Source organism: Balearica regulorum, chromosome 12, assembly GCF_011004875.1.
Source record: "Balearica regulorum gibbericeps isolate bBalReg1 chromosome 12, bBalReg1.pri, whole genome shotgun sequence".
Taxonomy (NCBI): Eukaryota; Metazoa; Chordata; class Aves; order Gruiformes; family Gruidae; genus Balearica; species Balearica regulorum.
The window spans coordinates 18,064,928-18,353,285 of record NC_046195.1 but is presented as its reverse complement, the minus strand read 5'-3'; the positions used below and the strand labels follow the sequence as shown (position 1 = coordinate 18,353,285).

General features: G+C 41.8%; 1 protein-coding gene and 2 long non-coding RNA genes across 6 annotated transcripts; all 3 read right to left on the bottom strand.

Annotated features, from left to right (window-relative positions):
• Window positions 1–30,182: 30,182 nt before the first annotated feature.
• LOC142603538 (uncharacterized) lies at window positions 30,183–52,361 on the bottom strand. Its single transcript, XR_012837491.1, has 3 exons — window positions 52,167–52,361; window positions 31,705–31,766; window positions 30,183–31,607 (listed from the first exon to the last, which is right to left on the bottom strand). It is a non-coding gene; the product is annotated as an uncharacterized LOC142603538 (long non-coding RNA).
• Window positions 52,362–74,093: 21,732 nt separating this feature from the next.
• NR2F2 (nuclear receptor subfamily 2 group F member 2) lies at window positions 74,094–87,882 on the bottom strand. 4 transcript variants are annotated; one of them, XM_075764930.1, is made up of 3 exons: window positions 87,487–87,882; window positions 78,895–79,422; window positions 74,094–75,708 (listed from the first exon to the last, which is right to left on the bottom strand). In XM_075764930.1, the coding sequence occupies exons 1-3, from the start codon at window positions 87,527–87,529 to the stop codon at window positions 75,434–75,436; spliced, it is 846 nt and encodes a 281-aa protein (XP_075621045.1). In that variant the 5' UTR covers window positions 87,530–87,882; the 3' UTR covers window positions 74,094–75,433. The 4 variants fall into 4 exon arrangements, with proteins under 4 accessions (XP_075621045.1, XP_075621041.1, XP_075621044.1 ...); XM_075764926.1 differs by lacking the exon at window positions 87,487–87,882 and adding an exon at window positions 81,263–82,993 and having other exon boundaries at window positions 78,895–79,443; XM_075764929.1 differs by lacking the exon at window positions 87,487–87,882 and adding an exon at window positions 82,251–82,988.
• A 33,289-nt stretch (window positions 87,883–121,171) lies between these two features.
• On the bottom strand, window positions 121,172–259,475 carry LOC142603561 (uncharacterized). The gene is made up of 4 exons (XR_012837501.1): window positions 258,312–259,475; window positions 167,981–168,064; window positions 124,458–124,514; window positions 121,172–121,348 (listed from the first exon to the last, which is right to left on the bottom strand). It is a non-coding gene; the product is annotated as an uncharacterized LOC142603561 (long non-coding RNA).
• Window positions 259,476–288,358: the final 28,883 nt, after the last annotated feature.

Below are 288,358 nucleotides of genomic sequence, written 5' to 3'. Positions count from 1 at the left end.
GATAACACTTGCACCAATGGAATGGTGTAAAGAGATTTATGTTCTCAATACAGATATTTATTAAATATATTGTAAGTGCCACTAGTATATTTTCTGCCCTTGCATTCAAAGCACTTTTAAGGAAAACATGTATCACTATATACAGTTCATAGATGAGTAGACTGAGGCACAGCAAAAACAAATGATCTGGTGGTTCCGAATTAATAACTAAATCAGCAACATAAGTTGCAGAGGAACTCTAAGCAACTGGCTGCGGTGGCTTGTTTATTATGCTAAATACATTAACGTACCTCAGGACTGACAAATGTTCCTGAAAGCAAGGCTTTTTTGATGCAAAGCCTCCTAATATACCCAACTTTGCACTGAATGCTCTGAGAAGTAAGAGTTGACTTTAATGAAAGCCTGTTTGTGCTTTAAAATGTCATATATATAGCTTGATTCATGGAAATAGATTGGAAAGAAATATATTTTAATACCAAGAACGTACTTACCAGTGCACTATCAGAGCACAACTGACATGGGACGCAGTCTAAACAAAAGTCAGCAGCTACTAATGAGGCTTGTTAGTGATGCTAATCTATGTAAATGTTATTAATTGAGAACATCTATCTTTTATCTCCAACATTTGGTAATCAGGCAATTAAAAAACAATGACATTCCCGGCGGTTGTTCTCCCAGTAAAAAAAAAGTGATCAAAGAGTCCTGAATAAGGAAAGGGAAAGTCCCTTATCAAGAGCTGGGCCTTGCCTTGGGCTACCAGGCCTCATTAAAGGCAGAAAAGCTCTGTTGATCACCAATTAACCTGATTTGTAGGAACTCTGATAAAGACCTCAAACAACATGAGTTTTCTTAACTATAATAAATGACACAGTTTATTGACAAAAATAAAAACGTTTGGTTTGAAAAAGAACATAAAGGAGCTATTCAAATTGGATAGCCCTACCACACACCAGACCTGAAAGACGTGGGATAGGTTTAACTTCACCACATTGGTGGCATATTATCAATGCCAGATACAGTCAAACCTATTAACAGCCATATACACAACAACCAAATATATACATATTTGGTAGCTGTCACATAAATTTCTGTCATCTCTAGTCATAACAGACAGCAGATTGCATTAATTATGTATGTACTATGCTCATGAATGGAAATTCAGCGCTCTAGGGTGAACTCTATCTTGAAACACGAAAGTAAAAAAAAAAAAAAGGATATTTTCTTGAGGCTTAATTGGTGGACATTTTGTGATTATACTTTTTTTTTTTTTTTAATCTTAGCAGTTGCTTTAAATTATCCCTAGTGTAAATTTCCATATGCCTTTTTAACCCGTTCTTTGCTTTCTGAAGAATTTAATTCTTCCTCTCAGGTATTGTTCGCAGTGTAACGACTAATAGGTAGAGCAGCGCGACAGTCAGTGACTGACAGTGAGACTGTCAACTATAATTGTAATTATTGCCAGCGGTTCATTAATTCACACGGTGATGGCCTGTCCCTGTTTCTCTCTCTGGAGAAAGACGGAATAATAAGTAAATGTAAAACTTGGGCCTAGACTTGAGTGAAAAAGTATCACAAATATGGTACTAAACTCAAGCCTTCTCTGTATTTAAAGGTTAAATGTTTTTGTTTAAGCACTACAGCTATTCCACCAAAGCTAGGCATTGTGAATGTACCTGCCAGAGATATAATTGTCTGCACATTGGGGGTCTGGCCAGCATTTGCACATCTTATCAAATTTTACCCTGGGCTTACATTGCTTTATATGCAAAATTTTAAGCGTGCTTTAGGTCTTTAATGATAAAATGCATTTGAGGCTGTAAGACTAAACCTGCCTTATTAGGTCTATCGAGTAGCTGATGTCCATGATCTTTATGGGCCAAAGTCATATGACTTTGATAAGAAGCAGATTGGGTCATAAAGTGAAAAAATACCACTGTCACTTTTTCTGACATATCCATTTGACACACGCAGGACTGTATCTCAGATTTATACATCAAAAATTCAGCTCACTTTTCTTCCTTATGATGGAGGCCTTCATCATTTCTATAAAAATATTTTCAGTTATAAAATATTTTTTCCTTCTCACAGCTGCCTTTTTCATTCTCTATTCACGCCTATTCAATGCAGAACTGAAGTAGTAGAGAAAATCATATGGGGAGGTGCAACGCCTTTAAATGAGCAATTTTTAAGAAACTTCAACACTAATACACAAATTGATGATATGTCATGTTTAACAGAGAATGTGGGGTGTCAAAAGACACGTCTGAGCAGAAACAAAAAAGAGACATAGCAGTAAGGGTAGCATGAAGTGTCAACAACCCCTTTGAAGCTCAAACCCCTTTTTACTAAGATGCTAAAATGAAAGATCAGATGCTTAATGTTGGAGCATGTGAATATTTTGATCTGAGATGACATCTATGTTTTTGCTTTTTTAACTAATGCATTATTGTCCCGCTCTCCCCGCAAAAAAAATGTATTGGTTAGTGATACCATGGGTGAGCTTTTATCTTACCATATAGATCTGAGCATGTTTTACAGCAAAGATAATTATCTCTAACCAGTGATTTTGGTTGGTCTTTGATTTAGCTGTTCAAGCAGATGCCACCATAGAGATTCTATTATGCACAAACAATTGTATTTCATTGGTAAGTGCCCTGCATGCCTACCTCATTATTAGAACCCAATTAATTTTTCTTTGTAATAAAATGGAAAGACTTAGCACTAACAGGAAGGCTAATCTAAAGAAATTTGGACCAACCGCAAAGAGTACCTGGAAGAAGCATAAAGAAAGAAGAGCGGTAATTACGTGACACATGCACACATACAAAAAGGAAAGAACATGAATTGAAGTTTCAGAAACAGGCCCAGGGAGCACAGATCGCAATCTGGCTAGATTGTGAAAGTAGTACTAAGATGTCTTAATTATATGATTGATGTAAGCTTCAAAAGGAAGCTCAGCATTCACAATGGCTACAAGGTTATGAGTGTTATCTAATGTATAAAGAAAACTACCACTGAAGGCAAACACTACATATGAAACTTGAGACCTTTCTCTTTCAAAACCAATCAATAACATCTTATTTTTAATCTATATTATGTTTAAGAAAATGTGATGACATCCTTGATTGAAGATCACACAAATAATTATGCTAATAATGACTCACTTTGTAGGATCTACAATGACTGGATCTACAAGGACTTTCATTTGAATTCCTGTGACACTGTATGCGAGGGGACCTGGTTCAATTACCTGACAGAAGTACGTAGACTATTTGTTTGAGACAAACTGGAAAAAGCACTGCTTGGGGACATTGATTAACATGTTCTAACACAGTTCTGATTACTTTAATCCAGTGACTTAGCTCACCAGCAAATTATCTGTTTTCAAGATAGCGGGGTTAGCTGACACTGGGAATCTCATCTTGCAGGGAATTCCAGTATTTCAAAAGTTGTTTTTCTCCAAATCAGACAAAAAGCCCTTCATTTTTTTTTTATTTTAATAACTTTTTTTTTTTACTTTTTCTTTCAAGCTTTTCACTAGGTTTTAATTTCATGTCAGTTTTATCACTACAACTGTTAATATCAATGGAAAATAAATAAAGAAAAGTTAGATGCCATCAAAAGGAAACATGTCTATAATTTGGAGTTAAAAATTCAGTGCAGAAATCAATACGAACCTTTTTCTTCAGTCAAGCAACTCATTTTGTTCGAGAAGGAAAGTACTTCATTTGAAAATTCTAAACTGAAAGTGGTTTCTGAGCTTCCTAAAAATTTGCAGAAGATGACTAAATACTCAGCATTTCTCTGGCTCTCCGTACTGCTGTCAATAAACTGCTTTTCTGCCTTTCTCTTGGTGCTGAGCTATTTGTTCCAGGAGATATGAAGAAATGTTATCTTTGCATACAAAATGCACTCCTCTGTGTACAACCAACCAAGTTTATTCTAAGGAACTAATAGGTATTTCTTTGCGAGTATCCAAAATTACAGACAAGCTGGATGGATGAAATAGGTCTTTTTCCACAATGGACAGAAGAATGAAATTAAAAGCTCTAAATGCACTAAGGCACAGCATATGTTTTTAATGCAAGCATCCACATAAACGTCATCTTCTGAGATGGGTTTGGGAAGTCCAAACTACCTGATCTTTGCCAGGGCTGTAGATGAAGCAGTCTTCTCCTCTACCTATCCAATCTGCTTATTATTGAAGGGTCACTCCCTTGCTTGGAGATACCCAAATATAATCTTAACACAGTTGGCCCAATTCTATTTAGAAGTCCTTTTATGAGTCCTGATTGACCAGATCTGATGGTAATAGAGTGAGAGTTAATGCTACAAGCATTACACAGAAGAGGCAAAAATAAAAGCTCTACTGTGCAGACAGGAGGGGTGAAGGGTCCATTGAAAATCAGAGAGATTAGCAACTCATCACATTATATGTGGGTTATCAGGAGACAGAGGTAATGAAAGTGAGACCTATATCCTTGATCAATAAGAGTTTGACTGCATTTTGAGTTCATTTTCCCCTGCCGAGAGTGAGACAGCAAGCTTACTATTGATCACAGTGTTAATCCATAACTAGTCTGGGCCCTAGCCTAGTGGAACAAGGAGGAAAAATAAGATAATAAGCAGGAACTCTTGATCTTTTATTATGGTGTGCTAGATAAAGAGAGTGCAAGGTTCAAGGTGAAATACTTTAAGGTTAACCCCTTCTTTGCTGCGTAACTCCAAGTGCATGAATGAAAGTAAATTAGCCAAGCCTCATTTTTTTTTATATACATTGACCTTGAATCCTGTTGACAAACCTTTTGCTAGGACACCCACACGTGTGTACAGGTTACCACTCCACATCTCTTCAAAGCCCAGGGGACAGAGGCACTCATGTGGCATCGGAGTGAGATGCTGGGGCCACATCCTCAGCTGGTGAAAGCCTGTGTCTTTCCCCTGAAATAAGCAGGCGTGAATTGCTGAGCTGAGCTGCATCCCTAAACCTCACCTTCAGCACTGCCCTTCGGAAACTGAACTTGCTGATCTGAAGACAAGCAGTGGTTTCCATCGCTTGTGTACTTATTCTAGCCTTTGTTACAAGCACATCTAGACTGTCTCTGGTCAGAGGTTTTGGTTGTGGTTGGGGTTTTTTCTCTGATGTTTTTAACTGACAACATGTGCAATTAAGACAACTTAATCTTTCCCATGGCAACAGCTGACTGATGTCAGAGACAGCAACCGTTTTGAGGTGAGCAGCTGATGGGAAGTAGCGATGGCCAATTACCTTTTAATAAATCCTGAGAAAAGGAGAAAAATTAACATTGCTATTGCAAATGTGTTTTTAAACCATGAATATTCCATAAACTGTAGCTTCAGTACAATTTAAAAATAGCAGTATTCCCTTCAAGACTAAGGTGATGATCTCTGTTTCTCAGTTAAAGGTGAGGAGCACACCAAGAGCTTAATAATGCAGGAAGCATCTCCTCTGGCTCCTGCATTGGTATAACAGAAATATTTGCATCTATATATACATTCAGCCTTACCGCCTCGTTGTGGGATCCTGTTACATTTCACCGGATAATAGTTCAGTACTGGCATTTCTAGTCCGAGTTAAAGTGACCCATATTCCAGCAGAGCAGTGGCATTGCCTGTGCTGCTGCTGGAGATGCCTTTGGGGTCTGAATGAGAACTAACAGCCTTGTCAATGCAATGTACAAGGAATGGTTTCATTTTCTTAAAAACTTTTTTTTAAAAAAAAATAAAAAATAAAAAAATTTTAAAACTCCCCATAATTCTTTGAAATTTTGGGCCAAAAGTCACAAGTTTGGCCTGCCTAGATAAAAATTATTTATCTTCTGTAAACTGCATCAATGCATGTCATCCTTAGTGAACTGAGAACCCAAAGATGCCAGCACACCTGGCACTGAAGGAGTACTCTTAGAGAGCATGAATCTCACCATGGTGTGATTATTTGATCCTATGACTTGACCAAATCGTAATTATACTCTGCCTGCTAATGCTACGTTGCCATTTCAGTTGGGTAGTATGCCTTTCAGCTCTCCCGGGCTACAACTAACTCATTCAAATAGCCTGTACAACTAATTTACAACCTCTATAGAGCTACCTCACAGTTAGCTCCTTTTAGTAGTTGTTAAATTATCCCTATGCATCATTTACATGTTGCATGTGTTGGTTGGGATAATTAATGCCTGTAAAGCACTCTGAGGGTTTTGGATGAAATGTACAGTAGAATTACAATGAATTATTCTGGTGATGATGATAAATAAATACTACAGCAAAAAACTGACAACAGCTTTCATATGCTATTAAGAACATAAACCTGTAGCTGGAATGCTCTTTTCCAGCTGTGAGTGCCCTGTAGTCTCAGGTGCTCAGAGAGAATATTAATCTTCAAGTGGTAGATAGCCAGTTATTCTTTAGTGTTCAGCATGTTTTACACAAGGGTGTATAACGCAACTACCCACTGTAACATAAATCAATTTATGGACAAAACAAGAGGAGGAAAAAAATCCCATTGTTCTTTAGTTTAATAACACACACAAAAATAACACAGGGAAAAGTGAATGATAAGAGTCCCAAGAACAGGCAGGGTGGAGGGTTCAAAATATCAAATTGCTAAAATATTGCTGTAGGCAGCACCCACAGGTTAAGCCGAGTGGTTTTTCCTACACAATATAGAGAAGCAGAGACTCCTGCAGATCAAAAGCAAGCATCTCTTTGCAGTTTTAGGGGCTGTGTTTACTGGGCTTCTCTCCTTTATTTTATAGTATTTCAGTCATTCAATGCATGTTATTAGTTTTATATTCTGAAAACACAGCTTTGACTGCAGAGGCTCAAATATTTGACGCCTTTAATTCAAGGTGTTGGTTTCCCCTGACAAGGAGGTTTCCCCAAACTCTCTCATCTCATTTTTGTCGTGCACTTGAAAGCACTCATTAAGTTTGCAATGAAAGGAGGTGGTTAGAGCAGAGGAAATTGTAAAGTGGACTCTTGCACAGGAGCTGCTTTTATAAGGCCATGATCTAGACTGGACACTGATGTCTCGATTTTCTTATGCTGGTATTTTCACATGTATGCGAACAAGGCATAGATTTGTGTCCTTTGAACGACATCCCCTAAATCTGTATGGATTGTATTTTCTGACTGCAGCCTCCATTTACACACACGCCAATATTTAGTGCAACCGCTGCACAAATAAATGTTACTGTCTTCGTTTAACAAGGCAGCAACCTTAAAAATATCACTTATGACAGATATGTGTACAGAGATTCAAACATACAGATGAAGCCGTCTATATTCATCTGTCACAACGTGTGCCAAACCAATAATGAAATGCAATGTAACATTTATAGTCAGATCAGAGCTTTGTGGTTTTACTCTCTTGAAAGTCCTACAGTTCCCAGACTGACATTTCTGCCCAAGGTGCCCCTGGGGAGGGCTACAGAGCCCTGCTAAATATTTGCAAAGGAGTCTACTTCTTGTGAAAGTCCAGTATGGAAAGTTTTACCTTCAAACTGTGGGGTGAATGAATCTCCTAATTCATTAGGGAAGACTGCATTTCTCTTTTTGTTAGGAAGGTTTCACCTTGTTTCTAGGAATGAGAATTCTGAGTCAGTCACTGGGGACAGAACAAGCCAAGGTCCCAATTCAGTGTAGTGAGTTATGTGTTTTATTAAAAGGGGAAGAACATATAGGACAGGGAGAGACAGAAAACCATCAGAAGAATAATTCAAGATGGACTTTAATCAGTTTATGGTCTAGTAGTCACGTATAAAAAGTGTCCAGAGTAGAGACCTAAACAGAGCCCCTCAAGTCTACATCTGGTATGTTCTTACCTTCCACGTCCAGTTGTTAGGCTGAGATAGGTCATTAACTATCTATCTCACAAAACATTTTTTTAAAATCAGAATTAACCCCTTGTACAATTTTTTGGCTGATTTGTCAAGTTACAGTAGATTTCTTTACCCAAAGTTAGCCATTTAGTTCTATTGCATTTGAGATGCTCCAAAAGGACTGAGATGGATGTAGCAGAAGCTGCCAGGCAGAACAGAACAGAGCAGACTTAGAGGACAGCAATCAGACGCCAGCACAAATCACATAGTATTCAAAGTCTAGTGGCCTGCATGGACAACAGCAATAAAAAAATAAAAAAAAAAATTGCTTTGGAGTGGAGTAATGTTCTAAAAATGGATTATCTTCCCTCGGCTGTGGGAAACAGCTGGCGTGAACCTCAGGAGCCATCCTAACCTTTGAACGGTGCTGCACTACCTGCGGCGCAGCCTCACCGTTTCACCCACTAGTTCAGCTGTCCTAATAGGTATAAACGTATGATCCTCTGTCCCCCTAATTCCCACCGTAGGACTGGAGCACCTGCTCCAGAAATATTTCCCTGGAAGTCATTTTTACTATAAAAATAGCACATTTATAGGACTACCTGGAAAGTGCTATACCATACTTAGCATGAAACAAGAGCTAAGAAAGGTGGGGTTTCATCTAGAAAGGAAAATGTTTTCTTTCATTTGTCAAATGGTAATGTCATAAATAATAGATGTACATTAATTATTCCCTTTCAAAATGTCCACCAGTGGCATAAATTGAAACTGATGGATTTATTTTGAGGAAATTTTTTTAACAGTATTTTGCATTCATTGGTTTTCATAGGGTTTGCCTTCAAAATTATTTCAGATTAAAGAAGGAAAATAATACTATTTAATACATTTCAGCATGATCAGGATTTTTAAAGTATCCTAACAGGCAATGAAATCTTCATTTCCCAAAAACCATTTTTTATAGCAACACACAGCAGATCATTTTTGTCTGATGTTGTATTTTACATGGCTTTAATTCAAACAGGCAAGATTGCTACATGTGCTCAAATGCAAAGAGCATATAAAACACAGCGCTCTCACAGCTCACCACTTATGAACATTATGATCACAAAGGCATCGAGAGATGAGCCACAGCCCCGTTCTTCAGCTGGATTTAGTGGGGATGTGCCACGTGGTGGAAGACGTCGATTATATTTTTATGGTTTGGAGCTCTTTGGTTGCCTATGCAAAACACGTTGCTCGCAGTTAGGTCCCCAGTCCAGTTTGTAGAAGTCAATGCCTGGGTGCGCTGGGGATATCGGGCATAAAAATTAATTCTCTTGTAAAATGACAGTGGGATATTTTACTGGACCATACACTGTAATCACACTAAGGAATACTGGCATGAGACGTTACAAATAGAGTTTCAGCTCCAGCCTGTCGAAACTAACAATGATTTGTGTAATTATTTTATATTAATTATAGGTCATCTACTAATATCTTTAATTAATTAATGCTGTAATATGATTATGTAATTTACTGTTGAAAAAGGCTAATTTGTCAAGAAAGACACAAGGTAAACAGAAATGTTATTAAAACTCCATTCAAAACTTGAACTAAACATAAAGAAACAGTATAAAGAAATAAATGCCTGAACATCTATGTATACACACCCATATATCTATTATAAGTTCATGAAATGGTTGGATTTCTTATAATTATTTTTCTGTCCTCACAAATGAGACAGCTGCAATTTTTATTTTTGTTTCAGTGTGAATTTTAACCTAAAAATAATTAATTTTCTGGTCTCTTGGAGGAATAATTCCTTTTTGCAGTATTTTAGCCAAAGGAATTATTTTTAATTATGTTTAAATTATTATTGTGATTTCATTTACATGGAAAATTGTTTTTATTGAAAACAAATGTAAATTAAAAGATAAGTACTTCTGTAAGATGTCAGTAACTTTTTTATAAACAGTTTAAAATTAAAGCCTTTGAAATGCATGCAATTTTTTCTTTAAATCACGTATTTTTTTTTAAAGGTTTTGCAACTTGCTTTATTATCAGCACTAAAAAGTATATTTACCACTTTCTTGGCTGAATTTCTCAATACCACAGGGCTTGGGAGACAAGAATTACCTTCAGTAGGATTCACAGATCATTCACAGAGGTCCTTTCCATGCTCAGGGTGGGCAAAGAGCCCCTGAAAGTCTTCAGATCCCCCTTCTCCCAGTGCATCTTCCAGCAGCTGTCAGGTTTCTTACATCTCTACTTGCTGCTGGATCTCACAGACTATTTTATGCCTGAGTAACTTTGTTCAGCAGAATATTTTTTTCTGAAATCACTGGAATTGCTCTTATTTATTTAAGAGCTGACAGCTGCTGAAGTTCTCGGGAGTTCTTTGAGGCACGTTGCCTCTTCCTACGTGCTCGTGCAGAACTGAGGGTGTTTTGAGTTGGGATAGTCATGTAAACCATGATGAATGAGGCAAACAACTGACAAAAATCGTGCAATTGAAAGCCACAATGTTAAACAGGTGTAGTGGGATCAGAATCCATCCCTGCTTTTCATTACTGGCATATGCTATAATCCTATCAAATTATTTCCGCAACCTGATGTGAGAATGGGGTGTGGGGTAGAAATTTGCAGATGGTAACAAGGGCAAAAAATGCCGAATGAATTTTAAATCTGTGCAGCGTAAGATTTTAGCATCAAAGTGAGCATTTAGTACCAAATACCATTAATTAACATTTCCATGGGCTTTTTATTAAATGCTTGCTCAGCAAGTCAAGTGTCTTTCAAGCTCGGAACAGCTGTGAATGTATAAAAATATATTGACACAGATATATTCATGCATGCAAATAAATGTATTTCTTTCATTTGTTGTGAATGATTGTTATTATATTACAGGTTTTTAACAAATTAGAAACTAATTTGCATTATCAACCTGAACAGCTGAAAGGGGGTCACACATTAATACCTGCCTACCTGTTTGTAGTCACTCTGTAGCATCTGGTCCCAGCTAATCCTCTGTTTCCTACTTGTTAGCAGCTCGCTCCAAGGAAAGAGTTATGGGCCCTAACCCAGATTTCACTTCCAGCATCTCTTTTAAGGCTACTCAAGTACTCATTGAATAGTGGCTTTAAATCCAGAAAAGTCAGTTGATGCCAAACATTAAATAAAAAAGGCGTAAATTAAGTTTAAAATAATGCATTCCAATGAACAGTTCTGCAACTAAGTGTAGTTCTTACAGCTTCATCATCGTATAGCTTGCTAATGGCAGACCTGGGTAGCAGTTACCTGATAGCTTTTGTTTTTACCCTGTGATAGTAACTAAATTAATTTGTTTCCTAATAAAATATTTCAGGATGTAGAGAAAATACAGATAAGTAGACAGAATCCTTATTAGGATCATCAGTATTAACATAAAATCCTTTTGTGCTCATTAAAGAAAATACAGTCAATTTAATTAATGCACATTAATCCCTAGTTGACATTAAAATCAGCTAAAAAACAACACTGATATAGATTATTAAAATGAGACCAAAAAAAGTGTACAAGGTGGCCCCTATAGGAAGAAAATCATTACTGAAGACCTAGGTTTCCTTTTTTTTTTTCTTTTTTTTTTTTTTAATGGAAAATGTAATCCAGCTGGAGCCACAGTTGCCTGCCCATTACTCTAAGGAAAGTTTGCACCCACCGCTCATTTGCCTCTGGGACTCAGGAGCAGAAAGGCACATCAGAGATGAAAATCTGTCCCGAGCAATGGTGATATGGCAAAGTCCTAGATACTGGTCCTTGCTGGAAGTGAAGTGATGGGTTTTGCCTAGGATACTGGGCCGTATTATTTTCAGGGCTATTGCTAAGCTTGAGAAACTGCTTTTTGCCTTCTTTATCCCGTGTGTGCTTTTTGTACTTTTGCTGCCTTGGCCACGATTCAGCAGCATGTTAAGATATCTCATGATCTCTAAGTGGGCGAGTGATCTCATCCCTGTTCAGCAAAGCCCTCAATCTCACACTTTATTTTAGACACAAGATATCTCAATGAAATCTATGAATTCCCTCATGTGGATTCAGTTAAGCAGGTGCTTAAGAGTAGTATTATAAAAAATGCCTGGGTGACTCAGGTGTGTAAGACTTATTTTCCAAAGTATTGTAGGTGTTTAGGCACCTAAACCTCCTAAGTCTCATACGTGCGTTCAAGTGTGTCCTATGCTTGTATGTGTGAGTGCACATCAAATGCTCTTGCTCTGGGAACAATGCAGGTATTTGAGCCCCACCTGATTAGGAGCTGTTTGCTGGCACAGGGCCGTGCTAGTGTGACGGTACCAACCACAGGATGTGAGTTCTTGTTTGCTCAGGAACCTCTAAACCCAGCACTGCACTGAGCTCTGCAGGAGAGCTACGCCAAGATCAGGCTCCTCCAGGTGAATTTCCAGTCCATCCTCAGGGATCTGCCCTGATGCCCAACGTGCAGTGGCAATCGAGGGGCCATTCGACATCCAGTCTCCTTCCCTTAAGAGCTGGAACAACATCACGAATTGGGGAATTTCAGGGCTGGGATTACGGCAAGTGATGCTTTAGGTGCCTGAGTCCACAGCAGATCCCAGACTTACCGTGTTCGCCCAAGAGCTGAACTTCTTCCTCCGCTTCCCCAGTGCCTGCTCTAGCCACTGAGATACAGAGCCATGCTCATACTTGCACGTTCTCTCTGGCCCGATTTTGCTGCAAAGTGGAACCATTTCAGGAGGAATTGGTGAACACGTGGCCCATTTCTCTCCTTCATTTCCCAGCAGAGGTGGGGCAGGGGCTTATGTCCTCTCAGATGGAGAGTGTAGATCCCCATCTCTCTGGGGCGACTCTAATCCCTGAAGGCCTGGTGGAGGGGCAGGGAAAGCACCCCTTCCGGGAGGGAAAAGACAGTAGATCAGTCCTCTTTCTTCACCTGGTTTGTTTTCTCTTTTAAAGCCCTGAGAACTCCCTCTCAATGAGACCCCTTGGGCAAGTGCAGGGGCCTCATTTGTGAAGGGCTCAGAGAAAAAGCAGAAAACACCAAGCTGTTCAGCGCTGCCAAGGGACAGACAACCCTAGACCTGCCCAGAGGCAAATTCTAGGCGCTTGCCAGGCTTCAAGGAGAAAAGCTGTAGTGCCTATGAACTCTGGGTTTATTTTGACCAGCAGCTGCACAGGCATTTTGAGAAGCCACATTTTGGACATAGGTGTGTAAGTGCCTTTGTACACCTAGCCTAAGTTGCCTTTGAAAATTGGTTTTAGATGGCTCTGCAAATATTATCTTACTATTACTTTGTTGAACGGGGAACGAAATCATTTGCTTGTGGAAGGTGTGTGTTGACGAGAGATTGATCTTCAATGTGTAGCTTAGATTTCAACTGAAGATGGCAGAAATGTTTCCTGAAAGACAAATGTAATAAGTTCTGGTTTAGAATTCTTGTGTATATAGCAAAAAATCAATTCATTTTTATAGAATGTAGGATCAATAATATGTATCTGTGCTCCTGGACACCAGTATTTCTAAAATACCATTCAAGTCACGGCAGGGCTTATTTAAGTTAATGAGAGTTATGCCATTGATTGTTTGGTTACATTTCACTTTATATTTCTTCATTGGTACCTGGTGGTTTTATTTTACACAGATTTTAACTCCAGAGTGACAATGTTTTTTCTTTTTCTCCAGGATTTCTGTCCTCTGTTAAAACCCTATGCACTGTCTTCACTATCGATTACACTCACAGACTCTTATCTTCAGCTTATAACTTATTCACTACTTAAAAAGTGAAGATAAAACATGAAAAAGGAAAAAGGGAATTGTGTGATTATGCCATGAACAGTCTGGGGGTTTTTTGAGAACATGCCTAGTTGCTAATAAAATAGAAGAACTTTTTTTTTTTTTTTTTAAATGACATGACATGTTCCAAACTATGATAAGGTTTTGGGCTAATTAAATAAGAAGTAAGGTTTGTTAATATACGGGGTTTATGATAGATGTTAGCATGTCGAGTCTTTGCTGCTTCATTTTTTAAAGTTTCCTTTTATGTGTGTGAAAAATGAGTAAAAGTGTCAAGTCTTATCACACCTGACCTTGCTTTTTGGCTAGCCTCTTTCCCTTATCTATCAAACACATTACTCTCCCCATCATAACGTGGTAGTGCAAACATCGCAGCTGGCCAGCAAACATGACCAAAGCTACCTTTAAACTACCTCTAGACTCTTTAAACTCAACTAAAAGGCTGATTAGGTTCCACCTCTTTGGTCATTATCTCATTTCGATAGCCACGCAATGAAAAAGCAATCTAGTAAAAAGCTGTCTCATAGGAAAACTAGTTAAAGTGTGTGCTTGCTTAGGACGGTGTACTTAAAGAAAACAATTTATTCGTTCGTCAAAACCAACTGTGTAAACTAGTTTAGCTGTTTGCCGAGGCTTGGAATGAACAAACGTTGTTGTTTTCCTCTCAAAGCTCCTCGGGGAGGGGCGGGAAGGGGGAACGACCGGGCGCTTGGCGGGTCCGGGTCCGGCGCGGCCCCCGGCGCTCCCGCAGCGCAGGGGCGGACAGGGCGCCGGGAGCCCGCCCGGCACCTTGCCAAGGGCAAAATCCACATCCAGCCCCGCAGCCCACCAGTGGGGTGCCTCATCCCTTTTCCCGGGCAGGTAGAAACAGCCCCTCGCCGAGAAAACCGATGGGAAAACCCCATCGCGCTGCATCTCTCTCTTGTCTCCTCTTGCAAGGGGACGCTCGCCCCGTGATTGCCTGAAAGGTGTAGTAACACCCCCGGGCTCTTTGATCCGTTCTCCCTCCCCACCTTCCTATGAACTATTATTTTTTTTTTTTCTTCCTTTTCTAAACAAATTTAAAAGGAAGAGATTAGGAAGGGGAGGGAGAGGCTGGCTGCGAGCGGCAGGGTGGGGTGCGAGGCTGCAGCCGGCAGGCGTAGGGAAACCACAAGCCTTTCTCGGGCGATGTTTGCTCGGGTTTCTTTTGCAAGCATGGCACAATGGCAACTATTCAGGAATCAGTCAATACGACCTGTCACTAACAAGCCCTAAAAACATATATGCTTCATTCTCACAGAGCCCAGGAATCATGTTTTTAAGTGGGATTTACTTTACTTTGTCAATAGAACAGGTAATGTGGGAAGTTCCTGCTATAGAGTAAAAGCGCTCACCGTCCTCTCCTCCAAAAGGGACGTTTGGACCATAAGAACCACCTTTCCTGGCCAGCTGAGGAGGTCCCATTACAGGTGGTCCCAAGTGACAGGATTTCCCCCGAGCAAAAATAAGCTGGAGAGGAGAAATGCCCTGGGAAATGCCCTGGCAATTAAGCCGGCCTCCCTCGGGGGGGCTTCTCAAGGGGTGAGCGGGGCGAACTCACACGGGTGCCGGGGGGGAGTGGGGCCCCAGCCACGAAGGGGTTACGAGCCCGGCGACTGGAGCTATTTGTCACCAGCACCCACCAGGGGGGAAAAAAAAAAAAAATTACTGATTAACGTGATCTGTCAATACGCCTTTGCCCCGCGGGACTGGAGCCGATCTATTACCTGGCACCTCCTTTGCCATCTCCCTCACCTTGCTAAGCCTTTGCATCCCTCTCTGGCCCTGAGTCATGGGTAAACATCGCCGGGTGCCAGGCTGCGCCCGCGGTACCCGCTCTGCTGCCAGCCCGGCCTCCCTGCCCTCGGCCTCGCATCGAACGTGGGGTTTTAGGCTGGGCTCAGGGGCTCCTGCGAGACAGGAGTGCAGCCTTCAGAGAGCAAATGAGGCAGCTCCCCACCTCTCCGAGGCGCACAGACAGAGCAGAGGAAAAAAAAGAATAAATAAATAAAATTCACCCGCAGGCACTGAGAGCCGGCTGCGGGGGGCGAGGGCTTGAGCCGGAGCACGCACCTGACTGCGGGAGGAAGGTGACAAAATAAAATAATAATTAAAGAAAAAAAAAAAGTTGGAAAAGTTTAGTTCCCGTAGCAAAGCCCGGCTGCACGCAGGGGAAACACACACACACAAAAAAAAAAAAAAAAAAAACCAAAACCCCACCACCAACCTTACTTAAACCTGCCCAATGCACCGCTGCGGGGCTGTGCGGGGCAGCGGCCCGGTCCCGGCCCCCGCCCGGGGACTCCCCCTCTCCGGTACCGCCGCTCACGGGCTGCCCGGGAAGGGAGCAGCAGCCCCGCTGTGGGGAACAACCGCCGGGAACCAGACCTCCTTGCGCAAATTAATTCATCACAGAGCTTGTTAAACAATTTGCAGGGCGGGAATGTTGTGGGCTGAGGGGTTTTTGCCTTTTTTTTTTTTTGGGGGGGGGTGTGTTTTGTTTTTAACTCCTCTGGGGGCAAACAGCAGCTGGCAGCTAAAAGACTTTCTGAACTGTTTCATCTGGGGAAAGTGAGGAGAAAACTGACGTCTGACTCTCTTCGCATTTTAAATATGCTTGAATATAATTGACCGACCTATTAAGCATTTGACGTGGCTGATGGTGCTGTACTCAGGTGCTTGGAAAGTCCCAGAAAATGCTCATTTGCAGGAAGAACTTGTTAAAAATAAAGGTCTTGGATTAAATTAAGAGGCTAAAGGCATTTGTTTGTGCGCCCGTTCACATCGTGATTGTGTAAGCACTCCTCCACCTCTCTCTGTATATCAAATTTTTAGCTCAGAAAAGCCTAGTAGCTGTGCGGTACTAGCTCATAGAAACCCCTCACTGTATTTCCCGAAAACCTCGTCTGTGCTGTAGGACCTGCTGTGTTAAATTATGATCCAAAGGCTGTGGGGTGGGAACAATCAATCAGAATACCTGGGGTAGTGTGTAATGTGTGTGCTCTTGCCAGCGGGAGCAAGCGGCCCCTGAACACAGTCCCCCAGCAGGTTAAATAAATATGATACTATAGACAAACCGAGAGGATCACATGGCCGCATCAATCAGCTGTTGATAAAATACAATCTTCCTTTAATACACGCTGGGAAAGTTATTTAACACTTACAAAACCTGAATCCAGTGCTGTTTCTTGTAGTAAAAGGGGAGAAAAATATTCTTTGAAAGTGCAACTCTTCTTAAAAGGCAAGGAGAGGTGACAGTTGCATTTTCCTGGGGGATATAATAGAAAGCTTTTAATGAAGCCACAGACACTGTACAAAGTACGTGAGCCACGATGCTGGAAAAATACAGAAGCTGTTAAAAGAACAAGTCAATGTAGAAGTGGCCAGAGTCGATTCCAGGCTGCGCATTAGGGTTTATTTCCTTTTCATTCATGATTTCACAACCCGGGTGGTTAAAAGGCTCCCCAGAACAGTTTCTTCTTGGCATGCAATTAGGGACGAGCACCTCCAAGGAGGATGCGACCGGGGGCTCTTCCCTCCCAGCTCAGCATTTATCGGAGCTGCTGGACAGTTTGAGCGGCTGAAGAAGCAGAACGACACGGATGCTTTTTTAAATAGAGTTTGGCAGAGAAACAAGAAAAGATTAGAAGTTCCTAAAAGAAATCAGTTGTCCGGGGTATTTTTTGAAACAAAAAATTGTGGGCAGTGGCTGATGACAGGGGGTTTTGGTCCGATTTTTGCTTTTCGCGGCCGGTAGGAAGGAGTGGGGCTATCGGGGTGCAAGGAGTTTTCCCCGTCTCAGGTAAGGGAGAGTGCAAGAAGTTTTGCCTGCTGAGATAAAAAGAGCTGTCGTCCAAGTACGTTTTGGGATTCTCGCCCATTCGTTAACTTCCCGCTTTCCACCCATTTCAAGGCGCCTTTTTTTAATTACCATCCCAGTGCCTTGTGCCCCTTTTAGCCCGTGGCAGGCCCCGATCCTGCCCGGTTCTTCCCTGCGGGCTGCAAAGCCCCCAGCACACTTGCAGCGATGTCGGCAGCAGTTCGGGGTTAAACACCTTCCCCCGGTCACCGAGCCCCTCTCCCGCCTACCTGAAGCTCCTTCAAGGCATCGGGAAAAGTCAACACCGAGCCTCGGGGAGATAAGGCATAAATCATTGGGTAGCCAAAACCTCCAAGGGGAAAGGCAGGAGGAAATTCTAACAAGGCTTCCCCTAACAAATTAAGATTAATGCCCACTGGAAAAGGAAGCGGTTGGAAGTGATGTTTATACAAGAGAAATCCTGGAAAGGAGGGAAAGAGAGGGGAAAAAATAAAATAAAATTAAATAAAAAAAGCCCGGGAGGGCGGCAGTCCCGGGTTGATGTCGTCCCAAGTGTTGAAAGCCGTGGCTGATGAGCCAAAAAGGCGTTTGACGCCCGGTCCTCCCAAGGCGCGCTTGCCAGCGCTTTGCAGCTGGGGAACACCCGGGCCGTGGGTCCGCCCCGTCGCGAGTGGGCGTCGCGGGGAAGCCCTGAGCTCTGCGGGTGCCGTCGGGGCACCTCGGGGCGGGAGGAAAGTGCCAGGAAAGCACGGTCCGGGACAGGGGCGAACTCACGCGTGGGCGCCGAGCCCGGGAGGGGACCCCGGCCCGGTGCCCCCCGGGGACGGAGCGGGGCGGCAGGGTCCCCGAGCCAGCCGGGAAGGAGCTGCGGGCGCCTCCGCTCCTCTAATCTGTTTGGAAAGTTGCGCTAAAGAGCTCTTTACCTGCACCAGACACCCTTAAGCACTCTCCAGGGGCTTGTTGGGCAGATGTAATGGCAAGGCCAGGGGGTCTTGTTTGGCTAGACGTAGGGACATTTGTCATGGCTGACCTGTGAACTTCAGCTTCTGAGCCCAGAACTGTAAGGAGAGGCTCGGGCTAATGTAATAAAGCGAGAGAGACAAGAGGAAAGGCCTATCTTGCCCCAGGGCCACCACATGTTCACTCCGTTTTACTGTCAGTGGTACATGGAAGCTGTGGCTTCATTTCATATTCCATTAATATTTACAGCGGCGATTGAATTTCCCATTACAAAGTTCACCATACACACACTGCTAATATGAAATATTAATAGTATTGTGCCCATTATGAAAAGTCTTACTATTAAAATATATATCTATATCTATTGGGCAGTTTGCACGGGTAAATTCATTTACTGTGTCCACCTGGACCAGGACATTCTCAGTCCCGGTTGCGCGGGGGTTGCGCGGCGGAGCGCGGGGGCGGAGCGGGGCCGCGCTGGGAGCAGCCCCGGGAACAGCCCCGGAGCCCGGGTGGCACCGCAGGAAGCAGCATGCCCCTCGCAGTGCCACCTCCATCCACGGGCTTGAGTCGATTGTTTTTGAAGGGTCACGTTTCCCATCTGGTCTGGGGCATCCTTGAGGACAGGAGATGCCCAAAGCGGCTTTTTCCCCGCAAAGGGATGGGGCCGGGAGAGGGGGGGGCGTCAGGTGGATCCGATGGGGACAGAGGGGTTGCAGGTTTTGTGACTGCTTCCCCCAGCTCGACTTTTCGAGCGGGTTTGAAGCACAAGCAAATCCTGTGCGTCTAAAAGATGAGTAATCGGGCATCATCTTACTTTGCAGACCGCAGCTGAGTCACTTCTCAGGACGGACAGAGAAATTCTATCTCCTGTGAAAGGAAAATTGGCCACTGGAGTCCCAAAAGTGCCCCGAGGATCAACTGAAATGAAAGTAAACCGATAATTTCCAGATCGCGTGGAAAACAGAGCAGTATTGAATTTAACCGGTGCAAACTTAGACCGACAGGACGACTCTTTGGGAGCACTTTATTGTGCTTTCATCCAGGATTCTTCTGCTCTCTTTTTTTTTTTTTTTTTTTTTTTTTTAAATTCCGAGCAAAACCATCCCTTCCTTTCGATGCATCGCAAATCTGCCCGTTCCTGGGCAAATAGAACTTTGCCATTTGCCTGGCAGCAAGGTGCGGGGAGAGGAAGGAGCGAGCCTGGGAGATGCCGAGCCGCAGCGCTGGCTCGGATGGCTGCCGGCTCTCCGCCCAGCGCTTTAGGGAGCCTCGCAGTTAGCATCTGCAGGTGTTAAACTTATTAGAAAGAAAGTTGGCATAACCTGGGATTTTTATAGCATTTTTTTTTTTCCCTGAGATAACTCTTTATTTACACTCATGCCAGTCAGCAACTCAGATTCCTTTTTTTTTTTTTTTTTTTTTTTTTTTTTAAAGCCTTGTTTTCTGTCAGGAGCTGGGCTGTATTGATCTACACGGGTATTTACTTTCTGCTGATTGCAGTAAGTAAAAGCCGCTCTAGAGTCACTCTCTTCACCTTGAATCTTTGGTGAAGGTTGTGTTTGAACTTCGCTGGGAGTGTTTCACCTCCCTGCTCTGCCAGATTTAACGGTTTCCTATAGGTCTGGGCCCTGGCTAAGCTGTGCCTAGGAATGATATTTTTCCCTGCCGAATTTTGACCATGGGGAGTAATCAAAGCCAGAAGGAAGTCCTTAGCCAGCTATAGGTCCTGCAGATGTGAGTACAGATATGTCTGTTAGCAAGCAGATCGTGGTGGCTCCTCTGTTTTCCCAAAGCTTCCCCCACGCACAAGGAATAGACGCTATTTATGACTCTTAATAGATCTGGATTAAGGTAATTTAGGAACCCTTAGGTTCGTCTCTCAGATCGGGGAGATGACAGGCTCTAGGAGGTATGGATGGGTGACATTTCCACCATGAGATCCGTCCTTCCCCCCCTCCCCGCTCCCCCCCTCCGCGTCCCCCCCCCTTCCAGCCCTAAATGTGTCATGCTTTGTCACATCCTCTGCGTGTGTGTTTTTAGAGAACATTTGAATAAAAGGCTCGATGCCAGGTATTGGTGACACAGTGGGTGGAATTTGCAGCCTTTCCACAAAGAGTTGGAAGCCTCCATTTGCATAAGGTCAGGGTACAGCTTCTCACAGAACTTTAGCAGCATCTCTGTCTCTTAGCAACACTCTTGCACTCTTGGTCCCTGCATTAAATTGACTGGTCCTTTCCTTTTCTTCCTTTCATAGGGAGGCTTACAATAAAATGTCACCCTTCCAACCTGTGCCTGTCACCCAGTAGGTCATCTGTTTCTCTTACACCTCCTTCCCCCCCACCACTTCATCTCCAATTAGGGGATGAGATTATTCATTTGGTGGATTCCCAAAACTGCTTCATTTTTTATTTTGTTAATTAATATTAATAACATTTCTCCTTTTGTATTAATAAAAAGGAGCCCTCATAAACAGTGAGGAGATAAGGAGCAAATTGCAGGCACCTGCAAAACAATGGGATTGGAGAGGGGTAATAAGGCGAGTGGAGATAGAGAGAGCAAGGTTTAGGTCATCCTCTCCACCCATTTAGTTGATGCAGGGTTGAACTCAGCATGGAAGCCTTCAATGTGCTCAGAATATTAGAGTCACCCCTCTTGGCTCCGGCATGGGAATTGGTGACAGAATACAGATGCTGATAGGTGGTGTTAATGGAGGGTCAGGCTTGGACAATAGTATCCATCACTTGCCTCATGGCTCTGCTGTCAGATGGAGTCATTTCTGACTGCTCTATCACCAAGATTTGGGAGAGATTCAATTATAACATTCAGCTTGGCAGCGGTAGATACAAATCTATGCCCAAAGGACCGGAAAAATCACCCCCCTCTCTCTCTCCCAGAGTGGGTTTTTCCCCTTTCTAGATTAAAAAAAAAAAAAGAAGAAAAAAAAAGAAAAAAGAAAGTGTCCGTGCCATTCAATATGCCCCTGTGCTACAGGTTACTGGGGGAAAAAAAAAAAAAAAAACAAACCACCAACCAGCACCAAAACATCAGCCGCCGCATTGCTCGGCCTGAGCGTTAGCTGGCAGCTACATCGGCACTGTGAAACTTTTGTAGGGAAGATTATTGCGGGTTCCCAAAACTCTGAAGCCTGTACGGAGAGTTTGTGCCTTTTCCCCCCAGGACTTCGGGCTCTGTATCCCTGGCAGGGAGGTGAATAATGTCTCCGGGTGTCGAGGGCTGGGTACGACCCGCTGCAGAGCCCCGCTTCGCCCGGGGCGGATTGGAAGATTATTTATCAAGTGCCCAGGAAGTCTCTCATTAACTTTAAGGACGGGGCTAAAGGACAAACTTTAACCACGGGAAAGCTCTCCATTTCCCCCTTCCTACTTTTAAAGGTATTTAAGTGATGATAGCCGTTTTAAATTCAGTCCGGATTTTATTCCCCGGCTCCCTGTGGCGAACTGATCCGCTTCTAAGGAGGAATGGCTTGTTTTCTCTAACACGTTATCCATCTCTTGAGTGGTGCAAATGCTAAGGTGAAACCTGGTGCTATTCAGCGGTATTTCTTCAAAACTCTTATTCAAACGCCCCCATCCCTCCTCGCTGCTCCTCCCGAAGCTCTCAGACACTTTAATTCCTGCAAGATAAATTCTCAGGTAATGGGTTCTGAGAAAAAACAAGAGGGGTTAGGAGTCAACTGCCTCCTCTTTAATAATTCACGTTATATTTCTTCCACTTTGTCAAGTTGGCTAAAGAAGATGGGCAGGGCTGAGACAGGCAGAGTCTCGAGTTTATTATCCGAGGGCTGGGGGGACCCAGGGAAGGGCGATGCCCTCTCTTCTGCTAGAAGAGGGGCAAATCCTGCTGCCTGACTCCCGGGTTGCCATCTGCTCGCCCATCTCCCAGCGACTTCACAAAGAAACGCTTGTTTTCCATCAGATGCACTCCTGCTTGGCTTTCTTCTTCCTAGGATCCCCCATTCTCCTGTCCTGTTCACCTTTAAAGCTCTTAATCGTCCCTTCTACTACCATTCAAAAAAAAAAAAAAAAAAAAAAAAAAAAAATTTAGAAATAAACTTGAGGAAGAGCCCTTACTGTTTGGTTTGGTTTTTTTGTTGTTGTTGGTTGGTTGGTTGGGTTTTTTTAGCCAGTGCGGTGTGATATGAGTGTCTCCGTGAGTTATAATACTCTTTCGCATGGGATATATCTCTGTACATGTTTGCAAAAGTTTCGGGGAACGCTGGATCAAATTCAAGCAGGTTTGGATAACCAAAGGGAATCTGGGGTTTATCGGTAAGGTGAGGAAGCTTTGGGGGCTGGGCTGTGTTCTCCAAAGCAGCAGTGCAACAAAATACCAGCGACTGCAAGTGTAAGCAAAAACTTGTCGCTTAAGTGGAAAAAGCAAACAGTCGACTCTTCCGAAATTTGCCACCCTTCCTTACATGATCCAGGTCCCTCAAAAGAGTGCAAAATCGATACATTATAATCCCAGTAGTCCTCGCAAATTTGTCTTTTCAGTTCGCTTTTAGAAAAAACTTCCAGGATTTTCTACATTTTCCACTTTCTTTTTTTTTTTTTTTTTTTTGCCCCATCCTTAATGCATGCTTCCACCACATTCCCCCGAATCTAGCTTTTAGCGTGAGTGCGGAATAATGTCATGTACCTGTGAACGTGTCGGCAGCGTTTTGAAATAAAATATAAGAAAAGGAGAAGAGAAGCGGCTCCCAGAGCCATGCCGCCTGCTCCCGAAAGCACGAATACAGGTGAAAACGCGAGTGACAGCGGAGCAGAGAATGTCTTTATTCTTCTGGGAGCTGCCTCTTTTCTCTTCTTACTATATTATGATTTTCCTCATGCTACAGTTTAAAGTAAAACACTGTTTTCAACAGTCTTTCACTGAAGCAGCAACACATTTTTAACTGATCTTTTGCAGTGTAGTCTCTTCTGTGTGGGTATAAGTCTTATCCAGAAACAGTAAAGGCACATGCCTTTATCTGTCAGATTTCGGTAACTTTATACATGAAACGGAAGAGCAGGCAACTCTGAGGGATTTAGTAAAAGGACTTATCAGTGTAAGTAAGGATAAGAGCAAACCCTGAGGCCCATGGGAAGTTTGCCCTTGTGATACTGGCCAGGGTTTGTTACATTTTTGGTTAGAGGCTCATGACTTTCACCCTTTCTGCAAGCACCATTTCCAGAAACAGGCAGCTCCGGTTCGCGGTGCAGATTGCTCTGGGATTTCGTTGGGGTTTGTTTGTCCTTCGGAGGAAACCTCTCACGTTACTGGGGGTTCAACACTTCAAAAATAAATATAAACCCGGAATAAGACCCATGAACCAAAGAGAAATAACAAGCGTCAGACGTTGACAGTCACCTGGCCGGCAGGCTGGAAAGGGCTGGCGGGAGCATCATTTTGTGGGGGGCAAAGGGACGCAGAGGTGCTGTGCGCTGTGATTTGTGCCGAGTGCTTCTGCCTTCGGGTCTGCCGCTGAACCACTGCGTGCCTCATGGCTTGCACAGGGATGGCAGGCTGGCACGGAGGTCACCCTTGGGCTCACAGGGTACACGCGTGTCCTCACGGTGTCTTTGCGATTGTCACGTTCCTCCCCGCCCTGAGGAGGATGAGGGGCTCCCCGGGCGGCGCTCACCTGCCACAAGGCATAAAGTTACCCCAGCTGAAACTCTTAAATTTACACTCTGACACTTCAAAACTTTTTTATTTTTCCAGACACGAGCACTTCCCTCCCCCGGCTCCCGAGATGTGAGTTTATTTTCCCGGTGCCAAACCGCTCCCAGAGACACCCGGCAGGCGCCGAGCGGGGCTCGAAGGGAGAGACTGAGCCGTCCTCCATTGGCAATCAGCAATGAAACGCACTTGAAAAGCTGCCAGGGAGAATTAGGATGGTAGCCCCATCCTGCAAAATCAGATGGTTTAAAGTGTCCCTGAGCAGCTGTTAAGCTTGTTGGGTTTTTTATTATTATCATTATTATTATTTTCCGGCTTTTTTTTTTTTTTTTTAACACCTGCGAAGTTTGTCTATGAGGATGCCACTAAAGACAGAAGTACTTGAGCGCTTGACAGACTCCATAAAGTCCTTGGCATCCTTCTAACTACGTGACAGGTCCAAGGACTGAGAGACGGGAGCCGGGGTGTGAGCGCGGCCCCGCGGAGAGCCTCTCCCCTGCCCGCTCCGCCTGGCACGGCTTGGGGCTTAGCACATCTCTGCAGCCGGGCAGCAGATGCCCTCCTGGCCCCAAATAGGAAAGAGATGGAGGACTTAAGTGGGGAACCCCACAGCAGCTGGTTCCTCCTGCTTCGGTCACACACAGCCTGTCCAGGGTGGCGCAAAGGGGGAGAAAAGCTCTCTAGACATTCAGACAGCCCCGATTTAATAGGAAAAAAAGAGAAAGGGGTAAAAAAAAAAGGGGGGGGGGGTGTCTGGTGCTTTCTGGTCCTTATTTTCCTAGGAGGAGATGGCATTGGTACCGGGGCGTGCTGGGGCTCTGCCGCGGCAGGAGCCGCCCCGCTCCGCGCAGCCCCCGCCGCTGCGGAGGAAGGTTGCGCCGGCTGCCGCCGATTGCATGGGGGGTTCTGCTCACACCTATCATTTGAAGTCATCTTCGCTCTGTCTTCCAAACATCTGGAGCATTCTTCCCCCCCCACCCCCCACCCCTCACCACCTTGATTCCACTTGCTGTTTCTTCTTATTGAGTTCTCCATGTCTCTCTGCAACTTGTCATAACCTGTAATAAAACGCCCTTTTCGTCGGGAGTTAAAGTCCAGAGGGCATCAGATCCATTTCCAGCTGACAGCAGAGAAGCGAGGCAGGACAGCGGCTGGAGGATGGCTTTTGTCTGCCTCCAGGGCTTTAACCATTTCACAGCGAGGCACCCCGAGGGCAGCCGGACCCCGGTGTCCCGGCCGGGTCCCCCCCTCCCCAGCCCCCCCTCCCCCGGGTAGTGCATTGCAGCCTGTCGTGGTCCCCCAGCACCGCACTGGGACCGGGGCTGGGGGTCCTGGGCAGCCCCTGTCCCGGCAGAGCCCACAGGTCCCTGCCAGGGAGGGCATTAGACAGCAAAACATCCTCATATCCCCGTGGCCCAGCCCAGCTATGCGAATTATCCTTATTCTTATTCCTATTTTTATTCTTATTTTTTATTACTATTGCTATTATTAATATCATTAGAGCACAGTGGAAGGAACACAACTGCTATATGCTATGTATTCTATTCTATATTATATAGAAGGTAACATCAGACGCGTGTGATTAGTACGTACTCTTTTTGTGTCCATATTCATATGCACTGAAAATAATGCACAACCATAAATACAAACATCTAGAAATATGTACTGTATCTATATGTATGCTTATATACATATGCACATTTATAAACATATACTGTATATATATGTATGTGTATGCATATAGAATGAGCATATGTACATAGATAGATAAAGACAGGTTTTCCATGAATTATACTACACAAGAAAGTGTGCATCCTGCCCAGTCTGTTGCTTCCTCTGCTTGCAGAAGCGAGTGTAGGACTTGAAAGCAATCCAGAATATAAGGTGTGTGAGGCCATTGAGCCCTTAAGTGCTTAAGTGTGATTTTTATTTTTTTTTTAAAGATCAAGAAAATAAATAACAAACAGGTGGGTTAAAAATGTGCCCAGCAAGGTGCACTGTAACCCCGGTGCTGCCCAGCATGTCCTGGCAAGGGGTCAGGCTGCAGGGCTGATGACGGGGCTGCGCCTCTGATCAAGTATTTATGGCCACTGCATCTTTGCATAACATTTACTTTGCTTTCTCTAATGGTTTCCTCCGCTCCTTTCCTCGCTCCTCGCTGCAAACAGCCTCAGTTCAGCCCCAGCCCCTGTGATGATATCAAGAAAGGTTTTTCTTTTTCTTTTTTTTTATGGTCAAGCCAAAGCGAGGTCATTCTAATAATACCCAAGGTCACTGGTGGGAGCCACCGAGTCTCCCAGTCATTTTTCATTTGCTTGCAACAGTTAATGACAGTCACAGGGATGGAGCTGGGAGCTGATGGCCATGTGATGTCACCAGCACATGCTAGGGGATTATAAGGGCAGGTACAGGGCAGGGTTGTGGATTAAAAACGATGGAAAAAAAAAAAAAAATCACTATTAACTGCTTCACTCTAGCAGCTTGATGAAAAAAAAGAAAGGGTGCAAACAAAGGAGGGGTGATTTTTCCTCCCTCCCCCCTCCAAATCAGTCCTCCAAAATGCCAGCTCAACTGCTCCATTTTTTTCCAGATTTAGTGACTCAGCTGGAAAAGACCTGCAAAGCATGTAAGAGGAGGCAACACTTACTGTACCAGCTGCTGGGCAAGAGGTTGCAAAAGCAACCTTACAAGTACCCCGGGGGCGTTCCTCTCCCTCCCACCCAAATCAAAGGCCTCATCCCTTTCCTCCTGCTACCAAGGGCAAAGCCTGTGGTGACACCAGCAGAAGTCAGACCTAGACAAGTTTTTGGACTTAGGCAGGTATGTTGTGGGATTTTTGTTGTTGTTGTTTTAACTACTTCTTTCTATTCTAGCTGCCCACTTGGAAAAAAAACAGAAGAAAGAAAAGGAAGCAGACCTCCCGGTTAGATCACTCCCCGGCTGGGCTGCGGTGCTCCTTGGCTGGAGGAGCCCTGGGGGAGGTGGGTATTGATTTAACCATGTGCACCAACTGCGAGGTTCATGCTGCAAAGTGCCCCTCAGCCAGCCACGCTCGCACTCAGACCTGCCCCTTGCCTCCGAGGAGTCACCCCAGAGATCTCAGTCCTCATGTGTGGCCCATCGCTTAAACCCGTGTACTGAAACGTTACACGCCGGAAAGCCATGAGTTTGTACCAGCCTGTAGGGACCAGAGGAAGAAGCTACATAAATCAACTAGATTCCAAGTTTCCTTATAATTTAAAAAATATAATTATATTCTTCTCCATAAGATGCAGAGGTAAGAAGTTTTTAACCTGTAGGATAACTAATAGTTTGGACAAAGTACTCTTTCTCACTGGCAAACAAACCAAAAAAGAAATATAAATTGCATATTAATCTTCACTCAACCTCTCATCATTGCATTATTTTGTCTTAGTTGTCTCATCTTAATGCATTTATTTATGAAACATGACCTTCCCATAGCCTTCGTTACTGCTTGTTTATTCTTTCCTGACATATTAACTGTCGAGTGACCATCAGCTTCATTGTTTGTTATTGTCAACACATATCTTTTAAAAAAGGAATTTCATGAAGAAAGTTGGACATCAGTTGAAATTTTTGTCCAATAACATGGTTTTTTTAATCATTCAGTCTACAAAAGCGAAAAACAAAATTTGAAATGTGGCAGTCCAGAATAAAACAATTAAGACAGAAAAGAAAACAAGCGACTCTCTGGTCTATACGAACACCTAAAATGTAAGCTTGTTTCACAGCCTGCAACCATTTATGAAGGTCTCTCTGTTGATGTCAATGGACTTTGGATCAACTCCTATTTAAGGCAGAATGGCCCCATGGGATGAAGAGACGTATTCAAACTGATGTAGTTGTCCGAAATACACTGGGATGGGTAAACCCTGTACTTTCAATTTTCTGCACCTGTTGTCTTCTCTTAATGCTCATTCCTGCAAACTATTTCCTTCAAATGCTGTGCCTCTTTTGAGTGAAAAGGGAGAAACAGATGCAACTGGAGGCTGAATTTCTGAGCCAAATCGTGCCGTTGTAAACAGTTGTAGCTGCAGTGAAGACCTCTGAAGGATGCTGAGCTATGGCAGTATGATAGCTGCTCTGAGACGTGTTGTTAAGGATCTTCAGGTGTTACCTGGTATTTAATTCAGCGGTTCTGTCAGAATCAAAGGCTGATTTTTTTATTTCTTTTCCCTGAGAAGATACAAACCCGTGCGCTGCTCCTTGGATGAGAAGAAAGTGGTGCGTTCTTCCTATCTGCCTGTTTTCCGCAAAAATGAATAATGCCCCTTTTACAATTAGGCCTGACTTGATTTATTGTAGTTAATAGGATTAGAGCATCAGCCTCTCTCAAGAATATTCAAATGCACGGGAAGAGTGGTACCGAGTTGCTGGTGTCTTTCTTCTCCTCCTGTGATGGGCATAATGACACACCTCCAAGCAGAGGGGATTTGTCCGGTGGGAGCAGGCAGATTATCTGTATCTAGTGAAACAAGGCGTGCATGGCAACCTTTGCCAAGGCTCAAAGCCAGAACCTACTCACTATAAAATAATTGTGTCACTACCTAACCAAGGCACTCTTCATGTTTCATTTATCTTTTGACTGTAATTGAATGGTTGAAAAGCAAAAAATGTAGACAAATTCCAGCTGTATTGAGATCTGTTTCTTTCTCTGCTACCATGGCCCATCATTAGATAGTTTCCCTCTCTGTACAGAAGGTCAGAGAGTATAAATATAAATTGCATTTTGCATTACTTCTAGATGAGTGAAGCTGTCAAAGCAATAATATAAGCTTTCAGTCCCACATTCTACCACTTCTTTCCCATTTTTTGGCCAGGAGGTCATGTGCAAATTGAACGTGACAGCCCAGACGACATGTCCAACAGACTTATATTGTTAGACTGTTCTGCCATGGCACTCGTCACAACATTAAACCCACATCGGACTTAGAGCTCTTCAGTAGCTGCTAACAGTAGCTCAGACTTCTTGCAAAAAAAGTTTGTGTCCACAGCCGGCTTATCTAGGAACAAGAACTCTTTTGGAGGATCTCGAAAATGCAGAAAACAGGAAAAAAAATTCACAGGCAAACCTGAAAGAGCTGATCGTAGTGATGTAAACTTTTAGTTATTTGAAAGCTGGATACAGTTATAGTCTGTGTGTATGCGTGTACTCTTCACTTCTGTAAAATCTTGCTCCTCCTTGAAGTCTAGGTGAACATTTTATAATCTTATAATAAGCAATAATTCAGTATTTAGTGGATATTTTTGCTATCCGCGTTCAAAAGAGGGGGAACAATCCCCTAATTGTCCACCTCTTTTTATGCAAATTTAGCTTCATGCCTGTTGGATAAAACACTTTGTATGCCAGTTAATAGCATCGATGATTTGGAAATAAATGCATATTTATAGCATTAAAACCTGCACAGGTAGTCTCCACTAGCAGCTATTTGGATGATGTAGTATAAATTAATTTATGAAAGTAAATGCTACTGAATATTGTATTTTATATTAACTCAGAGCGAAGTTTGTCTACAGAACCCCAAAAGGTTAAGATTGAGGTTGTTGTCTTCAGCTGGAGTAGAATCAGGTGTCAAAGTAGCTTTAGAAAGTTCTTTGTGCTGTGTACCACATTGGAGAAAAGATACTGCTGCGTGACAGTAAAAAAAGATCGCTCTGGGGACAGAAAACCAGATTTTGAGCCCTTCACCTTTAGGCATCTAAAAATGCAGCAGAGGTTGTGAACGACTGAAAATTCTTAGCATCTGGCAGCGCTTTGCTGGCCTATGCTAAAGAGCTGGTGATCTTAGCCCAAATCTCAGCAGAAAGGAGTTCACATTATAAATGACATTATCTGGCAAATCTTTGCAATAGTCTGGGCAGAGGGGCCAAGAACTAACCTGGCACAGAAACCCATGCTTTCCCTCATCGCAGAAATGTTCTCCCTAGATAAGGGCTGAGGCATACATATGGATCAAGGCAAGTCCCTGCCATTCTTGCTCTACTAACTTTCCATGAATTAACAAAGAACTTCTTTTTCAAGGACTACCACGCTTTTGCTTTCCTCCCTCCCCGCCCCCCTCAGAAGGACTAAACTTAGAGTGAAGAGTTTGAGTCCCATCTGGTACAAATCGGTAGGGGCTTTGCAGGCTTCAGTGGAGCTACACTGATTTACACCAGATGATACTATTTAGGGGACTGAACTATCCAACAATAATTATAAAAAATGTCTTTGATTATGCATGTGCAACAACTATTTATGTTTACATTGCAGAGATTTGCATGTAGCACAGTGGGGAGTATTTTATCTCTTCAAAACATTACACCAGCATAAATAATCCACTGACATTCAAATGAGCAAAGAAATACCCACTTTTTACCACAAGATGGACCATAAAGGTTTTTCTTCACACATTTTTTTCAAACAGATTTGTCAATAATCCTCAAACGCAAAGTTCATTCTAAAGAAAGAAACATGGAAAAAGATTAAATAAAAAAAATATGTTCTTTTCCAGGTGGTTCTATTGTAGGCAGCTCTGAAAAGCAAGTAAGTCTAGATGCAACCAGACGATCCTCACTTGAGAGAGAAGAGGATGGGGGAACCAGGGAAAAGTAGGACATCAAAAATGTCCACACAAAAGGCAGTACCATACCTCATTTGACAGTGTTCAAAGCAAATTGTCGAGGAATATGAACCAGTTCAAATCCAGAGTGAATACTTGAAGCAACTGGGCACAAAACTATCAAAGGTGGAGATGGAGATAACTGTGTGAAAACCGGGAGAAGTTCTGTTGAAGTACCAGCCTGGAACAGCACAGCAGAAATTACCATTGGGGAATTACACTGACATTTAAGCTTTCAAAATAGAAAATGCTTAAAATATGCAGTAATATGTTGTACCTTTGACTCACAAGAGGAAAAGGAGATGAAAGCGCAGGTAATATTCCTTTGATGTTGGAACTGCATACATAGGTTTTCCTGCTTTGACTTCTGGGGTGGTTTTTTTTCTATTTGCTAATTTTGCTTTGGAGATGCTTCGAAGGCATTAAATTTCTCAAATTAAGGCATGTTGCCCTACTTCAAATACAGCTTTCCTCTTAAGAACAAGGGAGAAAAGAGTTACTGGCATTTTAAGTTTGATGCCCAGCAGAGAACTGGAAGACACAGAGACATTATTTTCACAGCCTGGCTTCCTCCGTTCACCTTCACATCTTCCTTCAAATGCCCCAGGTGCTGGTGACAATCACACGGGTCTGCTGTAGCAGCACGGCCACGATTGCAAGGACAGCTCATCTTGGCATATGTCCATGGATGAACTCACTCAGCCCCAACTCAAAAAGCCCTTGGAAGTCACTGGGAGACTGCTGCATCTCTTTCTTACCCAAGATCCCGCTGCCTTTGAGAGCAGACTCCGCTTTTGCCAAGGGTGTTGAGGCAACAGTGGGAAGTCTAATCAAAGACTTGACAGCTCTGTGCTCTCAGCTGTTTCTTTTGCTGAACTCTGGAAGAAAAACCAGAGATACCACAGTATTCCTCCATTTATACCCAACAGAAGTAGATTTTGCCCCACATGGGAAACCACACAGCGCTGAACTCACCTGGGTGGTTTGGCAAGGACTCCAGTCTGTTGTCCTGTGCAAATCACGTTGCCTCAGTTTCCCTATCAACAGAACGAGGATGTGATAATGATAAGCTACCTCTTGGGAACACTCTGAACAGTAATTAGTGTTTTTATTAGCTCTTCCAAGATGAAATGTGTCACATAAATGGTCAGAGTTATTAAACTGAATTTAATTGGCAAGGGCTTGAGAAAAAAATCCATCATAAAATGATATCTTTGAACAAGTGAAGGAGCTAGTGGACTTGATGCTGGCACAAGGATGTCCTTTTGTGTGACAGAACAATGCAAGCTTGGGATGGGGGAAGAAGAGCCATCACACCCAACGCTCTGGGTCCTTTAACAGGAGCCCAAGGTGAGAAGTCATATAAGGTGTATGCTCAGGATCAGTAAGGGACAGAAACCCAGTTTAATTTCTGAACTAAACAGGGTGAAAGTGAGCTTCTCTAGAAATCCTGTCTGCTTAAAGCAATCAAAGAAAAAACAGGCCCCTGTTTTAGCAGAGGAATTTAACACAGAGGGAGCACAGGCTTAGTTGGGAGCTTTCAAACATCAGTCAGATGAGATAATGGTGTAATTTTTTATCTTTGTGGATTTGTTTTTCTCTAAAAGCAGATATCTCTATTTTGATGGTTGTTTGGGGGAAAAAACAAGCTACCATCCTTAAAACCCAGACTTTAATCCTAGCAAACCAGCCAAACCTCCAGGCACATTGCTCACCAGAATTTCAGTACAAGAGGAATCTGTCATGTTATCACTACAAAATGGGGCCAAATTTTCAAAGATGTCTCTGCAATGAGCCTCAGAAATCTGGTACTAATCCATCAGGGAATTTGCATTCACAGTTTGGGTTTCCAACATGACAATAGGAAGTTGAACTCCAAACACAACCACGTTGCACAAGTGCATGAAAAAAACAAAGTGAGAAAAGCCTCTCTTCATTTTCCGGGACAAGCATGAGTAAACTGAAATGACAACTGTACTTTTGCTTTGCATGGAGGCTTCCTTTGATTTTTCATGAGAGCTTGGACACCCAGAAGCTGTGTTTATAGGAGCTAATCAGAAAGAAAAAAAGGTTTTTAAACTTGTCCTGTTTTGAAATCAAGGGGTGTTGAGCAATGAAGCCACCCAATAGATATTAATTGAATACTCCTGAAACTTAATCTGTTCATGATTGTAAGGCTGTCTCTAGATCTTCAGAGGGAATATAGATGTCCAAAATATCAGGGAGTGTAGTGATAGGATGAGTGGTAATGGTTTTAAACTGAAAGATAATAGATTTAGATTAGATATTAGGAAGAAATTCTTTTCTGTGAGGGTGGTGAGGCACTGGAACAGGTTGCCCAGAGAAGTTGCGAATGACCCATCCCTGGAACTCAAGGCCAGGTTGGATGGGTGACAACCTGGGCGACCTGGTCTAGTGAAGAGTGTCCCTGCCCATGGCAGAGGGGTTGGAACTAGATGGGCTTTAAGGTCTCTTCCAACCTAAACCATCCTAGGATTCAATGATTCTATGAAGATGAATCTGTTCTGAGAGTTAAGTCCAGTCCTCTCTGTCAGCAGAGTGAGCAAGGGTAGAGCTGGGTCACTGCTTGCTTGCTGCACGAGTGGAGGTGGCTGAGAAACTCTGCAGTGTAGAGATCTATGTAGAACTGAACAGAATTGAACAGTTTTGGTATGGTTATAGACTGATCTTCCTTAGCGGCACCAGCTCTTGCAGGCTGCCTGATACATTGAGCGTGCTTCTAAATCTGGTGTTTATTTTTCGCTTGATTTTCCTCTCCATCATGATTTAACCAGCTGGGTAAGCAATGTTTGTCTTTCCAATTTCATCGCTAACAGGTTTTGCCATGGCTCCCTTTCTTTTATAGTTTATGTATTTTTAAATTGGTAGCTGCTTTAATAACATTTGAGGCTAATATGTCCCTTCCCTGAACCACGTTCACCACGCAGCGTTCTTTCAAGAACCTGTCAAGGCTATTGTGTCAGTGCTTTTCATCTTTTCTTCCTATCCAAAAGAGGAGTTTGGGATAGTCCATGACAGGTACTTTGTGCCATACACTTCAGGTCATTCGTTTAAGTGTATTTCCTAAATCGTCACGTCAGTGCAGTCCCAAAGCAGTGTGTGTAACCATGCAGTGGGTGCTGGGCGAGATCCTCTTCTGAGGTACAGTGACATAGCTCTGTGGTCCACTATAGTTTAACCTAAATTTCAGAGACTGCTCTCTGCTTTCTACTAGTCCCATCAGGATACACAGTTATTCGTGTGTTCATAGATATTTCGCAGTTTACTTGCATATGAATTCATTACATGTATTTTGAGTTTATGTGATAAAATACAATGAAAACAGTTGTAAATTTATCAATCTGGAATCTTCTCTTTTTTCTCCTCCTGTCTTCCTTTTACTGAATGACTAATAAATTAGTGCTTAGGGAACCCATTTAAGATGCAGAAAACATTTGTGTTCAAACCTATTTATCTTTCTATTTCACTCTGTGAATGCCTCCACTGTGGGTCAATTTGTTATTCTTGTATGAGGATACCTGCCTCAAAGGTTGTGACCAGAAAGTCATACCTAGATTGGAGAAGTCTTAAAGTTTAACTGAAACTGATGTAATTTATTTTTAAACATTTATATTTTCCAGTGGAAGGAGTACATGCACATATGGGATTCAAGCTAAAAAGTCTCAAGGTCTCCTCAGCCAGCAGAGTTTGTTAGGGCTGTAGGTTGCACGAGCAGACTATAACCTCCTCCCTCTCCCAGGAGCAGCATCTGCACAGAGGCAGTGCCCAAGGTGAGAGGAGAAATGGCCAGTGCTCCTCAGGCAGGGTGAACTGACCCTTTAACCAATTTGCAGTCACTGTTTGCTTCCCTTGTCATCTCCTCTAATACACAATTTTATACTGTTCTTTTTGGAGCCTTGATTTTTTTAATTTTTTTTTTTTTTCATGGAAGAGCTGCAATCATTGGCATTATTTTCTGCACCTCTAAGATCAGGAATAAACACATACAATCACTTTCTTACCCCAAAGCATTTACTTTTCAGATCCCCATTATCAGATATGCTATAATAAACTGCTGTTGTTACTGGAATGGTCGAGTCCCAATAAAATATTTCTTGAATAAAACAATCCCTGGTGTATAGGTGTGCATGAGTAGGAATGACCAACATTTCCAGAGACTCCTACTCCCACCCGTTGCTGGAGCAACTCAAAACACCAGCCCAAATTTTAATTTCTGCATCAGGTCTGCACTGAGCAAAGGAAGTGCTGAGGAAATGGGCTTGAAGAAACCAATTGCAGCAAATATCTGTTCCTTTGCAGGCAATTGTGTCAGCTGAGTTCTCACTCTCCTTTGTCACCCACCTCAAGCTGCTGTTTTGGTGGTGCATGGCATAACACAACCATCCAAAACCGAACATGGCCATCCTGAACATTTGCACCATGGCTCATATCCTCAAAGGTGTTTAGGTGTCTACCCGATGCAATGTGGAGGGGTGGCTCTACACCATCCGGCTGAGTGACACCGCAGTGCCCGAAGCCAGGCTCACCTGGCTCTGCAGGACTCCCCCAAACAGGGGGCACCAGGTGGTGCAAAGCCACTCTAGTGGATCCGGTGCCATCTGCCCTCCTGGCCATGAGCACCGAGGCTCTTGGATGCACCAGCAGGTCCTGGCTGCCAGAGCAATCCCTCGATGCTGCTGACAGCTTGTATGAGGGACAGGACAGTGTCCAGATGGCCTCAGATTTTGAGGAACTGCACTGAGAGATCAAAACTGAATTCACCCCTCCCACGTCAGCGGTGGCGACTGACAGTGCTTTCTTCTCCCATATTCCCCATACCCTACTCCCATTGTCTGCCATGCCTGACAGTATCGTCACTGACAATGCCACCCCATCACCACACAGGCTGGCAGCCATCCCTGGCTCCCCCCAACCTGCACCGCCTGTCACCTTCCCTCCACCGCCCTTCTGAGGTCCTGCCTGGTCTGCTCTGTGCCCCCTTCTCCTCCTTTCTGCATCTCCTTCCTCACCACAGCCTCCCATCTGTCACCCATCCCCAAAACCAAGTGACAAACCACTTTTCTCAGCATCCTGTGCCTATCTTCCAGACATCCTTTTTTCCATGCTAAAACAAAGTCACACTTCTTCACCTCACTTCCCAGATGCCCATATGTTTTCTTTTTTTATATATATATGTATATATATATGTATAAAATTCTTCCTTACTGTATCTCAGTTTCTTTTTCACTGATGATGCCAACTTGGATCACCTGGTTACCCACATCTTCTACAACTGCCTGTTTCCTCCATTCCCCCTCTCTTCCTTCATAGCACTCCTTCAGTGTAAGAGTGCGCAGCAGTCCCTCTGCCGTGGGAACTTTGAAAGAATGTCGAGATCATAACAAATAGGTCAGATGTAGCAGCCAATGTCTCATAAATTGTCATTTCATTTAAAATGGACACTGGATGTAAAGTATGTAACAACTGTGTAAGGTGATGGTGATGAACCCTTTCATTCACCGGTTGAAATTTATCCTGTAAACACTTCTGACTTCAAGGAGCACTCGCAGTGATGTGGATGGACAGCATTTAACAAGGCACATGTTATCAAGCAAAAAAAAACCCAACCAAAAAACCAACCAAAAACCAAACAAAAAGCACACACACACACAAACAAATGAACAAACAAACCCCTATTTACTAAGATTTGCTTTTATTTGGGATAGATTTACTGGCAGAACCAAGGAGATTGCATCCCTCTTCCCTCACTAGCAAACAAACCATGGATTCCCAAGAGAAGAAACACAACCCCATCTCTATAATGGTACTATTCAGGGCCATTTGTGAAGAAACCCTGCTCTGTGCTGCAAAACCAGCCCTTCTTACTAATTAATCTCCTTGCTCCAGAAAATATAAGTGCTTCTTCCTGACTCTCCTATTGTCTGCTCCAGGCACACCGCGACCTCTTGCTTATCATATCCCTCCCCTTCTCACCAGTCTCCTCCTTGTCACCAGTGACCACTGATAATCACACGTCAGGCAACATCTTGACCCTTATCCTGAAGTTTCAAATAGGCCAGTTCTTTCTTTTTCTCTTTTCTTTTTTTATTTTTAACTCTCATCATTGTACGTTGGCGGTACCGTGCACCGGCTGATCATCAGTTCAGTTTGCTTTGCTGCCCAGCTTGCTTAGAGTAGTGTCTTGTTGATTGGATTACATCTGAACAGCACTTTAGCTGTCTTAATATCGGGAAGTTCACCGGAGCCCCTGTGATTGTTACCCTGTGTCTATCACTTAGAGGAGACCGAAGATGTATTTCTTCTGCGCTATGAAATAATGACTAACTGGAGCTCTGAACCCTGATCAGCAAAACCCCTTCAAATATTTGCAAGTATTCTGCCATTTGTCTCTCTGCATTCACTGTTCTGGGCTGAAAATGTCGCTGATCTTGGGGAGGAAGCAGAAATCATCCTAACAACACAGCAGCTGGGGCCACAGCCCTTCTCTGAGTGCCGGTTCTGAAGCAAAATCTGCTCTGCAAAATGTGGAGAGGGGTCATGGAATATTCCTAAATGCTGTAGAGGAAGGAGCTGCCCCCACTTTTCCCAGGTGTGATTTCCAGAGAGAGACACATAAACCCCTCTTTCTGCTTCTTTGTATATTGACACACGTTTCTGTGTGTATGCACGCAGACACGCGTGCCTGCAAGAAGGAGACACGTTCAGATTGCAAAGGTTTAAGAGCTAGGCATGATGATTTCTTACCAGGATGTAAGGGTCCAGAGCAATACGAAAATATCAGAATCAATCAACCTACTTCTAAAAAAAAAATCTAAAAATGCTAGATATAAAGGAGATGCAAGGAAATGTTAATACTTTAATATCTAAGCCAGCTCTTCTTATTCTGCATAGGCCGGTGGTCCCTGATCCACAGTCCTCTGATGTTTCCTGTGGCAAAGGAAAATTAAAAAAAAAAAAAAAAAAAGTTGAAATTTAGACTAGCAGGCAGAGCAAAAATAAAATGTTGCTGGTGGCACGTTACTTGGTGTGTGTGAGTATTGTGCCAGGCCAATGACCCTGAGAGAGGCTCGTTCTGCTCGTTCACATTCCTTCAAGCAGCAGTTTTCAGCCTTTGGCCAGGAGGGACCTTGAGGTCCATGAGGCAACCGCCGAGTGACTGGGAGAGGTAACACCAACTGGCAGGTCTGGGGTCAGCGAGAAAAATGGCAGGGGCTGGAAAAGTGAAATGGATTGAAAAATCCTGCCTTATGGGAAGAAATTAATTTAGTTCTTTATTTCTAGCTCCATCGCTAAGCCAGGCCTGGATGAAGCTACCAGACAAGCTGTTAAAAAATACACCTAGAGAGATAATTCTTCTAATAATGTAAAAAGCACCTGGAGTGCAACCTAAGTTTTATAGATGAGAAATTCAGCTGGCAAATCTACCTTTTCTCTCATTAGTTTTAAATGCAATCAAGATGCCACAGTTACTAATGCGTCTCCTATGTTTTGTGGGGCACACAGATAAAGACCAGCCGGTGGGTCAGGAGTGGCTGCTTCAATCCCATCCTTACTGGGAGCCTCGGGAAGCTGAAGCCACTTGTGTGGATTTGGATGGCCATGCATGGAGCACAGAGAAACCAAATCTGCAAAGGCACCAGAGGTTTCCCCTCTGCTCCCTCCTCCCAGTCAGTGATGGAGTTAACGAGTAAGAGCAGAGCTGGTTTCATCTGCCGCAGGCTGGTTGATGTGATAGTCCCTGATGAAACCCATGACCACGATGGACCAGAGAGGGCTATGCAGCTGGGCTCTGCGAGGGACATAATTTTAACAGAATAGATGAGGAAGGGGATAATCTCTCCCCTTGTATCCAACTTCCCCTTCTTTCCTTTCGGATACACCTACTAAAAGTATATGTTTTATGCATATAAGTAGATGCCTAGCTGGCATAAGGCATCACAGGATTTTTGGGAAACTTATGATAATCTTTGGGACCTAGCCATCGAGCTCTTCGTAAAGCATTCAAGCCAATACCTCACACAAATCTTCTTTCTAATGTAATCCAGACTGGTTTAGACTAGGATACATTTCAATGAATGAAAATCTGGCTGAAGAGCCATCAGCAAAGGCAAGCAATAAGAGGAGCAAATTACCAAATTACTGAACTTGGGGCAGGTGTCCCCTGGAGAAAGGCTGGGCTATCCGTGAGTTTCCTCTTAAAAGCTTATTTTGTGCAGGGGAAGGCTCTCACCTCCCGTAGTACCAGTTCTGTCACAGATTAATAGTCTCTTTCCATAGCAACACCTGACCCTTTCCTCCCCTTGCTGTGATTATACATACATATATACATATATATACATATAGATGTATTCCCTGTCTGGGGAAAGGACGGACAGCTGACAATTTTCTATGGCATCAGCACAATTTAATGAAAGGAATGCTTAAAAAATAGAACGCGCCCAATACTACTTCTAAAAAAAGAAATATGGGGAGTCACAGGATTCACAACCGTGTCAACAGCACAACAAGCTGGTATCAGTAGCTTCAGACAGGATCCTGCTTCCAGAAGAGACTGTACTACAACAAGCATTGAATAAACGTGGGTGACAGCGCTTTGGAGACGTCACTGCTGGGGCAGCTGCAAGGAGCTTGCAGGGACTGTCCAGGAAAATGCAGTTGTCCACTCAGAAGCAATGGTCCTCTCACAGGCAATACTCTAAAGTTGGTCTGCAAGTGCCTGGCTGAAATCCCAGCTGTACTCGCACCATCTCTGGTCACTGCTTTTCAGATGAAAAGCGCGTACTTTGTGTTAGAAGCAGCGAAGTCTTTCACAGCACTGTTCAGCCCATGGCATGTAAAAGGAGTTGGGTAGAGCTCAGCCTCCTGACGCCTCTTGTAAGGAGGAAAATACAAATAAAAGCAAGAGGGAGTTGCAGCTAGAGAAGAGTGGTACCTGGGAATGGAGTAAATAGGAGCTGGAGAGGAATTCCTTCCTGGAGAGAATTCCAGAAGTAATATTGTATTTACAGGAAAAATAAGCTTGCACAAAGAACTAAGAATTCGGTTTGCAAGAACTGAATCTGTGCACAAAACCAAGTTGTAACCAAAGGGGAAAATGTGATCAGGTCCAGGAATATACCATAAAACCATTCAGAGTCCACACAAAGCTGCTAATAAAAATCCCATGAACCAAGGGGTAACATCTCTCGATAAAGTAACGAGCACACGGGAGTGCCACCCAGCACTGAGCCACAGACTGCTGCAGGTGATGGCTGGTACTGAGATGTCCTCAATGTGACAAAGAACAAGTCCTGCATGCCTGGTCCAGCACGTTTAAAGGGTACGGAAGCATTTGGAGGAGGTGAATCCTACAGGACAAGCCCAGGGTAAAAGCAGATCCCCTGATCATGTTAACAGAGACACAAAACAGACTTTTAGCACTGGTAGAGCTGCTGAATTAAAAAAACAATATCTTGCACAGGAGGACATCATCGTTTTTAAGAAATCCAGCATAGAATGGATCCGCAGCCTAGAGATAAGGGAACGTGCAGGTAAATTGAAGGCTGGCAATGACCCAAAACTGCTAAAGAGTGCACTGAAAAGCATCGAGTGCGTGCTACCGATACTCCAGTGCTCTGATGTGAAGAAAAGGTATTACCCGGGGAAAAAAAAAATCGTTCCTAGGGGCCAATAGATTACATAGCATGTTTGTTCCAGCTGTGAGGAGCAGGAGGCAGCCTATCAACATACCAAAATATCTTAGCATCTCTCATTAGAGCTGATGAATTTTTTTCCTTTTTTTCTCTGATGAAACAGATGTCCAATTCATTGCATCTGAAACATTTTGTTTCATCCCTGAAGATCTGCGCTCCTCACCCTGGGGCAGTCTCCCGCTGAGGCTGGCCCCGCAGCTCAGGGCCCTGAGAGCTCTGGGGCCTTGGGGCCGTCGGTCGGGAAGGATTCCCGGGTTCACGGCCCCGGAGCAAAGCCGACAGGCGTGTTTCAGGGGAGGCTGAAACAAAGCGGTTTGAAATTCCCAATTTGTTAACCTTATGGACCCTCCGAGGCTGCTCACAGCCATAGGAGTTAAAAAGGACGGGGAAAGGGGAGAAAAAAAAAAAAAAAGAGTGCATTCCTTGCTTGATATTATTATCCCAGGGCCAGCGTGGGCTGGGGACCACTGGGGCAGAACAAAGAGTCAACGCAGATGACAGTGTGCTCAGACGGAGGGTCCCGCTTGCTGAATGAACCACAAACTTTTGACTTTTTAATCCCAAACTCAGTCAGAAGGTTATTAGACTGATGACCGCTGGGCCTAAACCAACAGCAAGCCCCTGACTGACAATTTCTACAGATTATGCTAATAAAATACAGGACTTCTTTGAAGCCGAAGCATGTTTCTGCTCTTGCCGTACACAAACCATCCTGGAGAACCACATGTGACACTTTCCTAGTGCCGTTCCTCTGTGCAGCTCTGATGAAATATGGTCCCACTAAAGTCACAGGCAAATTATGTTCAGCTGTGTTTGAGTAATACAAATATGCTCACATATATGTAGAAAAAGCTGCTTCCAAATCTAATGAAAACTAAAGAAACTCCTTTAAACAAGCCTGGAAGAGTGAAAGCCAGAAAGGAACTGTTAGCAACAAAGTTTGATGTTGTAAAACTTTCAGCAAAGGGCCATATCCTTGTCCAGTGTTTACACCGAGCTCTGAACCTTGCAGCTGATTTAAGCGTTAGCTTCTAGAAGGATATCCAAACCTGATGTTGAAGACTGAAGTGATAATAAACTTACCAGGTCCTTCAAAATAACAATTCAGGATATATTTTTCACCTTTAAAATGCTGTTAATTATGACACTTTTAAAACTAGATGCTAGAAACCCAAGCGATCAAATTCTAGTCCCTGTGTCTAGCTGCAGTTCTGATCCAGCGTCTCCTCTCTGCGAGTCGCCTCGCAGACACACCTACTCAGTCTGCACTGGCCAGATATTTTTATATTCTTTCTTTGTAGCAAGATGTGAATCAGTAACTCTAGACATAAGTCAGGAAAGCAGGAGACAGTCCCAGATAATCACCTTAAAAGGCAAAGTTGCTTTTGAATTTCTGTAAGATTTTATCTTTTTAAATATAATTTATTGTGCTGAAAACAGGAAAGATTTGCCCACCTGGGTGTTAGTAAACTTTCCTGGGGTCCACATCAAGCTGATTTATTCCCTCTGGGAGAAGACTTCTTTACAGGGAAGAGTATGTCCAGATTTACAGTACAGTAAATGGGAACAAAATGAGAGTTCTCACGAGGGCAAAATAAGCTTTGGATAATCACTGGAATTGTCTTCATCTCAGTCAAATGAACAAAGTTTTAATCAGAAAGCCACTTTAATTTTGTTTACCATTTCCAACCACACCTATTAGGTAGAATCACCTCAGCTTAGAGCCTAAGAAAGTGCTAGTTGGAAAGAGAGAGCTCCTAGTGACAGTCCCCGAGAGATGCTGTGACAGGCTGCTGCACCCCGTATCAATGGCAAAAACCATCGGTACCCTGTTAGCGCGTCCGTGCGGCGGGGCTGTGCGTCAGAACCGCACTGGGCACATCCAGGAGGTTAGGGTTTAAATCAGATTAATGCTATGGACGGGCCCGCAGGAGCCCGGAGGTGAGAGACCCCGAGCCCGGCGGTACCGTGTGCGGGGAGGCGGCGGGGTAAGAGCATCGCTGCTCCCCTGCCCTCCGCGGGCGGCCCTCCGCGGCCCTCCGCGCCCTTCCGCGCAGCCGGAGCCCCGTCCTGAAGGCGAGCTCTTTCCGCGTAAACCCTCCGCCTTCAGAGGCGGAGGGAAACGGGGGTGCAAGCGTGTGCCCCGGAGGGTGAGACGGGGGCGGATGCGGGCGCGGATGCGGGATCCCCTGGCAGGGCGGCCGGCTGGGAGCTACGACACGGCCTAAGAGTGCAATTAGTATTATCTTGATGAATTTATAGGCAGCGAGTCCTTGCTGTGCCTTTCAGAAGTCGCAGGGCACTCTGTCCCCATCTGTTCCTTTATGATTATTACTTCACTTTTTTTTTTTTTTTTTTTAATAGTAATCGTTGACCTAATATATATGACTGGGGGAAAAGGGGAAGATGTGGCTCCAACAACGTCAATCAAAACTCTTCCTCAAACCCTCCCCACATGAACACTTCCTATCTCCCAGCGGTACTGGCAAGATGTTCTTAGCCAAATACATGATTCTATTAATGAGCACTTATATTTGCTAAGGAATGCAAATTCTTTCTCTCGGTGTATTATTAGCTGTATCAGAATGTTTGTCCTTTCAGTCCTCTTTGAAGTTGAAGGAGGAAAGGCTGTTATGTGGCACTGAGAAGGAAAAAAAAAAAAAAAAAAGAAAAAAAAAAGAAAGCGAGAGAGAGGGAAAAAAAACACTTCTAACTCCTCCGGGTTTTTATTTGTTCTCTTGCCAAAACCGCCAAAGGTAGCAAAAGTTACAGAAATTATTTAAAATATGTGTTTTTTTCCTCCAAATTAGATAGATTTTTTCTAACTGATCGTCCCCTTTTAATAATAATGGGATCTAATGAACAGCCTGCTTTGAATTTACTTTATAAAATAATCTCTCTGATGCTCTAGAGAATCTATTACGAGTTGGAAGGAAATAAATCCAATTGCCTCCCCAAACATGAGAACGGTTGTTTTGAGCGCTTTAAGCTATAAATGAACACCCTCTCCTCCTCCTCCTCCTCCTCCTCCTCCTCGCCGCAGATTCCGCTGCGGCAGTTTCTGGCCGATGCTGCGATGCGACCGAGCAGCACTTGGGCGTTCGGGGCTGAGCCCGGTGCCCGTTTCAGCCCGGAATTCCCGGTGGGATGAGCGGAGTTTGCTCGGGCCGGTGGGCCGGTTGCTCCGGGTTTGCAGAGGAGCCGCGGAACGCGTGTGCGGAGGGGTTTCCGCACCGCTGCGAGGGGAGCTGGGTCCTCACCCACCCCCGGGGCAGACACGAGTGGGGGGGTCTCTGCAGTGAAGTTTTTATTACAGATAAGGGGGGGGGGGGGGGGGGGGGGGGGAGGGAAAAGGGGGCTTCTGCGTCAGCTCAACTTTTGTCATGTATCACTTTTCCTCTTGAAAGGTGTTATAACAGCAATTCAATTACAGTAAATAGTGTACATCATCTTCACAGCTGGAAAATTCTGTAACTAACTGTGACCAAACGTTGTAAAGGAATATAGCTTAACCAGTATTACTTTTTTTTTTTTTTTTTTTTTGTTGCTGACCACAGGTTAATTAATTTCAAGGAGCTTAGTATATCTAAACAGAAACACACTGAGATGCTGGCAAGAAATCATAAAATGTAAAACGTGGAATTAAGAAGATCATGTGAAATCTCCACAGCAGTATTTGGTGCCTGGGAATAATTCTGGCGGTTCTCCTCGGCCAGCGGCCCCCCCCCACCCGCCCGGTCTCTGGTCCCCCAAACCAAGCGGAGGCACCGAGCCCTCTGCAAACACCCCAGGGCACACACTCGCGATCAAGTGCCCACGCGGGGGTGGACACCCCCCCGTGAGTGTGTGCCCGGGAGCGCATATACCCGCGGCCGGGGATGTATATGCGACGCCCTGCGACTCCCATACATATATTTTTGGCAAACCGAGCTTCTATGACAAATGTACGTGAAACAACATATACGGTACAGGCCGTACGTATAGACTTTTGCGAAGCATCCACTTCCAGCCCAGTATTAACTGTGTGCGCGAAGGTAAAGTGTTTCACGTCAGGGCTGCAAGGTGTGAGCAGAAAGCTGACGGGGACCGAGAAGCCCTAAATCACCCGTGTAAAAAGCCCGAGTGAAACTCCCCATAAGTCAAGCGCGGCTCTCATTTCAATTAATGGTAATATTAGCTGCCGTCTCCAGTTGCAATTGCGAAGATTTAAGGAGGATTTAATTTACTTGGAGGGTATATGAAAAGGCGTTATGTGCCGTAGGAGGTGTTTGCATTCGACACATGTAACTGATGTGGTTTCCACCTCGCCGTGTGGCAGCCGGCGGAGCGCGGTGCCCCTGCCCGAACCCGCCCGCCCCTGCCCCCGGCCCGCAGCCGGCTGACCCCCCCGTCGAGGAAGGGGGGGGAAAGGGGTGCCCTGAGGAGGGGGGGGGGAAGGCAGGATCGGGCCCCGGGAATCACATCCAGCTCCCAGAGCCAGCTGGGACTTCATCCCGTTGCTGACACTTGCCCACGTCCTGCGTGGTCGTGGGGCAGCGAGAGGTTGGATGCGGCGAGGGGGAAAGATGTGATGGGGCATCCCGATTTGGGGAATTAAAGATAATACGCACACACCCGCCAAAAAAAAAAAAAAAAAAAAAAAAAAAAAATAGAGCAGAGCGAGAGCCAGGTGGATTTCCTGGGACAGGGCGACAGGATCGGGTCCTTTCGCCTGCTCCTGCCCCGGGTTAGGGACGCTCTCGCCAAGCGGGCTGGAGTCACCAGGAGGGTTGCCATTAATTTCCACGTTTGTTAGAGAGCTGTTGGCCAGGCTTCAAAACAAAAACAAAAAAAGAAAAGAAAAAACCCCACCCTCGATCTGTGAAAACTTTATTGAGCGAGAAATCTCCGGCCACGCACCGTCCCGCTTTTCTTTAAAAAGGAAGAAACCATAAGTCGCCACCTCCAAATTGCAATCGCCAGCCCCAGAACAAAGGTCCGAGCCCCCACGTTTTGCACTTGTCAGGACAATCTTGCCCATCTCTAGGGTGAAAGGAATACAAATTCCCTACCTCTCCTCCCTCAGCCTCAGCGAAAACCCGCAGGAGGGGGAATCACCACTTCAACCCAGCGCCCACCGCCCTCCTCTCAAGCCAGCTCTTTAATATTAAATTTTTTTTTTATATTTTTTTTTTTTTTACTCTTCCCAAGTAAAAGTTTGAAAGTTAAACTCCTGCCCCGCGTCCTTGCCCAGAATGGCAACGATTCCCTCCTGCCAAGTTCGTTTGCTGCTTGTCCCGTCCTCCCCTCCCTCCCCTCCGACCAGGTACGAACTCCCCGCAGCGGGACGGGACCTTTGCAGAGATTAAAAAATATCAACGCGATACGAGCACAAACGTGCCGGTTTCCAGGGCAGCTCGATGGTAAAGACATGTTCAGGATTTGCATCAATTTGTCTATCTTTTTTCCCCCCCTCCCTAAATACGGTTTGTTCAGCTCAAAGCGGGGAATTCGGCAGAAGATAAAATTTATGTTGTGTATCTGCAAAAATACTTGGGTTTTTTCCCCCCAAGGAGGGAAATAGTTCTTATAAATTAACTTATTTCTGTTCCTTCCCGCTGCCCGTCGAATGCCTTCAATCTTCCGTCCTTCTAACTCTGTTTCTCAGATTTTCTGTCTTTATTTCCCTATTTCTAAAGTTGTACCCGAAAACCTGGATTGCAAACACATCACCACCCAGATACAGGCAGAAGAGCACAAAAACCCGAATCCTCCTAATTTTGGTGTATCTTTTCGGGGAGGGGAATCCCCCCCCAAAAAAAAGATGTTTCTGATAATCTTTTAAACCAATCCATCACTGCATGTTCGAATTACTTTATTTGAAATTCTTTAATCGTGTTTATTATCTTCAGGAAATTGCTTCCACTACCGCGTAGGTTCATTTTTATGACAGCCCAGAAATATTCCCAGCAGAGGAAAATACACCGCAAACGCATCTCTCACAAGTTTTTTTCTTCACACCCTCAAGTTCGTCGATAATTTTTCTTCTTACAATTCTCATCCTTCTTTTAGAAAAGGTGGGGTCCACGCAAAATAGGGTTGGTGGGGTTTTTTTGTTAATTAACTGAATGCTTCAGATGGCAAGGCAAAAAAAAAAAAAAAAAAAATGTTTTGTTCATTATTGAGATGTCATTTGCCAGAGTTACCACTGTCAGATTCGGGGAGGGGAGGAGGAAAACGGGAAACTTTGGCGGTTTTAAATACAAGCTTTCTTATCGCAACTTTAACAATGCAAATCTCAGCATTTTAAGCTTTTTGCAGAGGTTATTTTCTGCTTCCCAGTGTGGCAGGGCGGTTATTTTTTATTTCGAGAGAGATTGTGAAACTGTGGTTACTGAGCGGAGTCTGAATCCTGTTTCATCCCTTCCGAGGGGAAAAAATGCTCATCTTTCTTGTTAATATTTTTTTCTTTCATAAAGAACAATATACAAATAAGGTCAATTACCAAAAGCACGTTTTCACTGCTTCCCTGTCCTCTCTTTACCTGAGGAAGCGTAGCCGGCGCCAGGGAAGAGTTAGTTTAAAAATAAATAAAAAAAATCAATCAAACAAAAATCCATCCAAGATGTGAAATACGAGTGAGTTTTTACTATTTCCTAAGATTTAGCTTGCAGAACACCTAGGAGTAAAATACAGAGGAGGAAACTTTCCCTTGATCCGAGATCCCCAAACGCTCGCCTCGGAGCTAATTAGGAAAGAGCATCCCGGCAAGTTCCCACTTCCCAACCCAGCTCGTTCCTTTCGGAAAGTTACCCGCATCCTTTCTTTTAGAAACCACAATAATTAGACCTGAGCTGAGCTAACTACTCTTCCTCCTGGTCAACAAATCAATAGCAATTAATTTGAAATAGTTAAGATGATAAAATACTTCCTATTGCACCTGACCTTTCCAAAAGAGTTATAAATAGAATATACTGAATATATGTTTTAACACAATTCCCGTTGGTTTAATCCGTCTTTTGCTGTTCCTCCGCTCTTAGGAGGACACTTTAATTTTCTATTTCCGCCCGTTATTTCGACTTCTTTTTTTTAGACTTTAAACAAAATTTCTTAGAACGATTTAATGGTTTAAATAAAACAATAATAGGATGAAGTATTTGTATCAAAAATCATGTCTTTACATTAAGTTCGAGTAAAAATTGCAATCTATTTCATGTAGGCATATATGATGAATGATACAGTATTAGACACGAATATACACGTAGCGAATATTATATCCCTTATGCACACTGTTTCGGAGGACATGAATTGTTCTAAAATTGAAATTGTAAAGGAGAAGAAGGTGATGGGGTGGGAGGACTGTAAAGGGAAGAGATCAGAAACGTTTAGGTGTGGAATATTAATTATAAAACACAGAAGTCTCTTCACTTTGCTTTGCTTGGTAAGAAAGCCTCGTCTTCCCCCTCTCCCCCTCTTGCTCCCTCTCCCTCTCTTTTATTGGAAAGAGGATCCTACATTCCTTTTGACTGATAGGAAGTTACAAGACAAGATGCTATTTTCTCTTTCTTTTCTGACAACTCTGTCATCCCAGGGATCATAGTCATGTCAGAGTGTCTGTCTGGGAGAAGAAGAAGAAGAAGAAAAAAAAATCACTGAAGCCTGTGGCCATCTTTGCATCAAAATTTTCCAGACCTCTATTTTTGATTGTGATCCCGCTGATCTGAGTTTGAAATGCGAACGCAGCAAAGCCCCTAAGCCTTCAATCGTGTGAAATTTTCAAAAGATCTCTAGAAGCAATCTCAGGCTGTCTGACCCCTGACAGGCGGAGATCTCTTTATACCTCTCTCTGCCAGCACTTCATTTGTTGGAATATCTTTCAGATTTGCACCTCCAGATGACAACCTGAGTGTTTATTATGTGTATGAATCTGAAATCTTCGCTGCAGTACAAAGGAGACGTCTTAAACATCATATTTAATTTCAGATCGTAATTACCTGCTCCTCTTTTGCTTCTAATTATCTATTCCTCCTTCCTCTCTGTGGCATGTTGATATTTTGTTGATTCTCCCTTTTAATCAGCCTTTCTTGCTTTCTTTCTTTTTTTTTAATCGTATTAGTTTAGTCCACGGGGGAATTAAACATGTCACGGTGGACACACATCATGCCTATGTGGAGAGATAAAATTCTAGCGACGAGTGTGCGCTCCCTATGGCTCTCCGTACACATGTATGTGCTCTGGAGAAATAATAACTATTCCTGCCATTATAATCCAGGTTGTTAGTATGCTTCATCTCCCATTAATCTTTATACATCAATTTAAATTGGCAGCAGTGTTTATGTTTTGTCCCGTGACGTAGCAGCAATGTCATTTGGTAGCAACCAAAGCAGCCGAAGCCCTTTAGCGTCCCTCCTTTCAAGAAAGCAGAAGGAAGGGGAAAAGAAAAAAATACTTAAAAAAAAACAACCCCAAACCACAACCACAAACCAAACATTTCCAACTTTTTCCCTTTCCTTTAAGGGAACTGCTGTATCTCCTTCCTTCCTGCCCTCCTGTTCACCTGTTTAAAAGAAACCCTTTCTTGCCCCAGACTCTTTGGAGAGATGGGGCTGTTTACGCCGATCCTGGTTATTTCATTTTATTGGCGTTAATTTCTCAGGTGAAATCCCCCGTCCATGTAACAGCACGATAGGTGTCATCCCAAGCGCCCACCTCATTTGCACAAGCTTGCTAAGGTAGAATCCCGGCTTGCTCTGCAGCTTCAAAAAGGAGGGAAATAAACGGCTCTGGTGGGATGGCGAAAGCCCGCAGAGGTGGGAGGCTGGTGCGGGACCCCCGGCGTCCACCTCCTCCGCGGCGACCTCCCATCTCTGCCAAGGTGCTTAGGAGTTGCAGATAGTATTTTTTTTTTTTTTCCCCTATAGGGATTTCACATAGTTTGTCCCTACCCCTATGCTATAGATGCGTGGTGTTGTTATGATTAACTTAATAAAATAACTCGTCATTAGTTTAATTTGTCCCGAAAACGCCTGCCTATGTGTTCAGATGTTTCTGTATTTGTCCATTTTTTCCCATAAAACTTGTATTAAAACAAAATGTTACTTTTCTTTCTCTCAGGAGCTGTATATAGAGACCCTCCCTTTTTGAAATAGACCGCAGGGACTGTCATTAGATCAGATGGCAAGCCTTTATAGAAAGTGTTTTGCATAATTACATACCAAAGCCAGAATAGTCACCCTCACATTTTATGGGTCACAAACCATCAACAATTGGCACATTATTGTCCAAGAAACCCCAGTCCATTCACTGATAGAGAAAACTAGACTGCCTAATCTAGAACTGAAGAAGATTGAAATTTCTTCTAACAAGAACCCAGAGAAGATTATTTTCAAACTGACAACGTGTTTACATATAGTTATAAAGTTCAGAGGACCGGTGGGGAGAGAGAAAGGGTATAAACCACTAAACATGATTAAGAATCGCCCAGTGGCCTAATATAGATGGTTCATCAAAAAGGAACAGACTGAAAGCTCCCCCCCCACACACCCCCCGACAGCCCCTCTCCTTTTCAGATCTGTTCCCTTTTCTACCGTTGTGATTCAGTAATTAAGATATTCTTATTTGGACAGACAGCTCCTCTGGTAACTGAATAATATTAGTTCCCTTTGATGTCAAACTTTTGACAGTTATCACACTAGCATTGGGCAATTTAGCACAAATGCCCTCTTCTTTTTTTTTTTAAAGGGGGAAAAAAAAGTCTTTGAAGAAAAGTAATAAGTGTGATCGCTATCGGCAAATGATGTAAATCTCAGTGGACAGGCATCCCTGGGTATAAATTACATTTTGTTGTATATAATGAAGCGAGTTTTGTTTTTACCTCATTCGCTTATCATTGTCCAAAATTAAGGCAATAATCCCACTTCCTTCACACCAATTCACCACAGTCCCTCTCCCCCCTGATTATTTTCTTCTCTTTCACAGGAAAATTGGACGGTTTTCCAAGCCCTCCCCCCAACACCCCCCCACCCCCCCCCCCGCTTCCCACCCACCCGGCGCAGCGCGGAGCCACCGGCGCTGCGGTGCGGGGGAGCGGGCGGCAGCTGCGGGCGGAGCGGGGCTGCGGCCCCGGCCCCGGCTCCACGCTTCACCTGATGCCCTAAAGCCTCGCCCTAAAGCCCCTCCTTTTGCCATGGCCAAAAAAAAAAAAAAAAAAACCAAAAAAAAACCCAAACACCCCCCCCCCAAAAAAAAAAAAAAGGAAATGCAAAACCCACAGCCCTTCGCCTGTGCCGCTTGGCAGCAGCGGAGCCGGCTAATAATAATAATAATAATAATAATAATAATAATAATAATAATAAAAAAAGTAGTAGCAAGAAAGAAGGTGCATCCCCGGGCTGGATTTGCGAGGGGCGTGGTGCCCGTCAGGTTGGGAATAGGAGAGCCGGTTCCTGCGAGGAGTGGGGAAGGGGGGAGGTTGCAAACATTGCAATATTCAGTTCGGGACTTAGGGAGAGGGGGTCTCCTGGGGGCTGCTCCCCTGTCTCCAGCATCCCCCCGCCCCCAACCCGGAGATGCCACCCGGACAGGAGATTTTCACTGTAAGCCTTAGGGACGAGCCCCCCACCTGGCCCTCGCCCCCCACCCCGCTCCGGGCAAGATGCCTTTACGGTGCAGAGCGGTGATGAGGTGGGGGAGACTTATTTATTCTGCTTTTTTTCATCACAACTTTGGTGGCGGGGGGGGGGCGGGGGGGGGGGGGGGGAGAGCCAGCTCTCGCCAGGTTTGCCTTATCGCGAGATCTGGTCAATTAAAATAAAATATAATTAAATAAAATAAACCCACCCTTCAGCTCCTGGTGGAGTTGGATTGGGGGGGGGATGCAGCTCCCCGGCTACAATGTCCTCCCTAATCCCATGATCCCCGGGACAGCCCGGTGGAAGCTGCGTGTCCCGTGTACACACACACACGCACCCCCCACGCCTCCGGAGGCTCCCCCCCCCCGCCCCGCATCCCTCTGCTCCTGCTCGCAGCGCCCGCCGGCACCGGTAACTTAACGTGTCGCCCCGCCGGGGGCAAAGCACCAGCCCCCGGCCCCTCCCCAGCCCTTACCCCCGGGAAGGGGGGGACACAACCCGCGGGCTCCTCCCGGCGAGACACAGGCAGCGCAAAACCCGCGGCCGCGCTGCCCGCCGGCCCCGGCCAGCCCTCCCTTCCCTTCCTACCTAATTAGCAGCCTTGGGGAGCGCCCTGATTAATTTAAATGCTTTTTGTAACACTGTAAGGGCGAGAGATATGTCTGCGGCCGCAGACGGGTTATATTATTTTCGGGCTCACGTTTCGGCGGCGGCCGGCCCGGGAAGGGCGGGGGGGGGAAGCCGCGGCGGGACCGCGGAGGATGCGCTTGTGCTTCCCGGGAGATCACGTCGCCCCCAGCATCGCCCCCCGCCCCCAGGGAAGCGGCCAGGCTTTTCTGGAAACTTTGCTCCAAAAGGGTATCCTCGTGTTGTGTAACATTTTCCGAGGATTTTCATTACACCTTCACCCAAAGGTAACACAATCATAGAGGGGAAAGTTTCTTTCCGTGGCCTTTTCCCCGGTGCCGGGCACCCTGGGGCTGGCCGGGGCAGGGGACTCGCTCGGGCCGGCTCCGGCCCCAGCCCGAGGCCGGGGCATCTCGGGGTTGGTGTCCCGGGGGGGGTGGGGGGGTGCAAGGGAAGCTGGGCCAAGGTCGCCCCTATAAACTCCTACCGTAAAAATAAATCTTCGCCTGCCGCTGCCTCCGCATCTTCCGTGCTAATAAACCTCGTGGAAACCTCCCGGGAGCGCCTGGAAAATACACGGGTGGTGGCGGGTGAGGGAAGCGCTGTGTCCCGTCCCGTTCCCCCCCCGGCCCCCCGCGGGGCACGGGCAAGGCTGGGCCGTGCTGCCGGGGCAGGCAGGGCCCCCACTCCGCCTGGGGGGGGGGGTGGGGGGGTGGCCACGCACGACCCGGGGTCGGCACCCACGCACACCCCGCTGCAAATCCCTGAATTGCTCTGGCAACGCCGTCAGCCGACTCACGGCGGACCCAGCCCCAGTCCGCGGCCGCTAGATGATGTTTTAAACTGGGGGGACGGGGAATTAGTGGGGGAATCTGCACTTCAGATACTTGCAACAGGTATGGAAGTATTTTACCTTTCTCCCAAGCTCTTCTCTAAAGAGAGAGGTTGTTATTTTTTCCGAGAGAGAAAGAGCTTCATGCAGAGGGATCAATTGTTTTTTTTTTTTTTTTAAAAAAGGGAAGAAAGACGTATTTGCACCTCAATCTTTTTCGAGGATAAAGAGACTTGAGAGGAGCAATGTAAGAGACAGGTTCAGCTTTGGAGAAGTGTAGACAGCCAAGAAACTTCAAATAAAGTGCTTGAACAGTAAAAGAGAAAGTGTGGAAACTTTCCCAAAGGTCACCTTTAAAGTAGCAGAGAAACTTCTCTCTTAAGTTCTCTGCTCTCACATTTCTCTGGGGGGTGAGGGCGCCGAGACTCGCCTAAAATCGATAACTCTTTATAGAAGAAGCCCGGGCAACATCTTCCCCCTCCCCAGCCCGTGGACCGCGTTTGTGGACGCTGGTGCGGAGCCGGGGCCGTGACCGCCCCACGCACACGCTGCCACGGCCCGGGGAACGCTGGGCTCGGGGCACGCACCTCTGCCCCTCGGCACCTTGGGGGGAAAAAAGCGAGCACTAGAAAAATCAAGAAAAGTTAACAGTGGTGGGAAACGAAGACAAACGCTTTGATTTACACTATCTTCAGGAAAGAAAAAAAAAAGGAGGGAAAAAAGCAATTAAAAAAATCTATTCCGGCCCTATATCACAGACGGAGTTCCCGTCGTTTGTTTTTCTAATTACTCATTTAAAAACCATTTTACAACCTAAAGACAAATAATCCGAATGTTTATAAAAATCCGAGAAGTTTTTCTGTTTTCCAAGAGCAAAGACAAACCCTCCGTACCCCCAAGCCTGGGCGTGCCGGGGCCGGGAGCAGGGCAGGAGCCCTGTGCCGCCGGCAGACCCGAGCAGGATTTGGGGAGGGCGCAGGGGGAGCCTGCGGGAGCGAGCCCTCCGCACATGTAATCACAGTCATTAATTCATTCATAATAATTCATTAGAAAAGAGCGTTAATTACTTCCTTTGCAATATTTTGCGGGTTGCAGGCGAGTCCGGGAAGGGATGGGAGGGAGGCGATGTCCTGCCCACACTTGCACTCGCAAGGAGAGAGGCTTCGCCAGCGAAAATTGTCTTTTTTTTTTTTTTTTTTTTTCCCCCGAAAAGAATCGACCTTTTCCTCCTCTGTTATTCCTCCTGAATTTTTTTTTCCTTATCTTTCTTCCCCACCCCCTCGTGCCTGTTAGTATGCAGGTAATAAATTAATCAGGTAAAAGAGAGGAAATGGCCCATATTTATTTTTGAAAACGTTCCTGCGCGCATTGCCTGGCGGAGGTGGTGAGTTCAGTACTCGGATCAGTTTGGCCTTAAAAACCAGTAACGCGGCGAGACTTGTGTTCAGAAGGCCTCTAAAAATGGAAGGAAAAAACCAGAAAGGAAAAAAAAAAAAAAAAAAAAGAGGAAAATAGCAGATGCCTCCCTTTCCCAGCTGGATGTTGGGGATCGTTTAAATACCCCTTTTTCCCTTCGAGAGTCCGTAATAAAAGCGGTGAAAATGACACTGGTTCCCGTACAAGGTGGAATATTTGCTGCTCTAAGGTTGTTATTTTTCCCGGCGGGGAGAGGCTTGGGGAAGGGCTGCAGCACCCAACGCCGGCTCAGCTCCCCGCAGCTCCTAATGCGACACTGTATTAACTCCTAGTTAAGCCAGCAAATAATATTGTTCATTCATCTTTTTCCAAGTTGATTTATAGCAATCGACAGGTTAAAGCGTCATCTGACTTCATTACTTTTAAAAGCTGTCTATTTCAGAACTGTCACTTTTCATCACTTAAACCGAATAAAACGGTTGAAGAAATGAATTGAGAGAGACTTAGAGATCGTGTTTATAATTCTTTGTCTCGACGTTAACATTCCTAATGACCTGACCTGCACGGGGAACCTGTGTGCCTAACGCGGAGATTAAAAACAATAAGAAAAAGAAAATCAACACACCAGGCTCCAAAAGTTACAGAAAAGGTCAGAAAGTGGCAGGGGACAGAGGAACACCAGGACAGAGATGCAACACACGCACTGACGAAGCATCATGTATGATCATACATGTACTGTCCACGCCCAGAAATGTGGAAGTTAGCACTGGGTTAGCAGTAAATAATTCTCTTTTCGCCGTTTCTTCCCCGCACTCTTATCAAGGCTGTTTAAAATATGGAGGGGGGTGGGGGGGAAAGGGGAAAAAAAAGATATCTCCCATCCATTTATCTCACGGACTATTTTTCATACACCATTAAGGCATTATTTTTTTTTTTCAAGTCTACAACCGATCATTTCGGAGAAGGTTGAAGGTATTGTAAGGAAAGAATAGACTCCTAAAAAGATCTTTCTGTCTGTTTTAGAGACGTTGAAACAGTAAACAAAAATCTAAATCACAGAAACGCAATCCGAAATTACAGTACTCGTCAAAGCGTTCAGGAACTTCCCTGACCACATAAAAACTGGCTAATTTGCGTTTGATTGCCATGCTGGGAATTCACCTTTGTAGGAGTTTTTATGCCTGCGCGTTTAGGTTTCCGTAGTGTATTTTGCACCATAAAACTATTGCCAATAACAGGCATTTATTAATAAATCCGCAACCCAAGTGCAACGGCAGCGGTTCGCTTTCAGGGGGCAAAGCTGTGGGAGAGGAGGAATTATTTGAAACAAACTACACAGGTTGTTCCCCTGCGTTTGCTTTCACTTAATGCCGTGGGCGGGATCGCTTGCCTGCTAAAATAATAGTGGCCCCCCGTAAAAACGATGCAGAGGTGCCCGACTTCGCCCCGGGAGGGAGCCAGCCCCCGCGCTCCCGGGGCCTTGCGGAGCTCCGCGGCCGAGCAAGGGGGGGGGGAGCAAGGGGGGTGCAAGGGCCAGGGCTAACTTGGGGTGGGCAGGGACCGCGAAGAGTCCGCCTGTGCGGAAAGTGGGTGCTCCCAGGTTAATGAGCACCGGAGGAGGGGTGTAGGGGGGGGGGTTCCGAGTGCGGATAGCTGTCGCCGGCCGGGCTTTGTTTTTATAAACGTATATTATTTGGGTTTTTTTTTTTATAATGATGATTATTTTTGGCAGGGGTCGGTCCCCGCTGCGCACCCGCGGGGCGCCGCGCAGTCCTCCCCGGGCCGCAGCCGCGCCGGGCCGCGGCCGCCGCGCTCCCTATCGCCACCTCGCTGCGCAGGGCGTAACTGCAGGGCGCGGGGAGCCGCGCAACCGGCCCCGCCGCCCACGCACCTGCGGGCCCTCCCGCGACGGGGCCGCGCGTGGGGAGGCAGAGGGAAAGGCAAAACCGGAGGGTACAGTTTCACGGGGTAACACAAGCCGCAAGGTTGCAGGGAAGCTGTAAAAATAACAGATAGATTTTCTCGCCCTCCCTGTAAGACCTTTTATTTTATTTCTTCCTCCCACCCCCTCTTTTTTTGCTTTGGGATGGGGGGGGTGGTGGTGGTGTTTGTTTGTTTGATGGTGGTGCCTGACCTTTCAGGGAGATTGAACTCAGAAGTGTCCTGTAACGCAACCAACTACGACAGTACATTGAGTTAAAATGAGCAAAATTGAAAGATCCGCCGGCTCTGACACGGGCGCGCAGGCAGCGCCTGCCGTAATTTCTGCGCGGAAAAAAACAAAAAAAAAATTAACTACTTTGTTTTGGCTGATCAAAATGGCATTTAGGAGGCAGAGTCATTTCTTTAACTACATGGAGCACGTAAAACTATGGCATTTCTCGAGATCCTTTTAAAATTTTTATTCTCTTTGTTTTTCCTAGAAAAAGGCAAAAGTAAACAGTGAAAAAAAAAAAACCCACCAATCTTAGCTGATACAATCTGAAATTGCCGCACAGCTTAAGGAAATAATAAGCAGTGAATAAACAAATGTAAGGAAGATGGAAACGTAAAGTGTCGCAATAGTTTCAGGACTTGGAGGACTCTTTTGGGAAATTATTAAAAAAAAAAAAAAAAAAAAAGAAGAAGAAAAGAAAAGAAAAAGGAAAGAAAGACCCCCTCCAGGCTCACAATAGGGCCAGTGTCACATGCCCATTTCAAAGCGCTCCGCGGATCTCTGCGTGGGCCGGCTCGCAGGCAGGTGGTGCGCGGGGACGTGGGTTTTGGGGGGGTCCCTGTCGGTCCTGCTGAGGAGGGAGCAGTGCCACAGGCAGGGAGGAAAGGGGCGATGGAAATAAAAGTCCCCATCTCCCAGCGCTGGCTTTGGGTGACAACGGAGGGCAAATATTCCCCGGTTCCTCTTCGCCCTCCTGTTTACAGAGAATTCCTGCCCACCAGCACACGGGGCAGTTGTTTAGCATGAAGCGTGCTATTAAGTATTGATTAAGAACATCCACATGTTATTCCGAGAATATAAAGAGCTATTAAGAGCCATTTGACTTTACCAGAAAGTAGCGAATATTAGTTAATGAGTAATGGAGAAAATAGGTGCGGAGGGGCCGGGCCCCCGGCCGGCGGTAGCACAATTGGATTCTCTCAAAGAAAGCAGAAAAGAAGAGAAAAATCACTCTATTTTTTAATTCCAGCGAGAATTTCTACCGGGAACAATATAACCCAACAGCTGCGACAGGTGGAAGAGAGATAATTGAGCAAAGGCTGCTTTTGACAATTAATATTGCGGGGAGATAATGTCCCCGGTCCGGGTTTGTTAAGAGTCGGGGGTGAGAAAGGGCAGTGCAGGGGAATGCAGCAACACCTAGAAATTATGAAAAACACTCCGAATTAGGGGAAAAAAAGAAAAAAAAAAAAAAGGAAGAAAAAACAGGAGGGAGAAAAGATTACGAGGAAATTCCCCCTGCCCGCTGCGGACCGCGGATCCCGCGGGCTGATAAGTCGCCTCGTTCCCCCTTGTCTGCCCTATCCCTTTCTTTTTTTCTTTTTTTTTTTGGGGTGTGTGTGTGTGTGTTAAGAAAAGACTATTTCAGGTAGACAACTTAATGCCCGGAGTCTTTTTTTAAAAATGCTTTTATTGCTATTGCACTTCCTACCACAAGATGCAGAGCAAGTCAGCGGAGTTTGTATTACAACTATGTCATAATGTTTCACTGATGCAAAACATGTAGCCAGAGGGGGTTGCTAATGATTCCTGGATTAGAGAGAGGGAGAGCGAGAAGTGAGAAAAAGAAAACCTGGTTTCTTTTCTTTTCTTTTTTTTTTTTTTTTTTTTTAAGCTACGTAAAACCTACCCATTAATATCCAGCACTTGCAAAACATCTCAGTATCTCGCACAGACACGCGGATCTGCCATGAGCCGTTTAAACACCGCAGACCTTTTTGCATATTCCACCTATTAATTATGTTTGCAGCCTATTAATTTCAGGAGGCTCTTTTCTAGAGAAGACAACTTCCAACTTTTAATGTCTGTGTGGGGCGGGATCCCCCAGGAGCCGAGAGTTTCCACTCGGGATGGAGACTGCTGCAAAGTTACCGTACCCCGGTCCCCAAAAAATCTCTCCCCAGGACACGCAAAACCTGTTCCCGGGGTGCTCCAGGCAACGGGCTGACTCCTCTCGGGGTGTGTAGCTCCCCTGGAGCGATGGGGAGGGAGGTGGGAGGGGGAGATGTTGCCGGGATTAAGGAGCATCCTCCAGAGATGCCACAAGGCACTGCGGGGTTTTCCTCGCCCTCCTCCTGTGCTGGGCTCTAGGCCCGGTCGCAAAGGGTCCCCCGGGCAGGGTGGGAGGTTTGGGAGGAGGGATGTGACTGAAATGGGGGGTCAGAGCCCTCCTGCACAGTGAGCAAGGAGAGATGGGAGTCGGGTTCAGCCCCAGCCCTGGGGGTGGCCGTCCCGGAGCGGAGCAGGGGCTGCGGGGCAGCCGTGCTCTGGGTGCCCGGTCCCGGCTGACTCCCAGTCGCACGGCCCGTTTTCTCCGCAGCTCTCCGGCAAGGTCGCAGCTGCAGCTGGAAAAGATTTTCCCCCTTTGAAAAAACACTTCCTTTTTTTTTTTTTTTTTCCCCCCCCTTTCCTTCTCCTAAGCGCGAACCTCTGAAACCCGTGCGGGAAACGACGAGGGCCGCGGGGGGCCGGACAGTGCCCGGGCGGCTCAGGGAACCCCGCGGAGGGACCACCGGGAATTGCCGCCTCCTCTGCCCCGGCACCCAGGGGCTGGAGCGGGGTACATCCCTCCCGCAGGCTCCGTCGTCATCCTCCTCCCGGGGCAGCCCCTCCGGCTCTGCCTTGATCCCCGGGGTGGCTCGTTTCCCGGTCCCACCCCTGTCCCCCCGGCCTGTCCTGGCACCACCCTGGCAGCGAGGCCGGATCAGGCCCTGCGGGGGCTGGGGAGGGACCTGCCGGGCAGAGCCGGGGGTGTGCGGGCAGAGGCGCTGCGGAGCCCAGGTGGGACCAAAGAGCCTGAGACCTGGAGCATCCTCGGGTAAAGGCAGGGGCAAGTCATCGGGCGAGAAAAAGTGGTTACAGCGCTGGCGACCTGCCGGCCAGGGCTGAGCTTTGCACCTAAATCCCGCCTAAGCAGGACCCACGGGCAGCCCCCGGTCCTGGAGCGGGACCCCGATCCCGGGGCTGCCACCAGCGCCGGGCACCCCGCAGGGATGGGCGGGCGCGGCAGGAGGTGTCCGGCCCTTTTATCCCCTGATTGCGCTCAGAGGAGATGAAAAATAAAAAGTTTCAAATGTGACCTAGTTCCATCTCCCCCTCCCCCTTCCCTTTAGATATTCACGTCATCTATTAAGGGAAAGGGGAGGGGGGGGGGAGAAGAGAGAAGCTAAATTTACGAGGTCTGGTGGGTTCTGGAGTCTGGGTGCTGGGAAACAGGTGTTGGCAGTTCGCTAGAGTGTCAGTCAACTTTTGGAGATGAAGTCATTAGGGAGGTAGTCTCCTCGGAACAATCTGGTGGTTTCAGTCGGAGATAATTTATACCGAAAAAAAAAAGGGGAGGGGGGGGGGAAGAAAGAAAGGGGAAAAAAAAAAAAAAGCCTGTAGAAATACCGAAGGGGACAAACATAACGAGAACAGATTCACACTCCTACAGATTATGCCACTTGGAAGTCACATCCTGAGAAAAATAGCCGGCTATTGCACAGCACCGGCGCGGGGCTGGAGGAGGGCTGCGGGCGGGGGTCTGGCCGGGGCGGCGGGGCCGGCGCCCCTCGCCCCGGAGCGGCCGGAGGGAGCTGACCTGCGGGCCCGGAGGGTGCGGGGAGGAGGCTCCGGAGGGCAGACCCGGCGTGGGGGGGCTCCTGTCTAGTCCCCGTAGCGAGCTCCCCGGGCCGCCCCGCACCTTCACCGCCTCCGCTCCGGCTCCAAAGGTGACAACCGTCCGGGAGGCGGCTGGCCAGGGTCAACTCTGCCTGTGTCCCGCCCCCCCCCCCCCCGGCTCCTGCCACCGGGGCTGGAAATTGCCAGTGACCCTGAACTGTTTCTCGGCTGTGTTTGAAAAGGCCGGCAATCCGCAGGCCGAGACAAAAGGTTTCATGTGCACAAATACAATCTACTTAAGGCCTAAGCACGGCGCTGCTCCGAGCTGATGCCGCATGTCCGCGGCCGGGCTCGCCGCCGCTCCGTGCCGAGGAGCCGGGGGAAGGCGGCGGCGGCGGCGGGGGGGGGGGGGCAGTGGCGGAGCGGGGGGGGGGGGGAGCCGCTCCGGCAGCGCCGGGGTGGAAGAGCCCGGCAAAGGCGTGGTCTGAGGCTGTGCCTGTTAGGCAGGCATCATGGCATATCATTTGCTTCAAAGAGATTGGGGGGGGGAGGGGGGGGGGGAGAAAGGACTGATGCTCAGATCCGATCTCCCACCCCCCTTTGGAGTTGGGTGACAAATCACCTCCGTTGTATCAACCACTTGTTTCTTTTAGTATCGCGGGGAAAGATTTCATTAATGCTCCTCCGGCCCCCCCCTTCCCCCCCACCCCTCCCTCCAAATCTATTCTCTTGCTCAGAGTGTGTCTTCTAATCATAATTAAAATCGTCTCATATACATCGGCGTCTCTTGTGTGCATATTGAATTGCAGGTGACTGGGCGGAATGTTATTTCACTCTAGTCTCTCATTTTTACATTTCCACAAAGAAAAAAAAAAAAAAAAAAAAAAGAAAACCACAAAATAACACCCCACCAACCCCAGCGCTACCTCCCCGGCCGCAGATAAGGCGTATTGTGAATATCGATAGAGAGGAGAAAGGCGATATTCACAATCGATCGTTGAACGGGCAGCCGTCATGCATCATGTTCAATTCCATGGCGAGCCCGCTACTTCACTTAATGTAATTAAGATTAAAACTCAAGTGGTGGCGGAGGGAGCGGCTATCGATGATTTGCAAGGACAGCAGACGGGATCTGATGCCCGAGCTCAGACGGGCAGGGGTCACTTTTATATATCGTGATTTCCACCTTATATCGTATATACAGGTCGGTAGGTGTGGGCTACGCATATGCGCAGCGGTGCGCGTAGGTTCGGCTCTGGCGCTGGGCGGAAAGCTCACTCAGATGACTCTTTTTCTTAAAAGCGGAGGAAAATGCCCTCCTCGCCGTTATTTACAGTCACATAATTAAGCCAATATGATGGTTTTGAACCAGAACCCCAGTCCCACTCGCGGTTCAGCGAGGGGAGCTGAAGCCAAGTTTATTGTCTATCATTCCGGGGGGGGCGGGAATTGTGGTGTAATTTACGCGCTATTATTATTATTTCTGTGTGTCTGAGGCCACAAGCAAAGCATAAATCGAGGTGCTGGGTGTTTATACCAGGCGATGCGACAGTTTGGGTACAAGGCAAGGAGGGACTGTGGGAGAGTTCAGACGAGGGCTGAACCAGCCTCGCAAGCAAGGCTGAAACCCATGTTTTCTTCCAGGCTTACATGGGGGGGTTGTCATTCGTTTCTTTTTCCCCTCTGATTTCCCCCCCTCCTTTTTTTTTTCTTTTTTTTTTTTTTTTTACCCAACAGACACGCTTGGTTCATTTTATTTCCCGACACCGTATTCAGCCTCTGCGCCTTAAAGTCCTTTAAGCGATAGGTCCGCGTTTACCTCCTCTGGAGCAAATGCAAAATACCCTTCAGCTTAAGGGCTGGAAAGAAATCTTCTCCGAAAGCAGAAGCTCTGCTGAGCAGCCTGGTGCTGCTGATTATATAGTGCAACTTGAAATGATCTCAGCCGGTGGAATATTAATCAAATCAATCAGGGTTGACAAATGAGAAATATTTGAGGGAAGGTGGTAATTTACAACTTTGTTATTAGTTAAGAATCTCCCGCCTTGTAAGAGTAATTAATAACTCCTGGATGGGAACAATTTGGAGATGGAAAGGAGACAGCGTCTTGAAATAAAACAGGATAAAGAGAGGGGTTGGGAAGTGAACTGCGCCTCCGTGAAAGAGAAATTGCAAATGATTTTTTAAAAGATGTCTACAGGGGCATTATATATATAATATGTATATAATGTATACACACGTATAAATATGGCATAATCAGCGAGAGGGCGAGCGAGGGAGACTAGACAGGAAATAAGTACTGAAAAAGAAATCAAAACATTGATTCTTGTGGTCACATCTCCCATCCAAAGATTAGACGCAACGTTGGATTTCAAAGTACTTCAAAGAAATTATACCCAATATGCAAAAGTGCAAGTCAGAAACCAAAGGAGTGACTCCAAACTGATTTGAGAAATGTTTTGGGGTTATTTCTTTTTCTCTTTCTCTCATTCACCCACACACGCTCGCTCCGACGCCTGCTAAATGTGAAGAACCCTTTTCTCCCCAAGTCCGGCTCAGATGAGAAAACTCAATTGTCTGTAATGTTTATAGTGTTAACCCTACTTATCTGCAGAACCCTCCCCTCCCCACCCCTCCCTTTTCACTTTCCATAGACACACATTGATTATTAGACTGTATGGACCCCCCTCCTTTTCCACAACCCCACCCTCAACAACTGACCAAAATAATGACTTGTTGGAAAACTATAAATCATTTTTCGTGTTTGAATCCCTGAAGACTCTATTTAAGTAAATAGGCTTACTGTGAAACAATGCATAGATCCAAGTCCTTCTCCGGATTGCTTCCAAATGCTGCCATCTCCAAAACTTTTATTTACAAGAGAAGAAGAGGAAGAAGAAGAAGGGGAAGGAAAAAAAAAAAACCACCACCAACTTTGGCAAACTTTATCTCTTCTTTATTATAAGCTTCAGCCTTGCCTTGGTAAGCCCCAGCCTGTTCTACAAAAGGTGGCTAGAGATTGAGATTTATTGGTTTCCAAATGAAAAGATTCATTCGATATAAGAGGTTAACTCAAAGTTCCTTAAACCGTGACTAGCATTGGCAAGGAGCTTTGCCTAGTCAGCACAAAGGCAGTTCAAAGAAACCTTTAAAAATACACACAGATATACATACACACAAACACACTCTCACACTTTAGCCTCAACTGCAATTTTCTTTTCATTTTTGTTTCTTTCTGCCATTACAAAGCCCTGAGCCCCTTTGTAGGTAGCTGGAGGGTTTTTTTTTTTTTTTTTTTTTCCTCCAAGCTGAACTTTGCCATTTTGGTGTTGACCAACCCCCTTTTCTTTTGCAACCAGTGAATGAAAAGACTGAAGGGGGGGAAAAAAAAAAAAAAAAAAAAAAAAGATTAAGAAGTAAACGGGGTGAGCAAAAAAAAAAAAAAATCCTTCTAATTTATAGCGAGTAGAACAACGTTTAAAAATAATAGAACCCCAAAGAAAACCCCAAATCCGTACAAAGGGGGGGGGGGGTGTCAGGCAAGGTGACACGGGGGAAAGAAAGGCAGCGAGCCCGCCCCATGCTGCTGGGGCTGTTTGAAGCGGGGTGTGAGGATTTGGGGTGCTGCCATGACGTGTGTGTGTGTGTGTGTGTGTGTGTGTGTGTCCCCGCGTGTGTGTGTGCCCGCCCGGGAGCCGCACACAGCGGCAGCCGGGGCTCCGGGCTGGAGGGCTCCGTCCTGTGTGTGGAGCCTGAGCTATGGAAATGGTAATGAGGGAAAATTAACCCGGCCGTTTGTTACATTGCAGAGAGATCAATGCCTGACCCAGGGCCGAGGGATAGCTTACTTCTGTAGGAAAGATATGAGATAATCGCTCTGAAACACACTGGTGGCGCAGACAAACAGGGACCCATTGGAATATCGCCTTTAATAATAATAATAACAATAACAATAATAATAACAATAATCCTCTCGCCAGAGCGTGCTAGGAGATAAAGAGCGGAAGGTGTTTACAGGCTCTGCAGTGCTGGCGGGGTGCGGGGGCTCCGGCTGGGGATGCCCCGCGGGACGGTGCGGGGCCGGGGCGCCGGGCGGGCGGGGAGCGGCCTCTCCGCGGGGTGCGGGGGGTGCGGGGGGGGGCACCCCGCTTCCCGGGGGGCTGCCAACTTCCAGCAGCCCCGCTCATAACGGGAAGGAGGGACGGCACCTCAGGGCTGCGAGCGGATTGCGGGGATATTAGAGTGGGGAGAAGCTGACCTTTCTGGGGTTTAATGTTTTTTTTTTTCAGTGAAACCTCGAAATAAAACATGAGAAGATGAAGGGGTTGGACAAATTCAGCTGGAGGAGAGAGAGCGAGCTGCTGTCTTAAAAGCAGCCAGCGGAGGCTAATGAGACCTTTGGGGTAGGAATAGTGTACTTTTTTTTTTTTTTTTTTTTAAAGGCATCAGTAAACCCACGAAATTGGAAATAGTGACAGTGCAAAATGAATCATCCTCCTATAAAGGGAATAGGAAGTAAAAAACACGAGCGGGGAAGGGGGTGTCTATCAGGCGTGGGTCATAATAAAAATAATTTTTAAAAAAGGCAGCTGAAGAAGGTAGCAGGGTTCTTCCCATGTTTCAGGAGACAATATGGGCAGTGTGATGTGCTCTGACCTGCCTCCTATTGTACAAGTTCGCCTTTGGCTTCAGCGAGGGGAAGATCGAGTTTTATCTGAATAAAGTCCAGCAAACTTTGCTGGATGGCAGCCCTTCCTCTCCCTCCTCCTTTGAGCTTAGTTCAGAGTCGATGTAAAACTCGCCTGGATGTCAAATGTCTCTTTTAAGGCTTTTCCCGCAAGACATTTCGCGTAGGCTTCTCCCAGGGAATAATAATAATAATACGATACCCCCTTGAAAAAAAAGTTTCTTTTTAAGGCTAAGTGTTACTGTCAGCCGAGAGGATGAAATTTTAGGTCACTGTACAGTTAATTTCCAGGGGTCGTTAATTAGTAATGTTGCAGGAGTTAAGGCAGAAACTTCTTGGCTGAGATTAGAGTATGTAGGAAGGAAAACCTGCGAGTGGACTCCATTACATCTACAACCGAGGACGACTTTCTTGTCCAGAAAAATAAACGTTGCAAGGAATAGGGACAGACAACGATCTCCAAAGAAGAAACGGAGGGCGGCGGGATGATTTGGGATGCCCGGAGCTGAGCCGACCTGAGCCACAGTCGCTTGCGGCCCCAATGCCACAGCCCTGCGGCTGGAGCGAGTGGGGAGCAGCCCCACTCCCACAGCGAACCGCAGCTCCGACAAATGCGGTGTGGAAAAGACTCTGGGCAAAGGAAAAATAAATTAAAAAAAAAAAAAAAAGGGGGGGGGGATGGGGGGAAGATCGCATTTAAGATGACTAAACAGTTTGTGATCAAGGGAAGAGAGCGGCCGGTGAAACCGCTTTCAAAATTAGGATTATCTTTAAACCTGGGAATTAAGAGTGGCTGAATCTGGCTTCGCCTGCGGGGCGGTAGTTTGTGGGTAGCGAAGGAAAAAGTTTTAACCCGAGTACCTAACAAATAGAAATAATCACCGGAATGGTTAAAAAGACACTGGGAAAAATCAAACCGGGGGGGGGGGGGGAAGGCAATCGCGAAGCTGCCCGAAAAGTTCGAAAGGGAATGAACGGGGGAATGCGCGGAAAAAAGGAGAGAAAAATGATTCTGTGGTGCATGGATATTCCGATAGGAATAAATGCAAAAAGAGAAATCGGAGAAGCGAGTCTGAGCAGCCTGTCTGGTCTATATAGCAGGGACTTAAAAATTACATCTGGAGCAGAGCTGTCCTTGGCTGGCCGTTTTTACACTTTGATATTTTATTTATTTATTTTTATACTTTTTTTAGCAACAAGTATCCAAGGATCTAAACTAATTGATTCTGGAGTTTCTTGGAATTTATCCAAAGAGCAATACAGATTTAATTGTATGTTGCTTAAAACTCCATTTCTTGAACAGTGTGAAACAAGTCATAAAAGTCATAAAGCGTATCACTGTTTTTTCCCCCACCCATAAATACCCAGCCGACACTGGCAATTCTCTCCTAATACTCCAAAGGAGTGCAAAAATAATTTCGAAGACATGTAACTACACCATAAACTTGGAAACTGTCGATCCGTTTTAACTGATTTAGAAAGCACTTTTGATTTTATTTTTAGGGGAAAAAAAAAACAACCCAACAACCAAACTCTCAAGACACCCTCCCAACTATTTCTACTTACCCACGAGCAAGAAAGATTTCGAAATCTAATTTTAAACCTGAACATTAATGTTCCAGTCCGGCTAAGGGGGTAGAACTGTGTTCCTGTGCAAAGTATTTGGGTGGAGATAAAAAGGCCTGTAAAGTTTATATACGTTTCTGTTTTCCTCATCCCTCACTTGGAAACTCAGCCAGCAGCATCCTTAGCTAATCAGCCAGACTCGACCCCAAAAAGCCAACTTTTTTTTTCGATTAACAACAATATATATTCTTCATTAGAGGCCATGGCTATAAATATCTGACTATTTCTCTTAAAAAAAAAAAAAAAGAGAGAGAAGACTCACTGCCTCCCCCCCCCCCCCCCCCCTTCCCTGCACACCCACACTTTTCGTGTCTAAAATTAGCAAGAAAAGTATGCACTGGAGAGAAAGTGCAATGTAGCTGAGACAGGGAGGCTTCATTAGCTCCTGCAAAGGCTTGGATTGGAGCTGGGGCCGCAGAGCCAGCCATCAAAGGAAGACAACTGCATCTTTGCAGATCATTTTGGCGCTTCAGAGAGCGATTCAGGCTGGAAATCTGTAAAATCCACGCAAACCTTTCTCCTCTCGCTACTAGGCACCCTTTGACACGGTTGTATTGAAGTTGGGGCTGGAAGGTCCTCGGAGGTCTCTGAGTGTGACAGTACTTAGAATAGCGGGTAGATGGCACAATTTTCTAACATTTAGAGAGAAGAACCCACGCTGGGAGCAATAAGTCCATTTAAAAGCCCTTTATTTAAAAGGAACAAAGATAACTGACAAACAAAGTACAGAGACATCTCAATGAAATTTCCAGAGAAGAATAAAAAACTCTCTGCAAAGGAAAATACAAGTTCGCTGGTTTATTTATTGTTATTTTAAGTACAATACCGAAATTAAATTAAATTAAAATATAGATGTATCTAACAAGCTCTTAGAACTGCGGATGTTTAAATCAGGGATCCAGGATAGTAAAATACGAGTAGCTATTTGAAAGGAAGGAAATTCAGAAAATAGGGTTAATGTTTCAGAATGAATACAGCTCTCGCATGCCCGTTGTTTAAAGGACTCCATCAAATCAGCACATGCTTTTTTTTTTTTTTTTTTTTTTTTTCCCAAGGCGAATCGGAGAAAGATGTGGTCAAGGGGAAAAATAAGACCAGGGAAGGGGCGGGGGGGTGTGTGTGGGGGGAGAGAAATCTGAGGTTAGGAGCTACTTTCTAGGAAAGGGAAATAATCTTAAGGGCGCTATGTGGCTGCATTTCAGTAATTTTTTTTTTACAGTGCCTGAATTCAACAATGACCGGTGATTCTTTCTGAGTTCATTCGCTTTATTCGCATACAGGCTAATGCGTAGGGTTCAAAGCAAGGGCTAAGAAAAAGGAGAGAGAAATTTCAGCAGAGGTAGGCAGCATCTTCTCCGGGGCGGTGTGGCTCCTAAGAGCCGCTCGCAAGCATTTGGGAAGAGACACACGGATAATTCGGGGATAATTTCACACCCCCCCTTTTATCATCCATCTTGGACTCCGAAACTCGACGACTTTTGATACCGAATATACGTATCGTCGAGATTTTGGGGCTGAAGGAAAAGAAATAAGTGAAGAGGGGGGGGAGAGAGGAGATAGGGTGATGCTGAGAAATTAGGCATCGATCCGGGTTTGATCGAGTCTGGGAGCTTCCACTAGCAATAGGCAGGCATGCACTCCCAAAACAGAGACAGACACACGCTCCCAGCTCCACTCATTATGTTAAAAAGGGGGAAAATAAAAGGGGGGGGGGGAGAAAAAGCGGGAAAAAAAAGGGCTATAAGCGGTATGTTCCCTCGAATCTGTGGTGCTGTAAAGAAATCAGTTTCCGTATAAATGATTGTATTTGGGTGGGTGCTTTTCCGACTTATTTGTTGAGTAAATCTCTCTCACTGCGCTGAAGGCGAATCCCTGTTGATAAATCCATCATTACCGTTTGGATACAGGGAGACAGCAGCGCCACTAAATTTATCTTACATTTGTAGCGCTTTAATAGACATTTATTAAATGCTTTTAGAGAGAGACATGGGGCGCCTGATTACATCCTAGTTATAGACAGAACATAAAGACACACGTTAACAGCAATTTCCAAGAAGGGGAAAAAAAAGAATAAAGAAAAGAAAACAAAAGGAAAGGCAAAGTTTGGGAGTAAAGCTGCTGGGAAACAGTCAGTGTGCGCCTTTCCTTACGGCCGCTAAATACTAGCTTTTTCTCCTGCATTTCTCAGAATATTAATCATGGCCTACATATGTGTGTACATACAGAGAGTATATGACATACACCCGCATACATGCAGATGCGTGCGTATAGATCAAACAAGGCGACGCACATTTCTGTTCCGTTCACCAACACATCAGAATACAGGAGAGCATTTACAATAGATTCATCACCCTCTTTCACACTCGCCCTCCACCCCCTTACCCCCCCCCCCCCCCCCCCCCCCCCGTCAGCTTTTAACTCTAATTTCAATCTTCTTCAACTGGAGAATCTCCAGGGACCTGGGCAAACTTGTGTAAAATAGTTAAACCAAGCGTGTTTCAAAGAGGGTTGCTGAGTTCCTCTTCCTGCCTTAATAAACCGAAAGGCCCAGTTCAAAGAAAACACACTGGAATCAAAATTCAAAATATCTCACGACTCAGACGGATAGAGCAGGCTCCGAGCAATGTATGCAGCTTCGTGCGTTGGTGGGCACGTAGTGACAAACAGTTCGCCCTGCTTTTTGTGTGTGTGGAAATCCTCCCTTTGGGCTTTTTCTCCCTCTCCCTTATTTTGTTTTTACCTTTTTTTTTTTTTTTTTTAAAAAAAAATCCCTTCTTCCACTGTGTCTCAGGTACACGTTTAAAAGCCACCTCTTGCTTTGATAAAGTTAACCCGCTCCTGCAGACATCTGATCAAATTCGGGTTAATGCCGCTCATTGCTCCGCACCGCGCCCGCACCGCGGAGCCTCCGTCTTAGGAGCAGTGATTTATTTTAATTTTTTTCGGGTGTCTTGCGAGGGTCGCCTCTGCGTTATCTTCCCACCGTCCGAGTCATGCCAAGGACAACATCGCCCGGATTTCACATCTAGCTCGGAGCTTATCCTCCTCTAATACCCCCGTGGGTCGCCTTTCGCGAGGGACAGGGACACACACGCACATCCACAGAAACACAGACTTGATCCCCGCACCTCCCGAAAAAAAAACCCAAAAACCAACCACGCGAAACCTTCCCCCCATCTCTGCCCTTTTGCAAGAACATTTCTTCTATCTAAAAGTTTCCAAAAGAAAATAAATACAAGTGACACTGTGCTGGGGGAAAGCTCATTAGTTCGTTGTCCAACTCTAATAAAAGAACAGAAGTGCAAATTATAGAGTTCAGCTTCAACACACGCTCTGTCAACTAAAATCAACCGAGTGCAGGCTTGATTCAAATAGCTGCGAAGTTGGTCCGCAATTCAAAACCACCTTCCCCCTCCTCCCTTCCCCTTCCCACCCCACCTCCACCCTCCGCCCTGCCGCAGGGACATTTGGTTGGAAAAATATTGTTCCAAGGAAGGTAATGATAAAGCTTAACATTAGGAAGAGAAGTGCGCAAACTCATTTCCCCATCGGTAATCCCAATAAAACGAGCGTGGTGCTTCGCTGGGAAGGGCTGGGATAGGGGCTGTGTGTATGAGGGGGGGAGGAGGGACAGGACTCCTGAAATAACATCTTCTTTCCAGCAAGGTAGAAGAAGAAACGGCCCCTTTGTTTTGATAATTAGCTAAGCCCAAACTAGGAAAGCAGATGTGTTTGCTTAGCTAATCATAAGACAAGTTTCTTTCAAAGAACTTCATTGAGCGATTGCAGTTGTGAAGGAAGGAGAAGGATTTCATTTTCCTCTCCCTTGTCTCCCACTCCCCTCTATTTTTATTATTATTTTTTTAAAACTTTTTTTTTTTTCCCCCTAATATGATATAAACGCTTCCGATTACCTAGATGGGAAGAACTCAACCCCTCTTCAGCACAGCACCGGGCTCCCCCCCTGAGCCGCACAGCCACCCCGAGCTCTCCCTGCTCTCCACGCCAGATCTGTTGACATTTTACTTGGGGGGGGGGGGGGGGGGATGATGGGGGGGGGGGGGGGATGGGTAGAGAGAGGGAAGGGAAAAAAAAAAAAAAAAAGAGAGAAGGGGGAAAAATAAAGTTTTAATGACATGTATGACATATTAAATTAGGCAGTTTTACAATTGGGTTTGAATGCGATGCTAACTGATTACAACTGTGTTATCAAAAGGGTGATAAGATTTATAACTTCGTGAGCACAAGCCTCTCCTCTTAATGACAATAGATGTTCAATAGCAGAAATCTGGTTTCTATTTTCCAAGAAGAGACGCTGTGTGTCTCCGTTGCCCCTTTATTACCGCAGGATTCAAGATCCTCTCTAAACCAGCTTGGCGCTTGGAAATCCACAGGCCAGGAATACCTTTATGGTCCCTATTAACTACTGTGTTATTTACACTTTCGCTGGTGCTTCTCACTCAATACCCGTATCATACACGATGGATAACACGGCCTCTCTCCTTGCTTTTCGCTGGGTGTTTTGGGTTTATATTTTGCATTTCTTTGCGTTACAAAGGGGGGGGGGGGAAGAGGGAAAGAAAACCCCCACAGCTCTGTCTCTTACACCCCTCTCCTCCCCAGCTCCCTAAACCAACACATTAAGCAAACTTTAAAAACTGGGTTCCTATTACAAAGCAGAGCCCAGGACTAACTGCTTTAAAATTACTGCATAATTAGATTTAGTTGAATTTCACCATTAATTAGGCAGCCGCACTGCGGGGAGCCTTTGAAATCTGAGAAAATGGGAAAAATCATCTGAAGCACGTTTTTTAAACCCAACTTCAATAAATCCTGACAAGGCCTGCATTTCTCCGTGTATCTCTTTCCATTCTACAAAGCAAAGCGAAGCGAGCGCGATCCCCAGGACCCACTAAAGTTTTAATTAAAAAAAAATAAAAATAAAAATAAAATCCATCTCCATCTCCACATCCCGCTCGTTATCAGCGGCGGCGGTTACAGAGCGCCTCGAAACGTCCCCCCTTCCTCCTTCCCTTTTCCTCCCTCTTTCTCTTTTCCTTTTTTTTTTCCTTTCTTTTTTTTTTTTTTTTTTTTTTTCTTTTTAAGGCACCTTCCCGAGGATCCCGCTGTCTCTGCAGGCGCAAACCCTAAATATAACACCCCGGGGTAGGTCTGACTCCGCTTCAATGGCCATTGAGCCGCGCTCGCACGGGGGAGATGCTTCCACAGGTCATTTACATGCAGATGGGATACGAGCTCCGGGGGAAGATACGCCCGCCGTCCCCGGCCGACGGCCCGGCAACTCTTCCCGCCGGCCGGCCCGGCAACCCCCCGACCGCTTCCCACCGCGGGGACCCTGCGCGGAGGGGGGAACGCCGGGGACACCCCCCCACACACACACCACACCACACACACACACACCACGACCCGGCTACGCGCGGCGCGGAGCGAGCAGGGCCGGGGACGCCATGTTGGCTGAGCTCATCGGACCCCGCGGCGGACTTTCCCACGCGTCGCCCCCGCGGCCGCGCAGCGCTCCGCGCCCCCCCCCCTCCTCTCCTCTCCCCTCCCACCCGCACCCCCCGCCCCTTCCCCGGCCGCCGGCGGCGCGGCCCCACGGGCGAAGCCCCGCGGGCTGCGGGCTCTGCCCGGCCCCGCCAGCCCCACAGGCGGGCTGGCACCGCCCGCCAAGCGCCTCCTCTCGCCCCAACCCTCCGCTTTTGTCTGAACTTGGGAGAGCCGCCTCCTCTCCGCGCCCCCTCCGCGCCCCGCGCACGCACGGCGCGGGCGGGCCCCCCCCCCCCCCCCAATCCATCCCCCGCCGCCGCTCTCCCGACGGGGTCGGGGAAGGTTTGGGAGAGCGGCGGCGGGGAGGGAAGAGGAGGAAGGGGGGTGGGGGGGTGGGTGAAGAAGACCTTTCCCGAGATGTGGTTCGCACCGCGGGCGGCTCTGCAGCTTTCCCTGTCGTTCCGGGTCGCCTTTGGGTCTTTCCCCGCCAGTCCCCGCGCCGGTGGCAGGGGTGGTGGGGAAGGAATAAAGCGAACTAAGATCAGATTAAAGGAAAAAATAAAAGGGAGGGTTGATGGGGGGGGGGGGGGGGGGGAGGCAAGGAAAAAAATAAATTAGAGACTTAAAGGGAAAGAGTCGCCATGTTTAGCAGCTTTTTTTTTTTTTTCCTTAAAAAAAAAAAAAAAAGATCTCCTCAATTCCACATAGAACAAGCTTCTCGATCCCAACCCTCCTCTTTTGTCCAATTCAATCTTTGGATAGATCTTTTGTTCTAACTCAGCATGAAAAGAAAAACTTTCTTTAAATGCTATAAACTTAAAACTAACTGAAGTCCCTAAACAAATCCTCCTCTGAGCATTCCAAATATATATACACGGGGCTTGTGCGTGTGTGTGCGTGCGTGTGTGTGTGTGTGTGCTTTTATTTAACCCTGGTGCATTTTCTGTTTACTATTATTCTCTGTGAACCAAAGCTCGCTGCAAGAAACTTATAAATACAGAGATAGCTTACAGGCTTTAAAACATAAAAAGCAGAGAATGTTTTGGATTTGAAAATCATAAATTATAATTTAATGCCAATAACAATTTACAACAAATGGTTGTTTACAATAAACTAACACAAAACAAACAAGTCAAGATCCTGTGTTCTTAGTAAGCATAAAAACTTCACACACACACACTCACATGGATAGCACTTGCAATAGAAAAAGCTAAATCTAGAGGTCAGCAATCCCCTGCAATAATAGTATATTTATATATTTATATATATTTATATATTTATAGAAAAGGAGCCATGATTCAGATGTAAAACTCTGCTCAAATTCACAGTCATACGCCCCTCAGCCCCCAGTACAGATGTGTCTAACTGGAACACACTAAAGATCAGGGTTTAATCGACTTTACAGAATGATCTCCCTCCCTCCCTCTCTCTCTTTTTGTGAAACCACAACATGGTGTAGTTACGTGTGGTAAAAAGGGAGAGGGGGAAGCCTCAGACAAGAACAAAATTGCAAGCTTTCACATACAAAGCATCTGCTATAGACCAAGGGGAGGGCGGGTGGGGGGAGAAAAAAAAAAAAGAAGAAGACACGCACACACACACACAAAACAAAATATCAACCCCTTGCAAAACCACATCATCTTGCCTTCCTTCAGCTTTTGGGGGTTTTGCCCGCTCTGGGTAGCACTAAGTTCACAAACGGTGTGTCCGATCCTACGCCACTCGCCCAGGCAGGTCCCCACCGCATCAGGGGGAGCTGTGGAAGGGCTGCCAGGGAGGGCCCTGTATCTACACAGGAAAGATGCATGTACGCCTACGCATGTATGTATGCAAGTATACATACAGACATATATCCCATATGTAAAATATAGAGATGACCTGTGGTCATGCTTTCACAGTCTAAGGTAAAAAAAATCCACTTGAGAGTATATATACATTAAAAACCGACTCCTCAGTGCTAGAAGCTAAAGCCACTCCATTTGAAGACCTCTCAATGACAACGATAGATGGCAACTACGGAGTATTATAAAAAATCACACATACTTAAAGAAAACTCATTGCAAACAACTGACCTATATTTACAATACTGCTATTACCTTGCTTGAATGATCTTGTGCGCGTATGTCAGACATTTACAAAAGATTTTTCGCCCCATTCTGATCATAAAATAGATACTGATCTCCAGATTTCTAATACTTTTTCACAACAATACCTTTCCTACGCAGGCACTTAAGTGTGACAAAAATAAGGGCCTTTTTTTCCAGAAAATCCATTTTTAATTAACAGGAGGATTAGATGAATGGGGGTTGATGGTTTACCATTTCAGCATAGTACTTCCTAAAACCAGAGATAAACCACGAACTTAAGTCCTCCACCCCCATCCCGGAATTAAACAGGTAAATACACTACAATACATCTGCTACAAACTTACTGTGACAAGTAAACAAATCAATCGCCTATGGACTTAAACGACTGCAAACTATAGAGAAGTAATGCGGTTTCTGAAAGACATTTATGACAGCCAAACAAGTTTCAGATATCAAATAATATTTTAATTTCTGAATACTTTCAATTTTCCTTGGAATATAACACACAAAGACTCGACCAAACAGTTCAGTTATTATAACTTTTACAGTATACAGAAATGTTGCACTTAAAAAAAAAACCTTCAGTTTTTTTAAACACAAAACTGTAAACTCTAAGATACTGAATCAATCACGTTATCTATAAGTGCCAACAGTGTTATTTTGTCATGCTGATTTCAATGGTATTTTTTAAAAAGGGAAAATATCAACAATTATTATAATACAAAGGGCTTGCAAATATACAAACAGATAGAGGAGTTTAATAACAATTCATGATGAACTATGTGGAACCCAATTCAAATTACAAAAGTTCACTTTGCTTGTTTGTTTGTTTTTTAAATCAAAACCGTAGTGTGTCTTGGACACAAATTCCTTCTACCTATAATAAATCCCCACAGTTCATTTTCTGTCCGAAATATCAAAAAACCTAGATTTGGGGGTAGTTATATGACACGTGTGGTTCATTCGGGTCTATATAATTATAGCTCTCTCAGCTTCAAGCTAGATTTTGGGTCACCACCTTAAGTGCGCTTCCATCATTGTGTTGTTGAGGGTTTGTTTTTTTTTTTTCTCTTTTCCTTTCTTCCTATGATACTTTCGTGGACTCAGTTTTAATTCTTTCAGAACATATATTTTAAGGATACACTTTTTTTTTTTTTTAAAGAAGCCAAGGTTATATCAAAAATTATTATAGAACCACAGAATAAACTGGTTTGAAACCAGAAAAATACAAAAAAGAACAGCTATAGGTACATAGACACATAGGACAATTAATAATTTGGAAAAAAAAGACTTACTTTCTTCCGTTCTGCTAATTTTCTCCAAATTTCCTTTAAATGCACTTTAAGCGAGATTTTTTAAAAAGTTTAGCCCCCCCAAAAAAAAGAAAAAAAAGAAGAAAAAAGAAAAAAAGAAAAAGCCCACCATCGTTTCTTTTCTTCTTCTTTCTCTTTTTTCTTTCTTTCTGTTTTCTTTCTCTCTTTTTTATTTTTTACAAAAAAATGATAAGTAGCAAGTTTTTTTTTCTGAACGACACGGGAGTTTTTAATGCATTCTGTAAAAGTTCATTTGACAGTCTCTTTTTTTTAATTCACAGTCCATTAATTTTTTTCCTGTCTTCTCTTAGCAAACTTGTAACATCCTTTTACATCCTTTCTTAGCAGAAGGAAATTTAAGAAACAACCAGAACCCAAATGTCATTTGCTTTCCTTTCACTCTCTTTCATCTCCCTTCTCAATTTTTGATTTTTTTTTTTAATTTTTTTTTTTTTTCTCTCTCCAATATTTTATTGAATGGACATATAAGGCCAGTTAAAACTGCTGCCAGACAGTAACATATCCCTGATTAGGGTTTCTATGGGGGTTTTACCTACCAAACGGACGAAAAACAATTGCTCTATGACAGAAGAGGAGACAGTGCGAAGGGAGGGGAGACGTAGTAATAGCTTCCCGAATCGTGTTGGCTGGTTGGGATACTGGCTCCTAACATACTCTTCCAAAGCACACTGTGACTTCTCCTGTAAACTTTCAACATGGGCTACATCAGAGAGACCACAGGCATCTAGAAGAAAGTGTATTAAAAAAAAAAAAAAAAAGAAAAAAAAAAGAAAGAAAAGAAAAAAAGAAAACAATCATCAGATTAAAAAGTTGTGGTTTGGTTTTTTTTTAGTTTTTTAATTTGACTTTTTCTTTTTTTTTTTATTGCTAGAATTAAGTGTAGATCGTGCGCCATCACCTCGCTCCCCAGAGTTTAAGAAGGTTTTACCAAAAGGGACAATCTCTCTCTTTCTGTGTATGTGTGTGTGTTTGTATTTCTCTCTCTTCTGGAGGGTCTCCTTTAGGATTGAGAATCTCCAAGATTCCAGATTTTTAATGGCACGACAGACCTAAGGGACTGACAAGGAGGTGCTGGCCAAGCGTAATTTCGTATATCTATATTTTTAGGGGGGAAAGGCTGGGGGTCGGGGAAGGCTTGAGTCGACAGGGGGGAAAGGGAGCCGCTATTTCTCTCTCTCCCCCCCCCCCCCCCTTTGGAAAATAATTGGGGAGAGCCTAAGCATGTGATGAGAAGGAATACTAATAATAGTGATAGAAATAATAATAATAATAAAAAACCGGGCAAGCCAAAGATAATGGCGCCCCGGATACAGCAACAGATTCTCCCCCAAAGAAGACAACGCGTTTTTCTTCAGTCTTTGAAACTGATTTAAGTGGCCCTTTAAAACTGATCTTGTCAGTTTAGCCTATTCAGAGGCAGCCATGCAAACTGTGATCTCTCTGTTCATTTGAGCTGTTTCTTTTCCCCCCTCTTTTCTTTTCTCTTTCTTTCTTCCCCCCCCTCCACTCCCCCCTCTTTTTTTTCCTCTTCTTCTTCTTTTTAAACCTAAAGGCCCTTACAAGAAGAAAACTCCCTGATAGGGTCTGGACATTTTTTTTTTTCTTTTTTTTTTTTTTTTTCCTGATACGCTAAAATACAATAAGTTCCCTTTAAATCAGAGACGTCTGTGCTGAAAGAGCACAGGTTGTGACCTGACCTCCCTGTGGCTTTCCTAGGCACAGGGCTAACACATGCATATTCTGCGAGTCATTAGAACCCAGATTTTTTTTTTTTTTTTCTCTTAAAAGAGGCTGCAGCAAACATTATATGCATCTATGTGCGTCTGCTTTACATCAGGGAGTGTTATTGGGGTGCTGCAGAAGCTGCATGCATCACCCTATTTTTTTTTTTTTTTTTGCATGCGGCTATCTTCCCCAGAATCAGATAACAAGAAACGTTTATCTAGTTGGGAGGCAATTTACACGCCAGGCCTCACATTTTGAAAATAGTAATAAATTAAACAGTTACGACAGGATCGGACGATTGTTTTCTCAGAAGGCTAAAAAAAAAAAAAAAAAAAAAAAAAAAAAAAAAGTGATTTGGGAGAAAAGACAGGATTGGAAATAAACTCCTCGGTGTGGGTGTGAGCTGGCCAGGGGCTGGGGAGGGATGTGAGCGTGTGTGGGATCCTCGCTAAGCATTTGAGCGAGGGAGAGGAAAATGCATCCTAGAAAACGACAGAAAAATAAAATAAGCACCCCACGTACACCCCTTCCCACTCGGGATCCCTGTCTCCCTGTGGCTAGATGCGTCCCGCTCATTGATCACCTTAGGACTTTAGCACGAGTAATTGGGGGGGGGGGGGGGGGGGGGGGGGGGGGGGGGGGGGGAGAGGGAGGGAAGAAAAAAAAAAAAAGAGAAGTTTTTTATGTGTAAAGCAATAATATATAAAAGGAAGTTTAGGTCACGACCCAGAACCTGGACAAAGTCCAGAAAATGACTTCGTTCCCCAGACCCCCTTTAACACAACAAGGAACGGATTGTGAGCCCTTCTTTTCCCACATAAACTACATTTTTTTCCTGTTTCCTGATATCAGGCTTTAAAAAACTCCGATGAGTAATTATTTTACAGGTCCTGCTTCCATTCATATGTTTATCGCGTGGCCAGTTTCCCAAGCTTTCAAATGAGTTACAGAAGAAATATATGTATTTTTAAACTGAATCCCAAAACTTCTAGGGCTCCAGCACATTGGGTTGCCGATGCAGCCTTAAAGTTAGCAATCTGAGATAACGTATTGCACAAATTAGCGAGCAGATTTTTTTTTTCCCTCAAAAAAAAAAAAAAAAAAAAAAAATTTAGCCTCCAGAGTTAATATCAGGTTTATTACTCACCCAGGTTAAACTCTAGTGCAAGCTAATTAGATTTCACAACGCACTCAATTATTGCTTTATAACTCATGCACTATTTCTAGGCAGCAAAAGTTGACACATATTTCCCCCCCCCCCTTTGATTATCTAAGAAACACCTCGAGGTCTTTTCCTCGGGAGAGGCATGGTTGTGCCACCCCGGAATTACACTGCGGAGCGGCAGCTTCAGCCTCCTCTTACTTTTTCATACTATCCCTGTCTACTTATGGTAATGATCTTTTCGCACCCGCTACTCGCTTTGGACTATGCGGTTCCTGCTGGGTACAAATGCAAACTTTTCCCCTTAGCTTAAATGACACAGAACTGCTCACTGCCACATTCTGTTTAAATCAGAGACAGCTCTTTGGAAAGTTGATTTATTTTATTTTATGGGATGGCAGGGAACATATTTTAAACTCAGCTTTGCGCATTTAACTTTTTTTTTTTTTTTTAATTCAATTTTTAATCCTGCAGGGCTTTTTTCCCTTCCTGGCTGCCCATAAAATGATCCTCTTTTTAAAGTGGTTTCACTGATAGGACGACTTGTATTTAACAACATCAAACAGATTTTGCTGCTGTTCGGATGCGTGTCATTAAATGCAACAACCCAGAGCTATAGTGTTAAATAAAATATTATTTTCAATGGGAAAAGCGCAGTCTCTCGTGGCGAATGGGTGCCTCTCCCTGAGCCCCCTCTTCTCCCGTCCCCAGCATTATTCAACTAGGCTTGGGGTGTGTTTTGGTTGTCTTTTTGTGTGTGTGTGTGTGTCTCTGTGTTGTTTTATCTAATTCTTGTAAAAAATTTTGCACCCCCTCAAAGATGGGATGCTCAGATCTGAGGCCCTGAAGGGGAGACCACAGAGCACCGTTTCCTAAAAGGAAAGAGACCGCGCTGGTTCTCGGGGGGGGCAGGGAGCGGTGATGGGGTGCAGGCATTAACACTTTGCAAGAGCAAACAGTTCTCGGGGGGGGGGGGGGGGGGCAGGGGGAAGGAAAAAGGAAGAGCAAAGAAATGCTGCCTACCTGAGGTGAAGAGGACTATGGCCTTTAAACAGCTATATTCTGCAGAGTCGACATGCAATGCTTTCAGTTTTTCTACTTGCTCTTGGAAGATTCGTATGTGGTCCATAAAGGCGACCACTCGGTCAGCAGACATTGGCGAAGCGTGGAGGCCAGCAGCTGCCAGGAGCGGAGCTACGTGGAGGGGCATGGAGCACTGGGCAGCGTTGAGGACAAATAACTCGCTCCAGGTCAGCCTCAGGAGGGCCACCTGGTCTGTGATCTGGAGGTCTGGGAAGAAGGGGATATTCCTGGCCCACTCCACCGCGCTGAAGAGCATCCTAGCTGCCAGTTCACAAATGTTCTCGATGCCCATGATGTTGTTGGGTTGCATGCACTGACTGCCAAAGCGGGAGGTGGGGTAGGGCTCTGCTCTCAGAAGAAGGGAGATATATCCGGATAGGTAGGAATGGCAGTTGAGAGGGTCCCCGTTTGTCAAGGCGAACTGACCATGAGTTGGCTGTGTGGGTGGCATTCTGCCCCTCTGGACCGCTGCAGTAAATAAAGAAGAAACTACAGCTATTAATATCTGAATTGCGACCATCGGTTCAAATACAGCCTGCTTTGTGTGCTTGTGCGTGCGTGTGTGACACGGTACCAAGTCAGCTTAAGGGGGAACAGGCATTTTTCCAGCCAGAGTTCAGCCCGTACCCGGGTTTAAGGCTCCGCAGTTCCCGGGTCAAGCAAAAGCGACAATAAAAGCTGAGCAATGCTGTCCGCTCGGCCAGGACTGCCTGAAGGAGCTCCAGATCCTCACTTCCCCAAACACACCACAATTCAGTTATTTCCCCCCCCACCCCCTCCACCGCCACCCCTCCATCCAGAGATGCAGGATACGTCTTTTGTGTGCCCGGGGTATTTTTCTTCATTACACCTAGAACAGCTTATTGATTTGAGGCTGGGGGAGCGGGATGGGGAGGGAGGGGAGGGAGAGGGAAGAAACACTTCAGTTCAAAATCCCCGGCGCTGGGTCCCACACGCGTTTCTCGCCCACTGAATATATTGTTGCTGCTGTTATTATACACACATACACACCCCCCGAAAAAAAAATTATCAAAGGAGGCGAGATCACCCCATAACATCCCCGGCAGGTCCCCCGGCGAGGTTGGGGGCATTATCCAAAGGCACCTTCCTCAGCTGCCCATGGAAAGTGGGCCTTTCATTTTGTTAATAAATTTACACGGTGACAGCGAGAGAAAAAGGAGAGAGAAAAAGGGCTGAGGGGCAGAAAGAAGGCAAGAAGGGAGAAAGCCCCAAAATGTGCTTGATTTATATTTGTTATCGCCCGTATTACAAGGTTAGTTACTCTTGCAGAAACACAAAGAGAGGAGCCCAGCAAGTCCCAAGCCCCCTAACCCTTAACCTACATAGCGGCGTCCAGACACAGAGCACGCACTGGAAAACTGCAGGCTCACATTTCTCGTCTAATTTTATATCACAAAGACTCGACTTGCAGAGACCCGAGCACCCCACACTTACTTCTGGGCTGCTCCTTCCCCCCCCCCCCCCCCAAACACCCGTCCCTTCTACCCCCTCCTGCCTCTCCCGGAGGGACAAGAAAATAGGAGGAAGAAAAGTGAGTTAATAACAATCGGGAAAGGCAGACACACGGCAATATATATATAGATATATACATATACACACACACGCGCGGATATGTGTGTGTACATATATTTTTAAAGGAGGAAAAATCCGGCTGGGAATCCACAGTGGAGTGCTGTAGAGCCTCGGTAGGGTGAGTCCCATTGTAACAGTAATTTGAACCGCCTGTGTAAAATTGCAATCTAAGGCAGGGTGCTGGGGGATATATATGTGTGTGTGCGTGCATCTCGTGAGGCTCCGTGTGTGTGTGTACACACCCGCACGGAGACACACACAGACACACACCCGGAGCTGCTCGGGGGACGGGGGGGAACGCTGAACATGCAGGAGGAAACATGAAGGAAAAGTAACCACACGTCAGAATAATCATCTCGCTCCTAAGCAGCGTGAAACTAAAAATCCACTTCCAATAAACCTCCATCAGCAAAATCAAAACAAACACAAATCAATTACGAGTGCAGCAGAAAGCATGCAAGAGCCCCTGCCTCCCCTGCCCACCCTCTTCCAACACCTCTTTCTTTCATTACGAGAAAGTTTCTGGCTGTTTATTCGGGGGGTGGGGGGGGTGGGGGGTGGGAGGGAGAAGGAAAGGTTCTGGTTGGGTTTGGGGAGGGAGGGTAAAAATAATAAGAAAAATAATTTAAAGAAAAAAAAAAAAACCAACCACAAAACAAACCGCCCTAAACGCAGCGAGTGAAAAAAAATTGCAAAACAAATGAAATCCCAATACCTTCCCGTCTCATGCCAACTTTGAGGCATTTTTTGAGGCGGCAGTACTGACACTGATTGCGGTGGTGCTGGTCAATGGGACAGTTCCTGTTGGCACGACAAGTGTAGCTGAGATTCCTCCTTACACTCCGCTTGAAGAAACTCTTGCAACCCTCGCAGGTAAACTGGCCATAATGTTTGCCACTAGACTTGTCCCCACAAACCACACATTCAATGTGCTGCTGCTGCTGCTGTTTGTCTCCTTGGTTCTGCTGGCTTGGCGGGTTGGTCTGGGCTGGCGTACTGGGAGGGCCCCCGGGCCCCGGGGTCTGTGGGGTGTGCGGGGCCCCGGCCGGAGGTCCCTGCACCGGCGGGGCTTGCGAAGGCTGCGTTCCCTGAGCTCCGGGCACATCGTCCTGGGGGTCTCGCCACGCACCGACTACCATTGCCATATCTATTGGACACCGTTGCCAAACTTCCTGTTCCCCCTTTATTTTCAAAGTTTGTTTGCTTTGCTTTTCAGATCAGCTCTGCAGCTGTCTTTTTTTTTTTTTTTCCTTTCCTCCCCTCTCTGTCTCTCTTTCCCCCTCTCTCTTGTTGTTTTGCCTTTTTTTTTTTTTTTTTTTTTTTTTTTTTTAGGAGGGTCGGGGTGGGGGGGATCTCCCGGTACCGGCGAAGGTGCAGAAGCACGGGGCGATGGAGGTGTGTGTGCGGGGGGGCGAGTTGCGAGTCGATTGTCTGGGCTCCAGGAGAGCAAAGTAAAGGGGTGGTGGGGGTGGGGGAGAGAGGGAGAGAGAGAGAGAGAGAGGAGGAAAAAAAAAAAAAAATCTCTTCAAAGATCTCCCTCTCTCTCTCTTAGAGCTGATCTGCAGCAGAGTAGTTGAAGGAGGAGAGGCGGGTGTCTGGGGGCCAGGTCCAGGGAAGCTCGCAGTCAGCCATTCAGGAAAGCCATCAAAATAAGAATGAATAAAAGGTTAAAGATTACACACACAGCGGAAAAAAACACGCACAGTTGAGGAGACTTTTCTCGGCGCGGAGAGCGGACGGTCTCGCCGTAGTTTTTGGAAGTCCAGCTTGCAGCAGCAACATCAACTGCGATCGCTTTGTTTTTGTGGGCTTTTTTTTTTTTTTTCCTCCTCTTTCCTCCTCTCTCTCTCTCTCTGCTCTGTCTCTCCTCCCTCCTTCGCTCGCTTTAATTCTTCCTCTCCGCCGCTCCGCCCGGGCGCTGCTCTCTTTCTCTCTCTCTCCCTCTTTTTGGCTCGGGGGTGGGGGGGGCTGGCTGTTTGGTTTTTTTTTTTTTTTTCCTCCTCCTCCTCTCCTCGCTTTTTGTTTTTATTAATATTATTATTATTGTTATTATTATTAATTATTATTATGATTGTTTATTTGTTCCTCCTCTCCGTCCCCGCCGCGCTGCGCTCCGCTCTGCCCCGTTCAGCCGCTTCGCCGCTCCCGCCGCGCCGTGTCCCCGCTGCCGCCGCCGCCGCCGCCGCTGCTGCTGCTCCCGCCGCCGCTCCCGCCGCCGCCGCCGCCGCCGCCGCTCGGGTGCTGCTGCTGCTGCTGCCGCCGCCGCTGCCGCCGCCGCCGCCGCGCTGCCTTATGCTGCTTCTGCCGCCTCGCAAGTGGGCTCTCGCCTCCGCGCCGCCGGTGCTCACGGCGCGGGCGGGGGGAGGGGGGCCGCGGGGCGGGGGGGAGGGAAGGAGTCAACTCGCCAGCGCAGCGCCCAGCCAGCCAGGATGATAAAAGAGGGGAGCGGGAGGAGGAGGAGGAGGAGGAGGAGGAGGAGGAGAAGAGGAGGAGGAGGAGGAGGAGGAGGAGGAGGAGGGAGAGGGAAGGATCATAACCCAGCGCGCAGCATCGCTCCTCAGCCCGGGGCGGGGGGGGGGGAAGAGGGGAAAATCACCACGGGGAGAGCGGGGGGGAGAGCGCCAGCCCTTCCCCCCCCCCCCCAAAAAAAAAAAAAAAACCGGGGGCTCCCCCCCCGCGGCGGTGAGGGGAGGGGCGGGGCGGGGCGCGGCGGCGCGGGCGGCGTGTGGGCCGAGTGGCGAGCGCGCTCCCCGCCGGCCGCTCGCCCCGCTGGCGGGAGAGTGAACTTTGACACGACTGCTGCAACTTAGCGCACGTTACCATGGCGACCGCGCGCCTTATAAGGCAACCCGACCGGCGTTTGACTGGTCAAAAGCTCGCGCCCCGCCCCTCGGCCCTCATTGGGCCGCGACGCCCTGCGCGGCCTGCCATGGCCGCCGCCGCCGCCCGCGCGGTCCTAGAGGCAGGCGCCGCCCCGCTGCTGCCGCTGCCGCCACGGGGGCCGGGGCCGGGGCGTCCCCCCGCGCTACGCCGCTGCCTCGCCGGCTCCGCGCTCCTCTCGCTCTTTACTCCTCGCCCCGCTGCCCCTCGCCGTGCCCCCCCCCCCCCGTTTCCCTTCCCTTCCCTTCCCTCCCTCCCGTCGGGGCGAGGGGTTAAGGCGAGCCCGGCGAGCGGAGCGCCGCCGCCGCCGCCTCACCTGGGGCCACCCGCCGGGGCACGGCCTCGGGGGTCGCGAATGGGGGGGGGGGCGGCGGGTGAAAATCAGAAAACTGGTGCTAAAATGAGGTAAAGCTCCACCGAGTAAAATAAAAATGTGCCCCGCCGCCGCCTGCGGGAGGGGGGCAGCCGCCGTCTCCCCGTCACGGGTAGGGCTGCGCAGGTACGCGGGGCTCCCGCCCGCCGGGCGCTGGCGGGGGGGGGGCGGCGTTGCCCTCGGCCCCCTCGGCCTCGCTCCGGGCTGACCGGCGGGAGACGGGGCCGGCGGGGGGTCGGGGGTCGGCGGCGGCACCGGCACCTGCGCTCGCCCCGGCCGCCCGCTGAGCCGCGGGGCGCTGAGCGTTCCCCCGCCCCGGCGCTCCGGGACCGGCCGCTCGCACAGCCCCGTTCCCGGCGGGGTAACGAGGCATCGCCGCTTCTCCCCACCTCTCCTCCCCGTGCGGGCGGCTCTTCCCGCGCCGCCCCGGGCAGCCGGCGGGGTGGCCGAGGGGACCGCGGTTTCACACCAGAGACCGTCTGCCCCTTCCCCTTAGAACGATGGAGGAAAAAAAAACCCGCAACGCTGCTCTGCGGAGTGTGACACTCGGGTCTTCTCCCTCGCAACCTCCGCGGCATCGCCGTAACGCAGCTCATCTCAACCCCTTTAACTTCATTTCGGGGGGTTGTGGGGGTTTTCTTTTCTTTTTTTTTTTTTTTTTTTTTTTTTTTTGATCACACGTACCCTGACACGGTAACACAACCTCTGTGCTATAGTGGGAGCACCACTAAATAGGTAACCGATCTGAGTACGCGGGGACAGTTTATTTCCCGCTGAATAGAGCTACCGGGCAGCGGAACCGGGACTTCGAGTTCATCTGCTAGTGACAATGGCCAAACCCCACTCGAATAGGCGAAGGGACGGAGGGACGAAAAAGAAAACATGTTAAATTAGACAGATACATGCCCGGCCGGACAATTCCTCCTCTGCAAGCACACGCGTGTATGTACGCTCGCGTTTGAGCTGGTCACCAAGCACGGACGTGGGGACACAGACCTGTGCACAACTCCGTACAGGATTAATTGCCCCTCACCTCCTCACACGCACTTTTTCATGTTGCCACATGCACACCCCCTTCTGCCGCAGAAATAATATATGTGGCTAAAGCCGCAGGTGCTGAGATGATCGGAAAGTTGTAAAAAGCACCTAGACTTGACAATGTCCTGCTTAGGAACCTGGTGTGTTAAGACCCCACGAAGGAAGATGTGCTGCGGCTCAATTTCAAAGACAAGGCTGCAGCATTCCCATTGATCCTGACGGAGCGAAAACAACCTTTCCCCGAACCAGGGACCAGGAGGGACTGGAAATACAGAAGGGGGGAAAAGAATCTTTCCCCGTTAAAATGTGGGGAACTGCTTGCTGATTTCCAAATAACCCAGAGCCGAGGAGGTCACCTTGCGGGGAGGGTGGGAGAAGGTGGGGGTTCGAACTGTAGAATAGTCACAGATTGTTGCTGATGTTGAATTTCCTGAGGAAAAAAACCCAACAAAACAAAACCCAACAGCCCAACACCAACCTTTCCTGTCTCGAATCTGACAAAGTAAACAGGATTAATTCGCCATATGAAAAAACGCTAACGCCGCCTTAACAAATGCAGAAATCAGAAGAGAAAGCGGTCTTAACAGGACGTACAATATTAATAGTTTGAACGTATGATCGTAAAAATGAAAAGCCATTGATATACGCTTAAAAGCCGCCGTATACGCTGATTGCTCAAGCATTAATGAAGAATGCCCCAGATTAACTATTTGCTCTTCGAGGGATGCAGCAATATAACTATCTATTAGCACCATTAGACGCTTTGCTATTTATTTGAAAACACCCCTGCGAGTGGGTTGAGGCAGAACAGATGAATGTAAAAATGAACTGCAGCTAATTTCGCTAAATAATGCTCGAAACCTGAGCGCCTCGCAAGGAAGGGGGAGATTCTCAACTCTCCTTCTCCGAGCCTGATGACAATAGGAATGCTCTGGTTTAAAAGTAAGACCGTATTGGTTTTCCAAATCAACAAATGCATCCCTCCTGCCATTTTACTGCAGATGTAAATTTATTTTAATGAGAGGGAGTGGAAGGATTTATTTTGGTAGAATAGAGTTGGGGATAGAGCCGGTGTAAATCTTTAGGTTTTAAAAAAGAGGAGGAAGGAGGGGGAAGCTGCTTTCCTGGCAGAAAGCTGCCTAACAGTCCTCTAATTCTTTCTAGATTAAATCGCAATATGAATACAGCATCGAACAAATACCGAGTTTCGCTCTGAACTCAGTGGAAAGCAGTTACGTCTAACAGAATTCAATGAATTCCTCTTCTCCCTCAATGTAGTATGTGTGTGTTTTTCTCTTCCACCACACTGAAGTTCCATGAATAGGGAAAGTGGCTCCTATTGTGTGCCTCTGAACTTCCAAGTCAATGCAATTTTTAACCACTGGCTTGTGGTACTTTGAAAATCACCAGGGGCTGTCAGAGTTGGGTCCTCTGAAAAATTTACAGTGCTAAATCAGAGCATATGCTGTGAGAGAGGAAAAAAAATTGCTTAAGATTGGAGCAAGTACAGTATCTGGCTGCCCCCTAGTGTAAGTCTCTTATCTGCCTAAAATTCAACTTTAAAAGAAAAGGATCTCTTAAAGGGAAACGACTTTTGGCTCACGTATGCATACGAGAATGAAACTTCTGTACATTTTAATCTGATTAATTCCTAAGGATTTAAAATTAATTGGCTTGGGCACTCCTAGACCGGACTATAAGATTTCTGCATCAGGGTTTCTGCGAGCGCTGTATCGAATAGGTATTTTTAAGGCATAGTGGTAAGGGATGGGGGGGGGGGGGAATCCTGTTTTGTGATTTTTTTTTTTTTAAATGAGGAACCGTGCCTCGCATGCTGTTGTCAGAGCAAAACATTTTTGCTGCTTAAAGTCAGATCTACGTCTTTTGCAATAATAATTAAAAAAAAAAAAAAAAAAAAGGATAAATAATTGCCTTAAAGCCTCAGCCGAACTGCCAACCACACCTTCGGATGGTGAGTATATTCCAGCTTCTTTCCATTGTACTTGCTTAGCCAGAGAAGGGACCGGAGGGGGAGAGGGGGGTCTCGGCTCTATACCTTCACAACCGACCTCTTGTCTTTTTTTTTTTTTTTTCTTTTTTTTTTTTTCCCCCCCCCTTCCCCTAAATAAATGCTGCCAGCCGCACACGGCGACACAATTCCGTGCAGTTTAATACCTATCACTTAAGTTAAGAGACTTGTCCTCCCCTCCCCACCCTCCCGAGCAGGTCAGTCCGCCGCTGCCCCCCGAGCAGGCTGAAGCCCAGGCAGGGCAGGCTGCGACCGGGCTCTGCCTCCTGGACGCTGCTTTGGAAATGACTTTGAGGCGCTTTGCCTTGCCTCGGACCTGGAAACCGATTCCGGTCGTTGGGTTTGTTCGCTTGTTTGTTTGTTTGCTGCTTGCTTTATTTAGCTAAAGGACGTGCTAACTGATGGTGCTGCAATTAGACATACTTGGGTCTCCCCCCCTCCCCTCTTCCCCTCCTTAGAGCAACCCACGTAACCTTAGAAACGATCGTTTAAGACGTACGTTAGCTAACATTTGCTTTTTTGGATTTTTTGTTTTCCTTAAAAGAGAAACACAAGAATCACAACACATTGCCCGAAAAAAGTGTCAAAGAAGAAGAAAAAAAACTATAAGTAAACATACCAAAACCATATTTGCCTTGTTCAAGGTCCCAAATCGCTTGCATCTTCCTTTTTCTACCTCTCCTTTAGTTTGGCAGGTGAAACAAACAAACAAAAAAAAAAAATAATCAGACCGCTGTTTGCCCCCCAGAAAGATGTGCGTTGGGTAATTAAAGAGAAGTCTCCTTCTTGGTGTTTATCTAAGCGATTGTGCAAACTGATAAAAAAAAAAAAAAAGAAGAAAAAAAAAAAAGTAAAGTTACAGCCTTCAGGGGGAAAAAAAAGGAGGCAAGGTGAAGGGAATAGATTTCCCACAACCTAAAGGGAAGTGCTTTCGATGTATTATTAGCGATCAGCCTTGGGAGAGAGGAAAAAAAATCCTGAACACACTCTAACTTTACACAGACAAGATTTCAGGGGGGGCTTTGTACATAGCTGCTTAGGAATGTGCGCCTCGCCTTTAAGAAAAAATCCCCAAGCCCAAGGTAGGAGATGTCTTTGAGTGATCCTTGTCTCTCATTTCATTCCTTAGAAGGAAGAGCGTCTCGCTACACCTTGTTTGGAGCTGGAAAGGCGAGACTTAAAAAAAAAAAAAGAAAAAGAAAAAAAAAAGAAAAAATATTCACAACCCACCCTTCCAATTGGGGAGAAAAAAAAAAAAAAAGAGAGGGAAATCTCCTAACTTAATGACTGTGGGGGTAGGATGGATGCGACCGATTTACAGCCCCCCCCTCACCCCCCCTTCCCCACCTCCCCCCTCCCCGGCAGGGGGAAAAAAAAAAAAAGGAAAAGCAAAAAAAAAAAAAAAGCCAACCGCAAACAACTACAGGCTGAACTATCAACACATGCACCGAAGGGGAAAAAATATATAGTGTCCTGTGTAGGGTCGGCAGGGAACGCAAGCACACGCTAAAGCAAGTTGGGAAAGAATCCGAGCTAATCAGCAATCTCTTTCTCTCTCTCTCCTTCTCTCCCTCTCCCCCTCTCTCTCTCTTTCACTGCCCCTGAGATCCCAGCTCGAAAGAGGTACTCCACATTTTTTCATTACCAAAAATCCGTTGCAATAATCATTTGTTGCTAATTGAAACCCTTGGAGACATTTTTTCCCCACCCCCTTCACAAACATGGCAACTTTTAGACATGGGAAGCACGTTTAGTTTTATTTTATTTAAAAAAAAAAAAAAATACGGTTAGGAGGAGGCTGAATCTTTCACCCACGAGAAATATCAGCTCGTCAGCCCCCTTCCCCGGGGGGGGGGAACGGGACCCCAGTACAGTGAGGGCTTGGGAAAATTTGGAATACATTATACCGCCTTTGGCAGGAGAATACTCTCCAACTAATGGATTCCTGCTCCTTTTTGTGTGTGTGTGTGTATCAGTGTGGGGGGTTTCTGGAAAGAGGGGTGGTGGTCGTGGTGGTGGGGAGCCGAGCTTTTATTTTAAGAAACTGTTAGGGTAAGAAGTGTGTCATACTTGACAAATGGAACAAACGCTCTTCCATTTCTTGCTTGTCCTTGCCTTAAAACAGGAATTAAGTTAACCACAGTGCTGCATGTTAATTGCATGTTTACTGGGCTAATGAAAATTACAAAAGGGTTTTGCCACCTCGATCGGTGATGAAAAAGTATGAAGGCGATCGTCACTGCAGCCTTCGGGGAGGGCCGGGGCGAGGGGGGGGCCGGGCACGAACAATATTGATCAGAAGAAGGATAAATCTTTTAACTGCTCGTTAATACCATAAATATGGTCTACACAAGTTTCCACTCTTGTTAAGTCTAATCAGTACATGGAAGATGGAGACATAGCCTACTTGAATGAATTTTTATTATTGCCAGAGGGGTACTTGCATCTGTGGGCTCTCTCCTCTCCTCACTTTGTGCACACCCCCCCCCCCCAGCTCCAAAATCCCCCCTTGCAGAGGAGGATCGTGAAGGTGAGCAGAAAACACAGGAGACAAAATTCAATCTTTTCATCCTTTCTCCCCTTTTCCAAACGCTTCTTTTCTGTAAAGCTGAACGGGTCGTGATGGGGAAAACCTAAAGAGGGGAGCCCCCCCCCCCTTTATTCTTGAGATCCGTGGATGAAAAGATGACCTAGTAATTCAGTTTGATGATAATAATTTTCATGCTTGAAAACAAACTGCCAAATTAAACCTAAATGGAAAGAGCAGTGGGAAAGGTAGTGGGCATTTCAAAATCCGCCCCCCCCCCCCCCCCAAAAGGGATTGTTTGGCAAAAGGAGGAGGGAAAGGCAATTAAATAGACTAAAGATGATTTAAATCCCCACCAAAAATAATTCCAGGGAGAAGTTTGCCCCCTCCGGTGTTGCCCAGCCCTGGATTTGAAAACTTTGGCCCAACTTGTGGCGATAGCTACAACTTTGCTCCGCAGGGGTCAGAGGTGAGGGCTATTTTAACCCTAAAAGCCTGCGAGTGACCAAGGTTGAGGCTGGGCTCGCAGCACTAATAGCCATAATTACCTCCTCCCCTTCCAGGGACATTCCTCGCAGCAGCAATGTGAGACGCCGAATTGAAGAAAATCCTGGAGTTGAACATATCTTGGGGGGTAAATAACAGCAATATGAAGGAATTTCAGAGTTCTCCCTTTTGCTTGGGGGGATTGAAGCCCTTTCCCCCCCCCCCCCCCCTTTTTTTTTTTCCTCCTTTTTTCCCCCCTTGCCAGCATTCCCAAGGCGCTGGGTCTTTGTCTTAGAAGGAATGGAGTGTCTGAATGGTGTGAAAGGGACAGAGAGGGTCGCTTCAAATCGATTTTACTTGTCCTCTCTGTCTTTTCGGATCAACGCCCTTCAATGGACACATAGGTGCTCTTTCAACCAAAAACTTGTGCAACATTTTCTGCCTGTATTGGTGCTAAATACAATAAATGCTGGGCAGATTTTTTTTTTTTTCTTTCTTTCCAAAGCAGAAAGCACCCTAATTAAATTGTTTTATATGGACAGTCAAGACAGACCAATTAAGTATGCATTAGTATAAAGATATATTCGAGAGATAAGCGCTCTATAGGAGCCCTGTCTAGGCAAGGTGTGTAAAGTGTCCTCTCGAAGAGAGGCTGTAAGCAGGGTTTCATATGGATTTTTCCCCTCCATTGCCTCCTATACTCGAGTAACGGACTGAATAAGTTAGCAAAAAGCCATTAGTGAAAGTGGTTTCTAAACAAAGTTAACAGGTGGATGTAGCTGGTTTTAGATTTGAATAACAGTCGCACATCTATAATACAGAGCCATATATTTATGCAGCACGTATGCATGCAATGTACATTTACAGAGATAAATGCCTTCGACCTATAGCTTATGTGCAAATGCACACACACGGAAATAAAAGAAATAGCTGGGCACTTCTGTAGGCTGCAGCACATGATGTGAGTAAGCACACACACACATTACAGATATAACTGTGTATCTATTGTGTATAGGCACCCAGCCCTGCATCAAAGACAGACACACGCACACAAGGCGTAGCTGTCTCGCCTGGGTGTGCTGCACAGACATCTAACCGGAGATCAGCGGGCACACAGCACACAGTCCTGGGGTAATTACAAGTGGAAATATTTCCTATTCGAGGCATAGGCTTTCCCAGGAGTGAAATAACAGATCAGGATAAAACATACACATACACACACGAACTTCTCTTTCTGTCCATTTTATCACCCTGGGAAAGCTCTCGTGTATGGTTAACCACAGGAACCGGGCTTTAAGCTCTTCTCCATTTCCATTATTATTCTTTTTTTTTTTTTTCTTCACTGCAGGTTTTCCACGTCGTTCAAAAAAACCCCCCAAAAAACCAAAAAACCAAACAACCAAACCCCAAACCAAAAACAAATCCCCCCAAACCCCCCCCAAACCCCCCCCCAAACCCCCCCCAAACCAAAACACCAACCCTCCCCCCCAAACCAACCCCCAAACCCCACCTAAACAGACGAACGAACAAAAAAGCAATCAGCCCCCAGCCCTGCCTCAGCCTGATCCTGGGGCAAGCAGGGCTGCGGGGTGCGATGAGGAGGAGGAGGGAGGTGGGCTGGAAGTTTCTGGGGTACCCTCCATCCCCGGGCACTCCGTTACCCACCCGCCGAGGCAGAGCTGTGGGAGCGAGTCCAACGCCCGGAGATGCTGCAGAGCGCGACCGGGGAATCGCCCCTTTATCGTGACATTGCACCGCAGAGACAGGACGGGATTTTGCTGGAGGGGCCGGGGAAAAGGGGACAGAGGGGTACAGGGATGCGAAGCAACTGTGCGACGGCTGCCCGGCTTGACGGTCATTTTCTAGCAGCGCTTTGAAAGTGTTAGCCCATCAAAGAGAGATGGGAGACGGGGAAGAATAAGCCATTCCTTGCTTAGGTGCTTTAATGTCACGGTAAACAGGTTAGAAACAGACGTTTTTTAAAGCCTCAATTTCTCTTTACTGGTTACCTTCGAGGATAAATCATAACAGACTGTATGGGGGGCAAAGAATTCATCTGAAGGAGATCTCAGCAAGTCACTACCCGGACAATAGTCCACCTCCTGTTGGGTTGCGTATTGATCAGGAGAGGAGCTGAAGATGTCGCCACACTAAATATTTACTGATCACACACAAATAGCCGGGACTTGAACGATTTTCTCCTGTGAGGAGAGCAGAGAGAGAAGGGTAAATCATTTTATTAGTGTGTATAAAGCAAAGAGCACACTCTGGCTTGGAGTGTTTTAAGATGTGTCTTCAGCTGGATGAAAAGAGTTAGGGAAATCGATATGGAGTGATTAGACGAGCCAGTCGTGTCAAAGAGAGAGGCTGTGAATTTCATGGATTTGGTTATACCGGGAGGGGGAAAATATATCGAGAGATTAAAGGGAGGAACCCATTGTAGCGGAGCCAATGAGAAAATAATATCTAATCAGACCCGGCAAAGGTAGGGACGGGATAAGACCCACATTTCTAAAGAATCACATCAGCTGGAGAGGGATCAGGGACACACATGAAAGAGGCAAACGGGGGGAGAGCAGGCGAGTAGGAGCCTAGAAATACTACAGAGCAAATCCAGGAGAGGCAGAGAAAAGTCGCCTCTGTAGAGCAATGCTGAGACACCACGAAAATGGGGACAAAAGACGCAGGAGCGAGGGGAAAGCGAGGGCTGGAGTAAACGGGAGCCTGACTTCGAGGTGAAGTTGAGGGGTCTCCAGCCCCGTGGGTCCACCAGGCAGGGAGGTCTCTAGCAGCAGATGCGAGGGGTTTAAATCCTTCTCCTACAAGTTTGTTCTCCCTTCTCCTTCCCCCCTACCCCCCCCCCCCCCCCAAAGCAAATGTGGTGAGTAAAATGGATTTTAGCGTTTAACCACCTCATTTTATCCACGTAATGACAAGGCTCGTAATATGTAATCTACAGATTACTGCCATTCGAGGGTGACCACAAGTGGCATGAAAAAAAAAAAAAAAATAAAATCAGCATTTCTGCAAATGACAAAATGGCTAAAACCAGCCCGTGCTTTAAGAATTGAAGTTGGGGGGTTGCTGCTGCAGGATTTTATCGGTCGTAGGGAGCAATTCAGCCGTGGCTCAGGTACAGCCCTGGGGTGTCTCGGCGGATTAAAGAAAACTTTGTTGGAGACAAGCAAATGTCTAAGTGCCAAAGGGCAGAAAGCTGGGAGCAGGGCAGGGCTCTGCCAAACCACGTTAAAATATATTCTTTAGGGATGCTCGGGATTTTTTTTTTTTTTTTTTTTTTGCCTCGAATCACTGATGTTTGGGCCGCGTTCAAACGCTATCTTCCCTCTGTGTATTTTTCTTTAGCAGAAAAGAGGATGCGACTGCAGAGAACTGAGTCAAAAGAGCGAGAGAAAGTTTGAGCCGCACTTTAAATGATGCTGATTGTTGGGAGGGAGGAAAGACATCTAAAGCTAGGAACCGAGGAGTAAAACTGATGTGAAAACAGCTTTTCACTTCTCCTCCAAGTGCTAATTTTGCTACTGTAAACAAACACTGAAGTTAGAAACAGCTGCAAATAGCCTGCCGGGCACCCAGGGCTCAGGGACGAGGGGAAAAATCACTTTTGTTCCTCTCTCGGGCTGAATTTCACCCAAACTTTGCTTTCTCTCCCGAAATCAGTGGCTGATGCTGGTTTTAGTTGGGGAGAAGGGAGGGAAAAAAAAAAAATAAAATAGGCACATTAAGAGCATTTCATGTGTGCCTATAGAGCGCAGGCAGCTCGGCTGGATCACTAATGCAACAGGAAACCTCGGGATAGACTCAGCCTAATTAACAGTTTTCCATAGCTGAAGCGATTTTTAAGAATCCCAGTGGATTAGCCCAATATGTTCAGGTGTGAGGCTACGAGGGCCTATAACTCCTTTCACTATAATCTTATAACCTCCTTACCTAATTCCTTAGATTGCAGATAGGAAGAGTCTGACCCTGGAGGTCGTAAAGAGCTTGGTTTCATTAACCCTTCCCTCCCCAGCGCTGCTCCAAGGTTAACTGCGCTAGGCTGTGGGTTCGGGGGAGGGAGGGCAGGAGAAAGGGCTTTACAAGGGGAGGGGGGGGGTGTCGATCCGACGAGGGGGGAGCAAGGCTTAAAATGATTCCTGCTCCCTTTTTTTCCCCTTCCCTTGATCCAAAGGAAAAATGGAAATGGAACTTTTCTCTTTCCCATGCACCGGGAGGTGTATGAATGTACGGATATTTGTGAGGCAATTCGTTCCCTTTACACCATTTCAGAGGTTTGTTTTTTTTAATATTTTTTTTTTTTTTCCTCAAACGTGGAGGAAATGAAACATTCTAGAAACGTCAGATATTGCAAAAAAGCAAAGCAATCTCCATCTTTAAAACCAGCAGCAATCTCTCGAGCTTCTTGTCCATAGTAGAGCTGTAATCTTTAAAGAAAAAAAAAATCTAGAAAAGCTTCTCAGACTGTATTTGCCTGGTAACACACCTGGTTTATATTTTAATAGGTAGTTACATTGTATTGATTCAGGGTACATCATTGATGTTGAAAGTTAATAACTCTCAAATTATATCTATCTGCCTACATACATAATTGCATACACAGTATAACACTGTAAGAATTTGCATTTTGCAGCACATTCTTTGTTCTTAAATCTTTTAACACATTGAGTTGTTCCTTTGAAGAAAATGCTATTGAACCACATGTTTAAGGAAAAGATGCTTCTAAACTATATGTTTAAGCAATGAAATTGTTGAGTGAAATACAGGTTTCTTTGTATTTCGCACAAACCTTGCCATATGCCAATCTTAACCTATACATCTGAACTGCTTTTTTTTTTTTTTTTTCCCTCCCAGTCAGAAGACAGAAATATGTGAACTGCTGAGAGAGGTGGGTACTTTTTGGTAAGTATGTTTAGATATGATCTTCAGATACATTTATTGTACTTTCAAATTCTTTGGATACTAATTGAGCTAGCAAACAATATCCCAGCTGAATGTCTCAGCTCCTTCCCTATTTAACAAGCTCTTAATATAGAATTATATTGTAGCCATCCTTCTACTAAACAATACAGCTGAGGAGTCAGCAAAAAAATAAAAAAAAAATGTTAAAACCAAATTATAATTGCTGCCTTATATCTGACTCCTCTTCCTTTCCGCTGTCCTAATGAACTCTTTAAAGTTTTTTTTTTTAATTATTATTTCTGAGTGACAGATCAAAAATAATTAGCAGAATCAAAAGCAGCCGGAAAGCTTGAAATAATGTGTCTAAATATTTCATATTGCTACTACTAATACTAGCCCACCAGTTGTAAAAAGGAACCATTCCCTATTTATTCTGCGGTAGTTTATAAATACAGAAAGATAGATCCTTTTTTTTTTTTTTTTTTTTTTTTTTTCCAGGGCCTGCCTCAGAGATGACATAAACAGGGATTGAACTATCAGGGGAAAAAAAAAAAAAATAAAAAAAAAACCCCAAAAAACCAAAGCCCTGGACAGGAATAGAGACAGATAGATATACAACTCCATCTGAACAATATTATGTACCACATTAGGGGATAGTAAAAAAAAATAAAAATAGATTGCACATTTAAAACCTCATATTAAAATACATTCTTATCACTCTCCTCTGAAAGGTTGCATCTTTCTTGGAAATATTTTGAGTGCGTATTTTAAACTCTGTGTCCCAAATTGAATTAAGATGAGCTGTTTTACCCAAGAGTAAAATACTTGTTTGCAATTTAAGGTTTAAGTTTCAATAGCCGTATCGTTTTCTTTGTATTTTACCTCCTTACGTTTGGACACTTTATTTAAAATGGTGTTAATTTATATCAAATTCTAATTCCTGTTTGTAGGAAATCAGTCAATATTATCCAAAATAATCCCCTGTGTTTGTGGTAAATCGGATGAGAATTTTTCACATTCAAAGGCTTAAAGCTAAACTGAAAACTTTAAAGCGAAGGGATACCAGCAAACAGTGAAAAATGGCACGTCTGCTCTCTCTTGACAAGTTTGCACTATATCACACGTAAGGAAGCACAAATTTTTGAATCTAAGACCAGTTTTAGTTTTTAATAGGAAATAATTACATGGAACTTTATTTCCAGAGAGAACGTCCCTTCCAGCTACAGTGTTTTGCTTTGATCTAAGTATTAACTGGTAATAAAATAACCATATTTTGGATCCTAAGCATATTGATGCTTAAAGGAATGTTATGCTTTCAATCAAATTCTAACTTTAGATTATCCAAAGGTATTCATCCTTCTTTTGTCAGAAACCAATTTGCTCTTTTACTCCTGCAGCTACTCACATGTGTTTTAGTACACTTTGTTATTTTATAGTAGAATTTGCACTATCGAGGTGGAACGCTTTAAGATGGAGCGAGATCTTGTTCCAGCCTGGCAATTTGGGCTGTTTCTCCTACAGCTCCCCAGTCCAGCCCTTCTTTACACTTGTCGTACACCGCCACCATCACCCATCTCTGAGGGCGACTACCGCAAACGTCTTCGCAGCAGTATTTTGTTTTAGATCTTTGTATTTATTTATTTATTTATTTATTATCATTATTATTTTCAACCTGGAGAATCAATCATTTGGACCCATCCTGAACAATTAACCTCCCCTTTATATTACAGCCCCGAGCGCAGTACTTCATAAAGACATGAAAAGGACATCCCAGACACCAGGACCCGAGCCCAGGCTTGTCACAGAGTATAAAAGGAGAGAGAAGGGGAGTTTTTATCTCTTTGCCCCGCCAACTCTTGATAGTTCTAAGTTTCAGTGTGACAATAAACCAGTTTTGATAACACAGCTCATGGGTTTCTCTGCCACATAAAGTTTTCTTAATAATAAAGAAGAAGAAACTTTATCCCTGCTAAATTAAAATAGGGCAGATGTTGGATATGGTTCATATTAGCCAGCCTTTCACCCCTTTGCCCCTGGCACTAAAGTTCTGACTTTTTCTTTCTACTATGTCTGTTTCTAACTGAAAGGTATTATTCCTGCCCTAGCTCTCTTCTTCTATTTATTTTTTCAGTGTCTAAATTTAAACCTATTCATTTAGTAATATACATTCTATTTCAGATTGCTAAACCTGGCCAGAGAGGGGAAACATTTTCCAAAAAGTGATGCACCACTGACCTTAAAAGAAAACACGAGGCAGGGAAAGCTGTTCTTAAAAGGTTTATTTCTAGAGAGTTTTGTAGCTCTGTTGACATTATAGGGGTAATGGCTGTATTGCAACAGGCTTTCAAGGCCCAAGAGGTTTACGTTTTCTTCTGACCATAAGTATAATAAAATTTTAAAGGTGCACAAAGTCTCATCACTTTAGATATTTAAAACTAGATTGAAAAAACTGTTGGGAAACATACATTATAATGGACAGCCCTGCTGAGAAAGCAGGGGATAGAAAAAAAAAAAATACCCCAAACCCAAAGGCAAACAAAAAGCCCCAGGTTTTCATGCTAGCTCTATGAAAACCCTGGCTATTAAAGTCCCTAGGACAGCACAGCTCTTTCCTCCAGGGCTGTGAAGATAGAATTTATTGTCCATTTGGAACGATCAAGTTTAGGCTAATAAAAGGCCCTCTGTAAGCAGAAATGCCCAAGTTGACGTTTGGCAGAGTTTTCAATGGTAGAGTTTACATAGGATGGGGGCTCTGCACTATTTGAAATTATTCATATTCTCAGCAGCTGAAGATGATTCGACATAGAGAAGTAAACGTTGGTAGGCAACGGCTGAAGGTTAATCAGCATTGCTTTCTGAACTGGACGGTTGAAAGCAGGAAAAAGCGAAAGCTGCTCTCTCTAGCCCTTCCCTTTGCTAAGGCGCTGCTAACTTTTATGATTTTTTTTTTCCTTCCTCTTTTACTATCTGTCTTTGTGCCTGAGGGCCAGTGAAAGAACACTGCAGATTCTAGATTGCTTTCAGAGTTTCCCTTTGCTGATGATGGATTACCATGTCAATTTAAACGGCATAGGATTAATTTGTTTCAATGATTTCTCTTTAGGCTGAATGCCAGTCTTTTTTTCCATCTCTCTCCTTACTCTTAATAATAATAATAATAATAATAATAATAATAATAATAATTCTTCCTTAAAAAACCCAAACACTTTTGATATGCCACATTAAAAAGACAATAATAGAAACAGACAAGTTAGGTGTAATGTTGCAACACAGTTATAGGTTTGAGTGTTTTTATCTCATTCTAAGGGGCTGAAGCATACAGTCAGTCACATTAAAATGAAATTGGATCCAACGTTTATTCAATAAATACTTGTCTTGTAGGTAATCCAGAGCAGAGTGCTTTTGACACATAAGGACTTAATTTGTCTTGGATAACAAGTTATTAATATGGCACATTTAAACTTGCCACCTACAATAAGGTCATTTAGATCTATAATACAACTCGCAAGAGAACTTCATAAAGCCAGAAACAAAGTTTGAAACTGCCTCCGAGTTGGGGAGCAGATGCACGGCTCACGGTTTGCTCTTTTCGGAAGAAAGTTCAGAGCAAGTAGGAGCCACCCAAACCCAAACGGTGTGCATCTGCTCTTCTTTGAAAGGCAAACATAAACGGAGTAAGGACGATAAAAAAAAAAAAAAAAAAAGAAAAAGGAACCCAAACACGTATTTTTGAATGAGTAAGCTTTAAAGCTGTGCTGCGTCTGCTAGCAAACTCATCGCAGCTTTGAAAGTGAAAAAAACAACATTTGGTTCCGAGTGGAAATTCGCCCGCATTTGCACCCTACCTCTTCCATGTGCTTTGCAATTTACTTGCTTTTAATAATAAGCGAGGAAGTTGGAACATAATCCACCCATAAACGTTATTGCTGTAATTTGACGGTGCTGTGTTTGTTCATGCATTAGCCGTATATGTAAAGTGAAATGGGGATGTATGGTGGTGATCCCCGTACAGCCTGAACAAACAGAGATGTTTTGGTACATGCTGGATTTCAACCCCCCAAATACTCTGCAATTGTTTTTAAATTTGGAAAGCTGGACGTGAGGTATTCGGTTTCAGACCTGTCCTAACTGAACAATGCCTGCAAGAGGTGCATCGGGAGGGGAATCTCGTGGCCACGCTATACAGAACGTGTTTTGCGGCTGTCGATTCGGTCTCCACACCGTATGCGTGAGCTTTATTATCCTGTTTTTATGTATTAAGCTCTTGGTTGCTCTTGTCCTGGCAGATTCTGTCTCTTTAAGTAGCTAAATCTCATTTTTAAGCTCTTCTTGGGAAAAGGATGTTACACATGAGTAGAAAAATGCAGGCAAGAAAGGCTAATTGAATGAAAAGAGAGAATTAGGTTAAAAATAGAGTACAATCTAGTATCACATTTTCACTAGTGTAACCTGAAATGAAGGTGTCTCCAAGTCCCTAGTGATGCCAGAGTGTTTAGATGTTGGGCACAGATGGAGACACCTATTGAAATGTGTCTGAAGAAGATTAATAGGACTTGTCAGTGTTGGGAAAGCACTGCTTTGCTGTAAATTTCTACTAGCACAAGATGAATTACCGATGAATGCTCAGTTATCAACCCCATCACTATCATTGGACACTAAATCAAATTGAGCAGTTATCTACAATCAGAAAATTTCTTTTAAAAATAGGCATACACCTTTAGGCTTAAACTCTTTAATAAGACAATATCCTCTATGGTATGTGTGTGTTCATGAAGGGATATGATTTAAAGTTTCTCTACAAAAAGCTCTGTTTGGAAATGAACTCCAAGTTTAGTATGAAATCTGGGTTGTCGAACAATAGAAGACATTCCGAAAATACTGGTTATACAGTATGATGTTCTGCTGGGGGCCTGATCCAAAATGGATTTTCATGTATGTCATTAGATTTTGGATCCATCCCTATTTGTGAGAGGTTTTTTTTCCATTACTGCCCTCCCCTTATTTTTGGTGATGATAAAAAACTTCTCTCTACCTTAAAGACTGAGCATCCAAATCATATATTAATGCAAAGTAGCTGTCAAGACTCAGGATATATGTATAACAATGATGCCACCCCCCAACATATTTAGGAAATTACAGCTTAATATAATGAAATAGGTGATGAAAGAATCAACAAATTATATTTTAACTGAAAATATTTCCTCTTCTCCTTTATGAAAGGGGAAACTGTCACAAGCAAAACCATCACAAGCATTCACCAGCCCACTGTTAAAGTATATTAGCTGTATTTACCATGTGATGCTGCTGCTGACAACGATATTAAATATGCATTCTATATTTTCAATTCCTAGGATTTCTTTCCCTCTCACCCAGGCATTGTACTTCTTCATCCCAGGAGATTTATCGTGGCATGTTTTCCGAAGTCAATTTTTCCCTTTTATTATAGACAAGGGCAGTCATTTATGTTTAGGGAGGGAGACAGGTACAGTGCCTTTATCTGATCTGTGTCCCCAGCCACAACCACCTTCTTAATCGCCGGCAAATTCCCACTCTGGAGGATCAGGTCCTATCTGGGCTACTTCTCAGCCAAGGAATGTATCCTTCCCTTCATCTCCACATATCTTACCTGTGATGTATGCTACTTTTTGAGGAGGGAATAATACGCTATTTACCACAAAGCACAGCTTCAAAGCCTTTGTGCGTTTCTCATCTCCAGCCTAAGCTTAGTATTTACCACCTTAAAAATTTACCCGGGTAAGGGATAGTAGCAGTTATTGTCTTCATTTTTACATCCCAATTTTCACGCAGCAAATGCCCTGCATTAGGGCCAGATTCTCACTCAGATGGAAGTTATTAACACTAAGCAGAACGGAGCCGATTTCAGCCAGCCACAGCCCGTGCCCTTCTAACAGAGTCGCTTTAAAGCATCCCCTTGTTTATTTTTTTCTTTGGAGGGCATGATTCTTTAAACATGTTTGTTTTACACAGAGCAGCAGTTGATTCCTAACTTTTTTTTCCCCACAAGCATGTAAAGAGAATATTAATAGGGAATATTAATAGAGCTGGGTGCAGCATGATGCTAGTTAGATTGTAGTAGCTGAGAAATATGAACTAGTGAACATAATCCATAAACTCCATTTGGTTACTATAATACTCCAATCTGTATTTATTACAACCCCACTCTGATGCTTATACAACTGCAATTGCTAGATTTATACACTCTAATGGTTTCACAATAGGAAAAACCTGTGTTCTTTATCTTTCTTTTCCTGTCCAAAATAACCCCTTCTACACATACTTCAGGCTTCTCCGGACCTTGTCTGGGTTTAATCACAGGCTGTGGGACAAAATGTGCATTATTAAGAAATATAAATATTTTCAGAAGCAATCAAAGGGTTGAAAGATTGATTCGGCATGTAGATTGGATTTAATTTGAAGCAGCTTTGTTCTAATGAGGACTACTGGGATACAAAGACAGCAGCCGCTTATGGCCACCAGTTGGGAACTTCAGCTCGCTGCTGCAACCTGTCAAGAATTTCAAGAAACTGCCAGGTATTAAAGAGCAAAGTGGTGGGGAAGCTGGTGGTCTATTTTTTTCAGCCTCCTTCTGAGGCTGGATTAGGTTTTCATAGTCCCTGTTTTATCGAAATGACAATTAAGGTTAATTTCTTGCTGCCCACAGGGCCAAATCCTGGGGTCCCTCACATGGGGAAACCCCTATAGACTTTATGGGGGGGCTTTGTGTACGGAAAACATGGCAAAACCTGGCTGAGCCCTAAGTCCAGCAAATTTGAGAGCTCTGTAGCAATTTGTACTTCCAGACCTGGTGTGGTTGCTTTTCCTGTGACTTTTTCTGTTAGATTTTGCTACCTGCGCTCCTAGGTGTGATGGGACCTTTTTTTGCATAGGGAGGTCTTTTTCCCCATGGAGCAGTACAGCTCCGTATTGGCTTAGAAGCTCTTCTGTCCTCGTTGGGTGACCCAGCAGAACTGCCGGACTCGTCCTGCTTCCCAGGGAAAAGCCTGTACCATCCACCAAAACATCCTTGAGATGATGCTGAACAAAACAGAACGCTTGATAGCTTTGCCCTTAGTCTTAAAAAACCCAACAGTAAAATTTCCGTGCGCACTGGGGGTGTGTGTGTGTGTCACGTCACAGGTACTTGGGTGAGCACAAGACCCTGGCGGCTTTCCTAAACGTTGAACGTACAGTCAGAATCACAGTACATACAGGATCAAACGCCGACTAGTTTCCCTCTCCCCGTAGCCCCCCCCTTGCCTACTTTTGTCCATAAAAGCAATAGAAAGAGAGAAAGCTTGAATTTTCTGAACTGTTTCACCCATCCACAGCTGGAATTCCAAAGTGAAATGAAAATGCTTTTAAAATCAACCCTACATGGGAGCCTGAGAGAACAAGTTTTCCTTTGTTGTAGGGTATAGTATTATTTGCTGTAGGTTTTTGATATACATTCTAAATTAGGCCTGCAAAGGAATGCTTCATCTTTAATTCATCACTTTCAGCTGAAAGAGATTAGCAATGTCTAGCACGCACCCTTCGTATGGTGCTGACCTCATCAAGTATGGCCTGAAATTAATTAGCCTCATTCATTCCAAATGGAAAAGGATAATGGAGCTGCATTTTAGAGATGACCATCACAAATTGTATGCAGCATATTTAAAATCCCTCTCCCCCCCCCCTCGCTCCCCTCCCCATTAAAAAAAACCTATGTAGATTAAAATTCTTTCCAGAACTTGCAATATGTCAGAGTTATCGAGGTATTAGGAGCAGAAACCACTCAGTTTTTATTTGTGGAACTGGGAGCCACATTTTGTGTGTGTGGCTGTAAAAGCAGCAAGCCTGTCTTAATGGCAGAACACCTGGAATTAATTTGATATTTCCAGGTGCTCTGGCAAACTGGGGCATCAAGGACTTGATGTTTAAACATTCTTCCACTGGCTTGCTTAAATCAATATGAAAGTGGTGTCCCTTTGTCATTCATACATGCAAAGTGCTAGCACAAACTCCAGCTTGGCTTCAGAGTCCTACATCACTCATAATCTAATTAGAAATCAGAGCAGAGCTGAAGCAGCATTCTTTGTGGATTCTTGGGCAGCAAATAGGGATACTTGTCTTTTGTTTCCCTCCTGGATTGCATCGTTCACAAGCTTTCACACCACATCTCTAAAGGTGGTTAGGTGCCTCAAGATGTTGACAGGCATGAAGGACAAGATTATTTAGGTGCCTACCGCGGGTGATTTCAAATGGAATTAAGCAACTGGATGTTACTGGGGGCAGGGGGGGGGAAGCAAAAAAAAGCTTCCAGTGCCTATGAAAAGGTCTAATTTGTTGTCCTAAACTCAGCAACGTGGGTGATGGTTTTCCAGGGTAAAAATGCCTCTGGGTACGTTTACTGAAGCCTGCTAATTTTTACCCAGGTTGGCGAGTGCTGGGTTTTGGGCAGCTCAGCCAGCTCCTCCCTGGCAGGGCACGGTGGTGGCGTGCGCTCCGGTTGCTTCCCAAGAGACAGAGAAAATAGTAAAGAACGTGGGATTCCCCACAGGAGTTTGGAAGATGTCCACGTCTAAGACAATGGTGAGGATTGGGCCAAAATCCAGATCCAGACCCGGATTCCTCCATCTGAGTAGTCCTATCTCAACCTACGACTGCTGACGAATCACAGCGACGTGGACCTTTCTCTCTCCTTACTCCCCAGCATCAGATCACCAAGGGGGCCTGAGATAATACTGTGAGTAAGAGACATGTTTTTCCTCACACCAAATGATTCCTTGTGAAACTTCAGCTTTTGAAATAACAAGGTCAAAATGGCCTGTATCTGCAGTGCCAGGGCTTGGGGAATGCTCCTGCAGTCTGTACGCCCAAAGCTGGATGCACAGGGAAAACATCTTGTGATATGTGCTGTAATCACCTGATACCCAAGAAAATTGAGAATTAATTATTTCTCTTTGACACAAACAAATATTTGTCTCCCAAAGATTCCATTCATTAAAACTGCCATTGAATCCAGGATTGAAGCCATTGTTATTAATCCTAAATGAATTCAAGTTTGTCTACCATGAGCAAAGCTGCTTGCCATCTGATAATCCAAATTTGCTCAGGAAAAAAGAATGAGCAAATGTTAGAAGCAGCAGGTGAAATCATACCACAGTTATTAAGCCTTCTTTCAGGGGAAGCACAGGATAGATTAAATTGTTATGTTAGGCCATGTTGTGAGTCCATGCCAATTTTGTTTGAGATCTTATCTTAGCTCGGAACTGTTTCCTCCCAAATTAAACTAAATGCTGAAGACATGAGAAGCATATTGACCCAAAGATTCAAAACTTTGGACTCAGCAGCCTTCTGATCTTTTGTCCACAGAATATCGCGTTGTAAAGCTGTGGAATATTAAATAATCATGATTATCTTCAACTTGCCTAAGATCATTTGTCATGTTGAAACACTGGCATGGTTTTTCCTGACTGTTTTTTTCAGAACAAGACATTGATTCTGCCTGAAAGCTGGTTTCATTTGCCACTGATCTCACGGACTGTGGTCCTGTACTAATATTAAGTCTCATACACTAACTACGGTCTGTAATTCTGTCTCTGGTGCTCTTAATCTCTCTTTTGCAAACACCATTGTCCAATAAAGCAACAAACAACAATCTTACAATCAAAACAACTGAACTATGCTGGTACTTTGATCAGCTGTTATCATGCAGAAGCAGTTCTCTAGATTCCGAAATGCAGTGTAATTCACCTGGGATAAGGAATCAAATTTAAAAATGAGCTGAACAGACATTTTTAGGAATAAGTAAGTTTCTAAATAAATCAGTTTTTTAATTCCATCATTTCTATATTAGTACTGTAAATCAATATAGTCTACACTCGGAGAAACCAGATGAGTTTGAATTGTCATAATTAAATACCATCCTATTTCTTGCAGCACAGCCAAACAAGGAGTTTTACTCCTGACACAAGAGTTTTCTCAAGTAGGGACAACTTACTAACTTATTACAGCAATGAGTTAAGCTCCAAGTGGTTCCATCATTTTTTAGAAAACAAATCTCAACCAAAATGCACAGCACAATTCATCCCCAGTGTCAGAGCACTGAAGGGATAGAGTTTTAGAAGAAATAAGATTGTTTAGATGCTTTTTAAATACCAACATAATGATGATACATTAAATAATGCGATCTACTCAGCCGGGCTTCCAATTACCTACGTGCAAACTGGGTGTTCATTCATCACTTCATTCACCTCAGCTGTAATGTTCATTGGTGGGAGACATTAACACTCAGCCCTAAGTTTGAATGGGAAGAAAAACAAGGAGAGTGTAAAGCTGTATATTAGCTTAGACAAGTAGGATGACATTGCCAGCCTGAATTTGTTGATGACACCAGGCATTAAGCAAGTAAATCTTTAGTCACTGAAGCAACAGTTCACTTTCAGCAATGACATCCAGGAGGCAACACAGTGGATTTACAACAGCGGGCACCTATTACTAATAATGTCCAGTTAGCCCCAACCACAAAATAATGATTCAAAACGGAGGTTTACCTTTCCCTTGAATTTTTTTTTTTTTTCTTCTTTTAGTCTCATTTCAAATGTTCAAATGGGTTTGGTGTGGGTTTTTTTTTTATGGTAGTGGGAAAGGATTTTTTGTCTGTGAAACATTGTGCTCACAGACTCATTTGGGCAATTTCCATTCTCACCTAGCAAAGACTGTGGAGATGTTCACTGGTACAAAAGCATCCAGCTCCCAGTCTGGGGGTTTGTATGGGAGGTCAGGCCTTTCTGGGGGCTGTGGTTTGTTCCCATTTGTACCAGGTATCAGTGACTTAACAGCAGTTTCTCCTAAATCATTGGACATTGCAGATCCACACACACACGGTGAGCTCACGTGCTGAAAACAGAAATGTGTTGAGCAGCCATCATGGTTCTTTGTCCCAGCTAAATTGTTTGGCTCCCCTTCTGCAGGCTTTTCTTTCTATACGTCCTAATTCTACCATCCTTCTCCCCTAATAACAACATAAATGAGCACTCTATAGGTGTAATTACGATAATAGTTCTTTTACTGCAAATACTAGAAGACTGTAACCTGTAATTCACTTTTTCTGATACTCTTCTATTCTAACACTAGACACGTTATTTTAAAATGTCTAGGACCTGAAAGCTAAATTTATATAGTGATATATAATAGCAATGGAAACTAAACCTCCTCTTTAGCTCAGTCTTTAGAGCTATGTTGCATCTCTTTGACAGTTGGTGCCTTGTTCACCTATAAATATCATACCCACCACTCCCATAATGGTTCCAATATCAGAGTTAAACAGGAGGAAGTATGATACGTCTCCATCTGTTTAATTTAAGGTAAGACTCTATGAAAACCCGAGAATACTACCGTGCAATGTCTTCTCTCGCATTATTCCACGGCAAATTCAGGGGCAATAAGGGCATTTACTTCTCCTCAGTGAATCTGCCATCTCTCTTGTAACACCAGCTACCCTCCTTTTCTAGGGACGAGCCACCACAAGACCGTGATTGGAAAGCATGGGGACTGAGCACACCGAGAGACGGTTGATGCAGCTGGTTCCCTGACTGTTGCTGGGTGGTGGTTCAGCTCTCGGTCACGGCACAAACTACCAGGGGCTGGAGAAACATCGCGTGAACTGCTCCTGTCCTGGCTCCTCCTTGTCAGTCCTCCGTGCTGTATGAAGCCCTGAGAACCAAGCCAACCTGAGTGCATGGCCAGGCATTTGTTCCTCTCGTGGTCTATTCCTGAAGCACAGTGCAAAGTTTCATCCTTTGCTTCTGCAGGTAGGAGCTCAATCTATTTTACAGATTTAGTGTTAGTGATGAGCAAGACAATAATGCTAAAATAACCCATATAAATCGTTGCCCTCTTCTAGAACTGACATCATTTCTCTCTATTTTCTGGATGAATCAGCCAGCACAAGGAGGGCATGCTGGCACACATCCCACTTGATAGCCAAAAAGAACAAACTGACAAACATTTTTAATATGCTGCAGCTTATCAACATCCCAGTGAATAAAGGGTGGATGATATTTTCCATTGGTTATTCATAGATGTACATGGATATGCTGATAAACTGCCATTTAGTCCAGAGGCTGGACAGAAATGAATCACTGGATAAAGTATATTATTCCTAGTGAAAACCTTCATGGAACATGTTCTTGCCCCAAACCCCTCCTGGAACAGGCACAGTAATGCTCCCTGAGACCTGGCAGCCCTTCTAAGTGAGCATATGGTCTGCTCCGCTCTTGCAGTACCGGTGCACGGTGAGTAAACAGGCAGCGATGTCAGAGCAAACAGGAGGCTGTTTAATAGCATGAAATTCTGTAGCTACTTCAAACTTCATCAGTACTTCAGAAATGGATTCCCCTTCTCTGCTGGAGCGTGCACCGTTTGCAGGAGAGGTAGGAGAAAACTGAGACAATCTCTTTGGGGGTGGATGTTGTCTGTAGCCATGTCCCATAAAGCTGATGCTGCTGAGGAAGGGTCCTGGTGTGTCAGAAGTTGCATTTTCTGGTGACGCTCCATTGCCTTCCTCATTGTTCTGAGATGTCCCCTGATGCAATGTAACTTGTACAGTAATTGGATTAGAGAGAGGGACCCGAAGGTAAAAATCCCACTGTTAACCGAGGCTGGCGAAGGGCAGAACATTAGCTGCAGTAATTGTATTTCTGAGGGAGTCAACAAAGCCAGGCGCGTCAACGCTAGCGAGCAGATCTGGTCCTGCCTCTGTGCTTCTTGCACTGGCAGAACATTGCGCTGAAATCACTGGAGTAGGGATCGGGCCAGGAATGAGCGGCTGAGTTGCAAAGCAAATTAATTCCTGCCAAAAAAGTTCAGCTATGCTCAGAAGTATGTAAAGTGTCTGATTTGAGAAGTGTCAAGTAGCATTTGTGACCAATTATCCAAGATGAAGGGGCAGAGCTATGTTTACATGTACTAATCTTCAGCCAAAGTTTGAAAACTCCAATTCATGGACACGCATCAAATTTCCTTTCCAGGCTTGGCATTTGCCTGTATGCACGCACGCACATTGCTTGGGGATGACAGGAAAACATGATTACCACTTGCAAATAATACAAATAAAAAGAAAAAAAAGTGAGGGGAGCTGCCATGCAGCAGCAGCATGGTAATTAAGTCTATACTGTGATATGTGAAAAAAAAATCATGGATGTCTCTATGAGTAAAATAGCTTTATCAGCTGAGCTGAAATATGATGTGTGGTGTGTCTGTATTGTTATTTTTCCACAACCTCTGAAATCCTGGGAAAAGATCTACACAGAAGAATAAGAAGTAAAAGCTGTCTCTGCCATCTTCTGTTTAATTAACACAGGTATACCAATTTAATGCAATTAATCAAGATAGGGATTAAACAGTAACTCAGAGTTGACAATGACAATGTTACCATTGCTATGGCATAGAAGGGGTACAAAATGATAGTGGTGACTAGAAACACTGTAGGAACAAACTGGCTGGAGTTTTTGGGTGGGTTTTAGAGATTTATGCAGATCTGTTGAAATTTAGGGGCAGCTGATTTTTCATGTGGCCAAGTGTTTATCTGCCCCTGCCCTTCCCTTTCCCCTCTCAGACCTTCCAGAGTAACTCCCAGAGTGGCAACAACTTTTAAACAGGTTTCTGATGCTAAAGGTCTGACCTTAAAATGAGCGGTGCATAGGGCAAGAATGGGTACCGCAGTGAGCTTCTGGCCTTCAACCCTTCCAAATACAGCTATTTTGGTAACCAGAACAGTATATTCATGATGGGTGAGGGAACAGAGCCTTCCAGGGAAGGATTTCTCAGGACATTAACTCTATCAGTGCTGGTTGCTGTGTCCCTATGCAGGTTTCCTGTGTCTATTTAAGACCCTAAATGCAGATTTGCAGAAGTCTGCAGCTTTCTGTAAATTCATGGCCATGCTTCAGTGGCTGCTGTGCCTAAAAACTGAACCATTCTTCCTGGGGATGTCCATGTAGATCTGGGGAGGACTGCAATCACATGCCCTGTGAGCAGTTCAGGCTTGGATTTCTTGTGCGCAGGAGAGGCACAGCCTGGTTTGCTACAATGCAACTGTCCTCATTAATGTATTTCAAGCCCTGATGTACTGAGACCACCATGGTTGGGTAAGAAGATGGTTGAGTTTTCCGGGCTCATTCTCTTGGCTTAAGAACGTTAAATTGGGTGATAATGAGTAGTAACCATGTCCCTTTTTATGGTGAAGTTGACACTTGCCTTCTAGTAAACAGACAGAGAGATGACCCTCCTCATTTCACACAGGTCACCAAACAGCCCCTGGGATGGTAAGGGTTATTGGCCATTTACCAAACTCGGTTTGACTGGGGTTCATGGGTGAGAGATGAAAGGCACTATATTGCATTACCAGTTCCTGGGGCCAGCCGGTCTCCCTAAAGAAGCATTTCACTTAGCAAAGCAACTGCTGGAATCGGAGAGTTAAGAAAAAGAGGACGCAGTTTCAACTGCAAATGCTTCCTTAGGGCAGATGTCTTAAAGCCACACTTAAACTCGCTGCTTCCGTGCCACAATAGTTGCTCCAGGACACTTAATGGCCAGCAGATTTTCCTCATAATTAATTTCCCCTTCTTAACAAAACATTCATTAGGTTACTCCTGGTGCTTCTGCCTCTGCCCTGTTCTGTTTTGTTCCCTCTCCCTGGGGCAAGCCCAATGCCACAGGTATGAATTGTTACCTTTTCTAAGAGCTTCAAAGTCTAGGCAGCATGTGCCTTCCCTGTCTCCCAGATGAAACAAGCAGCCTTGGTATCACACTTACAGCTGTCGGGAGCTTGGGAGGAGAGAGGCATTCTCCTGAACTTCCCAAACATTTTCAATGTCCTAGAGCCGAGATGCTGACTGATTTTTGTGGCTACAGTGGAGTGGTCCTTGCTATAGGGGCAGTCCTTTTTACAGATGATGGATGTGGTGCTCAATGCTGCAATAGTTACAGGAAGGAGAACTGCTCAGATAGACCAAGAATTCAGCCTGGACCCATCCTGAATTTCTTATGATCTCAAAATCCAGTGTTGTTCCAAATTCTTTAGCACTGGTCAAAATCCTGTTTCACTTTTCTCCCTTGCTGTTTGTGATGTAAATCATGAGACCTTCAGAAGTTACATTTGTTGTCTGATAGTTTTACATCATGGTTGTAATAGTGCATCTGTCGAGTCAGCAGTTCTTTCCGTGTTTGTTTGTTTATTTAATATTCCATTTCCAGCAAGCAAGTTCTTGTTACCCAGTTCCTGCTGACACCCAGGGAACAGGCACAAGTCAGCTCAGAAAATGAACGACTGCAAGGTAAGTGAAATAGTAAATGCAGGCCATTCATGTGACAGGATCCGATTCATTTTTATGCCAGGGAGATTTTTTAAATGGGACTTCTCCCAGTGGAGAGCTCACAATGCTCAAGGCCTGCTTCACTATAAAGACAATACATAATTATTCAGAGCTTATTATTATTTTTTATCACTCATTTTCCAGTCAGATGGAGTGAGGGCACAGATGAGATCAGGACCTAGTTTATTGCCGTGCACTGTACAGATTGTACAGTACACGGTACTGTAAGAGCCCTATAAAAGGTCCTAACTATCTGCTTTATGGAGGCAGACAAATGCACCCAGGCTGAAGGTTAAAGTTACTGGTTTAAGATGGCAGCAAAAAAGGGGACTCAGCCTGAGACCCTCTGTCCCAGGATCCTGCTGCTTGGTGCTTTAGGCATCTTTTTTTTTTTTTACACTTATTTTGAATCGCTAAACAATGAATTGAATAAATGCCATGCCCTTTGAAGCACTATTTATTGTATTTATAGAAAACAGATTATCTGTTCTCTCAGGCTAGTGGAAATTATTAAGAGTGATAAACTCATCAGAAAAAAATGCAGGTTGGGTGTGACGGAGAAACTTGTGTTTTATTCCGCAGTGCCGTCTTCATCTCTGGTTTTGGCATGACAGACTATGTGGTCTCAGTGATACTGTGCCATCCTGTTCCCTGCTTTCAGGCTGGGTTCACAAGTTGGATTTGGAAGAAGCAACTTTTATGCAGAGATGTGACTGGAATAGGAATAGTATTTCAGGGTAAGTGGATTTTTGTTTAATCTGGGTTTTATACAATGTATAAAGTCCGTACAAAGTCTGTTGTTAATCCCAGCCTAGTTGTGAAACTGCATTTGACCTCTACTTGTTCAATCCAATAAAGCATACCTGTGTACCACAGCAACACCTGCTCTATTTATAGAGTAAAATTATTTTACCAGGTTAGCCCTTTGGGATTTAGCATTTCATTCATAAAGGATTCTATAACACACACCAGTTGCACTTTCTCTCTACTTTCTGATGAATTGGGTGATTTTTCTTACGCCTATTTATATTTTCATTTATTGTAACACTTGTTACTTTATTATTTGAACAACTGAGACTTCTACAAAAATAATAAAAATCTAAAAAATAATTCTCAAAGACTGAATGGATACTCATTATATTTTTCTCTTTAGTACTTGCAAGTCTTGGGTTGTCTTATGCTGCTACAAAGAGTTGACTGCTCTTTGTTAGCTTTGCTCAGACACCGAAGGTAGTGAGAACAGATAATGTGTGTTACAGGTTTCTTTACAGGTGAAACCAATGAAGTGTCCTGAAGTCCAGTAGCTACTCAATAACAGCAACTTGTATGACCCTCTGTGCTACTACTGCTGCTTAGAACCAATTTATTTAGTCATTTTGACTTTAACTACTCAGACACATTCCTTCCTGCTGTAACAGCAGTGATACAGGAGGGTGTGTTTTAAACCACACAGTCATTTCCATCCTGGATTTCATGAGGGGTTATTCTTCTCTCAGAGATGAATCATTCAAATATCCTTCTACAGATTCCAAGTGAGTTATTCACATTTAGATGCTTCCAAGTAATACACAGAAAGGTGCTGAGAAAATGATGAGTCTATGCCTAGTCAAAAAAAAAAAAAAAAAAAAAAAAAAAGCTCAGCAAAAGTAGATCTGAGCAAATTACATGTACTAGTGCTCAAAATCTTTTTAAGGAGATCTGGGGCCAAAGGGCTTCTACCTTCAAAAATGTGTGGCCAACAGGGATGCACAGTACTTGCTTTACTGACTGACCCATCAGCTGCTCTCTGTCCCCAGAAACAGTTCAGGAAATGACTGAAAGCATCTGAAGATATAAAAAGGATAATTAAGTTTCATTGTGGGAATAAGAGGGTAATCTGTCCAGACAAATCTAGGACCTAGTATTGAAAACTGTGGTATCTGAATATAAAAAATGAGTAATTTTGAATAAAGATGTCTATCAGGATTGTAAACTCAGAGAGTAAAAAAGTAGCTTTGCTTAATAGACCATCTCTCTCTCCATCTTCCTCTAACTCATTTTCTTGTTCTCTTTCTTCCTTTTGTGTTATTGCAAAAAAAGCATGTAAAATCTGATACTGAGACTACTTTAGCTTCATTTCAGTCTTCTCCAAATGTTTTGTTGCACTGTGAAGATTCCCCCTACGAGATAACCTTAGCCATGACCGCTCTAGGCTTGCGGGACCACTTATCTGCAGAGAGAACAGCTATATTTTGAGGAGTCTCTGAGGTAGCCAGGTTCCCACTCTTCTGAGGCTCTTGAAGATGTTTTTGAGCTGGCATGAGAAATCACCTGGGACTCAGAGCAGATCACAAGGTGCTTAGGACAGTATTTTCTCTGTGCCTTTTTTTGCTGAGCAGAATTGCTGCACTATAAACAAATGTGAGTTTTGCCTCATTCTTAGATACTGTGAGTTATGAAAGCCCACTCCTGATGTAATGAATGTATAGATCATTTTGACCAGATAATAATCTATTAGTAAATAATGTTCCCTGAAAATGTGTAGGTGAAATAAAGAACTTCTTGCTACTATTGCTGTATTGGTATCAAGGATTACTGATGAGGCCAACATGATCCTGAAGCTTTGTGCTACTGATGCTTAAATACAATGCAGAACTAACTACAGGGTTTGGTTAGCAAATTCCTTCCTGGATTAGGATATTCAGGATATATACTGCTGGAAACTGAACCCAAAACTACAAAGCTTACCTGTCACTAGACTTCATCACCAGCCCCAAACTTGAGTTCACTGCCACGCTCACTAACATTTATAAAACTTTCCCATTAGGCTCCCCTGATTTTGGTAGTGATATTAATAAGCAAATCACACAGCAATTTTCAGAATGAGTACGACTCTGATATAGCAAACCCCTATAACACCTATGACTCTTCTTCATTGTCCATGGAGGAAGCCCAAGGATACCAGGCTAAGACCTATGTCCAACTGTCACCACAGTCTCTAGGCCATGGGAAGGTCAGTTTTAAAGATGAAGGCATTTATGGGACAGCTGTCTGACACATGCTACAGTGTCCAGAGATTGGAGTCTATGTATTTTGCTCTCAATCTAGAGAGGAAGTCACTAGGAAAAAAAGGGAAAGAAGCACAGGGGAATAAAAGTACTTTTGAAAGAGAAGAAATCTACATTTCAATGAAAATCCTTTCAAGGCATTTCAAATAAGAGTCTGAGAGAAATAATTACAAAGTTTGGAGAGAAAGAACGTTAGCTTTGATATCTTTTTCTTCTATGAAGCAATTAAAATAAGCAATTTTTCAAATACTAAGCAGAAAATTACTAATGGCTGAACCCAAAAGCTTTCATTTCCTTCTTGGGGCCTTTATTCTTCTAAAAAAAGACAAAAAAAAATGTGAAGGTGGTTTTCCAGATAGATTAATGCATAAAGCAGTCGCTAGTTGGATGTCATAAAAACTACAGCAGCATAGAATAGCTGAGATTAAGAGCTAGATTTAAATCATGCAACAGTCCAGTTAATATCAATGTCTAATTAAGAAATGCATAAGAAGTCTGTAATGTTGATTTGATGGAGAAAAACTCTAATAGGGTTTCTTTTGGAATTTTCCATTTCAATTGCTGTGTAGACTTTTAATGGATGTCCTATCCAGTCTTTGGTATTAGCAGGAATCATCCTCAAATTAAAACCAAGGCCTAAAATGGAACACAGGTAGACAAATTAGCTCATCTGGGAAGCAGTCTGGGTAGAATGACAATGTGAGCTCAAGCCGAAATTTTAGTACAAATAAAAGAGAACAAATGTCTCAAATCTGGCGTGGAAACCCTATCTGCTTATCGTTTTAAACAATTTTAAACCCTGTAATTTTAAACAATGCAATGTTAACCCATTTCCCCACCTTTCTAAGCCTGCCGAAATCCCTGACTATTCATACTTAGAAATCCAGACCACTAAGCATTATTAATTAGTCTTTTTAAACAGGAAGGCTTTCTATAGTTATGTACATTAGCAGTATGTAGAGGTGGGCTCTTCTTTGCTTGCAATGGGATTTAGAAGGCACAGTTCCCTATCGCTATCAACGAACGCCCTTAATCTCCCACTGCTCTCTGGGTAACTAAAGCTCTTGAACTCTTTGAGCAAAACTAAACCTGCGGCATCCGCTGTGTCGCACAGATCATCTGGGATGTTTGGTCTGTAGGTATGAAAGGGGAACTGGTTTTATGCTGCATGTCACTAACACCCTAAAGTTGTTAAACTAGGAGCAGGGTGACTGTTAGTATGCACAAATCCATGTTGCAAAGACGGAGAAAGCATAGCACTGGATTAAAGCAGCAGTGTGTATGTTATCACCACTTTGTTGTTGACCCAACAAATCCAGAGGGAATTATCTCAAGAATTCAGGAAGATGGCAAACCCAAAATAACCCCTCTGACCCAGGCAGGAGGCCCACTGGGGAGTCATTTTTAAGTTCATTAGAAGACATTAAAATACAATACATTGGCCATGGTAAAGCAAGACATATGATTCCATCTGTCTAGATATTTATTTCTAGTACTAAATCCATCCAGAGACCTTTCAGAATTATATCATTAAGTCTTGCCACTTCACTTAGCAAACAGAGAGTGGAAAAGACTGGAGGTAAAATCAGAATAACAGTGAAAGTTTGGCTCTTCTGAGTCGCTGTCATTGCCTGAAATGTCACGGTCCAAATTAATGCCTGGCATTACTCCATTGACCAATGAGGCACAAATACGTCATATTAAATGGTGATACCATAGCCTTGGGGGATGCCCCAAGAATTTTTTTCCTTGAAAGAGATGGGAACTAGGATGTTCTCAGTTAGGCATCTGCCTTCTGAATGATGCAAAAGGTTTAATGTGGGGACATTCAGGTCCCTCACAGGAATCACATTTGTTTACCCTGTATGGCTGGTGAGGTACCATGGGTAAAGATGCTTCTGGATGATTGCTTAGATGGAGTACTCCTTTAGCGAGGTGCTTTGTCTGCAACCTTTGTTGGATTTATGCAATACTTAAAAAAAAACCAAACATGAAGCAGGCTGTCTTTTGCAAAAACATGCAACAGACATAAATAAACAAACCTTAACTTGTCCAACACACTTGAGAACCACAAATTCTGTTACAGTTTTGCTAAATGAGAGGAAAACTTCTCCTTTCCTCCATAAACCCATCCTTTTAGACATTACTACAGTCATGACCTCACCGCACTTCCTGGATTCTTTCTGAAAAGATTAAAATGAACTAATACACCGGTGATCTCATCACAGTGTAAAGGACATCTTACACAGGGAGGGAAAAAAAAAATCAGGAGTACTTCAATGCTTCATTTGCATCAAGAATAGAAAAAGCGCTTATAACATCATTGTGGAGAAACACTAAAGGTACAATGCCAGAGAGGCATGTTTCCATCTTATAAACTATTTGGATTTGTCCTACCTGATCCCACCTGTCACCCAGCTGTCTCCACATCTATTCCTTTTCTTTTTTCCCTGTTTTTATCTATACCTTCCCTTGTCTCTTCCATGTCCTTCCTACATGTTTTAATGCAGCCAATTACTTTGAATCAATCATCTACGCTAGTGTTCTCAAATATGTCCAAAATACATTTTGCAGAGTAAATACATACAATCATTTTACACAAAAGTATTCACACATACTTCATCTATAGCTTATGTTATTCTGAGTAAGGACACCTTTCCTACATGTACATACAGTTCTCAGGCCAAGGGGTCTCATCTACTTTGGAGCTGCTGTATTTTCTAACAGAAATCAGGACAATGAGTAGGGAGAGAAACTTCATTTTCTTTGGTAGGAGAACCTATAAATTAGTATCCATGTAACTGGGAATCCCAACACATTTTTAATGTTGTATCACATTTTGAGGAAACTAGAATATCTTCAGAACATGATGAGCATAGAGTTAATAATGTAATCTTATCTCTTGTGCCCATAGGTGCACCTCAGCTCTGGCTTGAGATCACACCGTTAAGCAATGAGATGACAAACCGGTTTCCTTTCTCAAGCTGAATGTCACGTAACTGCCCAGGGGCCTGTTTTGGTGACGGGAGCATCCCTTGACTTTTCAAGGAGAGATATGCCAGTGCGACCCTTTCCCACCCCCTACGCTTGGCAGGAGGAGACAAAACTGCTCATTTCCATCTGTGACATTTCTTAGCCAGGAAGAAAGCCATGAGGTATCAGACTGTAGGCTGGGAGGCATCAGAGCAGCCACCTGTTAGACACTGACAAAGAAACCTCCAAAAAACCACCAAGTGGAGATGAATTCCCAGGGCTAAAGCAAGCTAAGATAAAGGGTGATGGTACCTTTCTACCCACCCAACAAGATTTGTTACTCCTAGATGGGGCAGACAACAAAAATATCCAACCCCAAATGCTCTGCAGTTGATAGATCTGCTTTAGTGAAGAGAACCTTGATCATGCTGCAACATTAGAAGAAGTCCAAAAGGCCCAAGGAGCAGTGCAGAGTATGTATTACCAACAAGAAAATAGTGGGTGAAAAGCTGTTGTAATTCCTGGCCCCAGGAGTCTATCTGGAGGCACAGACTCCCCAAGGCAGAGGGGAGTTGGAGAACTTGTGATGTTCAGTAAGATCTCACCACCCCCTGCCACAGATTTAGCAGTCCAGGCCAAAGGAGTGGGGCAAGGTCCTCGGCTCTACTCCAAGTTCATTCCTCTATTGATTGTGAAGAGGTATTTATAACAGATCAGGATCTTGAACCGAGACTAGCCTCCCAGCTGAAGCTGTACGAACTGAATCCTATATTCCCCAACTACAGGTAAAACCAATGGCCAGTTTTAGCCTAATCATCACTTCTGCCAGAGGAAAGAGAAACTCTTTGAGGTAAGTTCCCTTGGATATAATTCTTTCTCTCCAGGTTAAAGAAGGGCTGCAGCTAATACATATCCTGAGTCGTAATGTGGATTTGCACCTTTCCCGTTAAATATAGCTGGTTCTTGTCCGAAGCATCACTTCTATTCCTAACGCTCACTTATATCGTTACAACTTCTACATTAGTTGCAGGTGTGAAATGACAACTGATCCACACTTCTCTTGCTGTCAGCAGGAGAGTAATGTATGTCAAAGGCCTGATTCTCAGAGGTGAGGTCACCAGGATCTCCATTTGCACATCTACTTTGCTAAATGCAAAACTCTGGAGATTTGCAAAGCTCCAATATACACAAAATGGGATGAGTTCACTGGGGTCCATACATAAGAAACTGTTTGTGCTTCTCATTTAGTAGGCAGGTTGCAGAATTTTCCCCTCTGTACAAAATATTTGCTGTTTTACAACAGGCAGCATTTTGCTAGACTTCATATATGTATAATTGTGTGTTCTATACCAATAAGGAAAGAGGCTACATTTCTCCATGTTACATGATACGAGAGAAGTCAGGATACCAACAGGTTAAAAAAGAGCCTAATAGATTAAGCAGCTTCAGAAAGTTACTAGTATTTAATGCATCCATGCTTGGACTGTGCAGGTGTTGAGATCAGGAGAATTCCTGATCAGAGCACCCGGAGGGATGATGCTCCTGTAGTCTGCCTTACACAGAGGCATCCAGATTTGCTTTTGAGGGCTTCAAGAGAACCATTCAAATATTTCTACTTCCTGTTGTTAGTGGATTTTTTTTTTTTTTTTTTTTTTTTATACCTCAGAAATATCTTCTGATTGTAATGTGTTTACACTTGATGCCTAGATAATGGTTCTTGCTCAGGAACCTCTAATACACAGTGTTTTCTGCCTTCTACATTTTAGACAAGATCAAAGACTAATTATACATATATGCCTAATTCCTTTCTGATTTCTGTTAATCTAGAATGTCCTTCAATAAAGATTCCCACGAGTAATCTACATGGACTATTTTCTTTGTCTTCATGTACGGTAAATAGTTAGCCTTTCGATGTCATCTGGTTATGACATCATGATTCTGTTTTTTCTGGACTTACAGGACATTTTAAGCACATGCATCCAAGCATTATTCACCACTACGCACTATACTTTTCCTCCCTCAGTTGACTATTTCGGAAGTTTTTTTGGGATAGTGGAACCAAAGTTGACCTTAATATCCAAAATAAGAAAACAGAATTGGTCATCAGCTATATGTTTTCTTAAATAGAATTTAGACCTACTATCCCCATAGTGACTTAATTTGAACTAAAACCAAGTGATGATTTCAAAAACCCACAGCATACTGGGGAAAGCCAGGAGGAGAACACACAGGTCAGAGTAGGTTTCATGAAGATCCGAGATCCCAACCCTGAGACTATGCTGCTCAAAATGGACATCTCCTTAAGGAGGCTGTTAAAGACAATTTTCACAAGGATCAGAAGAGATGCACTTTTAATACTGAGGAAGGGAAGCATTTGCTTTTCAGAGAAAAGTTTGAGTCTGGAAAATACTCGTTTTGGTATGTTGAAGGAACTGCGCTGTAGCAGACAGCATGGTTTGTACGGCTTCTCATGGAAGTGGCTATGGAATTAATTGAAGTGGCTATTGAATTAAGAAGTGTCCTTTCCCCTTGAAACTTACAGCAGGAATTCAGAGCAAAAATTTGTCATGTTTCATCAGACTGACTTCATTACCTTCGTGAGTAATAGAAATTACATTTGTTTCCCTGGGCTGTACAATTAGACATAATAAACCCATGAAAAGAAACAGGGAAAAAGAGATACTGATTTTCTTGGGAAGAAATACAGAAAACTTGGGCTTGAAAAATGTTTGAGTATAATGCTCTGGATTTTTAAAGAAAGTTTAAAGAAACATTTTCCAAGTGCACGCCTGTTAGTTTAGCTTTCATTTTTGCCATGTATAATTATGAGAAAATTATAGACAACTCATAAGATTTTTAGTTACTGCTGAGAATTGTCTTTTCCAAGATAATTCTGTATGCTATTACTTTAGCCCACTGGGTATCATGTAGGCAAGGTGTAAGATTATGCACATGAATATTTCTGTCTACTACTTATGTGTGCTGGGACAATATCAACTTATACTTTCTTTTGTCATTGGTCTTTATTCTATAGAGGATGTTCTTAATTACCAGCAAGACAATTTGGTAATATCATGTAAAGTGTTACAGCATCATTTCTGTGATGATTTACACCTGCTAAGGGTCTGATCATTGAATTTTTAACCATATTTTAACTTCAGAAGATAGAGAATATTTTTTCTACAGAACACTTTCTATTTTTAATAGAAATACGCTCCTTTGTTTAATTTATTGGCACAGTTCTTCTAAATGATATGGAGCTTTTGAACATGAAGACATCATTTTTGCATGTTTGTGCTGCCCTGAAAAATTAAAAGCACACTTCTGTACTGGTTTAAATCAACTCAAGTCTAAATGCCTAAACGCTATTTTCGACAACTATCTATGAGGGATGTACTTTTACAGGGATTCTAAAGAATACAAACCTAAAAATATCTCAGTTGCAGAACAAATTCACTGTATTCCTTCCCCCACTTCGTGATTGTGGTTATATATTTTTTTTAATCCTTGCAGGTTTATTCCTAAGTCTGTTGGAAATGATGGAAATGATTCCATTGACTCCAGCAAACTCTGCTTTCTACTGGATTAAGGAAGACGTTTGTACGTCAGATTTGCTGGTGATGTCCCACTAATGAAATGGGGAATTTCATAAACACATCAGGGAGGGTAAGTGCCCAATGAAAGAGATGTCAGATAGAGATCCAGAAATTACAGTCTACTTGTAACAGAAATAAAACAAGGAATGCTTACTAATGAGTAATGAATTTCTTTATAATTGCTTCCACATCTGGGGCAACTTTCCTAAATCATCTACAGAAACCCTGCAATTCATGGGACTTTTGATAGTGGTTATGATCAGAACAGCACATCTCATATGACAAAAATTACTTACATTGGGAAGGATTTTTTTGCTCCTCAAATTACTTTTCTGAAGCTTTATTTCAATCTTCAGCTATTTTCTTATCTTCCTCCTCATTTTCTATTTCTAATATAAAAACAGGAGTTCTTATCAATTTAGAAGAGAAATAAAACTAAAGAAAATTCAAGCATGGTCTATTTTAAAGTTCCAGCTCAGATAATAAGAATCTGTTTTGTGCTGTACTTCTCTCATGAACTCAGTTTTCCATAGTGCATTCAGTGTTGTAATAATGCAAATCAAATACAATTTTAATAACTCCTTCCATTAAAATGATCTATTAATGTTTTAAGACTCCAACACTTATGAGCACGATTCTAATTGCATGATTTTGCTGCGGGCAGGTTTTATAGATCTGCCTGATCTTCGGATATTTGCACCGTTAGGATTATTTTAAATAAATTAATTTTTGGAAGACTTTCAATAACAACAGTTGAGTTTGATAGTGGTTGTCTGGTGGCTAATTGTATGTATCTGCTTCCACGCGAGGAAAAACTAGATAAATTTAGAACTCTCTGAAAGGAGATGGCTGAGGTTTATACAATGACATGTTATGAAGAATGTTCTGAAGAGGGCAATATCTATTAACTGTGTTAGTACAAGGAGCAAAAGAGGTTTAAAGTGAACAAAAATTTATATTTGTTATGCAACACAAATTGTGGGACTTTCTGTCACGGAATACCAAAAAAAGGCTAGAAATTCATGGAAGATAGTTCCTTTGATACCATTAAACATTCTTGTTTTATGCAACTTCTACTGTCAGTCTCTAGTGCACCAAGTGATAGGAACAAGGCAAATACATCAGGAGAATTAGTTTGCGTTTGGCTTCTGACATTTTTCTGTATATCTGCTAGGCATTTCTGCCGCTAACACAGTGAGGGAGTAGCTGGACCTTTGGTCTAACCCAGTACAGCTACTTCCAGGCAAGACAAACGGTTGTCTGCAAGCTTGTTGTTCTCTCCAGAAACCTGTGAAAAACCTCAGGTTTTCTTGTCATTTTGCAAAGCAAGAAGAGGAAAAGAAGCAGGACGGGCCTTGGGAAGAAGGTAAGCAGGGCAGCAAGAGTTGCAAAGAAAGCATTTGCTGAGTGGCTTGTGAGGGCCCTTACCTTGACATGGTCCCCAGGCTTTATCTCTAGTGGTAGGCTCTTGGCCACTGGCATGCTGGCTCTCCTCCTCGTACGTGCTGTTCTTCATTTTGAGCATCACTTGAGATCTACAGCAGAAGGTTCCCTCCTTCAAGATGAACCAAAACATCAACGCAATCTTGCACTCTTGATTCAACATTTCTTCTGTAGAGAATTTACTCCAAATTTTATTCATGGTAAATGCCTACATAAGCCTTGAATAAACGAGCATTAAGAAGTGGTAATTTTCTTTGGGAGTTAAAGAATTACTATTTATTGAATGTTGTTAATTGTATGCTGAGAAGTGATTCCTTGTCTGCAAAAACAGCATGTTCTTTAATGAATATGTCTTTAACCCCTCCAGCAGCGTTAGTTCTTCTGCCTATTTTGTAAATTGTCTGGCATGGCAGAAAATAATAACATTTCCTCTGATATCAAGTGTGCATTTTCCTTGCAGGATGGAGCCCTAACAGAAGGAATTGCTGAAGAGTTTACACACTGGCAAAGAAAGAGCATACAAGTTGTTGCTATGACAAATTCTTACTTCAACAGAAACACTTTAGATCCGTCCTGTTTGAGTGCAATGGAAAGGACAACGGGATGCATGTATACAGGCCTCGAGAAATACAAGCTTTTACACGAACAGATACTCAGAATTATGGATAATTTCAGCTGTATTTGAAGTTTTCAGTGCTGGATCAACTCAGAACATGTTGTTCTCAGTTATTCCTCCTCAGAAGCCATCCCAAGCAAGAACACCCTGAGATACTGAATTGATGATAAAAGTGGATTATGTCTGGGGTTTTGATGAAACCTTTGTATTGGAATGTGCCAAACAGGTGAAAAGGTTCAGAGGAAACAATGTGGTTTTCATGAAGTTTCTCAACTGAAAAAATATGTTAAAGATGTTTCAAAATTATTGCAAGTGTCCCAATAGATATTTTTCTAAATGATCATTTATTGGCTTTGAAGTATGTTTTGGTTTTAATTTTTAATTTATAAGTGAAAGCAAAAAATGAAATATTTTGAAATTACTGAAGCAAATGACTCAGTCTAATTTATTTTTAGCAGCTTATTGGTTAGCCAAAGAATTAGTTGGGGAAAAAAAAAGAAATCTTGAAAACTCCCAAAGGACAGAAAAAAAGCACTTCCCTGCTAGTTATAAAATGAGAAAATTCAATGACATTTTAATTTAGCACAAAGATTTAGTAAAATATCCACATTTTCATAGAAGTTGCAAAGAAACTCAGACACACTTTGGGTTTCTTTCCAAGTGTGATGGTAACTGATAACTTTTTTTACTAGACTTGGTCATTTACCCTCTTAGATAAATAACTGGAGATATTCCAGCCTCTACAGGGGTTATAGTTGCCGTTTCATACACTGTCACAAGGAGGAGGGCAGGAAGCATAAGTAGGGAATTTCACAGTTTTAGTCCAAACTAATGTGTTTAAACAGGAAATTATGATTAATTTTTCAATAATTTAAAAGCAGGCTGGCTATTCGTGGAGAAAGAGCCCTGGATGCCAGGAGGGGTTAAGCTTTGTAGGGGGGAGAGCTACACTGCGCTGCGCTAATGGTGTAGGGCAAGAACATCCTTAGATGCCTGCTCAATTTGTCAGGAATTTCTCTTCTGAACTATTACCTCCAGCTTTCTCCAGAACACCCTCAGTCCTTTTATCTGCAAACTATCTCAAAGTTTACTGTCTGCCTATCGCCTCGACTGAACCACACTAATAATCAGCTAATTACATGTGAACACTCTAATTTGCTTTATGTCTTAAAAAAAAGGTGCATGTGCAGGCATGCACGTGAGCAAGCTTTTGCTCATACTATAAAATTGCAGCACCATGTAGAATTGGTGCACCAGCCAAAGCATGATAAAATACGTGACATGCTTGCTGCCCTCTCTGTTGCTTTCCCCCTCCAAGCCACCACCACTGCTTGTCATTCCTGATTTGCAACATCACCTGTTGCTCCAACACCAGGCTTCTCTAGACCAGAAACTGGAGCAAAGAAGAGAAATACGTGTTTGTCATTGAACTGAACTGAGAAGAAGGAAGAGGAGAATGATAAGATCATAGCCTGCAGCACTTTGTTTATGAGAACATCCTTCCAGTGATATACGTCTGCACCAGGTGAAAGTATTGTGTCACCCCTAACATATTTTAAATGCCAGGGCTGTCATGCAAGAAGACAATGATGAACAAGTTTAAACAGAATATGGTATTGTAGCCATGTAGAGTGTTATCCTTTAAAGGTTTGCACTGGTAGTGCTTCTTAGCAAAATGTTTCCAAACTCTGTTATATTCCCCTACAGAACCTGTCTCACATAGATTTTAAACTAAATGAAAGCATTTCTATTGTAGATAAACTGATGGGGATATACATAAACCAGTGCATTTTCTTACACAGGTTTTTCAGGCCATTTCACATGTCCTCCCTGCCATACGATCTGAGCTTCTCATAACTCCTTGGATAGGAACCTCGCTTCACTAAGCAAATAGGTAAATAAATGTATGTCTATACTGTGCACTTGAAGAGCTGAGAGTGGCCGCAGGTCACTGCATGTCAGAGGTTTACTCAGACTAGCTCTAGCATGCTCCTGTGGACTGAATTCCCGTTAGGTGCTGGAGCTCCCAGACCACATCATCTGGTTTGATTTCATGCAAAAGAATTTGGTTTGCGTGCTCCAAGACTGCTTCACATTGTAGGGCAGGGTAAGCAGGGTCATTTGGAAGATTTACTTCAAAAGTGCAGGGCCAAAGTGAAACGCTAATGTAGAAGCACCTTTTGTCACAAAACAGGTATGCCCAGAGCTATCATCATATGGCAGTTTTCTTCCCAGATATTTATCTTGTGCTCCACTGCACGAACACCATCACAGTGTTATAACACTATTGCACAACATGACTCATTTGCTCAGACTGACAGCTCAAATTGAGCCTTGGGAAAGCCAACATCCAACACATGATATTGAATATGGGCATGACCATATCCACCTTGGATTCAGGTGAAAGAGCTTCAGCCATGGATGTCACATGGGAATGAAGGCAACCGTGACACCACAGAGTTTTACGTCTTTGAGGCAAGCTAAGGTCAGATGCCACTCTATGAACCATCCAGGACAGCATTAATAACACTTTACAAGAGATGGGAAAGGGAGCTTCTGATTGCCTGAAAAAAGTTCAAGGAGTTAGGATTTCTTAAGCACTTACCGAGGTCCTGTGTGGGCTCGTGTAAAGTGTTCAGCATCTCTCCATCGGTTTTCCTTTCTGTAAAATGGAGATACCTTATTTTACTCACAAGGTTATTAGGAGGATTTTCCAATTAAGGTTCTTTATAAATGAAAGTGTCTTGCAAACAGTATTTCATCATCTGACTAAAAATGGTCTCCAACTTCTTTAGGCAGAACATTACTTTTTATAGGGACTAGTCACGGCGCCCAGCTTAACATAAGGCTGCAGGATCATACACTGCATCTTTAAGACATAGTTTACTTCTGAATCAGTAAATGTACTAGACAAAGCAGCCATTATTTATGCATTCCTGCATACATGGCAAGGTGAAAATAATAGAATAAACATCATATACTTCATTATGATATCGGTTTACACTTCCAGGGTACACAAAAAGAGGCCATTTCATCAAGCTAATTGCCTGAAAGTAAAAGAGAGAGAACTTTAGCTATTAGTCTATTATGGGGCTTTTTTCTTAATCACAAATAGGGGCCGTGTGTCCCCAGGGGGATGTGTATTCTAATTTACAATTGAACTACAGATCAGAGCAATCAATCTTGTGCAGCACTTTTACAGTGTAATTGCTGCAACATAACAAATAAAAAAAAAAAAGCAGCCTAAGTCGAGTTTCAGCTTGAGGTGGAGATATTTACCAGGCATTGGTTCGGGGTGGGAGGGAGACAGAGAGAGAAGAGAGGCGCCAAAGCCATGAATATGCAATGAGGGCTCATTAGTGCCCCAGTGTTGCCATGACGAATGGCATTATCCCCAGACTGGTGCAGCCTAAACATGAATTTTATAACGACCCATTTATCATGACTTGTCATGGGTTTCTTTACTGTACTTTCTACTGACTCTCACACCTTCCACCATTATCACCTCACAATTCCTTTTGTTATTTTACCTTATTCTAGCTCAGTTTTTGGTAACGATTCTCAACTGTTAAGGAGAAGAGGACTGCAAAGAGCGACATGCTGGTGTTTAAGAGTTTAGAGCTTCCTAAGCTGAAGGCCCACTGCCAAATGTGTAGGTGGTCTTCAGTCCGCTTACTAGTGGATAAGTGTTCCTCATTGTCACGAACATCTGCAATCTTGTCAGTTGACTCAGCAGAAAGGTCTCAGATTGACTGAGCATCGAGACAACTATCTTTCCATTCTGGCAGATGTGATGGATGAATCTGTTTTGTTGACCTAGGCCTGTCTAAAAGTGCTCTTCCTCAGCCCACTCCAGCTATGTGCACAGTATAAAAATCCACCCCTCATCTTTACATTGATAAAGGTACTAAATCGGATAAATAGACAAAACCCCGCTTTCTCCCCAGCTTCAGTTAAACTAAAGAAAATGTACTAGGTGCAAAACCTAAGTGATAGGAAAAGCATTTACCTTCCAGGAGTGAGAGATCAGTCAACTCTAAAGGAAAACAAAATTACTGCAAAGTAATTAGTGTCTGGCTTTAGCTCATTTTTGGTCGCTGCACGTTGTCTCTGTTTTACTGCTGTCCCTTTGGCTTACCCGATTCCACATTTAATATACCACTGCTTATAAAGAAATCCCTGTGGCTCAGAAGGCTGAATTGCCACTGCTGGGCTAGGGCCTGCGCTCTAGTATATAGAGGCTTTCATTTCCCAAGTTATGAATCTGACATCTCATGGCCAAATCCATGCCAGTTTATTTCTGAGAAGTCTGTCCTCATTATTTACCCCAAATAGTTTCACTGTCAGTATGCCTTTTTTCCACTATGAAGCGGCTGGAGTATCCGAAAATATCAAGCCTCTCTTTGTTGGATTTTACACTTTTGCTATTACAAGAATTTGTCTTTGGGGATAGAAAAATCAAGCAACTTATTTCCAGCTATTACTTGGATAGGACTTCATGTTCTTAAACAAGTTGTGAGCTCCCATGATCTCTGAAAACAACTCTCCTGAGGTCGTACATCAGGATAGTCCTACAGTTCTTTCATTACTCTACTGGACGTTTGAAAATATTAAAAGGCATCTAACATCCCAGTTCAGCAATTTATAGACTCAGAGTCTGGTGCTGTAGCCCTCAAAGCCTCTATTTCTTCCACAAAATCCGCACTTTGCTATTATTGTCGCCAAGACAGGCACGTGTTTCACTAGAGGAATAGTTTGTCAAAGCAACAGTCCATTATCCAAAGATTCATCACAGGTTCCCAGTTTGGTACACAATGGAAGAGAGTCTGGATGTCAGAAAGTGAGGAGAAAGGAAAGTTTCCTCTCAAAAAGGTGCATTAGGTAAATGGCATACCTTGATTAATCTGGGCATAGCTGAGTAGGCCAGCACATGCTGATGTGTTCTTGTCTTTTTTTTTTCCTTTTCCAAACCCACCCATGTTCCTTTGGAATATATATATGTAGCCCAGACAGCACCTCACACAAATCTTTGACCTTTAATGGAGAACCTCAGCTCCCACTGCAATACAAACAATGTTCCTCTTTTGTCTCCCAATAATTAACAGAAAAGAAATCTCTCAAAGAAGCAAACCAGAAATGACTCCTAATGTTGCAGAAAGCATCCACTGCCTTCACAGGGACTCAAGACACAGCAAATATTATCATTATTCCTAAGAATAAATGTTTGCCCTATGACCTAGGTGATCTGGATCATCCATTGAGTTGAGAGAACAGAGTTGTCAGAAACAATATGGTATAATGAAATTATTCTTTTTAAACTCCTATTAGGAGTTCTAAAACTTGCTATAGTCAGTCTATAAGGCCAGATTGATATGCCTGATTGCCAGGCTATTATCTGCAGTTTACATGATGGAATAAGCTGATTCCTGTTTGAGTTGGTTCTAGTAATTAACAGTTCCCATGCAAGAACCTTATTCTATTATTTTATACCTATACCTATATTTTATACCAGGTCCCTCTGGGAAACAGGCTGATCTTTCTTCCACTCACCTCATCAGAAAGATAGATGTTGATACAAAGATTATTAAAGGCTGGCCAATGCAGATGACATCTGGCTCTATGTCACTTTAACATTCAGTACCTATACAAGCATGTTAGAGATTTCTAGGTTGAGATCAACCACCACATGGAGGGCAGCTGCCCAAGACAGAAAAGCATTCACTACTCCTCAGTCCATCCACAAATGGTAATCATTAAAAATAAAATAATTGCAATCCTTAAAATATTAAGTCCTTGGTTCTAAACCAACAGGCCTCTAATGACAGAAACACCCAATGTTCACTAGTTTGCTACATTTACAGATAGAATTCACAAACTGAAGATGCAAAAAACAACCTGGAAAAGAACTGCAGGTGTGATTACTATATAATGCTATTCAATATCTGTTCAACTGACATATTTACAAGAAAACCTAAAAAAAGCAGATACTATTTCCCTGTATAAAACAACACAATTTTAAAGACACAGTAAAACACTGACTTGAATACAAAACTCATTCTGAGTGAATACTTAGGTATTTGAACACTGAGGTAGTGCCAGGAAGATATCCTTCCATGCTTGTGAGGACTACCGGTTGTACTACGCAAACCCAACCAGTCTTTTTTTGCTGTTTCTTTTTGTGGAGAAATCCATCCCTTCTTCCTCAGTTGTGTTTCAAATATGGCCTAACATTTTATTCTCCCTTCAAAGCTTAGCTTTAGTCATCCTAGTGAACTAATGATCTTTTCCTCTGGATAGATCTCAGCTTTGTCTTTAAGCTTTCCTCCGCCTTTCTCTATGGCGAGCCAATGGCTTGCCGTACACAAACAAACAAAATGTCCTTCTTCCCCCTCCTCCCCACTTTCTTTAATGACATCTTCAGTCATTAATGAGTTAATAAAAATCTCAAAGTCATCTGGGAATAGATAAGGGGAAAGAAAGAAGAGTATTGTACACATAATGACAGGCTCCCTGCTGGCCCTAAGATGTCATGGGTCAGCCATGTCAAGAATGTGTGTGCCCAATCATCTGCTGATTTTTATCAGCAAGGCCTCAAGCAGAATCTGACACGGCCAGTTTGGGAGTTACAATGAATAAACAATGACTTCTTGGATTGTTGGCGGCTGTATGATAGAGTGAGAGGGTTTATATATACTAAAACATGATGACATTAGCAATCAATATACCAATTACTGGACAAGTTATTGGACGAAGAATGCACATGTCTTGAGCTTTGTGCACTTTGAACATACTACCAGTGATGGAGACCACAGAAATAATGTTACTTAACCCTTTGCAAGCTAGATATACTAATACCTGACAATGCCTTGAAGCTTCTGAGATCACGTGGTAAAAGAAAACCTGGTGTGTTTTAGCATATTAAGCCTTTCAAATAGAAGACATAAGCCTGACATTTCTTTTTCATTACAACTTGAGGAAGAGAGGAATAGATTTTTTTCAAGTGAGCAGCTGGGTGTTGGAACAATGGATTCTAGCAAATTTAAATTGTTCTCCATAAAATTTCAGAGGAAATAGATTTCTTTTCACCCAAACACTACTGTCATACTACACAAACTTCATCACTGAGAAGTTAGAACATATCTTTTATAGGATGGTTAGGCAAACATCCAAACAGCTCTCACCTGCCTATTCTGCAGTAGAGAAAGGAAGATAAAACTCTAACATACTTTTCTTACTCCTATTCTACTAGAAATTCTGCATCTGACCAGTGATCATCCTCTTCCTTTAGTCAGCTCAAAATATTCAGTGTTTATGAGTTTGTCTTCTGTTATTCTGGAAGCAATCGTGAAGATTCAATGCCAGTGTTCTAATTGAAACCAGACTAAAATGCAGTTAAGTCAGTCACCTAATTCAAAGCATAAATATAGAAGACAGCTAAGGTGGAGCTCAATGTGGCAGGCAGGCCTGCTGTATCTGTGGGCATAGCAAAAGCATTGTCTAGATTGAAGTTAAATGGTGTCAACTCTCCATTGTGCATTGAGATGGACAAGTCCACCATCTAATGGAAAGCTCATTGGTTTTGCCCTGAGATGCATCATTAAAATGATGTGGGAAAGATTTTAGGATGGTTCTCCTTCCTTTTCTGTGCAGCCTATGAATGCCAACTTTTACCGCGATCTGGGAAGCAGTGATGCCACATACCCCTTGACTTTGCTCAGGTGGGAGCAAACAAGGCAGGGCATAAATCTAAAATCTAACTTTTGTCTGCCAGGGCGCAAGCCAATGCAGTAGAAATTGTGCAAAAGCAGGGAGGTAAAAGAGTTCAGACATCAGCCTGGCACTGTGTGCTTACTGCGTATCACGGGCTGAATAAAATCTTAAGATACATCTCTTACAGATCACTTTTGTGATGTAAAGGCTGAAGTTTTACTCTAAATTACAATCAAATCTGCTCCTGTTTCTCAGAGCACTAAGCGCTTCTCAGAGTTGTGTTGGGCGGTAATGGCAGAGGGACCAGTCTCAGAGGAGAAAAATAGACGAGACTGCATCTGTTTTTAACTGCAATGGTTATGAAATGTTCAGCTGGATCCTTTCAAATGACTCTTCCCTTCCCATTGAGTAAGTTCTTGAAAAGTTTGGAAGTTAATTTGTCCAGCACGTCTGATATGAATAACAAAATGCTTTTAAATGTAAATGTTTCATAAAATAGCTCCATTACCATACATTACAGTGAATACAGTTAAAAAAACAACTCAATAATTCCTCCTCTGTAATTTACAATTAACTTTTTGCCTCAAGGTAACAGCTACATTCACAAAAATAATGGTAATAGATTGACCTTGTTATGAATGGATAACAAGCTGGAAACAATATAGTTTGTCACAGAGCATTAACTGTTCCTGTTGAAATTGTAAATAATGTGTATAGAACTTACAATGTAAATGGCTTCCCTTAAAAATATTAATTATGTCGATTAAACACTTGATGCATAATAGATTATTCTGAAACCTATTTAAGTCCATGTCGGACTGAGTACATCATTTTCTAAGATCCCATTCCCAGACTACTGGAAAAATCTATGGCTGTGCTCTGACTGCTCAAGGTGGACAAAGGACTTACAATGGAATATCGCCTTAAATTAAAGATAGACAGTTGATTCTTTTGTTTTGATTGCTTGCATGCTTTTTCACTGAGTACAGCATCAGAAGATTAGACTGTCTAGAGACACCAGGCTCTTCTGAGATGCTTTTAGGCTGCTTCGGAAACTAATGAAAAGCAGCCCTCATCCAACAGCACTGGAGGATCTCTATGGGATACAGAGCACTCTGCTGGCTTTTATGCCACTTTGTAATCACTGGTAATGGGATAGAGGAATATAGATAAGTTTTTACACCTGGCTGGTTTCTCACACAAAAGTGATGTAACTCATCACCCACAAGCCAGCCAGAGCTGTGAGGGCTGATGCTACTCAGCTGATCTCCTCTTTGTATGTCCTTTGGAGCCAGGGCTGTGCTCATCTGGGAGCAGGAGATTGCTATCACATGGCTTTAGAGAGTGATTCAGAACTGGTATATAACACATGGCATAGAAAAGATTAGACTTTTCTCCCAGAGCCTGGGGACCACTAATTCATGAAAAAGAGACTAAACCATATTTTTGTGCTTCCCAACCACAGTAAGTGCTCCTCAGCTGCGGCTCAAGACTCAACTTAACAGCACAATACTTCAGTGTTCTGGCTAATTACTATGTATAGACTGTTGCATTATAAAAGAGGGATTCCCGCTAGATTATCCATGTAGAGAAAGTGATATCAAAATGACAAGCCACCAAGAGGTCAAATAACCAGTTGCCAGAAGTTAGAATAACTAGACTGTGGAGCAGCAATATCTGAGGAGCTGGCATGTGTCCCAGGACTGGTTGTCACACTAATGAAAGAAAAGACAGCTGGAATCTCTTTGGATCAACTGTTATTTTCTCTGAACATAGTTTAAATCTATCACTTTGGTTTTTCAACTGAACACATGAACTGGGAGTTGAGAAACTGATTCAGTAAAATGTAAGGTCTCTTTATACCTCATTTTTCCATGTGTGAGCTTCATCCTTTGGGATCACGGACTGTTCAGACTGAGTATAAAGAGTCTGATGACAGTTAGGGCTCTTTAGTGTTCCTGTAATCCAAGCAAACACATTACATCCTCTCTCACCAAAAGGTGTATTCTCCCATCTGGACAGAAACAAAGTCACTGCACATGTATAACTGAGCAGGCACCTCTTCCCCCATGACGGAGTCAAAAATCCCAGTACAAGGCTGGATAAGGAACACTCAGATTTCTCTCCACCTGATACTTTTCTCTGGGCAGCTCTTGTTTCACCTTCAGTTAAAGTTTAGCTGTTTGCTATACATCAGATGCCATCTCTTTAAAGATGTACATCTGAATGGGCAAGAAAGTTAGGGATTAGCAATGGGCAGGGGTCAAGTCCGTCAAGACTTTAAGCATGTCATTGGTTGTAAAAAAGATTACATTACTGGCAGCTCTTTGCCAGATCAGTACTTCGATGCCAAATGTTAATCCTTGCTGGGGACGAGATGGCTTGTAAATGTTATAGGAGAACATAGATTTTCCTATAGAAAACAGGCATTTATGGTTAAAACATAGGGATTATTTTCTCATGCTTACGTTTGCATTTCATGCTGATTCCCTATTACTTGCTCTGAGCTTTGCTTCAGTACTTACTTACATTTAATCACTTCAGATCTTTATTTGTATAACTAAGGAGAGTATGGTCAAGTTCTTAAAGCACTGGGTAGCAGAAGAGCCAGGGCTCAGCCCCAAGCTTTGCCAGAGAACTTGTTCTGTGACAGTCAGCAAAGCCTGTTTGCTTGCTGAACCTTAGTTTTCCCATCTGTAAAATGGAACTGCATGTAAAAAGGATCCAGTCAAGTTTTATTTATGACTGTCAGAAGTGTTTTTTTGATTTATAAAGCAATCTACCTATTTTAACATGGCTATCTATGTATCTTTGACTTTATAAGTAACATCCTTTCCTACAATTAGATAGCTTTGGGTGAGCTCAAGTTTCCAGGTCAGGTGTTTACACCAGAACAGCCAAGGCATAAGCTAACACAAAATATTTTAAAATAACAGAAGACTTAGTTGGCCCAAAGTTTATTCCACTGTGGACCAGGAGTGTAACCGGGTGTAACCAGCAGCTGTTGTTAAATGTGTGCAGGACACTCCACATGACTAAGCATAGTCAGGAAATTAATATTACACCAGTAGACCTCCAGCAGCTGGCTATGCTCATACAGCTATATGCCAGTCCCCAACCTGTAGGAAGTCCTTTGGCTGTCCTATGGGAAAGGGAAGCAAGCGGATATGGGTGCAAACTGTGCTCACACCTGCTTTTGGCATCTTGAGATCCTCAGTTTCTCATCTGTATTTTGGGAGGTAATGAAACTTTATGCTAAGGCGGCAATCAGTAAAGCTCTACTCTAAAGGGTCTGATGAGGTCAAAACCAGTAGTGCCTGATGCACATGGGTTCTAGAGTAAAGGGGACCATGTAACTTCCCAGATAGATTTGATAACAGAGTTCATTAAATAAGAAAAGCAAATTCAATCTCAGGAAACTTGAGCTTCTAGGTTTCGTGCCACATACACTTGGTAGCTATAAAATTAGAATACTCTGGTAGAAGGCAATTCAACATTTTTTCTGGCAGGAAGTTAAAAATGATATGTATGTGGCATACTAAGTATTAAATTGTGTTAGTTCAGTTTTGTTATGCAGATGGATTTTTTCCTTCTCTTCTAGTCTTTAAAATGTTTTGAATTAAAATAGCTTACTCAAGGTCACCGAAGGCATATGGTCCTGCTCAAAACTTTAAACAAAACATTAGTTTTTACAACCTTTTGTAATTTGGTATTGTATACAACATGGTTATAGACGGAGTTTCTGTAATCTTTGCAGTGGGTGACAGAAATATGAGAGCCAAATTTATAAGCCATTTAGTGAAGCATTTAATCAATTTCATGCATAGGAAATAACTCCGATTGCTTTGCTTTATCAATCTTGCTTTCTCAGAGACCTGCAGTCACCCCAACCTCAAAACACTTAAGTGCGTGTGGGGGGAACCATATGCAAAAATCTATTGCCATACACAGCGTCAGGAACTTCTGAGGGCTGCTTAAACTTACTTGCCAGCATCAATAATCCCTCTTGAGGCTGTTAATATATTTCAGAAGGAAGGCAGAAAGCCTAATATTTATAGGGAGTTGCAAGGCCTCTTTTTACAGAGTTTTTCATTAAACACCCTTTGTCTAGAATGAGCCTGTGGCACTGTAGAGTTATGCAGATTAAGCTTGCCTCTAGTACTAAAGTGTTGTGCATGTTGCCTTTAATTACTTACAACACTTAAAAAAACTCCCTGCATCACAAGTCCCTGTGCTTCCATAAAATATGAGTAACATCTCATTTGATGAATTCAGAGACACCCCACTTGAGATGATACTGCTCACTCTGGCCATAATAAGAAAAACAACAGTAAGATCTAGACTGTCTCAAAGCCCATGTAGAAGTCATGCTTACCTATGACTGTAACTGGAGGAAGCTTTATCTTGTAAGAAACTGAACTGAAGGATTAGAACTGTTCTTCTGGTCTTCAAACCATGGCTCTGGATGGAGTGCCTGACCATTGGCATTGGGCAGGCAACTGGTCAACTGGAAGATCCTTAGCTCTTTGCTTTATCTAGCGGCATCTGTACTCATACAGAGATGGGATAAGACTGAACTACCAGTATATGCCAGCACAAGCTCATACTCCTTTTACAAGGGGCAAAGGAAAATATTGTCCAAACCAGCCACTTTCACTTCTCCCATTTCTGAAATCCCTAGCTAGAGATGTTAGGCTTAAAGATGCAAGGCTTAAAAGACTATTGCAGAGCACACTTTTCTCATGTACTACAACAGCTTGTACAATACCCTAAGCAGAGTACTACATAGCAACTTTTTTTCCTGAGTGAAAAATTCCTGAAGGAGCAAAAAGGCAATCTCTCTGATAATCATCAGCTGCTCAACTATATTAAATTTAGACAAGGCTACAATAGTGCCAGAGTTGTCCCCTGCCCTCTAAAATTAGAACTGAAAGAATGGTGGGCATAGCGCTAAATATATAACTCATTTAAAAATAATGTGCTCTCAGGCTTTCCTAATGCTTGAAAAACTGATCATCATAAATCCCTAAAGATCTGTTTGCACAGCCAGCCTGCCTCCACCAGCCCCAAACATCTTTCAGTGGGATATGTCCTTTCTTGAACATCCACTTTTCTTCACAGTACATAGGAAAAAAAAAGCAGTTAAGGTTTGCTGCAGTTAAGCAATACATTTCCTATTTATCTAGGAGGACCAAAGCTTAACCTGGCCTCTGCTTTCCATATAAAAGCAGAAAAAAGAGGAAAGAAAAAAGGAAGAGTTAATATTTACTGTCTCATATAAGCACTAGTCCTTGAAGAGTAGGGAGAGACTATCCATTTGAAACAGTCACAAGTGTGAGCTTTAGCCCTTCCAGCTGTAGAAAAACCTTAACAATCCTCTACAGAAAAAAACCCCAACCCACAACAAATTAAGAATCCTCATCTTCTTACTTCTGTTTCTCAGCTCCAGCAAAACTTAGTGCTAACAATTTCAGAATAAATAAAATAAGAAGGGTGGATTAAGAGCAGTTTTGTATAGAAATGGAGCTATGGATAACCTACAGGAGAGCATCATTCCTTCCTTCCTTCAGCTTCAGAACAGCTGCTACCTAACAGAAAACCTCTCCTTCCCATCCCAAGCCTCTTGTAACAACACACAGGATACCCTCAGGGAAGAAGATGCATTGATGGGAGCAGCCCTGGGGCTGCACTGAATTTATACCCAGTTGGGACCTGGCGTGTAAATTGGTCCAAAGGAATGCTGGGACCTTGGAGGACTTAGAAGTCTCCATCTCATGAGACAAGGGGTGTCTTGGAAAATGTAGGCTTTTATTTGCCAGCTGTTTCTCTTTTTCAGTTATTTCAACTGTCAGAGCATCTGCAGCAGATGGTGAGCCTTTGAGAAGAGTGACATGAGCGGATGGGAAATACTTGTTTGGGAGAGTTTCATGGAGGTACCCAAAAGCACTCCCCTGTCTGCTATGGCTCTTCCTTGGGGCGGGGAGAATAAATCTGGGCTCTATAAAAAACCGAACCCCAGTCAACTAGAAAAAGAAATTAGTGTTAGTGTGTGAGGTTGGGGGCCTTGATGAAATGAGATACTACTGCTTCATCACAAAAGTTGGCTAAAAATTGTGGTGATTGTGTTGGTGGTTTTTTTTTTTTCTTTTTCTCTTCTCTCTCCCTACTTTAGCTGCTTCTTCCTCCCTCCTGATGGGAAGATGGAGAGAGTTTTAGGTCTGCGCTCTTGGTCTTCTGTAGGGCTGTGAGAGATGCCTGTGCCATAAGAAGTGGGTCTGGACTTGATCTGCTGCAAATATAAATGCTTGTTAGGGAAGCGAACAGGTCATGTTACACTATTTTTGTACCTTAAATCAAGAAAGGTGTAAATGTGCTAGTCATGAACTTATTTCTCCCTTGGGCTACTGCCATAAGATGTTTCTTTCTCTTCCTTTCCCCCCCTTTTTCTACCTTCACTGCTTTGGATGGCATCACCTTATTGGAAGGGTTTGTTGAAAATAGTAATATTAAAAAGGCATGCTTTCTGTTTGCTCATCTGGAATATTCTAGGAGGGATTAACTCATTTAGTTCTTCACCCCATAAATTTGGGGTTCCCTTTCTAGTTTTGCCTTGCAGAAATGTTAAGGCAATAAAATTATAAGTAAAAGAAGCTGCAGGTTGTTTTTTCTAGATAGAGGTATAACTCTTGCAATCTTAATCACCAGGTGATCTGTTTTTTTTTTTTTTTTAAGAATAGCAACTGGACTAAAAATAGATATTCTTTTCTGCTGGAGGAAGATGGTTCCTGCTTGGAAAAGTTTCTCACTATATGAATCTAGGTTTTTGGGAGGAGAAAAATAGTATAGGAATTCAAGGTTCAATTTTATTTTTTAAGGAATCTAGCATGTGGAGGTAGCGATGAGCGGGCAGCGTAGGGCTTGTGCCTGGATCTGGTGGCTGTTCACACATGGGACATCCCAGTTTGACGTTAGGGGATCTGCAGTTGACTGATGCTTTCAAGGTACTTCCCAAAACTCAACTGGCAGAAAGGCTGTCTCTGCCTTTTATTGTCTGTATCCCCAAGGAAGCGGAGGTTTGGATCTGTTCCTCCTCTTTGCTCACAAGAGTGTCAACTTAAATCTCACCTCTAGAAGAATGCCTTAACTCTCAGTCAATGGGCTGTTTCTGGGGAAACTGGTGTTTTTGATGACTGTTCTGAAAATAACAACTTTGCCACTCCTAGGAGCTGTTTGCTACTCAGTGGACTTTTCTGGACTTGGTCTAGAGTTGCTCAATTTTTACTAATGGAAGTAAATGAGAATCCAAGAAATGCCACTGTCTGCTCAGTTGCCAAAGGTGGGGTTTTCTTGAAGCAGAATAGACACAACAATTTGAAAACTTGATTGAAGTTTTTTTACTGTTTAAAAAACACAATATTTTATGGATGTAATTTATACACAGAAAAGAAGAGGGCTATTCCCAATATTATCTTTATCTTCTAGACATAAATAACAAACAACTCTGGTAATCAAAATTTACTGCAATTGTAATAGGTTTTGGCATCGTTTATGTATCACAGGGAATGTTAACATAATGTTGACTTTCAGGACTGAGGCCAGGCTTTTTTTGGTGGGTTTTTTCTTTTTTTTTTTTTTTTTTTAAGGCTGGATTCATTATATATAAAAAAGACCAGTATATTTGTGGCTTTTATGACATTCGAGAGATTAATTCTCATAAATAACACTGTTTATACCGCCTAATCAGAAAGTTGAAATTATCTGTGACAATGTGAACACTAAAAAGTTGTATACTATGAAAATATTTCAATAATTAATGCATGCACTATCTAGAGCAATTGACAGTGAGGTCATAAACATAATGGGCCATCTGTGTTTGATTTGTATCTGAAAATGCTTAAAGGGAAAGGCAGGTAATTCAGGCTTCTCTTACAAATGTAGACAGGCAAGATTTTTCACCTTCTCAGAAGGTTGTTGAACCATTTCATTGCTTTAAAGAAGAAGAAAAAAAGTTCTTCCAGGCTAGAGCCTTTTAACACGCTTGCATTTTGCTCTTGTATTCTCTGACAAGCAGAGCACACCAGTGGGACTTTTAGTTTTCTTTTAGAGTACACAGAGGGTTGTCATTCTCCCTTATTTACTTTATATTGTTTGCTCTATAAAGAAATGCCACTTCAGGCTCCTGAGCAATCCCACTAGCTCACTTTGCATTCTGGGACCCGGGTTTAAATAGTTTCCTTTGGACTTTTCCAGGTTCAAATCTGTGCTGGGCTGTTGAAAGACAGCAAAACTTTTATGCACGGATCTGGCTCGTTGCACCTTTATGACCCTTCTCTGGATTTGTCCCAGCTTGTCTCTTGAACCTTTTCTGCCTTGTGAAAGTCAAGGTTCAGGTTACCTGCATATGTGGGATTGGATTTAATTTAGCACTAGTTTTCTGTGCTGTAATGGGGAGAAAAGGATTGTCCTGCTGTTGTTAGGAATAACTCTTTATCTCTGAACTTATATGCATTGGCATAAAGCCAATATCAAGCTGGAATGACTCAATAAATAAACAACCAAATACCCCTCTTGTTTTCACTGGCTGATTTGATGACAGTCGGACTCCTGCTCTTGGCACTGACTGAGGCTCTACTGAAGGAAATGCCATTATCTTTCTTGTGCCAGGCAGAGATTAATACATTCTTAGAAATTGAATCCAGACAGGACTTCTAAATGATTTCATGTGACCTCCTGTATATCAGGGCTATTAAATACTACAAATTACCTATGATAAGACCAGAGATTGCAACCTATTTAAAATTCTGTACAATTTTTTTCTTCTGCTCTGCCCTTTCTTGTTGCCCAAATATTAAGTGTAGGCAGAGAACAGGTCCTAGCAAGGCAGCACTAACGTCTGGAGAAACTGGCTGAAATATATCCAGGTAATCCCACATAGTAAGAATTCCCTCACTGTCCCTGATAATCTGTTCTGGGGTTATTTCCTTCTCAGATCTGAATCTGGTGATCAGTGTGATCATGAGCATGAAAAGAAAAGACACCAGCTACCACCTGTGAGATCTCTCCATTGCCCCCTAAAATTTTGACCACCTCATCGATAGCTCATCCTTAGCATTGCAAAAGCTTTGATGTAGCCCAGGGAAAAAAAATTGGAATAAAGCAAGACCAGAAGCTGAATTCTATCACCAAAGTGTGAGAATTATTGATGTTGCAAGTACCTGTCTAATGCCCAGGACTCTGAGGCATAATTTTTTTTAATGTTGAACCACAAGGGTAATAAAAGAGGGCAAGGCCCCAAATTCACGGACTAATAAGAGGAAGACTTTGGTCTATGGATGCTGAGGCTGGCAATGCGCTTCTCTCACTCACATAGCCATCCTCCTCCTTTCCCTGTATTCTCTCAAATATGAGTGTGTGTAAATTGCTGGGTGTTCTGACTCAGACTGTGAATAAGATAAATTCTGTGTTGTCTCAATTAACGTGGGTAAACACCCTTCACCTATGTTTATCTTCAGCTGTGCTGTTGTATCTAGAGATTGAAGAATTTCTCCTAAGAACTACAGCAGAACCTTTTTTTTTTCCTTTTTAGAGAGCAAATTTTGCCTTTAACAAGCAAGCCCACCGGTCTCAAAGTTTAGTAGTTTTCAGTACTGGGAAACTGCATCTTACCTCAAAGCTGAGTTTCTGTAACTTCTGTTTCCAGTTTTGCATCTTGTCATGTTGTTGGCAGCAAGGTCAAATGCCCCATGTTATCCTATATTCTCCCTGCGTACTGGCACCACTGCTCAGAAATCAAGTCACCCTCCTTCCTTTTTGTTAAACTGCAGAAGTTGAGTTTATACGTTGCACAACAGTACTTGTTTCTAGTACCCAGATTATTTTCATCTCCTGTGGTCTTGCTTCAATATTTGTCTCCCTTTTGAAAGCAGAGTTGGACCCAGTTGTCTAATGATTTTCCAGTGCTTTCCAGTTCAGAGACAAGACAATTTTCTTGTTTCTACTTGGATCTTGCTTTTTTAATTCTAGCTCTGGACTCCAGAGGGTTTTGGCCTCTTTATGCTATAGCATTGAATAGAGGTGGAGATTAAGTCCTTCAGGTTCAACTGTTTTGAGACACTTTCCCGTTCTATAAAAGTAGCCTTGTTCCCTGACTTCTGCTGTATTTTGCTACATTACAGTAAATACAAAATATCAGACTGCTCTGAATCTTGTCCTCTCCTATCATTTGCTAACATGATAATTCTTCCTGTCATCCACAGATTTTATTAGCACAATTTTATGTACTATGTGAAAGTTTCATAATAAAGTTCATTATATCGTAAACCTCAAGGTGGGTCAAACCAAAGCAAAATCTGACCCAAGCACAGTCTCTGATAGATGCTTAGGGAAAGATTATTAGGAGGACGACTCTGTACCCTCCTGGTTTCATAATCAGCAGTTAAAAGACATCCAATGTTTAATATTATTAATGGAATTTTCAAGTTTTTAAAAATCCGTATATACTTTTATTCTCTACCACATCTGTGAAAACGAGTTCCAGCTTTTAATTCGTGCGGAGGAGAAAAATACTTTCTTGTAACAAGTGCCCTATATTGTATTATGAGAAATAGTGAATAATCATTCTCTACTTACCTTCTCTACTCTATTCCAGATCTTTTTAGGCCAGATATCATGTCCTCTCTTTCTTTTTTTCAGATATTCTTTACTTAAAAAAAGGCAGCAAGGTGTCATAATCTTCTGTATCTATTTTGAGTCAGAATGACCAGAACTACCATGCATTTATACATGGCATGAGGATATTTTCTGGGTTTTCTTTCTCTACTCATATTCTTGTATCTTATTTTCCCTTTTGTGGAGCAGTGAATCAATGCTTTACAGTGAATTATTCGTAGTCACTGAGATCTTTCTGCCATAGACGTGCCCAGAGCCTGTGTGCGTGTATATTGTACTCGCATTGCTCTCCATCCAATAACACCAAATTTCTTCTGTTTTTCTTGGATAAATCTCTATCCTTTGTCCCTATGTGGGATTGTAGAATAATTTGGAGAGGAAGGGACCTTTAAAAGTCACCTAGTCCAACCCCCTGCAATGAGCAGGGACATCTTCAACTCGATGGGGTTGCTCAGAGCCCTGTCCAGCCTGACCTTGAATGTTTCCAGGCATGGGACATCTGCCACCTCTTTGGGCAATCAGTTCCAGTGATTCATCACCCTCATTGTAAAAAAATTCTTTCTTATATCTAGTCTAAATCTACTCTCTTTTAGTTTAAAACCATTACCCCTTGTCCTAGTACTACAGACCCTACTAAAAAGTCTGTCCCCATCTTTCTTATAAGCCCCCTTTAAGTATTGAAAGGCTGCTATAAGGTCTTCCCAGGGCCTTCTCTTCTCCAGGCTGAACAATCCCAACTCTCTTGGCCTTTCCTCATAGGAGAAATGCTCCATCCCTCTGATTATTTTTGTGACCCTCCTCTGGACCAGCTCCCACAGGTCCATGTCTTACTGGGGAAGCAGGGCTGGATGCAGTAGTCCAGGTGGGATCTCAGGAGAGCAGAGTAGAGGGGCAGAATCACCTCCCTTGACCTGCTGGTCATATATGATCAGCATAGTTGGTAACATAGGCTCCTGGGGGGACCCTGTTCAAAAACTCTCCCTAGTCTGAAAACTGGGTATTTATTCTTGTAACCATCTCATAATAGCTCAGTTTAAGGGCCATTGCTGTGAAACTTTCTCAAAAATCTTTCTGAAAATCTGTGTACCCTCCCTGGAGCAGATGCACATGTGTGTGTTGATTCCTTCAACAGAATTTTATTAAAATGCTGCGGACCAAGGAATGCACTGAATATCACTTGGCATTAAAAACCGTAGTGGTTTTGCTTAGTTAAATCTAAGACAATTTCAAAAGGAGAGCATAGTTTTCTACTTAGGACCGTGGTCTGGCATTCAGGATATGCAAGTTATATTCTGTCTGGCAAAAATCTGTCTTACTGAGCAAGTTGTTTCATCTTTCTGTGGTGTAGTTGTTCAGGGGTGCAATCATACCTTATTTCTTTCTTCTCCTCTATTTAGCTTCTAAGCTTCCCAGGATAGGGGCAGCATATTTATATGTACAGTTCTTTAAACCATTTTGTTTAATAACTCTGGATAATGTCATAATCTAAGCTGATAATGCATTTATTAAGGTCAAATAGTTTGATAAGGGTATTAGGTTACCGCTTTTAATCAAGCTCTACTTCACTCTTTCAATTAATATATTTTTCTGAATGTTGGTGATACATTATCTCAATGGGAATAGTTGTTGTGGCCACTAAATCAACCAGCATGCCGTAAGCAGTTTTCAAATTCTGTGTTATTTCAAGTAAAATTATTTTGCTGTTATTTTGTTTTAAAGAAGCTAGCTGGTCTCCAACACTAATAATGTCAGCAAAAAAGCCAAGGACTTTTTTTCCTGAGATTTCACTAAGGTGTGATAATTAAAAAATGTGAAAAGAACAAAAAATCCCAGTGCCTCTGCACTGAAGATGATGTGCCTTAAGATCTGAGTAATAACTGTTGGGTTGGTGACCACAAAACAGTCCTATAAATGCGGAATATAAGATCTGAATGGGGGCATTGCCTTGCAACAATTATGCCAGCAGCTAATGGTAAAATCCAGTGGGTTACCCATCCTTCCTCCCTCACCATTTAAAGTGACACCATCCCCGTTTTCACTCTGCATCTATCATAAAGACACATTGATTTCCTTTCGGAGGAAAACACATATTTCTTCCCTCCTGCTAAGAAGATAAATCTGACAGATTTTAATCAAATGTAGTTGTTCACAACTATAGAAATGTTTCCAGTGTCATAGATGAAAACCTTTCTTTTTTTTTTTTTTTTTTTTTCTCCCCCTTTCCTTTTTTGAAAAGGAGGAGGTTTCTGGAAGCCAAGTTTATTTGGAGAGTACACCTGTGCTAAAAATCTTACTATATGCACTGGCAGTTAACATTTCAGAATGCCCTATGGGCAGGTTTAACTTTACTGCCCTCCAACATAATGCCTGTCTTGTAGTGGTAACCATGAATACTGCTATAGTTAAGGGTCTGTCAGTGGTTCTATCATAAACTCCCCTGTTTCCAGGGTTTTTATAACTCAGCCATAAAAACTCTCTCCAAGCTAAAGCTTAGCTTACCAAAGCAGACCTGATTCTGATCTTGGAAAGGCAGATGATACATATCCCTCTGTCTCTTCTGAAATTAGCTATGATCCCCGAGGAAGGGCTCTCACAAACCATGGGTGCCATACATGTCCGGCAATATATGATAGATGAAGGGGGAATAGTGGCTTAGAAAGGCTTTCATCCTCTTCAAATGGCAAATAAATTGGTCTTTTTACTTTGAAGCAAGAGGAGTCAAACAACACAGTGCTTTCCAATTTAAATTGCATTTTTCCTTTAGTCTTTTATTTCTTAAAGCAACTTCAGGAGTTCATTACTTCTTAGCCTGGGCCACAGGCAACAATCTGATAGCATTTAGAAATGTGGAATATCATTCACTATTTAAGTATTACTCTGGATTTAAATCAGTGGGAATGAATGTAGAAGTGGGTATCCTGAAGAAAAAGATCAATCAAATCTGAGTAGAGCCGACGTTCAGAGCAACATAGAAACCATGGCTATTGTGACCCTGAAAGAAAGGAAGAGGTCTTAAAAATATAAAATTACAATTTAGATTTCTGCTTATTTGACTGTAGACTTAACCCAGCTTGTAGGCAAGGCTGGCTGCAATGAGCTCCAGAAGCAGAGCAAATGTTGGTGCATAATAATAATATTCTATCATGGCAGCTAGTATAGATAGGAAATAGGTTATACATTCTTCAGTAAAATTGGAATGTGATAGATGGATGCTAGCTGTATTATGTTTCTGATGCTGTGTTAATGCCCACTAATTAAAACAAATACAGCAAATTTTGAATACTGGAAATGCGGGGGTTTTTTTTGGGGGGAAGCAGGAAGAAGTGTTCGACTCTGGCAGGATATCGCCAGGCTTTCCATTCTATGGTGCTCGTTATCTACTGATGCTTGAGGTGCTCCAGGCCTCTTTATTCTGTTCCTGAGTGCCCCAAAGCTGAACAATCACTAAATATTTTGAATTTGAACCTGCATGTACATCTGGTCAGCGCTGAAGAGAAGATAAAGAAATACCTTGAATGTGACTATTTAAATCAAAGAACAGCAGGCCACTGCTGAGTCCTGCTGAAGTGTTTGGCTAATGTTGGCTGATATTTGGCTAATAAAGCTCCACCTCTGTACTCTATTATTGTAAGTCAGGGATTTTTCAACAGCTTCAATTTGGTGCAACAAGTCTTTCGGCTCCTCAGAGTGATTTCAGCCACAGTCCCCAGTTGGGTAGTAGCCAGTGGGCCAAATGGTTGAATTTGATGTGGTTGCAATAGACAACCTGCCAGAAGAGCTGGCACCTTCACGTGTTTATTCCTAGTGCTGGGTCATATCTCTAGTATTTGACATTTTTACTATATTAAAATTTGGGCTCTTAGGAGCAGTAAAATAGTGACTCAAATTGTCGCCTCTCCTACGGTGGTTTTATTTCTGGGTGCCATACGAGGCGTGTGGCATCTATTGCCGCTCCTGTGCCTAAGTGAGGAATAGGCATATCTGCTTTGCCCCATCCTCTGGTTGTCATTTCGGTAAAGTTTGGCTTGACCTGGGAAATAACATGGGCCATGATGTTTGCTGGCACTGCCTTCAGGGAAAGAGTGAGAATGACAGTCCAAAGCGTGGTTTGGTCCTCGTTCCTCCCCTGCTCTGCTCCTGGGACAGCCGGTCTGTTCAGTGCCTCCAACTGCTTCACGCTCCAACCCAGGGGAGAAAAGGAGAGGGAGGAAACTACTGATCCATCTCTTCCAAAGAGAAGTTTATAACAGTCTAAGGAAGAACTATGGAAAATGAAAACAAATTAAGTAGGAAGGGGAAAAGTGCCATTTATTTGCTATTTCTACACTGATAATGGAACATTAATTTAAACCAGGACCCTTTTTGGCAATGAGACAGAAGTAAGCCCTGGCCAAAGACATTCTTACTTTTAAACAGTATTTCTGCTTCTGTGTTGCAGGAAGCTTTTACGGCTCCTGCCCCTAAGCCAGATCATTCAGGCCTTACACTTCTTTAGATTTAAGCCAACAAGATGACGTTCTGGTGACCAAGCTTTTCTCTAACGTTTGTGTCTTTATGAATCTTCTCTCTTCAAGATATCAAGGAAGTTTCTCCTTTTATGGAGTCTAGTCTCCCAGTGATCTTGGGGTGGATTTGCACATTTAAGTCCCATCAAATGCTAATAGGAATTCCTTGGTCAAATCCTCTGCTCTGTCCCTCTTCATGCCTCACTGGGAGAAAAGAGCCATTAGTGTGTTTAAAAGTAAATTTCAAGGTTTCCTTTTTGTGTGTTCCAATGGCCGAGGTTTATTCCTCTCGTCCTTTTTATTTTATTGTGAGGCACCTTGAGTTATTTGCATGATAAGACACCCTGTAAATGGATTATATTGTAATGCATTGTGTAGGTTTAATGCTGACAACAGCTCGGTTTGGAAGTAAGATAGCAACTTAGATTTTGAGTTTCTGATGTGCCGTGCAGAGAAATGCCCTTTGAGAAGCATGAGGCAAAACAGGAGGGATGAGGAGGAGGCAGCCGGAGTTAAGTTGTATGAATAATGCGAGGGAAGGCTGGCGTTAAAGAGAAGTTGAATACATTAACTTCTCAGCCTCCAAACTGGAGAGAATCAACGGCACAAATGCGAGTGGCTCTCCCCTCTCTGCTGTAACAATTAATGTGGTTTTTCCCTTCGTTTTTCCAAGGATAGAAAAGGAATGACAACGCTTTCTGGTAACAACCTTTCATATGTGATGAGTGTGTCTTTGCAATCACTATGCCCAGAGTATTACGTCATTATATATGACCTACTTATAAACTGAAGCTGGTCCCCTGGAGAAACCCTATATTTCAGAAAAAGTGGTGGAATGAACAAAAATCTGCTTTTTGGGAGGGAGGTAGATTGTTCTCAACTCTCACTGGACCATGTAATGAGTGCTGGTGCAGGAAGTTTAGTAGTCTGAGCATAAAGCGTGGAAAACATACACTCCCTGGGAACAGTATGTTTAAACCTGGCAGAAACAGCTTGGCTTTTCCTTCCAAGGTAAATACACAGTTTGCATTGAGTGGGTATTTTAGATAATACCATAAAAATATAAACTTGGTGTGGAGACTAAAGTGCTTGTCATCTATGCTGAGTCCTGCATATAGGTGTATTGAGTGTTACACGCTCAAGATAGTATGTGAAAGTGGTGGAAATATTCCTCCTTCTCCCTTTCATTTCCAATAATTAAACTTGTCAGTTTTTTAAACTTTGCTCCATACAACTCAAAAATTAAATAAAATGATAGTATTCAAAGCAAAGACGACAACTCTGTTGCAGTTGTATCTTGTTGGCTTAATTCTGCGTGGTACCCAACACCCTTCAGCTGGTCTACAGCTCTTGAGCACCTCTTCAGCTTTCAGCATGCATGTGGTATCGTTTCATGCTGATAGAACTATTCACGTATTACACTTTAGTTTGATAGGTAACGGTAATTATTTTAACCAACTGTTTATTACCTATAGTGGTTGAATGGTGGAAGGCTGACGAGTCATGCAAAATTTATGCATCACTTAAAATGAAATGCTGCTTGGAATCACTTTAGGTCTCATTTTTTAACTCAGTGTAGTCATAGATAGTATTTTTAAAAGCACTTTGATCATTGCACTTTAAAAAAAAAAAAGAGAGAGAGAGAGAGGAGTATCTTTTGGGAAGAAGCCTTTGAAATCATAAAGTGTAACTAAACTTGGTCAGCATACTGTGACCTGTCAGGAAAGCACTGATCCTATTAAAACTCCACTGCATGTGGCCAAAATACTTTAAAGAGAATTCTGCAGATTTCTGTGTTTACTGACGTCAGTGTGGCACAAGAGGAAGATTGGCTGCTATGTGGGGGTTTTTTTTGGTGGTTTCTTTTTTTTTTTTTTTTTTTTTAAGAGAAAAAGAACTGCTTAGAAGAACCACCAAAGCCTTCCTGATTTATGTTGCTGCATTGGTGGCGATGCAATTTCTGGGACATATTGTCACTTGATTCAGCTTTTCTGAATCTGTGACTGTTTGGAAAAAGGGAGATTTTGATTTACCAATCCATTCTTTTCTATTAAAATATACAGAGCTGCTTGTCTTCCCTGCAATTTGGATCAACTCCACAGTTATGAGGAAAGAATTGGGCATTCACTGTCCCTTGTAGATGAGTGGCATGTAAATCTGGATTAATTCTAGCAATCTGAGGGAAGCACTATGAGGACACTTATCCTTCTCACTTGAGTGCATGGTCTTTATACCATTGCACTCCTACATTGATAAAGAGACGCTGTGCAGTTGTATAGCCGACACCAGACTCAGGGCAAGAAACTTTTAATATTAGTTTAAATTAAAACAACTTGTGCTTTTAAAGAGAGGAAGAGGTTCTTTGTAAAGTACGAAGAAATTCTCCAGCTCTCTCTGTGAAGACGTCACTAACAACTCATTTAAACTCTTCTCATAAAAAGAGTGTTTGTGTTCTAACAAGAAGTTTTGCAATCTGGAACAAAATGTTACTGATTGGGGAATTTGGATCTCAGCTGCTCTTGAATGACTCCAGATTTAATTCTGTTCATGTCAGTCCTGTTATTTCAGATTTGCATGAGGGCGATAGATCATACTTTAAAGAAATCAGTGTTACTGAACTATTATTTGATTTAAAAAAAAATAGAACCTTCTTTTGTCCCTAGAAACAGTACTCTTAACGGCCTTTTGCAGTTGAAAATGTCTGAAGCAGGCGAAAGCAAAGTGTGCAACTGGTATACTTTTCATGAAAATATCTGGCATCTGCGGAGTCCTTTCCTTTGTGAGTTCACCTGTTTGCGTGGTTTCTGTGCTATGTGGGGTGAGAGCGTTGTATCCAAGATAGCCTAGGATGCAGTCAAAACATTGTAAAATATATCAACCTGCATTTGGAATCAGAAAGAAATTTTGCTTTATATACAGGGATACAAAGACTGATATAACACTACTGTTATCTGAAAGAAAAACAGTGTGATCAAAATTGATAATAATTCTTCCATTAAGTGACAGATAAAACTTTAATTAAGACAGCCTACTCGAAGCTCAGGATGCTTCATGTGTGACTAATACTGAGTGGCAAAAATATTAATTTTAACAAACATCAATTAACAAGTTTTTTTTTTTTCTGTAGCTGAGAAGATAGTTGTATGCAAGTGTATGCGCATGTGTATGTATATATGTGCACGTAGGAGCGTGTGACATCTAGTGAAAAAGCATGAGGGTTCTCACATATCCTGCAATATTTAAATCAAGGTTGTCTGGTGTCTAAGCAATGTGTCTAAGCATATGCATGCATGAATTTCTCAGTATGTTAGGGTGCACTTAGCATACATAAGCACCGAAAAGCCAGTGGCTAACACGAGCTATTTGTACGCGAGGCTGCATCGAGCGCCTTTCAGTGGTTCATCAAGTGGGCACCGATTTGGGATTTCTCCCTTTTCGTGTGCCTATGCTGAGACAAACCTGGCCCCACTGCTTCAGGCTCGTGATGGCCCCAGGGAGAGGTTACAGCTCTGACTTTCTCCTCCAGCTGAGGTGTCTGGGGCTATTTCCATCTTCCAGAGCCCTGGAGTTTCCCCATGGCTCGTAGCCCCAAGGGACTGCACGGTTGCTTGTCCTAGAGCCAGATCAACCGGAGGTCAATGGCATAGCTCGCCCTCCAATTTTTGGGGACTAAGGTTACACCACTGATGTTACAGGAGAAGTGCTAAACGGCAGAATCAGCTGGATGTAGTCGCTACTTTAGAGTATTTTAGCCCTGTGGCTTGAGCTTTTGGGTTATATTTTAGCAACTGAGATGACCATTCTTTACAGATATTAAGAATGCAGAGCCTTGTGAATAGCGGAAAATTTAACATTTCATGGATATCACAACTCATGCTCTTTTTTCAGTAATACTAGTGTGTTGTAATTCTTTTTTGCCCTCTATTATCCTTTTACACTGCCACAGAATGTACTTTCATCTTTTGGAAATGACCCTTTAATGTAGTGGCTAAAATTTAATTTAGAGTATTTTGTTCTAAAAAGTGTGAGTTTTGTTTCGCAGGAACAACACTGGGGCTTCTGTGGTTTTTATTGTGACTTCTAGAGCAAAAAATGCAGTTTTTAAAAAAAATTATCGGATTTTTTTTCTGACTGCTTAATCTGCAAACTCTACTCAGCCTTGCAAACCAGGCTGTGCTCCTCCTGAGGCGTGAGCTCTTTCTACCAACATGAATTCTGATATCACATCCTTCCAGTGATGGCTGTGTTACCTCTTTCATGTTAAAACAAGCATAAAGTAATTAAAACTTAATTTTCTTCACAAGATATGGAAAGAAACATGATTCTAAAGCACCTTGGAAAATTCTCTTGAGAAACAAACTGCTTTTTTTTAACAAGAGGTTTTTTTTTTTGTGTGTGTGTTCTCCCCAGTGTGAAACAGAACTTTGAATTTTGAATGAAGTTTACCCTCCTGTGTGGGCCCTAATATGAAAGTTGTTACCCACTCTCATCTCTCGGAAGCATTCAAACCATGTTTAACTGGAACATCAGAGACAGTCCCTTCAGCTGGCCAGAATAATTTCCGTTCCAAACATCTTTATAAAGAAATGCAAGAGCAGATGCTTGTATCTTTTTATTGTCTCAGTGCCTAATTTACTTGAGTGTGGTAGTTACAGAGGACTTCTACCTGTACTACTGTAACTTTTAAAAATTTTTCTGTGTGGTTATCAAAGTTTTCTTCCATTCCAGCTACAGATTTTATTGCCTAATGCTGGCAATACTCAGTTATCTTTATCTCATCTTGATCTATGCTTTTTATTTGAGTTGCAAAAGACCACAGCCACAATTCAGCCTAAGAAGATAAACTAAAGTAATTCAAGCCCAGTGAATGGTTTTATTCTCTTGTGTTCATACTTTCATAACTTACTACTTGTCTGATCCATTTTCAGCTGTAATGTACATATAATCAACCTTTTCAGACTTCTCACAAGAAAAGCTTTTGTTCACTGTGCAGTAATCAGTATTAAAGGCCTTTAAAATGGTGAAAGTCAATGACACTGGCGCATTGTCCAGATACATTGTTGTTGATGAAGCGAACTGATATTACTGTGAAAGACCAATTTCATCTCAAAGTTTTTTCATCTGTGGTGATCATAACATTTTTCACATATTGTTCTTCACAATCATGTAAGTTGGTACCCACCTCTGATATTTCATTCTAGCTGTGGTTTTTTTTTTCCTTCGCCAGAATAACTACAGAATGATTTGATGGCTTGGAAAAAAAGCATTGAATTGTCTCAGTCCATTAATGGAGCCTCTACAGACACCATTATATATGGGCTATATATATTACAGCATTTGAATCAGTGAAGAAAAAAGTCTTATGGCAAGAAGATACTTGATCAGAAATACGATTGTGTCACTATTAGATTTTAAACCCCAAAAGAGGAGTTATTTAAAAGGGATTAAAAGGAATGAAATGGTCAGGTATTTTTCTAGGGGAGCACTGTACTATATGCCTAATTATAAACCTAACACTGGTTCCAAAGATTTCAAATCTTTTAACATTAAGCTTGTGATTACATACTTTGGTGTCTGGAATTGTTGGGGAGATAATAAATTTTTAGGTGTTTATTTTTGACCCATTGCAAATTAGGTTTCTATTTGAGGTGTCAGATAGAAACAAGGTCCTTTAAATTTTACAGTCACCACTTAATATGCAGCTGGCGATGCTCTCCACTGCTTTACAGCCTGCTAACTCAAATGACAGTCAACATTTGGATCTAACGTGAAAGTGGGGAACATCCTCACATCACTCAAAGCTGCCCCATGGAGGAAGAAAACACTAACTGGACTTTCTGGCTCTCACTGCTTTCTGTTTGCCCTCAGGGTGTCCAGCTGCTGAAATACAAGCCTTTATTAGTTTTACCACTCTATGAAGCAGCTTTGAAGATAGTTGATTTTGGGGCACCTTTTTGACTGGGATACCAAGTGGAAGTCCTTACAGAACCTGGCATTCAAAATGAATTGTATCTGACACAGATTTATACCTTGATATTGTCCTAAAACATATTTAGATGGAAACATTGCTACTTTCTAAAACTAAGTCAAAGGCTATTAGGTGCAATGGCTTTTGTTAGATCCCATAGTAAAGCTGGAAAAACCAGGGAGCTATTGGGCATTGGAAGCCTTCCTTCTGTCTGAAACACAGCAGCAGACTTCGCTGAATACAGTTTAAAATAGTTGCCACATGTTAACTGTATTAGTCAATTAGACAGTTACTGACAGGGAAATGGTTGGTAACCACAAGAAGAGAATAAAGCAAAAGCTTCCTTTCAGATCTTCCTATTTCTATCTTTTGTTTGAAATAAATATTAAACATCTATTTCCTAATTTTTCTTTTTTTCTTTTTTTTTTTTTCCCCCCCCCCCCCTCTAAGAGAATTAGTAGTGGTTTGGATTTTTTCCATCATTTTTCTTTTTCCTCCTTTTGCACTCCTCATCCTTCTTCTCCCTATTTTTCCTATTTTCAGACTAACTCTTCCAAATCTTTAATTCCGGAGAAGTTACAGAAGGGAACAAAGGAAAATTGAAACTCTCTAAAGTGGTTGAGCTAGTTTCATTTTTCTTTCTGCTGTTATAACTTTTCCAAACCAAACTGAAATTTTGGATATCGTTCACTTATTCAACTAAAGTAACAAAAAGGAAAAATGAAAGGAAATGGACAGGGAACAAAAACAATTCCAGCACTTACAAAAATCTCATGTGAACAGTAGAAAAAAATTATTACATTTTGTACCTTGTCAAGGGGAAAACACTTGCGTTTTGAATTTTTTAATGAAAAAGTTCTTCCATTTTTCAGCTGCTCTGAGAAATCCAAAGACCTCAGTTGTTTTCATCACTAGTGTTACTGCATTTCTACTTGTCTTGGATCTTGCTTTTACAAGATGCTATCACTGCTATGCTGTGTCTCTTCTGAATTAACTGAGCTTTTCAGCTGCATATTTTAAGTCTACATGAGTCAAACGTTCATTGCACTCATCAGTCATCAGTCCCATATATCACTAATGTCAACTTTGATACTAAGATGACTCATGTCCTAATTATTTTGAATAACAAGTGTGCTCTTGTGGTAGGACAATATGATTTTGCTTGCTACAAAATGGATCAGCAGAAAGTGGCCACATAATGCAGGCTTGCAAAACGATCATGAAAATGCACGTCGGCACAAAATTGTTCACTCTTCCTTATTTTCATGAGGATGATTGTTTCCCCCCCCCACCAATGGGTCCATTAAACAACCCTTGGCTCTCTGTAGATAACAGGTACTTGAAAGTTTAAACCTGACAATAAAGTACATGTTTTTATGATGATTCACCAAAGAGGCTGTGGTTATAATTTTTTTTTTGTGATTACAATTTCCTTTTTGATCATTCAACATCTGTAATTCAATAGAACATTGACAATACTACTTTATGTCCATTGTATCTTCTATACCTTAACAAAAATGAGGAAAAGAAATCTCAGACAATCCTGGTGAGATGGAGAACATATTAACACTCATCATACAAGAGAAGTGTGAAGCCTGGGAGGACTACTGAACTATACTGCATCATAGGAACTTCAGTGGTGGCACGTCCTGTTCAGAGCACAGCACGTGACAATGACTGCAATGAAATATTTTGGACTGTAACTGCCTTTCCTATCACATTTCAATCTAATACTTCAATGATTCAACACCGTAAGAATTTGCCAAGAAATAGGTGGTACTGATCTTTGGTCATCTTCAAATACTCTCGTACCGATACCTGAGCAATCCACTTTAGAGTATCTCCATGCTGTTCTTTAGTTCGCTGAAGACTTTATATTTACAACATCAAACACCAAGTTGCCTCTTATTTGCAATCTTTAGATGTTATTGAAGTGATTGTTATGTTGAAACAATGTCTATCAGATTCATGTGACCAGGAAGGCTGCTGTGCAGTTCTTGCCCCCACCACTGTATTTTGTAGCTACATGTTAATAAGTGAAATTATTTAGCAGTTTTACAAATGTTTTGTTCCCATCAATTATACTACTACTTCAGGGAGCAATGAGCAAAGTTTTACTTCCGAGTTAGCATCTTTGGAAGTTTTTCTTTCATTCTTTGAGATGTGAAGTTCCCCAGACTATCCATGTTGTAGGCAGGAAGCAATGAAATGCTTGGCAAAGTTATGCCCCAAATCCCCATCAGCTGAAAATAAATTGTTTCTAAGATGAAGCTGCCTATTTCAGCTCAGATGGAAAACTGAAGAAGGTAAAACATAGAGGAGCATGTGGACCACACAAAATGTAAACAGCTAGCTGATCTTTGGCCTGGTCCAAACAAACGCTGTTGAAATCATTGAAAATATGCCAATTGACTTCTGTGGGATTTACAGCAGGTTCTAAGTTGGCAACTACCCTTTCTAGCAAACAAATCTTGTCTACTTTTACATTTCAGGCTTATAGTTAATCAAGTTACCGAGACAGAAATGTCTTTGGCATGAACATGTTTCTCTGTTTCTTTTCCCTGCAACTAATAATGTTTCTCCAGAAATTGCTTCCAAAAAACTCACAGGCCAGTATTTAGATAAGCAATATCAAAACGCTTCAGCATTAAGCTGTGATAAGTATTTCCTCCTGTTTGTTGTAAGAAAGAAGGTTTTACACAAGCCATGTAGTCTTAACTTTCACCAAGTTAAATAAAGGTTTAGTAAAAGGATTTTGTGCCCTTTTAACCCCCAATAACCAGAGTGCATCCTGTGTGACCATTCATTACATATGAAATGGCTGTAATTTATACCAAATGGGGTAGGTGAATTCAAACAGAAAGATACCATCGGTGATAAAAAGATAACACTTCTCTGTAACAGATGCTTCATTTTATGATGGAAATGGGGAAGCCGAATGCTGCAGGTGCCGGGCTGACACTAGGCCTGTGGAGAATCATTAGAGCCTCCTCAGAGATCGAGGTTTACTCTGTGTTTAATCAGCCACAGTCAGAAGAAATGGCTTCATTTCAGCTTGATGAGAGCCAGATTACAAAAGGAAGATAGATGGCCAATAAGGTTCATCACTATAAGCATATTGTCTTAATTTGAAGAAACAAGCTGGCATTCTGTGCTGAGGAAAAGTGAAGTGCAATATGGCTAGTATCAAAACCTAGTTATTTCAAGTCTCTGTGCTCCCCACAATGAAAATATTCTGGCTGTTCTCCCTTTGACTAAAACATTAGAAAAACATTGCGCATGCTGCAAATGACCACATTTACTCATGAGATACCACTGCTCTGAGTTCCAAAATGCTGAAACCTATCAAAGTAGTTTTGCTCATCTTAACAATTCTCCAGCCGCTTATTTATACATACATATATTATAAACATAAATATATTTGTGTGTATACACAAGTGAAAAGGTTTGAATTGACTATTGATCAAAAAACGTCTCTGAGCATAATATGAACACGCACCTCCTAAAAGGGTCGCGGTGTAGCCATCTATCATGACTTCCCACGACAGCCGTGGGGACAATGAGACTGTCAGCTGGGGCAGGAGCCTTGCCATGATGGGGGATGGGATTTAAAAAAAAAAAAAAAAAAAAGGAACCCAGACCAGGGAACTCGTTCACACAAAAGATAAACAAAACTAGAGATCTCTGCTTTCCGAATGAAATGCATGATTCATTGCTATTGCTTCACTTTTCCTTCATGCTGGTTTTTTTTTCCTCTTGTGCATAGACTGACTTTTTGTATAAGCTATTTCTTCAGTGCTCTCCAGAAGAAAGAGTGCTCCTTCAAGCCAGGGGAGCTCTCAGGATAAGAGTATGGGAGCCTAACACGGTGATGGAAACAGTATAATTTTTACTGTTTATTTTACAGTAGAATCCAGATGGTTTTATTAAAGTCAGAACCTTTTAGTATCAGGCAATCTACAAATATCTACAACTGTGATTTTTTTTCAACTAATTTTGAATTGTAAATCCATAGGAATTTTCTCTGCTATGGTAATTTAAACATCCGAACAATAGGTTTACATTTCTAAACTGTCCCTCGCAGATCTCTTAAAGGAAGTCCTCTGCCCCAGGACTACCCAGATCACTCACCCAGATCTTGAGGTACAAAACTACTGAGTATCATAACTACAGTTAGGGAAAGCTGGGGACTAAATTTACATGGGGAATTTGTAGTAAATGAATCCCTGCCTCAAAAGAATTGATGGGATAAAAGCTTCATCTCAAGGAACTGATGGATAATATGAAATAAAGGCATGATAAAGTCAGAAGAATCAGGCCATAAGTGGGTCTTAAACAGTATATTTAACAAAGTCCTGGAGGATGTTGTGCTTGCTTTGAGGCATGCTACAGCCAAGGAGTGTCACCATGGCAGAAGAAATAGAAAAAAAGATGAGCAGAGGACTTCCCAGAAACCAGGGCTTGAATAAGTATTCCGAAATAAATAGTATGTCATGCAGAACAATAGTTTTCTTTTGCTTTTGTCCTTACACCTGGATCACTGCTGCTTCTTTTGGTCTTCCTTAAACTCACTTTATAAAAAAGCTCATTAATTTTTTCCACCTTTCTTTGTTCTAACTTCACCCAACTTTGCACGTTAAGATGAAAGTGAAGCAACTCCTACTGACTTTACAGGTCTGAAGGGAATTAGGAATTTGACTCATCAAAATTATCTCTCCTCCCACACTTTTTTCCTGAAACACTGAAGAAACACACTCCTTCGTCCCTCACACATTTTCCTAATGTCTATTTGGACTAGAAGCAGAGTGCTCACAAGCAAGCAGCCGCTTTTAAACAGCTCAGACTGCACCACATCTGTGTTTCTGCAGTACCTGCTACGCTGCCAGTCCAAGACAGCTTGAACTGCTGCCTTATTTTATGGCTGTACTGACACAATCCTGCAGTGAACCATGCGACCCCTGAAGTGTTTAGAAAGGTGCATTTGTGTAAGGGAGACTTTTTTTCTCTGGAGTAAATCAGAGGCTCCTAGATAATCTCGCATGAACACGTTATTGACTCGTACCTTTCCCTAGGCAAGGAAAGCTGCGTTTTTCAGAAAATGATACGCTGAAGCATTCACAAAGTGGAGACTTAGGAAGCTTAACAATTGGTAGAAATATTATCATCAGCTATCATGGTAACATTATCCAGCCATTCCCACCCACAGATACACATGCACGCACACTGGATTTTGGCTTAGAAAGCCCTGCAAATAACGCGCTGTAGGTGTGTGGTCCTCAAAGTGTTTAAATGTTTGAGGATGAAGTGAGCAGGAACATCTTGCATGCACCAGCTGAAAGAGGGTTGGGAGAAGCGGGGGGTGGATTTCCCTGGACAGATGATAATTCTCTATCCTTCTATGTGCTGCCAAACTACCTCAACTAGTGGGGGTTTATAAACTTTTTTCTTGGTCTCTGAAGAACAGATCTTCTAGTGTTTTTTGGAACACATCAAATGCAGTACAATTAAACAGGAGAAAAAAACTATTCCCAGGGCCTTTCATTCCCTTCCTTTCCCTTGTCAAGATATTACTTAATTTAAATGCTGCCAAAGTTAATAATGAAAGACAACATTCTCTGGTGTGTCAGAGCTCAGTGCCCAAGCAGAAAAGCATGAGTGGCTTTCTTGCACTCTTACCTTTGCTAAATTCAACCTGGAAAAAAACTAGAGCAAATTCAGGGATACTGTAATTAGCAGGATTTAAAATGGTCTCTTCAGGTCACTATTCTTGGCCCAGAATTGCCCAAGAACTCAATACCTGAACCGAGTATCTGATGTGCCTGTGCCATCACACGGTGCCTACAGTGTAAGGCCAGAAGTGCCACCAAGTCGGTTAACCCAGGTGTATACGACCCACAGGTACCTCTGCTCATAAGAATAAACTGCCTTGTAACAACACCTTTTCCTTACAAAAACGATGGAAGTGGGCAGAGTATGGGTCAGAGATACATACCAGGATTTTGTGAACATAACTGTCAGGGCTTTTTGAGGGGGAAGGAAGGAAGGAAGGAAGGAAGGAAGGAAGGAAGGAAGGAAGGAAGGAAGGAAGGAAGGAAGGAAGGAAGGAAGGAAGGAAGGAAGGAAGGAAGGAAGGAAGGAAGGAAGGAAAGAAGGAAGGGAGTTGGTGCTTGTTGAGGACCTGGGGGGTTTTGGGGTGAGGGAGGTGACAGGAATGAGGGCACACTCCACGTTTTCTCTCTCCTCCACCTTCCCACAAACCTAATACACTGCTGAGGTGATGAACAGGGCAGATGAGCAGTGTCAGACCTGGGTTCATTGCTTTTTTTAAAAAAAAATTGAAACTTTTTCCCCCTTTCTAAAAATAATTTGTGTATGAATCAAAGGGGGAAAAGAAAGGTAATACACAAAGATACAGAGCAGCTTATTAATTAGCGTGAGGTGCTCTCAATGCTCCTGTATATATGGAAGGGCTAAAACCGTAAAATACCAAGGTGACATTTCTGCCGCTGCTGGGCCTGTGGAACATCACTGTGATGTGCGTACCCGCTTTGCCTGGGTAACTCACTCCTGGTGTCCTCCCAGTTGGGGTCATACTAAAACAAATGAAGGTTGTACAAAAAGATTTGAGATTTTAGCACTGAGCCAGGGAATCGGGATTTGTGCTGGGTTTGTGCAAGAAGGAATATTCTCCCACAACACGTCTGCTATGTGCAGGTGACACTCAGAGGGTTTACCCTCCCCTTCCCTATCCTCAGCAAAACCCTACGCCAAAGTCTTCTCGCAGGAGATACTTCATGTTCTCGACATAGCAGCCTTTGGAGGCTTGCTGGTACAAAATTAATGTCCTCCCCAAGGTGGTCCCCGTTCTCCCTGGTCTCTAACAAGGCAATCATAGTCCCTACTCCAGAGAGCAAAGGTAGAGTGCTGCAAACCATAGTATTCACCTGATAAAGGTCAAGGTCAAAGCCTGCCTGGCTGTAGATCAGCATACCTAATTCACACAAGCCTAATGGCCTTTTTCTGTAGCCGATGGAGCAGAACATCATGTGATGTCTATCACTGACTTCCCAAGTACTGCTTACAGCTCAGTCATGGCTCTAAAGCAGAGCTTGTGCTCCTTTCTCTGCGTCTGCAGGAAGATGCTTTAACCACCTCAACCTTGTGCCTGTGATACCAATGTGTGGAGCAAAGGGAACCTGTGATCCCCTAAGCTGTGAGTAGGTGGTGACTGAATCCATTTGAGCAACCCCAGGAAGGACCTGCAGCAGTGTTTAAACCCAGTGACTGTTCTGCAGGAGCGTACTGCTTCTGGGAAAGGCTATTCATCTTCCCTAGCTATGGCTGTAATCTCTGTTCTTTCTCCTTTAACTATGGAAGCTTACAGTTTACAAGAAAAAAAGCAGGAAAATAACCCAAAGTATACCTAAGTTGTTAATGGAACCAACTGGGAAGCGCTGCATATGTGTGATAAAACAGAAAAGTCAAATTTGTCTCATCAGCAAGTACCAAGAACAGGTTAAACTTCTCTCTTCAGTGCAGTCAATGACATTAGGCTGAGGATAGTCCAACTTCTGTCTGTCTGTAACCTTGCTCCCCTAAGTAGCTACTGTTTATCATCAGCTACAAGTTTTGAGGAGTTAGTAGCTGGTTTTTGTTTTGATGGGAGATCATAGCCTGTATGGTATCAAAAGGTACCAAAACAAAGGGAAAGTGATTACTAATTTTGAACGATCTCTGAAACTAGTTACTCTCTCAAATATGATTAAATCATGCAAAGCTTCTAGAGAGCAGTGAATGGCCATGCCTGGATCCATCACCTGAATGCCATGTCCCTGCTTTCCTGCTGTGTGTCCCCTCATTTCCTTGCTAGGTAGAGGGAAGAAAAAAGACTGGTAATTTATGATTCCTATTAATACAGTAGGCTGGATGTGTTGACAATATGTCAATAATTATTTCTGGCAAGACCTGAACAGTATAGTATGGGTCTCTGTAGGATGACTCATTTTACCAGAAGACAGATATGTGTGACCTGAGTTTTATGACAGATGTCAAATATATCGAAATGTGGTGTGAGGAAGATCATCTTATTGGCAAAGTAATGAGAAGCCAGTGGGAAGATTAATGTTGAAGCTGAATTGTGTGGTGCCTCCTTCACTCTGTGTTTTTGATAAGTGATGCTGGGGCAGAAGAGAAGGGGTTATCCTCTGCCTTGTGTGGGCCAAAAGTGGGAGAAGTTTGGAGGAGCAATAATATTAACCAATGTGACATCTTAACTTTCATGGGGAGATCAAAAAATAAACACCTTTTTGAAGGGGAGGGAATTGTTGCGGGGGGTTGATAAATGTGACAGTGCCAGGGGAACGGCCAGCTAACCAGACAGCGTGGCCTAAATCTTTCAAGGTGACTGCTGTCGTGACAACTTAAATGGGTCTTATTTTCAGCAAGTGCTAAGCCTCCCACCTTCTGAAAATCAAGCCCTCGTGTTTCACGCTGGCTGCCACAGAGCGGAGATCAGCTGCTACCTTGGGAAGTGTAGGCTCAGAAACTCTCTCCTCCTGCAAAGCAGGGAGGATTTCTTTGCAGAGTTGGGCTCTTGGCTGCTGGAAAGCAGTTCCCTGTCCCAGGCTCACCCATCGGTGCGCCTCTCTGATGTCTTTGCAGCCCTGGTGTTGGCCACCATGGTCCTCAGGTGCCACCAGAGCAGTGGCTGCAAAGGGCTCACCATCTCATCTTTCTGCTGACAAGCCCTCCCTCCACATCCTTTACCCTTGGCTCCTGCTGATCCCCCAGATAAGGGAGTTCATGCAGACTTCACCTTCTGATAAGAGCTCTGGATTCTTGCCTCGCTGTGGAAGTAGGGCTGCAGGCTGGTGCTGCTTTGCTCTTGTAGAGACCACCACTTTTGTACAGAGAGGTCCAAAGGATTAATTATCTCTCCATTCTTTGCTCCTGATGCAAAGATAGTGAGGAGTTGCCTCCTCAGGCAGCGAGGGAGAGGGTCTGATTCATAGTGGAGGCAGGAAAACCCCCCACCCTGTAGCTTGATCATTTTTGGTCCTGCAGAACAACTGCTAACACTCCACGGGGAGGGAGTTGTCTGTTCCCCAAAACTGCAATGTTATCCAGGGAGCAAGGTTTTGAGGAAAGCCTGTGTTGTGATGCATGGATAATTTTTTCCTGTTTGTGCAAGAAGGCCTCTTTTGAATGACACAAGTGCTTCAAAGTAATAACAAGGTCAAGCTTGGAAAAAAAAAAATACTTTGAATAATTGAGCTGTATTTTTAGCCCTCATTTTGTGATCTGTGTCACATATATATATATGTGTGTGTGTGTGTGTCTCATTTCCCTGTTCACCGGAGATGCTTTTGCCACATTCAGGTTTGCTACCTAGAGCAGAGGCACATGGGCACTTGGTGAACTAAAGGCAACTCTTGACTCCTTTCAGCCCAAAAAAGAATGGCAGGGTTTTTCTTGCCTTATCTTTTTCTTGGAAAGGTCATTATTATAATTTCACCACAAATAGGACAATTTTCTTTCATTCAGCTCTAATAGCGGCACAAATTTAACTATATTGTGCTAGCAGGCACTGATATATTAATTAAAATATAGTCTAATTATTTACCCTAGTTAGTTCATACAAATCTCAGTAGTGTAATCAGTGGACTCCCTTAAGGATTTTTGCCATATTCAGCAATAGAAATGGTTTCTCTTTTTTACTCTGCTCAGGAATAGAGTTAGTTTGGGTTTTTTATTTCCAGGCCAGTAGTTCAGTGACCACCATGGCCCTGGTCTATGCAGGGGGATTTTGCAGCCACAACCATGCTGACTAGGGCTAATAGGTGGATAAAGCTTATAAAAAAGTTATTGTAGGTACTGCAGCAACGGGGTGAAGCGACTCTTCCCAGCCCTGAGTTTGAGGAAATTCCTGACCTTGCGCTGGTTCCTCTGCGGTACATTTGGTCACACATAGCCAGAACGGTTTCTGAGAAATGGTGCTCTGATATTCTTCAGCGTGAACAGATGTGGAACAATGTTTACATGGGGAAAATGTTCAGCCTGTTTCGTAAGGAAGGGAAAGGAATGCCTCCTGGCAAAAGGGAGGCAGAGCGCTAAGACGAGAGGGATCTGAGCCTTTATTAAAAGGACGGGAGAAGCTGACGTCCAGAGCTGCAACACAACTTGGGATGCCCAACTTGTGTATACTTAGGGCTTATTTGCTGTCAGGTGATAATTTTAAACACAGGTGGTATGAAAGTTGCAGATGGCGTTGTTGAAAGGGAAGGAAAAAATGTTCAAAGCAAAGAGGTGGAGGAGAGGAAAGATGAGGTGAGGCTGAGGAGGACCAAGACTGACCCAATCTGCAACTTGCAACCCTCAACGCCTTTTTCCCCTCTGTCATACAGTCATCAGTCTTCAAACTCTGTCTCCAGAACACGAAAAATTGAAAAGAGTGGGCAAAGAATTCCTAGTTCTTCTCCCTTTGTGTTTTTCTTTCCTTGCTAATCCCCACCTTCTCATCTCACCTCCACTTTTTTCTTTTTCTCAACAAGAAGCTCAAGCAGAATCGAAGAAAAGAAACTGCATCATCTAAGCTGCTGGAAGAGACAGCGATGCAAGTCTATACAGCCTTTCAGGCATGCACTGTAATTAAAAAGCGTGTCCTTCCCCCTGCTGAAGAGAGGGGCTTGACGGATACAATTTGGGGTATCAAATACTGAACCCAAGTTGTCTGTTGTCTGCATAAGTAGCGTGGGTAGCACCTGTGAACCAAGTTCTCTGCAGGAATCCTGGCCCTCCTTAATTATATACTTCCTGCAAACAATCACTAAGAAGATCAAACAGGAATTAACACACGGGCTGAAGAATCAGACTTTTCCAGTGAGACAGCGCAAGACTATATAAAAACCCGCCTTAAATAGCAAAGTCATCAGCGTTCCTGGTAGTGCAGCCTGAATTTCTTTGGAAATCAGGTACCCTTTAAGCACATTTTCATCATAATATAACCAATATACCTTTTATTACATTTCCTCTCCCTGTTCTACTTCTGGTTTAACCATGTGTGAACCAAGCTAACATGATTAGACACCTTGTTTTTCACCAGTCATTTCTGTTTGCAGTCTTCCATAAAGTGCTTCAAATGAATTTTAATATGTTGATGGTACTTACTGGAGAGATTAATATTCATAATAAATATCCCTTAGAAATAATCTTCAACAAATCCTTTTGACAGAGGAGTCAGGGCTGCTAACGACAATAACTACTACAAAATGCAATTTGGTCAATTACTTTAATTAAATTTCACTCTGTAATGTCTTCTCATTTATATAGTAAACTAATAGGGGAAAAGTACATCATCCTTATTTGCCTCCACTTAAATGTCCAAAACTGTTTCCTTATGTTTTGTTTTAACATTTGCAGCTCTCCCAGCTTCTCAGAACATTTGAGCTAATTATGGGTTTTACAAATAGAGCTTATTCTTCACCAAGATAGGTTGAGATTTTCTTTTGAATATGCTTTCCTAGAATAAAAACCTTGGCTACACAGATCCTAATCTGGTATTTACAGACTAGCTGATTTTGGATGGTGCCAGCATTCCAGTGTAAATGGTAGAAGTGTCTACATTTCATCAAATGCTTTTTTAATTATATTGTTTGAAATTGGAGTAAAAAGGAACACAGCTGTCTAGAGATTTTGGTAGCACACAGGTTATAATGAACTCATGAGAAATAACAGCAGCAGTCTTTTTAATGCACTTTACTGCGCTGAACAAGGAATTTTACACTGTGGGCTACATTCTCAGCTGGAGTAAATTGCCATATCTCTGATTTCCTCACTGTAAGACAGACTGAGCTCCTTGCTTTAAAAAACTGAACTCCTATTTTCAACCACTCATGTAACAGAAGAGGATCTGGCCTGGGTTTATTATGGTGCAATAGTGTGTAAATATTAAGGTCATCTGTTATCTGGAAAAATGCATGAATTAAGTTAAAATCAGTAACTCCCATCCCACCCTGTATCAGTAAAATCAATAAAGCTGTTTCCATGAGCACTGTGAATATTCATGTCAATCTAATAAGGCATACGGGACTGTAAAGCAGGCGTGTGTGCCAATTTAGTGACAATTTTAGGGGCGACATTGTTTTGGGGCGCCCTGCATTTGCTGCAAATAAAGCTTTGAAAGGGAGGAACAGCTCATTTTTATTATGGGGTAAAAGAGGGAGGAGCAGAGGGGGGCAACCCGCCTTCCTCAGCAAATGTCTTCGATGCCACGATTTTTTTTTTTTCCCTGTGGTTTCACTGAACTCCTGTAAACTGCAGCAGTTTCTTCAGCAGGCTTCCAATTTCTCTGACGATGCTATAAATTTTGTTGGGAAGATGAAGTCCTACAGTGCAATTAACTCCAAAAGTGGTACAAAGCAACAGCGCGCAGATACGGGGCTGCAGTACTTAGCACTTAACTCTGAAATTCTGATAAGCCCTATCAACTCAGGGTTGTGTTTAATGTTCACTCCTGCTTATATACTGAAGATACAACCTAGCGGTCACAGTGTTAACACTCCCCAATATCTATTACAATTAGTTTTTGATTAAGAGGCCTAGCATGGCTTTTGAAGCCTTTTATGTTGTGTCAAATGGCTAGTGATGGAGTGAGATGCACAGACACCTCCCAGTAACAAAGCATCTTGTAAAAGGTTTCAGGTGAACTATTTTATCATCCTAATGGAAACCAGATGACTCTAACTCCCCCTTTAATTTCAACTATTTACTGAAGAGTCCTTGTTTTGAATTACTTAAAGATTTATTCCAAACCACTATCTCATGCATTAAGAATCACTAACAACAAAGGCATTCTGAGTGGAGCAAAGCTTTTAAAGAATGTGACTATGCCATTGCATTTATTCTTAAGTTTAAACCGCATTTTTTAATGGCTTTCACATTTTTATATCTCATTTTTTCTTGGGGTTTTTTAAAATTTTTTATTTTTTTTTCTTCCTTGACATCCCAAACACATTTTTCTCCAGACGTTCCCAGTCCATGCTGCAGTGACAGGGACAGCAGGCTGGAGCTTGGGTGGCGGAGCTGAACCCTTACGTGTGCTCCTTCGTCCCATCCTCCAGAAAGTGTCTATTTTGGATCTCCTTGGTGGGTTTAGCAGAGGAAGGATTGCCAAATGAGGGCCTAAGGGGGAAATCTTGTCCACCATGCACAGCTTCGTTATTTCCGCTGAGCGGTAAAATTTTCAGAGGATGAAAGTGTCGCTTCACGTTAGCTGTTCTGCCCTGATGGCTGGAGTCACCCCGGCTCAGCAGCTCTCCCCTGGAAAAACAGGAGGACCGGGGGGGAATCTGCTTCCTCTGCCCTTGCCCACTATCTCTTTCAGGCTCATCCCTTCCTCCCAGCCACATCACTCTCTGCATTGCTGCAGAAGGAACCCTGAAATAACCGGGATTAACTGGATTAGCAGTGCAAAGCGAGTCTCCTTTCTCTGCTGCTGCGGTATCTGCTGCCTGGGGTGCAGACCTCCCCATTTCCGTGGAGCCTCACAGAGACACAGAAATTGCTCTTAATGAGCACGACCATGAACTGGTTTTCATCCCCAAATGTGACACTGTTATTTACATCTGTCAGTATTTTACCGAGCTCTCCCGCTCCCTGTGGACAGTACCTTCTAAGATGTTTCAGGCAACACAGCCGCAATATTCTTTTGCAAAATGCCCTTTTGACTCAGACTGTAAAGTTCTTCAGTATATATTTTAGTGGCATTAAAATGATTAAAGAATGGCATCGTTAATTAAAGATAGATTTTTTTAAGGTAAATTTATGAGAAAAAGATACATGTTAAGAAAGAAGAGAGTGAAGAAATACAGCTGTCCAAGAATAAGAATGGGTTGTATATTAAAGTGTAGCCATTAAATGTCTTGAGAAAACCATAGCTGTATTGAATAAGGAATTTGGACAAATAGAAGACAGTCTATTTCTAAAAATGTTAAGCATACTTTTGTTGCAATGGGTACCAATAACTATTGACCTTTTGCGACTGTGAATCTTCTGAGCCACAGAAACAAGCAGTTAACAAATCAAACACCCACTCCAAATGGAGGGCTCTTCATCCTTCACAGAGGTTTCTACTGTGTGAATATGTATTTTCAAAATCTAGATCAAACAGAGGCCCTTAGTACCCACTTTGCATGTGTTGGTCTTTGGACAGAACTAGAGTTCATGGGATGAGGGGAGGGTGGGAGTGAGGTGAGTTAGGTGGGATTCAGCCTTAGGTCGTATCAAACAGGATGCCAAAAGATGAGGTATATTTGGCATATAGTTGTCTGCATCTTAAAAATGTTAAGGACAAGGATGTATCTCCAGCTTATCTCCTTTTATTCTACTGTAACAACAAATATTTTTACAGTGATGGATAAAACAGGTACTAATTAATAGTTCACTATCATTAACTAGACCTCAGTATCATGAAGTTAAAATGGTACGTCTCCTCTGACAAATAGGGACCAGGAACCACAAAATAAAATGGTCACATGCTCATGAGATGATAGAAATGTTAATTCTCAGTTCTTTATTCCAGTTATTAGGCTGATTTGCACTGTAAGCCTGAGACTGCCTATAAACTATATGCACACATAAATACTTCTGCATTTGTAAAATCCATATGCTGGCACACAGAGATGGTGACTTCTGCATATCATTAACAAAATGTTAATAATTTACATTTGGTAAAAGTCAGGGGAAAAGGCTCTTCTCCTGCCAGTGTAGCATGAATTTTGTGTTACATCTGCAGGTCCACAGAAGACCCCTGGCTCTCCAAGTCCATCATCAGAAACCCTTTCTGTTGCACCATGAAATACTCCATCTACTTTTCTTTGGCTTCCCTAATACGTCCTCTCTCCTACTGCTCTGCTCTCTGACTGTACCTTCTAGAGGATCTTAGATGTTTCTACAATTTTACTCAACGTTCAGATAGCACTATTTTACTCAATATTCAAAAGTAGCATTTTTTTAAACACTAGAAAAGTGTAATATTTATCTGTAGAAATATTTTTCTACATTTTCCTGTAGTGTGAATACCATGATGATTAGTGTTGAAGTATTTGGAAATTCCACTCCCTTCTAATATGCACTTCTATATGCTTTGTACCATTTTTAGTTAAAATAATAATTAAAAGTAAGAAGCCAACTGATTCATGTCCATTGAAGTTTGCATTATGAAAACATGCCAGGAGAGATGCAATTAGTCTCAGATCTGGCTGCCTTTATTTCCCTGAATGACCAGGGACCTATTTACAGTCAAGTCAACTAGGACTAATTGTGGATCTCAGAGTGAAGCCTGGTTTCATGGTAATTTTGGTATTGGTCTGGAATAAACAGATAGCGCTGCACAGGAAAGCTGCTGCTGAGCTGACAAGCCAAAAGGAATTGAGAAAAAAAAATCTCACTTTTTAGGATGTGGGAAAGAAATGCTGAGACTTTATATTTTAGAAAAAAAGGTGGTAAAACTTTTACCGTTGGCAATTTAAAGTATATTTTGCTTAGAATCAATAGGCAGCTCTAGTGAGCGTTGATGGAATGTTAAATCCAAATATTTATACATTTTAATATCTTTCCAGTAATGAACAAAGGGAGGAGCTATTTTTTTTTTTTTTTCTGTTTAACCAGATATATTTGGGGACAAAATCAATTCTTTAAATATTTTATATTCTGAAGAGTTGTCAACAAGACAGCATCAGTCTGAGAATCAATTGCAGAATGAACAGCTGTGCAATACTTTTTTCAGTGATTCAAATAACTTTACTCTCCATGAATTAAAAAAACAATTTGTTCAGAAGTTGAGAGAGAGAAGAAAGAATGAGAAATGAATGCCTTAAAATTAGGCTCCTCTAGGTTTAATTTTTAGATGCTTTTAAAATATTGTTCCTTGCCCTTTCCAAAGTTATTTCTATTAGCTGTTTTCCTAAGCTTGCTGTAAACTGCCAGTTTTCCTCTGTGTTAATTATTAATATGACCTGTTTATGTACCAGTTATCCAGCTAACCATTAATGTCTGTTTACTCATTGATGACCTTTGCAACTACATGCCAGGCTCTTGGCCAGTAAATGTCAACATTTTTTAATAACCTAAAAATACTCTTCATAGCTTAAGATTATCTACCTAAAATTTTTTTGATGTGAAAACCAAAAATTAAATAGCACTTATAATTCACAGACATTTGTGCAAGGCTATTTCAGCCAAATGGCACAGTGAAAGTAAAAGAAAAAAAAATCTTCACTGATATTCTCTGCTCCTGGTTTTGTTTTAAAACACATTATAACAGGAAACAATATAGGTCCATCATGCAGACATAATAAAATGCTTTTAAAAAAGAATTACTATAGGTAAATCTTCATTTTTTTTCCCCTTCAGATTTTCAGTATTAGCCTGAGCACAAATAAGATATCTCTTCCATCTATTCTACTAATAGCTAAAGGCTACACTGGAGAAACAGTTGGATTAAAGCTGAAAGTGGTGACACTAATTTTTACCCATGATTACAAACTCTATGTATATTTTTGCTCACTAAATGTGCCTAATTTAAAAAGACAAGCAGTAGCCCAGGATGAAAAAGAATTTGAGGGCACTTCCCACTCAAATTGATGTGTAGGATGGCCTCATCCAATCTGCTATGGAGATAAGTGGAATAGGCAGGTTTCCTCTTCCTTGGTCCACTAACATCCTTTCCTAAGAAGAGCCTTGAAATATTGTCTTTGTGATTACAATTTGCAGGTTTGAAATTGGCTTCCTATTGAAATATTTTCAAATATTAGCATCACCCCAGCCATAAGTAATGGTGATGGCATTTACAGAGATTGCAGCTTTGATATATACGTAGGTATATGTTCACATTTTCTCGTTCACTGGAGTTGTAACTTCAGTAAAAATTAGTTGTTTTTTTTTTTTTTTTTAGTTACAGCCTTGAACACTTGCTGTGACTGTCACTTCATGTTGAATTTATCATACAGAATGTAAGTTGTAAGTCTGAGGAGCAATCTGTCATAAGCCATTGTATCAATAATCTCTGAAGGGGTTTGTTTTGGTCCTGAGTGGGAGGTAAGCTTTCTAGATCTCTACCCTCAGTTGCATAGACCGTTTGGGCTCAATAGTATTGCTTCGAAGGGATTTGTCTGGGCTGTAACACATTTACTTAAGCACTGTGCCTCTGTACAGGATGGTTATACAGTACTTCAAGCATATAAATGCCTTTCAGGTTTTCTGTACTGAATGATAACTCACCTTGTCTTTCTCGGTGAGGTAGGTAATAAATAGAAATCTGGACTGTAACTGAGACATTCTGACTTACTTAGATCTTCTGGTGTCCTGAAAAAGACAAGTAGACTCAATTACCATGCCAGCAACTACATAAAGATTGTCAAATTAAATCCAAAACCCTATGCTTAAATAACGGTATGACAAAACCCGAGAAAAGGCAAGAATATCAAGCTCTTCTGACATTTTGACCTGAAGTTACAGCACTGTGGAAACAAAGAAAAATACTCTTTAAAACGTGCATTATTATCTTGAAAGACAGAGGGGCAGGACTTGGTCAAATCCATCTTAGCCTGGAGATGTGGACAAGTGCTGCTGCAGCCATTAATCCATGCTGTGTTCCTGCTTTTTGTTGAGATAATCCCACGGTTCATTTAATAAACATGCAAATATATGATTAAAAGGGGAAAAAAAATGCTACACTTTTGCGAGAGTCTTTCAACCAGCACCTTAATTAAGCCGCCAAAAGCCTTGTGAGTTGGATAAGTGTTATACTGAATTAGCATCACCCACCACTGATATGGAGCTATCCCAAGGTTCAAGCACAACAGCTGTCTAATGGTGTATAGTGACACTACACACCAGGGTAGAAACCGAAGCAGCATACCACATCCGATTGAAACTGCAGGGAGACCTGAGAGAGAATTTAATTATTTCTGTTGGAACTTCTTCAGAACATTGGTTTGGCACCCCAGTCTTGCAAAGCATGCCGTGGAAGCTTTAATGAGCTGCAATTGTAGAGGGTAGGCTTTCTTTTAGATATCATTGAAAGACAACAACTCAGCACACCTCAGCATCAGGCTAGAAAATGAATTCAGTGCTGACTCAGAGGACAGTGCATAAACTAGAATTGTCAGCACCATTCCTTGCAATAACTAGGTCTTCCTTGGAGGTCTCTTATCTAAGACTGACCTAGCTTGACACATCTTACCTTGTGAGACAAGGGACAAAGCTCAAATGTAATATTCCTGTGGGAAACGGTGTTCTGTGATCATCTACTTTTATGTGCAAAGCAATGACATATTTAATCAGGGCTTTTGCTCCCCCCCTCAAGATGCTTATTATTTATAGGGAGCTGTTTAAATTTTCCAGATAAATATGTATTTGGAGTCTTTCCAAGCTATATAATGTGCTCTATAGATCAGAGTAACTCCATTTAAAATTGTTTTTTAAAAACACAAATTATAATTCGATAGGCTGGAGCAGCTCTGTTGGTTTCATAGATAGCTGGGCATTTATTTTCCACTATAAAGATCATAATATTTACCCAATGGACCAGAACAGCTCCTTCTTAGCCTTTAGTCTCTGTATTATGCCATAATTATTTAAATACAGATTCTGCTTGCATTACTTACTTGGTACCCAAGTGGATGGGGATCACTTGGATGAGTGAGTAGAAGGGGCAGGGGTTGTCTCATAGATCCCATCATCTTCTGAAACACTGTTTAAAGATCTAGATATAATAGGAAGAGATTAAGAACTGATAGCTTCCATGACTATTTTTATTTATAATGTATCATTCAGTTCTCCATCTAGTTCAGTGGGAGAGTGGGTTATTCAGCCATGTGTTCTGTGCATTGCAGGTGGGAGATATTTTAAATGCCTATATGCTGACAAGGTGAGTGGTTAGGGCATGATTTTGTTATATACACATATATAAGTGTGTGTGTGTGTGTATATATATATATAAAAGCACAAGAATCATTTCCATGATTATTACTTTCCTGCTTTATTTTTGTATGACCTCAGAAGGCAGGAGCATAAATCCACATTGTGGGGGTATGCACTGTCTTGTTATTTATTTGTGGAGAGCAAACAGAGTGCTTGATACCATATGGACTGCAGCAGAGGAGATACATGATCAGAAGCACTTCTGGTGATATAACTAGAAGTACTTCCTAGTGGTATAATGGAGCTGTTACTACTGCAGTGGTTTCCTCGTGTGGGAGCAATGCTACCTTAGACTTTCAAAAACCTGGGGATTGATTTACCCACCAAGGAAAAGTAGCAACTATCATTGTCATCAGTGGGCATCTCCTTGGGGTTCCCTGATGCTCAACGATGGCCATTTACATACATTTTACAAGATCTTTTATATCACTTAATTCAGAATCTCTGTTCCCAGATTTAAAAGAAACATTTTATCTGTATCATATTCCCTTATATTTGAACAGAAATTATTCTTCCTTTAGTTTATTTTAATATTTTTGTTTTATAATAAATGAATACAGAGAACCAAAGGTAACCATTATGGAACGAAGAGCAATACATATCCAATCCATTTTAAGTTGTGGTGAAAGATATTGTCCATCAACTTATTCTCTTCTCTAACTTATTTTTCCAGACTTTGTGTCTCCCTTAGCCAGAATATCCTCACAGCTTTCAATAGGTAAAGACCATATTCGGTGTCTATGGTTTCCTTCATTTAAGAGGTTAACCAAAGATGTTGCATGGTATGATCACATTTTTCACCTACACGTGATGATGGCTGAACTGCAGGATGGCTAAGCTGTTGAATTTCTTGTTTTTCACATTGTACGTTTCAGCCAGCTCTGTGACTTCTTTCTTTCACAGCCCCTTTCTTCAAAGAAAATGCCCTGTCAGCAAGATCACGGTCCTCTGTCACGCTCTGCTCATGCCTCCCCATATTCAGCTGGTTCAGTTCCAGCTCCACTACAGGCCTCCAAAAACACAAAATATTTTCTTTCTTCCGGAAAGCTCATTCTGATTTATAACCCAGATGAGCAACTCAAAATCATATGAACAGTGAAACACAGTTTGGGTTTTGAAGTTATATTGAGTTACAAGAACTGAAATTTCCTGAAGTTCAGGGACTGTCTAGTGTGGTGTTTGATTCAAAGGTATTCTCTGAACAAAACTACTTAAGAAAAAGTTTTTTCTGATTGAAAAAGGAATGGATGAATGTCAAATGCTTGAGTGCAGAGATGTCTTATTTTACTGCAGAGGGTTACAGTAGTGTTACATAGTCAGTGCATGGTCAATCTAGCTGTAGGCTGCTGGTAAAACACAGTTCTGGCCTTAGCAACATATTCTTGCAATATGATTTGCATTCACACGAGTTATCTGGCCAGATTAACCTGACTGAGAGCTACTGTCTTTTTTATTTCTCAATAAGGTTGGTTTTGAGATGGTTCAGTGAGCTGACCCTGCTGAGTGTGCATTCACACAATTGCTAGCACTGATACAATGGGGACTTCAGGGACATGCGGCCCATGGTGAAGATGAAGATAAGATTGGCAGCAGCCTGGGCACCAGCAAAAAGTCTCCGTCTGGGCTTGGTTTTGGCCAGAACAGCACTACAGTCATGAAAGTTAGGCCCATCCATTAATGTCTGTCTAAACAGGGTCATTGCAGGGTCTGTTGGAGGGATCTAATTAGAGGTCTGTTTTTTCTTTAAAAGTCCTTGCCTAGTATTTCCCTTACTTTTCCAAACACCCTGAAGTAGACAATACATCACAATGAGGTCAAAGCAGAGGAAAGGGAAAAAAAATGAATCCCAGCAGCCTCAGAACAATGACAGTTTTCATTTATTATCTAGAAGTCATGTGAGTTTTAAAGTCACCAATCATCATCAAGAGAAGAATTGGAGCTAGATGCTTGACAAGGAAGATGCTGTCTGCAGCAGCATAATATTCAATTTACTGCCAAGGCTACTGACTTCTGAAGCAACAGGAGAATAAGTGAAATAATTGATTTCTTACCTCAAAGGTAATATGGCATCAGAATTACACTAGCTATGTTCAGTTGTCTTATTTTTAAACAACTTTCCTGATTCTATTTTACTCTTTGAAAAAGTAGAAGTTCTTAAGGCTGTCTTGGAGCCATACCATGAAAAAAGATCTTAGTGTATCAAGGGTGCAAAGAAAAACCTATAATACATGCCTACCAAAAAGCAGGTTGTGTTGTCCGCCTGAGATTGCAAACAGCCTGCAACAAAATCTAAACTCCCTCTTTGACATTAATTATATTCTGTCCCCAAACCAGCATGTTCTTGTTGAAGTTTTGAGTGGGGGTCCTTGCAGAATGAGCTGAGGGCATCGGATTTCCTTAACATGACCCTGCCCCATTCCTATGCGTATATATTGTCTATTTAGGGAAACATTCCACTGTCCTTGCTCATGCTGAGCAGTCCCGTAGATATAAATCATTCTGCTGTGGAAGCAGGCACAATTCAGCGTGACTAACGGACCCTTCTGTGCTGATGAACATTAATGGATGTGGCATCATACATGCTCGTAGAGCTGAAATCAGTGGGACTGCTCATGGAGTAAAGTGCTACTCACTGTGAGTAAATGCAGCAATGCATCACCTATGGATACATAAACTATTTATAGGGATAGGAATCTGCCAAATTATAAAAAAAGCACTTTACTGAGCTGGATAGTTTAATTAAGTCTTAACTTATATGTTTATGTCAATAATCCCACTTCACAGTTGCAAGGAGCTGTAAGAATAGTAAGCAAAAAAAAAAAAAAAGGTGCAGTAGTAGTATTTTACAATGTGGGACTGTCTTTCTTGAAGAAATTGTCAGACATGGTCAATAAGGGGTAGTTTTTAATGCTCAGCAAGTGGTTAAATTTGACAAACTTAAATATTTTCCAAAACAATTTATATTTATTAATGGCTACTACAAAATCCATTTACCCATAATCAAGTGAAACTTGAAGGTGCTGGCTTTCTTAAGTGCCGAGAGTCAACAATATTAAGGTAAATAGTGGAGGACATTCCAAGATAGTATTAACACAATTGATTTATTGATGATTGCACAATGGGAGGTTATCTTTTGTTAATTGACTCTGTAAATAAGCTCATAGGCGTCTCAAGCAAAGAAAAAAAATCTATTGCTACTAGAAAGTCTACAGGGTGAGGTAGCTACACCACTCCATAAAGTGTCTGCTCTGCTGTAAAACTCCTTGTGGCTGGATAATGGCTGAGAGGCATTTCTGACAACAAATCCCAGCAGGTGCTCATGCATACATGGTAAGTGACACTCAAAATTGACTATAGCTTGGGCTATCCCATATGTGAAATAATTCACCTTGGATTTTATAGAAAAAGACAAGGATGGAAAAAGGAGGGTTCGTCCTGGAGCTCACAGATACATTTACAAATCAAATGGTGCCCATACAGCAGCCAAATCTGATCTTACTTGTACTATTTGATTTTTCCAGGTGATAGCTGGAAAGTCTACTTCACTCTGGCCCAGGACCCACCTCTGTCACTTCAGACCTAAGGCCAAATCATTGCTGGTTCATCCAAGCTATGCTGCTAGATACCTCCCCATGAAATGTTTACAGTTGCTTAGATCTTATTATCACTTCCCTTTGGAGTTCCTTATCTTCACCATGTTCTCTTCTGGTTTGAGCAGGGCATTGCCCAAGTTGGGTAACACTTTTACCATGTCCTTTTCTTTTTATTAGTTGCTTCAGTATATTTATGGTGAATAGCAGGCACACTGCTTATCCAATGGCTATGGACTATCTTATTCACTAATTTCTAGCCCTCTTGCCTCAACAGCCCAGTGGAGACAATTTGGTAGCCTACTTTTTCCTGCTTTGGTTTCCATTTTCCTCCCAACGCTATTTCTTTCTCTCTTTTTGACTCCTCTCTGTTCTTGTTCCCTCTGGTAATCTCATTCTCATCCCCCTCTGACCCTGTCTTGACATCAGAGAAGAGCCATAATCAGTCTGAATGTTCTACTTCACTTGGTATAAGATCCAGGAGGGAAAGTCCTTTGCTCCTAAGTTAACAGCCCTGATCTGTGAGCAAACATAATATCTACTTTTGGCTGACAACAGCAGATAGACAGGTGGAACAGGAGCACTGTGGCCAAAAGCTACTGTGCAGGGACAGCCCAGTAGAGCATTTTTATTCCTGATCTGTAAAACGTCATGAGCTTTCAAAGAAATTGGCTGCTTCTTTTTGTCGGTGTCCCTTATGAAGCACCTGCACTGAGTCACGCTCCTTTCCCTGTCACATCCACAACTTCAATATACAAAGACCAAACAACCTGTGCCACTTCTCTAGGAGAGCACCCAGGCTGTGGGAACAAAGGCTCTGCTGTTTCCTAATCTCAATAACAATTAAGACATCAGATTAATAGAATCTGTAAATGCTTTGACGGTGCAGGTGGAATGCTCTCTGTTTGCATTACTATAAAGCCTACCAGTACCCTTAGCATTAAAGGGCAAAGGGAACCTAAAGTATCAGGGTTGCAAACAAGACCAAGCATGAAGCCTTAACTAAAAAAAAAAGAGATTAAAAAAATACCACATGTCATTTCTTGTATGTCTAGCTTCTGAAACTTCTGCTAGATGTCACCGAAGCCTGAAGTTTACCTCTGAGAGGACAGGGAATTCCCTTCCCTCATGAGATGTAGTTTCCTTTTTTATCTCCTTCCCCTTGTTCCTTGACACATAAATGCCGTCAGTGGTTCACTTAATGACTGTAATGCCCTCGGTTAATAGGATTTCACTGCAACTCCTATCCTTTAGCTTGGCATTGGAGCCCGGTGTGCATTTAGTGTTAGCTGTGTATTTTAAAGTGCTGTCTGCCTGGAAACAGCATGACAGCCCATCCTCCCAATATTCTGAGTAGTAATCCTTGGAATTACCCTGGATCAGGCAGACGTGAAGATCTTGTCTAGAGGACTCAGATTTCTCTGCTGGGACCACAGCTCATGCAAAGATTAAAGGCCATATCCACAAAGATATTTAGGCACTTCAATAGGAGTGAGGTGCCTGAATACCTGTCGTGGGACTGGCCCTAACTGCATTTAGCACACCTGCCTGATGGCCAGGAGTCAGAGCACCAAAACTGATGGGAAATGCCCACTGATTCCCTTTAAAATAGTTCCTGAGTTTTTGTGGGGACTCTGTAAAAAAGTTTTTCTGGGAAGAAGCCCTGACTAAAGGGAACCTGTTTTTTGGATCCTTTAGCTGGGAGAGGGTGGTGAAAGTAACTTTTTCTTTTTTTTTTTTTTTTTCCTTTTTACAGTTCAGGAGAAAATGAATTTCATATTTTTCTTTTGAATTGTCTGATCTGTTGTGATCCCTCCTGTGCACTTCGTGACACCAAAGTGCTTTTCCATTCTTCATTCCATTGCTTTGGGATCTATAAAAAGAGTGACAGTGTTGAGGGATTTCTGAACAGACTGTTTCATTCCTGTCACTGTCCCGGGAGGATTAGACTTGTGGAAGCTTAGAGTTAGGCTCATACTTCCCTCTGTCCAAATGCCTGGCTCAGAGATAACGGTCTTTGTTTAGGAGGCTTTAATATTCTTAAGGCAGTACTTGGGATGATGTGTTTTCACATTGCTGGTCTCCGTCATATTTGATAGACTTTTCCTCATATGAATTCAGTAATCCAAGCCATTGCCTGGAAACATCAGTGACTCCCATTTACGTCTTTGCCACCTTTCCTAAGAATGTGTTCATTTCATTGATGCCATGTTTCAACGCAGCAGTTGTCCCTGCCATTATCCTTGACCTAATCATAGCATTTAGGGATCCGAGCGTCTCATGGTCACAGATGAGCACATGGACAGAAACTGCCTTACAGACCTACCCATATAGCTCGCTTTAGATCCATGAGAACAGCGTGTGAAATTCCTATTAGGTCCAGTTTCTTCTGAGCTGTGAGGGCCAAGATAGTTGTACTTCATAATCTGCTGGAATGCTTCTTTGCTGGCTTGACATAGCCAGTCCCGCAGAGGGAAGAGGGGGGAGAGGATGTGCTCCAGCCCTAAGATCAGATGTCGGGCACAGGTGCTGGCAGCAGAGCAGCGCTGCAGCCCCCCGGTATGAAATCACAAGCTGGCCTCGTTCTACAGACCTTCTGAAAACAGCCCAAGATTGTGTATCATGAGTTATGACGGTGATATAAAACTGAAAGCCTGACTGCATCTGTTAGTTCAAAATTGCTGTGAGAGTCTGGGAGGCTGCTAGTGCCGTGGTTTAGCTAAATCTCAAATAGGGTGGTTGCACTTTACCTTCCTAATTAAACTGCCTCTTTGTTTTTGTTGCACAAGTTAATTTTTACTTCTCCTTTCTCTTACAAACTGACATGGATTAGAACTATCGATGGAGAGACCTATTCACCATGTACACTTTGGATCTGGATTTGTATCTTGCTTTCTTCCTCAAATGTTGTAACGTCCTTTGGCATGGAGCCGCCACTTTCTGTCCCAGGGGCCACATGTCTGGGGAAGAAAAGAGATCTCCTCTCACAGCGGGAAAAATTTTAGTTGACTGGAGACAAGGTTGTAATTTTTGTCATTTTTTTCTCAAATGGGCCAAGAACATATGCAAACACTGGTACCACACATCTGATCTTGCACTTTGCAAGTGAGAAACAGCTTTGTAGACAGATACAGAGCACGCACAATCTTTTACATCTTCATTTTGATAGTATGTGCATGTTTTTTTCCCGGATCTGGCTGGTCATAGATGTTCTCCTGTGTGTTGTTTTCTCATCTTGTATCACAAGTGAAGTATCTGGTCTTGTTCCTCTGCAAATGAATGTCAGACATCTCCTTGGCTTCCAAGGGGCGATGTCAAACCTAAATGAGGAAGAGGTAGAACGGTGCTGGGATGAGACACTCCTAAAACCCTCTTAGGTGATCCAGAAAGGAGCATTCATAAGTGCTGTTCTAAGATGCTAATGAGTCACTCCTTAATCACAAGCTGTCTATGCAGAGCACTACCTTCCTGACACAAGAGCAAACTTCACCTCTGCAGACCTTCAAAATAAATCCTCTAGGTTTTCTTTCTTTTACAGGAGATAGCTGACCACAGTGACCTTGCTCCTGTCCAAATTGGGTCATTGCACCATGAGTTCATCCTATAGATGTGAGTGGATATAGTATTCCTTTCACTTCCTGTCTTAAACCCTGGTCTTAGCCTTAGTGCAGGCTGCCCAGGAGATTGCTGTGTGTCCTGTCCCTCTTCCAGCACTGGCAACATTCCTATAATGGGCAAAACAATCCCTTTCCATAGGTTGCACATCATTTTTTTTTGGGTGTACGAAGGACTTTGGATCATTTTGAGATAAAGGGTACTATATAAATGGAAGTCCTTATTATTAAATCAATAAATAATAACAGACTTAGCTCCTTGCTGTTAGGCTAATTTTCACGTTGCTTGCCACATGCACAACATGGCATTATTTTTCTGTTTCCTTTATGCTCTTCATGGGTGAACACGCTATCAAAAACGATTCTTGTAGAAATTTTTATGTTGGCCAAACATTTTCGGCACAGGAGGGGCCTTGCAGAGTTGAAAAGGGAAACTTGCCTTCCTAATAACTCATAGCTGTTGTGGCTACTATGTAAATCTCTTTATCCAATCAATCAGACATGAAATAAAATACACTGACCTGATGCTTGGCTAGCATGTAAATTCCAAGTCACATGAGGCCTGGGGAGTTATAGTGCAGAAGAAGGAGTTTTCATTCCCCATTTGTAAGATGATATCTGCTGGGCTCATTAAGCGAAAATATTTTGGGGCCTGTGTCTTACAAGGTAAACTTGCTCTATTGTGCAGAAGAACATTCACTGAAATAGCTAACATGGATCATCTGATGACATTAGCTTTGTAAGTAATTTCCATGATGTCAAGGGTACACTGGAGATTAAAGGGGGATTAAGGCCTACTTGCACAGTCAAAGCATCACAGTAAATTGACTTGACTTGGCAGGCTGCACCTAAAGTTGGCAAGTTTTCACTAACTAATCATATAAAATCCAGGTTTGTGGTGTTAGTTAGGCTACACTTTCACAGAGGCCAGGAAACGTTAAGCTTTCAAGGTGGGAGGTTTTAGGAGCTAAAGGAGGAAAAGGGAGGGGAGACTGTCAAGGAGACTTTTGCAATGTCAAGGTGCCAAGAGGTGCTAAGTAAAATAATGACCCAGTTTTGCTGGAGAAGGTTCTGCCTTTCAGGAGCAACCTGGTTGGGTTTCTACCCAAAGGGCTTTTCCTCCAGCAAAGTTTATTTTTTTCCCTCCCTCTCGCTGTCACAAAATGCACTCTCCTCTTAAAGGATCAGACGCTGCACAGGAACTTCACTGAATAAAGATGAGTTTATATTTTAAAAAGGAAACAGCTGGATTGCAAAAGCAAGGGAGGTAGGCAGCTCTTGTTTCATTAGCTCAGGGAAACTCAGGGCCCCAGAGGAGAACAACTGGGAGAGCAGCCATGACAGAGAAAAAAAAAAAAAAAAAAGGAAACAGAAGATCATAAAGAACTAATAATGAAAAATGGTAAGTGAGAATGAGCCAAGAAAAACAGGCAATAAATAGATTTTTAAAAAAAAAGTTAGGGGGGGGAACAGAAATGTAAAGCGACCAAGCAGGAAAAGAGCTGGGCAGACAGTATGGATTTTCTGGAAATAAAATAAATAATTCTGAAATTTCTCAAGAACTTGATGAAAAACTGGAAGCATCTCATGGCTGATCTCTCAGTCTCCAAACTGGTGGCCACTTCAGTATGAAAACGAAGGAGGAGCACTTTGTATAATTGCCCAGCAATTTGTTTGCTGCTTCCGCTGGAAAAAACAGAGTGATTTTGGCTGGGCAAGAGAGTCCAGGCTCCATCCATGCTGATGAATTAGGGTCCTCTAAGAGCAGCTTATAAAAAAATGTATCTCATGATTGTTTAGAAGGATCCAGTCAACTGTTTATCTCTGCAGTAATCACTGGATGATGAGTTGGAGGTAACCTGGGTGTGGGACTGTGCATAGCGGGAGTCTCTGAATGGTTTCAGATGAGGGAAGAGTAGAGATTGAAGGAAGAGGGGTCTAGGAAGAAAAACAGATACTAGTCTGTCCTTCGTCTTGAAATCTGTTCATTGTGATAAAATATATAAACATGGCCAAGACTTCATAGTCCAAGAGAGAACAGATTTTTTTTTTTCAGCTGCCCTTCAATTAGATCCATGATAATCCTGCAGCTTTATATGGTTTACAGACGACACTTTGCCCAGCAGAAATGGTGCTATTCTTTAAATTGTGCTGTGCTCATTAGGTTTTAATAGGAGCAGTTGTTTAAAGGGTGGGTGGGGGCGGGAGGGGGAATGCACTTGGTGATGCATAGTGGAATGTACATTAATCTTATTAATGACAACACAGTTAATGACTGGCAAAACATTACTTTTGAATTAACCTTTCTCTTGTGCAGGCTATACTTGAGAAACAGAGCCAGGACACTGAAGATACAAGGAAAGTGCATGAAGACAGGGATACAGGATTTCCTATGATTTTATGTTGTTCTTAATTAGGAAGCATATTGGCAGCAAATGCTAACATGTGTTGGGATGTTTAGCTGTAGCCAAATAAATGTTTTCTATTACAACTCTGAATTCTTTGCCTAGCCAGAGCCCATGCTGTTCTGTTCATGTCTTACAAAATCCCTTTATAAGTCATTTTGGGGGCCAATTTTCTGTTGGCTTATACAGCAGAGTTACTTTGAACATATGCACTCAGACTCCAGAAGGGTCGTTGTCCTCATCCTCACTTTTTTTTTTCAGTTCTAATTTTTGGTTTTGAGTGATAAATGGGGAAGCCCTTATTATGAAATGCTTCTATAACCCAACTAAACAATAGCCTATACTGAACATGTTCATTTAAAGCAAAAAAGTAGGGAATGGATATAACTGTTTTTCTCCGGTCACATGTTCACACATAGGCTGAATGAATAATCCATAATGAATCATTTATCTGACATTTAATCTCTTTCTCCTGTTTATGAATGGTCTGCAAATACTCTGCTGGGTGTGGGGTTTGGTTTTTTTTGTGTTGTGTTTTGTTCTGTTGTCATTTCAAATTATTAGTTAAATAATTTCTGATCTGGCATGTAGGTTATTTGAGAACAGTTTGCTATGAGTATTCACAATTTATAACTCCTGTTACCTCAATGATGTGAACACATAACTAGAGTCTGACCTGAGTAGTGCAAGTCTTTTCTTGTTCAAATGGAAATTTAGGGTTTTCCCTTTGCAAATATCCTGCTACGTTTACTTTAATTATTATGTGAATTTTTTCTTGATGATCTAGCCACCTCTAGGTAGCAAATGTGACTGATTTCTCCTGTTTTTGTGTTTGAGTCTTGTATGGTCAACTTATTCTAGGAGAGGTTGAAGCTTTCTGAAACTGGTTGTCAGATGGTACGGTCCCCATGTATCATCATAAAGTGTAGGTTCTGCTTGCACAAACCAAGTAGAACAATTGTAACAGTGGGCATATTTAAATGAGAGGGGAATTTAACACAATCTTCTAAGTTGCTGCATTAGCCTTCTCCAGGCCCAGTGCTCACTCTGATGGAGTCTGACATTGGATTATTGTGTGCTCATGTAAACAGGGGCCTGATTCCCTCCTGTGAGGAGTGATCCCTCCTGTGATCATCAGTCCATAACTGCAGAAATAGTCTGTTGATTTCTCTTGAAGAACCAGAGGGTTGAAGTGGAACATGCTGAGTTTGGTTTGCATCCATTTCATAATATTTTTGCATCCTTCTGTTCCAAACTGCTAAGTTGCAAAGGTGGAGAAGATAAGACATATGTCTTCTTGTGATGAGCCCCATGTGTCACTATTGAGGCACTCATCCTAATAAAGCCTTCAGCACTAAGGCGAAAGAGGAAGATAGAAGAGAATATCCTTGTGATAAAGACTCTGTCTGGATTCAGGACATCCTTCATCCTTTCTGAAATAACAGAAACATTCCAGAAAGCTGGAGTGACTCAACATATAAAAGCAGAGCTGCAGATGCAGCTAGCGGGCATAACTACTGGAGGACATAGATAACAAGATAACTTAAGTGGTTAAAGGTAATTCTGGCTAGTAGGGAAAATGTAGCAACTGGTCACTAAGACTGTCCATGAGTCTGGACAAGCCGCTTTTCTCTGCTTCAATGTTTGGTGGCAAAAGAGTTGCTGGTGGTGAACTCAATGCTTTGAGCTGTAAGACAGCGAAAATTGTTTTCACAGATTTCTGTGAGTGATTTTTAAGGTTATGTGTATGAATTCGTACTCTGGGCCGATGAAGATTTTTTTTCTTCATATCATTGTGTAAATAATTCAAGCTAACTAGTCTCAAAGAAAGTATATCAAAGTTGTGATGAATGTATGCTTCCTATGTTTATTAGTGCACTGTTTGGCTTCCATCATATTTTGATTCTAAGGTTTCATGCTTTTTATGATCAGAATGTCCTTTGCTTCCCTTAGGCCTTCATAAAAAAAAAAAAAAAAAAGGAAAAAAAGGATTTATCTGCTATGACTATTTTGCATGGACTCCCTTGCTGCTAGAGGGAGAAAGAAGGTGCTCAGGGACTGCCCATTAACTAGCATGTATGAAAGACAGTGAACAATGGAGCTAAAAATATCACAACCATATAAGTATAGCAGTTGTTCCATGTTGCTGCAAATATCAATTTGTGGTGAAAAGAAAGGAGACAAGTTGCAGTATTTAATTACTTGTGAATGTGATTAGCTACTTGAAAACTTAAGGACCATATCATATCAAAATCCCATACCATAAAAAGAAACTTGCTCTTAATTTTCTTCTCAAATTGGACGCCATTAATCACTGTAAAAGTTTCAAAACCATTTGGTTGAAGAACTCGGATAACAGGAGGCTTTCAGGAGGTCATGCTCTCTGATTGGCATTCTTGACCCTTTGTTGTCTCAGTTTCCCATCTTCTGGGTTCACTCTAGCTGTAGTAACCTAGCTGCCTCTGGGCTAGGTTGCTCTGCTAGCAGTGTGAAATCCTCCGTGGGCTCACGTTGCATTGGACTGGACTGTTCAACAGAGCATGCAGGAAAGAGAAGCGGTACCAGCGATTCAGCTGTGCCTTAGAGTTCAGCTTCAAAGAAAGGCAGGGGTTGGAGTGGGGTGGTTGTGAACCTAGCAGAGATTGTAAGTAGACCTTTGGAGTCCCAGCTGACATTTAAAGGCTTGAGGCCTGATGTAGAGCAAAGAAATGTCAATGTTTAAAAGAGTGGACCAGGCTGCTTAGTAGGAAGGAATGTCAAAAGAGAGTTCATAGGCATCTCTTAAAGTTGAAGTAAATGCATTTCATTCCTTTGATACGAGCACGTTTCTTCTTGATTTACCTGTGAATGAACGCCGCAAGAGCTAGAGTTGGTTAACAGATGCTTGAAATGGCATGGGGGATACACAGAGACTGGGAGACCAGTTAACATTTGACTGAGGGCACATAACTTGTAAGTCTGCCTTCTATTGGAGTTAAATCATCCCATCTGATGTGTTGGGAGCTGGATCTCCACACTTGTTCTTGTGGCTCAGAGACACGTTTGAACCACTGAGTGGTTATTCACACCTAACCCTTTTTAGGATTCCCCATTATTCTTATTAACAACAGCAAGCACTACCAAGAAGGAAAAAAAAAATAATATCATTCTTTCCACAAAAAGGTAAAAACATAATAGTGAATTAAAGTTCTAAATGATAGGACTGTTAACATAATGCCTTTTGTCTAGAATGAACTATAAAACACACATATATACAATGGAGAAAACCCTGTAAATGTGTAATGGACAAAAAAATATATATATAATAAAACTGTTGAAAGAATGCATTTTCTCAGCACCAAGGCTATCCATAAAATTTTTACAGTTTTCCACTATATAACATTATCCTTCATAAAAAATGATATTTTAAAGCAAAAAGGTTGGCAAAAGAAACAATTGGTAGTTAACGGAAGGACGGGATTACAGCACTGTGCCTTTGCTGTGAACGGTGGAATAGAAAATGAAAAACATTTGGGGCATTATATGAAGCCCAGCAGTCATGCTCCATATGGTTTGAAGAGTTGAGCAATGCTTGACAAAGATTTTACGACTTCATTTTCTTAACATTGAATATTATTCCTTCAATCTAGGCCTCCCACCCCATTCCTTGTCTTAAATTTCTCCTGTTTTTCAGACAAAGAAATCTGTTTTATTAGTATGTATCATTTATATAGAGTTTAATCACATATGGTTTAATGTGCTGTTTTGTTACCAGCATGGCTTTTCTGAGGAATGCCCTGTGATCAAGGTATGGAGGCAAAATTGAAGTAATCTGGTCCCCAGATTCTCTAACAACTTCCTATGTGACCTGATGCAAGTTATTTAATCTCTTTCTATTTCAGTTCCCCATCTGTAGAATGGAAAAAATAGTTTTTCTGTATATCAGACATTACCGTGATAAGTTTTAGGATAGATAGCTAGAGTCATCTGTATAAGAGGACAGGTCAATATTTCTGGATAATTGGATTTGGAGCACAGAACTTCCTGGCTCCCAAACCTGTGCTCAGACAGATCAGGAGATTAAAATTTTATCTCTTAGTCGGCATCATGACTTTCAAAAACAAATATTGCTCCCCTCTGTCATAAAATAGAGATTGATTAGTTACTCATTCTTCAGTCTACAATCTACTGCCATGTGTGCTGCCATCAGTAGAAGGAAGTCCATAACCTTCCCCAGAAATGCATGTGGATTACCCTTATTTTTGTTTGACATTTAAATCATTGGGCACAGCTGGGGATTGGGCCAAGCTGTACGTTCGTAATGATGTGCACACTCATCATGAAATGAGAATTCCTTCTGCAAAACGCATACCGTGAAAATCTCAGCATCAGTACACAATCCTCTATGTAAAAGACAAGTAGCATGTTTACTGTTACTACAGATGACCTAAACAGAAAAATTTGGACCTAGATCCAAACTTTTTGAAAGTCTGAGTATTTGGATCTGCAGCCTTAGCTTGGATGAATCTCTAAAAAGGAATTAGTGTTGTCATTTATTACATCAATTCACATACTATGCAATACAAAATCGATCTTTCCTGAAACATCACTTTTCATTTAATTTATTTTACTTCACAGTGAAAGGCAGTATTCCTCTAGCCCTTCTCCTGCAGTATCTGAGTGCATGCCCTCACATGTGGATCTCACATGCAGTGGTATTTCAGATGGCATGTTCCGTATTAGGTGGATAGAGTATCACTGGTGGTGTGTTTTATCCCACAGACTCTGTACACTGGAGAGCACTCAGCTGGTTAATATTTCATTGGGATTCTTTTCTCTTTTCTTTCCAACCATCTATGTAAACTTTAAGACAGCCGGTCTGGTTTTAGGAGGTGATTTCCTTGCTGTGGATTAAGGATCCATTTGTGAGTCACTCTTCAGGCACTTCAGAAGAGTAGATTTCAGACCTGAAAGAATGTATTGTAAACAGAATAATGTGCTTTCAAAATTAGCTCACGTACCAAATTATGTATTTACTTAATACACCTTAATGGCTTTTGAAGAAGCCATTAGGCTCTAGTGCGTAAATAGTATGTATACCAAAATATGTATTTAACCTAGATAGGGCAGTTTCCCATTGTTGGTTTTCCTTCCTTCTTTACAAAGTTTTATCTTCACGGCCTTTTTAAAGTCTATTATTCTTGAAGAATTTATCCTGCAGGAGATTGTTTCGGACAGTGGCAGCTGAGAGGGCAGGGAGGAGAGGGCGTTCCTGGGCTTTGATGTGTAGAAAGGAGGAATAGCTGTCAGAGTGGCTAATAGGACTTTTCAGACTTTGGGGTGGGGAAGGGGGAAATCCAAATATTATTGAGCAAAACAATTTTCTTAAACGGAAGGATCCTACAGGGCTCTGTGTCCTGATCCTAACTTAGGGAAGAGGAGTGGGTTCCTGCATCAGACAATGTTGTATCTTCACATTGGGCTGACTGTGAACAGCCCTACATCTCTGCTCCCACCACCAAGGTGCAGGACCTGCTGATGCTGGAGGCACCCTGCCCTGGTGGGACCCTCAGAGGGCTCCTCGTGCCCCTAACCCCTTAAGGGTCAGGATACAGTCTGGCACTGCCAGCCTCATAGTTCAAATGGGCCTTAAATTGTGCTGGGATTTCAGGCAAAACCCCTAAGCTTTCTATTTGGTTCTCCATCCGTATATAAATATGGAGAACTGGGATAATGTTCCTTGGCAGTGGCTTTGTAAGGATCACTTGATTGGAATGGAATGAATTGTAAGAATATTAAATGTGAGAGGGCTACTAAACCAGTTGGGACTGGTGGGAAATAAGTTGGGAATTAAGTGCAAATAAGCTAAAACCACTGTGTTTTACTGTTTAACTGCTACCTCCTGTAACTGGCACAGCAAGTAAACCATATATCTGCTAATGTTGCAGGTGTACTCACAGCTAGCTCATAATGGAAAAAATATCTGTAAATAACTGCTCAGTTACAGCGAATGCCAAAAATTACAGTCCATGTTATTTGCAGATGATTCCACCAATCTTAGCCACGTCCATCAGTTTGGAAATAATAACAAACCCATATCAAAACTCCAGAAAAAGATGTTATCTTGGTCAGAAAATGCAATGAGAACTGATAGCTAAGTGCTAAAAATAGAAGTGTTGTATGAAGCCTTGTAACTTTGGCATATAGTCATGAAGTGCGGAGTGAGAGAGGGAGTGGAAGGCATTCCTGGTGCTGGGCAAGAAAGAAATGAATGATGAACACAGAGGGATAACCAATATAAGGGGAGAAGAAAAGTTTCCTAAGTTTTAATGGAACTTACTATAGACTTATGTGTTTTTGTGGGCTCTGGAAAGTTCCTGTCTATATTAATCAGTCTTTTAAACAAACAACTCTGCAAACAGTCTGTGCAAACTCCTCAAGTTGGTTCACCTGGGTCAACTTGCAGGATGGAAGGGAGCAAGAAGACTTATTGGACTTCTTAAGAAACTAGTTAACTACAAGTACAATCAACATCATGAAAATGAATTCAGCATTATGAATCTCTGACTTGAATTGCTCTGCAAAAAATCTCCTTTTAGCAATCCTCTTGTGTATGTGACTTCAGGCAGGTATCTCCAGTTAATCCAGGTTTTGGACATACTTGAAATTTCCCTGACTTGATTTCTAAAAAACCCCAAATTAATTCTAAATTTAAATTAGGAATGAATAATAATAATAATAATAATAATAATAATAATAGAACTGGACTATTGCTAGTAGGTCCATTAATGATGCAGTTTTTTATCATTAACTTGAATGCATGTATGAACAGAGAAGTATACCAGAAATAATTTTGTGCAAATGTATTCAAAGCAATGTTATCAACTGCAGACCAAAAATGCAATTGGAGCTGTATTGTTCTTTTTCATTGACTTTTTGTTGACCACAGGAAAAACTGGTTTTAAAGTACAACACAGTAACACAGTCTAAAGGAGTGAAAAACTTGTAGAGCCAGTTTGAGTTGTAAGGGTGTGCTAACTTGTGACCCAGACACGATGGTGGTTTTAAAATCAAATCGAAACAAAGAAGTTCTGTTGTGCTTTTTCCATATTCCCTCTAGGAAATCATGCTCCATCTCCTCCACTCTTGTCCCACAGACCTTCCTCCCAGCTCTGTTCTCATCGACTGTGCGCTGCTTGCTCCTCTTATATCCGTGATCTTTGTACTTTGTGGCTTCCCTCAGTAGTGACCAACCCATCCCTTCCGAGATACCTTGGGTTGTACATTTTTCCCATTTCATTTATTCTTACTCTGTTTAATAAAACTATTATATTTTTTTTTTCCTGTTCACTGATTGACTTTAATAGATAATTTGGGAGTTTGTGCCAAATTACATTTTTTATGGTGAAAGGATGCAAACCTGCCCTGTACAAGACTAATTTTATATATTTGCAATGTTTTCTGATTTATATGGTTATCATCCTGAAGGAGTTTTAGATATATTTCTGGATGATACAGAGTTTCCAAATAACATATTGGAAGGTTGTCTTTGAAAATCAAAGTAAAAAATATTTCCTAAAGTTATTTGCAAAGTTTGAACAGAACTACTAAAAAAATGGCTATGACCCTTTTGTCCCCTATGAAATACTATTTTTATTTTCCATGTTGGGGGAAGGAAGAGACAAACTGAGCTGTTCCATGTTTTAGATTAAACACTTTTTAGAGGATAGGGTTTTGGTACTTAACGTTTCTACCACAATGACACACTTATCTTTATTAATCTGTAGCTGCTCCCTTAAAACCAGGCAGTTTGCATATTTTTTTTCTTTTCTTTTTTTTTTTTTTTTTTTTTTCCTCAGGTACTGGGAAATCATTCATTCCTGGTGTTCCATCAGGCATGTCAAAGACAAATACTTCTATGTGCATCTGTATTCGGGCCACCCATCCTGAATATGTAGCTCAGCTTTTCATGCCAAAAATCTCCTGCGTTAAATTTCATGCTGCATTTTCTCTGGGTTATTTACAGGTGTTATTTTTCTTGTTTTTATTAAAAAGCTAAAGCTGAATTGTATTCCTAATAAAAAGAATTTTTTTCTTAGGACCTGTTGGCCACTCTGAGATAAGTCCATCATGTCAGAGAAGAAGTGCAGCTTTGTCTTCACTAAAGGGTTGTGGCTTCAGTTGTAAGAAATTTCCCTAAAGAGCTTCTAGCAGATTATTGATTGATAACCTGATACATACTTGTGTGTTTACTGATTTCTACAATTCTGCTCAAAGTAAGGTTTAGAGACATCATCAGTGACCTGGTTTCATATATAGTCAAAGAAATTAGGTGGCTTCTAATCATATACATGTGGATATGCATAGTTTAAGAGAAAACTGGGTACTGTTTGGAATTATTGTTCCTCAAAAATTCATAAAGATGTGACAAAATGCTTAGACTGTATAACTTTAATTGAAAGTATTTATCCAGCTCTGATTTCAACAGATGTCTGAACAACGGAGGAACACCCCCCACCCTGTAACAAAACATCAATTTGCTTCCAGACTTCCCATGCTAACATTTTTATGGTGGTCAGTGGTAACATGTATGCATTTTTCTCTCATGCTTTTCTAAAAACTACTTATCTGTTTTAAAAGACTATTTTTCCCTTATGCAGTTTGATGCTGCCCTCTCTGTATTGGCTGATTTTCAGTTGAAGGTTGAAGATAGTTACTTTTTCTCACTGAGGACACCTGTTTTTGAACCCCATGTATCAGTTTAAGAAAACAGGGGAAAAAAAATACAGCGAAACATTTGGATCCATCTGGTTAGATGTGGGAACGTTATGATCATCTGGACATCTGGATAAGATGGTAACTTCCATCAATCAGTTTGGCAAATAGTAGATTTGCCCCTGCTCTAGCTTTTTCTGGATGGTCCAGAGGTTTTTTTTTGCTTAATGATATGCTTGGTCATCTTTCTCCAGCTCTGTCTTTCTCCCCCACTCTCCATCACCACCGTTGGGGATTTTCCTCTCCTCTAGCAACGGCAACCCCTCCACTTCTATCACTGCTTGCCATGCTCTCCTCAAACAGTATCTTTCCATAGGGGATGCGTAAATCCCGTTGTTTTACATCACATTGTCATTGCGGCCACAGGCACGTGTCTGCACATGTCCCCTAGCAAGAGAGAGATGTGTCTTTCCTCGTGCCTGTGCTTGCAGCACGTGCGATCCGCTCTCGTTCCCCAGCCTCTCCCAACCTCACGCGTCGGGCCCGCTGGGGCTGTGCCTGCTGCAGGACTCAAACCAAACCTGCCTCCATTTCAGCAACTGGCATGAAAAGAAAATGGGATTGTGTAAGAGGGGAGGCGAGCCGCCCGAGTGTGTTCAAGAGGACGGAGGCCGAGAGGTGCAGGGTGGCAAACTTGCCTCTGCCTCCACTTTGATGCTGCTTTTAAGCAGAACACAGCTGGATGTGAAAATATCCTCTTAGCAAAGGGACTGCGCTGTCTTTGTGGTCGCTGATGTTGAAAATGCTATGTATTAGGTCTGTAACAAAATTATTGCCTTAGGATCTATTTCACCGTCAAACCTTATTTAATAGGGCACGTAGAGCATCCCATGGCAAGATGAAGGGAGATGCCCAAACGCTGCTGCAGTCAGTGTATCACACCCCGTGACTGCTGGGCAATGGCTGGAAACCTGCTCAGTACCGCTCTGTGTCATTTGATGCTATACGCTTCCATATCTGGCCCATAAGCACATGCCGAAATTCCTGAGCATGTGCGTAAAGTTAAGTACTTAAATGCTTTGCTGAATAGGAATTGACTGAACATGTGCTTAAGTATCCTGCAGAATTACAGCATTAATCATTTTTACAGCTGACAAAATCACTGCCCCAGAAAAATATTCTCCAATTAGAATGAGCGGGATTATTTCTTTCGTTTGTGTGAAATAAGCGTGTTCCCAGTTGTACTGAATGTGTTCTGTTTTCTGTGCTATTAGAAATCATTTTCCGTAAGATTTCATATTGCTCAAGAGAAAACTTGTGAGATTTTGGAGTTGATCTGGTCCCTGGATTTGGGTTTATATTAAGAAAACATTGTAAGAAAAGACGTAATGGGCCAAAAATATGCACTTGGTTTTTTTCATTGATTTCACCTAAGGACAGAACTCGGGCTGGTGTGTATATTCATTAATCCTCTCTTGTGGGAGCTACTTCTCTCCATATCTGATTTTAATTTGTTTGTAGACACTGAATGTAGTTTTTCATATGGTATAGTGCTCCTTTTTTTTTCCTTATTTCCTTCACAGTCTTTTCATAATGGAGCTCAAAACCAGAAAAAAAAACCCAACAAAACCCCCAAACCAACCCTTTTTGTACGAGCAGCCAGTTAAATAGATAATAATGGTAATTTTTCTGCTCTGCTAATGATGATAATATTGATATTTATCAATAACAAATAGCATGCAAGTGCCTGGATGAATAAGAGTATTTTGCACAGTGGGGTTTTATATCTATATACGAAACACTGTGCGGTAAGGGCTGCTAGCAGGCGGGTGAGGGAAGCTGAGCGAGGAATTGCCTCACAGCAGAGCACCTGGTAACAGCGGAGGGGAAATTTAGTCCAACCCAAGAGCAGAAATAATCCCTGCAGTAAAAAAAGCTACAGAATCTATAATCTCAATATCCAGCCCAACAAAGACCATGCATCTCGGGGCTCAACTCAGTGAGCTCTCACTGGAAATGGTGTGGGGCTCGCTCTACTTAATTTGGGAGTGGGAAGGTCCAGGGAAAGTCTGCTGGTCGTCAGAGCTAAGCCCAGGCAGCCTGGATATTTCCAACAGGCTGTTTAGGCTGCTATGCAATCCCTTCAGTGTTCAGCGTGTTTTATTTTATTAAGTCTGCAAAAGGGACTTTGAGAGGTGTTATCTTCAGGAGATAAATTTACAGCTGCTTTGCTTCCTATATTATGTTTACATTTTGAACCTGTGTGCCTGAATATTACCTGTTGGTAAAGCTGGCTCTGTAATTATTGATTTTGAGGCTTATGATTGTTCACCAGACAAGAGGAAGAGGGAGAGGGAAAGGGGGATCACAGAACAACCAGCTATTCCAAGACCTTCAAAGGTGACTCACGCAGAAGCATATGGCCCAAATACCGTGCCGGAGCAAAGTACTGTACCTACAGCGACATCCCCTGAGCTTGTTTACTGAGGCCAATTTAGGATGTGACCTTTGAGTTTCCTTGGAACAAATGACTTGAGGTATAGCTAGAAACATTTATAAGGTGTGTCATGCTCACTTTCAGAGGCCCTGGATGGAATAGGGGGTTGTAGACCGACCATCTGAATGTATCTGGGTGCTAAATCTAGGCATGAGGGTGGGTGGAGAGAGCTTAGGTGCTTGCTCGCGGCATTGCCCATGGGTCTGACTCAGAACGCAGCCCCAAACCAGCTCTGAATACAGACAAGTTCAGGAGCATCCCTTCCTAGATGCCACATACATCCAGCTCCACTGCTCTAATCACAGGATCACAGTTTGTTATGCTTATAGTCACTACCAGATCCAAAGGAGACAATATTACCTTTTTAAACAAAACAATAAAGCAATAAACGAACAATAAAACCAACACTCCAGATGTCTTTCCTATGTTAGATAACATAAAACTAAAGAACAGCCACATACATACACGTTTTTCTATTTATGGTTTTAGTATCAGCTACAAAATGTTTCTATATGAGTGTCCACACTAGAAAAATCCCAACTTTTTGAATTACAGTCATATGTATATTTTATTTTCTTAGGCCTGAATTTATTTCCTAAATAACATAAAAAATGCTTTTAGTTTGCATTAGCTTTCACCTGAATTTTCAGCAGCAGCAGCACCAACATGTGCGTTCCCCTCCCTATGCGTGTTTCGCTTGACGTGTTTCATGTTACAGAGCCGGTGCGAGAGACTTTGAGAGGTGTTATCTTTGATAGAGGAATTTATGGCCATTTTCCTATCTACCGTATGTTTACATTTTGAATCTGTGTTGAACATTTGTTATACTCACTTGTTGTGTCTTGTCTTAAATTAGATCATAAACATTTTGAGGCACGGACCATGTCTTCCTGTATATTGCTTGTTTATTTAGGCCCTACTGTTATGGATGTGGAACTGACTGGGAGTGATTGTAATAATAAAAGTAATACTGCTAGAAATTATTTTGTCCTGATAAAGAAATGTGCAACTCCTGTTATCAGAACATATCAGAGAGTAGAGTGCTTAGAAGAGATTGTAGAGCAGTAATCATCTTTGCAAATGCTTTGAACCTTAGTGTTAAGAAAAGGGAAGGGAGAAGAGTTACATTTTGATTTATAGAGAGCCCTGGCGAACCCATTCCCAAAGTTGCCAATATCTAAATATTACCTATAGACTTGCATGTGCACCTAACAAAGGTTTTGAACAATTACCCCTAATTGCCCTCTTCTAATATTCTAGTGAACAGAAAAATCTTCATTATAAGAACACACGGCTTGTAAATGAAAGGGATGAAAGCTCGTGAAAGGACAGAGGCAGACCATACGTCATCCCACACCTAGGCACAACGGGATACATTAAGGAAGCATTTATGGAGAGGCATTCCATCAAGTCAAGGTGTCAGAGGACATATGGTCTCTTTCACCATTAACTCAGTGAATTTCCATACCTTTCCACTGGTCCGTATTAATCTCACTTTGTGACGGTCAGCTTTGTTTGATATCGTTCAGGCTTTGCTCTGAAAATGCTCAATATGCACATGCAAAATTCATGAAAGTAAATAACTAAAAATCACCTCTTTGCGCTTGCTTTTTGCAAAAGAGAATTTTTTTAAAAAATGGGCCAGACAGAAACATTTTCAGTAATCAAGACAGAAATTAAGAAATATAGGTATGAATACTTATATTTATCAATACAGATACCTACTTGACCCTGCTTCCTGACTAGGAAAAATTGTTAGTATATGTCTTTGAAATACAGTGCAGCACATTGGCACCAATTTGTTTGGCATGTGAAGGTGTACTGATCCATCTTAGTCATTAGTTGTGATCCCAAAGATGTCACTGGGATGCTGGTCATTGCTAATAAAATGCACGTGTAGAGATACTTATGATGAATATTACGGCAGGAGATGGAGCCAAGAGGTAAGGGTGACAAAATTAAGTCTTACTTTTAGATCTTCTAAACCCTGATATGCTTCCATCTTTGATCTTCTCAGTTGGTTTTGGGGACCTAAGGGAGAGGATGAAGCAAGGAGAGTCTTCCTCCTTTTTTGGGGCTTTTCTGCACTCGTCTGTGGGTATCTGTAGAATGTCTAAATTTAGGTAGAGGAGTGTGTGCTAATCCTAAACTCACAGGTAAACTTCCCTCTCTGTGGATCTATTGTCATCCGAGAAGATATCATGCAGACACCTTCATCATCAAAAAGATGCTGAAAAATAGATCATACACGTACAATCAGACTAACTAGAAGTTATTATTATTATTTTTAAGATGGACTCCTTTTTTATTTTTGGCATTACTTCAGCTAAGCAATGATTGTAGCCCAAAATCTCTGCAACTTCTGTCAGGGAAAATTTGAATGTAATGACACTCTGTTTTTCTTACAAATAATTGAAATAATACTAAAAATTCCAAGAAGCCCTAATGCTGGGGGCGGGGGGAGAGGGAAGGAATTTGTGAAAGTGCTAGGTGGGAATAAGAAGGCTTTTAAGACAATCATTATAATAATACCATCATAATAATGCCTTTATCTTGAGGAAAAAAAAAAAAAAGAAAAAGAAAAATCATCATCCAAGCAACCACCAGTGAACCTGGGACTAAAACAATCTCTCTGAATTTTCAATTGTCATAAAGCACTGGTGTTTTCTGAAGGGGAAAAAAAAAGATAACAAAAATATATGTCTTGGTTTTATCATGACATCTTGTTTTTCACATTAGCTTTCTCCTGTCCTAGAGACTTCACCCAGCCTCTCCGAAAAGTCTCACTCCTCAGTCAGAGTGCTTTACACATTTGGATTGAACAAAATATTGCTGTGTTTAGTAGTTTAAATTCAGGGGTCCTTTCATGAATGTTTAGAAGCACTGATATAGTAGAGTGGGAAAACTCCCTGTATACACCTAGTCCATTACATTTCCTGGCAGAGAAAGTGTTGGCATGTCATACCGCTGTGTACTTCCTAGCCCTCTGGTGTAGTCTGTGTGTGTACATACATGTGTGTTTAATATACGTAAAATCCCTAAAATGTTTGCACAAGAATATTGTTATTCGCTGTATGTTTTATCTGATGCTTACCGGGAAGAAAAAAACCCTAGTGAACTGAAATTTGGAATGAAAAGTCAAATGAGTGTAGACCCTTTACTTAGCCTACATGCTAATGACACATTGTCCAGTGTTTTAGAATATATGCATTCAGAAGATCAAGCTATTAGAGAAAATTTCTCCATCCTGAAAAACAGGCTTATCACTGAATCAGGAATTGCCAGTAATGTCTCCTCTGGGATGCTTGTTTTTAAATTGCCCTTTGGGAGGCTTTTATGACTACATCCACATCAGTGCTGTGATTCAGAGCAATGATGCAGTTTTGAAGCAAATCCCCCAGACTGTCCCATTTACTGTACAGTGGTTCAGTTCTCAGAGTGGTTTTGCAGCACAGAAGCTGGATTCTATCTGGAGAAAACTAAACTGGAGGCTTTGATCCAGGCATGTGCCAAATGTTCTCCAACTCCTACTGGGGAAATAAAAGGCCAAACCAATGACTAGACCTCCTGAAAGCTTGGAATCACACTCTGGGATGTTTCAGTTCAGGCATACAGGCTAAACCAAATTTAAAAGAACCTTGTCTCTCCACCTCCCTTGTAGTGCAGATAAAGAAGCTTCAGCACCAACGGCTCCAACCTATTGACCCACTCCCGTGGCTGCAACTGCTTTGAGAGAGTAGATGTAGCCTATGACATCTTGAAAGTATTCTGGATTTTGCAAATGTTTTCTGTGTTATGTTAGTTGTTTTTCACTCCTCTGTTGCTTGGATATGGTGCAAATATTCTTAAATGAATTTTAAATGATCTGATCTTGTGCCCATTTTTTGTTGCAAAATTTAAGATCAACCTAGTTTGTTTTTTTTCTCAAAGATCAGACGGCACTATGAAGCCATTTGGGTGATTTGGGGACTTTTTTTTTAATCTACATTGAAATTGCTTTTTATGGAGATATTGAAGAAGATGATTTACATTCCTGCTCTCAAAAAGGGTAAAAGAAAATTGCAAGAACTACAAGAAGTTTTTCACAATACTTTTGTCCTTAGGTTTTCAAAGCTGTCTAATATTGCCTTACAATTGAACATAGTCAAATCCCAAGTCTACATTATGCCAGTGGACACCAAACTTATGATCAAACTTAAGCAACTTGTGGTATTTCTAGCTTTTGGTAGAACATGTTTGCTTTACAGGTTATTTAAATTGTGATTTTTAATTTAGATATTCATCTCTTTTGTATGTTTTTCCTTATGTGCTCGGCCTCATTAACCCGTCCGGTTGACCTGCATCATTCTCTTGTTGACAAAGATAGGCGTTATGAACCTTAAAATGTCATAAACACCTCTAAAATGTGACCCTACTTGCATGCAGTGGGGAAGGTTTGACAGCATTACACCAGTCATCTGATAAGCTCAGGTCAAAAGTCTCCCAATTGCTTGCCTTTTGTTTGGGTGTCAAAGAGGCAAAAGCTTTTCATGTTTTTAATAAGCAAATTAATGAAATACTTACAGTACATTTCATACATTAACTCTTAGGTAGCTGGTTTTCTTCTGGGGCCATCTTTCCAAAGGCCAGAGGCCATAAATGCAGTTTCAGTTTTCCAGGAAACAAAGAGGACAGTATATTTCAGTAATCCTTTCCTGCATGTAGTTAAGATTCCCTTCCCCCCCCCCCCCCCCCCCACTTTGGCTTACTTTCTAGAGGCATAGTAACACTTGCCAGCTAAGCCAGATGTAGCATTTCAACCAAAAAAAATGCACCGGATGCACGTTCCAAGTTTGCCAATGGCTATGCATGAGGCTGGAATGTCAGAGCAGGAGCGGCGGATTAGGAAGATTGTGTTCATGTTACTCAAAGCAGAAGGAGCCCAGAAAATGTCTCTGGAATTTCACTGTTGCAGCCACTTTTTTCGTAGCTGTAACACATTTCTTTGGTAACATTTTCATGCTCTTTACCATCGCTCATTATAGTGTAGCTTACATTTTCAAGATATTAACCAATTAGTCCTCATATGTGTGATCCTCAGTAGTTTAGAAAGTCTGAGAGACTTTTGCTTACCTAAGGTGACATTAAGACAATGGCAAGCTAGCTTTATGATGTCTTCTGCTTTCTTCTCTTCTCCAGATAAATCTATGGTTTCTTAATTTGTCCGAGCAAAACTTAATTTGATGTAAAATCAGTATTAATAATGCACCTTTGGCTGGGAATGATCATCTTCCCATTACTTTTCTGTGGGGTCGGAAGACCCAGTATAATTGTGAGACAGACGAATTTAAGCTCCATCTCATTTGCCATGACTGGGTGGTGGTTTTTCTAGCTTGCATTTTATACTAATTTAAATCATTATGTGGTGCCTACTATCTAACACTTCCCATTTTTCATCCTCAGCTACAAAAGCATGCTGCACAAATGGGTTGAGCACCTTCAAACTCCCTTTGCAGATAGGGAAACCAAGGACAAGAAGTTAACTGCAAAGCCTGGGAAATATGCCTCCTGCTGGGAGTTTTAGCAGAGGGACTTTCGTTGACTTACAGACTAGGCATAGAAACCTGAACTTCTGTCTCCTAAGGCAATTCACAGTCTTCATGTTAGCAGAACATCAGTAGATGTTACATTCTCAATCAGGTTATGTTTGACCGGACAACCAAACCCTTGTCATTTTAAGTTTATGTTTTTGCCTGTCTGGAAATGCTTCTTAGATAGTCTCTGGTGCTTTAATTCTAGAATCAAATCATTGCATGCTATAAATGTAGTTCAAGATGTGTTTTACTGAAATTCATTGGATGCTGTGAATTTCTATGAGGTAAGTTGCTGGAAGTAATCAAAGCTACTGAAACAAATTGACTTCTCAGACCTGTGGTCAGGGTAGAAAATCAGCTCTTCTATTAAGCACACTACTGACAAGAAGAAAAGGGCTAAGTCAATAGAATATTCAAGGAGAAGGGCAAAGATATTATTTCTTTCATGTAACTGAAAGTCTGTAAGCATCTTTAAGCAATGCTCATCATCTCATTTCATACAAGTTTCACTCTTGACATCCAAACCAGCAGCCACAGACTGTTTCTCTTGCAGACTTAAGTATCTAGTGCTTGGAACGTTAAACATACAGTGAAACCCAATAAAATGAGACAAGAAGCTGTAAAACACTGGCTAGAATAAGCTCTTCCTGCAACGGGCTATGCAATCCAGGCTAAACTGAAGTCTGCATTTCGGGAAGCATCTTCCTGTAGCCCAGGTCAGGCTAAAGCATTTTATTCTCGAAGGTTCCATCTACAGCTCCATGTATGAATGTTCCACAATTTACTAGTGAAGAGATATCTAAGTTACATAAAAGGCATAAGAAATACAACCATGAGATGATTTTATCCCCTTTGCACTGGTTGGACTGCTTTCATTCTAAAATGAAGTAAAAAATGCAGGGAAAACTGCCTTATTAACAAAAGCTATTAAAGTAATCTAAACATCACATTAAGCTTTGCTTGCGCAGCAGTAGACACAATAAGAATCACATATTACAGTCATTTAGATGCAAGATAATTTACTATTTTTAAGATCTTATAGCATCCTTGCTCCAAATTCTTTTCTTTTACTCTTTGCTGTTTCTGAATATTTTGTCCCTTTGCTGAAAAGCATAACCACTTTTTAGCTGCAAAACCTTCCTCAGAGTACGTGTCAATCTGTTGCTATCAAACTGGGCGGTCATGTCAGTAGAGATCTTACAAGGGTTTATCCTAAGCCTGGTTTGTTCAATATTCGCTAACCTCTAGGACCGTGCAATAGAGCATGCCCTTATCAAGTTTGCAGGTGGCACCGAGCTGCCAGGGTGCAAGCACTTTTGGAGCAGGATTAGAATTCAAAATAACTGAATTAAATTGGAAGAGTGACCTGCAATCCAATTAAGACAAGTTGAAAGCACTACAATAAAAAAGGGGAAAATCAAAGATACTACTGGTGTTCTGCAGAAGAGAATCAAGGGGTGAGAGCTGGACCACAGACTGAATGTCTGAAGTCAACAGTTTGATGCTACTGCGTCCTGAGATGAGGTGGGAGTGCGGCGTGTATTCCCGCTCCTCTGGTGAGATTTTGGCTGCAGTTCTGAGTCCGATGTTAGGCACCACTCTTCAAGACACAGACAAATCAGAGAGAGTCCAGAGGACAGCAACCAAAATGATGAAAGGTTTAGAAAAAGTGACCTATGAGGAAAGGTTGAAAGAACTTGGTTTGTTTAGTCTGGAAAAGAGAAGACTGAGGAGGTACATGATAACAGACTTCAAATATTTAAATGGTTGTTATAAAGAGGAAGGGGATCAATTATTCATGTCCACTAAGAATTGGACAAGAAATTAGGAATGGCTTTAATTTGCAAGAGGAGGATTCCAGTTAGAAAGCTTTCTGACCACGCTGGAGCACATTAGCAGTTTCCACAGCCTCCCTGGGTATTAAAGGTTTATAAGAATGAGTTGAACAAACTTTGTAAGGCATGGTTTAGATCTGCTTCTGCCTCAAAGCACTGCTTAGGACAAACAACTTCTTAAAGCCTCTCCTGGCCTTACTCGTATAGTGTGTAATATAGATTCGTAATGTACACATCCTTATGTAATTATGTAAATGCTAAATTATTATCTGAACGCATACTCATTCTTTACTTACTTCTCCAGGTGTGGGATGTAGTGATAGTGAGGAAATATCTGGACTCAGCTGTTTGCTAAAGGAGAATTGCTCAAGAGTTTTAAAAATCATTTCTCTAAATGCAACAGTGGAAAATCAGAACTCATGCCTGACCTCATCTGACAGCTGCTACGGCCCTTATAAAGGGATTAACAACCTGGACATAAAACAAAGGTTATTGCCAGTCATTAAGGTGTGATATCGCTCAGCACAATTAGGACATGTCACAAGTCTGCATGGGGCTATGCCTGAGTGGAGAATTACAGAGAAAAATGGTGATTTACCGATCTCTGTGAAGAAGCCGTGATGCTGTGATGAAGGGGAGGTTAAGCAGGGCTTGGAAACATCCTGAGAGAAACTGGAAGACCCTGATGCTGGGACGTGAAACTGTGGCACAAGACACCCACCTAACACTAAAAAGGTCCCCCAAGAAAAACAGTGCACTGAACGTATGCTTCCTTTTGTTTTCCTACTATCTACATTATGTATACATCTACCTGTCCTTGTGGGATCCCTTAGGACTGCAAAATGTGTCTGTACGATGCAGTACAGTGATCAATAAGAAGAGCTGAGTCCTGACCCTGGCAGAGTTTCTGACTCTGAACATTTCAGACGACGCCTCCAAGCCCAGACGAGCTCTGCTTCTCTGCTGAGTAAGGAGGCACTTTGGTAGCTTGATTCTGCATATCGGTATTTAGCAACTTTCACTCTTCAGAGACGCACACAAAGAGACAAAATGATCATTGTACTACATGATAGGTATAAAGAAATAAAACTATTGTAATAATATTAGTTAGTTTTCATAGCAATTTAGAGGCAAGCCCATGTGTTTCAATTATATAAGAATGAGTTAGCTTATAATATGCTAATGTCTTTTTATTAGTTGATTAATTTTTCACTTAAATTCTAAAAAAAGTCATTATTTCTTCATGTTTAAGCTTTCACTTCTACTGCCTTCTTTTGTAGTGCTTTTCTTAATTACCTGCGGTAATTTGCATCAGCAAGAAACTAAGAATGCTTTGCATGTCTTTAGTGTCTTCCCTCCTCTTTATCTATTGATGTAGCTACACAGAGAGAGCTCAGCACTGTAGCATCTGGCATCTCGACTCACTATTAGAAGCATTAATTAATAAACCTCTCAATACTTCTGACAGGTGATGAGAGCTTTCAACTTCTGATGAGAGCTCTGGTGCCCATTTTACAGGTAGAGAAACTAAGGGGATATTTGAATAGTGAGATTTGCAGGTACTTCCCAGCTTCCAGGGTCCTGGTGCATGCCCTGGCCACTTCCCAAATCTGTGCTGGGGCAAAAGCCAGGCTCTTTCTCCCCAAGGATCTTGGTTTCCTTAGGAAGGAGACCTGAGTGCTCAGACGGGGAGGGGTGGCTAGCATGGCTAGGTGTTGAGTCAGGCCTGTGGGTTGTGCTGCAAAGCGTTATCCCCACAGTCTAGACATAACCAAGGCAAGTTAACGGATCTGAAGGAGGGTCATGGTGATTTTGCATTAAAGGTGGGAGCAGATAAAAAAAGTAATTCTTGGCTTCCTCGTCACGCACTTCCTCCCATTATTTTACTATCAAGATGACCACACTGGTTTTGCACATTTAACAGGACCAATGCAAACAAGATTGTTTCCTCCATTTTCATCAACTTTGAGATATTTTATTTTCAGGGGTCCACAAAGGCAAATGTACAACTCAAATAAAACCACAAGAGTGACTGGATAGAATAATAGTCTCACTTCATTTTGGAGCAGAGCTTGGAAAATGTGGCTACAACCTAAACTAGTAGAAAAGTGCAGCATGCTCTCTCCCTCTCTCTAGTTGCTTTAAGCAAAGGCCACAGGTAGCAGAGTCTTTTCAAGCCCATCTACTTGCAGTGCAGAAGGAACAAGCTGGAAGATGGCTTTCAAAACGGCAGCATTTTGATGTTGCCAGATGCATGTTTTTGCTTTACAAACTCCAGTGTGTTTTAGCAATTAAATTCTGGTTTTCCTGGATTGAATGTTGGTTCATCAGCCAGTGGACAATCACAATAGATAGTCATGGGGCACTGTATCAGTTAATGCACTTTAGTCAAAACACAAGGGGCTTGCCTTTCCAATTAAAAGTTACCTTGGCAGTAACAGCCATTCTTTCTTTGACAGCACACCTGCCTTTCCACGCTCCTTTTAAAGATTTTTTCCCCATTTTTATGGTATCATAGTTTAGCACGGGACTGTTGAATTGATAGTCTGTAAGTGGTCAGACAAGGTCCAGTGAAACCAAAGAGCACCATTGCACTGGACTCTTTAGAAGTGCTGGATTAGTCCTGTTGCCTACAATTTAAGAATGGATCCCTATCCAGAAAAGCACTTTAACACGTGATAACAGTTAAATGTATGCTTAAGTGCTTCTCTGAATCAGGGCCCGTATAAAGAAGCACTTCCAGCTAGTTCAAAAAGTGTCTAACTTTTCCAGATATTAAAATCACTCTAAAATATATAAGCAGAACTCCTTCCAATATTGAAAAGACTCGCTGAATTCTTCCCTTCAAACAATTGTTTGGAGGTTTGCTCTGTTATTGATATGAGGGTGGATTCAAGTTGCAAAAGAAAAAATGTGTTTATGCAAATATTAAGTGCCTGAAAACTACACCACAGCTGTTTAGTTTTTGGATGAAAGTCTTGGCTTGTTGTATAAGATGCATCAGCGTCTATGAGACTCAGAAAACATCTTTTGTTACATGGTTATTTCAGTGGAAATACACTCTCCAAAACCTTCTCTTCCAGAACAAATCCAGATTTCTCTGCATTTAACGTTGTAAAAGTATGAAAAGCTTCTTGGCATATGTATTCCTTGTCAAAATGAATCTAGAATGAGATAGTGACAATGACAAACAAAAGTTTTGGGATAACTTACGTCCTTAAAATTTTGCAGCATGGGTTTCTGCTCTAATTATAGGAAAACTACGGCTGCAGTCAGAGGGTTCAATCTGCCTGTAAGGTGGTCATCAAGTGCAACAAGTGGAACAGGATGATTTCATTTCGTATGTAAACATTAGCTATAAGAAAGAGAAGCATCCTATGTTGCTTTTTGTCTTTTGTTGCATTAACTTCAGACCATGCATCATCTCTAATGAGCTTGATAAAGCATAGCAAGGAAAATGTGCCATAATTCATCATGATTTCCATTTCAAAAATGACAGCCAACTTCAGAAAATAGTCCATTTTACAACAAAAGAAAACCAACAAATGATAATGGAAACACTATCCTCAAATGAAAACTTACAGTCCCCTCAGATCCGACTCCCATTATGGAAAAGTGGGCTTGATTTTGCTAACAGTACCCAGAGATTCTCTCTGGTTCATCTTGTAAATAGAGTATTTGATTTTACTATGTTGTCCACCTTAGAAAAAAACAGCACCCCAAAATTTTATTGAGTAATAAGAGCTGGTATATGGAGAAAAGCAGGAACAGCATTTTAAATTGTTGGAAAATATAACATTAGATTTAATTCTTTCCCATTAAAAAGCTATGGCCCATGCTGCGATGGAAGGTATAAATAAACTGCTTTCAATAACAATAAAGAAGCAATCTGTATGTTTTGGAGAGCTTCTGAAGAATTTTTACTTCTTTGTGTGAATATCCAAACTAATTTTTTTTTTTTTTTGGTGGCTGCAATCCTTGTTTAGACGTCAGTCTATATTCTTTCCGGCACATCTGTGTGCCTTAGATATCACAGCCTTCACCATTTACGTAGCTTACCTTTAATCTTTAGTCTTTGAAATAATTTAGTTTCATAGGAGGGGCAAGGCTTGGATTGGAAAAGAAAGTGATAGTTCCTGAGATGAGGGGAAGGAGAGGTGGAGGGTGCCAGAGCAGGGCTCAGCACTGGAGGCCAGCACCCTGACTCCTTCGCTTCCCAAAACTGAATCGGTGTTCTAAAGATATTACAGATTTGTCCAGTGGTGTCAGATCTACTAAATATGATGTTGATAGGCTCTAACTTTTTTTTTGTTTTATATGTGTCATCTTCTTTAAGAGGTGTGGTGACCAGAGAATATTGTATTGCAATTTGGAGGTGAATGACCATTGCCAGAACAGGGTGTGCTGGTTCAGGATCATGGAAGAGATGACTTTTGTGAGGCAGAAGACTGGTCAGCAGCCTGTCCAGGATGGTGTCCCAGGTTGGGCTGTTGTATCCCAAATTGGAGGTGAAATTTGCCAAGGAATTGGGAGATGCTGCCTCTCAAAAAGGCAGGATGCTGCTCTCCTGGGGCACCATGTGCTAAGCACCTGAGAAGTCACACCCCACCTTAACTGGGCTCACACGTGTTTGTGTTTCTGTTCAGGAAACAGATAAGAGCAATTCTGGTCTCTGATGATATCTCTGCTGAAGACAAAGCAGGCATCCATTTTCTGTGAATACTTTAAAATACCCAATTAAAATTAACTGTTTGGAAAACACTATTTTTTTACTAGTTGATTGATGAACTAGGGTATTGTTGCAAAAATAGAAGAAACAGCAATGACTGGTGTCAAAGTGAATTTATGTGAACCTTCTAAGAAAAAATTCTCCAAAAATTATACTCAGGATCATTCTTATGCAGTAGTTAATTAACATGTGGAACTCACTGCCACAAAATACAGTATCTCTGAGGCATGAGTTTAGTGGGATTAAAGGGATTTATTAAACACTTATATGGATAATGAGACCATCCGCAGTTACATTACACAGGATGAAACCATACATTAGAGATATAAACAATTATGCTTCAGGACAGAAGCCAACTACTGACTAATAGAGTTAAGGAGGAAATTCACTCCATAATTATCCAGGATTTTATGCACCTTTTCTAAAAGTTCTAGTACCAGCACTGTCATGAATGGGCTACTGCCTTACAGGAAATGTTGGAATACAGGAAATATAGGAAAAATAATGAAGTTATAACTTATTTTATGTCTAAAGATATTGTCTTATTTTTTCTCCTCTTTAATGGTAATAACTACCGTCTTTTGTTAAAACAAAAATATTGGTGAATGGGAGACAAAAAATTAATCCAAAACTTATTGAGGCTAATGAAACAGCGCCCCCAGTCCATATCTGAACTGAATATCACTGGTTGTTCATATTTTTTAAAATTAAGAGAAAGGACTAAGGACACTGCTTTAGCTGATGTTACCCCTTCTATTTGCATAATGGCATTACAATGTGATCAGCATTAGTTTCTTAAGTATTACTTTTGCATCCTAACACACTGCTGGTTTAATGGTACTCTGAGAATCAACTGGCACTGAGTTGTCTAAAAGGATGCTGATATGCATGAACCCAACTTTGATAGGAATTTTAATACATTCTCTGAAAAGGGCTTTGCAGTAATTTGAATCTCTGGGAAGTAGAACTAATGCATCCAGCTAGGACTTCTACTGCCCAGGAGACCCAAGATACCATGCTTTCCATGCAGGCACTTTGCCTACTTAAGGTAGTCTACAGAACACACCTCTCTGCGTTCCCGTTTTCTGCTAAAGGCTGGGCTTCATCCACAAGGAGTTGTGTCCTCCTCCTAGCCAGAGAGATGGATCTTGTAGCACCATATAAGATACAGCACAGCCTACAGTAGTGGAAAGAATGCATCAGGTAGGACTGAATTGCCTTTGACCTATTTCAGGACCAAAATATTTTCAACATCAAATTGTCTTAAAACAAAAAAGCAAGCAAACAAACAACATTTGTTTTTTTTCCTATGCAAGAGGAAATTCCAATATTCTCTTCATCAGGAACATATGCAGTAGGTCCTCTGTGGAGCTCTGGGCATAACAGCAGGGGAAGTGTCCCATCCCTTCCCAAGTCGCGCTTGTAAGGGCTTCTTGCTGGAAAGGGGAAAAGAAGTCTGCATGCTTTTACATTTTTGTCAGTGACTTTTCTTGTCAGTAGGCTCTTGAGAAGCACTTGCTTATAGATTCCTGTGCACGCTTGCTGACAGAAGACCTGAGCATATGCAGTAAATCTGATGCATCCAAAGTGTCTCAGATTTGCTGTGCATGCACAGAGCATCACTTGTCCTGGCCATGGGTGGGACTGGCAGATGCTGTATAGCTGTGAAATTTGTGGGAGTCCTAAATTAATATCTAAGGCTTGCAAATTCTTCTCAGGTGAAAGTTTCTGGTGGAAAAAAGAGGATATTTTTGGTGAAATCCAGCCTCATAGTAACTGGTTGCTACTTCTCAACAGCTTCTTTCAGCATCTTTTGTTCCTCAAGGAGAGGATTCATGGGCTCTAGGTTTTCTTTGCTTGTGTTATGTGGGAAATTGTAATGTCTCAAATGGCATATCAGTATGTACAGGCAGAGGGCTATGCAAATAATACATAGCTAAAAAAAGCCTATGCACCTATACCTCTGGGGCCAGAATCAAAATCACTGAAGTCAGTGGAAAGACTCCAGAGAGCTCTTCTATCAATCAGGAAACACAAGTATGACTTGAATTAAAGACAAAAAAGCAATAATAAATAGGAAAACAATGAGAGGAGCAGGTGTTCAGCATATTTGAAAGGCAGAAAAGCAAACTTTTATGTTATAGCAGTGATGCTCTGCAATGAAACTGAAGTCTGTCAACATCCAGATATGTTTCACACTGTATGTTTGGCATCGCAACAGGTGGTTACTGCCAGATATACCAATGAAGAATATTCCAGATTTGTTAGCTATCGCATGAAGTCTTTCCACCAGATGAATTGGCTGTATTTGGCAACAGTCAGTTAGTAAATAAAAAATGATCTAGAGTTCATAACTATTGTAGCTTTAAAAAGCCAGCTAAATAACATTGTTTTTCAGCAGTGACATTCCTCACCCAGAAGGGAAGTCCCAGAGAAAACAGAAAAGGAAGAAAGCTCTGACAGTCAATAAATCTGGGCAATGTTGAATGAAATGGTTAAATAAGTAGGGAACTCATTATTAAAAATGTCCTTTAACAGCCTATTTACATTTAAAGAAGAGGCCTGAGAAATGAGGTAAAGCTTCTGTACAAAGATAAATTTGGTAAAACCGCCATGTAAATGTCTAGGGGACGGCATGTGTATACTCTAGGGCTGATTTTTTTTTTGTACTCTGCTTGGTCTTTAACCTTCTGATTTTCCACTATGTTGCACAGCCCCAATGGACAACTTCAGGCTGTTTTTACCTACAAACACAGCTTTGGCTAAGAACAAGGTTTCAAATTGTAGTCTGCTGGGATTTTTTTTTAAAGAAAATTCCTTATTCACTGGAAATTTGCTGACTGCTTGAAAATAGAAACTGTTTAAGGAAAGATCAGTTTGGATGATTTTCCCACTTTGATAAGAATCTGGGAAGACAAAAAAAATTGAAATTGCCAGCACATTCCTTTCTGCCATTTTCAAAAGAAAGCAGCCCAGTGCTAGTACTGACACAAACAGTTCAAAATGATCAAAACAGCTGTTTCAGCGGATGGCTTCCTCTTCATCTCTTATTACAAACCCGTGATTTGCTCTTTTTATTTTAGAATTGCAGTCCCATTTTCCTCCTGAAGCCTTACCTGTGTTTCATAACCAAAATAAAAGCTCTGTGCTATGCAACTTTAGGCGCATTTGTCACGTATTTTTGCCCTTGAATCATCTATTGTGTTGCCTTTGACAAACTGTTTAAATATGACAGGCTGAGCTAATGATTCTAATTTGACGGAAATTACTTATAAAGCTGTTCTATACCATTAAAAGTAATATTATACAGTATCAATTTATGCTGATAATTTTCCAGCCATATAAACCCGAGGAAGGAAGCAATAACACAACACACTTTTTGCATATGTGTTTTTACCATTCTAAGGCCCAATTTTAAGGGAAACTCTCTGTTTTTCAAGACTATAGCTTCCCCCATTGCTACAACCGATGGAGTTGCACTAGTGGAGCCTTATTGGTGTTTGTTTCAAGCATTAAGTAACCTTGGAGAAGCCTTTTTCTTCCTTCTGACGTTCTTTCGTCCGCTCACAAAGCAGGTTTCAGGTTTGGGCCTGCTGGTTGAGGGGAATGCTTAGCTCGCCTATTTAAAACACAACTGGATTTTGCTATTCAAATGTAGGAAACCTAATTACACATTGGTAAATTCTCTTCAGTCTACCAAACACAGAAAAAAAACAGTGACAGAAACTGAAAGGCCAAAAAAGAGAAAAGAGTCCCTAAGACCTAATGAATCCAAACTAAACACCTCTCCACAGAAATGTCAAACATTTCTCTTAGCACAAAACAAGGCTTAAAGAATTCCCTGCTTTTGTCTCTGGGCTAATTCCTTAAGCAGAGAGGGGGATTTTCTTCTGGGAGTGTTATTTCACAAAGAACTAAACAGCAAATAAACAAAAGACTCTCAAAGAGTGAGAGAGTATAAATAAAATTCATGACTCCTTAAAGAGTTTACACTGAAAGAATGTGGGGGATTATTTACAATTAAAGCATAGTCTGCGGAATACAGTTATTATTACAAAAATGAATAAGAGGGTATTTCATTTAGCTCACAATAAGAGTGCACCTGGGTCTTCTCCATTTGTTAAAATTGGAGAAAACTCACTTGCCCTCAGAATCATCTATTTGGTCTCTTTTAGCAAACTCTTTTTCATATACCAGCCTGGGTAATCCAATTGAAAAAACTTGTCTATGAAGTTGCAAAATATCTATGTTGTAGCTGCAGAAAGTGCCAAAAGGAAAGGAGAAAAACCAGGAGGAGGAGAACGGGAAAGTTGAGAATTTCCTTCCTTTAAAAGAGAAAAAAACCCAAGTAAAAATTTCTTCTGTTTTTCCATGAAAAGTATACTTCAAATCCCCATCCCTTCAGCCAGTCCTGCAGAAATGAAAAAAACCCCACAAAACCGAACAACAACCTTGTCAACAAAAAGAAGTGTTTTTATGCTTCAGGCCTAGCAGAACACAAGTTTTTAGTAAAGTGAAAAGTAACAAGAAAGGAAGAAAAACTTTGGGGGAATCTCCCTTCTTCCTTGCCAAGCAGAATATGAGACAATGAGTAGGTTAATAATGGAGACAAGGTTAGCTGAGGGATAAGATGAACATGGAACAAATACAAGATTTCACTTCCAATAAATTAGGCAGACACAAATGAATGGTTATTAAGATAAAGAAGCATAGGTTGAAGAAGTCACTTGATTATAAATTATAGAGCAATTAGTCCTCTTTTCAGTGCTTTTTTTTTGTACTAGGCATTTTGTATGCTACAGCAAATGTGTCATAAAACAATGCTGATAATGATGTTGTTGAAAGCCAAGGTAGAGCAGCCAAATCCCATATATATATATATGCATGTATTAACAGGGTTGTGAGTGATATATGGGTGTGTGTATCCATAGGGGTGTATGTATCTCTATGTACGTGCATCTGTGTGGGTGTACATGCATGTCCGCCTGCAGCATAAGTATCACTAGGCACATCCATGTGCAGCCCTATTAATTCTTTAGAGAAGTGATATATTAATACAAATTAAAAAACAAATCTATATGAGTCTTATGGAATGTACTTTACCTATCTATCTGTCTATATTATGTGTGTCTGTCATGGTAAATAGAAAGCCTCGTAAGAGAGGTTAGGCCACGGAGACTTATTTCATGTGCTGAGCGACAGACAGAATTTAAAGCTTTGCTGAATTTGCAGCAAAGTTTTGATTGAGTCTTATCCTGCCATGCCTGTCTCAGTAAAGTATCCGAAACATTTGGCTACACACGATTAAATGAACAGTATTTATTTTTAGCATCTGCTGCCCCTGACTCAAACTTTGCTACTAAGAAAATTCAGCTCTATGGAAAAGAATTTGAATTCCAGCTGGGCAGTTTTCAAAATAAGATGAAAAGTTAAGCAGGCAATTGGTGTGTATTTAGGGCTCAAAACACCTTGCCTCCTAAGAAGTCTTGAAGGAGTTAATCCCTTCTCAAGATAATCCACTAAAGAGCATCCTTCATTATGATGTTAAAAGCAAGGATCAGTGCTGGGGGAGTCTAACAATAGGACAGGGGTGCTTTTCAATCCCCATCACATTCTTCCCAGGTTAGAAACAGAAACTGCTGTTATTCCAGCCAAAAAACAGGACGGGTTTCTCTCTTGGTGTTAAATATTCAGATTTAAAAAGGGAGGGGGAGGGAAAAAAAGCAATCGCTAATCTACTGCATTAACTAAACTTCTCTCTTATTGGGTATTTTTCTGCCAATCTTTCTAACTTTTATGACAAGGGCTGTATCGAAATAGCTCACAACTCTCTTGGACATCAAAAGAACTTTTGATAAGAGGCTTGTAAATAATTTCCTGGTGGTAACATGCGAGTAGAAAAAACCTGAAGCAAGTTGGTCAAACTTCACTGAATGAAAAGGCGCTACATCCCTTTACTCTGGGCAGGAATCTGATTTCTAATAAAACATGGGGAAAAAAGCACATGTATCAAGCTGCTTTATGTTACTAATGTGGCTAATATTCTTAATATCTGGTTTTCACTTTGTTTAATACTGAGTATCCTGGTTCAAATTAATGGAGAGAGAGAGAAGTGTGAAAATACGGGGGTTTTTTGAACACCTTGCAAACATATTTGGGGATTACTTACACACACACATGCACTCACACACTGTTTAGTACAGAAATTATCAAATTCAGAAAGTTTTGCTAATATATCCAAGTAGAAAAAAAGTAAAAATATTCATAAAGTGAGAGATTTTATCTGTATTTTTAAGACAGTAAAGGAGAAAGATTCAGCTTTTAAAGACTGTAGTCAGAAAATGAAGAAAAAAAGCTATTACTTTGATAGCTGGCCATACAGCTGATTTAGGATATGATCCAAGTCCTGTGGATCTCCAATAACCACAATTGGTGTTTGGATCATGTCCTCAGAGTACAATAACAAGTTTTTGTAGCATGCATAATTGATGGGTTTTAAGGAATATCACGCAAAACATGTTTCATTGTGCCTTGGAAATATCACCTTAAGGAATTCTAGCCTCATGTCAGGGCCAAGAGAGACTACAATAATATTTCAGTCATGATAATTAAACGCTGTAAGCACCGTTATTTTCCTATTTGTTGTAATTCCAGCTAAGAAGGGCTCTGATTGAGACCTGGCAAGAAGTGGTTGAAAAATTGCTCTTCCAAAGGGGGAAGCTAAAAGAGCACATGACTCAGCTGTAGATAGTAATTTTGATTCTTTTGTCCAATATAATCAGCAAACGGATGGTAGCTCCAATTCGCTGCTAAAGTCTGCAGCAACAGTAGCTGAAGGCTTCCTGACACAGGGCCACTGCTTCTCCTGAGCATAACAGATCTCTTCACATGAGTAAGATCACGGCTGGATGGGAGGAGGAGCAAACCCTGCCTCTAGGTTGAGATTTCCATTGCTCCACATAGCTGGAGCACAGGGCAGCTCTCTTCTTTCCATCGTCTCCATGCAAGAAAATGAGATGGCTTTATGCTTAGCAAATTTAGAGGAGATGACAGTTAAAGGGGAAGTGTATCTGAGTACACAGGGCCTTTTATGGCTATTCCTTCTTGAGTCTGTGTCCCTGATCCAGACCAAATTGGAAGTGCGTGAAGCTGTACTTTCTGTGAGGAGGCAGAAAATATTAATGCTGCAGATGTTGGAGATGTCTATTAACTCTTTAGATGTTGCAAAACTTTCTGAGCATGTGGAGCAGGAACAGTAAAGTCCTTTCTGTTTAGAATGCAAGCAAACAAAGTTCTTGTGTTACTGCAAACTGCTGTACACCCATGCCCTCGCTTGACAAATGAGTCTGGAATGGTTTCATCCCTACTCGCTAGCCATGGTCCTTCCTGTAGGGAGGGATCTCACAGCTGCCCTGTGATCCCCGAAAGAAGGGAAATGCTGGAATTTTCCTACTTCTGAAGCAATGGGAACGCTTTTGAGTTTTCCTTCTGACCTTCACTACGTAGGTAGCTGTTGACATAGGAGATCGAGGCCATCGATCTGCTGTCCACAGCTACAACTTTGCATTTACTGGTGAATGCTTCTTGTGCCATCACTTTAAGTACTCTTACCCAAATCAATGGCCAAGGAAAAGAGTTGCCCTGCTTACAAATCTCTAGAGGAAGTGATGAGCCCTGCCTTTTATAAGCATCATTTTTTTTTTTTAATTCTAACAATCCCAAATAAACCGTGGTTATTAGGAAAAGGATACAGCTCTCAGAAATCCTGGATTATAACATATATATGCTCTGGCTTTCTGACAAAAACAGATGATTTGGATACATTAAATGTTTATAAAAGTTTTTAAAGACCAAAGGCTTCGATCAAGATGAGTTCTTTGGCTAAAACCAGGGACTAAATAAACAGAGGGAAGGACACAACCTGAGCCCTGACAGGACCTTGCTTTTGAAGCAGAGTCCATTTCAGGATAATAGGAATGGCTGATCCAATTCCTGCCCTTCAACTGCATTCAGTTTCTGGAATTAATTTATCAAGCTACATTTAAGGATTAAAAGATGGCGCCTGACATTTTAGAACAAACCAGAAAACCCCAAAAACCCAAACAAAAAAACCTGTCACAATTCAGCAGAATTTGCAAAAGAAAAGAGGCTGTATGGGATAAAGGACGCCAGCCCAAAGTCCTCTTAGGTTGATGATCTCTTCAGGTCACGGTTCAAGTTATCTTGATTTTCAATTGTACCCACCCAAGTCTGTACTGCTTCTCCCAGCTATTTTTTTAAAGACTTTAAGTCGCTGCCTAAATGCTCTTCTCCTTAATGAGAATGAAACCGACTGGCTTTTATTAATGAATCCCATCTTTTGTGCATAGGTTTTAGTTTCTCTTTAACATCTTGAAAAGTCATTAATTTATTGCTAATTTAAAAGAAAAAGAGAGAGCGATCCTGTTGGTTCGAATGAATACTTTTCCTTTGGTTGAACCAATAATTCAAGCTCCTGATTATACCAATTAAAGACCAATTTGAGGAAAGGCCTCCAGCACTGAGCTGCAGCTGCCATTTAGCCACAAATTATGGGCCTTATATGTGGGTGGACATGAAACTCTTTCAGAGAGAAATAGATTGAGAAATAGGGAAACTATTGTAGGGATTTTAGCAGAAGGGGGACATTAATTGGATACATTGCTTGAAGTCAATCAGAGATTCAGCTACTCTGTGGGCCTTTTGACTTCAAGACCCTTCTCTTTTTGTTCATGTACCTTCAACTAGATTAATCACAGTGACTAAACAAGCAGAGATATTTTTCAGGGCTTTTTTTTTTTTTTTTTTTTTTTTTTGGTGGCTGTGAAGAAGGGGCAGCCTATTCTATGGCGAAATGAATACTGAAGATGATGAAAATAAGTGTGATGGTTTCAATCTTGCAATTAATTCTTTAAATACTTCGAGTGAAGAATATACAAAGTGATCCCAGGATGAAAGCTTTTATTTGTTAATTTGACATTAGAGGCTCCATTCTATTTATTAAATGTATTGATTAAAAATGCAATGAAATTATAAGCTTTTGATATTGTTTTTCTGCTAACAGGGAAAGAAAATGCTCTCATGAAAATGCTTCTCAAACTTTGGACCTGTATTAATCAAAAACTGGAAAAATAAGAGCAACAGCAACAATCATAACATTAGTAAGTCATTGACAAAATATACAGTGTCAATGCTCATAACTGAAATGTTTTAACAGTACTGTGTATTGGTTGCCATTAGATTACTGTATGTTACCTGAGTTTTATTGTTCTAGGTTCCGTTTTTCCAGCCCATAGACAAAATTGGTGGCAGCAGTGGGATGACAACTGTGCTATACTTGGTTTCTAGCCCTGTGGTAGATTTTCAAATTCTTTTAAAATGCTGGGAGTATAAATAAAAAAATACATGAAGCAGAGTTTTTGATCAAAACAAGTAATAACAATATATATGCCTATGCTTGTATTTATGTAAATATACGTATATAAATGTGTTTACTTCTCAAGATGCAGTGGTGTATATGAAACCTCATTGTTCACACTTTCTTGTAATCAACTTTAAGACTTCACTGCTGGAAAACCAGCAAATCTTCTTATAGGTCAGCTTGGCCATAAACACTACTTGTGTGAACTCCATAATTCTGGATTCATCACACACCCTGATATTCAGGGCGATGTTTTGCCCTAACACTAGTGTGTACTGGGTGCGGTTTTGTTTTGGTTTTTAATCACATTGTTATAACTCACCTTGATTAAGCCAATTAAAATTCTCACTGAGGTTGGCTGATGAAGAAGTTGAAATCTATTTCTTAGTTTTATCTTGAGAACTGTAACAATCTCTTCTCAGCTCTTGTTAAATTGAGATTTGCAACCTAAATGAGTCAAGGATGTTGATATTGTTAGTGCCTGCAAACAGACACTGAAAAAGACCCCTCGTTTCTCTTTACCTGGCATAGGACTTGTTCAGTTGGTTTTCAGATCATTACATTTCTGGGCATTTATTTTGAATAGAATTAAGAATTGAGCTGTGTTTCATATTTTAGATTAATGGGACCTCAAACAATCTTCAGTGCTTTCTCTCGCTGAAAATTGTCAGTTAAAAAAAATAGGAAAGACTTCTGTTCTAAATTTCCATTTTTCATTCAAACTTGCTAATTTTATCCTGGTTAGGAAGTGGGATTAATAAAAGCTACTTTTGATCCACCCAAAGGAGGAAGTTGTGGAAATGCTGCAGGAGAGTTTTGTCCTCTTAAAGGAAGAATTTGCTTTGTACAAATATGCTGCCCCAACTTCTTAGTCTTTAGAGGTCTGTATAGCACAGATGTTACTCTGGTGATTTTACAGTTTTTCTGGTGATTATTCAATATGGAAGCAATAGTGAGTTTTCATCTCCACAATAACCAGGTTCTAGGTTGGGTTTTTTTCTCCATCTAATCTCTATTCTTAGGTCCTGCTCCATATTTTGTAAGAGATTTTCCTTTTGCTTCTTAGCCTTTAAATGAAGATTCTCTCGCAACATTTGCTGATGAAATACCAGATGTTAAAAGAAATCATGTGTTTGAACTTTTTTTTTTTTTAATCATTTGCCTCCCTGATACCCCATGCTCCCCAAATGAGACAGAACTGGTGAAATTGAAACAATCTTGAGTTCAACAGGTGAACCAGAAGGCTGAGAGAGTCCACCACTCAAACCTTCCTGCTCTCAGCTTTTGATCTGAGGTAGCATCTTCTCCACAGCATGGAAAGGTAGTTTTGGGTTGGGTCAGCCGCCTATCTGACATACCTGCCTGTATGGGTAGCAAAGCAAGTTGACACATCTCTCCATTCCAGGTAGGTATTTTCCTGCCACAATATCCAAAGGAACCCTTTGAAGGGACTGCCTCAGGAAAAGAGTATTTTTCCCCGAGAAATTGCACAATGCCCATGGTTAAGGAACCACGTTTCAAGAATCTTATTCTATACTAATTAATCTCTAAGCCTTAACATTTATCTCTCCAGTACACAGCATACATATCACTGTGAGTTTCAGTTCTGAAGTCTGATAAAACTAATAAACCAAAACTGCCAGAGGTGGCACATTAAACTGGTAAAATGGTTTTCATCTTAATTGGATATGAGCAGTGTTATCTCTAATAACCCCAGGATACTTCTAATTGGAGTTTTCTTTTTCCTTTCTTTTTTTTTTTCTTCTTTCTTTTCCTTTCTTCTCCTTTCTTTTCTAACACTGATGTCATTGACCAGTGTTAACATTTGAGTGCCCCCTCTTCCAAAACCCCCTACTCGCTTGCGATGTTTTCCAAAGCAAGAGTTAGCCTGATTTCAGCACGGCGAGGAAGGCATATTTGTATTCCATTAACAAAGGTGATTTTACGTGCGCTATCATTGGAGATTTTAATAAGATAGAGTTATTGATGTTAGCTAATAATGTTTTGAAAGTTGGTTGTGTTCACTGCCCTGAGATTCACCTCAGGCCAGCAACTTCTCAATTTTCAGATGTTATTGCAAGACAATGGCTGTCATTGTTTAGGCTCGGATTGTAATTTTAGTATAAAATCTTGCCTCAGTTTTTTAGTATGGTGAAATAATTCTTACTGCTTCCTGCTAATTTTTCAGACTCCTTTGAGAAGACTGCATATTAATTGGTAAAACTAAAATACCACGTATAATTAGAAGGCAGCTAAGCTTTCTCCACCTAGTATTCTTTTGTTTTATTTCACTAGGGTTACCAAGAAATCCTTATGTGGATGAGGAAATATTCACACCGCCAAAACTCGCTTTTCATAGGAGAGATGCTTTACAGCCCATAGCTGCGTGGTCTGTAGGGGAGATTGCACAACGGCTGCTTGTAGGAAACAATTTTGAGAAACTTTTGTTCACTATTTTTCAGGATTCTCCTTCTCTTTTTGCTCTTTCTTTTACACACGTAGCCCTGAATTAGCTATTCCACTACATCAATTTTATATTAAGGTTTTGTCATGCAAAATCAACTCCAATTTCTCTTTACGCCACACTTGTCTGGCAATACAGGTATGCTATTGGCTCCAAAAGAAATAAGATGGTAAAGAATGAAAAGAACAGAAAGGACAGGAGGTCTGAGAAAAAGAATTGTGTCAATAGCATAAACTACCTCATTTTTTTCAACAGGGATTAAAAATTGAAGCCTGCATGTGTTTTAAATGTGAGAAATTTTACTCCTGAGACACATTCAGGAAGATATAATTCATTTTCCTGCAGCACACACATGCATACACACACACACGCGCGCGCGCACAACTACGCACATTATGAGGTCAGTTCCCTCCATCACATGTGTTTCTCAGCAAATGTTATCAAGTTCACAATGGTTATAACTTTTTCTATATAATTAAAAGTATCTATGCAGAGCTCATTATAATATTATGGAAATACAACAAGAACACTTTCAAGTGTGAAAAAAATCCGTAAAACCCCAATTGCAATAAATAAAATTAGCACAAAGATCTGTTCAGTAATTTATATTTACATTTCAGGCAATTAAATCAGCAATACCTGGTGTGTGGATTAGTAAGGATCAAAGGCCTTTCACAAAAAGAGCCTTTTATAGTATCAAAGACCCTGTGACATCATGTTTGCCTTTTATGCTGAATTAGATAATTGCAAATAATTGTAACTCTGAAAGACATTTAGTTTTATGGGAGGGTTTTTTTTTTTTTTTTTTGCCTTTGCAGGTCAGTGTGCAACCCTTTGACCCATCATTGTGGGACTAAAATCTTTGTTAGAAAGACAAAGAATATTACTTTCTCAACTAATAACATGCATGATTACTTTTGTCAATAGAGAGAGTAGAACAGAAATCTCGTGATACACCAACCCTTAGAAGAAATATTCCAGATTTTTTGTTAGGAATAAAAGAACCAAATGAGGGGTTTTTTAAATTTTTTTTTTTTTATCTCTCCCACCCCCCCATCTTTCTCTAGGATTTGCCATACCAAATGCAAAACAAAATAAGAATTATGAATACATGAATATATTGGAAAAGATACTATCCTTCTCATTCCTATGCTTCAGTCTTTCTTCTGTATCTTTGCATCCTCACATTGCATCTGAGCTCACAGTAGCAGGGTAATGTGGGGGGGGTTTGTGCTTTCAGTGGTCACAACGGAGGAGAGCCAAAGTACAATAGGCTTGGTGTAAATCTTCAGAGTGTGAAGTGGAAAATTCAGCAATACATTTCAGCAACAGATCTCTGCACCTACCAGCCAAAACATAGGAGACAACAGGATTTGACGCCGCCCCCCCTACCCTGCTCTGCTGGCCCAGGAAACCTCATTGCACGGGATATCTGTAGGGTTAGTCCATTGGCAATTTAAGGAAACTTTATATGATTCATGATATTTTTCACTTCTGGACAAATACGGACTAACATGAATCTAGTCTTCTGCCTTGTAATAAAAGTTAAAGCAAATATCTAGTCTATGGAAGTTTAACCATCAGGCTTGCTGAATCTGGAATTTCCGCCAAAGTGTAGTGAAAAAAGGGGCAATAAGGATTCCTGTGACCCTGATGAATACAAAATCTGTCTCTGTGGCTTATCACGCTAATGAATTGCTCCTAGTTTTGCTGTCAAAAAGCCTAATTCTTTCACCTGTCTCGTGCTAGGAAGCAGCTGACATTGCTCCAGTTTCCACGGGTGGGGTGGAGATGTGGTGTGGGAGCTTTAGTGTCAGCCTGCGGGAGCAATGCCAGGTTAGGGGAAAGCTTGTGAACTGTCAGTCTGTCCCAGAGGTGTGGGGTTTGTGGAAGCCCAACCTTTCCCCTGTGCATTAGCACTACCCTGACAAAATGATTGGCAGAAATGCATATGAAATTTGGTCTTTGCTGAAGAAAATGAGAAAGGGGAGGGACGCAAACAAGGGAAGAAAAGCTGTGTAACTGTGAACATAACCAGATTATGGTTACCTTTCAAAGTGTTGCTATGCTTCAGTGCTGCCGCAAGTTACAGCCTGCCAAGTGGGTAGGAAACCGAACCAAGATATATTTCTTAGATGGCTCAACTGTCTTGGGCTTGGAGGTTCATTAGGAAGTGAAATCATCCCAGGAATACCAAAACGCCAGGAGGCAATAAAGATGATATAGGTAATGCATTCTGATGTCTCCTAGCGTTAACTCATTTAAAAAGCAGTATTAGATAGAAACACAGACATTTATAAGCTTGTAATGGAGCAAACAAAATAGAGAAAGGCATATCAATAGTGGGTATTATTTGCCTATGAAGAAAGCCAAGGGAAGAGTGGTTTGTTTGGCTTAGTGTGACTCTGGGGTAAATAGGAATAGACATTTAGGTAGCAGTATACCAGTCAGGGAATGTGGGCTGGACATGAGAACAAACTGCATTAAATATTGCCCAGGTCAATGATTAATATATTCCCATAAACTTAGTAACCTCACAGTCTCCTCCTCTCTGCATTATTCATTTTAATTGAAATTAATGTGTTAGTTTTAAGCAACTATATAAACAGCCATAGTTATTATACATTTGAGACTAGATAAGTAAAAGATTGTATTAACAGAAAAAAAAATGTAATGCCTTTCTTAACAGAAGCTGCTTCCAGCAAACAATCTCGGGAGCTTTAATAAACCCTGTGGCTATGTACTGTACGTAGATAGGCAGAAGGTCCAGGTCCTGCAACTTGGGGTTTTGGATCTAACTTGGAAGTTGACCAGTCTGGAGTGAGAGGGTTGGACACATATGACCTCCAGAGACCCTTTCCAACCACAATTATTCTGAGATTCTAAGATTTTCTGCTGGTGATGGAATGAAACAGTCCTTTGCAGTTGTGAGTTTGGGGCTGGCCAGGCCAGCGCTCCTGGCAGCTGACTGCAACCACAGGAGAGAGAAATGCCGCACACACCTACTCAGGAGGTAAAGACTCTGTTTGCACTCACTGTATTTCATTACAGCCTCCAAACTATCTTTACACGCTCACTAATCCTGTCTGGAGCTGCACCACAGGGTGAGGGGAGGCTGCTCAGACTGCCTTGGATGGGAAACTCCTTTCAAAACTCAGTTTTTCCTTCTCTGTCCATCTGCTGTGGTGTCCCATGCCCATCAAGGGAGGTGATATTTCAAGATCTTTCAATTGCCAAACAGCCGTGGAGTGGAAGCATAGGTGTTAGAGCAAGCCATTGCACCTCCTTGATGGTTCAGGTGAACGCAGGGATTCTCACTGGCATCTTGAATTTTGGGTGCTCAAAGTAGTGTAGATGGATCCATCTCTTGTTTAATTATTTCTCATGAATAAACTTCTAGTAAATGGAAATAAACCCCTTGGTTTTTACATATGTCATCATCACAAAGGAAGCACGTGAAAGCAAGCCACAGAAGGGCTTAAGGATTTAAATGGGAATTTGAATGGTAATAAACTTAACAGGCAGAAAGGCACCTAACTAAAAATTCGGTTCCTAAATACCTTTGTGGAGCTGCCGCTTTCTGTTTAGGCAATGTAACTAAACCAATCTCCCTTGGGCCTTATCATCACATACTGATTTGTTTTCCCCTTCTTTGCTTCCTCACAAAAGGATTTAATATCTTTTTTTTTTGGCATTAATTTTTTTTTTTTTTTTTTTTGCATTTGCCATCAGAAAGATTGTATTTCATACAGCTGTAGTCAGAATACTGCTGAAAAAAAATCCACTTTATTTAGAGGATGTTTGTATTGCAATGTAAACACAGACATTTTCAAAACAGCATTGCTGCTGCTTCTTCTGCCCCGACTGCAAAGCCGAAGGCGTACAGATTTCCATGCTACAAGTCAGCATTGGTCTATTTACTGTGGTAACCCACTTCTATTAATGTTCAGCTTTTCACTGGAACTTGTCAAGCTTTAAAATATTGTGATAATTTTCCAATGTTATACCACCGGGTGCACTAGAATTTCTCCTGGGCTGCAATTAGCCAACAGCTTATGTTAATTTTAATTAATTAACTTAGGTTGATAGTAATGCCATGTAATAAAACATTTTGCTCAGTGTGAAACTTGTCCATCACATTTGTTTGTGACCTAAGTTAGTAATTATGTGTGCTTAAGTCAGTGGTAAATGGAAATAAAATGATGCGTCAAAGCCAAAATGAGGTAATTTGTGTCAACTCAGTTGGTTGATAGTGTTATAAAGGTAAAAGACACAGGAGTGCTGGTTAGAAACTGGTCATTATTTTGTAATCCATGGAATCTCTCACGATGCACATTCAGTACTAATCAAGACACCATTTTCTCGTGTGAAAAGTCTGTCTTGTAGCACAATAAATCTAACTGAAACTCCAACTAATGTGCAAGGTTCAGTAAGAAGGTTGACATTTGAATTAAGATGAAACTGCTGTAGTTTGGTTCCTCCTCAGCCTTTGAAATCTAAATGATCAGCAAAAGTGTATTTCAAACTTGTGACTAATTGTTGAATGATTGAATTAATTAAAAAAAAAAATTCAAGGAAGAATGACTTTTAATACCACTGTCTTACAGTGCATTATGGAAGCTGAGAACATACTTGCACAGTATTTACAAAATTTGCTGGTTTTCCCATTCCCATTGTGTTTGGAAATAAGGTTCTCTGCCTCCGCTGCTGTAGCATCCCATCCTGCTAATAAATTTGAAAATAGCTTTTCCTTCAAAAGTTGAATTTTAATTTAAAGACAAATATCCTGTCTGCTTTATTTCAATTGGACACTTGTGTTTTTCGATGCTGCCTTTGGTTTCAATGTGAAAGAAATTTGTTGTCTATATTTTTGCAACTTAGACCAAAACTAATTAATTAGTTAAGCGTCCGAGTATTCTGACTTGCTTTTGATGTCTAAGTTTCCAAGACATAAAACCCCCAACCACCTCAGCAAATGAAAACAACAACATAGAAAAAAAATCCACCCTGTGGATTATCGGTGGGTTTTTTTTTCCTAAAAGGTTCAGCTTTATTTTTCTCTTGCTGGAAAAAAAAGTACTCATTAAAGAAACTGATGATGTTACTGAGAATACCTCTTCAGGCAGTATGACAAGCCCAGCAGAAGTACAGCATATGTATATGCATTTCTTCCACTGGAGCTTCTAGAAAAAGAAAAATAACTCATTTTCTTACTCAAATTTATATCCGATTGTCATGCTCCCCCTCCATATGTCTTACTGAACAGATGTCACCAGGTGAAAATACCCTTGATCAAAGACCAATTCATTTCAATATAGTATTTCACTTCATGCTAGAAAAAAGCTACTAGTGAAAAATCACATGTATTGCCATGGAAATTGTATGTCCGGTCCGGGCGAGAGCATGGGAAGCAAGTAATAGCAGATAATGTAACTATCATCATCTTTATGTGTTAGAATCACAGAAGGATGGATTTGTTTGATCCTTGGCAAGTTGAAATTTTTGGTTTGAATCAGTGCTAAAAATTTACCTTGACCTGAAACTATGTGGCTCTTTGAGCATTTGCATTATTTAATACTTTCTGAATCAAAGTGAATTCCAAAAGAAAAAAATGCTATTTGGAAAAGAAATATTGAAACATTTAATCTAGAGTATATAATTTTTTATTTTTGCATTTTTCCACATTAGATTGATCCTTTCCAAGAGTGCATATATTCATATTAATTCTTCTTTCTTATCATAAAATGATATTTCTTGAATTTTATTCCTTAAAGAAAGTCTTTGACTATACAGCATTTACATTTCAATAATTTCAGCAAATTGATATGTTCTTTTTCAGACCAAACAAATTCAAAATGAATTCTGGTCTTCTGATCACCAAATGGAGAAATAGCAATTCGGGGCTCAGTTAACTTTCCTCTCCCCCCAATATCCTGATTCTTAAGAAACTGCGTTTCCTATTGGAAAATCATTCAAATGGAAAATTCTTGCTGGACTCTGCTTATAGCAGATTGGGAAACACGTATAGCTTTGCGCTGGAGAATGGAAACCTGCAGCGTGGGATCTCTTGAGTAGGTTTTACAAGAAGAGCTATGACTGATTATTATGCTAATATTAACTTCCAATTGTTAATGAACCTTTCATCTTGAAGGATCCCAAAACACTTCTCAGACCACAGAGGGCTCTCCCACTCCCACTGAAATGCAGCCAGCTCTTCTGGCCGTTCTTTGTGACTTGGTGTTACTCAACAGTAGAAAATAACCTCTGCCCGCCTCTACACCGGCGATGTTTAGAAATGCAAAAAGTAATTACCAAGTTGGACTGCAGCCAAGGCACCGGTTCTGACACTCTTGTTCCTGCGAGGGAAAAGTGCTATAGTATCTTTAAGTGGCCATAAGTCAGAGCTTGGGTCCGACGTCTTATCAGAAACACGGAGGCACTGGTACAACACAGAGTCTCGGGGGAGGACGGGAGCTACTGCCTCACCCCCAGTGTGATTTCTTGTAGCAGCTCCAAGTTTTAGCTGGAGACTCTCCCACTGGAAATTGGGCTGATGTAACCCTGCTCGTCTGGTAAAACTGCATATAGTTACGACCTGATTTGCGGATGGCTGCCACGGTCTTTGAGATGGATTAAGCTTAAGTTAGGCATGGGCGCAGATGACATGTTTTTAAGCGAGGCTTTTATTTCTGGAGATCAATGGTGATTTTCTGTGTTGTTAAGAGACTTGGGCTTCTCTTGCATGCTTGCTGGGAGTTTACCTCAAATATGTGTGTATTTCCATCTACCAAATATTTAATACATGGAACACAGCTACACTCCTCCCATTCCTAATGCCATGTTTTACGAGAAAATGTCAAACCAACTGATGCTCTTTTAAGTTTATAAAGATTCAATTTCTAATTGTCTGACAAAATAAAGGGAGCCAACATTTCTTAGCAAGGTACATTCCCTCTGATACTAATTTAAATTAACTTGTGTTTACTGTAAATGATCTTGCTACATGAAATGTGCTTCTCCTGCAGCAGCAGAGATGTTTTTAATGATGGAAGGAAATGCTGCTTTTTTGGTACTTTTATTTGGAGTTTGGAGTCCATTAAAGTGACTTCATAAATTCAAAAATAAATCCATCGATTTCTATGACTGACTATAGTTAATGAGCATGTGGCATTTGATTTGGAATTAAAGAGGCATTATCACATTGTTTTAAAGGCCTTAAATTTAGGCTTTGTTAACAAAAATATAGGAAAGAAGCATCTGCATTTGAAGTTGTCCCCTGGACCGCTGGAAACTTTGAGACAATAACATAATGCCAGGTGCCTTCAGCATCCAAAGAGCTACTTTCTAGGTCCAAGTAGGACCAAACCTTGCTGATACAAAGGCAGTGGGGGCTGACGTCTGACCTGGGGTAATGGGCTGTGCTATCTTCTTTGGGCATTGATTTGGTAGAATGCTTAAACATCTGTTTAATTTTCACCAGGGGAGGAGATCTAGTAGACTATTTACACGTCTAAAGTTTATCACCTGGAAGATCTTGGCCTTTATGTGTTCTCCTTGGGAATTTGACCTGAGCAGGGACTTCAGGAATGGGCTCCAGGATTTCAGTTTAGCCCTCGCTCCTGAGAAGCCCATGGCCAAACAGAGGAGCTGTTAATGGCAAACATATTAATTTAAGAGCAAGCGGTAAACAAAACTACAGCAGAGAGTGACCTGCAAAGCAACTTATTTCAGAGGGAGGCAGAGAAGGTGGCGGAAGATGAGGGAAATGGTGATGCCGTGGTGGGATGCTCGTAGGGCTTTCCTCTCTCTCACCGGCTGTTAGAAAAGCCATGGGAGAGGGAGGCTGTCCCGCAGGACCTCTGCCTGACCCCAGTCCCAACCGGGCCCCCGGCGACTGCGTGTGTGTGCTTGCCCGTGTCATGGCAGCGCGTGGATGGCTTGACAGAGTTTACTGCTTTCTGGCTTATTTTAAGTACTCTTGGAATCCCCCCCCCCCCATCCTCTAGCAAACTGGGGCAGGCTGACCTCTAAGCCACGTAATCTGAGCATAAGTTAAAAAAGAAGCCCAGAATTTTCCTTTCCCAAACAGCACCGCTGCTGACAATCTCCGATCCAGCTTTAATGTTTAATTGGATGACCGGGTTTTAAACAGAGCATTCTTTAACCCGGCTGCCTCTGCCTGCCCCCATCCCCCTGCCCAGCCTCACTCCAGTTATCAAAGTGTCATTAGTAGAGACAGCTGCCTGTAAACAACAGGAATGTCAACACAACTGTCTCGGTCAACAGGAATTTAACTTTAATCTGTTCATTACTTAAAGATACATCATCCTCTTTCTGCACTGTTATCTACATCACTTGGAGACAAAGGCGGAGAACAAATTGACGGCGGGGGGGGTGTGGTGGTGGGGGGGGTGGTGGTGGACCGGTCCTGCCTCGGCCAAGCTAGTTCTGTTCATCATTTCCAGTCCCCCCCCCCAACTCCTTCCAAGTTCCCCTCCTGTATATGTATATATATTTGCTGGATTGTGGGTGAGGGGGGTCAGGAGTTCCTTGTTTAGCTGGAAACAGATACTACATATTTATAAATGTAAACTTGGAGCGCTGCCAGACTCCTGCATTTAAGTGATTAACAAATGTTTCCCTTCAAGTGGACACCTCTTGTTCTAAATATATTTGACAAGAATGTAAAGAGTCAACTGGAGGGTAGAAAGGGCATACCGCAAGCATTTTCTGCTGAGGCTGCCAGCGTTCGTGGGCCTGGGCTCTCTGGCCGACGATGCCGGCGTTCGGCGGGTGCCAGCCAAGTTCGGCGCGGGCAGGCTGCCAGCGCAGCCCGGCCTCCCCGCTGTTTAACGACAATGGATTTACTGCTTCTCTGCATATTGGTGTTATTTTGTGTAAACAAGGTTAACGCTCCTTTTAAATTAAATGCACCACCTGGTGACTGAATGCCTGACCTTGGCAGACGTCTTTCACCTGGTCTCCAAAAAGGATGGGTACCCTGGCTGTGCCTCCGGCCTTTCCCACCCGTCGGCTGCCTTTAATGCCTTGTCCCGTAAAAGTGTGTCAGTCTGTGCAGTGCAGAGCGTTTCTGGGACTGCTCCCAGCTCCAGATGCACAGGACATCCAGGAATAGGAAGCTATTACTTACGAGCAGGAGTGTTATTCTCTCTTAACCTTGCGCTGAGTGTATTATTCTTGTCCACCCTGGACCTGCCATTTCCCTCCTGCTTTCCCCCAAATAGTTCTCTTGCTTAATCAAAACGCATCTGATCTTCCTGGATTTTCTGTTTTGTCCGTGGCCAAAAGGGAAGTTTCTGACCCCGGTCCCCTCTTCCCCTTCAAGAAAGGATGGGCAAACTTCAGAGAGATCTCCCTCTCCCCTTTCCAAGTGATAATCTGGAAAATAAAGCGTTCTTACCTTTGCCAAAGGTATCTAAACCTTTTCACTTCTAAAGCATCATCTGTCATACAGGTTCAGCTAAGATGTTTCAAGAGAAGCTGATTTTGCCACCTTTGATATCTCTAGAGGGGTCTCTCTGTTAAGGTTGAAGTCATTCATCATGGCGTGTTAAGAATTAAGAAAATCCTATACCGGGTAAAGAAATCTGAATTTTATGCATTGGAATTAAGAGTCTGCAGCTACATAGTAGCTATGCAGCTAAGAAAAACTCTTGAAGACCTCAATATACGGACTAGATAAAGCCTACCGGTCCTGCGAAAGAAACGGGTATTGGAGTTTGTAAACTCTGCGGGAGAGCAGAGTGACAGAGCTTAGAAATTTCACAGGGCTGCGAAATACACTCCTGGCCAAACCCCCCCCGGTGCTACACATCTGACCTTCAGTGGGTCTCACCAAGGAGGGACAGCGAATTTGGAAGGACCAGAGGTGCTGCTGGGTGTCTGCGTGGCAGCACCAAGTCCCCGGTTAAAGGCAATTCCCAGGTACGTCGGTACAGTTTTCCCAGCAGAACTTCTGTATCATTTTCATTAAAGTAGCTCATTTCTCGTAGTCTGACTTAGTGTGGCGTCTACTTTTCAGCTGTCCCGTTTAAATGGAGATATGTGGTTTTTCCTTCTAAGGGTGACATCCCTTCCTAGTTGTGGGTAGATCAGTACATATTCATTCTTCTCATGAATCCCTGGAGGGTGCCCACTCCTATCTGACTTATTTTAAAGTGTTGGACCTCAGTGATATCCTTTGGCAGTAAAATGAACAAGCAATTTGAATAAAAAGTATTTCTTTTTATGAATTCTACATCCGCTGCTTTCTGTCTTACTGATTCTCGCCCTGTTCTTGTGCTATGAGAAAATAGAGTTAAGAGTTTTCTATTTTTTCCCTGGAAACTTTACAGAGAAATCTTAATAATTTTAAACAAACATTAAATATCCAGATAAAAGCACTGAGTTGGATAATGAAATAGAGATGATGGGAAGTCATCTGAGAGACTTTATTTAGACTAACAGTGATAAGACATTTTTTAAAAGAAAGTCCAGACAGATAGGTACAAAATATGTAAAATAATATGCTAAAAATACATGTGCTAAATACAGCTTTTCCTAAGAATTTTTGGACAGAATTCCCTTATTCAGTGGCTAACTTGCAGAATATTTTCTCTTTTGCATAAAAAATGCTGCACACTTAGGGATGACTTCAAGTTTTAGCGCATAGATGTTGTCCACCTCGTAGGCAGTGTGCCTGTTACTAGGCAAAAGGCTATTCCAGTGCCGGGGAAAGTGATAGAGTTATAAGTGAGGAGCAAAAAGCAGAGTTTTTCAGAGAGCTGCCACATTGGTTGTACAGATAAGGCTAGTCTAATTAAACTATCATTGCAAACTCCCCAGATTCCCCAGGCTCTTCTTGTGCTCTTAGCTGGAGTTTGGATTCGGTACTCCCAGAAATGTAGCCTCTTTGAACTCCTTCCTCTTTGTGTTTCAAGGATTGTGCTCATCTGTGCTGTAAAGAGCCCCTGTTATCTGTAACGGAGTGCGGTAGCATCTATCCTGACTGGACCACACAGTGATAGAGCTGGGAGCTCTGAGTGATACCTCGTACCCGTTTGCTCCCTCCTGTCTGTTTTCTCTCATGCAGAACCCTCTCTTCGTAGTCTTACGGAGCAGAATTGCTTTTAATAAGGTTTATCATAAGCTCCTGATGTCCTTTTCCTGCTTCCAGAAGCTGTTTGCTAAAGGACTCACCTTTTGTTGCTTTAACAGCCAGAACTAAAAGCAGTTCTGTCATCACAAAGTGTCAGCGCTGTTGTAGCAACAGGAAAATGGTAAGATCACACTAAACTCAGCCAGGTGCAATGGCCAATACTTGAACCTTCAGAAAAAAGTCTGTGCGGGTCAGTTTTGAAATAACTTGCCTATATGAAATTTTTTTCTGTAGGTCTGTCACTTTTTATTCAGTCTGCAGTGAGTGCACCTGAACCGATACACACATGAATTTGGGTTCCTTAGGGTACAAAGCAGACATCAAACACCGTATGGAGTTACATACCACAAACAGGATAAGAAGTAGTGCTGAATATGGGATATGATTCTCCTTACAAATGCATCAGAGAACTAAAGAAGTGAGAAAAGAGTTATTTAAATTAGTAAACAATGCTGGCACAGAAACAAATGGGATAAACTGATGGTGAATAAATCTAAGTTACAAATGAGAAGAAGATTTCTAGTCAGTGGAGGACTGACACTCTTGAATAGCCTAATAGGTGCAGTTAAGGCAAATAATGAAACTAGTTTTAAGTTGGAGTTCAATGCATTTATAAATGGGATTACACAATGTAGTTGCATAGCAGAGAGCCGGGTTAACTGACCTTGGAAGTTCTTTTCAGTCTTATGCTACATTATTCCTTCTAATTATTGTCTGGCACTAACCTTCAGCAGGATCTTTTTTCCCAGTTTTTCATTCTAACTTACCCAAACTTCAAATATTTTGGTTGAAATTTTGCATTTCTGGCATGGAAATTAGCACTTTTTTCCTCTTAAAAATTCTTTAGAGTGAAATAGTCCAGGGATGTTACAGAAAAACTTATTCTGTTCATGCATTATAGACCAGTTTAATGGAAAAGATTTAATGTTTCCATCCTTGGAGGGTGGGAATGAAACTTGGCAGTGTGGTTCTATTTGTGCAGTTTACTGCCCTATGGAAAATTTGCCCCACTTTTCATCCAGTTTCTAAGCTTCTGAGAAAAAAAAAAAAAAGTGCCAGTTCATGCAAGGTCACCAGAAACTTCCTAGAGTCTGGTAGCCAAGTTTCTAGATAGTGCATGCACTGAGTATGTGCCAGCTTTTGTACGTATAACCAGGTTGCATATGTACTACGACCAAGAAGAACATGAGCCGTTTTGTCTCTGGGGTAGGAGGAACTGAGCTGGACTTCTGCTGAAACTTATTCCTCCTCTTTTCTGAGAGCTGCTGTGATGCCAGAACTGAGAGCAGAGATAATTTTCTTGCTGCTTAATTCTTCCCAGCTGGAGCGCATGCTGTGTGGAAGACAATGAGGAATGCACACCCGTAATTTTGATGTTTCCTAAATTTTGTCATGGAACCATCAGAGGTGAGCCAGGAAGGGACCTCAGCAGATTATCTGGTCCTTTTCTGTGCTAGGACAGGATAAGCAATGGTCTGGGCAAAGTTTACCTGTGCTTCTTTTTCTTAACAGCCACTAGCGCACAGGTCCCTAAGTGGTCTACTCTAACAGTTAATTGTATTTAATTTCCTTAAATGTTTCTTGATATCTACCCCAAATCTTGTTAGTCAGAGTGGACATGTAAAATATTTTATTCCTTTCACCCTTATATCTAGCTCTATATTTTTGAAGGTTGCTACCACTTCTTTCCGTCTCTTACTGAGACTGAGGAAATTGAAGTCCTCAATGTTTTCACACTAGTCATGTTCCCTGGACCTCTCATCTCTGCTGTTGTTGTCCAGCAGACAGTCTCTATTCGGTGCAAAGCTTTCTTGGATTACAGTACCAAAGGGACACCCCAGTCCTCCAGCTGGTACCTGATGTTGGGAAGCATCAGATGCTCTACAGATTGCACATCATTCCAGTAGGACATTTTCCTTTCCCCCCCCTCCAATATCCTAACATTGTTGATTCAAGTTCCATCTGTCACTAACTGTATCTCCTAGATCATCTTCCACAGAAATACTACCTGTCTTTCCTATGGGATGTGGTGCTTTACATTAATTAGTCTCTCTTGAACCGCATCTTGGTTTAAGACCACTCCTCCAATTAACTAAGATAATTTTGTATTTAATGTTACTCTCCAATCTGTTTGCAAATCCTACTGGTTTGATATCCTCTACTAGTTGAGTAACTGCATTATCTATACCATTAAAATGTTATTTGTGAAGTTTTGGGGACTTGACTTGGCAAGCTTTATGAACACAATACAAAAATTTGTTGAGATTTGTAAACAAGCTAACAAATATAGTCAGTGATGTCCCTGATGTTGAAAACTTACAAACTCACTCACACATGCAGACACGTACACACAGTACTTGGCAAAAGGATGGCAAAGTGACTTTTAAACACACGGAGAGCACGTTGGGATCAGGGCAGTGCTGCTGTCATTCAGTTTTCCTTATCTTCTGTGCTTCTCTGCAGTGGAATAATGCCAGTTAGAGAGGCTTGGGAAAACAAGAAAACTTGAATAAAATGTAGTGGGTCTGTTGGGATTTCTCCGCATGTATTGTGTTCCAGTTTCACTCCGTCTTCCTCGTCCCTTGCTTTTTCTTGCCTTGTATTACTGGGGGTGTGTGTGTGTGTATCTGTACGTGTGTGTCTGTGCCAGCTAGATGCCAGCAGAAACCAAATTAAAAAAAAAAATTGTTAATTTGATCATTCTTTTACTGTCTGTGTTCCTCTCTGAAGTTCCTATTGTTTCTGATAGTTCTCTTGCCGTGGGGACTGGATTTTTGCCAGCTGGGTGCCAAAAGCCAGTGAAAATAAATAGATACATACTAGGGATTGTAGAGATTAAAATACCTACCATTCTGAATTACTCAGGGATAATTTAGAAATACCATTTTGTTAAAGGTACCTGATCTGCTTTTATTATACACAGGATTACTGATGAATGAACCAAAGGAGAGATAATTTTTTAAATCCTTGATTAACAGTCTATCTTTTTCACCTCTTTTTTGAAAAGATGGATGTGGTGAAAACCCAGATATTTCCTGTGAGTCACCAAAGAGAAAAAAAATAAAAAATCAAAGGTAGGGCAATAGATACCTCTGTTCCTGCAAACTGTGTAGATACCTTAAAAAAAAAAAAAAAAAAAAAGAAAAAAGCCCAAACCCCAGCAACTTTTCCCTTGAAGTTGGACTAGACAATCTCACATTGTACAAACTTATTAGCAGGTTGACCACATGTCTCAATGAGACCAATCTATCCTTGAATAAGCACTTCTATCTCTTCCATATCCCTGGGCAAAACCAATGTTCTGGAGTTAAGATTTTGTACTTAACTCTAAGATAGTTGAGTGGATTTTGCTTTAATAAGATTAAACAGAGCATGCATTTATCTGATCCAGGTAATGTGGGAAGTGCTGAGACAAAAAAACCCGCCCTATAGGGAAGAGGGTAGGTTGAAGGTAAGGCATTAGTAAACAGACACGGAGGTTAGCCTTTTAGTATTGGTGCTGTATAATAATTTCTGTCTTAAACATGCTGATTATTTGTGAAAAAGATCGCTTTGCAGATGCCATCTTCCAAGGGCAATAAAATACAAAAAAGTGTTGCTCAGAAGCACAGTGAAAGACTACAGTAGTGCATCTGTTGCTTCATTATGAGGCAAACTTTGTTTGTCTTGACAACAATTACAGTAATCAAGTCTATGTAATTTGCAAGAGTTCACATCTTTCAGTAACTTTTTTTTTTTTAAAATCAGTAGGTGAATGAAATCACACAGAATATTTTGCACAGGTTTTCAGTATAAACAGGTGTGTTGGACTAAAGTTAAAATACATATTGAACACAAAACCAGTAGACTTCTGGGAAAGAGGTTTATTCCCTGATTACCTACGAAGGAACACTGTGGAAACCTCCATTGCTAGGAGTTGCCACAGCACTACAAATTGAGGTGCATGGCATTATTTTGCACTGGGCAGGAGGTGGGCTTCATGACTCGAGTGGATTTTTAATTTCTTAATTCTGTCACTTCTTCCTCTGCCCCCTATTAGCATGGCCCTTTCGAATCTTTCTCCCATAGAAAAATATCTCCAAGACAAACCGGCCTTGTGAAGAGTAATGGCTAGCCTAATCAGATTCTCCTTTGTGTTTCTTATGAAGGCCACAGGTTCCCAAGGATTATATGGCAACAGCAGAATAGCAGAACAATGGGCAAGTTTGAGATCAGATGCTTCCTCTATTGTTTCCAAAGCAAACAGTTCCAGGAAGCATGCTGTTCCCCGCATTAGAGCTCTGTAGAAAGACCTTATTACACTAAGTATACTACAGGAGATACAGAAGCAGATCAATATGTGGCTAAGTGTTTTAGCCTTACTTTTATTATGTTTGACAGCGATGACAACATCGTATGTATGTCACATATAAGATGACTAATGTGTGTACATGTGTGAACCCCTTGCACAAACAGGTTTTCCCATAAACTTTTAGGGAAGAGCAAGCTCCCTGAGAGCAGATCAGAGCATGGATTGAATTTAAAAACAAAATAAAGAATCAAACAAACCCCAAACTAATTTCAGGTCTTATGAGAAGCTGCAATGGCATCAATGTCTGGAAATATCTACCACAAGTGGTTTCAATCCAGAATGATTTCCAGGAAATACTTGTCTTGAGTTGTGCTACAAAATGTGTCATCAGGATGTTGTCTGTGTTCCTGACCCAAAGGAGGGTGAAGAATACTGCAAGACAACGTGAGAAACTAAGGAAATGAAAAAAAGAACTTTTTGTGTGAGCTGATGATTTTCTCTTGGGTGAAGATTCCCTCCAACACACCAGAAGCGAACCAGCCAACATGAGCCATTTTTCTGTAGATAGCTCAGTCTCTGTAGTAGGCCAGCAGCCAGATGAGGGGTTTTAAAGGAGTTATGGTAGTTATAAAGAGGGAAAAAATTTGCAAACACTGATAATAATACTCCTACACAGGAAGGTTTGAGCCAGTCACACTACTCCCCCCCTTTTCCAGTGAGATTCAGAGTTACACAGGAACAGGAGATTGTTTTGGCTGTGATTAGATAGCACAGATGGTACCAAAATGTGTAACACCTACCACGAGTTCTTTAGTTTCGTATCATCTGCACAACAGTTCTTCTTGGCCTTTTAACAGTTCATTGAATGGAGGAAGAGGAGAAAAAGACATGGGACAATTGCTGGAAATGTGCAGCAAGTACTGTTTTATTTTATCTTTTGGGGAATCCATATAGGAGCATGTAGATAGGCTCATATAAAATCTTGCATATATCTTCTGTGAGATGGTGTGAAACTTCACTTGGCTCTTCTCTTTCAAGAATCCCCAAAACTTGGCAAGTAAATCTCACAACACATATGAGAATTACATCAGTAATCATTTTGCAGATACATACAATGAGGTACAGGAATTTTAACCAGTTTTCCCAGAATCACCAAAGGAGTTCGTAGCATGGGCGGCTCTTATCTCCATGGAGCTTCTCAGGAATCCCATGGACTTTGTTTTCTGCCCTGACATAAATAGCGCTAGTCTTTGGTTTTCTTCCTGACTTTGCAGGTCTTCTACATGACCTACAATAAAACTTTATTTTCCTGTCCTAATTTTTCAAATAAATGCTATTATAGCAATTTATCTACTGTTTGTGATCCCAGGAATATTTTACTGCCAATTCTAATATTATGCTTTATTCAGTTCGTTAGTTGTTACCTTCCTCTACAAAAGACACTGAATTTCCGTGCTTTTAATAGTTTTTCTAGGGGTTCAGAAGAAAGAGAATAGAAAATAGACTTCTTTCTTAGAGAGAAATACAAAAATTTCTAAACACAGCCACTGAGGTACCACTGTGATAGACATCCTGGAAATAACGAGACTTCCACATTGAGATTTTCCAGGTTGCCTATTTGATTTGATTGCAGCAGGTACCCAACTCTCCTAGATATAGCTTTGAAATATTCATTGTAATGTTACTTAACAATTAGGTTGAAAGCATGGAGCGTTCCCTGAGAACCAGGAAGAGCTGATGGCCTAAATCCTGTCTTTTGAATACTCACCCACAGAATTTAAAAACATTTGAGATTTTTTTTCCCTAACTAATGAGAGACCTTTAGCTACACAGAGTAAAACAAGGCACTGGGTCTCCATATTAAATGGAGAACTATCTGCTTCAGGACTTCTAAAATGGCTAATGCTCAGGGAAAGATTACTCTCACCACATTTACAGTGAGCTCCCTATTGATACACACAATGAGCAACATGGATGTCATTGCACTGACTTCAGCTTAACTCCACTGCAGAAGGACATCTGAAGAACTCACATTTAGGATAATGATGCAACTTTAGTCGGTGAATTAGGCCTGAAAATGTATCCGTGCAAAAGAAATATGCGATTTTCAACGTGTCAGGAATGTGAGGCATATGCAAGGTGTAATTCAAAGTCATCATACCACTTGCTGTAAATATTGTTTTCATAAAGACAGCCTACTCATATACTCAGATAACCCATCTTATTATTCTGGCAGCTACAGGACTCCTGAATCACATCTACTTGAACCTGAGGGATTAGAGTTTTTGCTCTTTAAATAGCGTAGGTGCTGGGCTGGCCACGTTTTTTAGACCTCTTTGGAGAAGCAGAATTGATTTTTTTTTTTTTTTTAAAAACAAAAAAATCATTCAGGGCCCAAAATAGACATAAGCGAGCCTCCTCCTTTTGTAATTGTGTTTTTGAAAATCAGACACGTAAAATCTTTTGTAGCTGTGGGCTCGAAACTCTCTTTTGTGGAAACACTGGTGCACTGTAATTGGTTGAGTACTGCTATCCAGCCTGAGAGGGTGACCTTTCACACTCTGCCCTAAAAGAACACTATAGAAAGAGAGGTGGCGTAATCTGGGTTAAAGGCTTCTTACTAACATGTTGAGAGCTTGTTTCACACACACACAAACAGTTGCACGAAAGGCCCAGCCTGATGATAACTTAGCACTTTAGCATGGTGCTCTTGAGACAGCCCTCTTCTGAGAGAATAAAGAAGGGCCCCTTAGTTGAAATGCAGGACTGAAGCTCTTCATAACCACTGGGCAACTGTTACGAGGGAAAAAGAAAGTTAAAAGAGATGGGAACAAAAGGGGCTATCCTTGTTACAAGGCTCTGGTTCTAGACCTGAAAAACTCCTCTCCCCTAATCTTTTTATTATTTTTCTCTGTATAGCCCCAGGTTTTGACAGTGAAATCTCTTGTCTTTCTGGGCAAGCATATTCAGTGCTGTTTAAGAAATTCCCGTGGACCTGCCTTTTTCATGATCTCTTCGTATGTGAAAAAAGAAGGCGAACGTCTTTGCTTATTTGGTTAAGAAGTGAAAAGAATGGGATATTTCTAAGGTTAGTCAATTAGAGCTATGATGTAGCTTAAACAGTATAAAGACTCTAAAAACTACTGTGCTGTTGTATTCAGCACGCAGGAACAGGTGAAGACGTGCTTGCTTAGGTTGTGTGCAGACTTGAGGCTTTTACGTTTGACTTCAGAGGGACTGAAATGACAGTCAGCCATTCCAAGTCACCACCGGCGTGGGTGAAGGTCCTGAGTGCCACGAATGCAATGTGGTCCCTTAGCTTGCAAAGCCTCCCCAGGGCTAGCTACGTGCTCCGGGCTGGTGGGTCATGAGAACGGCTACTTGCATCTCTGTAATGCCCTCAGCTCTCCATTTTCTAACGCTTACTTCAACATCGATTAATACGGTACATCTGCCTCACACAGCTTATCACTTTACATTTCATTTTCCTACCTTATTCCTTTTCTAGGTTTTCTTTTCCATATGCCCCAATTTTCTTTCTTACAAAATCCCACATATTCAACAGTTACTCTGTTATTCTAAATTGTCTGTGTATTGCTATTTTATATATAGTTAATGATAATAAATTGTCTGTGATTCCTGTTAGAAGAAAAATAAAGGATATTTAGAAATTGCTTTAGTGCAGTTTCTTATCTACTTATATCCCATATGATTTGCACAAAGTAAAAAGAGATGATAAAGTTCTATATTTAACACAATATTAGACTCTCTCATAAAGATTTTCTTCTGACTAACAGTTAATAGGACCAGGGAGTTCCAAAGCCAGTGCTGAAGCTCTGGTTGGGCTCTGGACCTTATGGACTATAACAATCCTCCTTAACTTCATGATGTTTTATGTCAGGTAGCTCAAAGTGCCTGAGCATTTACTTTCTTTAGTATATCTGTGAGCTAAACGCTCTTTGTGTCCTCTGCAGCAGAGCTAAGCTTGGTTAGCTGTGTCTACATTTCTGACAATGGTGAGTCATTTCCTGTCTTCTTAAATACTGTTTTGGTACTTTTTACTTCAAAATCTTTCAAAACTGGTAACTCAGTTTACAACTGTCTTCTCCAGAAAGAGGTCCCAGAGGCGTAATGAAGATGATTGCAATCACCAGATGACTGCTTCTTCATGGAAGATCCCAAAAGTGGTCATCCAGGCTGGTGGACCAGCCCTGAAGAGGACCAACAAGACAACTAACCACTCAAAAGTCACAAAATCTGATTCTGAACAGAGCAAATTCAACACCGTTGAAGTTTAGTTTCTCATGGGTTAAAACTTGACCTCTTTGCCTTTGGAGACTGAGGTTCAAGTTCCATTAGTGCACAGGAAAGAATACATTTGATGAGTTCATCATAGCCTATGGTGGGGATATTTTGTCACAGCATGAAATCACCGCACAATACAGCATGATTGGCAGCTGGTTCCTAAAAGCAGCCCGTGGCTGTGGTTGGAAAGGTTACAGCTACTCGTGATGGAGAGCCATTGGCAGTCAGCGACGGGGACTTGCCCACAACATCCCTTTGAACCATGCAGAGCACTGGCTAGCCTTCTGCATCCCTCGCGTTGGGGTTCACCCAATTCTTTGCCTCACACCTACAATTTGGGAAATAAATTGCTTTATTCCTGATAGATAAGCTAATTTACATATAGGAGCAGTTGGGTATCCAAAATGTATTTATAGATACATCTGAACAAAATGATTGCGGGAGGACTGCACAGAGAAATGCTATCATTAAAAAAAAAAAAAAAAGAAAAAAGAAAAGGAAAGGGAAACAGCACATTTTATTTCCAAACCTTTCCACCAGGAAAGGTTACGAAATTTAGGGAAATGAGCTGCAGCTGACATGCCTGACAAATAACTCTCATGGAATCTATAAAGTGAGTTTATTTGTGCCATCTTTTACAGGAAGGGCTGTGCGTGAGTTTTGTAGCGTTGCCACTGGGGTTGCTGAAACACCCGGCTGGTGATCATCATTTTGGATGCTCATGAATAACCGGAATATGAGCACCTTAAGCACAAATTCAACAAAGGTTTTTTCAAGTTCATCATCACATATGAGATTGCATCATTCATAGTGGCATTTATAGCCATCAGTACTATACAACCCATGGTAACAGATGACATTGCATGCTGAAAGAGGCCGTGAAAAGTCTTTCATACTGTTTCCTGCTCCTAATGACAGCTTTTACTGCCAGTTAGGACAGAATCCAAACACATGAAGTCATGATGGCTGTAGGTGTTGATTTGGATATGAAATATATAACCTAGCTTGTGCAAGCACTGATGAACAGAGACAAGTTTTTCAGTTGACATGCTGTATGCAAAATGCTAGAGCAAACTATAGGTGAAGGGACAGAGAGAATGGACATGAGATAGGATATTACCCTGATAGCAAACAATTTGATGTACAGAAGTATTTTGTGTTAAAATGTGTTTGGACGCCTATGCACATCATCATTTGGACATTGTGCCCTTAGACTCTATTCCAATTTACTATAAAAGAATATACTTGTCTCTGGGTCCAACTAGGAGATTTCTCAGCTGGATGCAAGTGACATTTGTATCTCTTTGTATATGTGTTTTTGTTTGTGTGTGTATATTCTTACGTGTATTTTCATGTTTAGCCAAAACTTCCACCTCTATACAAAGCTCATGAATATTTTATAGCTTTTGTTCATGAATTCATTCATGAGTTTTATAAATAGTGATAATTTGAAAAAATAATATGTCTGAAAGGCAATACCACTTTACCTATAAATGACCTCTTTCTCTTTTTATTTTCCCTAGTTTGGATATGTTTTCCCAAACAGTCTGTGAAAGCGTTTACTGGTCTATTCACTTTTACCGAACCTTGGGCTTTAACAGTCCAAAAGCGAATGTACACATATACATACTCCCTATGTATACCTACATCTTTTCCAGCCTATAGCTAAACAAGGGGCTGTTAAATGCACGGGAAGGTGATGTCTGCAGGGCAAACTGTTGGTCAGTGCAAACCTCAGGCCATGCTGTGCTGGATGGATCATGCGTTGCCTGCGGGTTTGCTGCTCCCCAGGCCCAGCCTGGCGTTGATAGCTCGTGGCTGGGCGGTCTCGCATTCCTTTTTGGAGTATAATGGGGGGGTGTGTGTGTGTGCACGCATGTGTGTGTGTGTAATAAGTAATATAGGGTAATCCCCTTCTGATGACAGAAGCTTCAAGTGGTTACAAGTAGCAGACCTGTTTCAGATGCCTGAGGTAACTGTCTATAAGGTGCAAGGTAAAGAAATAATTAATTACACTTACTGGTTGAAATGGGAGAAATGATATATGATAGCTTGCTTTTATTGCAAGTGCTTTGATTCAACATGAGACTGGGTTTTTGGTGAACGAAGTGTCAAGACACAGAGTATTTTTCTGCAGTCAAAGGTTGAATTTAAGTAATCGCCCAGTGCAATTTTACCCGTATCGGATGTTCACAACTACTATGCATACAGGGGGAGGAAAAGAAGTGAAAGATGGAAACAGAGAGAAAAAACATCCCCTAAATTCTGAACATGCAGTCTTGCTGAGTAACCACATTCATAACTGAGTGGGAGTGATTTGTTCTGACAACACAAGACTACTAATTTTGCTGAATTAACAGCACTACCAGTAGTGGGTGGAGGGGAAGAGGGGAAAAAAAAAAAGAAAAGAGATTGGTTAGGGACAGTGTTGGGATTATTAATTACCAGGTGATATAAAAGATATGTGGTCCACAGTATCACAAAAAGTTTGGTTGCATCCTTCTGGTGTGCTGCTTAAGCAACTAAATATCTGGAGCAACATGCTTAAAAGAACAAGTTGCATATTTATATTTTAAAATTAAAGCAGGCTTACACTTGCTGGTGAAAGGAAAAAAGAAGATCGACTTGGATTCCTTCTTCACTCTAAAGCAGAAGGCATTTCACTAAGGGTCTTTAAAGTAATGTAAACTTTATTCCTTGCATTTGGAAAAACATGAGTCTAAGATTATTCTATATTGAAAAGATTAATATTTGCAATGCAAACTTTGGAATCCACTTGGACAGCCCAGAGCTTCCAGCTGTTGTTTATGCTATTAGCTAGAAAATCTCAGTGCCATTCTTTTAAAACAAAATTAATAAAAAAAGCTCTATTTAGCTAATTTTGTGGAATTACATTAATAAGCACAATTTGCACTGTGCAGGTTTACTTTGTGGTTTGTGGTGAGTTTGTAGAGGTTTTGTGAGCAAACCCAAATGTGGTGACAGCAAAACCTTTCCAAAGCACAGGCTTTTATGCTCTAAGCACAGAATTTCCTTTTGTGGTCATGTGTGACGTGGTTTTTGGATAATAAATGCCTGTAATAAGGTTTCCTTAGGTTGGCTCAAAGGGCCTGTGCCTCTGTTTTTCATGGCTGTCTTTGGAGGAGTTTCGGTTACATATATTTTCTTAGAATTTGAGCACTTCTTACATACAGGGTTTAATGACCTCGAGGCTGATCCGGAGATGTATTGCTCACTCACCACTTCCGACCACGAGCGCTGACAATGTACCTCTGTGTTACCTTGGCTAGCCGTTAGGACACAGTTTTATCCAACAGAGAGATCCCAGAAAGGCAGCTGAACGGGAGTTAGCTTCAGGTGGCTTCATGGCCCATTGCATGTGCAGTTAAGAGCAATTTGGAGCTTCTCTAATTTTTCCCGGTCAATACCAGGAGTCCCTAAAAGGGCTGGAAGGAGCTGGAGCCACTCTGCTCTCCGCTGGGACAGCAGCGCGGTGGGAGCACAGCTGCCGCCGCTCAGGCGATTCTGCACCAGGAGCATATGTACAGCAGAAGTTTTCCAACTTCATATTTCATAATTTCATCCTCCTCAAATCTAAACTGGTGAAAGAAGAAATATCCCCCTTGTGACAGTGCGGATCATCTAAACTGATACTATTTTTGTGGTGGAAGGGAGGGCAGAGGAAGGAACCGCATTTGCTGTAGAAACTGGTTTCTATTCCTACATAATAAAAAAGCAGATGAGGTACTGATTTAAGAAAAAAAAAAAAAAAAAGCTGAAAGAGGAACCAACATGTTGCCAAACGCAAACCTACCGAAAAACCCCAACAAAAAGCCCAACCACCGAAAAAAACATGCCTTTTGTAAGGCGCTCTTTGTCGCAAATCAGTAAAAGTTGATTCCTGTAATGAATTAAAATATTCCAAAAGCTTAAAGCTTCTATCACAGTTGACCTTTAAGGCATGTAGCAGCAAAGAAGTTAATACACTTTGCACATGTTGCAGAGCAACAGGTGGTAGAAAAACCCATGCAGGCTCCTCGCATTCCTTACTTTTCAAACTGGTGGCCCCTGGTATTCTGGGATTTACACTACCTCCCCCAGGCTCTGACTGACAAGCTAATCGGTGTGCTGGGAAGCCCTGAGCTATTGATTCCACTGTAACAGAACACCTCCCCGTCAATGAAACTGCAATGAAATGCTTCAACAACGAAGAAAGGGAGGCATTAGGCTGTTGAGCAACTGGAAGAAATTTGCTTGTAGGTAGTGCGGCAGAAATGAAAAGGCTCTCGGGGGCACAAGCTTGAAAAGCCAGGTTATTAAAAAAGCCACAAAGCTGGAGTCTGGCTGAGTGGAGAAAAATAGTTATGGCTCAGTTAGGCGTATCTAAAAGGAGGAGGGAGGGGAACACAGCTTTCAAAATTGCGTTAATCCCCCATGTACTTAATTTCTTTTCTTTTATGGCAGCTTGTAGTATAGCAACAAGTATTCAAGCAGTTAATAATTTTAAACAGTTTAGCTTTCCGTAGGCAATATATCTTTAGCCTTAATTAAAATTTTATTTTAGTAGGGGGAAAATATTAAAATGACATTCTGATCATCCTCTAAGATGGAAAATATATGATAATATGAATATTTTATTAGACAAACTATTATTAAACAGCTGGTGCAAAATCTTAGCCACTGATTAGGTGGGTTTGTTTGAAATGCAGGTCACTACTTCTTAATAATGGCCCAACCACCTTCCACTCATAGTAACGGCCACTGATGCACCACCTGCAAACACAAAGGTCCTAATAGCTTGTACCAGAATCCTAGTATCCCAAAAGCAGAACTGGATACCTGCAGTGCCAGCCCTGCGGACGGTTCCCATTTTGGGGTACAAATCATGCCCAGCACATCACCTGGGCAGGTCTCTCAGGCGGTGGGTCTGTACTTGCATTGAGAGACGTGCTCTTTGCTTCAGTGGACCTGAAGGGATGAGTATCAGAAGGTGAATCAGCTTGGCCATTTTAATTGGGGTGGGAGTCAGAAGGGAGCTGTCAGAGCTAAGCTTTGAGGATGGAATTTGCATCTGCCGTTAATTCAGGAGCCGGAGTTTGCTGACCTTCAGGCAACGTGCACGTCCTATCTATTTACTCAGTCTTTTCCCGAGTGAGCTGTCAGTTTTTCTTTTGGAAAGTCCTCTCCCCCCCTCCCCCCCGCGTGGGTCGTTGAGTACAATAAAAAATGTGTAGGCTTTGATTGCACACGAGGTAAAACGGTGACTCGCTTAGGCGGCTGGATTAATTTTTCAATGACAATAAAATGGCTGATGTTGTACATAAAGTGAAACCAGCAAAAGTGGCTTTTTTGGAAATTTCCTGTCCCATCAATTATCTCCTGTTGTAGGTTCAAGAATTTTGCCTTGAACAAACAATGGAGATGGGTTTTCTGCACACTTTTTTGTTGATGATGGTGGTGCGATCTATCTGAGTCTATATATGAATATGAATATATGTAGGGACTGTCTTCCTGTAATGGAGTGCTCTGGGTATAGAGAGGATGGGGAAGCTGGCTGCTAAATGTTAGGCTCAATTTTCTGGCATCCTAAGCCATGTTTTAAGCATATGTGGTCCAGATCTGCCACCTTTGCCCACAGGAGCTGGGCTTGAGTGAGTACCGAGCATCTCATGACTGTGATGGGCAGAGCTGGGGAGCAATGCCCAGCCAGCTCCACAGTCACAGTAACACGGAGAACATCCATCAGTTAAAAAAGGAGTCAAGGAGGCAGAGAAAATATTAAAAGAATATAATCTTAAAAACTTAAAATCATAGAAACCCAGCTCCTACCCATACTGAAGCCAATCAGTATATTGACTTGGATTTCAGTTTGACCAGAGTGGAAAAAAAAAATTAAAAAAATCTTTCTTTTATTAAATATATTCTGTCTGATGAAGAGTGGCACGTGCACAAATAATGGATCTTTCCTAAAGCTGACCCATATCATAGTAATTCACCTTAATTCTGTTCTTGTCCTTTTATGAAATTCCTCCTAGGTTGATGGACATTGACCGAAAACTTGAATTTGTGTCAGCAACATTAATTAAGCTGAATTCAGAAATATGCAGCTCAACACAGAGGAGTTCTGTTTTACATTTATGCAGTCTGGGCCAAACTCTCATGGACTTTCCACTCATCAAAATGAAATGCTCCTGCCATGAAATGTATATGAGCAATGTGCAGCTCAGTTGAATAGCAGGCCAACAGCTGTAGACCTAGCTAATAAATTCCCTGAATACCATGTTATCAATGTTTGGGATGTTCTTCTAACTCCAGATATTCCTACTACTATTTTTTTTTTTTTTTTTAGATTCATTCATTTTGGTCTGAGAAATGTTTAAATTTTAGAGACTTAAGTGGTTATCTGATAATATGAAAAAAACACTGGAGGACATAATGTGCCATTTTTAATGCGAAATATTACAGACTTCGACAGCATTTTTATTTTATGCTGGGAATGTTACCTAATAGATGAAGCAACTCTGAACTCTTATTTCACCAATTAGACACTAGTGTTTTGCAAGTAATTTCCCATTTAAAAATTTTAGTCTTGTTTTTCCTTTAAAGGTGTATAAATCTTTTTTTCCTGATGTTCAAGAAATTGAAACATTAAAAGCTTTGAGTCTTTTACCCATCTATAAACTATGTGCCCATGTAGGATTTAAAACTGGACAACACTTATCTCTCAGGTCTAGCTCATAACAGTTACTGATATAGAATCTATTTTATTTCTGCTACTTTGCCTTACTATACATATTTTACAGATTATCATGAACAGGAGGGGTAGAGGCTGGAGGCCTGTAGACAGGGAGTTCTTTTCTACTACTCACACAGAGAAATAAAAAGAAAATAATTCCTCAAGATGATCTAAGTCAGGAAGTTTAAAAATAACCAAAGATGGCTGGAACACCTTGGAGAAGATAATCAGATCCGTTTATTCCAGATGATTGTTAATAACCCTGTAATTATTGACTATTATTAGTGAAAATGTAAAAGCAACTAATAGTTGGTTAAAAAAAAGGAGAAGGTAAAATCCTCAGAAATTTAATGCAAATGGGGTTGATTCCTCTTCAATCAAAGGGCTTTTAAGCTTCCTCCAGGCTTTAGATTTGCAGAGAAGTCAGTACTGGCATGGCTTATAGCGGCTGTTAATGCAACACATGCCTATCATTTGCTGTTGACAGGCATTAATAAAAACCTAATCTGAGGAAATTATGAAAAACCTACATATTATGCAATCTGGTTTGTGTTTTGGCATGTGGCAAGCATTGGTCCTAATACAAAGGAAACCATCATGTATAAACTTTACTGCCATTGTTTCCACTGTAAGGGCAATTACTTTTTTTTTTTTTTTTTTTTTTAAATATGTTTGATCCTTTAATTGCCTCAATACTCAGACAGGTTTGCTTTGTGGTACCATGGGTGTTACTTTAAATCTTTCTTTCACAGAAGCAAGAATCCTTAGCAGCAGTTACAGACTCCAGGTCAGCAATAGGGAAATTCAAGTCTGATACATCCCTTTTCTGTCCGACTCTGCCCCTCTTTCTCCCAAAAACTGGCTTCTCTGGCATGTTTCCAGTAGTCCCATTCCCTTAGACCTGAAATCTTTCAAGAAACCGCTCTCCTCTTCCCCCCCACCCCCCCAGCTATGTAACCTCCCTCCCATTAAGGAATGGAACCTTTTCAGCAACAAGCAAGAAGAACCTACCACTGCTGTACATTGAGATTTGGCTTTCTCTTTTTTTCTGTGGGGTGCTTCCCTGGTGTTGATGACGATAATTCACACTTGGTTGTGTGCAATTACACCTTCTCCTGAGTTTATCTGGAGCTGCTGGGAATTCACTGAATTTCCCTGCCTCCCCACAGGCATGTTAAACCCTATTTACTAGTTTCATCCTATACAACAGAAAACATGTGTTATCTCTTAAGATGCCATAAAGTTCCATTATACTTGTAACTTGGGGTGTGATATATTCTTTCTTTCTTGCTTGCTTCTCTCTTTCTTTTCCTTTCACTGTCTCTTTCATAGGATTTTTCTGTGTGTGTTTGTAAGCTCCATGATAAAGTCCTACAATACCAATACATTTTTGTCATTGCCTGAAGTATCGTACCACTAAAGTCTTTAAAATATCTAAACTATGAATGCTAAGGGAACTTAAAAAAAAAAAAAAGACACAATGGACAATCAATAATATGAGGGTGAGAAAAGGAGTAAAACAATTCTATAGATATTCAGGCTGGAATGTGAGTGCTGGGAAAAGTCTTTGGATAAATTCAACACAGATTTGGCCTGCAGCTCTAAGCTGGCAATTCCAGTAGAAGAGCAGACCTCTACCCTGTGGTAAAGAGGTACAGAATAATGCCTCTTTGAATTAGTTTCAAAATGTTGCTGTGATGCAGACGGATTGCTCCTAGATGCCGAAGTGCAATGCACCAACATAATAGCATATTGTTAAGTCACGCTGCCATTAAAGGATATAGTTATTAATCAAATTAAGTCAAAACACCAAGCAAGTACAAATTAGTATCAGATGACATGTCTCACTGTGAGCAGAGGAGAAGGAATGGAGGGAACCTGCCATTTTAAAAGAAAACAATCTTTCATAAAACTAAAACAGAAGGTGAGAGAATATCCTACTACACAGTAACTGGCAGCTGGTATGTGCTATCTGGACAGTATTTGCCTTTAAATTCACATGACGGTCCTAGAGCACTATAATGTAATCGGTGTCTTTCAGAAGCTTGGGTTAAACTCTGAACAATGTTTGGTTTTGGAGATGTGGAAAATGTTTACTAAGAAAGACAAAAGTACTCGAAACTTAAGGGGTTTAATTTTTTTTTTTTTTTTTTTTTGGTCTTGGTACACATCATGTCAGGGTAATTTTTTTAGCTCCAGAAGAAATGTTAATTCTCGTTGAAAGGTGGTTTGGGATTGGGGGGATTTAAATTGCCATTTCATTAAATTGTGTAGAAACTTGTCGTTTGTGGGTGGTGAAACTGGTCCAAATATTGTGATTTGTACATGTTTATCTAGATAGCCTTTCACAACAAGAAACAATTCACTATTTTTGTGCAACTTGGATAACTATTCACACACGAACACATGCATTTACCCATTGTTACATGGACATGTGTGTGTGTGTTCCCAAGTACCACAATATTAGCTTCAGCTCTACAAATTCTTCCAGTTACAGTTAAAATTGGTGAGTAGTTTATTGAAAACAGTGATACTTATAGTGCCTAAAGGTAACGTAACGACATTCAGCAGTGTTGTAGGATTAGGATTCTGCATTATGATGTGCACCCTTGCAGTAAATTTATTTTCTTTATGGATCATCAGAAACAGATATAAAATGGAAGTATGGCCTTCTGCGCAGGAGGAAAAGTGGCTTTTCCCCTCTCTGTTTTGAAGCCATTGTGTCTGCTCCGGCATTAGTTACATGGCTATCACAGGCTAATCTAACTTTCAAATGATTTTAAATTTTGTTTACAGATGGGTTTGCATTTTTTGTTAAGTGTTGGTTCGATTCGCACCATGACTGGTAGGTGGCTTTGCTAGTTACCTGTCAACATTCAAGTGTGTTTACTTCATTAATGGTTCCTGAGTGTGAAAGTTCGTTTCCCTTCTGCTCTTGCTTCCTGAGTCTGTGGTTTCCTCATCATCGTGACATTGCCAAGTGTGGTGCTAACGTACTACTTCTGCACAAGAGAATGTCATCACGTGGGATTACAACCTTAAACAAAAGTCACGAGGGCCAGGCAGTCAATCTCAGGTGAATTGCTTAAACAGTGCATGTTTGTATTAGCTCAAATGTTAATATAGACTGCTCTCTGCCATTATGGATTTGTTATGGGTGACAACACCTGCAGAATATATCTTTCAGAACTGGACAAAGAGTAAACATGGGTCTGACTCAGTTCCTCAACAAAAAAATGCACTGAGATGCCACATAGTCTGTTATTAGTTGTCTTATAAGTATTAATCTATTAGATGAAGGAGAGACCTACGGGGGAAAAAAAAAATAATAAAAAAATAGGGACACAGAAGAAAGATCTGGAGGGGTATTTGTAGATGATGCTAACTGTCCCACTGAGTTCAGTAGAATTAGTTGAGTCACTAATGAATGGCAAATCATCTCCTTCCTTAATCATGGCTTTTTGGTGATAACAAGTTTAAAGGGTATCTATCTCGAGGGTTTATGTATCGTGATGAAGAGAAACAAAGAAAGAGGATGGCATTTCAGGGAAGTTCTGCTTCAAATCTTGGAGAGACACAATCCTAATAGGCTAAGCTCTAGTAATCTTTGACCACATTGGTGCTTTATGTTCTTCGAAGGTCAGGTCATCATTTGCATATACTATGGCTAAGATACAGTACAATGAGCCTGTCTAGAACGATGTTTCAAGGGTGGCATGTTCTATGACAGCAAAGATTTTGAAATCTGAAGAAACAAAGGGTGGAAGCTCCTGCCAGATAAATGCAGATCTCTGCACGTAGAGAGGCTGTGTGCTGGTGGCTTTAAAACAGACTAAAACCCAACATATGTGCTTCAATCTTCACTCAACAGGAATGGGCTTAAAAACCACCTTAAATTATTTGCTCATTTGAGTCCTGAATTGGGAGGGGAATATAGCAATCATTATAGGGTGTTAAAAACAAATCAGCCCTCATGTAATTGGGCACAGCTTCCCTGAAGCAACTAGAGTTGCACCTGTTTGAACCAGAGCTTCATCTGGTCTGCTGAAGGTGAGTTTGAGGCCCACCAACACCTTTCAGATGGATCTACCATAAGTCAACAACTGATGATAACAACCTTCAACCCCAACAGCAAACAATCCTCATTCCAGAAGAAGTGTTCGGAGCCACGTGGGAATACTGGGAAATAAACCTGTTGTGAGAAAGAATGGGCTTTCTGCAAATAGCTGTGATTAGTTTTGAATGTTCGCTCCATCAGTGAGCAAAGTAATGCAGCCATCTTTTCCTATTGTATCTATAGAGATATAGGGGAGATACGGGAAGCTTATACAAATTAAGGAGGATGCATGTATGGTCACATAGTAAGGCGATAATAGATTCGAAGAGCTGTTCCTGACTGTGTCTAGATTAAGCAATTCTGATGATGAACCTTAGTTAAAAACAGTTATCGAGATACAATCAGCTTTACACATTAAATATTCCAAGCCCAAAAAGGAAACAAAACAGAATCAAAGCTTCTAATCAGTTTATGATCCAGAGATTTTGCCAGCCAAACTTATTGGAAGAAGTAATGTAAACAGAAAGATGCAAGGAAAGTCAGTTAAGTGGAATTTAAGCTGTCAAGCTACAGTGTAGAACTCCATTACCATATCTCCTTGTGTTTTTTTTTTAATAGTATTCTCTGAAAAGCACTAGATGTAATAAAGTCAATTTAAAATTTGTTCTACCAATCTTTTGCATCTGTAATTTTCCCATTAAATGTAAATGCCCATGAGGCATGCTATTTGCATTACATTGCATTTGCAGTCTTTAAAACAAACTATAAATCCCCTCCTTGTTTCATGTGATTGATGTTGTGTGTATAAATACCACCATAAACCTCAAAGGGGGCTAACAGTGACAGTAAATTAAAGTTTTCAAGTCTGGCAGCATCTCAGCACTTCAGCCCTTGATCTTAAGCAGCGTTGTTAACCCCCGGCTCATTGCCCTCCTGAACTCACCTTCCCCCTCTCTTTTTTTTTTTTTTTTCTCCCCATTTTCCCTACTCTGTCCCTACTGTGATTTCCTTGGGAAACACCTTGCCATCCATACAAGCTGAACCAAGTCAGGAATATGCTGTTAATTAAAAAGAGACTGCAGCTGTTTGCCAGATAGGACCAGGTCATAACTTTGCTGTCTTGGCGTATCTTAAGTTCAAGACTCTCAGACCATCTTGGCTTTGTAAACAATAGTCAGCCACAGCTCTCATGATTATCCAGGACCACTCCAATAATTAACTGGCTTTGAAGGTGTTTATTCTTTCTCTGTGGTGGTTTGGGTTTTTTTGTTTGTTTTCTGGGGTTTTTTTTTTTACTTCTCTTTTCTGATTGCCTTTCGCTGATTCACTTTCAGGCCATACGCAGAAGAAAGAAATTGAGAATTGAGAGAAACCTCCTCCGAGCTTGAGGAATGCATACTTGCGTCATTATTAAATTTTTCAGTTAATAGGTAACCCCACTCTTCTTTATCAGGTTTTGTTATAAAATCTACCTTGATTTGATCCTATTGAATATTGGCTTTAAGAGATGTCAGCTTCTCCTGTGATGTCTGCCACTGTTTAAGTAGGAGGAGACATAATTTATGCCAAAATTATCCAAAAGATTAGTCTCTGGGCCAAACACAGCCTCATCATAGGTAAGGTGTAATGCAGGCAATGGGGTAATGCTAGCGTACCACAACTAAGGGTCTAGTTCTCTATTTTCCACATCAGAACCAAGCACCAACAGCTCTGCACTCCATCCTGTAGTCAGGAAAAAACATTTGGTGGTTTTTTGTTTCTTAGAAAGGATAAATATTTATGAGAGAATACTGATGCTACCATATAACACATGCTTAAATTGTGGGGCAGAGGAAATTCTTTTCAGATCAGGGAAATGTTTGTGGGTAAGATTTTTAAAGACTATGGTCAAAGATGGAAAGAGGAGTTAAAAAAAAAAGGTGAAATCTGAGTGGAGATGGGGCTAATTAATTATTTTAGGCTACTAATCTCCACCAGAGACCCTCTGAGAATCCAGGAGCAGGTGGAGTGTCCCAGGCGGATACTACTTGGGATTTGCTTAGATCTCAGGGGGAGGGAAGGCTGTGGCAGCTCTTCTGTCGCTTTTTCGTCCCACCCTTCGCGCTCAAGGTGTTCTTCTCCTGCCTAGGGATGAGATTTCTATCCTCCTTATGGCTTTGCAAGTTACTGTCTTCTGTAAGTGCCTCTATGCTACAACCTTTAGAAGTCAGTGATGTCCAAAGTCCTATCAGGCTTCTTGACATGGAGAACATTACAATCCAAATGTTTTCCTGCAGCATTTCTGAAGAGTGTCAGTTTTTGGTAAAAAATTAGTAATGTGTGTGATCATCTGTTTCCTTAAAATGACTGGGATACATACGAATATAAAAGGAATGGAAGTAAACTGGAAGTTTTGTTGGCAAATTTGAGTCCTGAAGTAAAACAAGCAATACCATTCAGACTGGATTCCCTTTAAAAAAAAAAAATTAACAACTACAGCGGGTGTAAGTCATTAGCATTTTTTCCTGAGGACAAGTATGTTACGTGTGTCTTTGCTGAACACCGATAATTGTATCCAACAACCTGCACCAAACTATGCAGACCGACGACTCAGCAGGTGAATGCTGATGGGTCTTCAAGTTTCCTTCCTATAGAAAGGTTCCCTACGGGTTTTACCTTGGAATGCAGTTACCCGCAAGTCTGAAGCAGCCAAAGGAAACTAAAGTATTTCATCTCTTTTGACAATCAGGTCTAGAGGTGTCCAGATCACGTACAGCAAAGCCCAGGTTTATTTGTGCTTTTGACTGATATTGAGTAACATTTCACTGAACCTTGCCAAGTTTGGATTTTATAATAAACCACCAAGCCAAGCCTGGCTTCCATAGCTTGGTCTTGAGCACGATATCTTCTCATTATTGTCTTAGAACTGTTATCTTAAGGCTGATGACTACCTGTTTTGGGTTCTCTGTGCTTTTGCTGTGAAGGAATTTTCATTAGCAGTCTCATCAGCTATGGGTGCAAGGGACTCTGTGTAACAGCCTGGCATGTAGTAATGGCTAGTAGCATGGACACAGAGAGCGGTGTCAGTCTGTGAAGCATTTTACATATAATCCTTAAAAAGGATGCTCATATGGAAGGACTTTTTTGACCGAGTCTCTTTTTAACAAGGTTAAACTGCTGCTTAGATAGTAAAAACTGTTAAAAACCTCACTGTTTTCATTCTGAAGCATCCCCCTCTTAACCCTTTATCAGCCATCCCTGTGCCACCTCCATCTGCTTTGCCCTTTAATGTTCATTCAAGTTACTTGGACACCCTGTTCTTTCAAAGTTGTTATAGCAATTTGGCTGCAGTCAGCAGCATGACGCTTTCAGCAGCGATCTGGGGACTTGGTCCCTAATCTCATGAACAAGTCGCTGAATGGCTCTTTTAAACATCCCTTGATTTCCTTATTAGAGGGAGTTCACTCAAAAGCAGAAGCTCAATGTGTGTCTTGCAGGTCAGAGAAATAACTTAGGACATTCCTTCTCCTAGAAATGAATCTCTTGAGAGCTAAGTTTACTGCAATCAGATTCAAATTTACAAAGCAGAATGAATAAAACCCAATTTTGATAGTACTAATATACACACACACACACATCTATATATTTTAAATACACTTAAATTTCATTAGCAATGATTGTTTAGAGAAACATCATTACATTCCTGGGCTTGGGAGCCTTCTCCAGGGTTGTGAACAATCAAAGATTTATTTGAGCTTTCTGCACACTGGGAAATGAAGACACAGAATCTCATTATCATGTCTATTAAAAGGCAGAATCTGGGGTACATCTAAGAAAAGATGTATTACTTTTTAAACTGCGCTGCAAACTGTGAAGTACTACAGGGACTTGAACTATTTAAAAATACTCTGGGCTTATGAGTAAGAAAAAATAGGGTCTCTTTCCCAAACAGTATAAAAATATCACGCCATTAAGTTCTGCTGTTATTACAGTCTTGGAAATATGATTGTATCTACTTTTCCTTGAAGCTGGTTGATCCCTGAGTTTGATGCTGGGGTCGAGGGACCACGGAGGGCTACCAGAGTGAGTTACTTAGGGGACAATGCAGTGGGGGTATGAACAATGACCAGTTAAATTCTAGTTAACCCCAATTATAAACCTTCACCTTTGTTAATTAGATTAATTCATCAGCAGGCACTATGCTTACAGTGTGTTGGAGGTGTGTGATCCAACATTTTCACCACTTATTAAAAGTTAAAATCTTTTATGTCATCAGTCTGTTGCACACAAATGGCCATGCAATATATTGCTGTAAAGGTAAAATCAGGTTAAGTTTACCTATAAATTAGAAGGTAACATTTATTATAAGGATCCTTCTTAGAAGTGAAAAATTTGCCTTGCAAGCACTTTCTGTAGTTATTAAAGATCTCCAAGCTATGAATCTGAGAGCTTAATTAAACGCAACAGAGACATGTCCAAGGAAGGCAAGAAAGGGGCTGAACATCAGTGTAGGCAGTTTTCTTAGGTTATCAACATCTCGTTTTTCCCTCGAAAAATGTCCAAAATTTTGCGTGCATTGGTGCAATGTCTTAACACACTGACCTCTGGAGACCTGAGTCCAGTCCAGGTCTGTTTAAGACCACAGGTGATGGTAAAAGGGTTGCCTTCCAGAGCTGAGAGGTTGGTTATGGCTTTTGGTGCCCCTGTGGTCGTACTTCCATGTGGCAAAGGGTATTTTACCGCAGGTGTGGGAAGCAAAGGGCAAGCTTGAACAGCACCTGCTTGGTCTGTGCTGGCTTGATAAATCTTTTTCACAAATGTGACACCGACTGACCATTTTTCAAGCTAGCAAAACTCGTACAACTAGTTTGCATAAACAGAGACGAGTTTTGCTCTCAGTCTCATCTATGCAATAAGTCTACACTGCTCCCACTAAATTCAATGGGGTAATTCCTAATTTATATTTGTGAGAGAGCTGCATTTTGTCCATGAAATACTTTCAACAGAATGACTCAAAGACAGTTGCAAGTCTTTTTAAGCCCCATAAGATCCCTGTGAAGCTGATGAATGCTGCATATATAAAATATATTAATATATCTCCAATTTACAGTTGTGTAAACTGAGGCAGGAGAGCTCAGCTCCTGATAATGTCACAGTTCAATTTCCCATTTGAGTGAAAGATCTTCAGTGACAATATTCAAAGGCGCCTACAAGAAAGGTATTTACCAAAACTAGCATATATTTTTAAACGTTTATAAATGTTTCTTTAAGAAGTGGCTACAAACTGAAACAAAAAAGCAACATGAATCAAAAGAATGCTTTTTCACTCTCCAGAAATGTCCAAACACATTCCTATGCCTGCAAAGCAGGGGCTTCTCTTAACCCTGGTTCTTCTTGTCTAATTGTGTGGGTCATCGTCGGATGAAGTTTTCATTTTGGGGGCAGATCTATTGTTGGCTAACCACTTGGGTAAAAGCATAGAGAAATCTTTTTGAGATTTGTTCAAGAAGTCACATTTTGGTTTTGGAAGAGGGTATTAAATATAAAAACGTTTTGGGATCTGTCTCTGAAAATGTGTGTTTGCTTAAGAGATATTGCTGCTGTAGATTTCTGGCACTTTATTTCTCTACGTTTCAACATGCTAGTTGAGTGGGAGGTCTGGTCTAAAGAGAAACTTAAGGGAGAGCGTATCTTCACAGCACCAAAGAGGCAGGGAGCAGCTGAGCTGGAATAAATGCAGAAAGAACATCTTTGTAAAATTGTTACTCAAGGTAAATAGGAAACAGGTTTAGTCTTAATTAAGAACTATGCCTTTGTAGCTGTTGCAGTCACGCGGTATCGAATATCTAGAACACTGCCCCCTTTTCCACGCGCTAAGTAATGGTATTGTTACGTTACCCTCTCCTTGAAAACCAAAAGATCTGCTGAGGCAAGTAAACAAAAATTTCAGATTATGGAAATTAACTAAAGCACACAAGGCTGCCTTTCTCAGTGTTCAGACTCAACTAATTAGGGATTAGATTATTCAAGAGCAGCAGATCAATTAGGATTGCTTTCTGTAAAAATCCGCAGTGAAATATAGTTACCTGTTGAAAAGTGAAAGAAATCGTGCCCAAGTACAATGGCCGGATCAAGGCACAATACTGCGCGTTGACAAAATAAATTATGAAAACAATAATCATGTTTATCCAATCTCTTTGTGCAAAACTGTTATTTTGATTCCAGTGCCAGCTGTCTGAAACTTTAATTTAAGTGCTTGCTTGAGGCAAGACATTTGGGATACTAGTTTAGAATGTTTTATAGCCTAAGCAATATGTTTTACTAACCTCAAATACTATGATGATGATTTTAATGGTAACTATAATATGTTCGAGGGGGTTCCAGGGTGATCTTTGATTTTACTAGAATGCTTGCATGCCTAATGAACCCTGATATTTTTTGGCTTCATTAGCTGCCAGCTCCCCAGGAGTGGTGGGAGACTTCTCTACAGGAGGCGAATGCTTTGTATTTTAAGGGTAGATGTACCAAATGACATACTGCGCTAATTTTAGGCTGGGGTCAAATCTGTGTGTGTGTAATCTGGGGAAACAGTTAAAAAACCCCCTCTCTCTACATTGCAGCAACACAAAAAGACTGATAAAAAGAAATATTTCATAATTCACTAAACTATTCATTTCAGTGGTTGGTGCCTGTTTGCACGCTTAAGAAGAATACGTTATCTCTCGACTTGTGGTCTGAGACTCTTCTCCAGAAGTCCAGGGTCCTTGCTATTGCTCCAGGAGGCAGCAGGACTGCATTGCAAGGCAGAATCCGGCTGAACCCGACGGAGAACAGGCTTCGATTATTTGTGCTGGAAGTGGTGGCTGGGAGATATGAGGTCATGGCTCTTGAAACTGTGTCTCCCTCATTGCTCCCGCATAGCCCATAGTCTTTGTGCCTCAGTTTCCAACCACACGCCAGGGCTAACGACACTTGCAGGGGACCAGAGAATCCCTTTAGTTGCTGTGCTCATTGCTAGCACAAAGTGCACACCAGAAGGTTTGGTGCAAATAAAGGATTTTGGAGGATTCTTCTTATATTCAGTGAGTTTTCTGAACCCACTGAGGCAGATGGAAGTATTTTCAGTGATTTTGTCTGCTCTCGTCTAAAGTGTAACATGTTGGATAAAAAGCATTAATCTTCTAACTAAAGGGATTCCAAACAAGTGCTATAAAGATTTCTTCAGGCTAAAGGTAGGGGTTTTGTTGTTTTTTTTCTTTTCTTTTCTTTTTTCCCCTAAGTTTACTTGTTTTGAATGAAATACATCATCCTTTTCAATGTGTTTTTTGGCACTTTAACACATAGTCTAACCCAGAAATTAATGGTTTATTGAAATAACAACTTTGAAAGGGATTTTTTCAAGGAACAAGAAGGATTTAATTTGCTACATGCTGGCACACTGATTCATTCATGCTTTGTCAGGACAAAATGACTATTTGCACTAAGGTATATATTAAATATAACTATACTACATAATATTTTGATTTTTTTTCCCAACAGATCACATCATTTCCCTGAATGAAAGATAAAAATAATTAATTGAAAAATAAATATTCCTGTCTTTTTAATTTTTTATTTTGAAATTAATATTCGGTTTGAAAAACTATACCCTTAAACCATTTTAAATACAAGGCAATTCTTGGGTAGGCAATTCTTAATAAAAGGAAAATTTGGGCCTAGATCTCTTGGGTCTAATGCATTAACTGCACACGTAGCCTTCGTGAAGCCATTAAGTCCTAAACTAATCCTGTGCTCCCCAACCTACAGCCTCTGGGCCGTTTGCAATGCTTTAGGACGATTTTTCCGGCCCGTGACTTGCACTCTTCCTCTGTTTTTCCTGACAGCTCCTCACAACTCAGCTCAGAGCTCTGGATGGGGTTCGATACAATTAGCAATCAGCTCTCCGTTCCTAACTAGCAGCCTCGTCTCTGTTAAACTTCTGCTCTCATTTTTCTAAGTTTTTATTTACCATTTCATCTCTATGACTGCCTTTGAAACCAATTTTGCACTCCAAAGAATATTTGTCTTCCTTGTCTTTTACATATACAAGATTTGGTGGGTTATTTACTCATAGCATATTCTTTTTACTCCCGGAAAGAAATTAAAACGCGAACTTTACAATGCAGGTTATTTGACTGCAACAGAATAATACTAATTCGGAGTTAGTTCATGCAACTTCTTTTTTTATTGATTTTTTTTTTCCCCTTTCTGAGTATGAGCGATGAACCTGAAACATGCTCACATAGTCAGATGATTTCATTTGGAGAAAGTTGGGAAAATGTTTTTCTACTATTTTATTTATTTGGTTTTATTGCTGGTGACAAAAAAATATAGAACTGAATGAGAGGTTGTTTCATTCAGCCAATTTGTTTTTTCTGATGCAGACTGAACAGTTCTAAGTCATCCTGGACTCCACTGAGTTTGACATCCATCAGACAACTCGGGTCATTTTTATTCCATTAGCATGAGTTTCCATTGCAACAAATCCTTTTCCTGCTCAAATTTGTGTTAGAGAGAATCATCTGGATCTTGTCAATTTTCACTATTAACGGGCTGAGCCATTTCTCATATTAGTAAACATTTTATTTTCTTGTGTGTACAACAAAGAAATAGTTTATTTCCATCTAAGGCTAGCAGATACAATGTGGTTTTGAATATTTACTTTAAATGAATTGACATGACTTTTATAGTTGTAGTTCTTGATTCATGATCTGTGGGAAGGAATAAATCTATGAGGTCACCAGAAAATCACTGCACTCTGGATTTTTTCCACTTCTGAGGTAAGGATGCTAAATACCAAGCCAAGATAATGGAGACGTATTTGCAGAACGTTTTCACTATGCAGAGCAATATGCAAGTGGAAAGTATCAGTATCCATTTCCAAAGAGCGATTTTGATAAATTATATCAAATTCCAATACTCAATAGATCACTTGCAGTCTCAGCCCCATGTGCAAACACACAGTCCTGTATACAACCATACGACCTTCCTCTTAAAAGAGTTGACAACATACTTTGAGACGGAGCAAAGAAATTTGACATAGGATAGAAAAGCTGTGCTTGAAAAGACCTGACAAATGAGACAAAAAGAGCTGGTTGGATGTGATTCACAGGAGCTTAGACCCAAGTGCGCTTGCTCAGACCAGAAATACATCTAGATCCCAGTGTGCTGTCTCCTAGAGAAGCCAATGAGAGAAGGAGTGTTAGAAACACGACCCATGCAAGTCTCAGAGATTATTGTTAGAGATGGCAAACATTCTGGAAATGTGGAATTTCCAAATAGAATGAATCCATCAGTTTGATTCTAATCCCCACTGGAGACAAGGGAATTAATTTCTCTGTATATTCCTCTTTGGACAGATTCCTTGTAATGTTTGGTTATTTTAATGTGCATCTGTAAGTAAGAACTTTTCCCTTTGTACAGAAAAAACCCCCAGAGAAGTCCCATCATAATGGAAATCAGGTAAAGTATGGGGAACTGATAAGGTCTAGACTCAATGCTGCAAGTCTATGGCGTTGCTTGGACAGTCATATTTGGCCTTAAGCTGATGACTCAAGCAGCAACAACAACAACAACAAGCTGGAACACTGTATTTATTCATTAGAAAAAACCTCCCTTTGTGAATCTCTTGGTAAACACAAAAGGGAAGTGTGGTAATTTTAGAAGATACCTCTTATTGAAATTTGACTCTATACATATTAAATCTATGGGAACTAACTGAGATTCTCCAATAAGCAAGAAAAGAAATTCCATTGCATTTTTATCTAGTTTTCACTATATGTTGAAGAGGACTTTGAACTTTGAGTGCTGGTTGGGAAAGCCTTGCAGCACAGACGTTATTAATAATGCTGAAATCCACATACGGTATTTCCTATTGCATCTCAATTACTGGATTTAATTAGCATCCAGTAGCCAGGCAAAGAACAGCAGTACCATTTGACATAAAGTAAGGTGCAGAGGTACCAGGAAGTCCACACTGTCCAATTGTGATAGGAGATACAAGCCCACCCATGAGCACTGGAGTATTACATCCGTCAGGGTAGTACAGGTTCCTCATTCGCCAGTAAGATTCCTTCTTTTCATCCTACTCCTATAGGTTCAATAAGTTTGCCTTTACAATTTGTTTCATTGAACAATGAAAACAGATGAGTTGATTGTTGCAAAAAACATGTATCTTAATATGCATTTTATTCTTTCGTGTATATATTTCTGCTGAAAATCCGTAACAGATCATAAAGAACATTTCTTAAATAAAACCAGCACATCTTAAAGGCACCCTGCAAGTGCAATTAGAAACATTTCCCATCACACAGCAAAGATAATGTTTCCTAAATGTTCTTAATTTCATACATCTGTTATGCTCTGTCATGAATTTTTTTTCTCCTCCCAAGACAATTTTTGAAGGTTTCTGCCAATGTAATTCAATTTAAAGCTTTTAATGTCAGCTCAATGGTCATGCCACTTTCTCCACATTTGTATTAGGCTTAGGGAAGGCAGAAATATGATGAACACTTTTCATCAGTAGCCTATATTCATGACAAATAGCCACTGCATTTTTCCCCATTATTTGTTGACCATATTTTGCCATCACTGTTTTTTATCTCTTTAATGTATACAGAGACATGCACATGTAAATGTACACACATATGCAGAATAATTTTATGTGTAATTTTCTTAGGCCACAAGTCATTTGTATTGCTTTTAAAACTGCAAAGTGTCTTCCTTGTTCACTTGTTTTCAAAATATGTCTGTTACTATTTTTGGACTGATTACTGAACAATAACTATACATTAATTTTTTACGTTGTGTTGAAACTATGTTCAAAGGATCTGACTTGACATTACGATTAATTTTTAAGAGCTGCCAGTTCTACTTGCTGAATAATCCCCAAGTCCTAGAGCAAGTTAGATAGGGTACAATCATATTTGTCAGAAAACCATAATATTCTGGATATGACTGTATTTTGTTCTAATACAGTGTTACTGTGGAATTTGAGATCATTGATTGTGTCTTAGCTGCTACACCTTGTCATGCTGCACTTTGACTGAATACCAGGAAAACACCCAGGGTGGGATTTTTACCTTTCTGTGGGAAGAGTGGAGGGATATAGAGGGCATGCATACAAGAGAAAAAATTGCATTGTTTGTAAATACGTGTATATATTACCATCACTTTGTCTTTAGTTTGAGAGAAATTGTGTGAAACTCAAGGCTCCACTTGACATGCAGATTACCTGTCCTGTGGGATGACATATTTAGAGACATTGCACTCTGATAGACTAGCTTCTGACCATACACAAACTTGAAAAGGCCTAGGATATTCCATGCCTGATAGAGTTTGGTATGAAGAGGTGGTGGTGGTTCAGAGTTCCCTGTTGCTAAAAATCCAGGCTGGTCACTGGTGGCAACTGAGAAGAGGATACTCCAGGACTGCTCTGCTGGAAGCTCTTTCCAGCCTTTGCCCATTGAAATTGCACGGACATGAGGAGCTTTGCCTTCCCAAGCCTCTAGCTGAAGATGGCCATCTAACTATAGTGAACCTTCACCATTATCCTCACTCATGCCATCAGAGGCAATCTGTCTCATTCATAATCACATGTTCTCCTATATCTTATTGCTCTCTTGACCATAGTGATAAATGTTCAGTCTAGATTCACTATCCGTAGTTCCTGTGACTATTTTCGCTCACTCTGTACTGCACTGCCTCAGCTTTGCTTGAGTGTTGCATTCAAAAGAGCTTCTCAAAACAGGCATGGATGTTCCCTGCAAAGGCCTAGACTATGTGTGTCTTCCATTAGACCAGCTTTTCTAGGCATGGGAACATCGTACCCTCATGAATGTAAACTCATCTTCAAGAGCAGGTTCACAGACCTCTCAGCAGCTACCTATCAAGCTCTCAGTTGGGTTTTATTTTCAGTGATACTCAAAATGAGTTTGCAGTTGTCATATTTCTGCAGTAACATGGTACTGCACCAACAGAGGACTGAATTAACAGAAGAACTGATTTATGGAGCCACAGTCTGCCTCTCAACATTTGCTTTCATCTCCAGTTGGGATGGGGAGTCCTTGTTTCCTCAATGGCAGTTTGGAAAGTTGTAGAAATATTTTTTCATGCATTTTCAATTGAAACAAAATATTTTGACATAGTTGAACTGAAATTGCCTAGTTTGGTTTCACTGAGATGGCCATGACTGCTTCATTTTGTGAAAATAAAATCCTGCACTATAGTTTTCCCTGGTGGTAAATTACCTCCTGGGATTTGTGAGTGGGAGGCTTGAGGCTCCATTTGTCCCAAAGAACTAAGCAAACTGGCAGAAATACATTTCCCACCGTGTCCCTGAGTTGTGTGATGCCCATAACGGGCCGTGACAAGGCTCGGTGGGAAGTCTGTACCGCATTAGTGCTCTAGGTTAATTCCAGTGGCTAAATATTCTGAGAGGCCCAAGCCAGATTGCAGTGAGATACATAGAGGTTTATGTTAAAAAAATCTTCTTTGCTCCCCCCCCATCAGTATATCCTCCCACCCACACATACTTTGATTTTATCAAGATAAGAAAGTGATTTTCCAAAAGGGAATTCCAACACAGGTTTTGCTATAAATTGCTTCACCGTCACCCTTCCTGGTGTGAGGAGGCTGAAACACATCAAGATCTGCTAGCAAAATAAACACTGAATCTGTTTTCCCAAGGGAATTAGTGGCCAGGGAAATAAAACCAGGGGAGGGTTTACACTCTCAAACATTGGGAAAAAAAGTCTCGAAACAGTTAATACCATTACCAGAGCCTGGCCTTACAGCGCAGGAAGACGGTCCTTTGCCTCATGACTGCACACCAGCTCTAACACTGCTACAATTGATCAGGAAAGCAGATTTAAAATATCGGTCTAAGGCTTTTCTAATTATCTTAAAATAATCGTTTAACTGCTTGAAATGAATACAGCCACAAAGCAAACCTTGCCGACTGTTCACCGCACACTAACAGACACAGACTAACGACCCTAGAGAGCAAGCCTGCTCTTCTGATGCAGCATCATCTGCTCTCAAAGACTAAAGTGACGTGTCCTCTGCTCTCCACGTGCTCCGCGGACCGGGAATGAAGCCACATCACTTCTAACACAATCCCAAAAATGACACCTGTTCGGCACAGACACCACAGAGGGATTTTCAGAGTCAGTCCCTCGCAGCTATGCAATCAAAGATCAGTTTTCAATGAAATATTACTTACTTGAATCAATGTTGTCTTGATTCTTCGTGAAGGGTGCAGCAGGCATAAAATGTGATATTGATTTCTGAGATGTAGCCTGGTTCTTTCTTCATGGCCATTTCAAAAAATGCAAAGTATTTCTTTTCTTTCACATCACAGATCACGTCACCTTTACAAACTGGAGGTCAAGGCCCTTTTATGTTGCCTCATATTTATCTCCTGTCCTTTTTTTCTCGTCCTCCTCTCTTCATCTCGCAGTTTTTCTTTCTCCTCCTTGAGTTTTTATTGCCTCTTCGGCTCTCCTCTTAGCTCCTGTTCTAATTTCTGCCTTTTCCCCTGCTCTCCTGAGTGCTTTTAGATTCTGATCTAATTTCTCATGTCTTCTCCCAGTGCTGCTCTCTCTCTTTTCTATCTTTCTGACCCTTACCTGTTCTCCTTTCTGCATCTCTAACTCCAACTCCGCTGCTCCCCTTACGAGGCACCGGCTCTGGATTTTCCTCCTTGTCGTTCCCCACGTTGCTCTTGGGCTGTTTTTAGCAGTCATTTCAATAAAGTTTTCCCTGCTGTATGCACAAATACAATGTCCCAGCCTCTCATAATAATACATCTTTTTTCTAGGTTGCCTCCCATTTCCACGATTAGCGTGTGTATCTTTTTAATGAAACTGTAGAAACGACCAGGAACAAGGCTTCCTAAATCTGTAATCTGTTGCTGCCAGCCTCCCATGATAGACAAGGGTTACTTTTTTTTCCTGAAGCCAATGTGAATTTAAGTCTATCCCACTGGTTTGGTTTAATTAATTTAGGAGCTAGAGAGGGGTCCAGATCAGAAATCATAAAGCTGAAACCATCTCTCAGTAGTTTACGGCATGCGATAGGGAAGAATTAATATATTTTCCAGTTATATTTCGGAGCAGCAATTTTACATAGGAAAACTACGGTTTCCTGAATACACCACTGACTAAGTCACCAAAATGAATATTTTAACTGTGAAAAGTGCCACGTAGGCTTGAGCTTGAGATAAGACGGGCTGTGTCTGAAACAAGCCTCTAACGCCAGCACTTCCCTGATGCTCTGCGTGGTCTCAGAGGAAGGCATGTTATAGTCTGAATATCCAAATGATGTTACTAAGCAGCTCGTCTGTTTTGCCAAGATTTGCAAACAATTCTTGCTTCGTTTGTGAGAGCTGAAGAGATCGCAGTGCATAATGATACGCCTAGAAATATTCTGGCTGATGTGTTGACTGTCATCCCACAGCCTTGGAGCTGATCATATATTGGATAACAATTTGATACCATAATTGGATGAACCCAAAGCTTAGACTTAGGTCTACACTACAAATACTTGTGGTTGCAAGCCTGAAATTCTCTTTCAATTACTTTGTGTTTTATTTACTTAAAACATACTCTGAAAATACTTACCAGTAAACTCATTCATTAAGGTCACCATAAAAAGACTTATATGCTCCATCAACTTGTTTTATTTTCAGATTAAAAAATAAGCAAACAAAAAAAAAAGCATCAGTATACCATTTTAAATGTATTTATATATATTTATTTACATACAAGTCCTCTAAAATAATATTAACCAATTTTCACAACATCCATGTTCAATGATCCTATTTCTTTCCCTTTGTGTGACACCAGTTCCAGCATGGTCCAAGGAGTTCTGACATAACTATTTTGTGTTCTGACTCCCTCTTGGTTACGGTAGCAGAAAGTAGTATTTTCTGCCAGCTTACAGAAGAAAACACCTTTACCTTTGTGTTACTGAGACACGGGTAAGACTATGGACGCGAGTCTTCTGTGCTGAGAAAAACTCCTCAGGCAGGCAGTAAGCCAGGGAACCCCAGTTGGAGAGTCTGATCCAAAGCCAATTAAAAGTGCCATCTAGGGTCTGATTATTTTCAGCTTGGCTTTGACCCAGGAACATGCCCTTCTTCTGAACGGGAAATCAAATTTTGGAAACAAATAAGAAAAGGATGACAAATGACTATATCCTGTGCTAATTTCCATTTCATGCAAGTTCCATGGAAATCAACAGAGCAGCTCCTAATCTCAGCAGCAAAACTTCAAATCCCACATAGTTCTCCTAAAGTTATCTTGATGTAGAGCAATGTGGCCCAACAATTTGGTTAGTTGTTCGTTTTACTGAGCCACAGCAGTATTTAGCCCAAATTAGTATATCCTGCAAGACAAAACGTGAAACCACAGCACAACACAGACACATTTCTCTTTCAAAGCTGTGTTTGGAAGAACTTAAGAACTTTGAATGCTTTAAAGCTATTAAGTGGTCAGCTTTTGAGTTAAATATGCCTCAGTACTGACACTTATCTTACAGGAATGCAACAGTCTTTACCACAAATCCTGTGCTAAGGCTTTGCCTCTGTTGTTCCGTGATGTGCATGTCCAGCACATGATTTCTTGTGATAGGCTAGGTAACAATTCACCCAGCCCTATGTCACTAAACTGAAAGTTGTCTTCAGGAAGGTTTTGCTGAAAGCAATGTCTCTTTTCAAAGAATCTTCATTGGAAAATATTTTATTTCACTATAAATGCCTTGAAGGAAGAATTTAAATTCAGTAGAATCTAATATAACATGTCATTTTATATTCCAGCATTCCACCAGGCAGAGGTAACATACTTCAGCGAAAGCACACATTCCGTCCAACATGCCGCTTAACTGAAATGGTGTGTACATTTTATGTATTTTCTCTTTGGTTTTGTCTTTAAAAGATTTTTTCAATTTACAAGCTTTAATTTTTCATAAATGTAACCACTTTTGCTTGGCAAATAGAAAGCTGAATGAAATTTGCTGCGAGTGTATTCCTAACTGAGTCAGAATCAATCGAATGGCTCAGGAAAATAGTTTTTGGAGCTTTTGCTGTTTGGGCTAATTCCTGGGATTAGTCATTAATATCAGCTTGATAATAATGTGTATCTTAGACACTTGGAATTAGTTCTGTGCCTTGCTGGCTTACCTGAGAGATTTGAACCTTATATGTACCTGTAGACACCTTGAATTTAAGATAACATTGAAAATTAGTCCGGGTCTCAGGTACAAGTATACCTGAATCAGATGGTTCCTATGTGTTTAGCCAAAATAAATCGCTGGGTCTGTACAAACTCAGAAGTCTGGAGATAGGCCATACATAAATACTTTATAGAGTGTTGTGTACACTAATTAATAAATACAATTCTCTAAGAGCTTTCTGAACCTTGAATAAACATTGCTTAAACAAACGTAGGCAAATTATTAATAGAAACTGTAATGTCACTATCTATTATTCTTATTTGGCCCTAACTACTTTGATACCAGAAGATTAGAAGAACAAAACAGGTTAGCTTTACCAAATAGGAAAACGTTCCCAAAGCACAAAAGAAATAATTTTAAAGCCGAAGCCACACACAAACCAAAGAATAACAAATCTTGTATTGCCCAAACCTTGTTGTTTAACTTATAATGGTAAAATCTGTGCCTCCCACTAGCTGTTAGATATTCTTGCGTGACTGCAGTGTTGTTTTATGTATGTGAACCAACCTTGCAATATAAGGTGACAAACAAAAGATGGAAAAATAGAGAAAATGGGAAAAAAAAAAAAAAAAAAGGTCTACTCGCCACCTCAGGCTTTAAAACTCTTCTTACACACTTCAGCACGAAGTCTATTAAAGTGGAATATAGTGGAAATACAATATACAGCAATGAATGTCTCCAAACCAGCAATTTAGCGCTAAAGCTGAGGGCAGTTCTTATGCACCGACTTTTAATACCGAGACGATTTGTGGTCTCACAAAGTTCCTGCCTTGGGCAAGAATTGTGCTGTGCTCTAATAGGTCTAGTTTGTTGACTGTCAGAATAATGGAGAAATTGGTAGCAGAGGGCCTGAGCGCTGTAAACAGCTGAGATAATTAGAAGGTCTGTCAGGAGGAGAATAAGGCTAAAGTAGTTTACGTTCTGTCACAGGGCAGAAAGCGTTCATTCAGAAGGCTGCTGGATAATGCGGGATATGTTGCCTTATGTCCTAGCAAGCTTGTTTGGAGGTGGAGAAAGAGTGCTTCTCATCAACTTAGCTTCCTCTACTGTCTTCCCCACTGCAGGCTTGCAAGAGTTTATATTTCTTATTAATAAAATGATACGTCTTGCAAACAAAACGCTGACTTGCTTTTTTTAAGGCAGGCTGCCGGGTTAATCAGGCAAGGCAGCACAGGGAGGGCTGAGGAAGCTGTAAGGGCTGAAGGAAGCCATTCATGAGGAGCAGGCGCTACAAGCATCCTTCCCCCCCGAAAAAACCCCCAAGCTGAGTGTATGGTTATGTCACCACCTTAACAGAGGATGTGCCCGTATCGACAGAACAGTGCTCCAGAATTTGTTAACATGAGAAGTCTGGTGCTTTAGCCAAGAAACTAGACAGTAGGAAGTCTAGCAATCTAGAAATTGCTGCGACTAAGCCATTTCTAGGCAACGACATGCCTAGGGATGAAGCAAGTCAAAGTTTTCAAAGCTGGTTTGTGGTTTTGGTTCTTAATTTAGTGTCTGACTTTTGGAAAAATGAAGGCTAGCTGTCTTTTGTGTAGAAAGTCTTCCTAGAGTTCAGAAACTGGGTAGCCAAAAAAGCAGTCGCTTGAAATCACTGTTTTTTCAACAAATATAGAATTAGCGTGAGTGTTCAGGAATCAGTAGGGTATAAAGTTATGCTAAGGTTAAGATATGTTAATGCTTAATAACAAGCAAATATTAATAAGTTTTGAGTTATAGAGAAACAGGGTGGGAGAGGTGGAACAGGCAAGTGGCCAAGAGACCTTTGTCCTTCTCCTCGCTCTGCCATTAACAAGAGTCACACATTAACTTTGCTCCCACATGAGGCTCCGTACCTCACCAAAGGGGTCTGGGGATCTCCAGGTGTCAGATAATTTTCAAGTTGCTGTTTATGGATGCTGCCATTGCTTATATCTCGCAGGGTCGGGCTGTGGAAAACAGATTCTGGCATGCTGTTTTTATTTAATGTGGATCTCTCCGAGGATTATCCACATTTTCCTGGATCTGTGGAAAAGAGAGAGGTTAGACACTCAGGCTAGGACTGGGTATTTTTAAAACTTGGATAGTCCAAAGCCACCTCAGCAAGGAATATAAGGGACCTAATTCCACTCAAATATTTTAGTGACATCATTCAGACAGCAATATTTGGCCCTTTTTCTCCTGCAACATCCACATCCCTCCTACCCCACTGCATTTTAGCATAAGTGGCAGGTGAGTCCTCGACATCAATTTCTGCCCCTGCTTCCCTCAGTCCTTCCGAACACCTGAATAGCTGTTGCTTTAATAATTCGGTTGTCTTTTTGACAGGACCGGAGGAGTCTTTTTTAAGCTCCTGCAGCACTGTGCAACAGCAGGCAGCAGACAGTGCATGATTGCACTGGGACTTAAGAGCAAACTCCAGCTCACTGTCGGTGGCTGTGTGCCAGACAGCTCAGCCTGCAGAGAGCAAAACCTTGCAAAAGGCTGAGCGTTTAAAAGGGAGACTGTCAACATCCCTCTGAACAGTTAGTGGGGGATCGCCACAGAAAAAGGGAGCACGTCTGAAAACTGAGGTGTGTGGGGACAAGCGGCATAAAAGGGCTAATTATCTTCCTATTCCCCTCGCACGCCTATTAAAGACCACCAAAAATAGCAGCTACTTAAGGATGGGGATTTTTTTTTTTTCCTCCCGCTTGTTAAGTTAAATGGACATCCCACCTGTCATTTGGTGAAGTGGAATCGCTCATGGAAGATGGAGCTGGCCAGAAGCCACCTCCTGACAGCGAGAGGCAGGTCTGAACAACAAAGTTTGGATCAAGATCTGAACTTCCCTCACATCCAAATCTGCTTGGATCCAGGACGTTGGCTGACACCCATCTCCGCTACATCTATTCTGTGATTATGTGTGAATGGCCCTATTGCTTCCCACTACGCTCGACGTAATCACTTCCATTTGGGCATCATTCTGTAAGAAAATGTGCTGTCATGATGGCCAATGTGTGATCCTTTGCTGGATGAAGATTCCCTCCTAACCCTTACAAGACATCAGTTTTCACCTGGAAACATACTAGTTGAGCTTAACTGATGACAACTTCCATATTTACAGTTCTCATTATTAAGTCAACTTTAACTCCAGGTTTAAATGGGGGATCCTTTCCCAAACTGGTATCCAAATAGTACGTGCTTGTCAGCCCTGCGTGCATGTGCAGCGGGCCTGATTCTGACCCTTCCTGCCTTCACATCTGTTTTATGCCTGTGCAATCCCATTGACTTCAGTGGAATTGTTTCTGATCGGAATTTGATGAATACCATATTTTCCTATGTATCACCCCCAGATTATCTATAAAAACTGCGATTCGTAAGCAGTGTGGTTTATACGCATATGTAAGTAATGCGAGGGGAACTTTACTCTGGGGCCCCCTTTTTCCCAGTAGCCCCATTGCCTCTAATTCCTCTCCCATTTTGCTCCCTTTACCCCCAAATCCCCCCTGCTTCAGAGTCCTCCCTGCTCTGGGTTCTGCCCTGCCCTCTTCACCTCCGATTCCGGCTGCTTTGTGACAAACCATCTGGGGATGTATTTTCAAGTGCCAGTGTTTTTTAAAGAATACCAGTTCTCAGAGATACCCAGTATATGCAAAACCCCAAGCTAATGGTTGTGGTTTGTATTTTTTTTTTTTCCCTTTCCTGTTTGCACTTTGAAAAGCAGAAGGAAAAGAAATTGGTTGGGTCAGTCTAAAGGGAAATTTCAGTTTTCTGACTGAAATTAAATATGGTGGAAAAAAAACCAAACAACTTGCATTGCACGAAATGTTTCATTTAGTTGACAGGTATTCTGTATTCTTTTTTTAAACTTTTAAAATGTAATTAAGCTTGGCTAAATTTGTTTTAAAAATGTCCTTCTGAAATAAAAAATGAAATTTTTTTTTCAAGAACATTAAAATGAAACATTCTGAATTTTCCATTCCATGCCTCCCAATAAGCTATTCAGAGCAGAGTTTAACACATATTCTGTGAATATGTTTCTCAGAAAAAAAATGCCTTTAAAATCTACTCTTGATTAACATGAGGAAAGAGGTAAATCAGAGCCTGTGTATTTGAGGAATCATTTACTCACCCTTAAGCTGGGAAAAATGAACCGAGGTGAAGGCCAATAAAATCCATAACAATTTTTGGCACTTAAGCTCTTTTTAGGAAGTCACGTACACAGCTGTGATGAACTACAGATAGTGTCGTGAATCTAACCCAAAGTCATACAGCAAATCTCCGGCACAAGCAGGAGTACAAGCATACTACTTTTGGTTCCTTGCAATGTGTAGTAACCACTTGAAAATGGTTGTTTTCTGTAAATATGTGCATATAGTCTATAACCAAAAGTATAATTTTCACTTTGTATTGTGATCTTTCCAATTTTTCTTAAAGCGAAGACCACATGTAGCAGTCACGGTTGGATGTCCTCTTTTCAACCTCCACCAAAAATGGAGTCTCATTTCTTAAGAAAAGTATCCAATAGCTTTTGACCTCACATACATTTCAGCTACTGTCAGAGGAATAATGCAATAAATAGTGCTATGCAAAGAAAACAAAATGATTATCCTACAACCTAATAAGCAATTACAAAGGGCAAATTACTTGCAACCTCTGTAATTTTTTGCCATTAGATAATTAACATCAGAAGTATTAATGATCATTTTAACAAATTACCATATAATTATAATGCGTTTCCTCATTTAGTCGTACATATTGTACAAATCCTTCTAAGATTTGTCTATTAATTGAAAATACATTATTTATTGGCTTAGCTAAGTAACAACCCACGCTGGTAAGTAAACCTATTAAACAAATGCTGGACCAATAGTAACTAGCTGTCAATCTATGGTCACCAGAGCAATTCTTAGTGGATGCAAGTGTCACTGACCAAACTCAAATTAAGGATCAAATGAAAAACTGTAATAGGTCACAGTATTCACTGGGATCACAGACCTAGAAATGTCACATTCCTGACTCGTGTTAACTTCATCTGGAATGGAAGCCAAGAGTGGAACAAATGCACTCATGAGTTTACAGGGCCAGCACATGCTGGTGGCAATGCTGCTTCTTAGATTAATTAATTTCATAACATTTCCATAATACAGTTTTACTTAGTGTACTTTTCATAATCTAATTTTAGTTGAATTGCTTTGCACAATCTGCTCAAAATGTGTTTACAATTCAGAATTGTTAGAGTCCCCTTTTCATTTTGTGCTTAGCTGCCTTTGTAAAATCTGCCTAAATTGGTGAAATAAATCAGGGGAATGCTGCCAAACCCATTTTTTATACTATCCTAACATTCAAACCAATTCACTTGGGCCAGGTTTGCAGCACTTCCCATGAATCCTCTCCTAGAGGTACATGGACAGGAGCGTGGCTGGAAGAGTGAACTTCAGGAGTACGCCACAGATTTTTCTGTGGGAAGAGGATTTTGGATGGGGAGGGGCCAGAAAGCTGATTCCAAATTACCCATTTCCAATTTGGGAACAGATATGGCCCATGTGACCTAAGCATCTTGTCAAGACAGCTTGAATTTGAAATTGTGAATATGCATGTGGATGAGCTACAGACCCAAAATGATTCACACAATGATACGGCAGATCTATCGGAATAGATTGAAATTCACCCTTGGGCAAAAGGCCGGGAGAAAGCTCTCAAAACTTGGCTCATGCGAGATACAAGTCCCACAGCTTCCCTGTAACCCCCTTGGACAGTATCAGTTGTACAGACAAGATAATACGTTTAAAAAAATTCATGATCCCCTTCTGACAATTCATGAAGGGGGAAACGGTTTGGAATAAATTATTCATTACAGAACTATTCAGCTTTGGCAACAAATCTGCAGGTTAAGGGAGAAGGGGAGCTATTCTAGCTGCAATGGTGTGTTACAGCCATTTGCAAATCTGGAGGCTTTAGCTTTGTGACCAGTTGACAACATCCTGCCATTTTCTTCGTTCTTCCTCTCAAGAACCCCTGTCCTTCACAGGTCTCAGGATCCAGAGGGACAAAGCAGGGTTACTGCTCCTTAAAAAAAAATAAAAATTGTGTTTCCTTTCCTAGGAAAGACTGTAGTTTTAGCTCAGGTATCCTCACACCTTAATAACCTCTTGCACTGATACCGTTTTCTGCCCAAGGTCCATCATACCTGCAGTGCTGCTGTTCTGGATGTAGGTAAAAGCAGAGAGAGAGAAGCGTCCAGTGGCTTTTCAACAGCACCTCTGAAATAATAATTTTTTTAAAAAAATCAGGGACTGGCTATCTGGCTGCTTGGGTAAAACTTAACTCCCTCCCCACGCTTACGTTAATTAATGTTGTAGGGATCTGAGTGACAGAGCTGAAGGCTGAATACATCAGGATGAAGACTGAGGGGTGAAATCCTTGTCCCAGTAAGATCTGTGGCTCAACTTACATCCTCCAGGCAGGGTAGGACAGCACTGCAGATATCACTGGCCATTCATTTTTGCGGACATTGAACTTTTCTTTTTTTAATTAAAAAGAATGATTTTTATCCTGCTACTGCCATTTTCAGCTGCCTCAACCGCTATGATGACACCTTACGAAGTTGCCATTACATTGGTGATATTAGTATTAATCACACGTTGCTTGATACTGTAATTGAATAGTTTTTACGCAGATGATATTAACTGATAAAATATGGCATCCTCATGAGAAAACATTACCTTGAAATATTAGCATTATAATATGTTAATTTCTATGGAGGATACGAGTACAGATATATGAGGAGATGTAAATTTCCCAGCACTTCTGCTGACAATTTCCATGTCAACATAATTCTTAGGAATTCGTACTCACTATTTTGTGATGACTTATATGATGATGTATAACAACTTAAGGGGTTTTTAAAATGCAGTATTTTGACTAATGCAGTTTGGTAAATAGCACACAGGCCTGTTTCTTTCTTTTGATTCTGGGAAGGCTGACGCAAGCCCTTGGTATCACCAGGGCTTGAATGCCAAAGCGGATGCTCAGACTGCTCTGGGCACATTGCAGCTGTGCGTTAGCAGTGAGAGAAAAGGTTCTGATGGGAGGCAGCAAAATCCCTACTTAAATATTACAAATTGAGGGTAAAAACTGGAAAAAACAAACAAACAAAAAAAAAAAAACCCCAGGAGAGAAAGGATAAGCAGTTAAAGGGAAGTTCTGCACGTCTTGCAAAGCTGTTGGAAACTAAATTTCGGTTTGAAATTCAGGACTAGTGAAACATAGTCCAGGCAGTTTCTCTCAGCTGCAGACTTTTGATTCTGTTTTTCTTATGCTGTGGGGCAGGAGGGTCCCCAAGAAAAGTTGAGTCTGATTGTGTGCTTATTAGGATATGCTGAAATGAACTGTGTCAATGGCCACACTCACCCTTAACTCCTGAACAGAAAACACAAGGTCCACAGCGCGCTGCCTCATTTCTTGCTCTTATTGCTAACGAATAGCTTACACCTTACAACTCCACTGGCCTTGCTGGCTTCTGACTTAATGCTGATGCTCCCTGTGGTTTCCTCAAGAAACGACCTGGAGTAACAAGATGAAACCAGACCTAAGAGTACAGAGGGGCACCCCAAAGACAGGAGAGATGTCAGCAGTCGGGGTTCCTACATACAGAGACAGGCAGCTAACCTGGCTACCTCTCTCTCTTGGGCTAATCTGAATTAATTGGTGCTATTTGTGCCTTTGATACTCAAATGCAGAGCCCGGGGGTGGGAGTTCTCATGAAACAAGTGGCCACTTGGGAGAGCCGTTCCAGGTCCAATCATGTCATGGGCTCATTTGTCTCCCACAGTAATTCACTACTCACTTCAGTCACTTTAAATGTAAAACAGCTGCTGCTGCTTAGCCCTCTTTTAAGGTACCTAACCAGCAGCTTTAAACCAATCCTGAATGGGTCCCATCCCATAATAGTCTCCCACACATTGGTCATTTGGAAACAATTAACCCTTGATTCAAGATCCTCTTAAAGAATCCCATTCCAGGCCCTCTTCTCCTCCCGCAGTCTGTTGCATTGCTTTGGATGGGAACAGCTTTATCCTTTAGGATGGCCGTGCCTTGTGTTGCAGTAACCACCTATATGGTGCTTGGGGAGGGGGAAAAGTAACTGCCAGGGTTATTGTATGGATTTCTACACACACACATCCTTCATTCATGTGCATTGGAAAAAAAAATGGAGCTACCAAATCAGAACAGATGGATGCTTTATCAATGCAAAGATTGTTTCCTCTCTTCACTTCTTCACCCCACAGTACCTGGGGGTCTTGTTGACTTCACATGTTTGGCACTGCTGGTACGCCTCGCCTCGCCTGGTCTGCAGTGATATGGCGAACTGGAGATTAATCTGTTTTAAGGAGAAGCATCTGGCTTTGAGCTAATAAAATATCAATTTGTAACAGGGAGGAAAAGGCTCAGCGCAAGGTCTGCATGCTCAGGGCTTTGAGACCCACTTTGACTTGGGAGTTTAATGCCACTTGTGAATTTTAGGCTGTGCTTGGAGCACTTCAAAACCTTTCTCCATACGGTGGTCTCGGCTTTCTCCAAAAGTGCTGTGGTTTTGGCCTTTGCTATTGTCAGGGGTATCTCCTAGCTCCGAATCCTGCGAGGCTGCCCCCCCCTCCCAGAGCACACCCCCCACCTTTCCCTTTTCCTAATGGCTCTGTGGCCAGATGTGGTGGCCCCTTGCTGGGATGTTAAACTGGCAACACCCTTGATCCAGGCAGACAGACACTCAATAGCCAACTTCTGGAAAACCTCCCCCCCGCGCTGGCCGGCTCTGACACAAACCAGCTGAAGACATTGCAATGCCAGAAAGTGTTACAGCTGGACAGCCTGACAGATTGGCAGCACACACACTGATTTGGGGACCATATTTGGGGGCCTGCAAAGTGCTCACTGTCCAGGCACTGAGCCACTAATCACAGTTTACATTAGGCAATCAGATACTTTTCCACTACTGAATGATCTCCTCTTTTTTCCCCCGCTTTTTTCACCTTACGGGATGCCGTGTGTGTATACACAGTACCTCTCTGCTTCACATCTGCACCGTGTTTTAAGCCGTATCTAATGCATAGCTACTAACATCAGCGACAAGGAGCCCAAATCACTGCTGCTCTGATTCCTCCTCCCCAGCTCCCCCAGCCTGACTTTTGCCTGTTTCTGTGCTGAACCACTTGATTAATTTAACCTGGGGGTTATGTAGTTTTGGAAAAATCCTATAGGGCTTCATACAAAAAGAAAGGCTTTATGTCACTCTATAGGAGTCTGTCAGCCTATAGAATCCTATGAGTGGTTTTAAATACAGCTCCAGAGATCAGATCTTCAGTGAAAACAATAGATTTTAGAGTAATTTCTCTGGCATGCTGCTGGCTTAATCACTTTTACATAGAAGTGTTTCATTAGGAATGAATCTATGTCAGCCCCATATGCCAAGTCTGATTTCTGCATTGGCCCAGACATGATGCCGTAGATATATGTTCGTGTAAGATAAGTGTGCCATGGCTGGATGTCTAATGAATATGGCCTCATTTACAATAAGAAGGACTTAGACCTGGCTACGACCCAGAGCCGCTATTCCAAAGAAATGCTGACATTTCGGAAAAGCTGGGTCTCACTCAGAATGAATAGCTGAAATTTTTATATTTTCCAAGCCAAAAAAGGTGCTCTGAAAAATGTGTACTGTATTAAAACATTAAATAACAGTTAGATGCCAATTTAAGAGAAATATATAAACACAGAACATGAAAATTCTTATTTTAATATAAACATTGAACTGAAATTAACAGAAATGTTTTGATGTTGGTGAAATGAGACATAACTTCTTCTCACCAATGTTTTTTGCTACAGCTGATCCATTCCTATGAAAATGTTTTGATTTTAATGAAACTGCATGGTTTCTGCTGAATAATTATTTTGTAAAAAAAAAAAAAAAGAAAGAAAACAAATGGCACCATGTGAGAGGGCCCCAGACTCGTCCCACTGAAGATCTAAATGAACTCCCGACCCTCCTGTGTTTGCTTGCAGAGAGTCAGCTCCTGAGGTTTAAGCAGAGCAAGAAGGATGCTTTAATGCTTCAACAAATGTTAAGCTGTGCTTCTTAGGGTTAATATTGCCCTCTTCACTTTTCCCTCCCAGTTATTGCAACCAAATATCACTTTGCCAATTATGGCTCAGTTTCCCTGTCTAAAAAGTGGGAATACTGTTGTTTGCTCACCTTTCTTAAGGTCTCTGCTTAGGTAAAGCACTTGTAAGCACCAATTAACCTTATTACCCAATTTCTGTGTGTAAACACACCATTGATGTGAAGAAATGGGCACCCATACTGTTGTGCAGATTAAAAAAAAAAAAAAAAAGGTTTATTTTGGGCCCAGATTGTAGTTTCACGGTTTCCGGGGCAGAGCTGAAGCTTGCAAGACTGTTTATTTCCTTCCCTGGAGAATCTGGGATGCAACAACCAACAAACAAACAACCCTGATGACAAAATGTGAGCTTTGCGAGAGGAAAAGGATGTCGATTAGGTAAATATAGTGTATAACTCTGGCAAGGCAGTGCGTGCACACACACACGCTTAGAGTCTGAGTGAGAATGGAGTGGACTTGAGAAATGTATTACGCATTCAGGGAACTTCGATGTGCCACTAATAAAATTAAGTGTTGGAACATAAATGTTTTAATTTTAGTGCGAATGCTCCAAGCAATACCCCCTCTTGCACCCTTCTTTCCCACCCCCAGCCTAGACTAATCCATTTAGAGACAAATTTACATTTTATTTCTCCAAACCCTATTAGCATTAATATAAAGGTCAGCACTGAAAAGGCAGCTTCAGAAGCTAATGTGCCAGTGTGCTGTGCTCTGTGACCAGATGAGGGCACGTGGGTCTCTCACCCACCCAGTCTGACGAGAATTTATAATTTAAGAGGGCGGTTCTCCTCTCCAAACATCCCCATAGCTCATGGAGATGATCAGGCCACCCTCTGGAAACCAACTGGGACTTTTCTTCATATTGGAAAGGGGAGAGGGGAAGAAATCACTCTGTGAAAAGCCCTTGATGGCGTGGAAAAGCTATTGACAATATTTAAGGGCGTTTAAGGAAAAACCCATTCTATTTGGAAATGGTTCAGCTCCAACAGTGACATGCCTCGGCTGTCCCTTATTGTAGATTTTATTAGGTTAGGTGGGGTACAAATAAGAGCGATGCGGCCTGGGAGATTCAGCACCTCTTGGCCCATTGTTGGCTTCTGATGGAACCTGAAATCTCCATCAGGAGTATCCCCACTGCTGAGTGATGATTGCAGAGCCCCGAAGAGAAAATTATTCTGGTTTCAGAAGTGCCAAATGTTTGTACGAGAACTGTATGAGCTTGATGTGGTTTGTGGTTTGGTTCCAACTGAGAACCCTGCCCTGGGAAAAAGCTTAATAACCTGGAGTAATCCCATTGAATGTACTGGGCCTTCTTATGTGTATAAAATTACTTACGTGCTAATTTTTCAGGGGATCAGAGCCAAGGATCTTGACCATGCATGCTGGACATCTAATTGACTCATGGCTTTGTGTCTAAATCATGTGAATTTCATCTCAAGTTTCAAACAGATGTTTGGTCTGAAATCCTAAGTCTTAAAAAGGAATGAAGTCAGCTTCATCTCCTGGATCAAGATCCTGTGAAATTCCTATTTTTGTGTAGTCACAAAGCAGACACTGGGGTAAAGCCGAGTGCTCCAAATTAACGTCATTCCTCCAGGCAAACTGTATCATGCATTACATTGATTTTTTTCCCCTTATACATCCTGAGGTCTTCCTACTACTACTACTATTACTACTTATCCAACACGAAAAAGCCAAAGATTTCTTTTAAAAAAAACCCTGAAAAAAAAAAATTATCTCAAGCCCCAAAGAAGCTCTAAAGCCACTTTAGGCTGAGCTGTCCAATTCAAGAATAAACTGATAGAGCAGGTGGACATGCCAAATCAAGTTTGCCAGAGCCCAGCCCTGAGGAACACAAAGGTGACAAGTATATTCCAGAACAAATGACCTCTGACCAGGAACTCCCTGCTACCAGTCCCCCTTGCTTTTAAATTAAACCAGTAAGCCTATTTGAGTGTCTAGCTCGAGTGTTTCATTTGATTCCACTCCTGGGGAAACGCAGCTTCTCAATTAAGATTTTAGAGTTTCACATGTGAAACCAAGGCATGGAGGCTCCTGGAGCTCACGTGGAGACTTGAGGTGGGAGATCTGAGTTTGATTGCTGCCCCTGCTGCAAGGCATGGTCAAATTGTTTCACCCCGTGCCTCAGTTTCCTTCTCTTATAAATGTGCATGCTTCAACAGCACTTTTAAAAGCTCCAGGTGGAAATAGGTGTAGTGTGTCTGTAATTTGTATATTCTGCCAGTGTTTCTGTATCTTCTTGTGCTCTCAGGATTGTATTAGTGATCTTCATTTGACTCCCTTTTCGATGTGCTCAAACAGAAACCCATAAATAAAGAATCAACAGAAAAGCCCAGATGTGTCTCCATAGGTGAGGGCTGAAGGAATGCCATAGTTTTCATACCATCACACAGGCAGACATTTGGAAGATTAGGGACTGCTGAATGCATCGCTGGGGATCAGCACAAAGTTATTTGCAGTTGTTTCTGTAATCGCGTTGCTCAGGGAGAAAATTCACAGTATGCCTTGCTGCCTGCTCGCCTCCCGAACATGCACCCTGCCACCTGTGTGCAGTGCCGGGGTAGTGTTAATGCCCTGTGCCGTGCTAGAAGCCATATAAATTAATTGACTGGCTAAACACCTGCTCTGTGTTTGTTTGTTTTTTTCCTTCCTTTTTGTGCTTACAGTTCTCTGTTTAACTGGATGAATTTTCTGAGTTTTCTTTCTTTTTCTTTCCTTTTTTTTTTTTTTAAATAATTTTAATCCATTCAGGACTTTTTGATAGGGCCATGGATAATGTTCATACATAGCAAATATAAAGCTGGACATTTGTGGACTCAACATGACTTGAGATGGAAAAAATGAGGGTCTCTAATCCACATATTCAAATTAATTAACATAAAGATCCCATTTTCATGCTACAGAAGCGAACCTGTAATGGTATGCATTTAATCTCTTAGTCTCCGAGAAGGAACGGTTCTGTCCTTGTCTCAATTCCGTGGTCAGGTGTATGATTTCCTGTCTTCTCATTTTTGGAGAAGAAAAAAATTGATGTTTCAATTTTCATTCTTAGCTTGGTTTCCTACAGGAGTGATTTTCACCTGATCTCCCTCTGCGTACATGGTTGGATGGGCATTCCTGCTCCTCTGCTTGTCCACTCTTGGTAATTCTGAATCTGTCAGGAAATTTCAGCCAGACTTAAAGGAGCGAGTTATTAAATTCCTGCATAAGTTCCAGCTGGACAGAGATGAGAGGCTCTAATAATGCACCCATTGAGGGAAAGACCATTACTTGTGGTCAGTACTCATCTACCAGAGAATTCACATCAGAGAACCACTGCCAATGCTCTACTCACAGGCAAAGCTTCAGCTGATATTTCCAGCTTCTTGGACAGCAGAGACTCCAAGGACAGCCTTAGATGCCACGGGAAGCCAAGTCACCCTACTTCTGTTAGCTACTGGTCTATTTGTTCCTTGGAAGGACAGTTTCACCAAGCAAGGAAAAATTGGGGAAGCTGACTCCAACCAAAGACCCTCATTTTCTCAACACATGGAGAGGTGCAACTCCGTGAACTTCAATGGTTAGAGGCCTTACTGATTCATATTAATAACACAACCAGGTCTCATGAGAAGGTGTGTCTCCTTCCTGTACATCACCATGTAGTGAAGGATTTTATTAAGTCTTGTGTCTCAAAACTTTGCTGATGTTCCCGTCAGAGCTGAAAGACTTCACATTAGTGATGGATAAATCTCATAAAGTATCAGGTAGGAGTGCATGATTTGATTAGGCAGATAGGACTTTCGGTGCTGCTCCAACATGATCGGAACTGCCTTAATTTTTAAAATGTTTAACATTTTGGACAGGAAATATCAAGAAACATGGATTTTCTTTGGAGATCCCACTTAGTTGTTGTCTTCCTTTGGGAAGGACACAGGAAAGCAGCTGTGTTATGGATATTTTTGTTCCTTGTCTTGTCTAAGGTTAATTGAGCCCAAGTCCCCAGTAGCGAGCTACCTGACTGTTGCTTTTATTGACTGTATCTGCACAGTCTGGGCCAAGTCTTCATATAGATCTGTTCTGCTCTACAGAAGTCAGCAGGGCCACAATAAACATGGAAACTCTGGGCTGTGAATGTGTCCCCTAACACCCACTACAGCTCTCAAAGTCTGGCCCAGCTTCACTAAGTGCAAAACTAGGAATGAGCATTTTTTTACGCACCGGTTTATTAGCTGGTTGTTAAAATCCTGTTTGGGAATTTGGAGGGGAGATCCATGGGTTCTTAAAGTCAGGACGTTTGGAGGTGTCCTGAGGACTTCTTTCTGACAGAGGTTTGGGTTGCTCTTCACTATAATTGGAGCACAGAGAAGTGACTTTACATCTAATTTAGATCAGATGGGGAGGGGGAAAAGAGCAGCCCTCAGCAGTTAATTCCCAACAAGGTGATTTCTGATTCGCTAAACCCAAACATATATATTTTAGTTTAATAGTGACCTACCCTTTGTAAACATGTGTACAGGAGACTGTGGGTCCCCTCGATGACATCTGAGCAGGGATAATGTGGCACTAGAGAAATAAAGAAAACCAGACACCCAGCAGCGAGGAAGACATCAAATTAAAACTCCTTAAAGAAATCTCTCACTTCCTATTTGCTAAATCACTCATTCTGTAAATGTCTTTGCTGTTGGTGCTACCACATATAGTGTGATCAATAGTATTATTCTCTAGTGTTCCCCCAATTGACTGGTTGAAGAAGATGCCGGGCAGGAAAGAAAGGGGGTAGGATGTGGAGCGAGGGGGCTGGGAGGAGGAAACTGTACTTGATCCTTATGGAAGTCAGTTAAAATTAATTGGAAAAAGCTTTTAAAGACCTAAGATGAAGACCAAATGTATCTCAGACCTGCGGCCTCATCCCCGACACTGAATGCGAAGGTCATTGCAAAGCTGTAGATTTATGCGGAAGGCTTGGGTGATGGAAAATGAGACAAAAGCATTTGGATTTTATTATTCCATTTACTCTGACCCTGGGCCATAAAGGGTTTGGAGAGCCTGTTTTATGTATTCAGCTGGTTGCCACACTGACAAGCATTTGGAGCCACTTAAATAAACCACCCCAACCCACAGCTGCAACAACACCATATCAAATACAGGTTAGAGTTGAAATGTAGAGCCAGCAGCACAGCGTCTCCAGCAGGTGCATGCAGAGTGTTTTTTAACCCCCTTGGTTTTGGAATAGTTCCCTTATTTATCTATTGGCTTTGATTTAAAGACCATTTAATCACCGGTATAGATTCTAGGTTAAAGCGTGCGCACATACACACGTGCTGACACATGCACTAGCCGAGCAAGCCACTTTCTTCTGCTCCTCCTATTTCCTGATTTTTCAAGAGACTGAGACAGAGCTTGAAAACCTCACGTTTTGGGCCAAAGCTGGGCAATTCTGTCCTGTCTGCCCCTTTCCCAGGCTGCTCTATACACGTGCTGAATCTCTCAGATTCCTGGCAGACACTACTGCTTTGGAGCAACAAGAGACAAGAAAGAGTAATATATTGAGAGGGGGGAGAGGGAGTAAGAATTTTGCTTAGAAAGAGGGGAAAACAGAGCATGTGTTTGGACTGATGACAGCAAAACTAGGTATCCAGGCGTGCTGGGAAAAGGGAAAAGGCAGACAGTCAACTGCACGTCTACTCACTCAGAAATCAGTGGGAAACCTACTATCGAGTTTCTTACTGTGTCTTGCATGCTGTATGTGTAACGTGTTGAGATCCTCCGATGGGCTACAGGATGTGTTGCGCCTACATGAAGGTGGAGAGCTAAGTTTAAGTAATCCACAGACATTGAGATTTTCTAAAGAATTCACTTTCACACTGCCTGCCCCTCTTTTGTTCCAATTTTCCCTTAATTTTGTGTGATTGCTCATACTCTTGCTTTCAAATGGCAATATCGCCAGTGTGGATGCAAGTTCTTGTGAAAACTGCTAGGTTTGCTCACACAAGTCAAGTTGCTCATTTATTAGATTTAAGGAAAGCAATTCACCTTTAAATATGGAGCACAACTATTCAGGGCATAATGTTTAATAGCCAAGAGAGTTTAAAAAAATGGCAAAAGAGTATGTCAAATACATTTGAGTAACAAAGCAATTCCAATCTCCTCTCAATACCCCACTAGCTGGAGAAAGAGGCTAATTTATGTGCTGTGAATTTTGCACTCAGCCCTCTTCCTAGAGGCTATTCTTTCAGAAGAGAGTTGAAACACGTGATGGCTGCGATGAAACATTGGAAAAGATTGCACTGCACTAGTCTGTATTTTCTAATCCTGGCTAGATAAGCAGAAGACAATGGTTTGTAGAACTTTTAATTCCTAAATTCACATTTTCTGTAGTTTATTTTCCTCCTTAGCACATTTCTGTAGGGATCAAACTGAATTCTCCTAACCAGCACCTCTAGTCATGTAGTATTAGGAATATTACAACAAAAGCTAGAGTAGCCAGGACATCTTGCAGTCTTTTAATTTATTCTTATTTTGTGTTATTCATATTTAATTTTGCATGTCAGGCATTGCCTAATCTACATAATAATCTAGAATAAAATAGAAACTGATAGTGTTTAACGACATTCAAGGCCTCTTTTCAAATTAAGCATCTCTCATGAGAGCGAAAGGAAAATAATATCAATTCTCACTTTCATATAGAGAATGCAGTCAGACCCATCTTAGCCTTGAAGATAATGTTGCAAGATAGACAGCTCTCCTTTGCAGTAGATGCAAGCCCAAACTAGAAATACCAGCCTGTATGCTCTCCTGCTTTTGGAGTGAATGATAGTCTTGAAATTTTGCTTGGTTAAACCAACAGGGATCCCTAAGGGCCTGAAAGCTGCCCATTATTTAGAGCTTGTGGTGTGGTCACGGAAGGCGAGGATGTTCTTGCACGACTCTCAGATATCTGTATCAATCACAGCTGTCCACACCTGAGGTGGTCGCCCTTCAGTGAACAGAGATGGGGCACCAGGTCTCACCCTAAAGTAGGCAGAGCAGATGAATCGTGCACTAGAAATGCCGTTTCTCTCCACTGACTGCAGTGGAGTACAAGCACGATGACATCAGATGTAGACATCTACCTTATAGACATGTAAAGCTACATGAGACAAATCCCAGGCGTAGTCACCTTTATCAGCTCTTAGCCATGGTGAAGGCCTGATGTCGCTTTTCTCTCCTGCTCTCTGCCTAGAGCAGGCAACAATTTTGTCTCTTGATTTCTGAAATGCTCTCATTTAATTAATGTCACTGGGCTCAGCTTAGAAATATGTGAGTGAAATATAATTGTGTGGGCTAGAAAGAGAGTCGAAGGAGATGAACCGAAGGTCTATCCTGGCCTTAGACTCAAAGAAACTGAACGTGAGCCAAATGTTGTGCGGAGCCGTTATCCGTAACATAATCTGAATGAACTCTTGATCCAAACCATTCAGGGGAGCTCAAAACCCAGGGCTCAGCTTTTTATTCAGTAATTATTGATGTAGTAGTCTCAATATTCAGTTATTGGAGCAAACTAATTTGCAGGCCTAATCTTTCTACATCTGGAAATGAATTAAAAACAATTCCTATTTACTCATACATGATAATTAATCTTACTGGATTAGGAGGACCTGATACCTTAAGTGCTTCGCTGGGGAGATTCCTCTGTGTTTTACGGACATTTAACATTAGAACTGGGTGGAAACTAGAGGTTTTTTCCATGTTAAAATTTTTGAAATGTTTGTTACAAAATGATCTGACAAACAAAAATTTGTAACCTTGAGCAAAACCCACTCCAAACTGAATAATTGTTGAAATTGAGGCTTTCTCACTGAAACACTGAAAACTTTCTATTTAAAGCAAATAGTTGCTGCATAAAATTTGCATATCCAGTCTTCAATCAGATAACTTTGTCTGTATTTATATAATGCTAGCAATAGTTGAGACGACTTAGTGAGGCTAATAACCTACATAGTCAGACCCGTGATACCAGCTGCAAGAGAAAGAGAACTGTAAAAGCTTCCCCTTCTCTTTGGTTGTTAAAACTTGAAATCTTCCATAAGACACTTACATGATCCAAAGTAAAGAATGAAATGATAACCAAATCTGGATGCTTGCCAGCGTCCAGGATTGGTTCCTTTCTGTCTAGCCTAATCACCTTTCAGCTACACTGATAGGGAAAGTGCTGGTACATAAAAAAACTGGCAATCCCATACTGTGTGCCTTCAGCCAAATTCTGCTGAGTTTAGCTGCGATATCTATAATGGTCGCAGAAGCAGGTGAGAAAGATGGGAGGAATGAGCCGAGTCCAGCAATTGCCATATCGTTGCATGGAAAACTGGGGTTGTTTGGCTCATAGTCACTGCTGCTTGTCCAGTGTTACTGGAGTCATAAAGCAAGTCAGCATAAGAAGATAATATTGGCCTGTTTAACAGAAAAAAACCCCATAATAACCGCATGTATAGTGATTCCTGCTGATCAGTTCCTTTCACTGAAATTGGGACAGTTGCATTTTAATTGACTTTTCCCCCTACAGCATTGCATTGGGAAATCAACTCTGATATACTTGTAGCAAGGTGGAAAACAGTTGAACTCTTGTCAGATTTCTGTAGAGATCAGATGGTATTTATTTGCTGTGGTGCTCTCTTGGGCTAGATTCAAACTCAGGTTCTGCAGATTACAGGGAAAATCTTTGGAGCCTCAGATGGATTTTACGCTGACTAAATTTAGAAATATTAGCAATTAAACCTGAAGCTGGGTTCCTTTTTCTTGGCATTCCTATGAAATGTTGCATTAAGGAGAGAACAGGGTGAAAATAAGAGCTGGTGGACTAAGGAGAAGGATAAAAGATTCATGAATATTTCTGCTAATAAAAAGTGCTGAGCTTGGCCTATTTGATTCATGGGGTCATATTATGCATTATTTTTGAGTATGCAGATGACCTCCAGGAATTTGTAAAGCTTTCATAAAAGTAGAGAATTCCTTGATATTTTAGCCCAAAGTATGCTTTTAAAGAGCACCTATCACATTCAGACAGAACTTAATTCCAAGTCTAGAGAAAATATTGTTTCCTCCAGTATTAAACCCAGGCCATGTTAATGCAGTAGATGCAATCACTTTGTTCTTTCCTAAGAGAAAATGCAACCACTTAATTTGTTTCGAGGATGTTCACTATTTATTATCCATCATACATTAAAAAAATGGGTTGTAGGCATCTAAGGAGAAGGCAGAAGTGACACCATATGAGCTGGATAGGCAGTCACATCACTGACTCAACCAATAGCCACAGCCAAAATGGCTTTGAATGCCCCATCACCTGCATATTATTCCTGCCAAATTTTCACAAATCTTTCTGAATAACAAAAGCATTAGTTGAAAATCAGAATCTATTTTCAAGCTGTTGTGCGGTGAAAATAAAAAAGGAAAATATCATCATAAATATTACTGGAAAAAAAGAACGCAAGGAGGAGGAAATCCCATCCCAGTTGTGTGTCATGTAACTTTGTGAAATACTTTTGGTGTTTTTAGGTTCTCCAGCCAAATGCAGGCTCTGAACAAAACCCAGCCCTGTCGAGCAAACTGCTTCCTAGCTGCAAGCATGGTGACCATTCCTGCAAACAAAGAGAGGAAAATATGTAAATTTAAACAAATTCACAGTTCTTCTTCCTCAGAAAAAAGCTTTCATGTTATTTGAAATAGCCAGACTGCTAGAGTAATGTTCTTACATATAAATGGAAATCCTTTTTGATATTTACACTACTGATTTCTGCACTTTCTTTAATCTCTGCTTTCAAATTAATAGACAATAACATCAGATTCCTTCCTTGGCTCACTCAGCACTTGTGCATATTTACCCAAGTGTCTAGAGTGGAGATTGTACACATATCTCTAATCCACCTGCCTATGTTAGTTAAAAGCCCAGATAAAATCAGCAGCACTTAAATCTTAACCTTTTAAGTCTGAAATGTTTTTAAAGTCTGGGCTCATGGCAACTCCACTGAAGAGGGGGGGGGAGAGGTAGAAGTTGAATGTAAAACATTTCACAGCTTGAACTATTGTTTCCTTCCAGTGGAAACTAAGCTCAGGAGTCCCGCAAGAGTGTTACTCTGAGAACATTAGTAATGCTGACCAGCTCATAAAGTTTGCAGCCGTGTTGAGTGCTCCTAGCCTCCTAGAGTCAACTTCGTTTTCGGTCCCATCAGTGCACTGCTCCTGAAAACCCTAGCAAGCGAAAGAGAAACACGAGGAGTGTGAGCTGTGATATCTGGCGCTCTCCTTCCCTGTCTTTGCCTTTTGTTTCAGTGTTTGGCTCTGGACCCTTTAGAGGCCAGTGAGTGATTTAACACCTGGATGGCCCCGGGACAGCAAAGATATTCTAACAGCATGTTGTGCTCCCTTCTTCCTTAAATAGTTTCAAGTGTCTTGTTGGCTTCCCTCAGGAGCTGGGCCTGAGTGAACAGATGCACCTATTCCTCAGAGAATGAATAGTTTGTTTATGTAGAAGAGATGAATGGGGCAGTAAGGCCGTCTAGGTCAGTTATTTAGCATGAAAAAAGCCATCAGGATCACCCTGCGGTATTGCCCAAGGAAGTTTGGAGCAGCTGAGTACAAAGGTGTACACACATCCTCCTTCTCCAGCGCTCCTCAGGGAGCACTTTAATTAGGAAGGAGGGCAAATTACTTGGGATGCTGTGTGTGGAGGTATGGGGACCGGCGGTTCCAGCCACCTCTCCCGGGAGGCAGCACGGCTGCCTGAGCAGAGCAGGGGATGACACTGCAATCTGTGGGTGTTCGCTGGGCATCTCTTCAATCCGTTACACTTCTCCCTGTGTCACACAGCTCTTACATCTGGGTCCAAGCATTAAGGACTTTTTTTTTTTTTTTTGTTTACTCCCAAGCTGACATCGGGGGAAAGGGCTAGCTGGGAACATGGATGGGGAAAGTATGTGTGCATCTTTCTTTTCGTCAGTCTCTCTTTCTCTCAATCTACCCTCAACAAGGGTGCCTATAGAATATAGCATAATGCTGCATTGTTTGGTCAGGGATTTAATTTCACTCCATCACAAGCTACCATCGGAGCCCCTGTCATTGCAATTTGTCACACTTTTTTGTGTGCTATATCTCACTGAAGTCACATCTCCTCCTCAGCCCGTTGCATAATCTCCTAGTCTGGAACAAAGCTCTCCAACATAATGAAAGAGGTGAAATCAGGAAAGGGAAAGTCAATGGTTACCGTTATCACTATAGAACTCGCTCCCACTGGCTCTGCAGGTTCAGTCACACCACGCAAAGCAGAGTAAGAAGGACATGCTGTGTGTGTGTGTTGTTTTTTTTTTTAAGCCCGTTTATTGAACCTACAGGCACCACCATTGGCTGCTGAGAGATGTAATCCTATTCCCTCCTGCAGACCACCAGCCATAAAGAGGCTGCGGGATGTCCCACTGGCCCACCAGGGAGTTGAGAGCCTCCAAAATAGATATCACAGGGAAAGGAGTGGAGAAATCAGTGTGCTTTAAAGGGGGAGATTGACTCACATCTCAGGCTTAACCCACAATCACGTTGTGCTTAGGAAAAATGCCCTAAACAGTCAGAAAGAAGATAGAATAGCGTGCTTTAAAGGAAAAATGAACATCTGCCAAAATAAGCAGGGTTTTTTTTTCTATAGGATGGTGGTCAAGGACTCTGTTATGTGTTGAAGGCTGAATTTCAAAACGTAAGCTGACTGCTTAAAGCTTATGGGGAACGATACGGTAGTTCATAAGGCTACCCATGTGCTCAGGGCTACACACCTTGCTGCACTGCTTCAACAAGGACTCCAGTTTCTTCCCTGCATTGCTCCTGGGGCACTATAATGATGTCTTCATGTTCTCACTCAATTAAAAAATTAGAAACTTGAGTGAATTTGAGATTCACTTACCATGACATCACTGTAAATGACATGTTGATCCTGAAAACGCAACATATACTAGAGAAAGGGGCTTTGTGAAGTCCTCTATGGACACTGCTATTGCTATCCTGTGGAAGGGAAGGGAGCAGTCTGAGACAGATAGACAGCTAATTCATAGGACGATATTATTTTTTTCTTCATTCCCGTCATTGCCACTCTGCCCGCTCAGAACTTGTATAAAATCTGGTCACTCTTCCTCAGGGGCTGATTTATATATCTGGGCTCCCAGGTTTGAAGCATCCAGGAAAACACCTTACCAGGCTGGAGTTCGTAGGCAAACACACTGATTTGCAGTTGTAACTTACCAGGTCTGGCACCAGAGTTATTCTGAAAATGTGTTTTGAGGGCTTCTTAAGAAATGTAAATAATGAGAAATTTAAAGTTGTCCAAGAGGGACTAAAGAAAAGAAAAATCTGAAACACAAAATGTTTGTGGCCTTGGGTCAACTCTTGTATTCTAATTTCTGCTAAAGGATATATTTTTTTTTTTAATAGAAAAATAGCATTTCAGCTGAAACTTTGCACTGAAAAGTCCCCAATTTTTGATCAGTTCTGAACACTGTCCTTTCACATTAAATAAAGAGAAAGTATAAAGTATTCACAAGACATGTATCAATTTGACATCAGCGTAACATTTCTTAAGTGGCTCATTCAGGAGCGAAGCCCATGACTAACAGGCAAATGGCAGCGAGATACAAGGAAAGATGGTTTTACAAAGGAGAGCAATAAGAAAGGAAAATGTTACACTGTTTCCACCGTGTGTTTTATAAGGAAGATCAGGGTAACAATGAGTCACTATGGAAAGGATTTATCGGGCTACGGAGCTAAAAGTCTGTAAAGATTAAAATTCTGATGGGGTTTGGAGGGGGAATTGTTTCTGAGTTTAGTTTTATCCTGCGCACTGTCCAAGTTATTAATCCCCTTGTGTTTTCTAAGCTGGGTAACTCGTTGTCGATATGCTCCCCGGGCCAATTTCAGGCATGCCGGCCCACAGCCTGGTGTAATATTTCTTCAGGCGAATCACTGGGTGGTCTTGTCTTGTCTTGTGAAGAGTGGGAAGCAGATAGCAGGAGACTTTCAAGATTGCTGTTGCAGGCATCAGTCTTTGAGTGGAAAATAATCCACCTGGAAGGACACTGCCTTTGCGAAGAGGGGCGGCCAGCGCTCCGATCGGGAGATAAGTTACATGCTGAAATGTTTGTGGCGAAGGTGCAATTTGTCAGTGAGAGGCAAGGCTGGCGATTCAGGCTCTCTGGTGTCTGTTAGCATCTGCCACTCGCATCCACTCGCAGCTTCTCGGGAACCGCTGAGCACTAGAAAGCAGCGCACTTCACTGCCGCGCGAGAGCAGGTGACTGGCATCAGCCCTCAGTTAACCCTCCTGACAAACCCCAGAGACGTGTTGACTAGCTGCAGAAAGTGTCTAGTGTCCAGCTTTCCTCGGTGATGGCCGTATGATCTCTTGCAGCGTAGGACACAAAGGGAGCCAAATTGGGACAATCCCAAGTGAAAATAAGTGGGCAGGGGAAGCGCATTCTGATAGTCTCATCTCTAGAGCTGCTATCAACCGCTTTTTCCTCACATTGTGGATGCTGAGATGCTCTTGGCGGAAGAAGATATGGCTTGAAAGAGAAGCAAAGAGTTTAGTTTGGGCAGTTTGTTCCTACAGGCAGCATCTACCTCCCAGGAATGCTGCCAGAGAGGGCGAGATGCCAGTGGGCAGCAGGGAGGAGCATTGACCCAATGTTTTGCGCGTGGCTGTGCGGAAGCCAGTGGAGCCCCTCCGTGCTAATCCCATGGTGTCTCTGAACTGCTGAGGAGCCTGATGTCAGGTCTTGCCCCTAAAGACAAGAGTTCCAGGTCAGATTCACTGTAGCTGGAAGTTTTTGCACGTATGTTCCCCCCTGCTGTGTTGTAAACCAGGAGAGAATATCGTGTTTCATGGAGACGAGCATGATATTATCACTAGGCATTAGATTTAACAGGGAGGAATTTGGTGAATTTGTCACTCTCCTGAATAGTCCCTCTGTTTTTGCTTTCGTTACAGCAGTTTCCACAGGGTAAGGAGATAGGATGGAACTAAAATCCTTTTTTTGTTGTTGAAAACTGTTTTTACAAGGAAAGCGGTCAAGATGTTCATCACTCAAGCTTGATTTGGATAAAGCAGCCCACTGTCTGAATTTATCCAAATGACCCAGACTTCTGTCAGGATAATGAGTCATGAGATTTATAACACTTCTATTTCTCGTCCCAGCTGGAACTACCGTTAGAACATTTTTGTGTGCTGGCCTGGCACTCTCAGCTCTGATCCCATCTGCAGCGAGTGAGTAAAATGCACCTGAGTGGGAAACACTTAGCTGAACTTTTCAAAACATCGAACCACAACATCAGAGGTTGAGACCTAAGGGTTCATGTGATCAGGCCTAGGCTTGAAGAACAATTTTGTATTTGCTCCAGTAAAGACAGTCCTGGACTACCAGGATAAAGGCACCAGAGGACACATATCAGCCACCCTAGACTTCAAAGGCCAGAGAAAATTTCATGAAGTTTTGTATGAGAATGACCATGTGCCTCAACGGGTTTATTACCTATCCTTGATTTTGGTGTAGCTTGCACAAAAAATGTGTGGTTCTTCAGTTGCTTTTTAAACTCTTATTATGCATGTGCATTAACCTGTGCTGCAAATCAGGCATTCTGACAAACATAGTATCACTAGCTATAGCCCTTCAAAGACTACTTATAAATTGGAATAGTGTAGGTTATTCTACCATGCCCACCTCCGATGATCCCAACTTCTGTTACAACTCCCCTCACCAGGGAGAATTCTCTATTAGCTTGTTTGGGCCAAACACCATCTCTTTGTACTGCCTCTGGAGTAATAAGTAACCAGAAGTAATGGAAGACAATCTAGGCCTTTACTACAGAATGATCTCCAAAACAATTTGAAAAATCATGTCAAAGAGAAAGGTTGAGGAGTGACTAATAAACATCTGGTAGTAGATGTTACATAGCTTTGAAAACAACTCGCTGCTTCTGCGTAACATCACTCTGCCTTCGTCTGGATGAACAAGTGAAAATGGCTTGGGCTGAGCTTTGTTTAAGGGATACACTTCATAAAATTGGGGGGGGGGGGGCAGAAAACTTCACTGCCAATCAGCAGATCTTCATAATGCCTTAATGTGTTCCTATTTCTAGATGGTTTATATGTAGTGCAAATGATGAGGATTTGTTTGAGGTTTTGCTGAGGAGCTTGGTTAGGTCCTAATGGTACTAAATTCTGATCATAGGATTTTAGGACATGGATTCTTGCTCTGCGAAAAGCAGCCACTACGACCTGGGAAAATCACTTCTGATCAGATTTTCAGTAGTTCTTCGCAAGTTCTTATAAGTGCTTTAAGCAGGTTAAGTGCCCAGTTCCTATTAATTTAGTTTTGAGAAGCTGGCCTTTAGTGTCTCTAGCATATATTTTAATCAGTATTTATGATCCCAACTACCTCTGAGGATTTCCCCCTCTGTGCCCTCAGCAAAAGATGGATAATAGCACTACCCTACCTACCAGGGTTGTTGGGAGGATATGTACATTAAAGATTACACAGAAGTCATTTAGTCTGGTTGATCTCACAGGTGTATTTACATGGCCTGATTCTCTTCCCATGAACTCGTTTGAAATAAATGGAAATGTAGTGGTAATAAAACTGGTGTCACCAGAGAATGAACCTTAAATGTGATACGCTGTTCAGAGGCTGAATGGGTGCAGAACCTGAGTGTCTTTCTTATTCAGAGAGGGTCTGTTTCTGTTAGACAAGTGTTGAGGTACACATAGGATGGAAGCCCTTCTTCCTACTCTCTTGCCGTGACTATGAGGACAAAATGAAGGCTGGCTTTTGCAGAAGCCCTTTGCCTTCTAAAGCCACTGGCTAAAACAGCCGAAATACCAGAATTAATCTGGCGTTCATCTTACCTACCCCTTTATTTTTGAAGCAAAATGAGCACAAACACTTTGGTTCTGAAAGATGGGAATTTACACTCCAGCAAATAGCTGAACATTAATGACATTCAGCCTGTATGGAAGCATATATTTTATAGGAAACCACATTGGTTATGCTTGAGAAATCTTTCTAGGACAGCCATTGCCCTGAGACTTATGCATCTGCATAAAGTCTACTACATTAGAAACTGAACAGAATGGTCCGTCTCTCCCACGGTCTTAAGTTAACACTTTTCCTTTTGTCTGGGGCACCCTTTCCTAAACTTGAAATCCAATTGGCCAACAATTAAAGCCAATTAGCACATGAGGAAAATAAACCACAGACCCCACTTCTATGTATTTCACGGGCTGTTAGAAAGCCTAGTTAGCTCAAGGCATTAGCATAGTTCAGTACCAGTCGAGGCACACAGCAGAGACTAGTTGGCTTAAAGTATTAGACGACTGCGATAGCGTCCTGGCTGAGCGGCAGTGTTATTCTGGGCTCACAGCTGCCAAACATTCTTGACAGGAGATGAGGCAGATGTCCAAGGACAATCAAAAAGAGAAGAAAGTTTAAGCCAACGTTTGCCTATCTCATATTCTCTACTTGATCCTCTCCTCAAAGACAAGGCACAGCTGTTGCACTTCAAGGTCTATCTGGCTGAACCCAGCCACTCCTCCCTTTCTCCCTCCTGGCCTGCCTGAGCTTTCTGTGTGTTGGACTTTGGCAACCTACCAGACCTCATTAACTCCTAACAGGACAATTCATGACATTAAATGGGTCTTATTTAATCTTTTTGTATGTGTGTGAGTATCTGAGAACAATTCCGCCGCATACTAATTGCATGAAAATGTGGCGGATTATAGTTATGTGAATATTGCCCACCAGTCTACAAGGGATCACCCTGGGCCACAAGAACAAGCACTGTAACATTAACAAGGTGATTTGTTATAGCTGCGATGGCAAAGGTGATAC

What these genes read in the sequence shown, in the direction of transcription:
- NR2F2 (XM_075764926.1), bottom strand. Translation starts at nt 81,692, where the DNA reads ATGGCAATGGTAGTCGGTGCGTGGCGAGACCCCCAGGACGATGTGCCC. An exon ending in AGTTGGCATGAGACGGGAAG is followed by an intron (nt 79,444 to 81,262) that starts GTATTGGGATTT and finishes TAATAGCTGTAG; the next exon opens with TTTCTTCTTTATTTACTGCA. An exon ending in CATAGTCCTCTTCACCTCAG is followed by an intron (nt 75,709 to 78,894) that starts GTAGGCAGCATT and finishes ACTTTCTTCTAG; the next exon opens with ATGCCTGTGGTCTCTCTGAT.